The sequence below is a fragment of the Rhipicephalus microplus genome, chromosome 4, assembly GCF_043290135.1.
Source record: "Rhipicephalus microplus isolate Deutch F79 chromosome 4, USDA_Rmic, whole genome shotgun sequence".
Classification (NCBI taxonomy): Eukaryota; Metazoa; Arthropoda; class Arachnida; order Ixodida; family Ixodidae; genus Rhipicephalus; species Rhipicephalus microplus.
In genome coordinates this window covers 25258580-25546937 of record NC_134703.1, presented here as the reverse complement: position 1 = coordinate 25546937, position 288358 = coordinate 25258580, and the positions used below count along the sequence as shown (strand labels likewise).

The 288358-nt window shown below is 45.2% G+C and overlaps 8 protein-coding genes and 1 long non-coding RNA gene across 14 annotated transcripts in view; 6 read left to right on the top strand and 3 right to left on the bottom strand.

Moving 5' to 3' along the window:
* Positions 1-6469, top strand: part of LOC119171757 (uncharacterized) — a 196131-nt gene extending 189662 nt beyond the window's left edge. Inside the window, exons 4-5 of the long non-coding RNA XR_012894845.1 lie at positions 5518-5605; positions 6174-6469. This is a non-coding gene — a long non-coding RNA (uncharacterized LOC119171757). The remainder of the gene's footprint in view (positions 1-5517; positions 5606-6173) is intronic.
* Positions 6470-6667: 198 nt separating this feature from the next.
* Positions 6668-14691, top strand: LOC119171568 (antizyme inhibitor 2). Its single transcript, XM_075892372.1, has 6 exons — positions 6668-6957; positions 7379-7513; positions 9167-9332; positions 9979-10132; positions 10855-10958; positions 13758-14691. The coding sequence occupies exons 1-6, from the start codon at positions 6905-6907 to the stop codon at positions 14055-14057; spliced, it is 912 nt and encodes a 303-aa protein (XP_075748487.1). The 5' UTR covers positions 6668-6904; the 3' UTR covers positions 14058-14691.
* Positions 14692-15480: 789 nt separating this feature from the next.
* On the top strand, positions 15481-33736 carry LOC119171755 (venom allergen 5). Its single transcript, XM_037422584.2, has 9 exons — positions 15481-15620; positions 16109-16434; positions 17955-18042; positions 19498-19670; positions 20752-20855; positions 28536-28660; positions 30607-30750; positions 32317-32585; positions 33591-33736. The coding sequence occupies exons 2-9, from the start codon at positions 16117-16119 to the stop codon at positions 33681-33683; spliced, it is 1314 nt and encodes a 437-aa protein (XP_037278481.2). The 5' UTR covers positions 15481-15620; positions 16109-16116; the 3' UTR covers positions 33684-33736.
* A 7512-nt stretch (positions 33737-41248) lies between these two features.
* LOC119171754 (venom allergen 5) lies at positions 41249-61565 on the top strand. The gene is made up of 9 exons (XM_037422583.2): positions 41249-41405; positions 42190-42530; positions 43153-43240; positions 46742-46911; positions 48500-48606; positions 50104-50228; positions 53186-53329; positions 54722-54987; positions 61426-61565. Exons 2-9 carry the CDS (start codon positions 42198-42200, stop codon positions 61516-61518), a joined length of 1326 nt encoding a protein of 441 aa, XP_037278480.2. The 5' UTR covers positions 41249-41405; positions 42190-42197; the 3' UTR covers positions 61519-61565.
* Positions 61566-62988: 1423 nt separating this feature from the next.
* Positions 62989-65104, bottom strand: LOC119171567 (prostatic acid phosphatase). The gene is made up of 2 exons (XM_037422343.2): positions 64606-65104; positions 62989-64060 (listed from the first exon to the last, which is right to left on the bottom strand). The coding sequence occupies exons 1-2, from the start codon at positions 64924-64926 to the stop codon at positions 63131-63133; spliced, it is 1251 nt and encodes a 416-aa protein (XP_037278240.2). The 5' UTR covers positions 64927-65104; the 3' UTR covers positions 62989-63130.
* Positions 65105-69210: 4106 nt separating this feature from the next.
* Positions 69211-79650, top strand: LOC119171753 (cyclin-dependent kinases regulatory subunit). Of its 3 annotated transcripts, XM_075892366.1 has the most exons (5): positions 69225-69299; positions 69674-69743; positions 70392-70488; positions 72287-72414; positions 79532-79650. In XM_075892366.1, exons 2-5 carry the CDS (start codon positions 69734-69736, stop codon positions 79573-79575), a joined length of 279 nt encoding a protein of 92 aa, XP_075748481.1. In that variant the 5' UTR covers positions 69225-69299; positions 69674-69733; the 3' UTR covers positions 79576-79650. The 3 variants fall into 3 exon arrangements, with proteins under 3 accessions (XP_037278478.1, XP_075748481.1, XP_075748482.1); XM_037422581.2 differs by lacking the exon at positions 70392-70488 and having other exon boundaries at positions 69211-69299; XM_075892367.1 differs by lacking the exons at positions 69225-69299; positions 70392-70488 and adding an exon at positions 69371-69432.
* Positions 79651-86616: 6966 nt separating this feature from the next.
* Positions 86617-172645, top strand: cic (Putative transcription factor capicua). 3 transcript variants are annotated; one of them, XM_037422580.2, is made up of 21 exons: positions 86617-86716; positions 89962-92201; positions 105156-105305; positions 106493-106629; positions 107343-107528; positions 109679-109850; positions 111418-111467; positions 112566-112698; positions 116132-116439; positions 121139-121439; positions 125016-125106; positions 126896-127054; positions 135888-135952; positions 143883-144041; positions 144457-144612; positions 144952-145040; positions 153751-154334; positions 155201-155337; positions 156833-156994; positions 158308-158454; positions 160062-172645. In XM_037422580.2, exons 2-21 carry the CDS (start codon positions 90194-90196, stop codon positions 160289-160291), a joined length of 5424 nt encoding a protein of 1807 aa, XP_037278477.2. In that variant the 5' UTR covers positions 86617-86716; positions 89962-90193; the 3' UTR covers positions 160292-172645. The 3 variants fall into 3 exon arrangements, with proteins under 3 accessions (XP_037278477.2, XP_037278476.2, XP_075748479.1); XM_037422579.2 differs by lacking the exon at positions 86617-86716 and adding an exon at positions 86885-87109; XM_075892364.1 differs by lacking the exon at positions 86617-86716 and adding an exon at positions 87212-87230.
* A 3346-nt stretch (positions 172646-175991) lies between these two features.
* LOC119171751 (uncharacterized) lies at positions 175992-179385 on the bottom strand. Its single transcript, XM_075892365.1, has 3 exons — positions 178944-179385; positions 178458-178513; positions 175992-176409 (listed from the first exon to the last, which is right to left on the bottom strand). The coding sequence occupies exons 1-3, from the start codon at positions 179368-179370 to the stop codon at positions 176263-176265; spliced, it is 630 nt and encodes a 209-aa protein (XP_075748480.1). The 5' UTR covers positions 179371-179385; the 3' UTR covers positions 175992-176262.
* A 12855-nt stretch (positions 179386-192240) lies between these two features.
* On the bottom strand, positions 192241-267526 carry LOC119171749 (venom allergen 3). Of its 2 annotated transcripts, none has more exons than XM_075892362.1 (8): positions 267420-267526; positions 219941-220153; positions 213395-213516; positions 200322-200403; positions 199520-199704; positions 198664-198764; positions 194730-194827; positions 192241-192618 (listed from the first exon to the last, which is right to left on the bottom strand). In XM_075892362.1, the coding sequence occupies exons 1-8, from the start codon at positions 267421-267423 to the stop codon at positions 192371-192373; spliced, it is 1053 nt and encodes a 350-aa protein (XP_075748477.1). In that variant the 5' UTR covers positions 267424-267526; the 3' UTR covers positions 192241-192370. The 2 variants fall into 2 exon arrangements, with proteins under 2 accessions (XP_075748477.1, XP_037278475.2); XM_037422578.2 differs by lacking the exon at positions 267420-267526 and adding an exon at positions 232158-232296 and having other exon boundaries at positions 192242-192618.
* Between the last annotated feature and the right edge of the window lie 20832 nt (positions 267527-288358).

Here is a 288358-nt window from a genome sequence, read left to right as displayed (position 1 = left end):
CTGCTCTGAGTAAGCAGTTAGGGTTAATACTCCTGTCGTTCAGCTTCCGCTTTCCTATTTCCTTGCGTACTCCAAACGCTCATAAGGTACGATTTGAAGGAAATGTGGAGTTTTTCAATGCGGGGGACAGCTGAAGCCATTGTTTGTACAAGCGGACTTGTCTTCTTTATAGCTGCAACTGCCGTGCGTTTGCAGCACTTGCGAGTCTTAAAGAAGGCAAGTCCGCTGGCTCCCGTGATTCCCGTCTTCCAATGACTTTTCACCGATTCGAAAACTCGTGTATGTCACGAGTCTTTTTCTTCTACGTGACTTACTCGTACGTAGATTGCGGTCATCCAGCGTCGATAGCACGCCTCTCACGTTGATGCTCATCGTCTTGCTCTCTGGAGAACATCTCGAACGTCCTCGTGCCACGAGATGTTCAAGGTCGTTCCCTTCGGGGTGGCCCGGGCTGCGTATTTCGTTGGGGGTCCCCGAAAAGGGTCCCCCTATTTGCCGCTGGCGTGGTCAGCGGGGCTCTCGCTTCGAAGCCCCAAATTGGGCCACGCCTACTCGCTTGAGCAGGGGGCCCATCGCCCATGGAAAATCATGCACCTTCTATAGGCTCCACTGCTCACCGTCTCTCTCTCTATCACCTTCCTTTTTCGCTGGCGTGCTGGGCCGTATCGTCGTGATTTTGGCGAATCGACGTGAAAGCGCTCGCCATGCAGAGCTTTTTTGGCATCTTGGGGGCCTTCTTTGCCGGAACTATGTCTCCTGATCCCATGGGACGCGTGCTTCTTTGCCAGGCCCGTTTTGTTTTCAGCACAGCAACACGTGGAAAGTCAAGGAACGGACGCACGACTGCAGAAACGATCGGTCGTTTCCTGTTCACGCTTTTGTTTCGCTTTTTCTATAGCTTCTTCTTTCGCCTGCTCCTGCACGTCGTGCTTTGCACGGTGGTGGCCTCCCGAGGTATGCGCAATAATCGACAGACGTCACACACTCCCTTTCTCTCTCTCTGATGGCTCAATTTTAGAAATGCTTGGACACGAAACACTGGAACAATACACTGGCCTGGCCAGTCACGACAGTTCCAGTGCTTCGTCTGACTTGAACAATCATGTTTGCCGCACAGTCCTCGGGACCACTTTCTCAACTCTTTGTATACGTGCACGCGTGCGTGCGTGCGTGAGTGTGTGGGGGGAGGGGGGGTAGAGAGAACGGCGTGTTTTAGTTCATTGACTGCACTAAGTAAGAGATAAGTGCTGTAAACGATGCTCTTTCACTGCCTGGCAAGTGGCCAGTGACCATCTCCAGCATCCTTAGCTATTGCATGTGTTTTAGCGAACTAATGGCGCTGCCTCTCATGTTTTGGTGCTGGCTGACAAAGTACTTAGGCTAAGTCTTGTGCACGTGGGATATCACATGTATTTGATTTGTTAGACCTCGCTTCGCGAAAATTGGCGACGTCTGCGATCTCATGTGAGGTGCATTTGTGTTGAACGTTAGCGTATACGTGCACGCATACGACACCAATATGTATTATCTCAAGGCTATCGTTTTCACAATGTTGGTATTATATCGCCTGCTTGCCGCTGAGGTCATTTCTTCATTGTCGTGTCCGCATCATACTCTGTCCTCCACCGATCCTTGTTAACTTCATGCGCAAGTGTAATTTGTTTGTTTATGCGTGATGAACCTCTCGTGTTCTCATGTGCGTTTGTAATGCCAAATGGCAGTCTTTCGAATAAATAAATTTAAACTGACTATGACAGTGACGTAATGCCGTGCCAGGGGCATTTCGTTGTCGTCGCAGTCAAAGTCGTTCTTGTGCTTTAGTGACTGTTCCTGGGGGTATAGCCTGACGTATAGTATACGCGAATTGCATTCCTAATATTTCAAGCCTAATGCAAAAAAAAAAATTACGCGGACGCTTACGTTTATACGCATCACTCAAAATTGCATGGAATACTGTGAATTACATGGCATACTATCATCTCATTATTTTTCTAAACGTTTTGTGGATGACAGTATTAGTTTGTTTAATATTCAAAATATATTCAGTAATATTTATAATAGATTCATCTAGTGACTTCTGTAGTAGCAAGCGCAAATTTGTCAAATCACTTGGATTATCAGCAGATAAACCTTAATGTAGTTACTGAATTGAAAACTTTTCAACTTCATTTGTAATTCTTCAGACACATACGTGTTCTAACTGCGGAGTGCACGCCAAGCTGCAATAAAGTTACAACCATTAAAATGATTGTTTTAGCCCAAACTTCCTAGATTAAGTGGTGAAATAACGAGTGTCTTGCTATCCTGCCTCATCATATTCACAGGAAATCTTCCGTTCGGACGGGAGTTTGCCCACTATAGGCTATATCGTCGAAACTTTCTGCAGCTCACTTAACTTTCGCTCGTAGTAGAAACTTACACCCTGTACCTTGGTAGATTTGCAGCACAAGACTGAGTATTAATCACCACCGCATAGCGAAGGAGCGGGCACATGGCTGGCGCAGAAAGAGGCAATGTTCGGCCGCTGAGCAAGGGAGTGCTTGCCGTGACGTCACATCGCTAACATTGCGGCAACTGCCGAGCGGCCAGGATTTGTTCTCGGGACTAATAGGATATTTTTTGCGTGTGTGTTTTTTAATCAGTTTTATGCACCAGCATCGCTCTGTGGTAGAATACTCGAGCGCTATGCAGAATGCCCGGGATGGAATCCCGTTAAGTGCTGGGTATATCTTTTTGCAGATTTCTTTGAAGTTTTTTTGTATAACGGTTCATTTTTTTTTTCGTGCCTTTCGGTTATGCCACTGACGGCGATGGCAACGGGGACGGTGACGCTGCTAAACGCTACAATGAACGCCTAAAATTTTCACTAAACAAAAATAAAAAGAAGGGAGAGAAACTTATTGCAGTTTTTCAACGAACCACCTGCGTCATCGGGCGGCACATGACAGCAAAAAAGAAATAAACGAACGAAGCAAAAAAAGAAAAAAGAAGGCAGTAAAAAACGGCTGTTGTATTGAAACCGGAAGTAAATTGAGCACCCGCGATGTTTTTAATTACACACGGCCTCTACGGGAACACTCTTTATAAAAGGGCACTAACCTCTTGAGTGCCATACACCCCTTTCCACTTGCCACTGTAATATATTCCTACATCCATGTTGCTTAAAAACAGCAGAACTTATTCGCCTGTGGGAGCACATGCGATTGGCATGGTGCACTCAGCGCTAGTTTAAAAATTGTGTTCTCTGTATCAAAGCTCCGAGCTAGTAGTTGTGGCAAAACACAGAAAATATGGTTCGTGGGTGATGATTGTTTTCACGAATTTTCACCGACGTATGCACAGGTTACCTATACTGCTTGCATCATTGCTGACAAGCCTGCTGTAGAAGCGAAAAAGTTTCAAAGCTCGTAAACACACACACACACACACACACACACACACACACACACACACACACACACACACAGAGAGAGAGAGAGAGAGAGACGCGCGCGCGCGCGAACAATTACAAAAAGGATTGATCATCATAAGCCTGACTTCTCCCACTGCAGGGCAAAGGCCTCTCCCATAATCCGCCATTATACACACATTATTGTATTTGACAGGAAGTGAGAGTTTTCCGCAAGGCATCTTTACCATTTCTATTTGTTTAATGTATGTTTGTGACACGTGCATGACGCACTTAAATTTTGTAGCGACCCAAGTGCTCACTTTTACGATAATTTGACCTTTTCACTTCCTGCAGTGCTCCACTAGACGAGCGAAGTCAAATATCCGGCCATCACTTCTCGCATAGCAACTATGAGTACAACGAAGATATCACAAACATCGCTACAGACAGCCGTCACTCTTAAAGCAAATACGGAGTAAGAGTGAAAATTGTTTGTGTTTTACGGGTCAGAACCACAATACGATAATGGGGAACGCCGTAAAGTGGAAAGCTATGTAAATACTTTACCATTCACTGAAATCTCGGTACACTGGCTTCGAACGTCTCGCCTCCATCGAAATGAGGCCGCTGCGACTGAGATTCTATCCCACCACAACGAGCACCCCAACGACTGGACCACCGTGGCGGGTCGTGCGAGCTTTTGGTCTATACTCGTAGAAAAAAAAATGGCAGCATATCCACGGAGTGAATGATGGAGAGTGGGGTGATGCATTCGTCCATCCATTCTTTTTGCTTCCGTCCGTCCATGCGTCCATCTGTGTGACCGTCCATGCGTCCATTCGCCCGTCCGTGCATGCGTCAGTTCGTGCATCCGTTTCTGCGTTCGTCCCTGCGTTCGTCCATCCATTCGTTCATGCGTCCATCCATGGATCTGTCTGTGTGTCCGTTCGTCCATCTATTCAACACTCTAAGTACCACCATCTCGCATCTTTTCATCATATATTCCCCATATAGAAGTACCACCATCCAGCGGACATTCCAAGGACTAAACGAGAGGTGGCACATGCACACTTTCTTACGGCTTGCGCTTCGGGTCTACTTCCCACCGTTAACCAGCTCGCGTTCATGGTATATACTAGTTCACTGTATTCATGGCACTGCGGCCCAACGCTCGCTAAACCTTTCTAAAACCGAGGAGGTTACGCCCAGCGAGTATAACGTAGCAACCTTTTCCTGTCAGATAGTGCTCAATGTACATGCCAATGGCTGCTAATGGGAAATGAGAGACAGGAGAATTCGGCTTTTACTTTCTTACGGCTTGCGCTTCGTATCTACTTCTCACCTTTAACCACCTCGAGTTCATTCATGGTATATGCTAGTTCATTGTATTTATGGCACTGCGGCTCAACACTCGCTAAACCTTTCTAAAAATAAGGAGGTTACACCCAGCGAGTATAACGTAGCAACCCTTTCTTGTCAGATAGTGCTCAATGTACATGCCAATGGCTGCTAATGGGGATCGCAGCGTGCGCGTTAACTAAAAGCGGAATGCTCCTGTCTCTCATTCCCCATTAGCAGCCATTGGCATGTACATTGACCACTATCTTTTATTGTTCAACAACGCACAAAAGAAAGCTCTCACCGGCACCACCTTGGAGGTCAAAATGTTACACTTGTTACACACTACAACGGCTACGAGGGACGAACGGGTGCCGTTATAAAGAGTTTCGCCCCTAAAAAGGATCAGCCTTGCAGGTTTTCTTTGGGCATACAATCAGATAAGCGATGCCGTGCTACAAATTGGTAGGTGTATCATGACAGCAGGACGTGCTCCGAAGGAGGCTGGACCACTAGTCGAAACTGGTAGGATAAATTAAATATTTTTTTTGTTTCCTATGCTGCAATACTCTCGAATTTTATAAGTCTTAATACGCTAGCCATAAGAAGCCCTGTTCATATATATATATATATATATATATATATATATATATATATATATATATATATATATATATATATATATATATATATATATATATATATATATATATATATATATATATATATATATATATATATATATATGAACTATGCATGACATCGTATTTTACCACATTTATTTCTAGCCACCATATGACCGAAGAAAACTACGCACACTTTGTGCACCTAGGTGGAACCCCTCGTGAAGTTGCCATGAAGGTGGTGCAAACTCAGGTATGTCCCTGTACTTCTAGGCTCGGGCTTACGGCTTGCCTGAGTTTACTTCAGAGGAATTTCTCGCAGAACTAAGTATTTACGCCACACAGCTTCTGTCATGTTCTACGTATACATGTCCTATTGTGCTCACGCAACATTTATCTTACAACAGAACGAAAGAGGGGACGTTCTCTGACTTTGTCAGATATGTATCGACCCATATATAGTGTATATACGATAATATATATTTGCCAAGTTCATTTTATCATGATCAGCCCGACACTACAGTTAAAGCATATCTTAACGATGCCCGCTACCTTTTAGGGACATTCTGATATTTATAATAACGTATTTTTCACAGGTGGCTAGACTTACTCAGTATATTACTTAGCGTCGTGTGTACATACATGTATGTTGTGTGTGTGTGTGTGTGTGTGTGTGTGTGTGTGTGTGTGTGTGTGTGTGTGTGTGTGTGTGTGTGTGTGTGTGTGTGTGTGTGTGTGTCTGTGTGTTTGTGTGTGTGTAGAAATATTGTAAAAGTCCTGACCCGTGCACGTGAACATTATATGATTACCCCATCTCGCAGAGGGAAGACAACGCCTTCTATGTGTGTGACCTGCGTGAATTGAAAAACAGAGTGCGCCTTTGGCGGCAGCAACTGCCACGCGTGGTGCCTTTTTTCGGTGATGTATTATTTGACCAAAAGTTCAAGCTCTTTTTATGTGCACGAACGTCTTAGCATATTGATTGAAAGCTTGATTTTAATGCAGTAGCAATAGTGTGCTTTCAAGTGTAATTACACGAGCACATTTAAGGTTTAACTCCTTTGATCATTTCACCAATTACAGTTGTACTCAGAGAAATGACAGCATAACACTGAGTTGAAACAGGTGACACAAATTCTCAGTGACAGCTACGGCACTCATTGTTTCATAAATAATAATAATAATAATAATAATAATAATAATAATAATAATAATAATAATAATAATAATAATAATAATAATAATAATAATCATTTATATGCAGCCTCCGTGTCCGCGGATCGAACCCACGTTCTCGAGCTTAGGAGCACTACGCTGCTACAGCTGATCCCATGATACTGTTAAACACTATTTGCTATTATTATAATGTCACACTGTATTAGAGGGTCGCTTTATTTTTCGCAGCATCAGTTTTCCGTTTTTTTTTTCTCTTTGGCAGTAGGAAATCGAAGCGGTCGCCAACAGTGGTATTGACTCATCTCGTATCATTTATGCCAACCCAGCCAAGCAGTCATCGCATCTTGAGTTCGCCAAAGACATTGGGGTAACATTGATGACCTTCGACTGTGCCGAAGAATTGGAGAAGATTTCGGACAAAAATTGCAGGTCACTTATGATAGAGTGTTAACATCCACAGGTGGTTAGGGTTACAACAGAGACAGAAACTAACCAGATAGCACGTATAGCGCTCGAGCTGAAAATTGCTTTGATAAACTGGCATCAAGCACGCCGATTCGAAGCTCTGGCCTTTTCTGTTAGCATTCTAACGTTAAATGTACACATTCTCATTAGCATTGCTTTAAATCTTCTTAAAGCTTACTCTGATAAAAGCGTATTATGTATGCAATATATATTGCTTATTAAGTTGTGCAATAAACGCAACGTTATCGGTGCCACAATTATAAGTTGCTACATAATAACCTTTCGAAAGTATCGTCGACACGGAAGTTGACATCCTATGGCTTCCTTCCGTTATAAATACGCATTACCAAGGTACCACATCTTGGATCACTCTTTTTTTTTTCAGGCTAATATTAAGAGTCAGGGCTCAGGGAGCCGTAATCGAAGAAAAGATGGCGGCAAAGTATGGGTGTTCTTCGGAACAAGCGGAGCCTTTGCTTCTCGCCGCCAGCAATTTAGGCCATTCGGTTGTTGGCGTAGCGTGAGTCAATGTTCATTTCTCAAAACCCTAATTATTTGTTTTTTTCTTACAATTATACCTACCCTATTTTAGTGTCTGCACAAGAGTGCCAGCAGACGTATATTCATGGCATTTTAAAATATTTTAAAATATTTTTAACGTCCTTTATTGCGACGGCAACGAGATAGAAACTGAGGATGAATTTTTGCTGTCACCGTCTCTTGGGGTTCTCTACGAAGTCCACAGGCGATGACATCGCCACGTTCATCGCGTATTCTATGTGCGAGCGAAAGCATATGTTCTATGTGCCCGTGATTGGCAGTCGAAGATCACGGATCAAGCGCAGATGAAAGCAGCTGGCCGTATTCCGTTCCAGCCCGTCAGAGAGGGGAGTTGCGTGGCTCTTGCAAGAGTTACGCACACTGCTGGGCGGGGCTGTGCGTGCACTGCGTGCGGGGCAGATGAAAACATTGAGCTCCTGTTGTGTGTTTGCCCAGTGCTTCGCACACAACGCGGCGTCTTGCTCGCCGCACTTTGTCGCCACGGTCTGCCCGCGACTACACAGGGGGACCTTCTCTTTCTTGCACGGCACTACACCCAGGTCTTCAAGGCGGTTCTTCGCTTCCTTGAGGACGCTGGACTAGATAACCGGCTATAGAAGCCACCCGCTGCGTCCTTGGTCATGGACGCCATTTCTCTTCTTCTCCTCTCTTCACATCTTTGAAGCCCCCTTCCCCTTTCCCCCTACAGGCGCTGAGCCGTGCTCCCAATTAGGGTTGCAGAAGTTGCGTCTTTCCCTTTCCTGAACCTCTCTCTCTCTCTCTCTGGTTGGCGGGGCTCAGTCGGTGGGGTTCATATATGGTGATAGGGATAAGCAGATTGCTCATATCTTTGTAGTGCTGTGTTATCACCCCTGAGTTTGCCTTGAAGCGATAGACAGCGCAAAGGTCGTTGCGTTCACTCCAGCGGCCGCGTTTCTTGATACAAATGCGTTTTGTTAAGTTACGCCAGGACGGATGCTAAAGGAGTGGGCTGATATAGCCTTACTTAGTACAACATTTCAATTTGTTCTTATCAAATTCATTGCTTTGCCCAGGCGGCGGAACTGGGACATTTTGCAGTGAAGCGGGATATGGCTAAGCGCAAGTATGTGCGCGAAAACTCCTCGGGCGAATGTGTCACAGAAATTGGACAAGCCCCACTAATTCGCGCTGGTACACTAAAATGAAGAAGAGAACACACTGACAGCAAACACCAAACAACATTTCCGAATCGACGTAACCGACAATTTAGAAAGACTTCAAACCCAGCGACAAAGGCTTGACAGTGATAACGGGCTCAACGGTTTACCTTACAAAGCGACGCAGACAAGGCGCGAAATGAGACTATAGAGAATATATGAGTACGAATGAAACACTACTTTCGGAAAAGTTCTTGTAAACTTCTGTAAATTTAGTCTTGCAGAAAGGCCAGAAAAAAGAAACGAGTTACGGGGAAATAAATTGTCTACACACAATTCCTGCTTTTGCTAGCACCAATAGAAAAATCAATCCAAAAACTAGAGAGCCCTTGTCATGTTTTTTTTATGCTGATAATAGCATTCATTGCTTCATTTTGTACAGTGTAGTCGCTGACCTTCACTACAACGCAAATTTTCACCTTTTTTTTTTTTAGATTTCACGTGGGTGCTATTCATTACTGTCCAGAAAGTTTTACTCACGCAATCGCTCAAGCTCGAGCTATTTTCGACGTTGCTAAGCGACTGGGAATAGAGATGAGCGTTCTTGATATCGGTGGAGGATTTCCGGGTGGCATCCGCAAGTTGGAATCCTTCGAGGAGGTAAGCAACACTTGCGTTCATTCGTCGCATCTTTGTGGTCCAGTAGAGCAGCGATGAATTCAGCTGAATTCAGGCAGGATAACCTTATATTCTAACTATTTTGTTAGAGGAACCGCAATATACATTGTTTGACAAAAGTATATGGGACACTAAAATATAACCCGCATCCAATAATGGGAAGTTATATCGTGTGTGCGAGGTGTAAAGTATGGAGTACTTCTTGTTTTCCGCAATCAACGTGTGTGCGCGAGGGGATGGGGGTGGGTGCGTGCGTGTGTAACAGCTGTACTTTTTATAGACTTTCATCCAAAATATTTCAGTTTCTGTTGCGGCTATCCATACACGAATCTTCCAATCACCAAAACTGCCACGCCACTTAGCTTGACACGTGGAACGGCGATAGCGGTCTCCCACGCCATTTGATATGGCGGACCACAAATCGACTATTTTACTCAAACTATAACCGTTGCATACAGCCTTAGAGAAAACGAAAACGTTGTCCTGACTATATTTGACGCATCTAATGCTTGAAATCGCGCTAAAACTTACTGTACTTTACAAGTTCGTCAGAATCGCCCGCACAAACAAGTGCATCAAGAGAAAGTGGGCATGTGCCTCTTGAAGTACCGGCTACATCATTGCGCAGGTGTGCGAAGCGGTGAGATGTGCACTAGACTTGCACTTCCCCGAGTCAAGCGGCGTAACGATCATCGCTGAGCCAGGCCAGTACTTCGTGACGGCGCCCTACATTCTGGTGGCCAAAGTGGTCGCCAAACGGACTCGGCAAACTAGCATTCGTGGTACGTTCTTTGGTCGTTCTTTCCTCGCGATTCGGAGACGGGCATAGTCGTCGGCAGGAGAAGGTAAAAAAGGGGCAGTTGCCACCTGCACCCCCTTTTCTTCTCACATTCTTTGCGACTTCTCCTTGTGAACGCTCTTATTGAGGTTGATCTTTCCTTTGTGGCCGACACTATAGTTCGTTTGACAGTCGCCGAGATTCTATAGAAACTCTGCGTCGCCACCACAACTCGAAATTATTTTGCTTCCTTTAATTTTTTTTTCGAGATCTGTAACTCGCACTCGGGCATCACCACGCGAAAATTTATAGTGGTAACCATGCGTATTTTTCTCGTCGGCCCACAAGGCAGTCGAAGCACTTTTGTGGTTTCTTGAGGACTATACGGGCCTCTGTGAACGCCTTCGACTTTGGTGTATAGTGTCGCCGCCACATACACGTCAGCACATTTACTGACCATTTCCTTAAATCTTTCTTTTCACTCCCTCCTCTCTCTCTTCTTTACACTCCCCTTTCCCATTCCCCCAGCATATACGGTAGCCGACCGGGCGTGTGCCTGGTTTTCTCTCTTGTTTTTCTTCTTTCCTCCAACCGTTAGGACTAAAGTCTGTGCCTTCCGTATGTTCCTCCATAGTCTACCTACCATTTTTTCTTTTTAAAAATTTCTATTGTAATATTGCTAGCTGAGTTCTCACTGCATGTCTTGTCTATTTGTTTTCAATGTAGGAGCCCTTTGTTATCACCACGACGTCTATTTGAACGCAAGTAAAGAGAACTGCATTCCACGAGACATGTACTCCTTCCTGGACATCACTTTCCAGCCGCTCGGCGTAAGAGAAATATTGATTTTATTTTACAACGCATTTTTTGCCCGAGACGTCGCTGCAGGCGACAAAGGGTCAAATGATACTTTTTTTCATATTTTTTTATTTAATACATACTGCGGACCACACTTCGGTCCAAGCAGGACCGAAGTGTGGTCCTGCTTGGACCGAAGTGTGGTCCCAGCAGGACCACACGATATGGACCGACCACACGGTCCATATGAAAACACTATGGATGTTGGTGGAGGCATTGCACGTCAACTTGTGGAAGCGTCAGAGAGAATCATGCTAGGAGTAGCCCACTTTATTTACAAGAGACAAAGCAGTGGCGGCAGAAGGGAGTGCTTGCACACATCTTGTGTGCTACTGTGTACGACATTTCATGTGTCATTTTAGTTCTTTCTTTAATTTAAACTATAAAGCATATTTTGTTTGCAAAGTGGTTACTAGCCGCTGGCACTCATTGTAAAGGCATCAACCTCTCATATAAATGATTTCACTTAAAAAAAAAAGCCATTGCATTTTTCCACACGAGAACAGATGTTCAAAAGTCCTGCGGCATGTGGTTTCGCGTGATGTGATGAAGGTGTTTCTTGAATGCGTAAACGTAAGTATTTGCGTAGCTTTGTGAACCCGCAGATATTCTGAATTTCTGCATGGTTCACTAAAAGCGTCGCAAAAAGCGTGAAAGACCCTTAAACGCCGCCTTCGATCGAGAGTAGAATGCGACAGCGAAATCGGATCCAGTGCGCATCAGCTTCTCAATCGCTTGCCTCGCTTCCGTTCTCGAAAGACACCTGACCAGTGCAGAAACGTCTGTCGTAGTAGCACCGACCATTTCAAGCTATCGTAGAATATGCCGGTACAGTTGTGCTGGGCCCACTATGCCCTAATTCTTCATTTTGCAAATGAGCGGCCAAATACAAGGCAGCACGCGAAACTACTAAATTGCTATATTACATGCATAAAAAATTGCTATATTACATGCATTGAAGGTTGCGGATAACCACTTCAACATCGGATCGGACATAAGTCAACAGGACGCTGGCTCAAGGGAACTAGGCCGGTGCAGCGAGTGACGCAACTTTCGTGCTGTCTATCACTTCAGCGCGAACTACCTAGCACGTTTAAGGGTACAAGTCGTGTGCTGATCCCTTTCATAAGGTGCACGTGACCCCGCGAGGCCGATCTAATTTGCGGCTGGAGCGACATAGCCAATGCTCCCCTAAAACATTCCCCCCCCCCCCAACACACACACACAGACACATGTGCCTTTCGTATGATAGAAGACTTCCCGCGCGCGTCCGCTTTGTTTCAGCCACGATGATCGGCTTTCCTATCACGCTTTCGTTCGTTTCATTTGCACACAAAAACATACGCTGCGCTAAGCGATATTGGCATTTTTGTTTTGTACGAAACCTTATATGACAGCACAGATGGTAAAATTATGCAGGGAGTGTCGTAGCTAAACCTTTCGCAACAAAAAAGACGAACGAGAAGAGATAGACACGATGGACGCAACGGGCGGGTGAGCCCGTGGTGTCTGTCTCTTTTCGTTTGTTTGTTTTTTTGGTTGCGCACGTTTGAGCTATGAATCAATACCGACTCGCCCAACTTTCAGTACACTTGTCCGTACAAGTGTTACAACTACTACCACAATAGATAGAGTTCATTGAGATCTGTGCTGCAAAAGGGAGACCGAATACCATACACGAGCGGAGATGATGATGATGGCTCCCAAGAACATTTGCGGACAAGATGGATGATAACACGGCTCTTTCAAGAATTGAAAAAAAAAAAAAGAAAAACGTTGTCGCGCGACTTTCACTACGAAGAATCCTTTGCTATCAGAGGAAAGAAAGACGATACAAGTAGCAACACGGACGTCTCAAATTCACGGGCAAGTGCTCATCACCAGATTACTGCTTCCTCGCAAGGCGTTATCGCCAGGCAGATTACAGCACGGCGGGGCGTCGTTGGTTGACTCCTGATATATGAAGCCACCTATGTAGCGATCGACCCATCTGACCAAACTAACTCAGATCTACTCATATCAAAATTGAGTTCATCAGCAGTGCAACAATTACAAATTTAACAATAACAACAACCGCGGGGACACAGTGGTTAGGTTAAGATACTTGGCTGTTTGGTTAAAGCCATGTGTTCGATTCCAGCGGAGGTGGTCCCGTTTTTGATGGAGGCGAAAATGCTATATAGAGGCCCATGCTATTTCGACTTAGGCACACGTTATAGACATCAGGTGGCCGAAATGTCCGGATCATTTCACTACGGCGTGCCTATAGTAACCATACTTGTTTTTCAATCGTAAAACCCAGAAATTATTATCAAGGCGAAAGCCTTTGCTTGCCTCATGAAACACGGTGACTTCCCATCTGTGTCGACATTGGTCGCGTAACACGAGTCACCATAGCATGTGAACAGTCACCATAGCAGGAAAAACAGTCACCATGGCATGTGAAGACGTCATCATGTGACGCCATTTTAACTCCACAAGTAATTAAACTTTGTGACGTCATGATAGCGTCAGACGATGGTGTTATCTCATCCCGTCATCGCATGTTCAAATGTAGGCCTGATCGAGGAGGCACTAAAACCACGCGAGCTGCAGAAGGCTACCAATTCAATTGATTCCGAAAGCAGTGCGAATCCACGTTCGATGGCTTTCGAGTTCCCGTCGTCTTGGGCGATCGCAAAAGAGGTCGTGTAACATTTACAAACTAAGTAACAAGAGACGACAGACGTAACCGTACCTGTTAAATTTAATAAGTGCGTAAACTCACGCAGCCACCGCACGACCGTCCGCGCACGCACTTGACGACGCTGTGGGGCGCCACGTGCCACCCTTTGGACGTGATGGAGGAGAGTGTGCTTTTCTTCGAGGTTTCGGTCGACGAGTGGCTGGTCGCGGACAACGTGGGTGCCTACGGAATGGTCAAGGCGAGTGGCTTCAACGGTACCGGCTTCCCGCCGGTGCACTACGTAACCTCCGCGGAGGACGCGCCGCGCATTGCTGAGCTCCTCGAAGCCTCTCCGTTCACGCCCGGCTACAGCCAGCTCATGCAGGCTGCGAAAACCGTCGGTTAATCTGGAATAAACCAAGAAATAGAAGTTCGTTCGTCGTGAGAAAAGAAACGGTTTGCGTTTAATTGTCGTGTGAGACCTGATGTGGTGCTCTACTGCTGACTCGAAGGTCGCACGATCGAATCCCGGCGATGGCGGCCACATTTCGATGGAAACTAAATGCTAAGGGCCTGCGTACTTAGGCTTACGTAAAAGTTAAGGGGACCCAAATGGTAGAAATTTGTGCAGCCCTCCTCCACGGCGTTTCTCATCAACATATCGTGGTTTGTAGAAGTGAAACTTGGACCATTATTCGGTATTCCAAAATGCCCATAGCCAATGTCTTTATGAATTAAAGAAAGAAGCGAACAAATATACTTCATTTTTTCTCTTATAAACACCGCAAAGTTTAGAATTATTTTTTTGTCTCTTTCATCTACATTTATAACAGAAAATCCTACTTTTTTGTTGCTTACCTGTAGCCGTATCAACAGCTGTATTCAATCAGTTCACTTGTTTAAGAATTCCTTGCTTAATAAGTCTATCTCACTTCCTATACATATGCATATGCATATAGCCTATAGCTCGTTTATTTGTTTATGTCAAGTGTGTTGTCAGTCAGGAATATATAAAATAAAAGTGATGCAGTACAACTGCACTTCTGCCTTGTGCTTTAACCGTGCACGATGTTTGAGCACTGCTTCTGTCTTCACTTCGGCGATTTCATATGGGCACTCTGCGTGTGTATTTCCGGACAACCACATGTGTAAACAAAGGCGATGAAACTGAATCCCACAGCGTAGTAAGCATGGATTGTTAGCTTTAGTTACGCATTGCTTTGTATATGTTCTTTACGGAATGTTGAAACTACGTTGTTGGTGGTTTGTGTGCGTGCGTGCGTGTGTGCGTGCGCGCGCGCGCGCGCGCGCGCGTGTGTGTGTGTGTGTGTGTGTGTGTGTGTGTGTGTGTGTGTGTGTGTGTGTGTGTGTGTGTGTGTGTGTGTGTGTGTGTGTGTGAGTGAGTGAGTGAGTGAGTGAGTGAGTGAGTGAGTGAGTGAGTGAGTGAGTGAGTGAGCGAGAGAGTGAGTGAGTGAGTGAGTGAGGAAGGGAGGGATGGAGGGAGGGAGGGTTGGTGTTTTACCAACCACGTCGACACAGCTAGTAACAACAGCCAAGGTTACAATGGCGACATTTTCCGCTTAAAGCGGTCTGTTCATTTTCCATAGTTTCTTATCTGCTCGTACTCATGCTTAGTATAAAGTTTTATCGTTTCGAATAGTCGGCGATTTCCTCTCACTTTTATCAAATTCTCCGGCAGCTAGCGCGGCAAAGGGCTACGCAATCAGCGATGACCCCCCGCATGCGATGCCCCCCGCAGACTCAGCGATGACCACCAGCAGAATCTGTAATCAGCGATGACCCCCCGCATGCTCCCCTTACTGTGCGAGGTGATAGGTTCCTTCTTCGCCGTATCTCGCGCGGGAACGCTGCAACGAGAGAAACGCGACGCCGAGTCCACAAGTCAGCACAGAAGCGTGCTGTCGACGGACTTTCCGCACCACTGGGTCGTCGAGAACAGAATAATAAGGTAAGTGTAGCAAAAGCGAATTTTTGCACACTGTTAGAAGCAAGCTGCACTGCTAGGCAACGTGCTAGGTTATAGCCTCGAAGAAATGTGTACGAGAATATTGCACAGAGGCACTGAATGTTCTGTATGAACTGCGTGAATGCTATTGCACAATGAATAACTGCCCTATCATATCTTATATGCCACTCATAATACCGAACACAAAAAGAAAAGTGTTATTTTAACTGCTAAATATCCGTATAGATTCAAAAGTTTCTGACATGGTTGAAACAAGTCAACATTAAGTAAATTTCAGTGAGCGCTTGTTGGCGTTCTTCAGTCACCTTACACCCGATTAGAAATATGTGCACGTTAATAAAAAAAAGTACAGAAACACCAGTGTTCAAACTTAACCCGGCGCCCCATTGTGGTGTATCTCATAATTATTGTGACATCAGCCCTTCAAACTTCAGAATTTGACAAATTTATTTTTCTACCACGTGGTGCAGACACGACGATGAAACTCGACAGGGATAAGCCGGCGCATTTGCGAGTCACGGAAATGGCTCTAGCCGTGTTTTTCACACTGAGTGCGCCAGTGGCCGTGGCCCGCGTAGTGTACAACAGCGGACAAAGCGGCTGTGAGGACATCTACAGGCGCTACAACGAGAATCACATACTCTGTCGTCAGCCTGATAGCGTGTGCCAGCCTGTTGCCTCTGGAGTCGGGGACGTCGACAAGGACATCATCCTTGCCGCCCACAACCGCTACCGGAGTCAAATCGCAATCGGAAACAACTCAAAGTTTCCGCATGCTGCCAACATGCTGGAAATGGTGAGAGTTAACCGATATTTAGCTTCGCAGTTGTCTTGCGCGGATCATGCTACAGCGAAAATTTCACGCCATCATAATATCTTACCAGTTACAAACTCACCATTGCCATGGTGGTCGCCATCAGCCCATTATAGGATGATAGTGAGTCTCAAATGAAGATGAGGGTATAAAGATGAGGCCCGTAGCCAGGGGGGTGGTGGTTCTAGGGGCCAGGCTGTTCCCCTGAAATTTGGATGGAGGGATGTTTTTTTTTCAATGATTACAAATAATAAAATAATAAATATAGGCGCTCTTTAAGCCTTCAACAAATGCACCCTCCCCCCTCCCCGAAAACATTTCTGGCTACGGGCCTGCCTCTCCCACCGATCTACAGTCCAGCGTGCTGATTCCATTTTATGCCTGCAAACTCACAATTTCCACGCACCCCCTAACTGTCTACCACATCCATCACACTTCCTATTTTTTTCTGTATCTAATCTGTTGTTTTAACTGACCATTTGTTATGGTCCTCATTAAGTAAAGAGCCAGGTATATTTTCGAAGAGCGGCTAGCCCTCTTCGCAATCTGATCTGCTCTGTTTTATATGTGTCCCGAAGTCCCATTTTGTATTTTTTTGTTTCATCCCACGCTGTCCACGATCTTAACTTGTAAAATTCAGTAATTATTTTTAATCACCCCATTATGCATATTAAAATACTCGAATTGTAGCCATGAGTGGTAAAAGTGCGACTAGACACGAGCGTAAAAAGAAGTAGAGTTGTTGCTAGTGCTTTAGATGCCGTGTTTAAGCTCTCAACTTGTGCCTTCTGCATTCGCCTTTTGCATGAGCCGAACTCTCCGGGTGGCTTAGCACGTAAGGTATTGCACTGGTCACCAGAGTATCTACCAGTCAGTGCGTGAGGAAGGCTTTTGCGCATGGCTGCGCTGCCACCCAAGCAAATCTGCGGAACGTGAAGCTTACCCGAGAAACCACCTTACGGGGTCGACGCATCCCGCTCTGCATATCGGGAATGTCTGCATCTCTAAGCGCGCCTCAACAGGGCCATGTCCCGTCATGTCATGAAGTGACGTGAAATTAGTGGCCTCTGACACAGCCTCATGAGATAATTTATTACGAACATTTCGAATGAACATTGTGCTTATCCGTTTCTCAATCGACCTCTTAGATGCGAAGTGTCTTATGATCGAGCTCAATCTGGTGTGCGGCGTGACCACCTTTACAGCGCATGTGCGCTCCTCCCTCTCTCCTCTCCTACGCTTCACCTCTTGCCTCGTAACGCCGACACGGGCAGTGTAGTTTATCCTCGCTCCCCCTATCTTCTCCTCTGGGTATCCCTCCCAGTGCGTTTACACTCTCATTGCACTTGCGTCCCCTCCCCCTGGCCAGGAGATCATCGGGGATGGCCTTGGTCCTCCATTGGACATCAGGTAGATTGCAGACGATGATGATTCATTGTATCTGTCGCGTAATTAAATGCGTAATACATTAGAATCTACTCTAAGTCCGGTGTGTTTTGCAGGAATGGGACGACGATCTTGCAAGAGTGGCGCAAGCCCATGCTAATCTTTGCACAAGCCAGCCGCCTTGCTCGTCGTGCATGAGAATCGGTACGTTACACCAGTTAGAACTGCTCAGCCAGACCACGCGTTAATTACTTGTGCACCAATTTCTGATTAGCGCCGATATCGTCTCTAATCTTTAAGAAATGATATTTCCGGGGACCGTTTCACAGGCTTACTTGTCACAAAAGAGAGCGCACCTTGACCATTTCTTTCTCCGTCATTCCATAATCCCCTTTTCTGCTGTCCTATTCTTACACATTACGTGTGCGCAGTGTAGTGAATGCTTCACTGCAGAGACCTTGTAACTACCATTGAAGCTGCTACAGAATGACCACACTACTGCAATGTGTTGCCTCACGAATCTCCCGCAGGAAAAGTTGTCGCATCTATCGAGTATCAGCGGAGTTGTCGCACAATAAGCCTCACGCTTTCTTTCCCCGTCCTGTGAGAACGTGCTCGCGCTAATTTACATGGGAAAGATATAGAGGATATGGACAAAAAGGCGATGCGCTGCCCAAAGTTTACACCTCCACACGTCGTAGCCTTGACATCAGATATGCGCGCTGCGACGCCGGCACGTGGCGGCATCCCGTGGAGGCCGTTGCACCCACTCGACACCGAGCTTTGCCTCCGAGATAGCCCGATGGCGCGCTGTCTACGAAATAAGCCATTGCCTGTCAAACCGGCTGCGTAGTCGGGCCGGCTTCCGGCATAGCTGGTGACGATATTTCGAAGCAGAAAAAGCTGTATATTGCTCTTTTAGGCACAAGATTGTACATTCTTCTGACGCATCCAGCGCAATAATATCTGGCTCACAGACTCACGGCAATGTTTAGCCCTCTTTATCGGCCTTTTGTCACGTTGTAACGCCAACAGGCTTAAAAATAGTGTTCCACACTCGCTGTGAATGGCTATCTGGCAGTGCTGACAGGCACTGTCGCGTTCAAATGCACATGTACACACCATAAAATGGAAGGGGTGGCTGGGGGGTGGTTAACACTGCTGTAGCTCAGTTGTTAGGGCATCGGGCGCGTTATTTGAAAGTCACAGGTCCGGTTCCTGCCAGCGGCAAGTTAGCTTTTCATACACTTTACTTTCTGCAAATTTGGGTTACTATTACTATACTACTAACATCTCCTACAGTTTCCTCAGCATGATTGTCCGTTAATTCTCATTAATGTTCTGGCGAATATTTGCTGTAATTTGTACGAACCAAACTATAAACATTTTTTTAGCTGCAGTGGTTTACTAACGCTCTGTCAAATCTATCAATCTCTCGTATGATGGGCTTTCGTACGACGCCGTTATTCACCATTAGGTACTAGATTTGAACGAACAGTCACAGAAGGCGGTTACCGACACAGAAATTTGCATACCACGTCGAGCAGAGTCACACCATTTGAAACGAAACATCCATGTTTTTTTTTTTTTTTTTCATCACTGAAAGCTTAAATATGCACTCTAAACTTCTTACTCTGTTTCTCTTTCGCCCTGATGTAGAGAAATTCCCCCGCGTCGGCCGCGCTGGTTGCTTAATACGAACGGATTCTGAAAACAACACCGCCGATTGGGAAGGATGCATAGGATACATGTACAAGGAGTCGCTCAGGATCCCCGACACAAGTTCGAGTACGCCATTGAGGACGATGCCCGGCATTGAAAGTTTCACTCAGGTGAGAGCGCAGTCACAAGAAGTATTTGTTGAGCATTTAAAACCAAAGAGGTTGGTGATGAACTGATGAATAAAGAATTTTTTTTCAGTGGCCCTGGCTGGGTTTGAATTTACTCATTGGTTAAGAATAACGCATCCTAGTGATGAGAACGCATACAATTAAGTTGCACCCCACATTCACTTTTAGTTTATTAGCTGATTACTTGTTTCTTCTTACTACAACCACCTAAGTGTGCCATGAATAAACAACCACAAACGGTGACGCCTTTGCGTTATCAAAAAAAAAAAAAAAGCGCAAATAAGATGTACTTTATCAGCTCTAGTTAAACAACTACTTCGCAGTTAAGATAATAAAATGCACTCTGAGAACGCTAGTACCACATGTTTCGCTATCACAAGTTGATTATTAGAGGTGAAAATCAAGTTTGAAGTTTCCTTTTTTAAATTTCGAGCTGAAATCTCCACTCAGGATGCCTGAAATTTCTAAATGTATTTTATGTTTTTTTTTGCGAAATTGGGTCGATTGAATTTTCTTAAACTTCATACGCTATGTTTATGGCACCCACAGATGACAATGTGCTTCATTTCTATAGATGAGAAGCTACCTATAGGCCCAGTAAGAAGCCTTCAAAATGTCTGACGGCATGTTGTTTGATGCGAGAATCTCAAGTTGGTGTCTCCATTCGTATTTTCTTTTCAAGAGTTTTTTCGCTTACCAAGCATCAAGTAGCGGTAAGAATGGTTTTTTGAGATTGTGAAACTGTACTTTACGAACACGAGAAAAATAGTTTTGCTCTTTAGTGTTTTTTTAAGTGTTTGTTTTACCTTTGTTCAAAATTCAACTTGTTTAAGCAGTCAACTCAAGTGGCTAAATGCTAAACTCCATCAGGTAACCGAGCATTAACATGAAATCGAATGGCCACTTAAGCAGGCGACAGCGTGACTCATATATGTTGCAGGGACGCTGATGCCGTATGGCACACTTTGAAGCGATCAGAAGCGTTAATGATGAACTGGGTTTTCTGTGTGCTAATGCTACTCGGAGCTATATATGATGTTTGGTTTTTGTGGTATTTGCGCAGCTGGCTTGGGCGGCAACTTGGAAGGTTGGATGTGGCTACGCGAAATTCCCTTCGGGGTCGGCACTTCGCTTCGAGAAACTCTACACCTGTGCTTATGGCCCTGGGTGAGACACCTTGATGTAGGACACACACATATCCTATATATATTGTTACACGCAAGAAGTACACGAAAAGGTTGAAAAACAGGCGAGCCTGGATGGTTCGCGTTTACTTCCACAAGGGGTCTCGAGACAGCACACCCAACGTCGTCTTCCTTCTTCACCTTTTGTCTGAATGTTCATTCGCGCTGTATGCGCCGTGCATTGCAACCGCTCGTGACATTTCCCCGTTGGCAGACGAAGCCCGCCGGGCGAGTCACTCAGTGGTTCGTGCATTGCATAGCTTCATGCGAGCGACGTGCGCCACTTCTGTTTTAGCCGAGCGCCGTCCAGTGCTTGTGAGCCGTGCTATGCGGTAGTTGACCTCACTGAGGCGTTCGAGGATAACGTAGGGCCCGACATAGTGAGCGAGAAATTTGTGGTACAGGCCACGTTTCCGTAAAGGCGTCCAGAGCCACACCTGATCTCCAGGATTGAAGTGAACATGTCGGTGACGGTCGTCATAGCGGATCTTTGACCGGTCTTGCGAGGTGACGGTGCGTAGCCGAGCGAGGCGTCGCGCTTCTTCTGCTCTACAGAGAATCTCGTTGATCGGCTCACTGTGATGAGCAGAGTAGGGAAGCATAGTGTCAAGATTATAGCGTGGTGGACGAGCATAAAGGAGAAAGAAAGGTGAGTAACCAGTGGTCTCATGTCTTGCGGTGTTGAAAGCATAGGTGATGAAAGGCAAAATTGTGTCCCAGTTTTTGTGCGCGGAGTCGATGTACATGGACAGCATGTTGGCAAGCGTTCGGTTCGTGCGTTCCACTAGACCATTAGTCTGTGGATGGTATGGAGTGGAATGGCGGAAGCTTGATGAGCACAGACGAAGGGTCTCTTCGACAACATCCGCGGTAAATTGCCGCCCACGGTCGCTGATTACGATGCGAGGAGGTCCGTGTCTGAGGATAACTTGAAACAGCAAGAAGATGGAAACGTCTTTTGCTGTGGCCGACGGCAGTGCTGCCGTCTCACAATAACGGGTTAAGTGGTCTACGCAAACGATGACCCAACGATTGCCGTCTGTGGATCGCGGAAAAGGGCCCAGAAGATCTATACCAACTTGCTCAAAGGGGGTGCTAGGAGGCGAAACAGGCTGAAGGCGACCAGACGGCGCGTCAGTTGGTCGCTTGTAACGCTGACATTGGGTGCAGCTGGCGACGTACCGTTCGGTATCATTGCGCATCCGGGGCCAATAAAAGCGTTCCTGAGCACGGTAGAGTGTTCTTGTGCATCCAAGATGTCCGGAAGTTGGTTCGTCGTGCATGGCAGATAATACGTGACTGCGAAGGCTCTTGGGGACAACCAAAAGGTAGCGCGCACCGGTAGCCGAGAAGTTCGTCTTATATAGGGCGCCGTCACGTAAGCGAAAACGATTGTCTGCAGCGGACTCCCGCGCGGCCGCGAATAGCGGCTGTAAGCTGTCGTCTTTCCTCTGCTCTGATATGAAGGTATCCATATCCGGAAATCCCGTGGACACAAAAGCGATGTATTCATCAAAGTTGTCCGCGTCACATTCAGTCGTTGGGAGTGGCAGGCGAGAGAGACAATCAGCATCAGCGTGTCGCCGGCCGCTCTTGTAGGAAACAACGAAATCATACTCCTGCAGACGGAGCGCCCAGCGTGCTAGTCGACCAGAGGGATCCCGAAGATTCACAAGCCAGCATAGAGAGTGATGATCCGTGACGACAGTAAAGGGGCGCCCGTAGAGATACGATCGAAACCGTTGCACAGCGAAGACGACCGCCAGACACTCTTGTTCGGTGACAGTGTAGTTGCGCTCGGGGCGACTCAATGAGCGGCTAGCGTACGATATCACATGCTCGCTGTCGCCGACACGCTGAACTAGTACGGCGCCAATGCCAACACCACTAGCATCGGTATGAACTTCTGTCGGTGATGACGGATTGAAGTGGCGAAGAATAGGCTGGGACGTCAACAGTAGCTTTAGCTGCCGAAACGATGAGTCGCATTCCGAGCTCCACTCGAAAGGAACACCTTTTTGGAGAAGGCATGTGAGCGGATGAGCTATGTCAGCAAATTTGGGAATGAAACGGCGAAAGTAGGAGCATAACCCTAAAAAACTTCGTAGCTGCTTCACAGAGCGAGGTGCCTCGAATGCCTCCACAGCTGTTGTCTTCTGTGGATCTGGTCGTATACCTTCTTTGTCGATCAGGTGTCCCAGCACAAGTGTCTGTCGTTCACCAAAATGGCACTTTTTAGAATTAAGCACAAGGCCGGCCTTCCTCAAGCAGTTCAGTACCAAGTCCAGGCGCTCGTTATGCTCACGAAATGTTCGGCCGAAGATCACAACGTCGTCTAGGTAGCACATACAAACTTCCCACTTCAAACCGCGAAGTATAGTGTCCATGAACCTTTCAAACGTTGCGGGGGCGTTACAAAGCCCGAAAGGCATCACGTTGAATTCAAATAGTCCATCGGGCGTTACAAAAGCGGTCTTCTCTCTGTCATCCGGGTGCATAGGGATTTGCCAGTAACCTGATCGTAAATCCACAGAAGAGAAGTAAGAAGCCGCAAAGAGGCAATCGATGGCGTCGTCAATTCGTGGGAGTGGGTATACGTCTTTCCTAGTAACGGCATTTAGGCGACGGTAATCGACACAGAATCGCCACGTGCCGTCTTTCTTCTTCACCAGTATCACTGGAGCTGCCCAAGGGCTAGACGATTCCCGAATTACTCCTTTACCCATCATTTCTTCGACTTGAGCGCTGATGATCTTTCGCTCCGCAGAGGACACACGATATGGTTTTTGACGAATCGGTTCAGCGGATCCTGTGTTGATGCGATGGCGAGTACGGGATGCAGGAATCGATGTGGGGCCGTCGTGCTGTGCAAAGTCGAATATTGAAGAGTGTTTCGAGAGCAGGGCCATCAAAACACGACGTTCATGGTCACTGAGCGATGTAGCTACCATTCCGAGCATGTGTTCGTTTGCGGTGTGCGAGACACTGGTTTGTGCTGTATCCGGTAGTTCTGTAAGCACTGCCATAGGTATAAATGACTCTCCCTGAAACGTAGCAAGTTTTAGGCCTTGAGACAGCACTACGGCTTCAGTGGAGCAATTTAGCGTCCATAGCCCTGCGCATCCATCGGTAACTGAAACCATACAATACGGAACCAACACATTTTTCTTAAGACAGTTTCTATGGACCGGTTCCACCGCAACATCGAACGAAGTACTAACAGAAGACGAACAAACAACAGGAACGCGCATCGCGGATAAAGCGGGCACAACAGTGTCTTCAGAAACACAAAACACACTCTCTTGCTGGGATGATTCTTCTAAGAGCGCAGAGGACACACTTCCGCAAATACTGAGTTCTCCTGTTCGGCAGTCAACATTGGCGCCACACAATTTCAAAAAGTCAATGCCGAGAATTACATCGTGTGTGGAACGCGGAAGCACGGTAAACTCAGTGTTAAAGGTTTGACCACCCAAGGAGACATCCACGTTACACACACCAACCGGGTATAATGAGTCCCCACTCACTCCACGAAAGCTTGTGCTGTGGTCCCAATGAAACATAACCTTGCGTCCCAGCAGATTTTTGAACACCACACTCATGACAGAAACAGTTGCTCCCGTGTCGACTAAAGCCATGGTAGAAACGCCATCAATAAGTACATTAACCTTATTCTTCAGCATGAAGATAGGTGGAGGTATCCGAGTCGGCAGCAAAGATTTTCCAGCGACCTCACCTCCATCGGCCGCGCTGGCTAGTTTCCCGGCGGTGGTGACGCGAAGCGGCGTCGAGGAGATGATGACGTCACACGCCGTCTGGGAGATGGAGATCGAGACGCTCGGAAAGCTGGTGGTGGTGTCAGAGTACGTTCGGAGGCAGGAGAGCGGTAACGGTTTCGATACCTTTCTTGTTCTCCAGAATAGCTGTCCAGAGGGAAGTGACGGCTTCCTTCTTCTCGGAAGTAGCCTTCAAAAGTGGTGTTTCCTGGCCTATTAGTGTCCATTGCACGACCACCGTGTTGCATAAACGATCCCGACTGTCCATTGCTGAATGCCCGACGTCGGTTACAATACCTAGCTATGTGGCCAGGCGTGCCACAGTTGTAACACACGGGCAGAGGGCGAACTTCCGGACGCTGATTGAAATATTCCACAGCGGCCACAGGCTGAGAGTAACTCATCCCCTCCCCTTGGATGTCGTAGGCAGTGCTGGGTCTTCGTGGGCGAACGTCGCGTGGATGCTGATCAAAACGCCGATCAATCGAGTCGTAATGGCGTTGTTCGGTCTGGCCATAATGCGGGTCGTGTCGGTAGCTGTTACAATCCGCAGCATTCACCGAATGCTGCCAAGTAGCCGGAGGAGATGCGCAGACGGCGTCTCGGAAAGCGACAGAGGCGCAACGCGGCACCGCATAACGCGTTTGTTCTTCGTGCCGCAGGAGCTCCTCACGGACAATCTGCCGAATGGTAGCTGAGAGGTCTGTCTGCGGACTCGCGTCAACGCTGGCCACAGTCGTGACATTGGCTAGCCGTCCAAACTTCGGCGTGATTCGGCGAGTTTTCAGCGCCTCGAATGTGCGGCAGTGCCGAATCACGTCTGATACGGTGTTCAGGTTGTCTTTTCCAATGAGGAAGTTATAGACGTCTTCCGCAATACCTTTTAAAAGGTGTCCCACTTTATCTTCCTCGGGCATTCGAGAGTCGATGGTCTTACACATGCAGCTTGAGAACTTCTTCAATATATGTCGTGCAAGTCTCGCCGATCACCTGAGCTCTCTGAGCTAAAGCTGTTTCCGCTCGTTTCTTCTTAGTGTCCGAGTCGCTAAAGCACTTCTTCATTTCTTCAATAAGACTGCTCCATGTAGTAAGCGTGTCGGCGTGGTTTTCATACCAAACCAGGGCCGTGTCCGTCAAATAAAAAACGACATGCCTGAGCTGGCTGGCCGGGTTCCAGTTGTTGCATTGGCTTACCCTTTCGTAATGGGTCAGCCATTCATCGAAGTCTTCCCCTGGCTTTGCTGAGAACGGCCGTGGCTCTCGGTAATGCTGATACAGCGGTGGTCTTGCCGAGGCATTGCTGAGGGGGTCATTTTGCTCCAGAGACATGTCGGGGCGCGATGGCGAAAGTCCGGCAAGGCGACGGCTTCTACGAAGTTCTGGTGCTGACGGCTCCGTCGTAGGTCGTGGGAGGTACCCAGCACAGCTCCACCAAATGTTACACGCAAGAAGTACACGAAAAGGTTGAAAAACAGGCGAGCCTGGATGGTTCGCGTTTACTTCCACAAGGGGTCTCGAGACAGCACACCCAACGTCGTCTTCCTTCTTCACCTTTTGTCTGAATGTTCATTCGCGCTGTATGCGCCGTGCATTGCAACCGCTCGTGACAATATATATATATATATATATATATATATATATATATATATATATATATATATATATATATATATATATATATATATATATATATATATATATATATATATTCCGCGCGCGCCCCCAGGCACATCCCACTCAGCAGCCAATCGGAGAGTAGCGGTACAGCACCATTTAGAATATCACCACTCAACTGCAGTTTGTATGTACTTCTAGGAGACAGCGCCATCTATTATGCTGTTCGGAAGACACTGGCGGTTACGCCTGACGCGGGACAAGTGTAGACTAAGTGGAGCTTTGCTTTTAAAGGTACTCAAGGTCACAAGGCGTGCGTGACGTATTTTCCTTGACCGTGCCATCGCCCCCGCCCTGCTCAGCTTTAGCGCTTTCGTCGGGACAAGAGGTAATGCGATGGCAGCGAGCGACAAATCTTTGTACTGGACGGGGGTGAACAACTTTATTCACTTCCTGCAGGTTACCGGGCTGGGTTCCCACCTATAGAAGCTTGTCGAGAGACCATTTTTTTTTTTGTGGCGTTGAATTTGTGCGGCAATAAGCTCTAATATATTTCATGTTTACTTGAAAAAGTGTTTCAGGGCCCCCTTGAGGGAGACGGCAAGTGATGATGGCGAGAGTTTTACGCTATCAGCGGGTCACAGTTCAATGCAAATTGTCCACCTCGGTGGTACACTGGTTTACTGTGCTCGATTGCTGTACCAAAGATCGCAGTTTGGATCCCGGCCGCGAAAGTCGCATTTCAATAGCGGGGAAGTGCTGGAAGTCCGTCCTATAACACCATATAGTCTCCGGAACTCTCCAGTGCGGCGCACCTCATGATCATGTCATACTATTATTATTAGTGGTGTTGGTGGTGGTATAAAAGTAGTAGTAATAACTGTGGTAACACTAGTATAAAACTAATTGAATTTTGTCTTGTCATGCAAGTACTAAATTCACAAAAGGTTTTTTTTGGAGCTTTGCATGACAAAAGTGCGATAGCATTCTGAGGAACGCCGTCTGGTCAGATTCCACAAGAATTTTATCCCTCTCGGTTCTTTTAGCCCGCCCTTAAACGGAAGTACAAGGTGTTGTCTACATTCTGCTCACATCAAGGAGCCACCGACAACACGTTATTTGCTGACACATTATGGCCGTTGAGTGCAATGACAATAAAACAATGGCCGCAGTTATATTAGATAAATTTTCTCCAAGTTTGTCGTAATTGGCTAATGAAAAAGCTCGGCTAACGACTGTTTCAGGAAAACAGAAAGTAATTGAAAACGCTGGCAAAACTTGCCTATATCAAGCTGTTGATATACTGAAGAAGTTGTTCTGAATATACTTTTAGACAATTTAGCTTTGTTCAGATCTATTCAGCGGTTGGTGGAAGTCACTGCTGCTGTGGTCACCTTTGAATTCAAGTTGGATTTAAAAAAACAAAGGTTAAAGAGACTCTGCCACACTTTTTGAGCATGGTCAGAAAATGCTGCCGATTGGTAGTCGAGGCTCCTGACAACATGTGAGCCAAATAGTATATCGCAGCACGCGGCCACAATAAATGCTCAAAGCCAGCTGAAAATTGCTCTCTCTTTTCTCGACAAATCACGGAACATGCCCAAAATCACGCGTAGCGAGCCCATCTATCGGCCATTGGCTGATTTGATTATGGCGCGCTCGTTCGTCACAGAGATCTCCGTGGGAGGACGCCACTTGTCTACGCATGCGCGGGCGATCACACTGAAAAAAACCGCGAATTCGAGGGGGAAAAAAGAAAGTGAAGGTCACGAGGCACGCGTGACGTTTTTCTGAGGCCCTGCCGCCCCTCCCTGTTTAGCTTCCAGCGCTTTCGTCGGGACGAGAGAAGGGAGAATGCCTTTGCAGCTTGCGACAATTTGTAGTTCCACTCGCACTGGACGGATCATTAAAATATTTCCGGCGTTGCATTCGTGAAGTATAGCTCTTCCAGTGAAGTCATTCCATGGTTACTTGAAAAAGTGTTTCGGGGCCCCTTTAAGAAGAAAAGTTGAACTGGAATATAGAATGTGATCGGTGATCCGAAAAACACTTCGGCCATAAGCGGGAACATGCAGGAATCTCCTTCTGGGGGAGGGGCGGACGAAGATTCGTCGCTGCGCTCCTCCGCCTCCCTATCATGTCAATGTGTGGTGCTAAATTCGCACCCCGCCCCTCTTGCTACCGCCCCCCGTTCGCACACCTATGAGTCACTGCTAAGTTTTGCACTCGCGAATGTTGGTGGCTAAACATCTTTCTTGCTTTTCCCCGCATAGCGGAAACGTGCGTGGTGAGCAAGTTTACAAAGTCGGCCCAGCGTGCTCCGACTGTCCGGAAGGTACTTGCTGCGGGGGATCGTGCCGTAGATACGGTGTCACGCCTGCCCACAGTGGCTTGTGCAGTAAGTATGTCGAACCAAACAACAAAAAAAAAGATCGAAGATTATTACGATACTCGCTAATGTGAACTCAGTCGCACGCTTACTTTCGTTTGGCAACTACGGCTGACTGGGCGAGATGGTGCATGATAAAATTATATTGCTTTAGCGCAGCTCAGTTTGAGCGTGAAGAAAAGATGCTACACAGTTAAGAAAAGTAAAAAAAAAAACAGGCGACAGTGCAAGCGCTATTGGCAATTAATCGAGGCAATGGTTTTGAGAGAGGCACGCGTATATATACGCGTATGCTTGTTGTAGCCTGCTCTCTATTTGGGCTTCTAGTATTTTTTCAGATATTCATACTAACTTATGTTGTTTTTACTGCTTACTTCTTGTCATTTTAGTTATTCTTAATTTCTTCGTTTTCTTTTCATTTTCAGCTTCGGTTGCGCAAGCTTTATTATATAAATTTTATTTTTACCTAGTGATATTTTTATTATTCTTTCCTATTCCTATTTTTTTAAAGTTGTTTACTCTGTTCTCTGTTTTGGAGGGGAAGGCTTCGAAGCAATTCAGCCTTCTTCAGCAAAGGATGAGGACCCAGGTACCTATAGACTATTATCACGATTGGTTCCGGTACCGACATAATGGGTTCAAGCGTATAGCCGTTTTGTGGTATGAACAGTGCTATAATTGGCGTATACACATGGCTACGTCTGTGTTGTTGAATTTTACGTGTCATGATTTTATGAATTATGATCGGCATCTACAAAAGTAAAAAAAACAAACATTCAACAGCCCAAGGTGACGGCGCTCATGTCTGTGACGTAAAACCGTCTATTCCCTGTTTGTTAACAGTGGTAGGCGACGTCGAAATGTTGAGGCGCTCTTAGTAACGTAGCAACGAGTAGGCTACGCCCAGCCCAAAGCTTCCCAGCACCATTTGTTACCACGTTCGGGAGGCTCCCCGATGGTCTGTGCTCGAAGGCACCATTGGAGCCACTGTGCTGGCTGTCACGTGATATTGGTGGTGGCGAGCTTCAGGCTGTGCGGAGCCTAACCCCCGTATTCACAAACGCTCCTCGACTCGACTTCCACCCTTCACTTGACATAGTTGAGCACTGCGCCGCTGTTCGGCTGAAAAAGACGCTGCGCTACTCGAGAATAACAGCAAGTTATCAGTGATATGCGGTGACTTGCCCTGCCTAGAGATGGCGCTTCGATCGCCTTTCTCGTGTGACGGTGGAGCGTTGAGTGAAGGGGCGTTGTAGAATACGGGTGTAAGTGCTGCGACGTTGCTTCAAGCAACTCAGTATGTATATGGCACGCCTGCCTCTGTTTACAAACACAGAATAGCTCTATAGCCGGCAAAAGCTAACAAGAAACGACGCTCAACTCGGAAATGGGCGTCAGGGAGCTGCGCTCCAATAGGCCGATCTTGCCTAACCTAAATCATGAAAGCGTCGGGAGAGAACAAACTACAACTTCTTCCCACGCGCCTTCAAAAAACACGAACATAGAAAACTGGGCGAAAGAAATGCTGACTGGAAGTATAGAGGAATTAAATTTTTCTATTGATGGGCGCTGTCATCTTGGCCGTCTACAAAAATGATTTTCTTTTCGCTGTACCATATCGTGACATCATATAATAACAGTATCGTGAAATAATCGATGCACCTGTACAGCTGCTTTCATGGGTCGGTGGTAAAACTGTTGTGCCATTCATTTAGGTGCTGCATCCAGATTGTAACGTCCAGTTAATTTTAACAGGCCAACTTGGTTGCGCAGCACAGAAAATTATTGCAGGGATGACTTGATATCTTTTGAGTAAATTTTACTTGGCACATGATTTACACGCTTAAGTAAAGCAGTGCCGGTTGTTATGTCATTTTAGTGTGCGTGTTTGTTACGCAAAAAATGGCAAGGTGTCAATAAATTAAACCACTGCTTCGAATTTTTGTTTCTTTTAGCGGTGGTCGGCGATGGCCCGGGCGTTCTTTCGGATGATGAAGACAAGTTAGTGTTAAACTGCTTGTTCAACAAAGTCACTTCGCCTTGGTGCCAATACCGAAGTGATCCGAACGGTGCTTGGACGACGAAGACATTTTTCGCGAGTAAGTAACGTTTCCTTCCCATAAACGGTCGCATTCTAAAGTTTTGTAACATTTGATAAAACCACTCAGTACTTGACAATGAACACTGTGTGTGCGAGCAGTTAATAGATGAACGACAGCAGTCTTTATACCACCACTCGCGTCACCCATTCCTAACGAAACTTCTTTCTTCGGGCGTTGTTTGGATGGCACGATAGTGACGCGCCAAGGTAAGACAAACAAGAACAGGTATACGAGCAAACACATTTGAAGCGACAAGTGGAATGCCTCCCTCCATTCTGTTGCATTGCGTTCGGGTGTTCGCCAGCTGGAATAAAAAAAATGCAGTGGCTTAGCTCAGCTATGCCAGGATATACGTACCGTTAGTAAAGGTTCAGTTGATTATTCTTAGCTTTCCAGATATCATGCTTACAGCTGTTCCAATGACACACACACGGTATACGTATTATGTAGCACATGTATATTTATTTTGCCGGGCAACTACTTCGGAATCCGCAGAGTTACGCTTCTCCGCGCTACTGCACCGTTGAGCAGCATTTGCACTCTCCTTCTCTATGGCTATACCACAGTGGCAAACGCCAGTCAGAGGCGCTATCAAGCGGCTCCAGCGCAGTGTCAGATGGCGACTGCACAGGGAAGGCGCGCGCGTCGGCGTCCGTATGTCTACCAAGGCTATGACGGCACTCCTCTGGAAAGCGCACACCGGCGGCGGCGAGTCGCGCGCGGCCGCGGCCGAGTGCGAGGGAGGTGTCGGCTCCGGTGCGTGACACCACTGATCGTCTGCGCAGCGCATCGAATTGCTCGCACACCGGCGGCGAGCCGCGCGCGGCGGCGGCGGAGTATCATTGCGCATGCGCAGACCAGTGCCACGCGAAATTGGCTCAGCGAGGCCAGTGTAGCTAACGCTACAAAAACAAAACAAAAAACTGAAGAACTAGGCGTTCCTATACAGCGCCTCAGGATATATACTAAACATATCTGTTGTCTTCAGCGTTTGAGAAAGCGTGATAACATCAAGCATCACATCAGTGCTTGTTCAGCTCTCGTTCTTTTTAATAAAAAAGCCTTATTTGCAAAGGGCTACCGGACTACGGTCGTCAGCAAGCTTAGCACGAACGCTCGGACGCGTGACCATGATGCAGCCGCGAAGTGCTGGGCGCTGTGGCTGAGATAATAGCTCGGTATGTTTGTATAGCATGTCGGCATGCATCAGTAATATCTCGGACAATCAAACTATTTGAAGACATGCTGCGGAGCGTTCGTGTTAAGCTTGCTGACGACTGTACATAACGCAAGAAGCAAAACTGAAGTGGGCTCAACCAACGCTGCTTCTTTTCCGCCATCATGTATGTCTGCTGAAGAAGGTTTGCAACATAGTGATTTAGCCACTCCTTGTGCCACACCAGCACTTGCCCCTTGACGAAGCACAGCCCCACAGCTCCCAGAGCCGAGCATGCAACTTGCGTTTACAACCCTCAGGACTAGGTACTGCCAATGACCTACGCTTCCACGGGAAGTCATCGGCATATATAATTGTGGTATAATTTTTTTCGGAATCTGGCGCAGCGGGCTATGCTGAATCCGTGCTCGAGGCTGGCCAGAGTGCAGAGATGACCATCGAACGCACCATCCAGCCACCTAGCAATGGCCAAATATGCGTCGAGATCGAGTACAGTAAGGGTCCTAACGTTGCCGGAACGCCTGACCGTGGACTGTTCAACCTCATCGTGACACCTGTCGACCGGCCAGAGCGTCAGAGGACCATTAACCTGTCCGGAGGGGCTGCAAATATCGTGCGCATGCGCCTTACACTCCACTACAACGTTGGCGTGAAGGTGAGTCTTTCCGCTTGTGGGGTTAGCAAACCGGATGCTAATATCTGGTGAATTTCCCGCCCTTCCTCTTTATTGCTCTTTTACTGGGTCTGGGGCATGGCTGAACATGAGGAAGACGCGGCAGGTGTGCAATGAACGGGTGTCGTTAAAGCTTATTCTCAATTACAATTACTGTATGTAAAGCAAAAACTCAATTTAAAAAAAAAACAGTGTGAACTTTCTCTTGTCATTTTGTGTGAGCTAACTGTATACGTGCCAGTTGGTTTCAGCAACTTGAAGTTAAAACCAGTCGATATCAAGATCGTTATCAAATTTTCGGAGCACAAGTATGTGGACGAATATCGGCTTGTGTCCGTGGCGCGGAAAGAAACGGAAGCATTGCTGGGGCACTTCAATCTGTAGACTTCGCAAACACTTTCACATACGAGCGTCATTAGCATTTTCTCTATTACGCTCTCCCCTTTCCCTTCTCTATCCAGAGAAATATCTCAGAGAAATATCACCCATTACGGTGGTACAGCATGTAGTTGTGGTGCTGACACGCAGGTCACGGGATCGAATCCTTACCTCGGCGGTCGAATTTTCGATGCCGGCGCAAATGCTTCAAGCCTGTGTACTTAGATTTAGGTGCACGTTAAGAACCCCACGTGACCTAATTTCCGCGGTGTCCTCCACTTTCTCTTATAATTGTATCGTGGTATTGGGACCTTAGTATCCAACAATTATTATCTCATTAAAATCTTTCTAACGAAAACATTTTGGTTTAGACTGGTTAGCCTCAGGTGGGCTGATACGAAGGTATGAATGCTATGAGGCTGTATGCAGTTTAAAACTGCAGCTCGGCTCACATAAAGTTATTTACACTTAGACCAGTAGAATATATTATCTACTGACAGAAACCTGTACATGTTTATTCAAGTCCACTCTACAGTATATGCTTACAGAATCGTATTTATTCCTGGTTCATGATGTAAATATTTTTTCTTCGTGCATTTCCTTTCGTAGATCGGCTTCTTATTCGTCGTACCAGGAGGAAGCCCTGCACAGTACGTGAACATTCACAAGGTTGCGGTTTACGAGAAAGCTTGCTCCGAGTGATGTGGTTATGTGCAGCACTTTGAAATAAAAAGCTTTTTTATTTGTTATTCAAATACTTTGCTCAGTAATATTTACACAAAAGTGTCGTATGATTGATCTAGCGTATTCGTATAGTTTTTATTCAGCCTCAAGAGTGGTACACAGTTCCACGACTACTTCGATGACAACCACGAATATGGAAAGCCTGTACGAATGACAGTTGAGACGTTCTTACAGAGTAACGGACTGCAGATCTCGCGTTCAACTGTTGATGTCCGGTGCTCGTTCCTTCTATTTTATGTCGGTCTTGCTGAGCTAAACAATATATTGATGAGACCTGCTTGACAGTGATGCCCATAAAATGCAACAATGGCCTTGGCTTTTTTTAGCATGATTTTTCGTTCTCATTAAAATTGTGTCTAACAAAAAAACAAACCCTCAAATTTACAATTTTTCCCTGTTTCATGAGTGCCTTTCATAAATGCTGAACAGATTTTGGGACCAAACTTCCAATAGAATAATAGTTCGAAAAAAATGCCATTGTATTCCAGTGAGTCGTAATTGAGTGGCATACTTCAAGTACGTTTGTGCGTGCCTTGCTTGCATACACATGAATTATTGAAGGAAAAAGAAGAGGAAAAGAACGGCAGGGAGGTTAACCAGCCTATAGGCAGCCAGTTTCCTACCCTGCGCATGGGAGGGGGATGGGGGAGATTAAATATAGAGAGCAGAGAGGGAAAAGAGATGAACACAGCACATTCGGCAGCACACACGCGCACACTCAGTCATAGTCCAGTCTTGTCTTTCGTGGTGTGTGACATTGCAGTTACAGCCGCTTGTTCAACTTCATGTCGCGTAGGAATTTCAACCGGTCTTTTGTCGTTTTCTGTTGCAATGTCTTTTCTCGGGCACTTGACAGAATAGTGTCCACAGACAATTTGCTTTTGTCGATGCGCGCAAAAACGTACGTTAGTGACTGTCTCTGGATGTCATACAACGGACAGAGTCATACAATGGTCATACAACGGCATCACAGAGAGCGTTGTCGGCCATTCCTATGACAAAGGAATAAGATTTTGTAAATGCCACTCCTAGCTATAAGTGATCAACAAGGGTGGCTTCTCTTCGTTCGAGCCCAGTGGGCATGCGAAGAGCAATCAAAGAGGACAGGTGGTGTTGACGATTCGTCTCGCACCTTGGCGGGCACCATAGTGAAAACGTCATTTCACGCGCAAGTCGTAGAAGATTACTGGCAGCATTGGTCCGCGAAAGTGGTATGGCTTCTTCTCGTGTTCCTTCAAGAGCTTCCCGCGCAGCAGTATCGGCATGTTCGTTCTCTATGACGCCGCAGTGACTTGGCAGCCACTGAAACGTCACGTGATGCCCTTTCTCGTGTGAAGTGTGGAGAAGGCATCGAATTTCGAAAACAAGCTGTTCTTACGGCCAACGACGCAGTGCTGAGAGCACAGATTGTAGGGCAGCCCTTCAGTCGCTGAAAATCGACCATTGTTGCGGTAGTTCCCGATTGACCAGACAAAGTGCAGCACGCAAAGCAGCTAGTTCCGCTGCTGTAGATGCCGTGGAGTGGTCAGTCCTAAAGCTGATGGTAACACTTCTTGCTGGGACAACTACTGCACCTGACGAACACTGGCGGTTCGTGGAGCCATCGGTATATATATGTATACTGTCTGAATATTCCTCGTGCAAAAGAAGAAGAGACAGTTGTTTCAGCACGGGCGACGACAGCTCAGATTTCTTCGGATCCCTGGTATACTAAGATCCACTGTGGGTCAAATAAGACACCAAGGGGGTATCGATGGTTCAGATGCAGTAGTGAAGTCCGAGGGAAGTTGATCGTTGTATTTCACAATCATTTTGGCGAACGATGCTTGGCGCCTCTCTGAAGGCAACAGCGCAAGGTGATGACAGGGAGCACGTGCGAAGTCTCTGATGTGCGTTCTCAGGACTTCTACAACAACGTGAGTTTGTATCAGATAGTCACCAGCAATTGCAATTGTTGCCTCTGTTGACGTACATCTGGGCAGACCAAGGCACACTCTCAGTGGTTGGTCTTGTACTGCCTGTAGAACACGAACATTGGTCTTGCAGGTATTGCTAAGCACGGGCAAGCTATATCTCAGGAAACTGAGAAACAGGACTCTCTAGAGTTCCATCATTGCGTCTACTGACATCCCCCACGTCTTTCCTGCCAGGAACCTTAACAATTGGGAAATAGCGGTCAGGCGCTTCTTCATATAGGCAACATGCGGACCCCATTAGAGGTCCCTATCAATAATGATGCCCAGAAACCGGTGGGTTCTGGCGTAAAAAATGGGTCGTCCACAGATTGAGATGACATAAGGGGTCATTGCTTTGCGAGTGAAGGCCACCAGCACGCATTTTCTGGTGATATGCTGAGTCCTTGTTTTAACAAGTAGTTGGCAATCATAGTTGCTGCTTTTTGAAGCCGGTAACGTATCTGACTGAGGACGTGTGACTGCCGAAGTCCAGTGACAGATGTCTGCGTATATTGAGATTTTAATGGTACTTGGCAAGTATTCAGCAAGACCAATTAGTGCAAGATTGAATAGCGTTGGGCTAAAAACTCCCCCTAGAGGAACACCCCTTGAAGTATAGCGTCGCGTAGTTGGGCCATCTTCTGTTAACACAAAGAATGATCTTGCAGCCAGGTAACTCGAAATCCACTGAGAGACTCGACGACCAAGGCCAACCACCACAAGAGTACCCAAAATGGCTTCATGTAGTACATTATCATACGCGCCTTTCACATCTAGGAATAAAGCTGTAGATAGTCGCTTACGGGATCTTTCGTGCTGAACGTACGAAACTAGATCAACGACATTGTCAATGGAAGAGCGGTCGCATTGAAAACCAGCCATGGAATTCGGATAACTCTTGTAGTATTCAAGATACATCTCCAGGCGGCTTAGTATCATCCGTTCCATTATCTTCTCTACGCAGCTGGTCAGTGCTATTGGGCGGTATGAGGCGAGTTCGAGTGGGGATTTGCCCTGCTTCAAGATGGGCAACAAGCGGCTTAATTTCCAGTCGTCAGGAACATTGTCATCCTGCCACAAGATGTTGTAAAGGCTCAACAGTTCTCTCCTTGCACCTTCCCCAAGATTGCACAAGGCTCGGTACGGAATACCACCTGGGCCCGGAGAAGTTGAACGCCTGCAGAGAGCTAGTGCCGCCTCGAGCTCGTCCATTGTAAAAGGGAGGTTCATGTGGTAGTCACGGGAACGGGGGACGTCACCTCTCACTGGGGGATCTGGACTAGTGGCTTGCTTGGCGATCTGCGCACAGAAATATTCTGCGACATGGATGTCTTGCCTCCTTTGAAATAGCACTAGCGCTTTGAATGGAAAACGCTGTTCCGTAGGGTGACGCAGACTTTGCACCGTTTTCCAGATGGTGTGAGAGTGGCTTGCGAGGGTCCAGTGACTGGCAAAACGTTGTCCATCGTTCCGATGCTGTTCTATCCATGCGACGCCGAATCTTCTTTTGCATCCTCCTGGCTGCCCTAAGATCGTGAATTGATTTTGTACGCCGATACCAACGCTCTACCCGGCGTCGAAGTGCTCGGAGTGCTCCAACTCTATGTCAAAGTCGTTTCGTGTGGAAGATATCGTCACCGTGCGAGTGGCGTTTTGCATTGTGCTACTAATTGTTTGCTCTAACCCTGATCGTAGGCCATCGCTGCAAGCATCTTCCATGTCAGATTTGAAGTTGGTTCATTGGACCACTCGAATGGTCGTCCGTGGACCACAACTAGCCAAGCCTATGATGTTAAGGTAGATTTGAATGTGATCACTTCCTCGTGTCTCAACATCTGGAAACCACTTGACGTATCTCGCGAGGGAGTTGGAGACAAAAGCAAGGTCGGGACAGCTGCCGTACGTCACCCCTCGAAGAAAAGTGGAGCTACCGTCGTTCAGGAGAGTAAGGCCATAGTTGTAGGCGATGTTTGCTAACCTGCGTCCCTGGCAATTGTCCGCGTACTTCCCCATGCGTGATGGTGCGCATTGAAATCACCTATGATGATCCATGGTGCAGGACACACACTCAAAATATCCGCTAATCTCCTGGAATCGAGATTTTTCGACGGCGATATATAAACGCCTTTAAGAGTAAACATGAGTTTGTTCTTTCTTACAGTGATGCAGACATAGTGATTGTCATCGTGAGGCGCAATTGGTTGCACAACATACGTGAGTTCACGACGAACAAAGACGATGATTTCGCTGCACGCACCGTTTGTTGAAGACATGACAGCTTCGTACCCCGAAAGTCTTATTGGTTTCGACAAATTGGGTTCACAAATGACGACAAGTGGAAACACGTTGGTAAACAAAAACTGACGAAAATCTGAAAGGCGTGATTTTAGTCCTCTGGAGTTCTATTGAATGACGGATGCAGCCTTGACTTCCTTTCGAAATGATGAGGTGTGAGTAACCATCTTCCTAGTTGAGAGATTCAAGCACTGCGTTTAGGGCGTCCAATACTCCAAGTGCACCTCGAGCAGATGGTGTCTTCATGTCGACTAATATCGATCGGATGGCTTCTATGAGGGAACGCAGCAACGAGATCACTTGACGATCAGTTTTAGGCAAATCTTCTATGGCTGAAGCGGCTCTGGTGTGGCCACAACCTGCTGAGGTTCCTTGGCAGAAGAGCGTGTCGGGAGCGTGGGCCATTCCTCCAGAGAAGGAGGCTTCTCCGCTTCTTTCGTAGAAGTGGTGGGTCCTTTCGCGGCGCTACTGGGTGGAACCGCTGAAGAGTGGGAACTAGCATTTCGGAAATGTGCCTTCTTTGAAGACTTTCGATGATGTCGACGCCGACGCCGGACTACTTCGGCTGCCTCCCTGCGTGTCGAGTTGTCTCGGGCCATTCGTATGAGAACCGCGCGCTCCTTTTGGATTCGAGGACAGTCTTTCGACGAGGCAGCATGAGGACCGCTGCAGTTGGCGCACTTCAGAGTAGTCGCCCGACAGGCGTCTTCAGCATAAAATTCAGCGCAACGGGGACACAGTCCCCGTTGCGGACATGAGTTGGGGCATACGCCCTTGACGTGTCCTAGCCTGAAGCACTGATGACACTGAAGTGGCTTTCCGATGAATGGTTGAACCGGGTATCGGAAATGTCTAACTTTAACGTGGGACGGTATGAAATCTCCCTTGAAAAACACTTTTACGCAGCGCGTGTTTCCAAGTCGTCGCTCTTACGTAATGACAGTTCCCTCGTTTGCAGGCTTGATGAGGGTAGACAAGTAAACATTAGGAATGGCAATGACGATGTCATAAATTACACTGGCAATCGATTTATCATCTATCGGGATAAAGGGGCGCACTTTAATGCCGCCTACCTCAGTCATTTAAAATTGTTGATGGTTAAAGGTGGTCGACCTCTTGGTGCCTCACCAGTGTCAATATTGTGTCGTCACGTGTCACGTTCCTGCCAGCTGGTTTTTGCTGGCCTGAGTGAGATGTCCAACTTACTCGACACGCTGGGTACAATAGCGTCCATCTCTCATAAACTTTAATCATGAGGCAGCACAATCCTATCTTCTTGACAATGACGGAGCCGAAATAGCGTCTGCCTTGTTGGTTCCTAGCCTGCCGTATTACATGCGAACGTGACACAAAGTGATGTCTAGTGCGAATTGTGAATTGGTATACCCAGCGTAATTTGTTATCATATGTATTTAGAAGTCGTAGCTGGTCGTAATACCACAGTGGAGGCCGACTTGTAGTTGGAGACCACAGCGTTCCGACTGTAATAATCAGCATGTTCATGTTAGATCGTGTGCGTCTGCTTCCATCACTTGTACGGAGTCACAAGCGTGCGCGGGGTTCTCCGATAGAAAGAGGAGGGGGTAAAATTCCCCCATAACCCCCCGCCCGTCCTTGCATAAGTCCGAACAAATTATAAGCTGCGCAGTGAATGCAAGGAACGAATTGAAGTATTGGCGTGTTGATCACAGTTCTCTACCATTTGTTGCTTTCCCGGAGTACACCAGGCATGCTCCGCCGCCATTATCGTTTTAAGATCACCATCTAAGCAATCCGTAGAAGTGGTTAACCAGCGATTCTGAAACCGGCGGCTACGCGTAGTTGCAGACATCCCAGACAAAGTTCTGGTGCAGGAATTCCCGTCGAAAGCGGGCTTTGGCCCCGACTAAGTGGTTCCTGCCATTGCCACGTTGATTCTGCGCTGCCTGCAACGCCGCTTCCCCGGCTTGCCGTTGACGCTTGCATTTGGCTCGGAAGGCGCGGTTGCTACTTGCGCTCTGTCACCTGGGCCTATTCTTCTGCCTGGCCTGGTGCATTGGTCTGGCAAACATGATTTCTCTGATGCGTCGGTTGTCGGCGCTGTTCCTGGAAAGCTGTACTAAGAAGTCCGCACAAGAGATCTATCGAACTTTTAAGCAGGAAATCGCCAAGGAAAGGATCTATGATAATACTCGGGGTAGTTCTCTACTGTTTGAGGCCAGGACGGGAGTATTGCGAACCAAGACATATCGGGCCAAATACGAAGGGGTAGACACAGTATGCAGTGCGTGTGGAGAGGAAGAAGAAACTGCCGAACACTTGATAATGTTCTGTAAAGGGCTTCACCCTATAGTTCAGGATGATGGTGCAGAGTTTTTTCAAAGCACTGGGGTTTAGGAACAGGGAGGGCAAAATAGACTTTAAGCGGGTAGACTTAACTAGAAGGAGGTTATCTGATTGGTGGCTAAAGTCAAGGCACCAGTGAAAATTAAACCCTTCACTGCAAAGTACGAATCCTCAACCTCACTATTTAAAGAAAAAAAAAGATAAATTTAATGGTTAGTTCACTAAGTATTACGGCTAGGTGGCGTTAGCCGCCGCCCGATCTAAAGGGTAAAGCCACATCCATCCATCCATTCATCCATATCTGCTCTCCGGGCGTTCGTGGGATCTGTGCCCTCACCATGTGGAAGTTGTAAGTTGAACCTGCTGCGCGCGGGCTCGGTGGCATGATTAAGAAGGAATTAACGACGTCACCGAACGGCGCAGCCAATGGCACTCGTGCTTGGATACGACACGGAGAATTACGTCAATAACGGTTCTGCCAATGACGTGTGGGCTTGAGTGTGTCGTAGAGAATGAACTGATGGCGCGACTAACGGAGACCGTTATGGAAACTCAGGGCGAGCGCTTTTTCGTTTCCCCTAGCCATATAAAGCTATCGCTGTAAAATCTGCATGACCACCTCAACACACATTGAAAAACGTCGTGAGAGGCCGGACACAGTAAATATATGGGGAGTGCTAGGCGCACTCCTCAGGTTATATGTGGATGGGGACACTGCCCCCCCCCCCCCACTCTTTCCCATGCGCACCGCCACGCACCGCTAGTGTGGGCACGAGATACATAGCGGTACATACAACGAGTTATTTGTGCTAAATATGCATCTTTATACTTTCGAAACATCGGCTGTTTTCTCGCGTTCTTATCAATGGCTACAGCAGCTACCGTGGCCAAGGGCTGGCTAATCGCCGACGCTGATGTCGGCGTCTCTAATCAGCGCTGACGCCCAATTCTCCTTACTAGCAAAGTTTTCGTATACTTCCTGGTTGAGACCTGCGCGGAGATTGCTTCAAGGAGAAAAACACGGCATTCGATTCACAACTCACCGGAGCAAGGGGCTGTCGAGGCACTCGCTGCACAATTCAGGCACCCTGAACCGACTAATAAGGTAAGTGGGGCAAAATGCATTTTCGCGCATTGTACGATAAATAGCTTCGTTGCTATAGTCCAGGCAACTTGATGACCTTGAAGATTTGCCTGAATGAGCAGCCAATACAAGTGCTGAAATAGAGCGCAGAAAATCTTTGGAAGTGTGTTTGAGATAAATGTACTAGGGGTTTTCTCATAAACTAACTTGTTATTCTTTTAATGGATTGAAATGACCACATGGATACGTGACAATAAAATAAGTGCCACGTATACCCGCAGAGTACAAGAAGCATTTTAGATGACTAAAATGGACTCACGTTTAATAAACAACTTATTTAGCACGCGTTTGCGTCTCCAGTCACATTTCACCCCATTACGTCAGCAGCTGATTAGACGCTGTGTCATTGGTCGAGTGCTACAGCACCTTCTTTCTTGGCTTTTTTTGTTATTGTTGTTATGCGGAATAAGGAATCATCCTAATCATTTGCTTGTTCATTTCTATTTTATGGTATAGTGCAATGTGACAGCCGGCTACATAAAGCAGGCCAAAGTGTTTGCCAATGTCCTTGAAATAGACATGTATGTGCAAGCGCCCACAAAGTTTACATGATTGTTATGAGTGTACGCACAACCGGAGATTCATTTCTCTCTGCTCTATTTTTTTTACCATTTGGATTTCTTTACTCACTAAAACCAGATGTTCAATATTAAACTGAGTTTCGCCACTACGGTCTGTCTCACAATATTGTAGGAATATTGACAAGCGAAACACCAGAATTTATTATATTTTTTTCGTATTGCAGGTTGAACGATGAAGCTCAGCAGAGGTAAACTGGCGTATGTGCGAGTCGCACAAATATCGTTGGCCATTTTCGTTGCGCTCATTGCTCCAGTGGCTGAGGCCCGCGTGATTCCCGCGTACTGCGGGTATTACGAATTCGGCCGCGGCTGTAGGAATGTCAACAGGTGCCCCAATGTGGATCCCTTGCGGTGCCGCCAACCCGCTTCCACTTGCGAGCCTGTTCATTCTGGAATCGACGACGCTGACAAGGAGGTAATCCTCAGCGCCCACAACCGCTACAGGAGTCGAATAGCAACTGGAAACTACTCCAAGTTGCCACATGCTTCAAACATGTTGGAAATGGTGAGCGTTGACCTGTATATTTGCTTTACCTCGAGTGGGTCACACAGCTACACAGAATTTGTCCTATGATAATAACTACAAAGTTATTGACCCATCATCATTTTCTTCGTTGTCAGCCCATTTTATGTTCGTTGAAGCACGAATGCATCTCTCAATGCCCGCAACGCATTCTGCACTGCGTGGGCTGATTCTATTTTTTTAAGCTGCAAACTTCTTACCTCCGACATCCCGCGTAACACCTTGGCATACTTTTCAGTGTTATCCATTTCTTGACGTCACTCATTCAGCACGTCGAGGCCAGAATGAAAATATCGGCCAAGTAAAATGATTACTCGTTTATTTGCATGCGTATCAAAATGAGTCCGCAACCTTCCTATGCGGGAGCAATTAGGAATGAGTTCGATTTTGCACGCGCTTTCTTCACGGACTCCAAGCGCGTTTTGGTGGACCCGTGCACACCCTACTTGTTAAGCGCTTAATTACGCGTGTCATTAGACATTTTTTATGGCATAAGAGTATACAAGTTGTAAATACGTAGCGAAAACTCATCATGTCTAAAGTTTGTCTACTTTCTATAGGGAAATACATTTAGAAGCTGCTTTAAAACTGGTCTGTCTTGCAGGAATGGGACGACAACCTTGCGAGAATAGCGCAGGCCGATGCCGACCTTTGCGTTAGTCAGTCATCGAGCTCTTTTAGCACGAGGAACGGTAAGTCGCTCCCGTCATAACTGCGCAGCCACTCCGTTACATCCCACTTACAGGTTTAGTGTTGCCTCAGATTAGCATCAAGTTCTTTTCCAGAATTAAAAAATAGGAATACGTGTTTCAGTGGACTTTTTTTCTAGGACGGTTGCTTCCTGGGCTAGTTCGTTCATTTGGACGTATGCAACAGCATGTAAAACTAGAAAAGACGGCACAGACAGAGAGCAAAGGCACTTCTTCACTGTCTGTGCCGTCTTTACATATGTTTTACTAGAATACTTGCAACAGGAGAAATCTTACATTCATTATTTTTTCTCAATAATAAGCTTCCTTAGTCGTTTTCTTTTCACTAAGACTTGTATACAGTTTAAAATACCTCTGACACCAAATTTGGAAACTCGCTATGCTTGTGTTGTTTGAGAGTTCTGACCGATTAGTATAGTGACGACCAATGCCTATACGATATTTTTATTTTGTTGTAAAGCAAAGGCGAGTGTTAATCTCAGTTATCAGCACCAATCAGCATCTTTTCTGGTTTGACAGAGGCCCCCGCGTGATGTTCCACGAGTTAGTCGAGTGTTGTCAACATTTGCGCGGCGTGCAATACCTCCATTGTTTGTCGCCCCTCTCGCTGTGTTGTCGGGCAGCTCTCAGGGGGATTTTGGTTGCTTAAGCCATAAATGCATTTCTTTTTTTTTTCTGAAAGGGACGCGCTCAAAGCACCCATATTTTTTTTTTTATTCTGCAGTGCCCGCACGTCTCCCTTTTTTCAAAACGGTGCGTTCAGCATTACCGAAGCTTGAGCTCACGTATATAAGGTGACCTTCCGCTGTTGGGCGCTAGTTTTTTATGGTATTTGGGAGGGCGTTTTGTAATTGACGTGGAATTTTTCCGAATTAACCACACTAGCATTGTAGGATGCGTTAGAACATCTGAAATTCAATCAATTTCGGAATTACCAGACGCACAGCTATACAAATCACTGCTAGAAAGTGTGCTCGCAAGCGTGCTTGCAGTAGTTACCCGATGAGTGTTTTGAAAAGGCTCTGAAAGGCCGCTCTTCTAGCTTTCACTGTGACTGTGCTGCACTTTCAGCGCAGGCCTGGCGTTTTTTTTTTCTTCTCCATTTCTCTTTCTTGCTTTTTCTGTCTGTTTCTTGTATAATTTTATCTTTGTCTCTGTTTCTCAAAATTTCTTCTATTCTCCCTTTACTTATTTCTCTTCTTTCTACACTCTTCGTACCTTTCTCTCTGTTTCTTTCTCTATCCGTCTTTATTTGTTTCTTTCTTTTCTCTTCTATTATTTCTTGTGCTCTCTGTTTTTTTTCGGTATCTATATTGTGTCTTTATTTTTATGTTTTTTTCTCTCTTTCTGTTTCTTTCTACCTTTCTATCCATCCATTTCTCTCTTTCTCTCTTATGTGTCTATTTCTTTCCATCTCTATCACATTCTCTCCCACACTTTGTTCTCCTCTGTCTTTTCCTTTTTTATGACTTTGTTGCCTATATTTCTCCCTATTTTCGTTTTTTTTCTTTATCAATTTTTTTCTCTCTCTATTTTCATTTCTCTCCGTTTTTTTTCATGTTTTTATCTAGTTTTATGTGTTTATTCTTTTTGTTATGCCTGTTTTTTTTTGTTGTCCTTTCTTTTTATTCCTATCTTTACCTCTTTGTTCTTTCATGTGTTTTTTTTTAATTCACACTCACACATGTTGCACATGTCGCTGGGTCTTGCGCTATTCTTGTGGCTCATACTCACTTGATGTGTTTTCTGGAGACGCCGCACAAAGGCCTTTACTCTGGCCTTTTGTCTCCAACGATATACACCCGCTGTGGTTGGGATTCAATCCCGCGACCTTCAGGAGCTTTCGGGTCAGCATTCGAGTGCCATAACCTATAGACAAATAAAAGTGCTCTTTTCTCACTTTCGACGCGTAATACCAATTTTTTAGTGTATGCAGCACAATAATGACTTGACTTATTTTAATGATATATATATATATATATATATATATATATTGTAAGCACATTCCAAGCATTTGATCGTTCTCACTTGCACATACCCATCATCATCGTTCTCACTTGCACATACCCATCATCATCGTTCTCTCTCTTGGTGTGGTTCTGAGCCGAGCCAGACATCGCAGAATAAACGCTTCTGCTCGCCCTGCCTGCTCGCCGTACCTAGTCTGCCTGCGTCTTTCAGAGTAGTATATATATATATATATATATATATATATATATATATATATATATATATATATATATATATATATATATATATATATAATACTATTATTATAATATTATACATTAACAATATTTTGTTAATATTGTAATAGTAATAATAATATATTATGAATATATTATTGATGTTATTAAATTTTTGCAGATCGGAAACGCTTTATTTTTTAATTATTGTTACTATGTCCGGAAAGTGTTGCAAAGCCTTTTTAACAGAGATGTTGGTTGGTATATCAATAGCTCTTGTGCACCTCAATTAACGTAACGCGCGTCATATCCGTGAAGTAACGTACGCGGCAGTCCGATGAAGCTTGCACGCTTACGCTGCCAGAGCATCGTATGTCGCAGCGAACTATATAGACGATTTGACGTAACACATACGGCTGCCGCCATCTTGCGTTGTAAAACGAATACGTCCCTATTTCTGTCTCATCACGAGAACTGAGTATGGTCAGCGAATCGTCGAATGCAACAATCCAGCAGTTTTCATGAAGTTCTCATACCTCCATATGTAGTCCGTTTAGTTGTTCAATACAGAGCGGTGAAAGTAAACAGCCCGATATGGCGACATCGAAACCCCATTTGTGAAATACTCTACAGTGGGTGCAAAGAGGGAGATAAGTCAAGGTGATGGATGGATTCACGTGAACTTCCCTCGTTCGCGCCATCCTGTTAAAGTCGGGTAACCTCAAGTTTGAGAAATGGGTGGAAACGAAATATAGTATAGAGCATTGGATTATCTAGGTTCGTAAATTTCATCACGCAAGCTTTGTGACAGCGAGTGGCGGGGTTTGGACACTGAGGGAAGGGCCCTTTCATACTTGCGTGAGCGAGCAAAATGTCATGCTTGTTAAATAATTAGTCAGCGATTGCTTACTGTGATTTAAACGACGAATATAAACGTATGAACACAACTTCGCGCAGTTCTTTACTAACACTTTGCCACTCTCTCTAAGCTATACGATTTTTCCAAGACAGTGGCTCTTTAGTTTTTAGCTTACTGATAATAGGCTTCACTATACCGCCAGTCATGGTCCTGATACAGTAAATACACTTTATCGCCTGACATGGTTCCTTACAGGGTTAGTTATAGATGACGTTACTTATATACAAACTTGGTCACTAGCACAGAATGTCGCATCTCGCATGGTGCTAAATTAATGCATTTGATGCGACGCATTGAGCTCGCTTCAACGTCGGAAGTCTTCGAAATAGGTTCTGAACCTCGTAATTTGTTTTCGTTTCTTTGGTCGCGCTAATGTAGGCAGATTTCCTTGCATCGGCCGCAGCAGTTGCTTGATGCAAGCGGATTTCGAAGACTATCCTGAATGGGAAAGATGCATACGAAGCATGTTTGACGAGTATCGGAGGATTCCCAACTTGCGTTCAACTACGAAACTGACCACAATGCATGGAGTCGAAAGCTTCACCCAGGTGAGAGCCCAGCCTCGACTTGAATGGAAGTGCATTTGTGACGCAGTACATCATCATCATCATCATCATCATCATCATCATCATCATCATCATCATCATCATCATCATCATCATCATCATCATCATCCTGAGTGGGCCCATCACAGGGTAAAGGCCTACATGTTCCTTAATTTTGCCGCCAATCAACCTGGTGCTGTGCTAGCCGCGGCTATACGTTATATCCGCAATCCAGGTTTTACACCTCACCCTTTCATACTCTCCCACCCCTTCCATCGTGTAGGGTAGCATACCAGTTATCTTAAACTGGTTAACGTCCCTACCTTATGTCGCTCTCCTGCTTCCTTTCTTTGCAACCCACTCAAGATCTAACCTTGATGGTAATGAAGACACTCCTAGATATATTGATTGACGCCAGTTTTCTCGCGAAATTACTTGGAAGCGCATCCAAGTTAAAAAATCAACTTGTTTAGATTAATAAACTGTTCTCTGGGAAGTTTAATGTCGTTAGTCTTGCCATCATAAGTTCATTGTTTTGGGAGAAAATTAAGGCCAGAGTAACACTTTTAAATTGCGCGCCAAAATATGTGGCCGTGACATGACGTATTTCAAAGCGTATTTGTCGTAATGTGCCGACAGTGATTCCACCAAATTTCCCAGAACTTGATGTGTGAAGTATGTGGCTCCACTCAGCAGACATTGTGTTTTATTTCTACCTATTAACAGATACGTATGCTAAACATTCCGTAACTGGCGCAAAGCACGGAACATTAAAATGAGCGGCAGTAGGAGTGAAACGGCCGCGAAAGTACCAAATTGTTTGTTGCCGGTGCAGCCTGAGAACGGGGTAAACTTCCACTAACTCGCCCGAAAACAACTTATTCAAGGAGATACGAAGGTAAACACCGTCAAAATGTATGACGTCACGACCTAACGAGTCAGAAATTTGAGGTGTCGCCACCAGCCGCATTTTCTCTTTACGCATTTTTTCGATAATCAAGCATCTTCCCACGGTGAGCGCAAAGGTTTAAAATTGTGAAAGGGCAACTTACTAATTGCAGGAAAACCGTTTCCCTCTTTATTGTCCCTTTAATTGAGCGAGCAAAACGTCCCTGAGTGAGGTGAACATGCTTACAAGATTGTTACACCTTTATTATCATCTCGTTTATTGACTGACTCACTTATTCGCTTTGATTACAGGCATCTAACTGTGTTACAAAATTCCACCACAGAGGATTTTATGTTTGTGAAACTGAAAAAAAAAAAGAAATCGAGATGATGTCATCTGCACCAGTAAAACGAGGACACTGTTAACGCAGTTCTATTCAGTCATTATTGAATTCAGTCCAATAATTAGCCTAAGTGCCTAAATTCTAAACGCATCGCTTCCAGCTGACTGACCATTACTACAAACTTCTAGGTCACGTAAACCGTTAACAGTCCAGCAGCTGTCCTGCGCAGAAGGAGTGAGTCACCGTACAGCTGTCAATACATTTTTAGTAATCACAGAAACAGTAAAGATTAATGCTTATAGTACTAAGAAATAACTTGGTGTAACGTTTTGTTTTGTGATTTTTTTTCGCTCATGCAGCTGGCTTGGGCGACAACTTGGAAGGTTGGATGTGGCTACACAGTATACGCATCCCGATCGGCTTTCGACTCTTTTGACAAGCGCTACACCTGTGCCTATGGCCCAGGGTGAGAACATCTTTATACACGCACACAAACACACACACGCATGCACACACGCACACACACAAAAACACAAGTCGGGCGACCGTCCTCCTCATTTAACCACTACTGAAAACATGTACGACTATTGGCAGAATGCCTTAGCACAGTGGTTCTCAACAGCGGGACCGCGAAGCCATTTTCGGTGATCCTCGACACCCATTCCCTCAAAAAAAAAAAAAAGTCACAGTTTCTCCGTGAGGGAGAAGCAATGAATGCGATAGCAATAACTTGGAATGTGAAGCTGAGAACGGCTAGCAGATCGAAACGTGCACCGTGCTTCTCATACGCACAAATGACGCACGAAAACAACACACACAGGACGAGAGCTAGCTAACAACGTTTACAACTCGACGCTTAACGCGCTGTTTAAACAAAAACAACCCACGAAACGTAATCGCAGGTGCAGATATGAATGTGATTTAACGAGTATCCCAGTTGTTACTTCGCTGCGTTTGAAACGCTTACTCTTTTCGTGAACCGGGGCCTTCCCTGCGAGTGAAGTTGTCCTTTGTGGTCCAGGCAACTAACGCATCATTCCGGGGAAAGGCCAAAGTGCACAATTCTCTCCATCGAAGAATAAGCGCGATCGCACAAGCACCTAACCTTCCCCCCCTCTCTGCCCCTATGCGTGGGACAAAGTACGCGTGGAAGATAAGCGCGCGTTGGCGCTTCGTGACAAGCTGGGTGCCTAGCGTGGCGGCTTTTATTAAGTTTTTTATATATACATACGTATACATACACGGTGCATGATGGCAGCTTTGGCAACGGTAAAAAAAGCCGAGGCAGTACATAAATTGTTATCGCAAAAAAAAAAGCGTTTTTGGAGGCACATTATGCCCTGTGTCAACAATCCTTTATAAATTTTAGTACTCTTCACAGCATAACGAGTTTTCATTGCGGCGGAGCAACCGTGTTTTACAGGGTTGGTGTTTGTTGAGGTAAAAGCTACCATCACGATGAGCACAAGCATTTGTCAGCGGCTAAATATCCTTCTCCTGCGTTTGTTGCAGTTTTCTATGGCAAACAAAAGTGAGCATATTTTGTTAAGGTTTTCACATTTTAATAAGAGTAAGCATAGCTAAAAACGCGTTGGATCTGGCAACTACGTCGGTGGCTGCAGACCGCCCAGCGTATTGCAAACTGTTGAGATCGGATTGACGGGGCAGTTTGGATTGACCATTCTTTGCAATAAAGCAATAAAATGTACGTGTTTCACGTTTAAAATTGCACGTTTTGTTAAAATATCACCTTCACACTTCCATGGCTGAAAACCACTGAAATAATGACACGCAATACACTTATGTGGGATTTTAGCCCACACCTTGACTTTTATTAATCTCCCTCAGGTCACGCGAGTTGTTGTTTTTTTACCACAAGCCGGTTATCGATGAGGTAAAAACTACTGTCACGACGAGTACAAGCATTTGTCAGCGGCTAAATATCTTTCTTGGTTTGTTTCAGTGGAAATGTGCGAGGTGACGAAATGTACAAAGTTGGTACAGCTTGCGCCAACTGCCCGGAAGGTACTTGCTACGGAGAGTCGTGTGAGGAATACAACATCGCTCCCTCCTACAATGGATTGTGCAGTAAGTGTTGCAGAATAATAATAATGGTAAGCCAAGAGAGCATGCACAAAGACAATATGTCTGGTAGCTATAGCGCCATGCGCCATCATTGACGCTTGGTGGTAAATCTCGACCGGGACAACCCACGTCCATGATCAATGGTTAAGCAATGCCTTATGGTAGCTGTAGAAGTTACCGGTGATAGCGTAAGCAGAGAAAGTGGTATCTAGAAGAGCGTCGCTGATTGGACGCAGTGCTTCAGCTAAAGTCGCCAGCTGGTTAGATGTAAATGCAATGCGCATCGTGTTTTCCCAGCAGCACGGTCGCTATTTTTTCTCAGAGCCAGCGTAAGTGGAGAACGCGGTGAGTCGCAGAGATATTTACACATTTCAACATAAAAGTGACGTTTTATGTCGGGGTCCAACAATACTTCCGTGACGTATTTCCTTAATGAAAATGACGTCGAATAATCAATCAGTTTATTATCATAACATAAAAGGATGATACGGATGAAAGGATGAAAGAATAATACGCACAATCAGAAGACAAAGAAAACTTTCTGGCAATGGGATTCGAACCCATGAGTCCTCGATCCGCGAGATCAGATGGCGGGCACGCTACACACCGCGCCACTGTCACATGCTTTACACGCTATAAAAAATACGCCTTTATATTTATCACTGTCCTCTCGCAGCGTTCTTGGTAAAGTGCAGCAATTCATCATGACCATTGTACACGCTATTAGTTCCTTGAACGTGTCGTCTCAAGCGTCCGTTTTATAGGGCTCGTTTCGGATTGGATAAGTGAAATTTTGTGAGCGCCTCAACACACCCCCAGATGGCGACTTTACCCTAAGCGTCGTAAAGATATGCACAGAGCTTTCACGTGCGCGCCACCTAAGGAGGCTGAGCGCAGATGAAGGCTCCCTGAAGCATCGGTGTCATCCATACGTAAGAAAAAAATTACGCCATATCCACGGAATGAATGATGATAAGGGCGAAGCTCGAGAGGGAGAGATCCATCGGTAAACGGAAACTCTCCCGTGAAAAGTTAGCCCAATAAATCATTAGAAAGGCATAAAACTGTGCGTGTGTATCCTATAGATATATACAAATCAACTTTTATTTTTTTCTTTTCGTTTGTTGCTTTGTTTCTTCGCTTGTTTTTTCCCCTTGCCGTGGCAGTAAGATTGCGAGGTTCCTATGCATCTGAGGGCGTATTCGGAAAGCATGTGCTGCATGATGCAGTCATTAGCAATGAGGTCCATCCGTCCGTGCTGCCATCCATGCGTCCGTCCGTGCCTTCGTGAGTCTTTCCGTCCGTCTGTCTGTCCGTCAGTTTGTCCGACCATCCGTCCATCTGTCTGTCTGTCTGTCCTTCCGTTCGTCTGTCTGTCACTCACACTAGCGCCACCTGCTGAGTGAGTTGTACAACTAGGTAATTACGAAACGGTCACAAAGACAGACCCACGGAATTAGGAGCTTCGCCCCAGTAAACTTTATTCCCATAGTTAGGATATAAAGAAAAATATAAAAATAAAGACATGGGAAAACCTGTTCCTGCTGAAGCATACCAGGTCAAAAGCCAATTAAAAATATAATTAAAAAGGGTTTTATATTCAACCCAAAGCGCAAATTTATTGAAAAGCCAATTGAAAAATACAATTAGGGCACGATAACGCAATATTGTGTCCTAAGGTGTTGGCTCGATGAGCACAAAGGTCTTCAGAGCTCTTTTTTTTTTAATGAATTATGAGGCAGAGATGTTTGTGTCATTGACATGCCCGTTCAGTAAGAGGAAGGGGGGAAGAAAGAAAGAAATAGAGTAAAGAGGGAAATAAAGAAGAGAAGAGAAAGTGCAGAAAATTGTAGATGGTTGTCAAGTTCATGACACTGGCACTGGTACGGTAGTGTCGTCCGTGGGTTGGCGTCGGTGTGATGCGGGTTAGTTCGCTCCTAAAAAAAAAAAAAAAAAAAAACTTTGCACACCCCAGAGCAAGGCGTGTGGTTCGTCTAGAAGTACTACCTCCGCGTACGCCGTTTGCGCTCGCCCCGCGGACAATCGCAGCCGGCCAAAGGGAAGAAGCGACGTGCGTTGTGTTTCCCTCTTGTCGGGCTGTGGTGTTTAACTCCGACATGCCGTGAGTAGGTGACCTTAGCCCAAGTTTGGCGTCCAATCAGTCACGTTCTTCTGGCTGTCGCATCAATTTCTCTGTTTTCGCTGTCAACCCTTGACTTCTAGAACAACCACAAGCATCTATGACCACAAAGGTTTGCTTAGTCATTAACGATGGACGTTAGTCATTTGGATGGAGATATATGACAGGGCGGCAACGTAGATGCATTAATCAGTGACATAGCTGCCAAACACCAATGCATATTGCGCTAGCTTCTATATATCAATGTACAGTCAACATCAAACTACTTCGGTAAGGACACAGTTTACTTTCGTGTTTTACCGATCCCTATGACGGAGGGATCAACCATGTTTTTTTTGTTGGTACAGATGGATGCTATTAGCGACGCTCTCCCTCAATCGGGTATGGTGCTACCTTGAGTCGATGTCGCCACATTGAGGTGTCACCACATCAAAGCTTTAAATAAATTGGACTTCTCGTATTGAAAGCGCGTTGAATCTTATGGCCGCGTAGCAACGACAAATTGCAGGAGCTAATCGCGGAGGCCACAGTTATGATGCATCGTGAATAAATTCGCTTTACCGCTCCCGGAGGGTGACACCATCCCACCGCCCCAGAGCACAGTGAGAGGAAAGTTAGAGATAAATGGCACGTTTGGAAAGCCTTCAGAGTGTTTGACCGTGGTCACAGTATCGGGCCCGGCATCTGTTGTCACGGAGCGATTTTTTTTTCTTTATCTGATATAGTGTGCATTTTTTGACGACACTGCCGGGACGGAAATACGTACGTTACTGGAGCGCAGCATGAAACACATTTGTGTATGAAAAACGATATTTTTCAGAGGTGATCGACGATGGCCCGGCTTTTCCTTTGGACGACGAAGACAACCTGTTGTTGGGGTGCTTGTTCAACAAAGCCACTTCCCGTTCGTGCACCTTCCTAAGTGATCCGCGTGATGGTTGGAAGACGAAGACGTTTTTCGGAAGTAAGCCTGCATGCCTAATTCTATTCCGTTCACGCTGTACTGACAAGGCTTGTTGTTTCGCGAGATATTCAGATGATTAGCTGTTGTCCAATTACAAAAAAATATGAAGAATTCATGCAAGAACAAAATATGTTTAAGGTGATGAGTTGATGAATTCATACCTAAAAAAAAGGAAGTCAGAAGAAGGTCGCCATTAAGAAAAATAAGAAATGTGACAGTGGCGTGGCGCACAATAACAAATGGCAAAAAAGAAAAGCACCACAAGAGTGGCGTATACAAGATATCACTGACCAGTTTACAGCTATATATAAGACGCTTTCAAACTTATGAACGTTTTTTTTTTTTGCATTCTCCTGCTGACGCATCAATATACACGAATTGATACTAATTTACTAATAAATCTTAAATATATTGACATTATGTCAAGAGGAGCTAATGTTTCTTTCTTTAAAATGTGCTTAAAAAACACCTCGTGGTGCGGGCCTACACAGCTTATCGGGATGTGTATGCGAAGCATAGGGATTAGTACTATCATCTTGCATATCAGCTTCTGGAAATATTATCTTGGCAATGTAGCGAATAGCGATGACTTCTTGGTAAATATGGCTTTACACAATGCGCCGTTGCAGTGCGACATTACAGGATATATGAAGTATAATCACATGTATGTGGGCGAGTTGGTTTGGGTTTATATTGAAATATACAGGGGTGGTACGATCAGCACCTGCGACGTCCCCTGTTCTTCGAACAAGACGCCGAAGGGCTTCTGTTCTGCTACAAGTCGTTTCAAGCACGTGCAGTGCCCTCAAGAGCCTGGATGTGAGGCAGCATGCGGTTCGACTTTGCAACGTGCTTGACGAGACGACCTTCGCTGTTTTCGGTCGCCGCATATTCCTTGCAGAGACAGCGGCGTCAGCACGGACGACATACCGTCCCGCTGAAGTGTGTGTCCTGTGATTGGACAGCGCGATTTGGAGCCGTTCCCCCATCTACGGATCTAGCGAAAAGGGACTCCTTATAATCAGCCTCCGCGGGCTCCTTACGGACTAGATTGCCATGATGTAGCGAAAACGTTTAGGGTTACTGCAAGAAAGATTGGACTAGTTGGGACGTATGCATTTAGCACCTGCCCTCCCCCTAACCCCCTCTTTTTTGCTTTTGTTTCCCAAGAGGCGTGTACATTTATCCACCTACTAAATGAACGCTCATGTTGTTAACCAGCGCCAAGTCCTGTCAGTCTCTCTTGCCACGTGTGTCTGCACTGTTCCTTGTTAGGTAGCCAAGTTGACAAACTTGGGTAATTCATACCTTCTTAGAGTAAAGCTGAGCATAAGCATATAGAGCTGAGTAAGCATGAGGAAGTAAAGCACTTCCTAACGGAATCTCACGCAGTGGGCCATGCCGAATCCGTACTCGGGTCTGGCCAGGGCGCGGAGATGACCTTCGAGCAGCCCATCCAGTCCAGCAACGGCCGGCTGTGCGTCAAGGTCGAGTACAATAAGGGTCCCAACGTCACTGGAGCGACCGACCGCGGAGTGCTTGACCTTGTGGCGACACCTGTCGATCGGACTGACCGACAGACCATTGTCAATCTGTCCGGAGGAGCAATAAACCTGATGCGCTCGAGCATCACGCTCCGCTACAACGTTGGTGTAAAGGTGAGTTTTCCTACCAAGGAAACTATTTAACGGTAATCTCTGCGGTTTATATAGCGTCCCAAAACCACGATATGATTATGAGAGACGGCGTATAGTGGAGGGCTTCGAAAATTCCGACCACCTGTGGTTCTTTATCGTGCACCTAAATCTAGGCACACGGGCCTTAAGCATTTCCGCCTCCATCGAAAATGCGTCCGCCACGACCGGGATTCGATCACACGATCTTCGGTTTAGCAGTCGCGAGCCATAACCACTATACTGTGTGGGACGAAACTGTTTATTTGTTTATTTATTTGTTTATTTAGGAATACTCCACAGCCCCGAGATGATGCATTGTTAGAATGGGGGAGGGGGAAATTACGAACAGTTCAATACATAATATATTGGATGCGTGGAAAGATTCAAAAAGTGTCACAAAAAATTACAAATTACCGAATCACGCAGATGTTATAAAAGAAATGAAATAACCGTAAAAATGATTATTGATATGAAAAAAACAACAACTTTTGCCGTGTGTGTGGCCGAAAGCGTTATAGTGCGAGCTTTATTTAGAAGGGTCGTTATCGAATGAGAGGGGAGGCTAGACGTGCGCGGCGATGACCAGTGTTCGTTAAGGGTTGTATATTAATGCTGATTAGTTAATAGCAAAGATATGCTATTAGACGGGAAAAGTGGAGACGCCTGAGCTTCATCTTCAAGAGTAGATTGCGATAGTGCAATGGGGTCTCGTGCGCAGCGCCATCTTAACTCCTAGTCACGCTTCGGTGCGTGCCTCAACCATGCCGTATAACAAAACGATAGATAGATAGATAGATAGATAGATAGATAGATAGATAGATAGATAGATAGATAGATAGATAGATAGATAGATAGATAGATAGATAGATAGATAGATAGATAGATAGATAGATAGATAGATAGATAGATAGATAGATAGATAGATAGATAGATAGATAGATAGATAGATAGATAGATAGATAGATAGATAGATAGATAGATAGATAGATAGATAGATAGATAGATAGATAGATAGATAGATAGATAGATAGATAGATAGATAGATAGATAGATAGATAGATAGATAGATAGATAGATAGATAGATATGTGGGGTTTAACGTCCCAAAACCACTATTATGAGAGACACCGTAGTGGAGGACTCCGGAAATTTCGACCACCTGGGGTTCTTTAACATGCACCCAAATCTGAGCACACGGGCCTACAACATTTCCGCCTCCATCGGAAATGCAGCCGTCGCAGCCGGGATTCGAACCCGTCAACCGCGGGTCCGCAGCCGAGTGCTCGTAACACTGGCCGTGTCAAAGTATCACTAAACGCCTATTGCAAGCGCGGCTGTTAACTGTGCCATAATTGTTCATCTTGCGTATCGGCGACAAGCCCACTACACGTCCGCAGGACAACACGCGAACCTATACGCCGCTGCTCACTTTATTGAGCACTGAACAGGTGTGCTTGCAATGCAGTATAGGCATTCAATGATATACTTTGAAACGGTCAATGCTATACGCACACATTCTTTCGTTTCCTCGTGGCATGGTTGAGGCATGCTGATAATGATGCTAAAGTATGTCTGAGCACTTTGTAATGAATGGGCCTTTAAAACCACCCGCTCGTTGCCCAATTTACATCTTTTGACACCTGGCCCGATTCCACGCTTCTGCAGCCCGATATATGATGCCTTAAGGAGACTCCTTTATCTACATGACGCTCATAAAGGGTGTTAATTTCAAAATCAGTTTCTACAAATAGATTTTCTCAGTTGTAGAACACCTCCTTGCCACGCAGACGGCCTGGGTTCGATCTTTACTCAGACGTGGAAAAGAATATTTTATTCACATCTTTTTTTTTTAATTTTTCCGTCGCGGACAATATGATAATTTCTCACTCGTAATCAACGACGCCGACACCATTGCCAACGGGGAAATCCCTGCGAAACCAGCTCTCTAACTCTATCGCGTTAGAACGCGAGGCTTGGACGGAACGCGCAAAACAGTTGAGTATATCCTTCCATCTGCGGCAGATACCACGCTGGGGCATTGGCCAAGAACCGACTTCGCAGTGAAGGGTGGAAGTGCATCGTTTTCTTTTTTTCTTCGTTTAAATACGAGCAGCAGTTGCGACTTCTCAGCTGCGCAAGTGAGTCCTCCGGCTAAGGCATACCCTCGAACCTCATTTACAGCTTCTTGTAGTGCGTCTTGAATGGCACCGTCCGACCCTTCTTTTTAACCAGATCATGACGTCATCAGCACAAAGCACATGCTGCACGTCCGGAATTTGATCTATATGGGAATGGTGGTAGCTTTCCCACGACCTCGTTAAACAGGGTGTGTGAGAGGACTTAACCTTGACCTCTGTCGGAGGGCTTCGTAGTGCCTGGCCGAATTTCCTCAGTGCTTACGTTCGGTCAGATAAAAAGGCACGGACGCAATGCTGGGGGCGCTTGCCGCATCGTGATCTGTTATGCCCTACTATACACCGCCTCGACGATCAGGCCATCTATCGACTCATCGACTACTACAATGCACATTGGATAGAAGGAACACATCCTCAAGAATGGAGGCACGCCGATATCACATTTATTATCACACCTGTCGAATCCTTGTCACTTCAAAAATTTGAGGCCAATATCCCTGACTTCGTGAAAACTTACCGAACATGTTGTTTATATCTCACTACGAGATCACCTCGAGGCAAACAACAACTTTCCCATGAGTGGCTCACGTTTCCTAGGAGCGAAGCAGAAGATGAAGATGGCTAGATGAAAAAGAGGGCGAAACGAAAGCGTGCCGGTTCGCGTTTTCTGTTCGACCGCGGTGCTTGACGTCACACACCAGCTGCGCGCATGCGCACGTGGTCTGGGAGTGGCGTCACTCCTGTGCGAGGTTCTTCAGTCCGCATATTACGCATTGCGCCCGGTTTAAACAGCTCCACTTAGAAAGAAAAAAAAAATGTCGGTCCTCTTTAGTCATTTAATACGAGCTACCGCTACACGTGCTCGTTTATTTAAGGTGAACGCCTCATATGTGTCGTGCGAAGGGAGCCATGATGTAAATCACGGTGTGAGCATGAAATGGCCGACATGACCTGGTGGACCACCAGGGTTTTTCTTTTCCGCACCCCAGGTTGATTATTTAGACCGCAGGTCGTCTCGCCCAAATTCCTGCAAGCTAGAACATGCCCCAGTACCGTCATACTCAACGAGATTTACCCTGATGTCTATCTGACCTGCTAGCACGCAATGCTGCCAGAATGTCCAAGTAACTTTCTTAACGTTGTCGCGATGCTGTGTCAGCATTTAGTGCTACCAGGAAACCTTCGCGTGGCCTGGGGTTAAAACGCGACGCTAGCACATATGATCTGGTAAAGTCAGACGCGTATATACATAACTCGCTAAAAAACGGCAATCAGTTCGATATATCGAATTATTCGATGTAAATTGTTCAATATATTTACAGTTTTTTAATGCGAACTTTGGTGCGTGAGTTTGCCTCACGAAACTGCTTTACGATAATGCAAAAAAAAAGGCAACTTAAAGCAAACGCAAATTTTTTTTAGTTCTTATTTTTTGGTGTTTCTAGTAGGAGGCAGTAATTGTGTGCTGACTCGGGTTGTAGGTAACAAAATGCAGTACCGGTATTGCCCTCTCTATCACACCTCTCACTCTCCAAAATGCACGGGAAAAGTCTCCTTCCGTTAAAAAATCCCGCCACTTGCAAGGGAAAGCGAACTCTTGGGGGCGTTTTGCGCTGCTCGATATTCGATAAAACAGGTGTTCCGACCATTCGATGAAACCGTAAGTTTTCCTGTGCGCTGACGTTAAATATATTTTCATGCTCAAAAACAGTTTGATTTTTGAATAATTTGATTGAGCCGAGTTGGATGCAATCGGTTCGGCTAAATGCAATGAAACATTCCAAATGAGCAATTAAACAGTATACTTTCTACGAAGATTATAAGAACTGAATATTAGCGGTAGTATTATGCATTCGCGATCGGTTTATGTTTTTTTATATATTCTAAGCATTATTTATTAATTTGAATGTTAGCCTTTTAATTGAATATTTATTGCTCATTTTGTTATTCCTTTCCTCCTTCCATCAGACGTGTAGTTCCCTATTTGAATTCTTTTAGAGCGAAAGCTGTATATGGCTAGGAGAAACAAAAAAAAAAACCATCTGGCAGCGGCGCCATGAGCGGGCCCCATTGGCTGCGTTATCAGTTACGTCATTCGCAGCGTCGTACCCAAGCACGCGCGCCATTGGCTCCGTTGTGAGTCAGCTCGCGATGTCAAACGCTTGCAACAACGCGCGTTGTTGCGGCGTTGATGTGATGATTGCGGGAGCGCTTTCACCGGGGCAAACACCCGTTTTCGGCGGAAGTTTCCCCAGCGGCACTTTGGCTTCGGCTGCGACGTCTGTGGTTCGAGAACAACCACTTTGATTAACGCGTTTCGAAACGCAATGAACCATTCATTACGCTCTCCCACGACCACCAACATATTTTCACAGCGCAAGACTACAAGTAGTTACGACGCAACTACAAAAGAAGAGACAAGGACAGAAAGACCACTGACTTCAACTGAAAATTCATTTGCGAAAACGCTGGAAATATATACTCGTGACAGAATATCACCGTGCAATCTCGCAACATATTGCATCACAATAAGGCAATCATCATCTCATTATATGGATAGAACTCCGCACCTCAGCGCAAATTCATAATCTATTGTGTCACAGCCAGAAACTCGATTTCTTTTTTTGCCAGAGCAAGCGAAGGCATGCTGATACATCCATCACCCAGCATTTGCATTTGATTGGCCTCAATAATCTCTCGTGTTAGCTGCTGACGGTGTTTGGCTACAACAATGCACTACGTCGTAACTATAGTCTTGCGCTGTGTAAATATGTTGATTCCCAATGATCAACTAGCCCAAGCAACTGTCTTATCAACCCGCGACCATGATCATGCGAGGCACAATGTGCGGCATGTGAAACAAACACTTTAGCAAACCCAAACCATTCGTGTGTCTAACTTCACTGAGAAGCACGAATATGTAATCAGTCCTTGTTAAAGGCTTCAGTGCAGCGTCAGCTTCCGCTGATCAACAATTTGTACGGAGTTTTTGGGTGGCGATATTTGTTCACACTCCTGTAAGAAGCTGTTAAATGAACAACGAGGGTAAAAACAATTTTTCGCGCATTCCTAAAGTACAGTTTCACAATCCTGAAAACACCACTCATGCCACGGCACGACGCTTGGTAAGCGTGAAAAACCCGCGAGAAGAAAACGCGAGTGGAGACGCCACCTTGTGATTCCCGCGCCAAACACCATGACGTCATCAATACTGAAGGCGTCTGCTGGGTCCTATGTAGCTTCTAATTAATAAAATTGAAGTTGATTGTCACCTCTGGGTGCCATATATCTAGCACGAAAAATCGCAGAAAATGTGGTTGAACCAATGTCGCAAAAGTTCGAAAAATATATCTTAAAGTTTGTCGCGTCATGCGTGGACACTTCGGAGCAAAATTTAAGAATGAACTTCAACCTTGATTTTCTCCGCTAATAATGAACTTATGGCAGTCGAACATATGATTGAGTTCTTAGAGTGCATTTACTTATATAAACCAAAAGTCGTTGTTTCTCTTTGGTGTCCTCTTAAGGCATACAGTATTAATAAAATAAGACAAACCCATTTGAAGTTGTAGGCCATCTGAATTATTGTTGGAATCAAACATTTATCATCATCAGCAGCAGCAGCAGCAGCCTGACTACGTCCACTGCAGGACAAAGGCCTCTCCCATGTTCCGCCAGTTAACCCGGTCCTGTGCTTGCTGCTTTTTGACATTTATGTCGTGCTTAAATTTGTCTAATTTCTTTTCGCGAGAAAAGAAACGCTCGTGAATTGTGCCAAATATGAAGTGTACGCGCGCTCGCAAACAGCGCTTCCATGCGGAATTTCATGATTGCGCGACTGCACTCGTATACATCACCACACCGCACCACGATGATAAGCGAATGAAATACAGAGCTCTTGTGTCAGATCCTGCTTACCTCTTCTATGTTGCGTAGTATACGTATGTGTACGTAGTTCAGAATTGTCTTTAGTTATAATTGATAATGTAAATGTAAATGGCTGAATGATTGACCCTTTACTATATGGAGAATATCTTGGGAGCGTGACCTTCACTTACGTCAGCCCTGGAAGCCACACGAGCCCTTCTACAATTCTTGAGGGCAATGTCACTGTGTGACTGCCTGTGAAACCTGAACTGTGTGTGTGGTGTGTGTGCAGTGCGTATCTCCTCTCTCTATACCTCATTCCCCTCTCCCTCGTGTAGGGTATCGAACTGGACTTAGTCTAGTTAACCAATATACGCACCTTTCTCATATTTTTTTCTTCTCTCTCCGTTCTTTCACAGATCAGCTTCTCATTCATGGTGCCAAGAGGAAGCCCGGCCCAGTACGTCAACATTTACAAGGTTCTCATTTACGAGAAGGCTTGCTACGAGTGATATGATAAACGTGCCGCATGCCTCGAATAAACAGTTTTGCGTTGTTATTCCCGTTGAATGCCAATTTGATTTGTGAAGTTGGTGCAGAAATAACTCAGAGTACACCGTATTCGCATAGTTCATATACTCAGCCCTACGATTAGTCAGGCTGTTAGTTCGGAGATCACTTGTGACGGGGAGGGTTGTACGTATATAACGCAATTAAGTAGCTCTTTTGGGGAATACTGGACACCATACATGGCATTCAAACATTGATGTCCAGCGCTCGTTTCATCTGATAATGGTGATTGTGGCCTATATGTATGGCTTACACACTATCTGGGGGACTGGCCGTCTATTTGCTGTCTATTTCTTCTTTTTATACTACTGTAGACAACGTACATGAACGAAGATTGACGTATTCAGGAACCGAGTTTAGGAAGAGAAGATTTCATTAAAGTCTATCTATGGCTGCCGTCAAGTGGCGAACGATGCTAGCAATAGGCCGTCTACATTTCCCTTTTTAGTTCCGTGCCACGTGGGGCTTCGCAGCTGGAAACGTCAAATGGCATCAGTTACGTCATTTACGTAGGTTATAGCCAACCGATCCATCGTATCAGATAGGTATAATATCTGATGCATGACAATTACGCGCATGCCTTGTGTGACCACACAGTGGTTAAATACTATATAGGAGCACAAAAGCGGCAGGTCGTTCTTTTGCTCGGCAGCAGCCGTGCACGCACCCGCCACTCTGATTTGTCTTGTTTCTTTGCTTCTTGTAGAAGGCACAAGTTCGCCTCATTAATAATAAAGCTTGTCTGCTGCACCCGCGTGTATTGTGGATTCCGATGGCATCTGGTATGAGGAGCTGGGTATGCCCATGCAGTACACCCTCGTTCAGCCGTGACACCAGTTTCTCACCAAGCAAAGGAAGGCGACCAGAGAAGACGCCGATAGCTACAGGACTTCCCCCTGAACAGACTGTTTCAAGAAAAAAATCTTGCCATTTAATCGACTATCTCTGTCAAAATGGGCAAACACTGCAGCTGCCGACAGCCGTCGTACTGTGTTCATTACACGCACATGCAATTAGGCTTTTAACCATATCGACAGTCGGCAAAACGAAACTGTCATCCGTTCACTATGTAGTTGTTTCGTAGAACTGGAACGAAGATAGCTGCTGTAAATTCAATATAACCATAATTGTTGGGGTTAACTGTCCGTAAACCACCATACGATCATGAGAGACGCCGTAGCGGAGGGCTCCAGAAATTTTGACCTCCTGGGGTCCTTTAATGCGCACCTAAATCTGAGCACTTCTGGCCCTCGAGTATTATCGCCTCCATCGAAAATGTGGCCGCCGCAGCCGGGATTCGATCCCGCCACCTGTGGACCAGCAGTCAAGCACCACATTATACTATACCGCCATGACGATGAAACGAAGTAAACTAAGCTACTGAAGTAAGTTGCAGCAACCGAAACGGCACCTTTAGAAGCAGATGCGCATTTATCCAAAATTACACATAACATAACCTAATGGCAAAATCCATCTCGCATAATTTCGGAATTTCTAGATTCCTTCTCGTAAATGAACTCCGATATACAGAAGTCTTACTAGCACTTATAATGTTCACAAAAGAGGCTGGTGCTCGCTCCAACCGCACTCTGCCCTCGTCACCGGATTGAATCTGCGCTCCAGGATTTCGTCGAACTTCTGCAGCGGACACGGATCGGCGCAGCTCTTGACGGGAATGCTTGTTGCATGCTCGCCACTCCCCTTGTACAAAACTCTGACGAACTTTTCGGCGGCGGAAGCGCCACTGTGAGTGAACACTTCGATTATGACGGCGTCTCCGTAGAGCGGCCTATTGCTCAGCGTGCCATTCAAGCCCAGAATGACTCCGGCGACGTTCATGTCGTGGTACGAGTAGAGCGTCACCTTGGGTCCCCCGTGGGAGTCGTCCCGCCCCTGCGTCAGCATCACGCCACCGCCAGCACGTCCGCGTTTCATGCTTGCCACAAAGTCCTTGAGCAGAGCACCCGCCATGTTGTCCTTCTGGTACTTTCCTATCAATTCGACCAACTGATCGTTGAGCCAGGAGAGCTGGCGGATGTGCTTCACGCCCCATTCGGGCAGTGGGAGGCCGTTCTCTTGATTCACGAACAGGGCATCTACGATGCGGGCCGTGGCCGCGAATCGCGCCGCACCGGGCTCATCGGTGACGTTGGCCACAGTCTCAACGAATCCGAGTATGTTGCCCGCGGTGGCAAAGGTCTGCGGTGCCGCTGTCTCGCTAGTTGAAGGCTGTTGAAGTGACCGCTTGTCGACCAAGGAGCAAGGCACTTCGGTAGCGTACAGCGCTTTCAAGCTCTCTAGGAAACGCGGCAGACAGAGCGTCGCGTACTTGTCCGTACCATCTGGCGGGCTCATGATGGCCACCGGCTGCCAATCCTGGCCATGCTTCCACTGTCTCCCCTTTTCGACAGCTGGGTACAGGCCATACAGGAGGAGCGCAACGCTGTCGAAGCATCGGCGCACAGGACTGCTTCGGGCAGTCACCTGGGCAAATCGGAAAAGATTCACGATTGAAATTTAAAGTGCGAACTGGGACAATGATTAGTAAAAAAATGATATCAGCATCAGTCACAACTATATTTCCCGCACAGAAGTGTCTCTCCTCAAGAAAAGGGCTTAATGAAAATATACAGTGTGACTTTGGCCCTAAAAATGGTGCGCACCTGCGATGGTGTCACGTGCCTTGGCAGCATATACATGCTTGTTTTTTCTCAATAAAGCCTTCAGTGAAAAAAAAAACAAACAGTGACGGTATCATTATCCCTCACTTGTCCTTATACCAGTCTGCTCTTGAAATTTCAATTATGCTATATGTGGCAGCTATAGTACTCTTTCTTACTTCGGAGATGATTTCTTTTTTTCCTTAGCCAATGAATACTATTACGTGTTGTTGAAACATCTGTACAGTACAAATAAATGTTCTGCAAGAACGCTTGCTTTCCTCTAATACAACTTATTTAAACCAGCCGGTTCTCGAGCCAGGCCCTACTTAAAGAACATCAAGACACCGAAGTTGTCGATGCCCTCACCTCTCGCACGTCGTGGGTGAGAAAGCTCGCGTACCGCCCACGTAGCCATGTTCCGAGAGCGTACATCGTCTGGCGACCCCTGTTGGTGAGCTGCCCGCGTCCCATGGGCCACACGTAGTGTCGGTTGGGGTCTCCAGGGAACGTCGTAAGCGATGCGCGTTCCCCGTGACGGAACAGTGCAGCCACGTGCACCAGACGCAGCTGGTCGCCGCTCCCGCCGACGTCCGAGGCCGTGGCCAGGTCTGGCGACGTTTCAGCCAGCGCGATCGGCAAGACTCGAAGCGCCGACAGCAGCAGCAGAAGCGGTGTCCGAGCGTCCATGTTCCGGGCGCTGCCACAGAGTACCAACTGACCGATTTTCCTCGAGAAGACTCGGCGACGGTGGGCAGCTATTCTTGCAGTATCGCAACGCGCGACTTCCTTTGTGTGCTTGTCCGTTTAGAAATGCGCAGCGACGCGGGCTTGAGGAACGAACGCGACCGTATCGAATTTCGTCCGCTTCTTCCTTCTTTTTTTTTTTTAACCCGGCGGCCGCTTAAGATAGTATTCTATACATTTCTGCAGCTATAGCATTTCTTTGATAGGTTATCGAGAGTTGAAACCGTAACGCTACATTAGGGGCTTGTCGTTCCTCGGTGAACTGACGCAGCCCGGTATTTGCACATGTGTGTCAAACAATAATAGTAATATCATGTAAAATAAAGTGAAATAAAGTGATATGCTAATGCGCATGTTGGCTGATAGAGCTTAGAGGATTTAAAGAATCCCTTTATCGTGAGAACGAACCGATGCCTTTATAGGCTGTAATAAGGAGTGGGTATTTAGATACTGAGAACGTCGAAGCACAGCCGCGAAAGAAGAAGAAAAAAAAAACACACTTCGCTGTCAGAATTGTTAGGATCCCGAAACAAATGTTTTAGCAAAAGAAAGTTTTGCTTTGTCAAAGAGAATTCACAAGTTTCACAGAGCCGTTACCGCTCTTCGCTAATTAGTTGTGCAAAAAAAATGAATTTAAAGAGATCCTTTAAAAGAAGTATTACAGCTGTAAGTTTAAATTTTTTTCTTCGCATACTGCGTTTACAAATTTTATCTTGCAGTTTTGTTGTCCATATTATAAGAAAAAAATGGCGAATGCGGTGCATTGTAGAATTATGCTCTAATTTGAGATTTTATGGCAGCGGGTATATAATATTTAGAATTTCGAAAATTCCCCTGACTGTTGCCACTTATAAGGTTAACGATTGTGCAAAATCCGATAGCTGTGAATGTCAAACGCAAACCGAAAACGCATTAGTGAAGGCACGTCTCTAAAAATGCAATATTTTGGCATTCAATTCGAAAAAAAGATTTCCCCTGAGATTTTTTTAACTCCCCATAATTAAAGCCAAGCGCATGTTCTATAGCCTAATGTGTAAAAAAAAACACGTTGTTGCTGAATTGAGTATATTTGGTCCAGATAACAGGCGGGAGAGACCAAACGCCACCCGGCTAGTCCCACGTACACGGACCGCTGAGGCGAGCTGGGTGGCCCGATCCGGGCACGGAACATTTTTGTGATATCGGAGTTACAAAGTCACCAGAGTGAGCATGTAGCTGTATTTGCCCATGTCGTGATTTTTAATGCGATTGCGCAACAGCTTGTTTCAAAGAAAGGAGCCCTTCTTGTACGTATATACGTTCTCGGGGCCTTTGGCCCGTCACCATCGCTTCGTAACCATTTGTATGGGGGAATCTGTTGCCTTCTTCGTTTTTTAGTGGACCAGTGGTAAGTAGCGGGACTTACCCAATATTCGAGCTGGGGAAGACACCTTGCGGTGTGTGCAATATGTGGAGGGTTAAATGAAAACCGAATTTTCTAGACATTCTTCAAAGACATTCGACAGAACGAAAACCATGCGTAGGAACGCGCTTAGTGTGAACAGAAATGTTTGAGGTGCTCCGCTGGTATATAAAACACTCGCATGCCCCGCATTATAACGTGCCGTTCTTTAAAATCGACGTAGGAAAACTAGAAAGCTTACAACAACAACAAGCTGTCAGATTTGTTTACAATATCTGCACTTCAATCGCTAACCTCATATTTCAAACACGCTGTAGTGGAGGACTCCGAAAATTTCGGCCACCTGGGGTTCTTTAACGGGCACCAAAATCTGAGCACACTGGCCTACAGCATTTTCGCCTCCATCAGGAATGCAGTCGCCGCATTGATCCCGCGAACTGCGGGTCAGCAGCCGAGTACCTTATATAGCCACTAAACCACCGCAGCGGGGCTAGCTAGCATCGGCGTTTTGAAAAATAAGAAGTGCGCTGCCGCGCTGTATGGCCGTAGCTGTAATTATTTGCGCCTGCGGCCGTTAACATGAAGGAAGAGATGTGCATGCCACTGTACGTCTTACAGCAAAAAACAAAAAAGCAAAAACCCCAAACATGGATAAAAAAGGAATGGCACAGCCAAAGTTCTGAAGAAATGCACCGGTTTATAAACGAGACGTCAAAAACAAAGCAATAAAAAAAAGGGGAAGAGAATGTCTATGAATAAGAGAAAAAAATACTGTTAGCCTATTTGCATGTGGTACAAAAAATAAAGTTCTTTCATTTCAGTCAGTGCAACAGATGGCACCTACGGGCAGGCTAACTGTTACAGCAAAACTCAGTTCACTTAATTCGCAGGAAGACTGAGTACTCAACCTGCCGATCTCATGACGTTAGTCAGCAACCACTCCTAACCGATCCGCACTGGGCAAATAGAGGTTTGCGATCTGGAACGTGACACTTGCGAGTCGCGACAGTGCAAAAGAGTGAAGTGCCTGCTATTGATCTGGCAGCTATGTTCATGAATGATCATTTGCGATTTCGAGTATATTTACAGGATCGACAGGTGCACTTTTGTACGCGTGTTATATTCTGGTATATATTGTGTTGAAGCAATTTCATTGAGGTCGCGCATGCCGCATCGGGTGCCTTCCCTTACGCCAACGTTTTGTTGTGTCACGCCAGGTCGGTGACTAAAGAAGTGAGCTTTCCGTGTCGTTTGGTGCGCGAGTTGGGATCGTCCACCTTTCTTATCGCTTAGGTTTCACCAACGCCTCCTCTAAACAATGCCTGGGGAATGGCTCGCGCTCCCAGCGGAGTTGGCCTGCCTTCAGTTTTGAGCAAGCGCCGCGCGGTGGCGCTCGCGACCGCGCGGCGCTTAGGACAAAAATAAATATTGGAAAAATAAAATATGGACAGTGTGCCGTAAATGGCAGAGAACTTAAGCTGACAATTTACCTTTTTTCCATTAAGATAGAATTTATTGAAGTAGAGGCATTAGGCCAACATAAAAAAAAAGAAAAAAGGTTTTTTTTTTGTCGAACCTGGTGGCATACTTGTCACCACCCCGTTATAAAGGGGACGCTCATAGCATCCATCCATCCATAATCACGGCAGCGGGCGGTACCAGCTAAGCGTTCTTCATCTACGGCCCATAAGGGCGCGGCAGTCGAGAGTTATTCGAGACCTGCAACTGTGCACTACTGTTTCGAAGGCTATGCAAAGTGTTGCGTTGTTGCACCGTCCGCCACAAGTGACGCTAGTGACCGACAACATTCTAAAGTAAAGGAGGGAAAGGGTCTGGCAGCCGTTTTTCTTCTCATGCGGCAGGCATCTTCTAGAGGAAGCGTTGGTTTCACAAAGTGAGCGCGCAGAGCACGGAGGAAGGAAAAAGGTTTTTTTCCTTCCTCCGTGGCGCAGAGCAACAAAGCGTTACAGTAATACGCTTCCGCTAACTGCAGGAAGCGTGGTGTCAGTCGGCCACTAGATCGTGATAACACATAATAAGCGTGACATATATCCATCGGCGTGATGATGGGGAGAGATTAGGGGGTGTCAGGGGGGTCCTGACTATTTGGTCGAGCCGGGGGGGGGGGGGGGGGGACACCCTTTGAAAGTGTCCCTCCTCGAGATTTAGCTTTCGAGCACCACATTTGCATATATTGACTCTTAAATACTGCACAATTCACTACAACACTACGCTATTCCTAATAGCTATACACGAGACAATGTATGAAGCTCTAGTTAAACAAAAGCTGTAGTGGATGTGCTATAGCATTTGCACTTAATTGTTTAACCCGAACCCCATGGTGACACGATGGCGGTGTAGCTTTATTAAACCCGAATGACATACTTAGTAAAAATATGCCAGAGTTTCTTTACGAATTGAACTCGTGCAAAACTGTACTTCAACAACGTATATTGACTACTCATTGCAGTTAGGACCGGTGACGAGGCTTATGACCGATTCATTTTATATGGAGGCATTACTTTAATTTGTGCACTGTTAGAAATAGTAAATCCTATACTTATGCAAACAAAATGCCCGTCTTGACGCAATGTGTGTCTGTCCCCCATGGTGTCCCCAATTATGGATTTGCGGTAATCAGTTCAGGAATTCGAGTGATTACACTGAGTGAGAAGAAACTGTCACATTGTTTTTGTATGTCATTTGGTGAAAACTTATCGCCATCAAATGGACTGGAATGATGGAACACGACTGTTTTTGTTTTCCCGTGTTTTCATATGGTTTTTCCGCCATTTTATGTTGGCAACACTGCTATTTTTGCGTCAAAGCCAAGACGAGCCAAAGTTCAACCGAAGTCGCACGGGGCAATTCAAAATAGCCGCACTTATTTGAACGGTGCGTTTGATACGGAAAGGTACAGTAGTGTACTCTCTACTTAACATCCAATATTGTTATTTAGCGCTACGCGTCGCACTTTTACTGTTCAGGGAGCTCAAGGGAAAACTTAGACTATATCACTCGCTGAAGTTGCTGTTCAGGCACATCTGGTCAGTAAAAGGCGGTCTTGTGGTCCACGTCCGATGCCAGCGCATAACTCGCTACGGATATACACATTGCTTTGCCAATCTGTACTTTAACTCATGTTTTAATGTAGCATGCTATTGATGCAACTATTGTTTGCATTCCTGTACTTGTTCTGCATAGTGGAATCGTATGGGCTCCCGTAGGGGCGTTACGCCGGTGGTAGAAACCACCGAACCTGTAACGAGCGTTGATTTGTTCGTTTAGGTCGTTTTGGGATGCCGGAGACCGCCATCCAGTACTCCGACAAGTACTACGATAACAAGTATGAGTACAGGTGAGAAAGCTTGTTGGGTACATTAATTGCACGTGCCACGTCAACAGAGCGCATCAGGCTTAAGTACGATCATTGCCCTACAAGTGAAGTTGCTGAATGGCATCGATTTCGCGATTATCGCAAGTGCTCACGACATGAATTTATTGTGTGTAGCTTGTTGGCCAAACGAATGCGTACTCACGTTGCTCTTATTTAGATTGAGAATTAACGTCACCCCGTTTGCCCGCGAAAAATGTTGCGGCGTTGGTCGGGCCCGATTGGGATTGTCTCGTTCGAGCGAATTCACGAAAGGTATCGAATCGTGATTGGAAGAATAATAACAAGAAATGAAAAAAAAAAATGTATCGCAGGAGCACGAGCGAGCACTTAGCAGTAGAGAGAGCAGTGGCGTAACTAGATAGGACGGCGCCCAGGGCAAATATATTTCCGCGCCCCTCATTATGCCCGTGATAATTTCCGCGCCCCCCCCCCCCATTAAAAGCGCTAATGTAGGCTTCCGCGATTGCCTACTGGCGCGCGGCGGGCCATTTCGGAGGCCAAGGGCCACCAGTTCTGATTTCGATGAGCTACGCCCGCGTTTTTGTATAGTATTTTTCTTTTTTTATTCAAACTTCCGGAAGTCCCTTACCCGTCATTGTTCTCTTCCAGTCCACACTGCAAAAATCTTGACGGCACGGGCGCTTCCCAGGCCCAAGTTTCTCGTACCTAAGCTTTCGCGCTATTTGTGCATCCCAAGGAATGCAGGGTGAGTACAAAACAAAGCAACCAGCTAGACACCGCGCCCTCGGGTCTGGTATGGGGGTTAAACTGGTCGGAGTGTTCTGCCGTTTCGCTCCGTTCGCTGTTCCATTGATGGAGGTCATCCTTGTGCGGCCGCATTCTTTCAGGGAAGTTCTTGGTTTCTCCAACGTACGAAGCGGGGCAGTCGGCACATGCTGTCGGGTACACTACGCTCTGCGCTTTTTTCGCAGGTGCGTGTTCTTTGGGCCAAAGGATGAACCTGCCCATGGCGGTGGATGGCATGTGGGAAACGTTGACCCCCGCCCTTCTATTGCTTTGCTGGCGCCCGCGATGCAGGGAATCAACAAACGTCGCCGTCGTGTCACGCTTTCTCCGTCTTTCCTCCAGAGAACTCTGCGAATAAACGCCTTTGTTTAGCCTTTGGTGCCGAGGTCACGGATTATATTCGCCCTTCCTTCCGCCGCTGCGTGGACGATTAGTCGTTGGACGATCGGCTATTTCGTTGGAGTTTTCTGTTCTTACTCAAAAAAGGTGCATTCGAACTTTTTTATTTTATTTTGTTTACGTACGTGGTTGGTTTCAGGGAAGCTTTCAGTAAGTGGTTTGGGAGGCTGGTGGGGTTCGCTGAAACTCATCTAACCCAGTGCTGCGGAGCACAAAACAAAGCTTAGCCGAGGGTCATGGGAAGGCACGGAGGTAGCGCAGCAAAATGAAAATAGAGGATCCTTTTCCCGATGCAAAAGCCATTGCGGCAACCCTTTCCTTCACCACCATCCCCACTTCCAGTCGTACATTACAACCTCGCCCCTCCCCCCTTCCAGGCGGTTTTACGGAAAAAAACATTGACAACCTTTCCAGGGGGCGCCAACCCGAGGACTCGGCTTGGCGCCCCCTCCCTAGTGGCGCCCGGGGCACTTGTACCCCCTTGCCCCCCCCTAGTTACGCCACTGAGAGAGAGTCCACGTATGACGGACGTGTGGAAGTTGGAAATTTCAACGTTATATTTAGTCAGTCAGAAGCCGTAATGCCCGACAGAAAACGCGACACAAGCCATCGAAATCCAAACAATCATAAAGCATGGGGGGAATATGTGCCGAAAAGGATGCAAAGCGAATCTCCGATCATTACAAGAATCGGCGAGCACTTTGGTGGGTACGACAGTGCTCGGAGCTGCCATGATTGTTTGTCGCAATCGACGTGTTTGTTTCTTATTGTTCTACGCACTCGCCACAGTGTTCTAGTGGCTATGGTGTGTGTATGCTGTCCCGTTCAAAGGTCTTGGAATCGAATCCCGCTTGTGACACCCGCATTTTTTATGGAACCAAAAATGCTTGAGGGGCACGTTAAAAAAAAAGCTAGGTGGTCGAAATTTACAGAGCCCTTCTCTACGACGTCCTTCATAATAGCATGGTGGTTTTGGTATGTTAGCCCGAACACATATGCTAAAACGTCCATCACCAGGCCTAACATTGTGCCAATGCTATTCAAAACCAATGTCTTGTCCAATTGGTGCTCTACTAGGCATCTTTTGATCTAGTTATGAATTAAGTGCTGGACCATATGGTTGTGAATTTGCCAGCTTGTTTGTGAACATTTAAGGATTAACCAACACAACACAGATTATGAGCGAAATTGGGTGTCATAGCCCCTTTAAAGGACCATACATGGTCAAAATTTCTAAAGCCCTCCTATTAGGCGTCCCTCGTGATTATATCGAGTCATGGTTTTGGGATGTAAAGTCTCAATCAATTATGAATTCATCCCTGCGCATGACAATCCCCTTTTTTTTCAACAACCCATAGACATGTGATCCTGCCACCTGAGCTGGCCCAGTCTGTGCCCAAGACCCACCTAATGACCGAGACCGAGTGGCGCAACCTGGGGGTGCAGCAGTCTCTTGGCTGGGAGCACTACATGCTTCACTTACCCGGTGAGTGGTCCTTACTTGTTGGTCCACAATGAACATCCACTTAGAAGGACTGACAACAGATTTTTCATGAGTTTTTTTAAGGCCTAACGGTAAGTATTCCTTTGGTATTAGTTATACCTGCAGTGGTTTATTTGAAAAGCGTGTAGATTTTTTGTAAGGAAAATTTTCTGATATGCGAAGTCATTGATGAAGTGTGAATGCCTCGTCCAGCATAGGTGAAAAACGATGGAAATGCAGATAGCCCTGCTCGCAAACTGTTCATTACACTCAACGTTCTTCTTTCATAGGACTGAGTGCAACTGTGGTTAACGACCTTCATTTTGAGATTTTGAACCATTCCTCAATACAGTAGACTCGCAACAATTGAAACTCTGATAATTCAGACTTTTAGTTAATTCAAACAAAATTGAATTTTTTTGGTTGGCCCTCTATTTTTTTAACGTACTTAAAAGCCTCCTAATTCAAACTCCATCATTCGGTTAATTCATACTTTTTGCAGGTCCATACCAGATAATATCTGCTGCTTTCCACTACTATTTAAGAATTCGTGTGCTTATATAACCCTAACAGTGTAAATGTGAAAGTACCTGAGGCCTTTAAGAAAAAAGGCTTTGAAAGTAAACAAATGTTTGAAACGAAGCACAGGCATGACAAATCGTGATACTTCTCAACTGGTATAGAAAGCTTTGTGCTGAAAGCACATACGTATAGCAATGAAGCATTTGGCAATTCACGGTTTATCTATAAGGTATTATCAGCAGTAGATGGCCAATAGATTTGTGGACTTTACACCTCTGCTTTTTGTTCAGTGCTTGCAGTTAGCACTTAAAAACACTTAGAAAATTTTTAAATGTGATGAAATCAACGCCTCATTATAATGTGTCATGTCACCTCACCCAGAATCATCTATCTGAAAACTTCTGATATTTCCAACTTCTTAATAATTCGAACAAAATTCAGAGGTCCTTTTGAGTTTGAATTAATGAGAGTCGACTGCATAATGTAAAAAGCAGGTAGAATAAGTTTTCTGATCACTGGTTGTCACGTAGAGTCTGTTTACCGCCTCGCGAGCCAGGTGCTCCAGGTACTTCTCCAACTCTTTGGCAGGTGCCGCTAGGTGCTCAGCTAACAACTTTTTTCTGCCACTTCGGTGCTTCGTAACATACGTCGAGCAAAGGCGGCACCACTGTTCTGCTCAGTACAAATCAAGACCCATTTGCACAATATTAAGTTGGAAAAGATTATAGTGATAAATGTGTACTGCATTTCAGCTCCCGTAGAGATACAATTAACGGCATGCACCAGTAAAAGATCACGTGATGGCCATCATATGCATCTTTGCTTTCCGACTGTGTGGGGCGCCAAAAGTCATTTACCACGACTTCAGTGAAGAAATGAAATTCTAAGTCTTTGTTTAATAAGAAAGACAAAGTTCCTTCTATCCAATATAGCAGACAGTAATTACATTAGTGAGAAAATCTCAATTCGGTTCTCAGCCATTGCCTGTACTTTTAAAGGATACATATGCCAATTTTCGAAGCTGAATTTACTCCATTGTATAACTCTGCACACATGGACCAAGTTGATAAGATATATATATTTTTTTATAATTGTTACAAGCTGCCACTCAAGCGTCGCCAGCGCGAAGTCGGCGACGGGAATGACAGCAGGTTGGTTCGTTCCGCACGCAAGCAGAGACAGTGAAGAGATCAGAGACGTGAGAAAACAAAACAACTTTACTCTAGTGATATTGCAGCACACGGGATCTAATACAACACTTCAATACAACTAACAAAATACATCGACACTTGATACAACTAAAGAAATATACAACAGAAACAATAAATCAGCCTACGAGAGAGAACTATTACAAACTACACAACTAACACAACAGAACTACAGAGGAGAAAGTTCGAAGATATAAACAGGTGAAGGCATACGTGTGATGACCGGCAGCGTTGTGTCCCCGACGATCGGATGCGAGAAGTCGAAGAGAGTTCTGGCACGACTGCGATGTCGGCGGTGTTGCAACGCTGGTGGCTGCGGGAGGCTAGTGCTTGCAGGTGACTTCGAGCAGGTTGAGCTAACTCGAGGCGAAGTCCCGATGTCTACGTTGCAGACGTTAATATCGCGTCACAACTAGACGAACGGCTAAGTTTAGGTGGCCAGCCGATACAGAGCCACACTAAAAACTTCTAGAAGAGATGCTTGTTGATCTGTTTCTACACCATCTTGGTCAGCGACTAGTCTGCCTAGCAGGGCAAAATCCTGCGCTTAAATCGCCCTCGTGTCTCCTCGCTCTCTTCCTTGGGGACAAGAGACCTCTATATGGGTCCAATCATGCGCGTTTAATTGAGGGGAAACTCCGCCCCAAAAATATTTTGACCCCACCCCTTTTTTAATTGGGAGAGGGGCCTCAACTAGCGAGAGTGACAACCTGTCGGGTTGTTGTCATACGGCTTGGCCACCAGAGCGTTTCCCACGCTTTTCCTCGTGGGAACGGTCAAACGTTTGGCTCTCCGCTGGTGTGTCTCGTAGTCTAATCCTTTTTCGGGGTATACCGCGGCCTTCTACGACCTTGCAGACGCCGCCACAGTTACAAAAGGATTAACCGTCGGCGGCGACGTTCTAAGGAGAGCACCCCATTTTGCACTTCTCGGCACCCTTTCATGCGCCGCCGTTTCTCACCGTCAGTCGGGGAGTACGGCGCCCGTTAATTGCCGTGACGCGGTGTCGCCAAAAATAGCCGTCCGTGACAATAATTAAAGCCAATTTTTGCATCGTGCACTCTCTGACATCGACGCTAGTGTGACGTCAGGCTACCATGTCAATTTTAGTGTCTTTATGCATCATTAGGCTAGTTCTGGTGAAGTCAGGCACAAAAACATACAAAATTGCTACTTGTGCATTACCAACAGTGTTCACAATGATCGCTTGTACGTCAGCAGTGGAGCAACGCAGTACAATGGCTGTGGAAACATCACAATATCTTGCATGAGCGTATGATAAGAAGCCCAAACAGTGTTGAGTCATTGGAGTACAGGAGGAACTGAAACTAGCTTTCAGAAGCATGTTGCTGAAAATTTTTGTGTTGGTCGCCCTTTAACCGGAAGGTCTGATTAAAAACTGGGGTGATAGCTGGTGGGCCAAAAGGTAGGCATAACTTTTATTAAGGGTAGTACTTTTGGATGTAACAAACTGACTTCACCCCTGATGAGATGTGGAACCAACTTTTGAAGACATCTCATGGCCCGATTTTGCTTGAAACACTGATAGTCGGTGACTGGACGAAAAAAAAAAAAAAAGAGGGAGGGGGGGACATAAGTACGAAATGTACAAATTAGTAAATGGAATTCGGTAAATATGAACACTTCATTAGTTTTCCTTTCCAAAAAAGTTGCTTATTCTACGTCTTTACACTATACGTATAATGCTATTTGCAGTACTGCGACACAATCTTTGTGTAGCCTTTTAAAAACAGACGTCAGTTTCATGTAGTGAAGCATGTCCTCCAAAAATGCTAGTGCGACACATCATTTGTCCATTGCACTGCTGTGTCGATGGTGTATTACGTTTGCTTTCACTCTCAATTTGAGGGAGCATATCGTAGGAGAGGCATTGCATGTTATTGCAACGATGACACAAAGCTTGAGGTTAACGAGTGCTTGTAATGTTGCCAGCTGAAGTACTTGGTAGTGTTGAAGATCGTAACAGAACAGAAAGACCAGCTATGGCAAGCATGTTTTCAAGGGTTTGAAACTAAAAATTCTTGCAAACCTAATTTAAGTGCGCATGAAAGACCAGCTGTAATGGGCTGTGTTAAAAGCCTGCTTTCAGTTACTGTAGATGTAGCCTCCATGTAAAAGCTAAGTTTTAAATATGAGGTAGATGCATCAGATATGATGCATCAGAGCGGCAGATATTTCTTGGGACTGCAAAGCATTGCTTGGCTTGGAATTTGCAGCACCTTAGAAAGTCCTCCCGGATGAGTTGTTGCACCTTATTTTTCATTCTTGAGCGACTTACTCAGAGCGATGCTGGTCGATTACATGGCTTGCTCTTGGTGTTAGGACCATGCCGAAGTTGACTTCATTGCATGATTTTCCTATTGCCAATGGGATCTTGCTACAAAACTGAGACCAAACTTTTTGCGCACTTCTGCCATGGTCATAGTCATCATCAGCAAAGCAGAATAGACTTTTCTCAAGATGCAATACACGTGGAAAGCGGAATGTCATCCTGCTACATCCAAGCATATTGCATTAATGGCATGCTTGATCAAGAGCCAACTTTGAAGCCCATTTCAGTGTAAGCCACATGGAACTTGCCGGGAATATAGTATAAAGTGGAAGAAATAAGAAATATTTGGATGCTGGATTTTCATTGTGTGCACACAAACTAGCGAGGAAGTGGCTTGATTCGATCGATCCCTTGTTTTCACTGTATTTTTCAAGGGTGTGAAAAAGCATGTATTCAAGGGTGTGAAACTAAAAATTCTTGTAAACCTAATTTAGGTGCACATGAAAGACCAGCTGTAATGGGCTGTGTTAAAAAGCCTGTTTTCAGTTACTGTAGATGTAGCCTCCATGTAAAAGCTATGTTTCATATATGAGGTAGATGCATCACAAAAGGCTCGCAGCGGCAGATATTTCTTGGGACTGTAAAGCATAGTGTGCTGAAAAAAGTCAGTGGCGTGCTAGGTCTTGTGCCATAAGGCCCATAAATGTTAAACACCAGGGACACAATCTTGTGCGAGTTCTATAATAGACTATTCATGCTTACAGTAGTGATAAATTACAGCACTTAAAAATGCAGCAGTAATAAATTATCATTATCTGAAAATGTGATTGTTAACTTCAGGAATAGTGATGAGTTAATTATTAAAAGAAAAGATATTGTGCCATTGCACCAATGTCAATAGGTCGATGTGTTGTCAAGGAGTTCAAAGTAGTATTTCATATCCTGGCCTCATTAGGGCAACAAAAGTTTTTGAAATAAATCATGTTTAGCCTTCAAACATGAACTTTGCCTTATAGTAAAGATTAACGCCTTCTCAGTGAGCGTGTGTCTATACTCTGTTTCACCACTGTGGTTCAGCATTACCTAAGCGACGGGGTGTAAGAAAGTCGCACGCATGCGCAGCGAAACATACTCCCAGATATATTTAGTGCCTTAAAATTGACAGGGTGGACTGCAGTTGGCATTTGTTTGGTGCGTGTTATGCCACATTGATTCGTGATATGTTTATTTCTCGCATTTAATTAATGCAGATTAAGTTATTTGTGTTGGTTACCGCTGGTAACTGTGTTTACAAATCAACATGGCAGCACTCGTGCAGACACAACCGCCGGCTTCGATCCAAACTTGCACTTGCTACACCCCCTCTGTACTGACATCAACAAATAAATGGTGAAAACAGTCATCGATTAGTTTCATCTTACTCCGAGGATAAAGCATCAGGTACATTTTGTCATTATTACCGAGATACGCTGCTTGGTCAGCTGCACCTGCTAAGCCTGACACTCTGAGGCACTGCTTAGTCTGTGTCTTTAGACTAAGAACGCTGCATCTCCAATAGATCGCAACCTGGCACAGTGTTTCTTGAACATCGGATCCTCCGTCAGTGGAAACAAAAAAAGAGGAAAAAAAGTGTTGCACCGGGAGACACAAAGGAACGCATCGATGGAGAAGCAGTCATACAAAAGCCACGAACAGCATCGGAGAGAAGAGAAACAGCCACGCAAAGTGAAGGCATCCTCTGGCATAAGCGTCTACCGATCTTCGGCAGAGCAACAAATCCACGCTTCAAGTTCCTGGTGTAGTTGCTTGTTTCACAGTTTTATTGTATGTTTAAGTTCATAAGCCAGCCATTACATCTGCATCGAGCGTGTATGGACAGATCGGCAAGCAGACGCCGTGAAGGCTTTGAGCAGTCGACATGGCGCAGATGAATAAATGTGGAGGAGCGAATCGCCCTTCCTAATGGCTAAAAGGCCCTGTAGCTTCGACAGTGCTGAAGGGAACTTTTGAAACAGAGTACTATACACATTGGCACCAGTAGTTATTCCTTTTTGCGCCTCTTTTGTGTTATGAAATGCTGTCTCATGGTAAAAGGAGTGTTTCCAGAGTCTATTAATACAGATGAACTGTTTTTTTAATGGCCCTAAGGTGAACAATCTAGGTTTTTCTTTTTTATAGCATGGTGCCTACAGCAAAAGTTGGGCGCATAAGCTTCATCTTTAAGGTTTGAGCGGGGTATTGTTATAAACATGAGCCTTCTATTTTATGGCACAATCATGGGTGGGCAGCTTCATCTGGCCGTAACGCATGTACGAGCAGTTAAATACTGCCCAAGAAATTCGCCAGGAGCTGCGATGATGTCAGCGCAAGCCTTTAAGTTACGAAGCACTGGCACTTGCCGTCATTCGCCGAGTCGCCCTCCATTCAGCCTCAATTACTGAGCCATTGTAGCTGTTTGATAGCATGTTTCGTCTCACACCTGGGAAGTCAGAGTGAAATCCCTATCCCGACCCAAACTTTCTTTTCAGCTCAATTTACTTCGTTTGTAGAACCTCCCTCAAGAAACACGGCATATATACCAGCAAGTTTTGACCTGTTTTTAGTGTTTGCATCCAACAGGAATTTTCGCTCGTGCTAATGACACCGAATTTGATACCGGAAATCAGTAGCATATTGGCAGCACATGGAAGTGTTTCAGACAATACTACCCGTGGTTGTTATGTACATGTACATACTTGAAAAAATATAAGTGCACTATAGACGAGACACCAGAAATGAATTCCACTTCGTTTCTGGTGTCTTGTCTTTAGTGCAGTTATATTTTTTCAATTATGTCTTACCAACTATCCCCCCCAACATACGCTTCTGGATATACTTACACACGAAAATTAAATTCACTGGCTACAATTTACAATGTCTTGTATCAAGTTCGCTCGCTATAACTGGCTGATTTCAGTGTGCATCAACTCTGTATAGTTTATGCTATTGCTTGTTTCAGTGGATAAATTGTTGCTTCTTGTAGCTTTCCTATCTTTATAAGGGACAAGAGGGAGCATGTGAAAGGTACTGACTGGCGGACTTCTTTTATTTTTTTCAGAGCCCCATGTGCTTCTGTTTAGGAGGCCCACCAAAGAAATGTAGACCAAATCAACTGCATTGCTGGTGATACAAAGCAGCTGGGGACATTAGTGACATAAACATGCATTTGACCCACCAGCTTTTTTATTTCTTGCCCCGCCGCTGTGGTCTAGTGGCTAAGGTGCTGGGCTGCTGACCCGCAAGTTGCGGGATCGAATCCCGGCTGCACCACCTGCATTTCTAATAGAGGCGGAAATGCTGTAGGCCCGTGTGCTCAGATTTGGGTGCACGTTAAAGAACTTCAGGTGGTCGAAACTTCTGGAGCTCTCCACTACGACATCTCTCATTATCATGTGGTGGTTTTGGGACGTTAGACCCCACATATCAATCAATCATTTCTTATTTCTTGCACAGATGAAAAAAGAGAAATGCATGTTTTATTCTGTCACCTTAGTCTTGGCCACTTTCTTGTTTATGGTAGGTAGTTTTAGGAAACCTAAAACCTCTGCATGATACTCTGCAGTGCACAGCAACAGAGTTTTAGAAAGAAAGGTTATTATTTTTCGTTGCGATTACTTTGTATGGAATTCCAGAAGTTTTATTATTTTTTGTCTCTTGCATGGGGTGCCCGAGGAGGCACATGTTACCTATCAGATTTTGTGCCGAGACTGTTGTCTATAAAATTTTCTTTAGTTGTGGCAAGTCCTCCATTGGACCAGCTAAACGGTGCATTAACTGCCGAATGAGGTAGCATGCTAATAATACTGGTAAATGTAATGGTGTATTTCTTTTGACACTGGGTAAGTCTTGCAGATATGTGTCGTGCTTTGTGGAATTTAAAAATAATAGGAAAAAGCAGAGACCAAACAGTGTAAAAATCTCTAAAAGCATTTTATACGAAAAGGGGTATGGTCTGCTTGTGCAGTGACACATTGAATTTGTGTTATATAATCAGAATTTTGTATTTTTCACGGACAGTTTTTTTTTTTATACCCACAACTGGGGCCTACTGGTTGGTTATGATGCTTGACTTCTAATCCAGAGATCATGGGATTCAATCACGACTATGGAGACCACATTGCGATGCAAGCAAAAAGCTAGAAGCTCGTGTAATTAGATAAAGGTGCACATTAAAGAACCCCAGATGGTTAAAATTTCCGGAGATGTCCACTACAGCATCAATCATAATTACAATGGATGCTTGGTAAACTTAAATCTCCTAAATTAAACTGCTGCTTACGTGTAAGAAGTGCCCTAATATGATTTGTTTCGTACTTCAGTGCTGCATCTAAGTTCACCTTAGTAAACGGAACTTCTGTTAAGCGGAACATATTTTCTTGATCTCTTCAAGTTCAGGGACAAAAAGCCTTAACAACTAGTATTAGCTTTCGTGATGACATGGTTGGAATTACGCTTACGACTACTGCGCCTTCTTGGAAATTCACTTCGTTTTCTACCTTTCACCATTAATAAACAGTTTGTAGTTCGGGCTCGTCTGTTTCTTCTCTGCCCTTTTGTCTGAGAGTGTGCAAATATTCAAAGTTATGAATATTTGTAGACTAGCATTTACTATTCGATTCGATTTGATCAAGATTTTCGGTATTCAAGCTATTCAAACTTCCCAAAAACAAATACAGTCAACATCAAATTAACAGCGGCCCCCTTCAGATTTTTAATGTGCTTCGCCCCAACGCAAAGTCGTATTGCGGCAAAGCTTCCCTTCAAGCTCTGCTGCGAGAATGAGTGCTGTGGCTGTGAACTCGTGAAAATGCTGGTACCAACATGGAGATCATAGATGCAGCAGAGTTGAGAACTCAATTGATGCTGTTTTGCACCTGAAATTTGAGCAGGAAATTCTGATATTTTGGATACTAAAAGTTTTTATGAGCATTTAAAGTTTCTGACGTTCTTGCATGTCGACATCTCAGTTGAAAGATGAGGAGAGGCCGAGGAAACATCCTCTTTGCCTTTCACATGTTAAGTGACCTTGTTGGTAACGCTTTGGTAGCACCAAATCATGTACCTAAGTACAATGCAGCCTCTGCACTGCCTCATTCTTAATTAGACAACTAGGGAACACCACCCCTACTACGCTTGACTGAGCTAGCTTTCATGTTGCCATCTCAAAAGCTTGTTGGCTGCACGTAGCAAGGGGGCTCCAGCTAACTACTTGGACGAGGACGGAAAGACAGACGAGACACACTGCTGGATCTTCCGTCTTTCGGTCCTCGTCCATGTAGTTGGCTGGAATGTTCTCGCTTAAAGATCCTCAGCAACATTTTCCCCCCCGCAATTTCGCTTTGAAGTATTTGAAAATTATTCTAGAAATATTCAAGACAATTGTGAAATATTCAGTTCGATTTGCACTCACATTTTTAATATTCAAATTCATTTCGCACCTAAAATATTGCTATACGGACAGCTCTACTTTTTTGCCATTACAAAACCGCGAGTGATGACATGTTCAATAAATGTAAATGCCCAGCTGTCTAGCAATCCCACACGAGGCTATTAAGCTGTAGACTGCGAGGTACACTGTGTTTTCTAGTGTACATTTTACCCCAGCCGAGCAGTGACTATTGCTATATTGAAGTAAATTCGTGTTTTTCTCAAAACTGAATAAAGTTTACATGAACTGCAATAGCCGATTCATTTATACAGTGAACTCTCACTTGTATGAATGTCAGTTAAAGAAATATATCTGGATAGTAAACTTTTAAAAATCCTTGGCAGTTTTCTTATGCATTCTATCTTTCATCTAATCTAGCTAAAAATCTTTCAGCTAGATTACTTTTTGGAATAGTGAACATTTCAGGTGAACAAGCCAGGATCATTTTTTAGATCTACGAAGTTTTTCTCTCTGGAGCACCACTGTAGCCGGTGTGTGCCTACCACAAATCAACGATTTATCGGCAGCGGTGCATACAGCACGATCGAGACAAAGTGTCTGTACGGGAGACGAAAATGAGCCACCTTCACTTCAGTATTTGGGCAGAACTATCAGATGTGAAAATTTTTTCCATGTTGGTCTGGAACTAAAACGATGAAGGTGCAATGAAGTTGTAATAGCTGATGTACGTTCGAATCCGATATCTCTAGCTGAGGCTGTAGGATATATTAGAAAGTTGAGAGACTGTGTATTATAGCAGCAAGCTGTGTCAGAAGCAGCACACAGAAATTTAGACTCTCCATACAGGTTTGTCTCTTCCTGCACTTGATGGGCACCAGTCCAGATGAAAAGAATTACAATATTTTCTAAACAAATTGCACCTCACTCTTTTAATTTGATATCTGCTATGCCCAATGCTGTTCTGTATTCTAGGGAATATTTAGTTAAGTGATTGGGTCCCTTGAAGTTCACTCAAGTGAGAGCTCACTGTATTCAGGAAAGATTATCGAGATAACAGAGACAGCGTGCTTTGGCAGAAAATCTGAAGCAACATTGCAAAATATATGTGATAGGAATGTGTGCTTCCCAGCAAGCAAACATAAACGTGCTACAGATGCGCAAACCTCAACAGAAGTATATTCCAGCGTCTGTGGTCATGTGGGTAATGACCTGTACAAGACCTCCGTGTCAAAATCTTGTGATGTGCAGCTACGATGCGTTGAGACGTATTGAGAAGAGAGACTGTTTCTTGCTGTGTCTGTTGGAATGAATATCCAGAGGTGTCGGCAAGCAATTTCTTTTTTCAAAAGTAAAAGAAGCATTTCTCTTGTGCACTTGTTCCTGCAAGTTGCACCCCTCTTTGTTCACTACAAGGGGGAACACTCGTGTTTTATCCCTTCTTTTAACCTACTGCACCTCGCCGCCGACATGAGCAGAAACAACCCATTAGGTTCTTGGTGCTTGCACAATCAGCTTTTTTTCAAATTTATGTTGAGCAATTCATTAATAGGCTTCATGCTATGCCTGTATAAATCAAGCTGACAAAAGCGCCATCTAATAAGCATTGGTAGCAGATGAAACAGACATGCTCAATATTTTTTTATTGCAACGAAAGCACGAATGACAGCTAATTACACAGAAGAGCACTAATTAGCCAAGCATGACAGTCGTCAGCAAGATCGCCTCTCCTGTACCAGCATTATCAAGGGCCGTAGCATTAGCAGAGTGGCCAAGGTACATTTCAGGGTCCACCTGTTGATCATACATTTAGACTCTCGAACAGCAGTATGAATTTGTTTATTTCATTAGAATTTTTCTACAGTGCATTTCAGAACTCCTGTAACAGAAGATGGCGGGCATCTGTAATACCTGTAAAGTTGTACCTTAGCAGCTTCTGCTGTAAAACATCAAAAAATGTTTCAAGAAAAGTTTTTTGGATATTTTTGTATTGTTGATGGGGGTGAAAATGCTGTAGGACCATACGCTCTGATTTGGGTGCACCTTAAAGAACCCCAGGTGGTCGAAATTCTTGGAGCCCTCCACTGTGACGTCTCATAATCATATGGTGGTTTTTGGACGTTAAACCTTACATATGGATCGATAACTTTTGGATTCAAAGCTTACTCAGCTGAGTTCAGTTTCTGACATATAGTTGGACACTGCCAATCTTAGGTCTTAACATGTCATTACTCGCTGACCGATAATAGCCTTTTTTCTGGTTAACCTCTTTGCATTTTTCATCTTGCGTGTTCTTCTATGTCACTTGCACTGATAGCCACGACACATACACTATACTGTGAGTTGGCACAATTTGTGCTTCACTCATGCATCTCTGAACTAAGCAATGATTTTCGATAGATTACAAAACACAAGTACACTGGAGAAAGTGGGCAATGTTTTCGGGTGCCTGTTAAGGTTCCCTTTGGTACATTCAGCATTGAAAGTATCAATGTCTGACAAAACCAAAGAAGTTTTGGATTCTTTAAACAAGCCTCACTCCTAATAAAGACTATTTGCATAGCAGAGAGGAGTACTGCAGTTCAGTGAGTAAAAGAAAATAAGATTTTACGTTCATAGTTGTATATCTATAACAGTCTCCACAAAACAAAGAAGAAAGCTGTGGTGAATCGGAGGAACCAAAACAGCGGTAAATTCTGAAATTGATTTTGCTTAACCCAGTGTACAAAGTTGAATTCGTTGTCAGATGGTATTAGTGAGAAAAAGAAGGGAACAAAAATGGAATGTTGTTACGTTGTCATGGTGTCTACACACCTACGAAGCCTTGTATTAACGAATTTGGGGCCACAAAGAAGACAAAGGTGTTTTCCTACGGCTAGTTTGTCTCCGGCTTGCTAGTTTTTCAATTGACTTTTCTGGCACAATTTGCAGTCATCCTTCAAATAAGTTGCTTCGGTTTTCACGTTCCACTTATTTTGTTTCCATGGCTTTCGGTCTACAAGGGCAGACACTTTTCAGGTTGTCCTTAAAGGCACGTATAAATGAGTAAATGTAATCATGCTACAAGCATACTAATGATACTGCTGGTGTCGGTAATGCAGTACGTCTTGATAAACCACAAGTCGCACATGGAACACAGTTGCACGTGCACTCGGTGCTTATACACCATCTTGAATAGTACAAAGCGATTGCCATGTTAAAAACTTTTGCCATACAATGCACAAAGAGTGTGCTTCTCCAGTTTCCTGCAGAAATATTGTTTACACTTGACTGTCCTGCAGGTCAATATATTATTGCACACAAATGTCAATATGCTGCCACTGAAATGTTAGCATCAGGTCATTTGCTACTGGTATTTAGTTATGTTAAATCTTTTATGAAATTCACTTATGTTTGCTTTAGAGTGAACATGATTTGCAGCGATAAATAGTGCACAAGATAAAGATAAAAGGGCACAAGAGAGACATTTTTCAAAGTGCTACACAGGATTATTGAAATGCTACATTGCTATAGTAAGCGCTTTTTTTTTTGTTATTGTCGTGTGGCAGGTTGTGTTGCAGTAATCTTCAATTCCTCCTCGTTACTTGATCTTTGCAATAGGTGCAACACACATTGATGGGCCATGGCCAGCTTCTTTACTTTCTCATATACTGGGAGTGTGAATATTTCAATAACTGTTGTGTATTCTCATATTACTCCAGCACACATTCCTTTTTCATGATGTTCTCCTGTGTCACATACACACCAAGTGAAGTTTGTATTCCCCATCATGTTTGCTTATTTTTGACCAAATGGCAACAGCATACATTTAATATTGTGACATTATAATAATTGCAGAAGATGAATACTAGGGTCTTAGTTCGAAAAAATGCATCTCAAGTAGCAATGACTTCAAACAGTGTTAATAAATGTTTACTGAAGTTGTTACTCAGCCTGCAGAGTTATGCAATGTGCTCATATTGTGTAAAACTTAACGCAGTCATTTCCGAGAGGATCTTAAACGATTTTTAGCATGTAGCAAACAGTGACCGCAATGCTGAGCTGTCTGAAGGAGAGCACAGACGGTGCATAATTAATGGCGGTTTTGATAACTATCTTTCGCAAGGACAACGTTTAATGAAAACTTAGGTGTAAGCCACTCTTGTAGGGGTGTTTCAACGAGGTGACGAAATTCTCCGCAAGAAAACAATACTGGAAATTAGAAACTCGGTCCGTTTCACTGTTGGCACCTACTGTGTCGCAAGATCGCTTCATTGGCTCCAAAGTGCAGCTTACACAAGGGAAATCAAATGGCATAGTTTCGCGAACAAACATTGAACAATAGTCGTCTCGGTTACTTCAGCCGGTCTAAGCGCGCGCCGATTCTTCCGGCAAATACGTCCTCAAGTTTCCACCGCTTCTAAGGAAACAAGATTGGGGTGAAATGAAATCCCCTGCTCGGGTGAAACAATGCTGTTTTGCAGCGATCGTCTTCTGTCGGCTGGAGCTTTCAACTCAACAACACACGTCTACCAAGATTGTTGCTGTGCGGGCACCGAGGTTTAAATTTAGTCCTTACATATGGACGAGCGGGCACATCGCTGACTGTCGGCGTTTGCAACACGCGGATGCGAGCGTCGCCTACGTCACCACGGCCGTAGCGTCGTAGTAAACGAAGCACTAAAGAGAAAAGGGCAATTGCTTTTACCCTTGGAGGGAAGCTCATGATATCATCAACGCAGACCACTCTGCAGCCAAATATCGCCCATATGGCATTACCTCTCGCTCATTGGCCGTAGTAGATGACGTCAGTGTTTCCTGTGTGCACAAGCTGTAAACGCACAGGCCCTGGGCTAGACGGACCCACGAGCTGCCAAGGTGAGTCGAATACGTGCCTTTCGTTGCTTTCCTGGGAGTTCGATGCACTTGCAACGGAGTACGAGCAGCGGCTACAATTTGTTGCACTCGCTTTAACGTTCGTAGCATTCGCGAGCACTGCACCTATTAAGGTTATTTTTTGGCCACCGAGAATAAACAATGTGAAAGACCCGTGGGTGCACGGCTCGCCAATCGGATGACAGAAATTCTTTCTATGGGTGGCACGTGACCTGCGTGAACCAATGATGAGCCAGCACAGTACTAGGTAACCACTCATTCACCATTTTTACAGGGCTTGGTTATGCTGTGCACAATCGAAGTATTTTTTGTTTCGTCCCGTTTTACTAGCACAGTGACATGCTTGGATACTAGCCTTCATTACCATCCGCGAAGGTAAGCCTAGACAATTTTCGCCAGCTCAAACGAGTGTCATCCGGTAGTGGCCTGTGTGTCATTGTGCGTGGTTGCTACTTGTGATGACATTTGTGCTGTGTTTACGGTATTACATCTAATGGTAATTGCATTGGATTTGTGCTGTTCAGTGATCGCGTAACGCTTACTAGTTTATTGATCTTGAATGTGCACTAAAAGTATTTGCATCCGCAACGCGCAAGTGTGCAATTGAGACTTGTTCTAGCGTGCCCCCTCTGCGCTGGCGAGTGCACGCAGCTAGGGAGAAACCCATATCGTAACGCGACAACTTTCGTGCCGTTCTGGCTACTCTCTTTGATTGCATTTGCATGACACTACCTTAAGCTTCGTAAAGTGCGAATAAACAATGCTCTAATGTCGTAGTACAGCGTGCAAGGCTGTTTTGTCAGCTCAGCTGGCAGTTCCTATCGCTGCTCGAGCCCTTGTTTTATTTGTTTGTTGCCTGCGTGCGGATATGGGCCCGTTGTATAACACCTTGTAGCGTAGACACAATGCCGCTTCTGGGAATGTCGCATCTGCTGTTTTTTTTTTTTTTTCGCCGTGAATGTTCAATCGGTGGACTGTGCAGTGATTTTCGCGCCCTCGTGCACGGGGAAATTGGTGAACGGTGCAAATACGAGCGGACCAGTAGGCTTTTTTTTTTTCTTTCGAATAACTCGCTCACGCGCAACGATATCGTTAACCTGTGGAGCTGGTTTCCACTTTACACGAAGCTCTCTTGAACCTTTCGGGCGTCTGAATTTTTTTCCGTGTTAAAACAAGGACTTTAAGCATGCGCTGGATTTTAGGAGAGCCCACGAGCGTAATTATACGCCTGATAATGTGCTCGGAGTTGGTGGTGCGTCGGCGTGTTTGCGGTTGTAATCGTCGTATTCCTGTTGCGTGATGTGTGCGCTTTATGGATGGCAGCAGCCGCTGACGTTTTACAGAACAGCTCACATTGCGGCTTGCATTGCAGCCGCAATATGAGTTTACTGGTGGAGTTTCGCTTATTGAATTCGCGGCAGCAACTCTAGGCGGGCTTTTGTTGGTGCAGTAATATTGCACCTTGTGTTAAATAAAATACGTGGATTCCGGCGTATGATACGTCTTAGCACTTGTGGAAAGCCTCAGTAAGTTTGCCTTTGTAGCGTTAAAGGGCAGAGTAATGTAAATATAAATGTGGCGGTCTCCGGGCACTTGTGAATTTTAGCGAGCTCACTGCAAGTTACTTATAAAGCGCTAATGTGGGACTTTTCGGGCTGATGTGTAGTCGTAGCTGTTGCTGTGGTGTCGCGCAGTTGCACGTTATAGTGTGCACACTTTAGCTTGGGTTGGTTGAATGATAAGATAATCGCAGGAATGGCTGTTTTCATCTCTCCTGCAGCAGGTGCGAATTTTACTAGTGCCGAGTTTTCACTATTCCTGCGTGAAAGGCGTGTGTAGCATGTTACGTTCTAACGAGGGACGGGTGAGCACAATTTGCACATGTGCTTGGTATTTACAACTGTAAAATGTGCGCATACAAATTGGTTATTTATGATAGTGTTGGTGCGTGTGGGCGCTTCAAAAGTGTTCATTTTTTGTGTTTGTTCCACGTGTACTCTTTTGCATTGAAAATAGCCTTTGGCTGAAATAATCATAGTAAACAGTTTTGTCCTGTGTTGATAGAAATTTTCAATTCAAGATAATCATAAAATGTAAATATTTTCTGAATTAGGAAATTCTTGTGCCTTGCTTTGCTGCTTCTCACTCATGAAATACCAGCTTTTAATCGTAATGCTGACACGCACAAACAAGAAGACCATCATATATTCTGATAGTCAATTTTTTTGTGTGCCTCCTTACAAGACGAGATCTCACAGAAAGCTTGAACATTTAACGGGGTGCTGACACCATTTTTCAGAAGTGTGTCTACGCTGCCATACAGATCTCTTGTATGCAGAGGTGGCTCTGAGAAAGTGTAAGACTCGGGGAAATGCTGATGAGATATATTATCGTGATATTAAATTAATTTGCATGTGGTGCATCAACTGCCATGGACGCTAGCTTGACGTCGGGCTGCAGTACTGATTATAATGACTTCGGGCAGCAGTTTGGCTAGCGGTGACGATGTCAGGCACCGAAACTTCCTTAATGACCACTTATGCATCACATCAAAACATCAGGCCGCGAAAACATCACAATATTTTGCGTAAGCACTAAAAAGCTCATACCATGTTGTGACACCAGAATGCAGTTAGAACTTAGACTAGCTTTTAATAACACACTGTAATTACTCTTGCATGGTGCACGCATGCTTAGAAGTACATTTTCTAGGCTCATAAGATTTTGGCCTTTCATTTGACCCCCCCCCCCCCCTCCCAAAAAAAAAAACTATTTTTGTGTTGGTATCCCTTTAAGCCATGAACAGTGGTAGAGAGAGCATCATGATACGCTGCGGGAGCCAGTGTTCTGACTAGAGGACTTGTGTCTACCAGGAAAGCAACTGCTATGCTAGTGCTTGTGTAGAAATGATGCTAAGAAAGGCTATTGCTTTTCTGACAAAGAAAAACCCTCTGTTGAAATGACATTTTAGGGCCAACCACTGCTCATCAGGTAGGCCTTTAAGTACATCATAATTGGAAAATAAAGTTAATGTGGCTCCTTCTCCACCTTCTCTTTCATTATTGAACTTATTTTACATTGTGCCACATCATCTTCATTACTAGTAAATCAGTTTTCCCAATATAACGTGTTACCCATCTAAACTAATTTCCCAGTTTTCTCTCTCTGCTGTTGTTCAGGCTGAAAACTGTAGTTTTTTTCTTAGTACTTACCATATTTTCATGCAGGTGAAAGTGGTCATGCCTCAAGAACTTCATGGCATCATCAGGAACTAAGCAGCCACCATGAAAGACCATTGGCTGGAGTGCAAGGTTTGCAGCCCTGGATCCCTTAAGGCTACTCAACTGTGTTCCTTCAAGTCTTTCAGGAGAAAGGTTATACTCCATATGGGAAGGCTTCCAGAGATAAGCTCAAGTTGTGCAGGCCAATTGTAACAAAGTGTCTAAAACCCTCGCAACCATGGAAAGAGACCTGAGTACTTACCAGGGCTCGCTTGACTTAAAGCGAAAGGCCGAAGAGAAGCTGCTTTTGGAAGGTCCCACAGTAGTGCAAAATATTGACCCTTCATACTACCGCAAGAAGTCGGCAGAGTCTGGCTTTGATGAGGATGAATCGAGGTTGGATGAAGAGTTGAAGAAGGCAGCCAGCAAACTACCCAAGAAAAGGAAGTTTGACTTCGACTTTGGTGATGCAGATGCTGTGTTTGCTGGGAGAAACAGCAGCAGCACAGCAGAACCCGTGCCTGGTGTAGATCTCCGTGATTGGAAAGGTCACAGAGTTTTAGTGCGGCTCAATGACTTGTATGTGCCAGCTGTGATTAAGGATGTTGCCAGTGACCGTGATGTGGTGGTTCAGCTAGACAGCAACCAGCATCCGTTGTTTCGTGTTTGCGATGTGTTTGACACAGCCCGGCTTGATGTGATAGGTGACCACAGTCCCTCACCAGGCCAGGTGACTATTGGTATGCAGTTGTGTGTACGTGTGGAAGACAATGTGTACGCAGAAGGTGTTGTGGAAGAAATTCGGTCACGCCCCCCTGTTCAGTACTTTGTGCGCTTCATCAAGAGGCCCAGTGGTGGGCCGCATGACGGCGTGTGGGTGACACGTGCGGGCTTGCGACTCAGGCAACCTCCCTGGTGGGAGGACATGGAACTAGCCTCGTCTGTGTCATCATCTCCCATGTTTCAACGAGAGCCAGTGCCTCTTCTCACACCACATCTAGTTGAACCCAACATGTCATCTCTTCCACCACAGCAGCCCATAATTCAGCCACACGGCGTGTCAGTCATCACAGATGGCATCCACAGGACCATGCCAATCAATCTGGCAGGTAACCTCGAGATGGACAGAGCACTTGATTCGGTGGGTGCACCAAGAGCTCGTAAACTGACAGTGGGAAGCTCTCCTACCGCTGTTGGAGACGAGGACTCTTCGGATGACGACCTCAAGACGGGGCGCATTGAGTTCGACCCCAATCCCAGCCCGTCACGCCTTGGCTTTTGTCCAGACAACCTTACACCTCGTTCCCGACTGGCCACATCATCTTCGACAGAGATGCGTGTGTTAACTCCACGTTCCCCTGCTGCACAGCAGAAATACAAAAAAGGAGACATTGTGTCCACCCCCAATGGCATACGGAAGAAATTCAATGGCAAGCAGTGGAGACGTCTCTGCTCCAAGGAAGGATGCACCAAGGAGTCACAGCGACGTGGCTACTGCTCACGCCACCTCTCTCTCAAGGGCAAGTCCGGTACAGCCATGCGCAAAGGCAGTGCACCAGCAGCAACGTCATCGAGTCAGCAGCCCCCTTTCCCCGCTAATGCAATGCGTGCAGGCACTGGGAGGGAGTGGGAGGAGTCGTCACGTGAAAGCATCAGCGGCAGCCCTGGTGACAGGGCAAGCAGAGTGCAAGGCCGTTTTGATATAGACGAGACTGAGGCTGCAAACATGCTGGTTTCACTCGGAAACTCGCGGTCAGCCACGCCGTCATCCTCGGCAAGTCCACCAGGCAGACCCGAGCTCTTTGCGCCTATCCACCATGCCGCTTGGCCCCCCGATACCCATTCCCCAGAGAGTGTCTTCCGGCCAACCACAGTGGTTGTGCACAGGCCAAGGGTGGTGAAGACCTCGGAGCCCGTCTCGGTGATTCAGCACTCCCTGCCTCCTGAGAAGCTGATTGGCGAGCCTCAGACCACTGCAGCCCAGATGGTTTTGCTCCAGCAGGCACTACAGCAAGGCCGTAACTCCTTAAGTGAAGCGCTGCCTACATACAGTGCGATACAGGTGGCACCACCTAAGGACGTGCATTCTGGTGTGAACGGGCAGGTGGCAGTTGTCTTACAGACGCCACAACAGCAGCAGCAGCAGCAGCACCCAAGTCCAGCTCACCTCCTGCCTGTCATGCCTGTCATAACCTCCAATGGAGAAGCACAAAAGGATGAACGTGCCTTAGATTCATCTGGAAGTGGTGAGTTCCAAATATTCTAATTTGCATTTTGCGCCACTGTATGGTGTCAATAATAACCTTTACTGCATCCTCCTTTGCAAGTGTGAGAAGCAGCAGCCAAATTTTTTCATGTTCAAACATCTGGCTGCTGGCCTGAACTTGTAGGTAAAGTTGTTATGAGTAGTAGTAGGACCAAACTTGGCTGAGCCTGTTGTGACGTTGAACACTAAAGTTCACCATCTCCTCCTTTCAAGACTCGTTAAGGACAAGAGACAGACTAAATGTCCCCCGCTTACAGTAGAAATACCAAAATAGTAAAATGACTATCTATTCTAGGTGTTGCGGTTCTCATTGTAACATTTCAATTGAATGTGAAAAGCATGTCGTCGTAATGGTTGTTGCTATGAGCAGGTAATTTCAGGCACGGAAATGATAAATCCTGCCAATTAATTGTAGCCTGTCTGGAAAGATTTAGCCCTGCGTAAAAACCATTACGGTCACAGGAAAAAAATTGGAGTTATCTTTGCTGCTGACAAAATGTAAGTCTTGTACACACTATTCTAGTTTCTTAAAATGTGCAGCAATGAAAATAAGGTGGCGTATTCATACATTGCCATCATTCACACTCATCTTGCGGGTCTGTGAAATCTAGCCTAAAAGAGTGCCGACAAAAAATGTTTGCATGTCATGTGTTTCTCTGCAGTACTAAGGAACTTTGATAAGGCACTTATTGAAAGTGGAAACCATGCTTGCTTGAGCATATGACTTGATTCTTTGGTGATGTTTCTTTAGCCCCCAGTCGCAGCGTCTGTTTGAGGGGGTGCGGAGAGAGGCAGCACCAGGTTGGTTTCTGTAAACACAACTGGCCATACGACCAGACAAATAAATGCTAGAAGGGTTCACAAGGTTTATTTGTGGAAGGTTTACTTGTGAAATAGTGCACTAGATATTGTGTTAAGGTGTTACTGGATTTTTGAACGGTACATTTAAAGTGAGCACATGACTATTTTTTTCAGCCCTTATGTACTGTGCTCTTAACCGGGTTTCTTTGTGTCTTCAAGAGACACTAGGCGGATCACCGTCGAGAGCAGTCGCACCTCACTTCGGCTCCGCCAATTTTCGGCCCTCGCGTCGGTCCTTTCGACCCTATCCGGATAATTTCTTCACGGGTGGCTGGAGCACATTGTCTGGATTTCTTCGACACCCACTTTATTGCGAAACTCGCCCGGGGTGGCCCGGGAGAGCTTTCGAAAGCCTTCGACCACGCCGTGCACCGACCTAGGCCTCTTAGGCCTAGCTCGAGTGCGGCCGCCTGCACATCAGCTGACAGACGGAGCGACCGCCCGGCCGCCCGCCGCTGCCTCGTCGCCCATCTCCTAGCTGTCCACCGCTATGGAGTATATTGTCGAAGGACAGGACGTGTCCCCCGAGGAACTCTCGGACGAATCCTGGCAGTCGCCAGGCCTCCGCGCCCAAGAGCAACGCCGCGCAGCCTTGCGCCTTGCCACCGCCGCAACTAAGCCCACCACCACGCCGGCTTCTCTGCCCTCGTCGAAGCGGGTAAATACATCGCCTCCGCAGCACCGCCGCCGCGCTCCGCTCCCTCGTCTCCCGGCGGACACGATTCACATCGTCGGCCGCCCAAAAAGCCCCGTAGAACTCACCAAGCTACAACCTTGGCACTTGTACACCGCCTTGCTGCAAGCAGCGTTCCTGCAAGACCTCCCGCCCGCATCTCGCGACACGGTGCGGATCCACCCCGTCAACAACACTTTTACGCTCAGCGTCGCGGACTCGGCTCGTGCACAAGCATACCTCCGCATCACCTCCCTCACGGTTTCCGGCAACACTTTCACCGTCCACCTTTACGCCCCACCGCCAGACGATGCCCTCAGGGGCATACTGTACCACGCCTTCGACGACTTCACGGACCAAGCCATCCTTGAAGACCTTCAGGCAAGCAATCCTACCCTCTCTGTTGTGGGCGGCCGCCGCATGGGCAAGGCCCCTCACATCTTGGTCACCCTCATGGAGCCGAAACTACCGCGGTGGATCTTCTACCACGGTGTCCAGCTTCGCCTCCTTCCGTTCCGCAACAAGGTGGAAGCCTGCTACAATTGCCGCTCGACCGGCCACCGGACCGACGTGTGCCCCAAGCCGCGGCAGGAGCGGTGCCATCGGTGCGGCGCTGCTCACCCCACACCGCCCGAAGGATCGCCACCCACTTGCAACCCCCGCTGCATCGTCTGCAATGGGAATCACTCCACGTACAGTTCCAACTGTAAACACCGCTACGTGCAGCGCCCTCAACGCCAGAAGGCCCCGGCACCTGACACACACCCCCCGCCACAACAGCCTGTTCCGCCCGCAGCGGTAGTGCGCTCTTCCCAGCAAGCAGCAAGTGGTCCCTCACCAGCTCCACCGCCCAAGTCGGTTACTACCTCTCCGCCCCCCGTACCAGCGGTGCCTAAACCCACATCACAGCCCATGAATTCGACATGGCCCCGCGGCGCCCCCGGCTTGCCCTCGGAGCCGCAGGTTGTTGCACTGCAGCAAGAAAACGCCTCCCTCCGACAGCAGGTCACTGCACAAAGCGCTCAAATTGCAGCTCAGAAGACCCAAATTGATTCCCTCCAAGCGAAACTGCAAGCTCTTGAAGAGAAGCTGGAATCAGCCATCACAGTGAAATCCTCTCTGCCCTCTACCATTTGCTCCTCCTCCGACATGGACGTTCAGACTCCCGAAGGATGCACTGGCAAGCGCCGTCGACCCAACACTCCCCTTGAATCTCTTCACTTTTCTGAAGAGGTCCAGGTATCCATCAAGACGGCCTTGGTGGATCTTGAAGAGCGGTTGGATAGCCGCTTCAACTCCGTCCACCAGCTTCTCACTGCACAGCACGAAGCTCTAAATTCCCTGCGCACAGACTTCGCCGCCTACCCCCCCGCCACGTCCTTCCAATCTCTACAGTCAACAGTTGATAGCCTACAAACTGCCATGCTTGAAAGCATCCGAGCAAAGCTACCCCTCCATGCCCGCACCACCACCTCCTCCGGCGCCGCCCGAACCTCGCAAACACCGGTCGAGGCAACATCTTCCGCTGTTAAAAATGGCTGACCGATCCATCGTCACCATTTGGCAGTGGAACTGCCGTGGTTTTCGTCCCAAGCGTAACCACCTCCTTCTCCACCTACAACAACTAGACCCCTCGGACGCGCCTGATATCATCGTACTACAGGAAACTCACGCCGACGTCTCCCTCTCGGGTTACGTCGCCTACAACCAAGTAACTCGCCATCCTCTGCCCCATCCCGTGACGGCCGTCCTCACCCGGCGGACGCTCGCTGTCAATCGACACGATCTACCCTTCCCTGCAGTCCATCACGTCTTTCTCGAGACACTACCTCAGCAACGTGAACAGCCCTCTCTGTTTATTCTCAACGTGTACAACCCCCCTCGCTCCACTGAAGACGCGTCTCTCCTAGCCTTGCTCCGTGCCGCTGCAGCGAAAGCAGCCAAATCACCCCTTCTTATTCTCGGCGACTTCAACGTCAAGCATCCGGACTGGGGTTACTCGAAGGCAGATGGCCCCGGAAGGAGGCTGTGGCAGCTCGCTCACGATCTCAACCTCTCCCTGCTCACCGACCCCACGCAACCAACGCGCATCGGCAACAGTGTGTGCCGCGATACCACCCCGGACCTCAGCTTCTGCCGCAGCGTGCCCGACGCGCGCTGGTATAACACGCATCAGTCCCTCGGCAGTGACCACTATGTCCTCACCATTCAAGTTCTCACCTCCCCCAGCAAGCCGCGCCCACACACGGCCCGCTATACAGACTGGGACGCTTTCCGAGAACGCCGGTTGCACTCCGCCACTTCCAACATCGAGGACCTCTCGACGTGGACCGACCAGCTGCTAGAGGACCTCGACGCAGTCACCGCCTCGATCCCCACCACGAAGGACTATCCGGCAACTGACGCCCGTCTTGCCCACCTGTGGGCCGCCCGCACCGGCCTTTGCAACCGTTGGCAGAAGCAACGTCACAACCGTCGCTTACGCCGCCGCATTGCGCACCTCGATCGTACGATCGAGCAACACACCACCGCGCTCGCCCGCCAACAGTGGGAGCAGCTCTGCTCGGGTCTCTCTGGTCAGTTGGGCTGCAGACAGTCCTGGCATCTCCTCCGCCACCTCCTCGACCCTGCTTCTGCCAAGTTGGTCGCTCGGCAGCAGTTACAACGAGTGGTCCGGGCTTACCCCGGCGACACTCCGTCGCTGATGGCAGACCTGTCCGCCAAATACCTTCAGCTTCTGCCTCCTGGCACACCTCCTCCCCCTCTCGCGTCCTACTCTGGGGCCCCCAACCCAGTACTGGACGCCGATATCACGGAAGCGGAGGTCTACGCGGCATTACAGAAGCTCCGCACCACTTCCGCCCCCGGCCCAGATCGCATCCCCAACAAGCTCCTCCGAAACCTCGACGCCCCTTCGGCTGCTACCCTCACTTCGTTCCTCAACGAGTGCTGGCGCTCCGGCAACCTCCCCCAATCATGGAAACACGCTCGCGTGGCTTTCATCCCCAAGCCGGGCAAGAAACTCACAATCGAGAATCTCAGGCCCATTTCACTCACCTCGTGCGTCGGCAAGCTTCTAGAACATGTCGTTCTCGCTCGCTTGCAAACGTACACGGACGCACACCATCTCCTTCCCCACACCATGCTTGGTTTCCGCCCCCACCTATCCACGCAAGATGTCCTCTTACAACTCCACCATGACCTCCTCGACCCACCCACATTTTCAGACACAAAGGCTCTCCTTAGCCTGGACCTTCACAAGGCGTTCGACCACGTCTCCCATTCGGCTATCCTTGCCGAACTCGCAGCCCTCAATCCCGGCACCCGCACCTACAACTACATTCGCGCGTTCCTCACCGCCCGCACGGCCGAAATCATCATAGGGGACCTCCCGTCTCCCACGTACGAGCTTGGCCCTCGTGGCACCCCTCAGGGCGCCGTCTTGTCGCCTTTTCTATTTAATCTTGTCCTCTGCTCGCTTCCTGGCAAGCTGGACCGTATCCCCGGTCTTAAACACACCCTGTACGCGGACGATATTGCTCTCTGGGTCACGTCGGGCTCTGACGGCCATATCGAGCAGACGTTGCAACGCGCAACCGACGTCGTCACGTCCCACGTGCACGCGGCCGGTCTTACTTGCTCAGCGGCCAAATCGGCCCTTCTTCTCATGCGGCCTCCCGACCGGCGTCGCTACAAAACTCCCCACCCCACCATCACGGTTCATGCCAACTCTACTCCTGTCCCCGTCGTTTCGCATCTCCGCGTGCTCGGGCTGATCCTACAGTCCAACCGCCATAATACACACACCATAGACAAGCTCTCGCTCTCGGTGCAGCAGACCGCACGTATGCTCGCCCGTGTCCGTGCGCGGCGTGAAGGCATGCGAGAACACGATCTACTTCGCCTTGTCGACGCTTTCGTCGTTTCCCGCCTCACGTACGGCCTTCCTTATACACGTCTCCTAAAATCGGAACGCGATAAAATTGACGTCCTCATCCGCCGGGCATACAAGACTGCCCTCGGCCTTCCCCCCAACACGTCCACCGATCGTCTTCTCCGTTTGGGTGTACACAACACGCTCGACGAGTTGATTGAGGCTCACCGCTCCGCTCAAGTGCAACGCCTTTACCGTTCGCCGACCGGTCGCCACATCCTTTCCTCCATCGGCCACGACACCTCCTCCCACCCTCCGGATCTGGTCTCATTACCCCATGCTATTCGAGCGGCGTTCTACATCAAGCCGCTACCTAAGAATATGCTGGCGGGCCACCACGACGCTCGCCGCCAAGCCCGTGCCGCCATGCTTCACGCAAAGTACGCCGACCACCCGGCCGTCGCCTACGTAGATGCGGCCCGATACAATGCACGCAGGGACGCCTTCGTAGTCGTTTCCGTGTCGCCCTCCTCAGCTCCTTTGGGGCCGACCATCACGGCTGGCACCGTCAGAACGCCTTACGCCGTCGAGGCGGAGGAAGTGGCCATTGCTTTGGCCGCGACCTCGGCTGACGCAAGCGTCATAATCAGCGACTCGAAACAAGCCATCTCGAATTTCGCGCGAGGTCTCGTCTCGCCTACCACCTTACGGCTACTTCGGCCCCTACTGCAGCAAGATGAGCAGTGCCGCATAGAACTGATCTGGGTCCCCGCCCACTCGGGTCACCCCGGCAACGAGACAGCTCACCAACGCGCTCGAGGATTCGTCGACCGAGCGGTGGGCCACTCAGAGTCGGACGCCCTGGTGCCGGAGCCCCTGGTCACCTACCACGACATCACTCAGCACTATCGCCTCGAGCGATATTTCTATTCACATCCTCACAGCAGCCTTCCCAAGCGGTCCGAGATCGCCTGGCGTCGCCTACAGACCCGCACCTTCCCGTGCCCCCTCGTGTTTTCATACATGCACCCAGGTGCCATCGATCCACGCTGCTGCCTGTGCGGCAACGTTGCCTCGTTGAACCACATCCTCTGGGGCTGCCCGGAGGATCCCCCGCCCGCCGACCTCCTTTGCTCACCCCCCACCGAGGGACAATGGGAGGCCCTTCTCTCCAGCAACGACATAGACATCCAGACACGGGTCCTGAAACGAGCGGAAGAAGTCATCGAGAAGCACAGCCTGGCAGCCTTCGTGGCTTAGCCTCCCTTACCCCTCACCCCTTCGACTAATAAAGTTGTTACTCACTCACTTGTGTCTTCAAAAGTGTAAAATGATATTTATCAAGCTGATTAATTTCTGTACACTACTACCGTCAGCAGAGCATGCGGGGAAAAAGTTGCAAGGTTTCACTCGGGCATTCACATTTGTGCACTGTTCAGAAACAATATTCATTTAGAATATTGTTTATGTATGTATTCATTTGTTGTATTCATTTAGAATATGTTGTATACATTTATATGTTGTATATATATGTTGTATTCATTTAGAATATTGTATATACACTTTAGACACAATATTTTTACTGCAAACTATGCCCATTGCTTTTACAAGGCAATATTTTGAATCCTTAGTTCATGCTTATTCTGATAAAAACTCTACTTTTATGTAACCTACATGTTACAAGGACTGTTCCGCAACCTTTGTGAAAGCTTACACACATTGAAGAACTTTTTTGAGCTACATTATTATTAATTTTTTTCAATCATTGGAGCTGTGCTAAATTGCAAGAGCATTTGTATTTTATCATGGTCATTTTTTTGTCATCTACGCAGCCATAAATTTATTGCATTCTGCACCAGAGAATTAGTCTCAGGCATGTACATACATTGTTGCTACATTGTGCTTCTGCAAGGCCACTGCTAAGCTGGTACATATGATATTAAGAGTTTCCTGTGGTGCCTCAGCTTTTTCTGCACTATGATGCCTTTTTTTTTTTCCCTGCATCTTGTACAGCGTCTTGTAATTTTCGCTTGTGGAAAGGATTGTTTTGCACGTTGTTGCATACCAGGTGATGAATGTTGTGTATCACCAAGAACTTAGATTTCTACGAGGTTTTGTTAACTTGTTAGTTAGCAACAAGGGACGTGCTTTTCTGGCATGTAAATTTCGCTGCATTAACTGTGGTTGGCCAAAACCTCCCAGCACTGTCTGTAAATACTGTGTTTAGCTAGCTGTAGAACAACTACACTCGTAAAGTCCAGCTGGCTTCTCTGATGCTGACCAGATTGCACCAGCAGTAGTGTGTAAGGGCATCATCTTCAGGTTTATAGCAAGCACTTTCCGGCCCATGCCTTTAGCTCTGTCTTGAAAGCTCTGCATGACTATTTTTTATTTATGTTATTGTCTCAGGTTCTTTTCTGAACACACTACACGCATGAAGTGTTATGGCAGCAAAGTGAGCATTGGCTGTTTGATAATACACTGCCGGCTGGCACAACGCACAGTTTCTTTTTTTTCTTTCTTCCCCTTTTTTCTTCCCAAAAGGACTTGTGGCATGAAGTGACCATAAAAGCTAGCATGTCGTGAGACGTTCTCTCTTGCTCTTCAATGAGAAATGTCACGGGCTTCCAGAAAGCACTTTTGCGAACGTGGCAATTGATGCACACATTGGTATGCTGTGCTTCATCGCGAGAAGGTGCTACAATCAACGCTTCGCTTCTGTTCACTTCATCGCTCATTGCTGTCTTTTTTGTATGGTATGGAAGCAATGCATTTGCAATGTATCTAACATTTACCGTTTGCCCATGCTTGCTTGAGCTTGGAAGCACGTGTCCCATGCACTACGATAGTCGGCTTTGTCGCTTTTCTTTTTTATTGTCCAAAGCAGAAAACGCAAGCCGCTTTTGAGTTGTCACTGTTGCATGCACTGTTTCTTTCTGTGTTCAGCTCAAGAAAGCCCTTTTGTCATAGCCACCGTAAGCACTAGCAGTGACGCATGTTGGATTCTGCGTACTAGTTCCATTAATTTTATTTATTTGTCTAGTCTTTGAAAGCACGCCGCCGGGGCTATGACTGTCAAAGGGCAATCCGTTTTCCAGAACACAATGAAAAGTGTGCTTGCGTCGTAGTCTCCGTCGCACTTGGGTTTCAGATGCATCTTCTCTGCCTAGATTGCAGAAAAGGCGACTGCTTTCATAGAAGACATAAAAATGGTAACAGCGTAGAGAGCTGTATTCACTCTTTCTATGTGTGTTGCTTTAAGGATTTGCTGTGGTAGACTACATGGAGTGTGTAGAATTATTTTAATACAAATCTGCCAGCGTGGTTTTATTAAAACATTTCATTCTTCTTGTCCGTCTTTCTTCCTTTTTGTGTGTGTTGTCTGTTGGTAACGTGTTCAAGAAACAGTTGCAGTTGTAAGTGAAGTCTTAAAAAAGAAACGGGAAGTGGCTTCTTATATGTGCGTGTGTTTGCATTACACACGTCTTAGAAGGAAAGCATGACTAAAGCACACTTTGTGTTACAATAAACTGTGATCTGTTATTTTTTTTGAAGGCAGTGTTTGTACAACTGTGGTATGCTGAAAAGCTTTGTGTCTAGATTCAGGTCTGCTTAAGTTAGCTGCTTTGTCTGAGCTTGTTATGAAAGCTGCCATGTGTCCCTTCTCTTTAAGTTCGGGTTACATCAAAGCAGTGCACAGTTTGCATGTTTTGTAGCCATTGCAATTTAAGAAGAAGAAATGCAGCAATGAATAACCCATATTGTCTGTTCCAGCAATTTGAGCTAAGCATTTCCGGGAAAATCTTGGGTTGCTTGTTTCTTTTTGTCATTTGCAACGACCGGTAGCATGGTAGCTCAACTGTAAAGGTAAATCATGGGTGAACATTTTTGTTCAATATTGCACATCAAGGGAAAATTAGTGATTTAAGTTTAATGCATTGTGAGCTCTCATGATTCATTACTCCTTACAATTGTAGTTATCAAAGTTCTAACTTGCTTCCTCAAGCCAAAATGAATTGTAGCTGATATCGACAAGTCCATCTGCAAACTACGGATTAATAGCGCTTTTCTATGTTGTGTTAACTCATTGTCTACATATTGGGTATGCATAAACAATAGCAAATGCAGGAAAATCTTTGGTATATCAATTTGTCAGGTGGCATAGTTGAATTTGTAACCGAAGTGTCATGTTTGTTGTATTATGCAAGTAGTGCAGGTGAACAGAAGTGTAATAGGTGTCTGTAAATGCCTATTTTTCTCTTTGTGCCTGAAAATGGTTCCATATTTTTAATTGACCTTTGATAGCTCTTTTGTGGGCTCAGCAAACCTTGCAACTTGTACAAATGCAGCAGTAGCTTGTTGATTGCAGACAAGGCATGCGCAGGCAGCTGTTTTTACTGTAACAGGCTGCATGGCTACTTTACCCGAAATCTTGAGGAACTCTCTCAACAAGGCACAGTTTCTTGACTGAGCCATTCTCTCTTCATAATGTTTCCTTAGCATGCCTCCAAAGCTGTGCTAAGTTCTAAAGTAGTCTTAAACTACTTGTTGTAATTAACGTGAGGGCTCATATCTTTTAAAAAAAGGTCAGTTTGCCAAGTGATTGAAATTTTGGGAGCCTGATGTTGCCTGTGAATCATAAGTGCAGCACGGTAGACAATCTGTGTTCCTGGTGTATAGGTGAAAACTTTGTCTTTCTCAAGCAATCAGTCTGGCGAAGTAAGTGCATAAAGGCAGGCCTGTGGTAAAGCTGACAGATTATTTCAGACAACAGAACATTCTTCTAGTTACAAAAATACTAGTGACTCAGTAGTTGCAAAAGCAGTTCATGTCGAGTTGAAAGGTACCATCCATCCCAAACATGGTTCGGTGTTCTCTGTATTAGCGGTTGAGAGAACACTTAAATTAAAAGGCCAGAAGCATTTGTGAGAGTTTACAAACATCTGTATTCTTTAAAACATATTCATCAAAATAAATGCCACAATGTATTTGCCCAGTTCGAAAGTGTTTGATGTTAGCATGAGCAAAGTTCATTGTTATGAGTGTAGACAAATGAAATTATTTGCCAAAGCAATCTTCTGAGGATTGTAGACGTCTAAATGTTTTTCTTTACGTAGGAATAAGTGTATTTTGACGAGACATGGGGAACAATTATGGAGCCTTAGGAAATCTCTCTCAAGCTGTAAAAACATTGCATACTAATTGTGAATATCTGAAATATGCATGATGTCATCAGGGCACTGATAATTTATGTCAAAGTAACAATATCTGCTAGATTTTAAGTAGGCCACTTTGAGCCGCTGGAGCAGGGAAATGAAATCCAGTTGTAGTTTCCTTTAATTTTCGAAAAAAGCAGCATACAAAAGGACACAATCACACATACTCAAAATGATGCATACACAAAAGCTGTTTTTTTTTGTCATTTTATGTGTGTGTGATTATGTTCTTTTGTGCGTTGCTTCTTTGAAAATCATGGCTTAGCAAGGAGACCATCAGTACATATTAAGATAGTTTTGTTTATTGACTGCACTTATTTCGTGATATTAAGATTATATGGTGACTTAATTTCTAAGCTTTCCATGGGCATGTAATTTTCTGTATATATTAATTCACTGACTGCGTGTATAGACAAATAATATACGCCCTCTGCTATGTTTCCAGTTGGCTGTGGCAATATCTCGATAAATAATAAATAAATTAACAAATAAGTAAATATCAAAACATCAGGAGTGATTCATATTAATGTGAATATCACATCATAATGAATGAAATGCAACACTTTGTTTATTGTCCAATGAGTATGATGAATGAGATTATTCAAAGCACATATTATTGAGGAATCGGTTAAACAAACGGGGTGATAAAAGGTGGTGCCTATTGTTCAATGAGTATGATGAATGGGATAATTCTAAGCGCATATTATTGAGGAATTGGTTAAACAACGGGGCGATAAAAGGTGGTGCCTATAGTTTAATCACGTGTTGTTTTTTACCTCTGTATTTTTGTTTTTCAGTTGTTAGTTTTTATCTGTTTGTGTTCACATGTGGGTATACTGTGTTTACTCACGTAATAAGCGCAGTTTTTTTTTTTTCGAGAAATCTGGCGTCAAGTTCGGGGTGCACCTATTACGCTAGGTAAAATTTTTCAAAATATTACTTCTGACTATAGCAGAGACCGCTGATAACGTAAGTCGCCGAAGTCGCAAATATCCGCACCACAACCGAAACAACCTTCTTATGCTACACTAGCGCCAAACGTATTGAGCATGCAGTCTCGCGTTTGCGGGAATCGAGACATGTGATACGGTGTGCTTACACTTGTTCAAGTTTTAAAAAATTAACAGAGACTCGCTTTGCCAACAAAGTGAATGCAAAAAAAAAAATGAAAAGAAAGCATCATTGGTTATGTTTTAGGCCACTTAGATTATGCGTATTATCGTATAAAGGCATTGCCATTGAATCGCGAACCACCGTTCTAGTGTTACTAGCGCCACACATGCCCCCGTTCCTTCAAGTAGAGCCACCACGAAGAGTTACGTTGATTCCATACAAAAAAACGCAAATGCTTGCGACTGCCACTGAAAAAAAGCCAAGGCTGATTCGACCTAGCATATGGTTTGGCATGTTGTTGCAGAAAGTTGGTACTAGACAAGATGAAGAATGGGTATTGGAAAGATCACACTGAAGCACTGATACAAGAGCAGCGTGCGTGATACAATGTCTAGGTTTGCGGTTGGCAAATCAACGGGGGACATAAGTCTGCCGAGCTTGTGCAAGTCCGCGTAGTGGCATCAAAGACGAAAGGTGGCGGCGGAATGCCGTTTGACACAAACGCATTCCGCCGCAATAACGCAGACTCTTTTCGTATTGCGTCATTGCGCCGCAATGACGCAATAACGCAGACTCTTTTCTCGACAGTAAATTCTTAGTGCACTTGACGACAACGCGATCACACATTTCATGCGTTGCGTGCGTGGCCAGAGCCACGTTGGCGCCGTTGAGAGACGGAGGTTGAGGAAAGAAAAAGATGCAACTTCTGCTGCCCTAATTGGGAACACGGCTCAGCGCCTGTAGGGGTGGGGTGAGGGTATTAAAAATATGGAAAAGAGAGAACAAAAATGGCGTCCCTGACCGAGGACGTGGCAGGCGACTTCTGTAGGCGGTTGTCAACGCCGGTGCAAAGGTTACTCTGACGCCCAGTTGTTCCCTAGTAGTAGTAGTATGTAGCCACCTCTAGTTTGAGTTGCTCAATAGGTGGCGTTGTGTATATACGTCCTTGGGAATAATATAACCAGATGGCGTTACTTTCTTTTGCAGCATATCCACTGAGTGAACTAGTGATAGCTATCGGCATCACCAAATGAATGTAACTAGTGGGTTACATGATCAGGTGTGTGAAATTTTAATTGTGGTGTCTAGTGGTTGCAATTATGTGAGCGGGTTTCCAATTTCCTTCGGTGTCGACTATAGTTTTTGGCTCAGTGCACTACTTTTGTTCCATGGGTGCATGTGTAATTGCATCTGCAGGCTGGCCTGATGGCAAGCCCATTCCAGTCTTTCCATGGCACTCGCTGGTTCCATTTTTAAACACCACCCACCCGTCGCCACCCAGCAGTGCACCGCCCACGGTGACTACTGCTCCTGTGTTACCGGACGACGCTCAGCAATCTAGCATTGGTAGGTTTCCCTGATGTTCTCTTTATCCAGTTGGTCGGGAATATGCTGTTGCAGATTGATGAAGGATGTAGAACTTGTAGTCAATAATGACAGTAAAACGGCAATTACTGGATAAAGTCATTTTAGGCATAGTTTTATATCTGCATAACAATTTGCACTTTCTTCAATTTATCTAATTCTCAAATTCTGCTGCTGTAATATTGTTGTACAGAATTTTTTAGGGCACTCCATAAAGTCAGTAGTATTCTTCATGACATGCTGTAGACCCCTTTTATACCGACACACCATTCTTCTGGAGTTGTGGCTTGTATTTACAATAAGCTGAAACAAGAGGTTGATTACAATAGGCTAGGGCATAGATCTATGTTCCAGAGCTCCAGACAGCAAACATTGAAGGGGCCCTGAAACACTTTTTCAAGTAACCATTGAATGAATTCACTGGAACGGCTTATTGCCTCAGGAATTCAATGCCGCAAAAATATTAAGAATCCGTCCAGTGCGAGTGGAGTTACAAAGGTTTGTCTATTCACTGCAATTGCGTTCTCTCTTCTCTCATCTTGACGAAAGCGCTGGAAGCTAAGCAGGAAGGGATGGCAGGACCACAGAAAAATGTCACGCAAGCCTTGCGGCCTTGAGCACTTTTTTTTCTTTTTTCCTTTTTCATCCAATGCACCGATTCTTCAGTGTGATCGCACACGTGGACAAGTAGCGGCCTCCCGCGGCGATCTCTTTAATCAACGAGCGTGCCATGTTCAAATCAGCCGATGGCTGGTAGATGGGTCATTGACGTGTGATTTCTAGGCATATAACGTGATTTGTCGAGAGAAGAGAAAGGAATATTTAGCTGACTTTGATAATTTATTGTGAATTCCAGGCTGCGTGCTCAGCTATAATATTTGGCTCGCTTGTTGTCGGGAGCTTCTACTACCAATCGGCAGCGTTTTCTGACCATGCTCAAGAAGTGTTGCAGGGCCCCTTTAATATGTGTGTGTTAGAAGCAGATAAAGTTTTTGTATGTGATATTTCAAAATAGTACATTTTTTACTAATGTAGCCCCTGCTGCAGCATCAGTGATTTGGCTCAAGTGACGGTTAATAGAAATGTCTAGTACGAGATGTGGACGCTTGTCAGTAAAATCTCTTGTTTGCTCATAATTGTTATGCTGAAATGTACCATTCCTTCCACAGTAAACGACCAGGAGGAAGGCGACGACGATGTGTTCGACAGCACAGATTCACCCACAACGATTGTTGTGCCATCTGCTAAGCGGAGAACACAATCACTGGGTGCACTCCCGAAAGATGAGCCCAAAAGCCCACGCAAGGTATGGCTATGTAACCGTTTGGTGCAGTAAAAGTTTGCTTTCAATGTCGTACGTCAGTAACAGGTGCACAATGTAGCAAGGGCTGTTGAAAAGTCTGAAGTATTTGAAAAGCCGTTTACCAAACTTTAGTTAAGTGCATCCTTGTGGGGTTGTGTGATGAAACTTGGCAGGTGCGGACCTGAATACCCTGCATGTTGCGGTCAGGCATTTATCAATTCCCAACATTTTCTTCTTAACTCCAACCATCAGCAAGTATTTTTCACATTGTAATTACATTGTTGGCTATCAGTGGTGCCACGTTTTAATACTATGGTTTAGCAGTTTGCTGCAAAGTTTCTGTTCTCACAACCAGATGCCACGAACCCAGCTGTTTTGTGGAGTCTCCTGTTTGTAAGTGTGCACATATTAAAGTTTTCTACTTCAATATAACCAAGCAGTGGCCAATCATTTGCTCTAGTTTGTTGCTTTGTTTTTTTATGTCAGTGTCATATAAGTTGCAACTTTGCTTTGCACAACATTTGACTCATTTTTAGATGGCTCAAGCACCATTGTTCAAAGCAAAAATGTAGGACCTTTAGGAATTCAGGGTAACTTGACTCAGCTGTAACTTCTTTTTTTTTTTTTTTTTTTGCCTTGATGTGAGTTGCCTGAAATGAGTATCAGTGTAGATATTGGATGCGTTAATGTTTCTTGCCTAATTGCATTTAATGCAGGTCAAGGAGAAGGAACACATCAGACGGCCAATGAATGCATTCATGATCTTCAGCAAGCGGCATAGAGCACTGGTGCACAAGCGGCACCCTAACCAAGACAACCGCACTGTCAGCAAGATATTGGGCGAGTGGTGGTATGCACTGAACCCATCAGAGAAGCAGCAGTACCATGACCTTGCCTTCAAGGTGAGTGATGTGATCGTGTGGATGTAATGAGTCTGTGGAGGCATAGTGGCTAATTTCCACAAGCATAGAAACTGTTTATGCTAGGTGACATTGGGCTTGCAAAAGGGAAAGGCACAAGTTGACCCTCTCGCAGTTGTGCTAATCAAACATGCGTTGTACTGAATGAAACATTTGACCCCATTTATAAGAGACACTGATATGTAAGAGACAAATGGGTATAAGAGACACCGGTGTGTTGGTACGAGTTGATTAGAAAATGCATACAAGGTACTCTGCTTACTAGAGATATCTCATATACAAGACAAGCATTCCTGCCTGGAGCATGCTTCTTATAAAGGAGCTTAACTGTATACCATCATGGATGAAATGGCGGTTCTTGCATGATGCAGCCGGAGAATGATGCACGATATTGAAGAACAGCGCTTATGTTTACGTCTTTCATATGTGCGTGTTTTTGTATCCTTCTGCACACTGCTTCTTCAAAAATAATGGCTCACCCACAAGCCCATCAGGTCATAATAAATTAAGCAAGTGATGAATGATTTGATCACACCCACAAGCCAGTGGCCTATTGCAAGGGTAGATAGGTACAATCAAGCACAAGTGATTGAGTGATAGAATGATACCAGTCTGACAATACGAGTGCATATTGCACAGAAGTGGAAGCGTGACAACACTTAACAGCATATAGAAGCCAGCAAAGAGGAATAACACAAGGCACTACACGACGCATTAACGCAGTTGACATGGATGAGTTAGTTTATAAAGTTCACAAGCCCTGTGGTGTGGCTTTGCATTTTCTGTCTTTGTCTCATTCGTGTTGCACTTTTAGCCAAGCACTATTCGTGTTTTGTTTCTAGCACACTTATTTTCATAGAGCTGCTGGGAATGAAAGCTGTGATATTGGAGCAAAGGGGAGGGGGGGGGGGGGGGTCTTCTGTGTAGACACTATACCTTTATCTGTCAAGGCATGGAATTTCACTATAACTGCCCTTGGGTCACGGGACCGAATCCCGGTTGTGGCGGCTGCATTTTCGACGGAAGTGAAAATGCTGTAGGCCCGTGTGCTCAGATTTGGGTGCACATTAAAGAACCCCAGGGGGTCAAAATTTCCAGAGCCCTCCACTACGGCATCGCTCAAAATCATATGGTGGTTTTGGGACGTTAAACCCCACATATCAATCAAATCAATCAATCACGCTCAACTTGTTGAGAGTATTATGCCCGTGTGGTGAGTGTGCGGACCTGCAATTTGGTGACCCCACCGCTAGCGCTCCTCGCAAATGACGTCAACTACAAAGCACCTATATATTTATCTTTGTACAAGAGAAATAATATTACGCCAAATATTTTTAGTATGTTTGGTGAACATCACCAAACATATACTGGAATAATATAAATCACTTTTGTAAGTGTTCATAGTGTGTTGTGATCTTAAGAAGTTATCAAGACTGGATGTGGTTGTTATGGTTGCGATACTGTTATTTAATGCAAGTGTAACACAAATTAGTTGTTCTTGAAAATTTTAGAGTAAAAAAATTTCATATTTGCATGCCGGTTTGAGTCGTTGAAAAACCTGCGACAGGTCCTGGAAAGTCCTTAAGTATCATTGAATTTTTGCTTTCAGAAATCAGAAATGGTTTTATTTTGTCATCGAATCAATTACAAAAATTTGTGTATACAGAAGGAGGTCCCATAGTCAGTTTATGCGAACCCTGCTAGCAGACTGTCCCCTTTTATAGAACTTACTGAGCCTAGTGGTACATTGCTCATATGCTGCAATGAGGAAGGGCACATTCAGCATTGCATTACGTTGTCTTCCTCTTCTTGTGTAGGCTCTTATTTGCGCTAAAAACATGCAGCTGGTTTACACTTCCTTTCTTCACATTGACAGTGTATATTACAATTGTAGTAGTTAAAATTGTAGTAGTGTTACAATTGTAATAGAATTGTTCAATTTGCACGCTCATTGCTCAATTTGCTTACAAATTGTGCTTCAATGTCTGTATCAAGTTTCGCTGAGTTTAGCCTCTCTGGTGGCTCAGGAGCAGCGGGCATGCTCTTACCGAACTGCAAACACTGTCCCGCTACTGTTTGCAGTGTGTGGCTTGGCATCACCCTAATTCTGTGACATTTTTATATGTGCCCAGGTGAAAGAGGCACACTTCAAGGCGCACCCCGACTGGAAGTGGTGCAGCCGGGATCGCAAGAAGTCCAGCTCTGGATCACAGTGCAAGGATGCCACACGCAAGTGCCTCAGCACCTCGGATGACCTGGGTGCCCACTTGGCTTCTGGGGACAGCAATGACCGCCAAGATACTGGTAGGCAGGGGAAGGGAGGGCGCAATAGTCCCAGACAATGGGCATGTGATAGGCAATGCCTAGGGGGTAAGCAACTGTCTCACTTGCATTCATGTTGTTACATTCACCGTGCACCTCAGGCCACCTGCCATAGTAGCACACTGGCCATTACATTACACAGCTGAGCTCAAGGTTGTGCGTTTAGTCCCAAGTGCTGCTGCTACAGTTTTGGGGATGTGAAATTAGAGAATGCTTTTGCACTATAAAGTCTAACAGTGTCTACCATAAAAACCAGAATATAGGTCGGCTCCCAAACTTTGAATCTCCGAAAAAGAAATTTTAAAGAATTGCAAAGTATTGCTGTGTACCATTACCTTGGTAAATACGCGACACAACCAGCTGCACTGTGGTGACATTTCTTTTTATTTAGACACTAATCTTATGTAGTTGAACACCAGAGGGCCACAAAGGGCTGTCACTCGGACTCGTCCGAACTTGAGTCCGACGACGTCTGTTTTTCACTAGTGAACCTGCCAGAGTGCATCGTCCTCCGTTCCATCCAATGCGTTACTTACGCAGCATTTGCGAAAAGACAGAAGTATGCCGTTTCAACCCAAAAACCCTTCGGCTTCATAAATTGGCGCACCCACGATGGCGAGCCCTTGAATTGCACTCTCCTAAGCCCAAAGTCGCGCACGATCTCGATAGCATTCGTGCGGATGCACTCTGCTGTCACGGGGGGTACCGACGTTTCACGCAGCTCCCAGACGAGTTAGGCAAATAGCGTTTCCAGCGTTTCCACACTGCAGTCCATGAACGAAACAAAGTTTTTATTTTGGTTGCTGCAGGACATGATGCGCTGCTTTTGGCATCTCCAGTATTGGATGCTTTTCTCCGATGCACCGAATGCCCTTTGCGCCGCCAGGTTGCTGTGCGTTTCGACGTATTCGATAACTTTGTACTTGGAGCCTATCGTAAACTGCTGTCAACTACCACTCATTTCCGAAGAAAATAAGAAACAGCAGACAGACAGCAGATAATCAAGGCAAAATGGCGTTGCTAGAACTCTGTAGGCCTTGCCCAACAGCCCCGCTGCTGATATTCGCGATGGCAATAGAGGCTTTCGACTTCAGCTGCCTACTGTGCGAGACTTCCAAATTTTTCTCTGCTAATGACCGGTATGGAAGACGAGAGCCGACTTTTCATTGCGTTTTTTTTTTTATTCGACCTATAGTATTCTGGTTTTTATCGTACTCATTTGGTTCAAAATCGAATGCCAATGTGTTTTGGGAACTCATTCGATAGAAAATGTAATTATCATCAAATTGGGCATTAGTTTCTCTGTGTGACAAATGACATTACAATCATGACATTCGTTGTAAATGACATGACATTCGCTGTAAATGACATTAGATTTGCCGTGTGACAGGAATATAATCAGCCTTTGCTGGTCAGAATTACTTTTAGAAAAGACCTATATCAATATACTTACCTCTTGCCTAATTTAGTGTTCCTCTTTCGCCATCTTTTTGTTGTAAGTGTAGTTGTAGTTACTTCTTATTGATTAAAGCTGCATTTGCTTTTACAGATAATGTCAAGGACGAGAGCACTGGCTCTAAAAATGGAGAAAGTGGTGATGTAAGTTTTTTCATTTTTGTCATGCAGCTGTTAGGGGCGAATAACTTGAGGGACGAAGTGTGAATCACTGACGCATGTAGGACATACTAATTAAGTAGTTGTGAAATATTTATGACACCTGTTTGACATACCACAGCGTTGATATACAATTGAAGGGAGCATAGGCACAGAGGTATGCTACCTTGAATAGCACCAGTACAAGTCAACGGGAAGTGGGTGATTGCTAAATCATTATAGTTTCTTTGCAACAAACAGTGCCATAGTGAGGCACAATGTAGTGTATTGTGCTTGTCCTATTTCATTGCAGTAACAATACGGGCTTGTCGGGCTGGTATCTGATACCATAATAATACTTGTCAATTCTATGCAGGCAGGTAGGATAATGCTCAAATTTCTCTGCACAATAGGGCACTGACAATGCCACCAAAATTTTACATTATGTGTGCATACATACACACACACGTAAAAACAGATGCATGCACTTAAGGGGAGTTTCAGATTTATTCGATAATTGCACTTTCCTTAAAAAAAGAATGATGGAAATGTAAGGAATGGATAATTGCTAAGTAAAATCCCCCCCCCCCCCCCCAAAAAAAAGGAAATTGTCATGCGACTTTTACATGAATTGCATACGACCTGTTTCTATTGTTCTGTAACTGACCCCACACTTGTAGTATTTAGTCTCGGCTGTCACTGCCATTGCCACTAGATCTGTTGGTGGGGCTAGCTGTGTTATCGCGGTTAGCATTGTTGATGTCCTGCAGAAAGTTGAAAAAAAAAAAAAAAAGTGTTGAGCGTTGCCTGGTGCACCTTGGTCACGTCCGATCAGGGCAAAGCCATGTTTGAGCACTTTTGGTGCCATAACTTTAAATTAAGCAGCTCCATTGCAGCCATTGAGTATATTGGCTTCCACTCCTTTTGAGGTCTGCTCGTTATGGGGACAAAAATCTAATGTACCGTGCTTACTGGAATGTAACAAGCTTTTTCTCAGTTTGATACTGAAAGTTGCAAGCAAATACCGAAATTATGTTTTTCAAGAATTTTTTATTTATTTTGCATTTCAATAAAACTGCATTGCATCTTCTGAAATGTTTCCAGAGTCTTGCTGTTGCGCTTCCCTGGACTGAAAACACTTCCGAGTCTTCTATGGGCAATGTTGGCCCTGGAAACAATGACAAAGATGAGGACGCATCCAGTGATGATGAACGGATGATAATCTGTGAAGACGAGGGTAAGCAAAACTCTGCTTGTTGCAACTTGAGCTTGAAAAATATTGGCAAACGTCTGGGGAGATCTTGCGCGTGATTAGCAGATGATGGCTCTAGTGGAAACGGTCAGTGCACTTTCAGTAAGTATATCTGAAAGGGATTTTTAAGTTGTTTTAACATGGAGAAGGGGAGATGAGAATCACATTCAATTTTACATTTAAGGGGAGGCGTGGCAGTTCAAAAAATTTTTCTCGTTATTTCAATTTAAGTGAATAAAATTGAATACACTTATTCACTTTTTTTCTGCAGATTCTAAATCTTCAAGTACGTTTTCATTATTTTTTGTGGCGCATTTTGGCAACCTTGCTTTGTCAAACACAAGAAAACAAGGTATGTGGCACGACTGCCAGAGAGCTAGTGTAGTGGGTGATGCTAATTTGATTGTTTTCATCTAACTTCGATTCTAAAATAAACAGTATAAGTATGAGTAAAATATTTTTGCTTCATACTCTTCATGATTATTGAGAGTTATAATTCGGTACACAACATTATAAGAAAACAAATGCCATCATTGGCTAGACCAGCTTTCTGGAAACCTTGCTGCATGCTTCATTTTTGTGTAGAGAAGAGAACTTGCTAAGAAAATCCCCGTAAAAGTTACGCTTAAGATATTGTAAAGATAGCACATCTTTTGTTCTAATGCAGCTATTAAAAATCTTTTTAGAGATTTGGAATCCACAGAAAGAACTGAATAAGTGTACTAAAGTTTGTCTTGTTGACTCGGCTAATAAAAAAACACCTTTAAGACTTGTGTCTCCCATTACAGCTTAGTATTTTGTCGGACCTTTTGGCATGAGAAGAAATAGGCCACCTATTGTGCCACTGCGCAATACTGATGATGTTGAGACATGATGGTTGACGTCTTTTAGAACGAAACAATGGGGTCGGCCTGGCCTCGTAGCTCATCAGCTCAGATAGCCACAAGAGCCCTTCTGCAATACCTGAAGGCGACTGACTTCAGCGGTTGAGTGTAGATGTGCTACACCGTGCCTTTAAATCACAGAGACTCGTGCCTCCACTCTCTCTTTCTCCTCGTAGTACCCCCCTCCCCCTGTGTAGTGTATTAAATCGGGAGACGTCTAGTCAGTCTTCTGCTTGCATGCCTACTGATGTGCCATTGCCCGCTGTCGAACACCCACCGTTTCTCGCCTCTGCCCCGTCGGTCATTATCGCCGATGTGACGTCATTCTGTCACTTGGCCAGAGAAAAGGGGTGCACGTTAAAGAACCCCAGGTGGTCTAAATTTCCGGAGCCCTCCACTACGGCGTCTCTCATAATGATATAGTGGTTTTGGGACGTTAAACCCCGCATATCAATCAATGGCAAGAGAAAAGATAAAAGTCGTAGTCTAAGAGGCAATGGTTGCAATAGTATCGAAATCTACAACTCCTCCTCAAAGTCTGTTCAGTGTGATTGAAGTGTTCGTTGACGGTGTCTAGACTCTTGGGCACAGGAGTCGTTCTGTGTAAGATTTTTGCGCATACTTTAGAAAGTCGAGACACCTTTTTCGGGGCCTCCTGTCCACACAACCAGGGCTCAATATAGTCACGCCTCAGAGTCTTGTACTGCACGTGCTGATAATGAGGACGTTCTGTATTCAATTGAATTTGTAATCATTACTTTCTGTTCTTGTGATGTTATTTTTGGTTGGGACATTTTTTTGTACCACAATGTCCTGCACACGAACAGAAATTCCTTGATTTGAGCTGTTGCTTCAGCTACTGGTCGATCTTTACGCCAGCGGTCAATAAATGCCTTCACATTCCAAAGGAAACAGGGTAAAAGAAGTGTTAAGTACAAACGCCTTTACATTCCAAATGATACGAGGTCAAAGAAGTGTTTAGTATAACCGATGCAGTTGGCTGGAGGATATGTGACTATACATATACCGTATTTACTCGATTCTACTGTGCCCTCGATTGTAACGCGCACCCGGTTTCCACGACGAGAAAAAAAAAAAAAAAAAAGGTAAGACATCGATTGCAATTCGCACCCATTTTTCTCGTTGGCCCGCACGATCACGCCACTCGGGAAAACGACTCCTTTCGGGAGCATCTTCCGTTTAAATATGAGGTATGGGGCCTATCTGACGTGCAACGGAGCATTGCCGTCACTCTAGTTTTACCGTGGCCCGATGTCGGCACGCGAACTTGCTTCGCCCCCTTCTTCTCGACGGTTGTGGTGCCAGGCATGTCGAAGCAAAGAAACGTCTGATCGGCATTCCCGATTTGCCCAAGGAGGGAGTTTGTGCCGCAAGTTTAGGACGAACCTCTGAAAACTGTGCTTTTCTTCGTACTCCTCCGGCAACTTTTGGCATATGCCCGTTCACCTTCGGAGGGAAAAGCCTTTCCTCTTCATAAAGTTAGTTAGCCAGCATATGCTCGCTTTAAACTGGCTCCGCAATAGCCCTTTTTCTAAGGCTAACTGCATACATAGCCTGCACTTGGAGCAGTTCTGTCGTCACAGGTCGCTGTGCCGCTCACTGCTCAATCACATACTCGTCGAGCAGCTCTTCAATTTGCGGAAACCGACCCTGCTGTGGTCCACTGAAGCCTTTGCGCGAATCTTTCCTGTCGACAATGTTCTGCTTTTGTTCTGCTGTTTGTTTCTGCCAGTCCCGCACGCACGTTTCGGGAACTCCGAACGACCGCGATGCGGCCCGATTTTCGTCCGTTTCGGCACACGCAATAACTTTTCTTTTAAAAGCGTCATCGTGGTGCACTCGTCGAGTTTTTGGAGTCGGCCCTTTTATGCCGTCGATGCTAATGCACTACAAGAGGACGAACTCCTCGGTACACGTACGAAGTGCCGCACATGGGAAACACATAGGCAGAAATGGCCGACGCGCCATGCCAACGCACGTAGGGGGTGGCCATTTTGGAAATGCCGATGGCAATAGAATGACCGTATTCATTTTTTTTTCGTTCTGCATTCTAACGCGCATGCGATTTATGAACTCGCTTAACCGGAAAAAAGGTGCGCGTTAGATTCGAGTAATTACGGTATACAATTTTCTTCTCACCATTTCATCTTTTCCTACATACAGCCCTCCCTACTGTTCATCTACTGATTACGTGTTTGATGGCAAATCTTTCTTTTCCTGCGACCCCATTGTGTTCTTCAGTCATGTGAAGAAATTTGAATATGCATGAAGGAGCAGCTGAATAAATCGCCACTTTTCTAGTGTACTGTCAAGGAACATTAAGAAGCTGTGACCTTGCCCTTGGCCATAATTAGGCTCAAATTCAGCAGGAGCGACTGCATTTGAACGAGTGCATGAACTGTACTTTAAGGACGTGAAGACTGGTTTATACAGCTCGGCCGTCCTAAACGTGTTACTTGTGCTACTGGCATTGTTAAAAATCGGAATTTTTTCTTATCTGCTGTTCATTCTAGGTGACGGCGAGCCAGTTATCGACCTCCAGTGTAAAGAACGAGTGGTAGAGAGTGATTCAGAAGGTGGTGCCTCAGATGCTTCACCTCCACGGTCACCTGTTGGGGCTGGGCCACCATTGGCTGAGGGCACCCATAGGCCGACACCCATCATGAGGGAGCCTATGCCGTTGTTGGAGGCTGCGCCGCTGGGCGCACCACGGCCTCTTGGCGCTGCAGCCACAGCCTTTCACCCTACAGGCGCCGTCTTCAAGGGTGTGCAATCTCCAAGTAAACGCAACTCGGCCCCAGAAGAGAGGCAGCGTGAATCTGTAAGCACCTGTTGACTCGTTCACGCTCTGCTTATCGAGTGCTGGGAACAGGGAAACCAGAAGTTATTGTTCCCTCTAGAACGATCCCCAAATAGTATTACATTGAACCTATGCAACCTTTGTTAAATGTAGGTGGGACACTGTACTTGAGATGAAATGTCAGATATTTTCATGCGTTTATAAAGAAAATTCACAGTGTGAGTTTTTGATGCTTACTTCAAAAATCTAATTACTATTCCTTGAAACCAATTAGTTTTCGAGATATCCTAAAATTAAATACTTATTCTTTGCTGGTATAATGAGACAGGAAATTTGTATTGCAGAGCTACTTTTGGCACATGCCTGTATACTAATGAACATAAGCTACACAATGGTAGGAGTGCTTTTTTTTATTTGATAATTTTAGCAAGGTTTGTCGCACCTTGCACTTCAGTGTTGCAGACACGCCCACTTCATGCTCCAATTTCTGGCAAAAATTTAATTTTTTGAAGATCTCAATCGAAAATTCACACCTACCATCGTGTAAACTAAAGATACAGCTACATGTCACAACAAAAATGACAGTCCTAGCTGCTCTGAAGGCAGAGATATCTTTTAGACAGGTTTGCAACTGCAGCAATATTTGAATCCTAAGAAATCATGCAAAAACACAAGTCCATTTTGGGCAGAAAGTAGCATGGAAAAGCTGTTTATTTACAATGATTTGCAAATTCAGCTTTCTCAGTAGGCACCAGGCATGTGGTTCTTCTGTTTCGCGTCACCCAAATGGCGTTTTTTCAATGCCCACTGCATATTTTCCGCAGAGGCACACTTGCGAGCTCATGCGGTCACCTTGGGCTCGTCTGCCGACAAGGCCGCTTACCAGTTCGGTGACGCCTATGTGCGACAAATTTATGCGCGTAATTCGTGATCCGTCCTATAATAAAGTGGTTTTTCGGCTTGTCCAGATTGAGTTGTGATGCCGCAGACCAAACTCGTGCACACGCTCATCAATTTCAAGGCTCCTAGAGCAGCGAGGTGTTGGTTTCCTTTTCACGTAAGATTGCCACATTTTCGAGTGGAGGCCGCGGCGCAATATGTTCACCGTTACAGACGCGTCGTTACAAGCACTCTACCAGTTTCCTTTTCATGTAAGATTGCCACATTTTCGAGTGAAGGCCGCAACGCAATATGTTGATCGTTGCGGACGCGTTGTTACGAGCACTTTACCTATTGCCAGTAGCCTTCATTGCGCGGGCGGCGAGCACGTTCACAGTAAACTGATTGATTTTCTGCTGTTTGCCGATGCGCGGCGAACTCCACTCTGGCGACTCGTCACGCAGTTCACGTCAGACGGGCGGAACCCGCGGCATCGGCGCGTTTAGCGATAAGACTGCGCTTCCTTTCCATTGTTGCAAAGATTGCTATCTCCTTAGCTTCACTTCTGCTTTTTTACTTGCCGTCCTGTAACTGTTCAAGCTCCAAAACACTGCCGCTTTCAGCGACGTTGTCGACAACCAACGGGCTCGTACGTGAGTTAGGCCTACACCGGCGGTCGCGGAGCCACCGGTGTTCAACACCGGTGACTCCGCGACCGCCGTTGAACACCGCAAGTTTGCTATCCTCTCTGTCCTCAGTGATAGCGGGGCTCTTTCTGAAGTTCACAGCGAACGAACGATCACCACACCCGCTTCACAAATTAGTGCGGCGAGGAACTTCTTTACTTCTGCAGGCAGTCTACAGCACCATGACAGAATGGCACATGTCTGTGCGCGTCACGATGAAAAAGCAGACGTCAGAAACGCCTTTGGCCAATCGGATGCCTAGGTTTTGTCATGTGCCCCAAGCAGCCAACGGAATCGCGCGGTGGTACTTCTCGATGATGCGTTTTTGCTGAAGTACCAATGAGCAAGGTGAGCCACTGGTGGCGGTAAATTGAAGATGAAGAACGACCCTTCCAAACGAGACCAAGATGACCACGCTAGCTCAGTGTAACGGCAATGGTTCGGCGTGAAAAAGTGCGACTTTAGCGTCTATTTGTGCTCAGATTCATCTCACAGAGGTGTTATAAATTGATTTTGTGCCAGAAATGACGCGAGAAGCTTGAAACTTCTCAGATAAGTGCAAAAATAGTTGCAGATTTCGAAAATGTGAACTTCAAAAAGTCGATTTTTTTCGCGATTCTCAGCCTTTTTAAGACCTGTGTTCCCCCTTAAATGTATTAATAAATTCCTACCTTTCCTGATGAAACGGGCCCCGGGGCCCCGGCAACACTTCTTGGGCATAATCAGAAAACGCTGTCGATTAGTAGTAGAGACTCCCAAGAACACGCGAGTTAAAAACTATAGCGCAGCACACGGCCTGGAATCCATAATGAATTATCAAAGTTAGCTTAAAGTTGCTTTTTCTTCTCTCGACATATGACGGAAGGTGCTCAAAAATCACTCGTAGAAGGCCACCTATCGCCTATTGGCTAATTTGAACATGGAGCGCTCGGTCGTTACAGGGATTGCTGCAAAGGGCCGCTACTTGTCCGTGCGTGCGATCAACCCGAAAAAGCTGCGTATTCGAACAAAAAAATAGAAAAGAAAAAGTGCTCAAGGTCACTAGGCGCATGTGATCTTCGTTGCTCGTGCCATCCCCTTTGCTTAGCTTCCAAGTGCTTTTGTTGGTGGGGGGGGGGGGGGGGGGAGAAGAGAGAATGCAATTGCAGCGTGACAACGTGCAACAAATATTTGCAACTCCGATCGTACTGGACGGATTCTTAAAACTTTTGTGGCATTGAAATCGCAATGCAATAAGCTCTTTTAGTGAATCTGTTCAATAGTAACTTTAAAAAGTGTTTCTGGGCCCCTTTAAGAAACTGCCCTGAGACTTGCATACCTTTCAGGTAATCTTCGAGCAGCTATAATCATATGATCCTTATAGCGAAAATCAGACTAACGAGTTTTTCGGAGTTACAACTTTTCGAAAATTCCCCTTGAAATGTCTGTTGATTTAGTGTAGAGCTGTGCAAATTGCAAAATTTTGGGTGCAAAGTTAACTCATATATTTAAATGTTAGTGCAAATCGAATCGACCTCTTTTCTCATGTTTGTAGAATATTTCTAGAATGTTTTCATATACCTCCAAGGGAAATTGCAGAAAAATGTTGGAGAGGATTCCTAAGCATGTTCTTATGTAATAGCAACACGAAAGTGTTTCTTTTTTCTAGGTTGATGAAGGGCTGGTCGGGTGGTGTTTCTTAGTTGTCTTAACAAGGACGAGGCAATGTGGAGGCCGAATTGTGTTTATGTACATGACTTGGTGCAACCATAGTGTTGCTGACAACACTTCACACGTCGTAGGCAAACATGCTATTTCTTCAACCTCTGGTGCTGATGCTTCAAAATGTGTAAGGATAGTCCTACATCCTACAGCAGTTGAACTGCACCTATCAGGCCAAGATTGTGCTCTTCCTCAAATAAACGTGGACTCCTTCAGTAATATTTCGTGTTTGTTTTTTGGCGCTTATCAAAGCACAAGGCGATTCAAGCACAGGTAGGGGACCCATATGGTTGCATTGACAGTTTTTGTGGAAATTTTTAATATTTTCATTATGACTTTTCATAACGAATTATTTTTAGTCGTGCCTCGAGATTTGTTGACTGATGGTTTTATTGTATGTATATATATATATATTTTGTATTTCGATATCCCAGTGCCATATTTGCACAATTCTAGCATGCGCCTGATTGTAACACACTGGTAATTTTACATGTGGGAAGATTAAAAAAGAAGATACCAAAAAAAAAAAACTCTAAGCCTGTTTCACTTATGAGCCTGATTTAAAGGCACACACAAATTTGAGAGTTTTCATTCCGAGAACAAAAAGTGCGTATTAGAATGGCACGAATATGGTACTTGGTGATCATCGATCCGAATCTGCCAATGCATTTAGCAAAGGGTAAGGCACTAAATTGGATTTATTCTTCATTTGCTCCTTCTTGTGAAATAGCGCTCTGAAATGGACAGCCTTGTGTGTTCTAAAAACAGCACAAATGTCCATTATTTTACCAATAACACATGGCTGCAAGTAGGGTGCATCTGGGCACGACAATTAATTTTTACTTCTCTGGCTTGAATGATTATGGGGTGGTTTTGTTTTGTGTTGATGGCGTTAGTTTTTACCTGCCTTTGCTTAAATGACTCCATGAGGGGCTTTGTGGTGATGTTTTTTTATGATTGAATAGCTACATTCAAGTACTCTGATACCTCAACATAACGAACTTAAATATAATAAAATGTTGGTTATAACGAAGTAAATAAAAAATAGTCTTGCAATAGATGCAGGGTTAGAAATAAACCCTTATAACGAATTTTCAGATATAACAAACTTATTTTCTCTGATACCTCAACATAACGAACTTAAATATAATAAAATGTTGGTTATAACGAAGTAAATAAAAAATAGTCTTGCAATAGATGCAGGGTTAGAAATAAACCCTTATAACGAATTTTCAGATATAACAAACTTATTTTCTTGTAAGATGCAACTTTGTTATAATAAAGTTTGAGTGTATAAAGGAACAAAAAAAAAATAAAAGTGCCATATTACTCACAAGTGTCAAAGCTGCTTCGAAAGCTTCCTTTCATATTTCGCTTTCTATTCTGCAAGCCTTTCCCATTAATTTGTTGTAGCCAATTGTCTGAAACAACAAGCATCACTATTTTCAACCCAGGTTTCTCCACTGCGTCCAATTGCGTCCAAGCCTCCTGCAGGCATGGAAACCATGCGACATGCATTGCTGGTTCCACCCGCCTCCACAGCGCAGTACGCCATTCTAAGCCCACCATTGAGCCGGGCCGAGGGTGGCGCTGATCTGACGGGGCTTGTTCTGAGGGGCCCGTCCTTCAGCCCAAGCCCACCCAAAGGGCCCAGCAACGTTTTGAGGCCCGTGCAGTTGCCTACTGCTGCCGCCACACAAGTCCAATACCTGCTTCCTTCTTTTACCGTCCAGCCTGGATCCGTAGGGCTCAAAGGTCAGTGAAGGCATCCTGTTTTTTGTTGTAAGTAGTTTTTCTGATCTGCAGGGATCAAAATTTCAGTGAATGCTTCCTGTTTACTTATGTCAGCAGTAGTTCTTGGGTGCTTCCTTGGGATATATATATTTTTAATTAAGGTAAGACCTACTTGGTTCAAACTACGTTATTACAGCAGTGCTGTTCCTTGTGGGAAGTTATCACCAAGCTAGAAATAGCATAATCAGAATTAGCAAGGCGGAGAGGAAGAGTAGTGGCGTGGTGGTACAACATCAGCTTGACTAAAAGAGGCTTCACTGTTCCGCAGCAACGTTGTCACGCGGAGAGGGCCATAGCAAGTGGCTAGGAGGCTCGTATTTCGGGCGCACAGGGAACGTTTGTGCATAAACACCTGTGTGTGTGGTGACTGTGCAATGTTGTGTTGGGGTTCCGGCAGAGTCATTGCGTGGACATGTTAAAGGTACACTAAAGTCAAATGCTGCATCATCATTGACGGATGAAATCACCGTCTTGGTGGTCCGCACTGCGTTAGCGAAGTCACCCGCCTAAGAACAGGCCTCTCTGACGTAGCAGTTGCCTTGCTCAACGTTACCCTGAAGCAATGTAGTAAATTGGGCTAGTTGGAACATACTCATGGTGTCAGGGCTTGTGTCGTGTACTTCCTTGTTTTTCGTACCCCTTTTTTTTTGCACTTATCGTCATGAGCAACATTGCCTTCTCTTACTGAGTGGCGGCTGACATAAGCAAATGGTTGTAGAAACACAAAGTTACCGGACAGTGCTGTCGACATTTTGTGATGCTTTGTGCAACCACAGTCATAGACACGTTTGTATTAGCCTAGCGTTTTTGAGGGGGAAAAAAGTGATTAAAAAGGCAACTTTTTCGCGATTACATTGCTGCAACACATTCACGGCAGAAATAGAATGCACATTGTTTCAGCAAAAAAAAAAAAAAAGACTTGTTTGCCCGGTTGAAGTGGGTTCCACTAGATGGCACCACCTATCCAGCATAACCAGGTAAAAATGGGAACTTTTGAAATTATTGTGTCATTCTCCATCGTGACATCAAGCAGTTTTTTTTTCATCAATCAAACATAAATGGTGAAGCACTATTTGATCACGTGTTAAAATGCATGGAAGGTTCTTTTTTTATTGCAACTGGTTTGATTAGTAGTGGTTAATTGTAGTAGGACTCTTAGACGTCACTGGGACCATTTCAAGATGTCCCACTGGTGGTGCGTGGTCATACTTTCACCTTAATTTCCTGATAAGTGGAGCACTGCTGTTGACAATAAGAACATTTTTGGCATTCTCAAACAATAATCTTTCACTCTGACATAAATTCTTATTTGCTTGTACTGTCCCTTTAAAAAGTCTTTCTGGCCTTACGTTCTTCGATTGCTAGCTCGAGTACCGTATTTACTCGATTCTACCGTGCCCTCGACTGTAACGCGCACCCGGTTTCCATGACGAAAAAAAAAAAAAAGGTAAGACATAGATTGCAACGCGCACCCATTTTTCTCGTCTGCCTGCACGATCACACCACTCAAAAAAATGACTCCTTTCTGGAGCGTCTTCCGTTTAAATATGAGGTACGGGGGAAGCTTGTGCCTATCTGACGTGCAACGGAGCATTGCCGTCACTCTAGTTTTACCGTGGCCTGATGTCAGCACGCGAACTTGCTTTGCCCCCTTCTTCTCGACCGTTGTGGTGCCAGGCATGTCGATGTAAAGAGGCGTCTGATTGGCATTCCCGATTTGCCCAAGCAGGTAGCCGTTGTTGTGGCGCAAGTTTAGAACGAACCTCTGAAAACTGTGAAGCTTTTCTTCGTACTTCTTCGGCAACTTTTGGCATATGCCCGTTCGCTTTCAGAGGGAAAAGCCTTTCCTCTTCATAAAGTTAGTTAACCAGCTCCTGCTCGCTTTAAACTGGCTCCACAGTAGCCCGTTTTTCAAGGCTAACTGCGTAGCCTGCACTTGGAGCAGTTCTGTCGTCACGGGCCGCTCACTGCTCAATCACATACTCGCGGAGCAGCTCTTCAATTTGCGGAAACCGACCCTGCTGTGGTCCACTGAAGCCTTTGCGCGAATCTTTGCTGTCGACAATATTCTGTTTTTGTTTCCGCCAGTCCCGCACACACGTTTCGGGAACTCCGAACGCGATGCGACCCGATTTCCGTCCGTTTCGGCACACGCGATGACTTTTCTTTTAAAAGTGGCATCCTGGTGCACTCGTCGAGTTTTTGGACTCGGCCCTTCTATTCCGTCGATGCTAATGCGCTACAAGATGACGAACTCCTCAACACACGTACGAAGTGCCGCACAGGGGAAACACATACGCAGAAATGGCCGACGCGTCATGCCGACGCACGTAGGGGACGGCCATTTTGGAAATGCCGATGGCAATAGAATAACCGCATTTTTTTTTTTTCGTACTCGATTCTAACGTGCATGCAATTTATGAACTCACTTAACCGGAAAAAAGGTGCGCGTTAGATTAGAGTACTTACGGTAGTCCTCTTCTGTCGTAGTGGAATAGAAGAAGTGACATGGCATTTGTTTAGCAATTTCTCGCAGGGAATAAAGCATGGCTCTGCTATTGCAAATGCCGAAGACCAGTGGGGTTGGGGGAAGCCATACAAAAAGTTACATTATGTAAGAGTGGGTTCGGCCAGATCCACTGACCTTTAGCATTTGCAATACTAGTAAAGTCATGCTTGCTTTCTTTTTGTTTTCAACTTGCTTAATTCGAAAATTCCTGGTTATCTTGGAACAAAACATCTTGCACCACCTTTCTGAAGAAACTTTCATTATGTTGCTTTTGCATCAATGTGCCACGGACACGTTGAGGTAGTATGGCCACCCACACTAGGTGGGCTGGTAGGCAGCTCAAATGTAGCTGCCAGCCCTTCTGACTTCGCCAGCCTCTGTACTTTCAGCAGGTTCAGGTTGCCTGCAAGATGGGAACTGAGAGCCAGCTGTGCTCTTGGCGGCTTCGACTGTAACCGCCAGGCAAATGCGTACACGTGGTTTCTCGTGGGGGAATGGGGAGTCTGCAGCCCCCCTGTCATGCCTCTCGTGTCTTAAAGACAGCATGCCTCTGAATTCGTGAAAAAAATTAAAATGTATTGATGACAAGCTTATTGTAATGACCTGCTTTTGGTCCGGCTTTCCAAGACTGCAGATAGGAAGTTAACCATTCTTCGAACGCAAAATCAGGGCACTTATTTGCTGATAAACGATGAGAGAAGTTCAGCTGAGTAAAAGTATCCCATAGACTTAGCGCCTTCCCCCCCCCCCCCCCCTGACTGGGGAGTAGGGCGGGCACAGAAGTCACTGAGGGTGGGGCCCCTCTACTGTGCACGCTTATGTCTCCTGGTCTCCTGCAGCACATGTAAACAGCTAGGCTGCCCGATTTTCTCCTGCATATGTAGCTTGTAATGAAGCCGGTGAGGGGGCTCACAATGTTTTTGTTTCTACACGAATACATATATATTTTTCTCTTTGGTGACTTCATGGTGCTCTATCACTTGGAACATTGTTGCACAGTTGTTAACACCTAGTAACTTGTGTTGTAGGAGTGCTGCAAATGATACCATCTGGAAGTATCCAACTTGGCACACCCAACACAACAACTGTTGGCAAAGTCCTGGCATCGCCACCAGTAGTGTAAGTGGTTTGTCCGATACTGATACCGTGTCTCATGCCATGCCACGTTGTCATATTTATTCAGCACATACAGTTTGTGGATCACTCTAATTTGTTTTTTGTCAGAGTGTGCTATTACGATTGTCATGTGGGAAACTTGAACCCTGGATTGCTAAAATTTGTGGTCACAACTGTGTGAAGCTTCTTCCATAATGCCGCTTTTCTGAGTAGGGAAGGTCTTCGTGGTGCCGGTGGGAGATGTGCTGCAAAGCATACCAAAGAGAAAAAGGGGGAAGTCTTTGAACAGTCGAACAACATTAGGAAAGTATTTAGCTTTATGCAGTAGTACAGTTAAACCTCGATATAATGAACTTCATTAATATGACATTTTTGATAGAACAAAGCATTTTGCTTTTCACAACTTCATCTCCATAAAAAGCCATGTTATTTTGGACCTGATAAGAGGAAAAGCTCATTAATTTGTATTTAAGAGGGCCAAAGAAAATTGTCATAATCAAACAAATACCAAAATATTGAAAGTATCCTGTGAAAACTGGAATACAGGTCTTTTTTTTTTTTTAATAAAAAAACAGCTATAAATTGTCGACCCCTGTCTTCTATGTAGAAAAACTTTGGAAGTTTGGCCACCATAGGCCACTTATGTCAGCTTCCTCTATTATCGCAATCATCGGCGTCGCTTCGTTTACTTCCAGTCTTCTGCTATGGGCATTCTCATTTTACATTTTTGTTGTTTTCCTGTGAATCTGTTTGGGCTCGGAGGTGCTTTTCTTCTGATTCTCAACTGGTGGTCGAGGGCAGCTCACTGTAGCGTCCAAGAAAACAGAGATAGAGTTCGCGAAGGCACGAGGGAATCTGGTCTGAAGTGTGTTGAAAAGGTGTTGGTATGCTAGCGCATGTGAACGTGAGTGGGAGCCGTGAGTGTCAAACAATAACTTAAGGTTTATTTTTGCACGGCTGTTCTTGCTGCTCAAATCTTGCCAGGTACTCTTTGCTTGTTGCTTCCTGCGATGCCGGCAGCTCTGACTACAACGCATGTATGGCTAAGACCAGTGGGCAGATCGAGTGGTCAGTGGGCAGATCAGTAGGCAGATTGTGCAGGTTCTGACAAAAATGGCCATTTTCTTTATGATATGTGATACATATACTATTCGAATTTGATTCGAAATTATTCGACCAAAATCACTATACACTTCGCACCTAAAGTTTGCCATTCACACGAGCCTAGATAGAAAGCACGTGCAAGTAAATAACATTTTTCACTGCAAATTATTTGAAATCACATTTTTTCGTTCACTCTTTCTTTTTTTTTTTCGATTTTCAGTGAGCAGTCGAAGGGGTCGACCCATTTTCTGGTTTTTCATGGTATTACACCAAGTGAATTTTTGTTTTCTTGATTAATGCATAAATATAACATTAATTTTGCATAAGAGCAGTGCAAAAGCCACAATTTCTCTCATTCATTGGGTTATGCGCTTGCAGTTTTATGCAATGTCCATTCATTCTAGCGCCTACCTACTAATTTGAACTCCGCTTAATTCGTACAATTTTGTAGCCCCCTGTCGGTTCGAATTGGTAACCTTTTACTGTATATCAAAAGGTCAAATTTCATTCTAATGATATTTCAGTGTAATGAAGTAAATTGCCGATTTTTTTCAACTTCAATATATCGTGGTTTAGCTGTATTACAGAATTTTTATTACGCCCGCTATTGCATCCTTAGCCTTCTAATGCTTCTTGAATCATTTCATTGAAGCCCTTCGTTCTTCCTTTCTGTGCTAAACGCGTGCAGTGTGTCGTCACCACATAGTCCATCGCTGCAAAGTGTCATCGTGGATGCTGCTAGCACACTGCAGCCCCCACAGATACAGCTGACCCCTGCTGAGCCGTCATCCTCGCCACGTATGCTGGCCTCTCCGAGCTCGGCCCAGTGCCTCCTCCTGCCTGAAAGGTGGTCGCTTTGTTCAACTACTGCAGAATAGTGCCAACTTGGGCCAGCTTGTGCAGTTGCATTCAATATTACTTGAAAAATTATTACTTTTATTGCTCATGACTTCCATTGCTCACGATTTCTATTAGCCCTCATTTTCTGAGCAAAACGGCATTCTCTCACTTGTAGATGACACAAATAACATGTTTAGTTATGGAAATAAGGGCAAGTTGAAGTCATGCACAACCTTTGGGCTGGTGAGGAAATGCACTGTGTGTTGTGATATTGAGTGCAGCTTTACATCTAGCTCAACTTTGTGAACGTACAAGAAAGGGACGAGTGAAGGCAAAGATGGAACTCTGACTGTCTGCTTAGCTTCATAGCGCACAAGGCTAGCTGCCAGAATGGAGAAGTGAGGAATAGATAGCCAGGTGAAATGCTAAGTGGTGTTTGTTTTTGTACCTTCTTGGCCGTTTTTTTGCTCGCTATCCTTCTACCACTTTTTTATGTTGTCTTTAGCACAGTAAAGCTTGTTTGGCAGCTAGCGCATTGGGTAGGCCTTGTAATGTGGGGCTCAGATAACCCACTATCAGCTACAGAAATGGAAAATGTGTGGCAGTATAGGAAATGCAGCTCAGGATGGCAGGGGTATTGGTGGGTTCATGAAATTCAAATACAGTCGACTCTTCTTAAATGGAACTCGAAGGGGATCCATAAAACTGTTCCACTTATCAGAAGTTTCACTTAAGCAAAGTACACTTATTTCGTGAATTGAAACTTTTTATTCAAATTGCACAAACCTCACCGTAGTCATGAGGATGAGTATGAGAAAAAAAGGAGTAAAAGATGGCTTGTTTGGCAACGAAGTGAAAAAACAGCGCGTAACACAGGACACAGGACAGAGAAGAGACGGACGAGGCGCTGACTTACAACCAAAATTTATTTCGTACAGGGGTGTATATATAGCACACGAAACTTGAAAAAAGAGGGAGAGAAGTCGAGTGACATGAAAGAGTAATTTTCGTTATGATTGTATGCGTATAACAAATAAACTGTGATTGCGCAATCATTCGCTTGTCAAATACGCCAATTCCCTGGTGAGGAGCGTTATCGAAGGTGCACTGACACACATATCGCCTTTCTCGATTATGCAGAATGCCTCATAAATCTCACGTGTCCTTTTATCTCTGTAGCGTCGAAGTATCTTGCATTTGTCAAACAATGCACGGCATCCACAAATGGAGCTGTGCGCAGCTAAGTGGCTGCCAACAGAACCCCGCATTAGATTGCGGTGTTCCCTGAGGCGGTCATTTATACAGCGGCCAGAATGCCCGATGTAACAGCGGCCGCAAGAGAGGGGAATTTCATAAATGGCACAAAAACAACATTCAACAAACTTGATTGCGTGTTTTTTATCACACACGCGAGGCCCTCTGTCCTCTCTGTTCACCTGATGGCACATACTAGAGAACTTATTTCTGGCTGAAAAAACAACTCTGATTCCAGCTTTTTGTGCTACCTTTTTTAAACAATGTGACACCTTATGCAAGTAAGGAATGACTGCTGTTCTTGAAAAAGAACTTTTTTCTTGACCACTAGTCGGTTCGGTTAGCTGTTTGATGTCTTTTAAGATACTTTCAGCTATGGAACACAGTATGTTATCCGGGTACCCTGCCTTGCGCAATCTGCGCACCTGTGACTCAAAACTAGTACACAATGTGTGATGGCAAGACCGCATCAGGGCCGCCTTTAGACAGGATTTTGCAATCGCTCGCTTTACAAGTTTTGAATGCGCAGAACTGTAGGGTAGCAAACTTTTTTTGGAGCGGGGGGCATACTGCCAGCACACGTGGTCGGACAAAAAAACTTCAATGTCAAGGAACCGGAGTTTGTTAGCAATGGGGAATTCAGTGGTTAGTTGCAGTGAGCCCAAGCAAGTGCGAAACACATCAACAATTTGATCAGCACGTTGCTGAGCTTCAGAGTGGTTGGACCGGTACAAAATCAAGAAGTCATCAACAAATCTAAACACTTTCACGGCGCTCGTCAGTTGTAGGCAATTAATGAGAGATCTGTCATATTTGGCTAAAAGAATGTCACTTAGGATCGGGGCGAGACAGGAACCTATGCAAACACCTTCTTTTTGAATATAAAGTTTGTCATCATGCTTTATAAATGTAGAACGTAAATAAAAGGTCAACATTTCTAAAAAGTTTCTGACGCTAATTCCGCACGAGTCCTGAAATTTGACGTTCCCATAGCGGTCTATGCAGTCGCTCACCTCTGCGCACACCTGGTCCAACGGCAGGGAATAGTATAAGTCTTTTACGTCCACAGAAAAGAAGCTCACTTCTGAGAAGCCTACAACTGAAAAGAAGCCTACAACTGACGAGCGCCGTGAAAGTGTTTAGATTTGTTGATGACTTCTTGATTTTGTACCGGTCCAACCACTCTGAAGCTCAGCAACGTGCTGATCAAATTGTTGATGTGTTTCGCACTTGCTTGGGCTCACTGCAACTAACCACTGAATTCCCCATTGCTAACAAACTCCGGTTCCTTGACATTGAAGTTTTTTTGTCCGACCACGTGTGCTGGCAGTATGCCCCCCGCTCCAAAAAAAGTTTGCTACCCTACAGTTCTGCGCATTCAAAACTTGTAAAGCGAGCGATTGCAAAATCCTGTCTAAAGGCGGCCCTGATGCGGTCTTGCCATCACACATTGTGTACTAGTTTTGAGTCACAGGTGCGCAGATTGCGCAAGGCAGGGTACCCGGATAACATACTGTGTTCCATAGCTGAAAGTATCTTAAAAGACATCAAACAGCTAACCGAACCGACTAGTGGTCAAGAAAAAAGTTCTTTTTCAAGAACAGCAGTCATTCCTTACTTGCATAAGGTGTCACATTGTTTAAAAAAGGTAGCACAAAAAGCTGGAATCAGAGTTGTTTTTTCAGCCAGAAATAAGTTCTCTAGTATGTGCCATCAGGTGAACAGAGAGGACAGAGGGCCTCGCGTGTGTGATAAAAAACACGCAATCAAGTTTGTTGAATGTTGTTTTTGTGCCATTTATGAAATTCCCCTCTCTTGCGGCCGCTGTTACATCGGGCATTCTGGCCGCTGTATAAATGACCGCCTCAGGGAACACCGCAATCTAATGCGGGGTTCTGTTGGCAGCCACTTAGCTGCGCACAGCTCCATTTGTGGATGCCGTGCATTGTTTGACAAATGCAAGATACTTCGACGCTACAGAGATAAAAGGACACGTGAGATTTATGAGGCATTCTGCATAATCAAGAAAGGCGATATGTGTGTCAGTGCACCTTCGATAACGCTCCTCACCAGGGAATTGGCGTATTTGACAAGCGAATGATTGCGCAATCACAGTTTATTTGTTATACGCATACAATCATAACGAAAATTACTCTTTCATGTCACTCGACTTCTCTCCCTCTTTTTTCAAGTTTCGTGTGCTATATATACACCCCTGTACGAAATAAATTTTGGTTGTAAGTCAGCGCCTCGTCCGTCTCTTCTCTGTCCTGTGTCCTGTGTTACGCGCTGTTTTTTCACTTCGTTGACCATGTACCAACCGGCCCAAATAAGCACTTTAGTACAGTTGTTTGGCAAGCTTGAGTTGTTTTTTCACAAGCAAGATTGAGTTGTTTTTTCACAAGGTACGCACCCATGCCCGACAAACTAGCCAGAAATTCTGGACAAGCCTTATGCTCAAAATAGCGCTGCAAAAGTTCAATAGCCTCTTTAGCTGATCGGTGTGGTGGCACCACTACACTGGCAATATTGTCCCCAAATTCATCGCTGGAAGGTTAATCCTCATCTTGCGCTTCGGCAATAATTTCCTCAACAGTCTCCTGACGACAAGTACGAACATTTTCATCAATTGATTTGTAGTCCTGCAAAGTGAAAGGGGCAGAAGGCATGATCTTACTGAATACTGCCTCAATGTCGGCATCAGCAGGGCTTTCTTCTTCATCAGGTACTGCTCCTTACTCTTGAAAGCCAGCATGATGAAAGCATCTGTGTATTGTTGTTTTCCTTCACTTGCTCTCAGGCACGGGCCAAAATGCCAATAAATCTATGCTGTTGCATTTCCTGCTGTCTGCACAAAGCAGCAGTCGATGGAGCAATTGCCTGCGGTAATGAACTTTAATGTTCTGAATAACCCCTTGATCCATCGGCTGGATCACTGCCATTGCATTGGCGGACAAGAACTCCAGAGTGATGGCTTGGAGTCAACCTGACTGTGGGCTGGGCAATTATCCACGATGAAGACAACCTTCCTGCCTTGCCTCGTAAATCTTGCATCTTCCTCCCGTAGCCAGTTTTCGAAAATGGCCATGGTCATCCACGCTCTTCTGTTCGCATAGTACACAACCAGAAGGTGTCGAACGCGTTTGAAACAACGTGGGTGCCTTGATTTTTCTAATACCAGCAGCTTCAATTTCTCATCTCCTTCCTTGTTTGCACCCACCAGCACTGTGATGCGATCTTTACTGCATTTTCCTCCACTACAGGCCTCGCCTTTGAAGGTGAGAGTATTTGATGGAAGCACCTTATAAAAAAATACCCATCTCGTCGACGTTTAAGACTTCTCGTAGCTCAAAGCTCATCAAAATTTCCTTAAGTCGCCTCTTTTGCCAGTCGGTGCAAATGTCCTTGTTGACTGCAGCACTCTTATCTGAGATTGCTTTGAAGACTAGGCCATGGCGTGTTTTGAAGCGGCTGAGCCATCCGTCGCTTAGGACAAAGTTCTCAACACCCGTTTGCATGGCGATCTCTCGAGCTTTCTGCTTGAGAATTGGTCTGCTTATGGGCAAATTGGAACTTTGTGCACGCTTGAACCACAGAAAAAAAGAACCTTTTCTAGTTGTTCATAAAGCGTCATCCACATCCCTTTAGATGTAAAGGTCTCGTTCTTTACAGTGCCTTCAATCTTTTCTCTGCCTTTGAAGATCCGTGACAGCGTCGTTTTCGGGATGTTGTATTTTTTCGCCACTTCCATCTTGGGCAGGTCGCTTCGATCGAGCTTCTGAAGAATTTTCAGCTTATTTTCAAACGAGAGTGCATGGTGTAGCCACTTCCTTTCCGTCGGGCTGAAATACCGCCGTGATCCACCGCACTTAGCCGCACAAATAGGCCTAACACACAACTGACTCGCCGACTTGGCTCCTACATCCACCACAAGCAAGAATGGCTACTGGATTGGCTTGTCTCGAAGTGCTGTCATGGTTGTGAGACTACCTTTGGCCCGAGCGAGTCTATGCTGTGTTTTTAGAGTTTGTGCTGTTTAACCGTAGGTGACCAATAAACACTGTTTTGATTAACCGATGAATTTTACTGCACAACACATAGAAATCAAGCCATATGAGCCCGTTTAGTTTCGTTTATGAGGCATTCTCGATTAAGCGAGTTTCGTTTATTGGCAGTCCACTGTACTTGCTAGGGTACAATTGGACCAGCTCACGGATGAAAGGGGGAAGCTAATTTCCTCAAGCAAGGACTTTTCTTGTAGTCAAGATTAAAAAAAAAAAAGCAAAGAATGATGGAAAACATTGTTTCAGCCTTCCGTTTGATCTGCCCCTTTGCTTTTACTAGCTTTAGCTATCTATACTCCAGCTGATCGTAGTCACAGTTCAGTGGAGGTGGAACGCTAGAGGCTGATGTGCTTTACGATGTCAGTGCACGTTGAAGAACACCAGATGGTCAAAATTTCTGGAGCCCTCTACTACGGCATGCCTCATTATTATTTTATGGTTTTGGCTTCTAAAAATCCACATATTAATATTATCTATTTAGCTATACCGTATTTACTGGCGTAATGAACCCACCCTTTTTTCTTTTCAGAAAAGCTGATGCCAATTTGCAAGGAGGGTTCATTACGCGGGAGGAAAAGTCACGGGAGTTATAACAGTGAAAATTTTGTGTGACGGCTTCGCTTCTTTGGGTCCGTGAAATGCGCAACAAATTTTTTTGTAGCCAGAAACTTTTTTTGTTTCCTCCCGTAACGAACGTGCACGGATCGACGCTGAAGTGTCGTCCAGCCGCTCGGTTCCAATGCTCCCGTGCAAGCTGTTTATAACCAGCCATGTAGATAGCGTACCGGCCGAACGCACTCTGCGCAGCAGGTATCCCAACTAAGTTCACAACGACAAACCTGGCAACAAAAACACAGCGTTGGATGGCAACGCACAAACGTTGCAATAGACGTTACGAGTGCACAACGTGCCATCGGCGCGGTGGGTGGGGTTGCGCTTTGCATGACCTTCAAGACGGCGAGCGTGCGGCGCGTTTCCATGTCGTGTGCGCCATTTCCCAGGCCACGCGCTTTGTTTTTGTGCCCCTGTGCTTGCGTGGTGCGATCAGCAAAGAGTTTTCTCTTGCATTCGGCAGATGGTGTTTTGCCGTAAAAAGAGCGATTTTTCAAATTTTGATTAACATCGTCCGCGCTCGCGCTGCTCGCACCTGTTTAGCGGGGTTGCAAAACTATGTTCTGACTGTTATTGCATTGTTATTTTGTGATATAATGGCTTGATTCAACATTGTTTCGACTGTCAATGGCACTGACTATCATAACGAAATAAAATGAAGATACATTAAAAAATTTTATTTTATTTTTCAAGGACCAAGGTGGGTGGAGGGTTTATTCGCGAGTGGGTTCATTATGCGAGTAAGTAGGGTAACAGGTGCCAACCATTCCAAGTTAACTCTCTTATTGGCAATTCTATGCCCCCATTTCAATTTAATGAGGCTGTGAGATTCTGGTAGCAATACAGATTGGAGAATTTTTCACTTCTCAAGTGCTTGTACCTCTTTACGTGTGGAAGCTTTCAAACCAGTGTGTACTTCAACCCATAGCAGCTATCCATCTGGACATTCGACACGGTAACGGGAAGGCAGGAAGTGGGCTTCGCACTTATGGCGTATTCGGTTAGCCGCTCTGGTCCTCGGGCTCAAAGTCTCCAGATGCAGAGGCAGCTCGTAATCGGAGCGCGAGAAGCATCGTATCACCCGAATACATTGGCAATCTTGGAGCGCTTAGAGCAGCGTGCCTGTGACGCTACCACGCAGCCAGCGCGGGAAACTGCCCGGTAAACATTGCGGCATAACCTCCTTAGCCGCATCAACAAATGGTGCCGATTAGTTCAGTGGACATCTGTGACATGTCTGATCTTTTTTATGTTCTTGCTCTCTCTCTCTCAGACATGTCTAGATGTAGTGAAGGCCTTCTGAGCTCGGCACATAAATCTAAGTATAGTCCTCATCAGAGCTCTTATCTTCAAGGCAAATGACGAGGCTGTTTGCGAGCTGCTGCACCGACAGCGTTGACATTTTCTCCACCTTCGCTAGCCGCCTAGTTATTTACATTGTGCATTTATGGCTTTGTAGATGTGAATTCGTCCCACACACGTGCAAAAATGCCATTAGCAACGCATGTGCACCTTCTTCCAAAATGCATGCTAGCGCTCCTCATTTTGTTCACCTGCCGGCAGCCACGTGATTGGCTCGATTGTGTCACATGATTCATCCTCACGGTCAAATCGCGTTACGCTCTCACTTCGGAGTCGCAGTGGTCGGGAGCGCTCTGAAAAAACCAATCGAAGGTAGTCCGAGCGCTTGAATCCTACCAACCGAAGGCACAGCCCCTTTTCAGAGCACTCGAAAACGTCTAACCGAATACGCCATTAGAAAGAAGAAACTACAGTGTGGTCCATTCTTATCTGTGCTTGCCGAGTACAGTGAAGAGCAGAGGGACTAAGTAAAGTTTGATATGGCAGCACAACGCTTATCACGTGGGATGAAGGGATGACACCCACTCTGGGAAAGGTGTAGAGGGGGCAAGTGGTTTTTGAAAAGCGCTGCAAACTGTCTGATTTTGCATCCAATCCAACATGCGGTGTTGAATTATCCGGCATATGGTGTACGACGATTCAGCACACATGGGACAAGCGAGCAATCAGTGACAGGCTCCGCCCACATAAGACACCTTGGAATGCCCACTCGGAAAACTTATCATCATAATGAAGCTTAAAAGATTAAAAGAAACACTTTTCTAGAACCGTGCTTCATTGTATAAAAAAATAATCAATAAAACTGCACCTTTACAAGCGACAAGCACATCGCACCAGCTCGGCGTCAGTCATGATTTTGACAGGCAGACCTTAGCAAGGCAGATGACGGTTGTCGTTTACATTGTATTCAATAAAACACTAGCTTGTTTTGGTGTTACATCCCATGTTTATATCTGGGATTTATCTCTTCAATACCCTCAATGCGAAAAACAAAGGTGAAAAGGGACTGAGACAGCCGGTGTCACAGCGTTTACCTGTGAAATGGCCTTGCATCGCTGCTTGTGATGTTGCTAGTTGTTTAGAAGTGAATGCCGATTTGCAGAAATGGCACACTTCAAAAATCACTTTAGTCATTCAGGAATTATTTCTCGTCAAAGCAAATTGTACTTTGTGTGTCATGCCATCACGAGCGACGATGCCAGCAGTGGCTTCGAGGATCAACGTGCCTTGGCGACGGCGATCGAAGTGGCAACAGAGGCATTTCTAGCATCTTGGAAACGTGTGCCTCTTGTACTGTCATTAGCTGCGGCCCTCTGATGTGGAGACGCAGATATCTGCCCGGTTGAATGCACGCCGAACATGTGATGAGGCGGTCCAATACGACAAAACGTTGCCATTCTAACTGCCACATCGCCCTGTCAGGACGTTGGATCGGATGTAAAATCGCTTTGTCTCGTTCTTGATGAAGTTGCGACACTCATCATTGCAACTGTGCCATAAATTAACCCTCTACCATTGCTTTTTTTTTCTCCCATTCTTTCACACCAGGTGCAACAGTTCACCATCTGCTTCTCCTAATCCTCCAAAGATCCGCTGTCTCATTCCATCCAAAGGTATTTGCAAAAGCCGTTTTGTCTCTTTTGTGTGGTGTCTAGTAAGAGGATATTGCTTTGTCCCTGTGCCGTGTATAATACCCCAATGGTCTAGTTGCTTGTCACTGACCCCACTGACATCTTTTTCAAGTAGTCCCATTGTCTCATAGTACTTTTTACTTAGCACAGGAAACTGGAAGCATAAAAATCTTATTGTGGCTGTGCTATTAAGGGGGAACGCGGGGATCAAATCGCGAGAATAAGATGAAAAAATCAATTTTTTGAAAAATCTCATTTTCAGTTTTTGTAGCCCTTTTTCTGTCTACAGTAATACCATGTTATCTCGAACTCGCATATCTCGAAAAATCGGCTAAGTCGAAATTTTCTGTGGCACCGAACATTTCTCTATACGTCCCACGTGTATTTTTTCCTTTATCGAAGCATTTTTGGCTCGGATTGCGGATAACTCGAAATGCTGACTGGGAGCGGAATGAAAATTCCACCATTGGTCCATTTCACAAGATCTATGCAATGCTGTCACGCTTGAAGTCCACCTATTTTTTTTTCTTATTTAGCCGTGCCTGCCACTACGTCAATGCTTTACGCGAAGTGTGTGAAGTCTCAGCGCAGCGACATATCAACTTTGTCAAGCAAACCTGTGGCACGTCATGTGACACAATGGATGGATGGATGGATATGGCTGTACCCTTTAGATCGGGCAGTGGCTAGCGCCACCAAGCCGTAATACCTAATGAACCAAAAACTATATTTATTTTTTTTCCTTAAAAAGTGAGTTTGAGGATTCGTACTTTGCAGTGAAGAGTTTAATTTTCACTCGTGCCTTGACTTTAGCCACCAATCAGATAACCTCCTTCTATTTAAGTCTACCCGCTTAAAGTTTATTTTGCCCTCCTGGTCCCTAAACCCCAGTGCTTTGAAAAACTCTGTGCCATCATCCTGAACTATAGGGTGAAGCCCTTTACAGAACATTATCAAGTGTTCGGCAGTTTCTTCTTCTTCTCCACACGCACTGCATATTGTGTCTACCCCTTCGTATTTGGCCCGATATGTTTTGGTTCGCAGTACTCCCGTCCTGGCCTCAAACAGTAGAGAACTACCCCGAGTATTATCATAGATCCTTTCTTTGGCAATTTCCTGCTTAAAAGTTCGATAGATCTCTAGTGCGGACTTCTTAATCATGCCCATTTTCCACATGTCAGTCTCCGTTTCCTTCACTTTCTTCTTAACCGATAGTTCTTTTTGGTTTGGCCACCTGCTGTTTTCTAAGTATTTACCAGTCAACTTCCTGGTTCCCTTCCTCCATTTTGTATCGACATTCTTTATGTACAAGTAGCTGAAAACCTTCCTAGCCTAACGCTCTTCCCCCATTTCTCTCAATCGCTTCTCAAATCTTATCTTGCTGCTAGCTTCCCTGCCCTCAAATGATGTCCATCCCATATCACCTTGTACTCCCTGATTTGGTGTATTCCCGTGAGCTCCTAAAGCAAGCCTACCTATTCCACGTTGCTTAATTTCTAATCTTGCTAGAACTTCTGATCTCATGCACAAGACCGCATTGCCGAACGTCAGGCCAGGAACCATGACCCCTTTCCATATTCCTCTCTCAACATCATACCTATTGTAATTCCAATAGGTATGATGCGCTGAGCAGGGAGGCCCTCTGCCCATGCTTGGCGTAGTTTGTATTGTTTGCTTTGTGCAGTGCACATGATTCTTCCTGAGGTGTGATTTCTGTTCATCTGCGCAAATCACACGGTGTAGATTTTTCGCTGACTGTGCCTCATCGTTTTCCCTGAGGTGTGATTTCTGTTCATCTGCGCTAACCGAGCGGTACAGATTTTTCGCTGACTATGAGGAGCGGGAACTTAGTGTGAGTGCGGCAAGCATGGCATTTACCGGAAGAACCGAAAGAGTCTTCTACCAAAAGAGCCATCTCCACAGAATTTTGTTGTCTAATGAAAACAGCAAAGGCTATGAAATTGACCTGCTTGGAGCAGTACACCTTCTCAGCAGCGCTTGGAAGCAAGTTCGCACAGCCGCTATCACCAACTGCTTTGCGCACGCTGAGTTTTCACGTGCCAGCACTTTGCCAGAGTAAGAAACGGCAGAGACAGATGACTTCAGAGACCGTGAGGAACTTTGTCAAGAGGTCATCAAGCGTACAGGTAACAGTGCCAGCGAAAATGGCGTGACTTTTCTAGAGTGCGCGCTGTGTGAGCATGATATGGCTGGGACCAGAGGAATGATGGACGTCAAAATCATTCTAACGGCCACTAACATAGGGGACGGCGGAGACGACGGCGATGACGAACCACCTCGAGAGGTGCTGACAGTTTCCAAGACGAGAAATTTGCTGCGCTTGTTTCGAAATAAGGTTGAGCGCAGCTGCGGGGAAGATCGACTGATGCGATGCTTCAAGCACCTGGAGGACGCCTTCCTAGGTCAGAGTACAACTGCAAAGCAGACGAGCATTGGGCAGTTTTTCTCTGCCTAATGAAATGGCAGTGCAGCAAAACCCAGCCAGTTAAAGTCTCTTGTATGTTACTTCTTTCTCTTTTAAACCTGCACGAGGATAAAGAATAGAAACTGCCACTGGAGAGTGGGTAAGCTGACGATCACTACATTAATGAACTTTTCAGATTAACTAACGTCTAAAAAATCCCGCGCTGACTGCTGATAGTTTCAATGTAAAACTATTTTACTACTACATACCTCAGAATACCAAACTTTTCATAATATAGAGCGCTATATTTAATTTCACATTATATTAACGCCTCAGTACGTCGAACTCATATTCTGAAATCCGTCATGACCATACAAGCAGTAGGCAAGCAGACGATACAGCGAACGGACTCCCTGCTTCTCGGAAGACGTGCGACAGTGCGGAGGGGAAAAAAAAACGAAAATAAAAGGATGACGAAAGAAGGCAAAAAGCAGGCAGCCGTAGCCAAAGATCTTCGAGTCGCGTTCCATCATTGCCACGATCCTTACAGATTAAGTGTGCCTATTATGCGAGTAAGTACAATATTTATGGTTAATTTCTGGGTTTCGGCTGTAATGACCTTTCAAAATAACAAACTAATTGCCATGTTCCTTGACGTTCGTTATACTGAGATTTCACTGTAGTGATTTTTGTGAAAAGAGCACATTTTTGTCCAGCGATTTGTGCAACTTTGGTTATCTTGAAAATCCGTTTATCTTGAAATTTTTCTTGGTTTTATGGCTTCTAGTTAACGAGGTATTACTTTAATTCGAAAATTCAATATCTTACTGAAAACCACACAGAAGTGTTTTTAAAAATTGTTGCACCTGCAAAGGTAGCGAAAGTTATTGTGGAAATTCTCCGCGATAGCACAACTAGGCACGGCGATCTTGGGCTCGGCAGAAAGAGAATTTCTCTGTGTTCAAATTTCTCACCTCAGTTGGCTCCTTCCATTAAGAACAAGCGCACAAAAAGCAAATGTCTGAAGGTCGTTTCGAGGCCCCCCGTTTGGCCCACATGATGCTTCGGCACGCCACGCCATTGGTCCGATGGTCGCTCAGTGTGTGTCGTCTGCAGCTTCCGCGTTGCGAGAGTATAGCTGTTGAAAATGGGACTATTTAGTCACGTTTGGACTCGTTCTGTCTTCGCGTATCGATGATAATTGCTGTTTAGCAAATGCTCCAGGAAGCTCTGTCATCAGACTACAGTAGCGTGAACATCGCGAAGTGCACTTGGGACCTGTATTGAGTTCACTCGTCAAACTCACTGTTAGACGTTCTGCCCGCCGGCATCTCTAGGTTCGTTACGAAGATTGCAGTGGGCAATGGGACCAACCTTTGTACTAACGGTCTAACATAGTGTACCCTGAAAGAGACACCGCAATTGAGCTAACAGCTCGGAGTCGTGCTTAGGCCTAACTGGCCTAACTCCGCTGACGGTGTCATTGTTCAAATCGAATCCTAACTTTGCGGGCAATAGCATCGTGCTAAAACAAATCACACTGTACGACATACAATGGCGCCTTGGAATCGCAAATCTACATTTTACGTGTCGGCAGCGGACTTTACAGCTGTGAAACAAGTAACCACGGCCATGTTAATCACGCAGCGATAGCTTGAAGCAGTGTGGCAAGTTCATGCGTCGGCACTCTAAAATGCGTGATCTAGCACATAGCAGGCCGATGTTTTGTCGTCCGGGCTAGGCATACTGCACATAGCTGCCGAATGCCGCCACCCAGCATATTGGGTACTGATTTCCTGGACCCTGCGATCGAGCCCTTGGGAGGGAACATAAACACTCAGTGGTGATATAATTTAAGTGCATTTCAAGCCGAGTCTCTTATTCCAGCAAGTGTTTCTAAATGTATAGAAATAATGAAAGCTTCTTCGTCTACGTTTTCGCGGGCAGGTAAAGAATGAAGCATATCAGGGCGAGGGTAAGAAATGAACTTCTTTGGAAGAGGGGACGAATTTTCATCTGCCAAACTTGCGGCAAGTAAACTTCTCAGAAGTTCCTATGTTACCAAAGTATTGGCCATATTTGTCGCAGCACATCTCATCTTGCATGCTTACGGACTTGTACCGTATTTACTCGATTCTACCGCGCCCTCGATTGTAACGCGCACCCGATTTCCACCGCGAAAAAAAAAAAAACGTAAGACATCGATTGCAACGCGCACCCATTTTTTCTCGCTGGCCCGCATGATCACACCACTCGAAAAAACGACTCCTTTCGGGAGCGTCTTCCATTTAAATATGAGGTACGGGCGAAGCTTGTGCCCATCTGACATGTAACAGAGCATTGCCGTCACTGTAGTTTTACCATGGACCGATGTCAGCACGCGAACTTGCTTCGCCCCCTTCTTCTCGACGGTTGTGGTGCCAGGCATGTCGAAGTAAAAAGGCGTCTGATCGGCATTCCCGATTTGCCCAAGCAGGTAGTCGTTGTTGCGCCGCAAGTTTAGGACGAACCTCTGAAAACTGTGAAGCTTTTCATCGTACTCCTCCGCAAAACTTTTCGCATATGCATGTTCCCCTTCGGAGAGAAAAGCCTTTCCTCTTCATAAAGTTAGTTAGCCAGCACCTGCTCGCTTTAAACTGGCTCCGCATTAGACCTTTTTCTAAGACTAATTGCATAGCCCGCACTTGGAGCAGTTCTGCCGTTGACTCAAGTTTTTGGCGTTGACTCAAGTTTTTGGAGTCGGCCATTCCACGCCGTCGATGCTAATGCACTACTAGATGACGAACTCCTCAGCACACGTACGAAGTGCCGCACATGAGAAACACATAGGCAGAAATGGACGACGCGCCATGCCGACGCACGTAGGGGGCGGCCATTTTAGATTTGCCGATGGCAATAGATTGGCCGTAATTTTTTTGTTCGTGCTCGATTCTAACGCGCATGCAATTTATGAACTCGCTTAACCGTAAAAAAGGTGCGCGTTAGATTCGAGTAATTACGGTAATATGAAAGTGGTCATCAAACCTGATAGGCTCACCCTTCAAAAAGTTGACAAAGAAAAAAAAATACTCGCGGTGCAGAAAAAATTAGAGAGCAAGGGCACAAGAAGGTCTCTGAAAGCGAAGACACTGAATATTGCAGCCCCAAAGCATTTTTATGTACGTATTGTGGCTGTGCAACTTCAGAGCCAGTTTTCTTGAAAGTGTGTTTTGAGACGACAGAACGACTTGCCCAGAGCATAGCACTACTATGGCTTTATGAATTTGCATGAGGTTTGTTGCGTTGTATTCCCCAGTGAATACTCTATGCCGTCACATTATTTTTAAAGTTACTTATTCACTTTTTTTACTGTTTAAGTAATTTCACAGGACAATAACAAATGCATTATTTCAACGTCGATGTAATGTTCTGCGTAAAAATTTGTGTTGATAAAAATATTTAAGGATTGTTATGGCATGTACCATTTCTATGGCTAAAATCTAAGAGCAGCTGTAGGCTTTTACCATGCTTTTTTGTCACGCCAGGCTTTTGGAAAATTTGGTACAGCTATGATACAAGTAAACATTTATAACGTCAAATATACTGGAAGTATCCTAATGAAACTTTGCAAATAGTAGTCATTCTGTGGACTTCCAAACAAGTATGCCAAATTTCATTGCTCTACTACCAAGAATTAAAAAAAATGGCTCCGATCCCCACCACCTCCCTTAAGAAAAGTTTCATGCCCCTTTTCATGTGGCAAATGGGTGCATGTTGCAGAAATATTAAACATTGGTTTGAGCTGGTTAGTGATTGATGGCTGTCAGCTTTTTAACACTGATTTCAAACAGAGAGATGCTGAGGCAAAAAGCATTTATACTTTTCGTTTCTTTTTGACTTTATGTAAATTTTGTACTAAAGATATAATATAACTATAATTGGTAATGTAGTCCATGTCAAATATGATTTTCATGAATTCACTGTTCCCGAAACACTGCTAAAGCAGATTCTGTAACTGTGCGAGTTCACAAGTGGTGTTACCACTTAGGCCAGACATACGCATGCTCACCAACTGTGAGAGCTTGATATGATTGGAGAAGCCATTTCATGTGTCTAATCATCAACTGGGCCAAATTAACCAAAGTACTAAATATGGTAGGCAACAATAGCTTGTACTGTGGCATCAAATGAGGTTGACAAAGAGAAACATACTTTGTGAACAGGAGCTTAATTGAATTTTACTGTTACGAGAAGAATGCATTCAACATTCAGTGTAAAATGTTGGTGTAATTTGTCACTTTACTGTATTACATTTTGGAAAACGTGTAATTCAAGTTGGCAAGCTGCGTTGACTTAAAGAGTGAAGGAAGAATAGCAAAGCCAACATTTGCCTTATTTTGCTCTTGTGACTCCCTCCAATTTGGAAAAAAGTATTGCATACTAGGACGCTGCTAAGTTGTCTAGTTGCACTATCATGAATTAGTTTTCACTGTGTCCTCACTACTGCCTGTTACACCTCAATCCTTTTGGTGCCTGCTTTTTTTGCAATGTGTAACAAATGGGACAGAGAACCATTCAGAACAGGAATTGAGATAAATTTATTTAGAAAGATTGCCTGTTGTATTGGCTAAAACAAGCCTTGTTTTTTTCATTAAATGTAGATTGTTATTTTTGTTTCTTCACTAAAATTGAAAAAAAAAAAGACTTTTAGCAATGCGGTCGGGAAGGGAAAATGCATATGATTACTGTGATGACATTACATTTGAATTGCACAGTTAATGGTTTCTATATTAGTGCTGAATTGCAGCACGCTTTTGTTAGTATTATCTTTCCTAACCTAAAATGTGCAGATACGCCTTCGTTTGTACTTAGCAGAACAATGGCTCGCAGGAGTAGCACAGGAGTAGCAGCATAGAAGCTGTGGGCCTAATGGCATTTGCCAACGAGTTTAAGATGTGCCAGGGGTGCCTTGCTCGTGAGGTGGTAAGGAACCTCACATGACAGCGAGTGCTTTGAAAACTTATTCTACCTGCTTTCTATACAAAAGAAGCAGTTGAAGAAGTCAAAATGGAGGTGGTTAACTATAGTTTCACTTACTCCTTCAGAAGCAGAACGCTGAGCGTAATAAACAGCTTGGGAGGAAGGCTATTGGCATTGCTGTTGATTCTCAGTGTTTGCTGGAGGAGGGAGTTTTTTAGCGGCTTCTCAGACTAAAATATCCTGCTTGCACAGTATCCATCACCTCTACCAAGGAGCAGCTATTACTTGCTCTGTAGAAGACTGGGCCGAGAAAAGTTGGTTGTCATTGCCTTTAATTTTTGCCTACATGGCGCATTAGCTGTATTAAAATTTTTAGTGAGCACGGCCCCTAGTGGGTTAAGAGCTGTCAGCCGATAACTCTCTTCAGCACAGCATCACACATCATAGCAGTAGTTTCTCGTGATAGCAGCTATTACGTCTTTGGCAGCTATCTATTAAGCCTTGCCAATGGGTTCCTCCCGCTTGCAGATGGTCGGGGCTCCCCACTGGCCATGCTAACCCCTCCCTCTGCTGCAACCACGCCACTCGGCTTCAACAAAGCACTGGCTTCCTCGGGAGGCACTCCCCCAACCAGCTCACCGCTTGCTTCTTCGCCAGCGCGATCTCGCGTCTCACCATTTTTCACGGGTGAGCATCGCCTTTCAGCAGATTTTTTTTTTTAAGGACATAGCTATAGCCATCAAGGCTCATTAACACTCATTTGCCTGTGTCGTATCTAAATTGGCATCATACATTTTAGATTATATAAGTTACTTCACTTCGCAAAAGAAATGCATAATCTGCCTGTGAAAGACAGTAATGTTTGCAGCCAAGTTGTACAAAGATAAATTCTACCGGAATACTGGTTCATCTTTAAACAATAAAAAATAAGACTCATTCAGTTTGTGTTTGAATTCTGCCATAAACAGCAGATACATGTCACGTTACTCTGTCCTAAACAACTGTGTTTGGTATATTCACACCATGCATTTTGATGCCTTTTTGCTGCATGTAGTGTATGCAGTTATCCTAAACAGCTTCCCTACTTCAAACGATGCCGCAGGTGTTCTGTCCATGAAGTCTGGGAACTTGACGCCCACCGAGCCAAAACTAGACTCGAGTCCCCGATCTCATCGTGGTTCCAAAGCTCTGGTCGCATCACCAGCTACGCCCGGCGCAGAAGCTCGGATGCCCACAACTGAAAACCTGACAGACACAGGTAAAAGGACCCAGTTGCAGAGATGCACTAAGAGCCCCTAAATCACCCAGAGGTCGAAATGTAGTTGTGGTTGGGAAGTTGTGCATGAGTCTACAACGAACATGTAGCCATGAGAATTTTTTGAAACGGTGTCGTAATAGCAGAGTTAGATGCACAATTTTTTGTGTGTGTGTCACTGCCCTTGGTTAAGCCTATAGACCAGGCAATTAAGCATTAAAAAAACAGCCAGCGATTATAGTAGATAGGTATAGGCACCTCACATTTCTATTTTTGTTGCTCACTATGCATTTCATTTTTCTGATTTTTCCCTTTTTTTTCTTTCATACTTTTGTTGTGCAGATGCAAAGGCACTCAGTAGTGGGCTTTCATCAGACAAGTTGCTCAAGACAAGCAAGACCAAGAAGCTTTCGGAGACCAGTGATGGGATGGTGAGGATACTTACTTTCTCGGACTTGCTGCTGTCTTCACTGTGTTTACCAATTTTCCTTACTCTGCTTATTGTTTTGTTCATAGAGATAAAGTGTCAGAAACTCAACATAGGTGCTGTTACTGTGGATGCTAAGCTTTTTGGAGCATTAACATCAAATACTTGTGGCTTAAATGTCAAGTGCAAGAATAGAGGCACTATGTGATTCAACCTATTATTTATCTCACCACTGCCATTCGGCACTACCAAACAGTCTTGTGGGAATATTCAAATGAATATTGCTGTACTTGAAATTGCTTCAATTCAAATTTCAATTGTTGGAAATTTCAAAGTATCCAAAACAAATGAATAGATGTATATTATTATGCATGCAACTCTCTGTAAAGATGGTTTCACTGCAGTGAAGGGGTGCTAAGTTGTCATAAAATCTATTCAAGGAAAGGTCAGACGGCTGCACAAAATCTCACTTCAAGGTTAAATGAACGTTTTGTTGCCACATCAATTCTTTCTTTTTTAACTTCAGAATCATGGCTTATATTAAGTATAGCAAATTTTAGGATGTAAAATACCTCTCAGGTTATCATTTGCATTCTTGCAAAAGTCAAATTCTGCTACTATTTTTCCAGTTCCTTTAACCAAGAATAATCCCTTTTGCACAGGCCTTGTTTCAATTAAAAAAAAATATTATGCAGGTTGGTTGGATCGTGACAAATATTACAATATGTGGTATATTCTATTCAAATTTGATTTGAAATTATTCAACAAATAATGCTATTCCCTTTGAATTGACTTCAAACCTAAAATTCACTATTCTCACAAGCCTTCTCTAAGGCTTTGGGGTGTAAGCAAGCTATACACGTTCGTGCAGCAAAACATAGCTTCATATATAATCACTTTACAATTGGCAGGGTTGATACATTTGCATTTGTTTGGCAAGTGTTATGTCACATCCATGCATGAAATGTTTATTTGTCATACGTTCGAGTTCACCTATAACAATACTGTTAATAACGATGAACAACGATGGCACTATCCAGTTTTATATGCTTTCTATGGTAAAATAAATGCTTATTATGATGATCCAGTGTGTCAATGTTGGACATACAATCAAACCCAGCTACAACGAAAGTGATGGGCATGGGAAAAAATTTAGTTGTAGTGAAATCCAAAAACTACAGCTGACCTAAGCTAGCAAAACAAATTAACTTTATTTCCTAAATTCAAAAAGTGTCACCTGCTTCATTTTCCCAGCAGTGTCATGATGCGATTTTCACTCATGCATAGCGACACCGTGTTGAAAAGTACTCTGAAACAATGGCCACAACATCTTTCGTGAACAAACTTAACAGTTGCATCGATACACTAACACCAGCGGCTGTCCGCCGTCAAGGTATCCGACAACGTCGAGATGGAAGGGTGGTATCCTGGACTGGTGACTTATGCCTTATTCTATGCTATTCTTATCATCCACTCGCCACGGCTGGCTTATTTTTTTATTGTGGACAAACAGCCACTCTGACCGGTGACAACACTGGCCAAGCGCTAGAAGAAGCAAAAGGATTGGCATGGGAAAAGGCATTGTTCCATAATTGCAACCAGCCGGAGCGTGTGCAAAACTTTATGAACTGAGTGACTAAGCTTCAGTTTCGAATTGTCTGCGGCTCAAAAACAAGCCAGTGGCAAAAGCAGGGCTGTCTCATTGCCATCGCTATTGAGCAATGGCAGCCTCCATGTTTAGTAAACAGTGGCAGTTTTTGGTGATTTTAGACTTCGTAGACATATTTTTATGTTCTGAAGTCGCGTCAAAATGTTCAAGATTGCATTTACTGCATGGCCTTAAATATCTGAGCCTAAAATCTCATCGGTAATAGTAGTTGCTTACTTCAAGTTGGTAATAATTATATAAATGATGTCACCTTTTAAAGGAGATAATTGCACTCTTCACATGTTAAAGAATGTGTGGCAAAAGTTTCATCTTTGTGTGGCCATCAGAAGTACCAGAGAAACTATGTCCAAACTCAAGAGGTTGCCCGAAATTTCATCTCAATAAAAACTGACTTCAAACGTAGAAATAAAAGCTCATGTGTATTGCAATGATGGACCTTTTGTTTGAAATCATTTCTTCCATTATGAGAGGTTGGGAATCATGGTTATTTGAAGCTTGTGACTTTGGTGAACTCCTCATGCGAAATCCAGTGGCATCCAGCTATGGGACAGTTGCCAGGCGACTCTAGACAATGAGCTTTTCTTATTCAGTTTTCTATAGCCGCTTTTAAAGGCAGTGTTAGCCTACTTCAGCTTTAACTACAACCTTAATACTTTTTTGTCATTAAACTACGGAAACTACTGTATAAACCGGACTATAGGTCGAGTGGGAATATAGATCGACCCCCCATGTTCAGAGTTCCAAAAAAGAAAAAGAAGGAAAACAACCCAAAACTGCCGAACCACATTTATTTGCGAATTGGGCGCACCGTACCCCGATCGTCGGAGCTCCCCTCAACCACCATCGCAATTTGTCCGACCAAGCACCACTGTCTTCTGAAGACAAGAGTTTGTCGCTGGCCGCCTGCCACAGTGCGTCGTCTTCAGTGCCATCCAGCAAGTTGCTGGTGCAACATTTCTTGAAAAAATTTTCCACCATGGAATCCGGCAAGGAACGCCAGCGGGAAAAAGAACGGCTATTTGGGCTAGTTGGTTGGAATTCATGGTAATAAGGGCTGCAGCGCGAGCACGAAGGTGCTAGAAGAAACGTGAAACGAAAGGCGAGGCAAGGAAAGCAAAGAGGACAACACGAGCGCTGACTACCAACTGAATTTTATTTTTCGAAGCGCGCATGATAATATATACAACAGGATTCCTGTTGTATATATTATCATGTCCACTGCGAAAAATAAAATTCAGTTGGTAGTCAGCGCTCGTGTTGTCCTCTTTGCTTTCCTTGCCTCGCCTTTCGTTTCACGTTTCTTCTAGCACCTTTGTGCTCGCGCTGCAGCCCTTATTGCCAGGGGGAAAGCACCCAGCCACAAACAGTCGCAAGCAGAGGCCTCTGTAGGTGGCCCGTCGGTGCCTTGGGGTTGTCGCCGGACATCCACTCTTGGTATTCCAGCCGCACTCGGTCCTTGAACAGCTTGTTTAGCACAACGTCGGGTGGCTAGAGGGTAGACGTCGTACCACCTGGTATCACGGAGAGGTCCGTTTTCCCGTCGCCGAGTGCGCGTTTCACTGCGTCGGTTAACTCTTTCCTTACCACGCCACTAGGCATCGTTCACCGGTGAACGACGATTTCACGCCCCTATTTTTCAACAAACACCAAGCGTATGGACTTGCAGCGTCATCTAGGCAATTGTACACACACTAGAATTTCTGTTTCCGTACGGTTCGCATTTTTACCGCGTGGCGGTGATTTTTAAAGGGCGCGCCTATTCAAAGGTTGAAACGCACGTGATCCGCGTGATGGCGTCAACATCCAAAACCACGCGCGCTCGGAAAAAAGCGATTTCGCTCGATGCCGACGCCTCGACAAGCGATCTTTTGGATTTCTCGAGCAGTGAGGAATCGGACAACGATGTGGTGACATCGGATTTCAGCTCCAATGAAGAAATTTTATCAGATCAGCCGGGAACGTCAGCTGTTAGACGCGAGTAAGTTTGGTTTTCACCTTCTGTTTTGTTTATCGTGTTCTGGAGGTGGCTGACTTGCTCTGTATGTGTCCCACATATTATTATTATTTTTAGCGTGTCTACTTCATTTGGGCGCGATGTGCTGCCTCCAGCACAAAGACACGTGGACTTCCAACCCCAGAGGGATCCGGGCATCGACCTCGGCATGACGCTCCGCAGTAGTGCACAATTTATAGCTCGAGAAGTTCTTGAGCTATAACTTTCATTTTTTCAATCCTACTCCAATACGCTGTTTTAAATAATTTGCATCTCTCATAACTTTTCCATAATTTTTTACTCGGAAGATATAAGTATATCATTACGTTTGTTGTGAACAAACCTAATTATTCGTGTTTGTCAATTTTTGTTACCTATTTAGATCTGCCAGTTCTTTCGTCAAATGTACCTTTCAAACCCTACATTTAGTACTTGCATTTTGGTATGTAATATTTTGCTGAAAATTTTTTTTGAAAAAAAAAATCTCGCATAGGACCAACTCAGAACTTCACTATTCACTATTTCGCTATGCATCAGGCAATTTTTTTGTAACTCAAAAACAGCTTTGTCAATTTTAACAATTCTTCTAAATAATGTTGCCCTGTGATTACTAAACATTTTGTATATTTCAGAATTCCTCAGAAAAATTTTGTGTCGGAGATATCGCTTCGTTTTTTTTTTCTCAATTCTTGAAAATTTTTTTGTATACGAATTTTTTGTGCCAAATAAATTTCCTTTATTGTTTCAAAATAAAAAGCATTCAAAAGTATGTTCATTCGTCTTTATTTTGATGTATTGCATGGCACTGTAAACCTAGTAGCAATGGCACAGAAAATTCCTAGCTGCAACATACAAAAATAGGCCAATTTTCCCGTGGTAAGGAAAGAGTTAAGTGGCCACGAAACGCTCCCAACACCAGCACGCTGCAAAGACGCAGCATTGCACCTGGCTGACGGTTCCACACCACTCTTATCCATTCGAGCATCATGGCCTCGTCCATGTATCCCTTTTTGTTGACGCGACCGACAACACTGGGCGGGAACACTTCCTTCGGCATTGTCTTGCGTTTGAAAATGATGAAGGGTGGAAGGTTTCTACCATCTGCCGTGCATGCCAGCATGACGGTGAAGCATGAGTGCTCGCTGCCAGTGGACAACAGCTTCACATCCTTGGCGCCACGCTGCGTGATTGTAGTCGACGAAGGCATGTCAAACTACACACGGGTCTTATCGGCGTTGCCAATCTGCTCCATCATGTAGTCGTTCTGCTCCCGAAGCCGGTTCACGAAGCGCTGAAAGTATGAGTTTGTCCTCGACCACTCTGGCAACTTTTGACAGATAGATGTGCGTTGCCGAAGAGAAAATCTTTTGCGTCGGATAAATTGACGCACCCAAGAGTTTGGTGCACAAAACTCTTCTCTTGTGAGCGCAGCTTCTCAAGCGAGTTCCACGGCTTTCTTGTGAATGGTATCCATGGTCACTGGCAGCGAGCGCGCACATACTTCACGCACAAAGTCCGCTAGCTTATCCTCCAGCTGCGGATGAACGGCACTTCGTCCACGAAACGACATTTTTCGAGGATTGCACATCTGCAGTTTCCCTTTCTGCGCCCTCCAATAGCGCACGCTTTTTTCCGATACACCAAAGCGGCGCTGAGCAGCCATATTCTCCATTCGCTTCTGCGAACACAACAACATCTAGTTTAGACGCAGCTGAGTACTGCCTCCTCGCGGCGCTACTCATATTCAGCGAACGAAAAAAAAAAGACCACTAAAAATGCAGCGCAATGTCAAGCGGAGCGAAAACTCGGAACAGATTGGAAGCAAATCACGAACACAAAGAAAACAGACTGAGAAAAAAAAAAAACAGCCTAGCCTGCGAATGTATTTGGATGTGGATATGGCCGCGTCCGGCTTCTCAAGCACATGCAAGCCACATGTCGCCAGACAGCGGCGCACTTTCGGCCAGACACCGCTATAAAAGACGAGGGGTGACTTTAGCTTATTATTTTATTGGAAATATCTTGACTTATGTTCTAGTTTATACGGTAAACTTGTGAAGGCAATTTTGGAGGAAAAAAATGCGTTTTTCGATTCGCATTTTCTGATAAGTGCCAGCTGCAAAAGGGAGGAAACCGCGGCACAGTGTTCTTTCAGGCAGTTTTCTTCAAAGACAGTGAAGGCAGAAAAAAATAAAAGAACATCGTGGGCTGTTTCAGCAAGTATTGGGTGACCCCTATAAAGTTCTTGTTCATCTCCATGATTGGCTTTAATTTGTTTTGGTTCATACAAATTCGGAATGACAAGAGTTTTTTGCATGCTCTCAACGAATTCGTATCGTCAGTATTCTACCGTAGTAATTCCTCGTCTTATCGCTAATTAGACACAATTAGTTTTCACAAGTCCCTAAGACATGAAACACAACCAGAGCAACGTAGTTTATGAAATTTGGCGCCGCACGAAAACGGATGTAATCGCGCCCCGGGGAGTAATAAACGAGTGTCACAAGCGGTCACCCTTTGAGAGATTGGAAATTGGACAGCCATCAGCTTTGTGGGTGCAAGAGGCGATAACCACTCAAAAGACAAAACCGAAACCAGCCGCAGCGGGTGTGTGCGTTGGGATGTGCAAGCAAAGTCGCCATAGGCATGTAACAAAAATTCTGCATGCTCCCTAATCGTGACAGCACATGCCATTCGAGAGAAATGAGAAGAGAATAAAGACGTGTGTTTTAAACTAGTTGCTCCGCGAAGCAAATCAATTGTGCAAGCAATAGCCAGCGCGTGGGTTTGGGAAGCAGAAAAAAAGAAAACATTGTGGCATTGACAAAAATCCCGCGTATTACTATAGTGTGACAGCGCATGCCAAGCAAGAGGAATGATCGAAAAAGGTGCGCTTTTTTTTAAACATACAAGCAATACTGTACATATATGGTGAAAACTAGGCTTGTGCGAATATTCTAATGTTCGAGTGAACAGTATAATATTTGAATTCGCTTTGATTCAAATTTAAATTTTCGAATATTTCGAAGTATTCAACATGAACGAATGAGTGTATCCTAAACCGCACGTAATCGCCTGTAAAAGTGTTTTCACTGCAGTATTGTGGTGCTAAACAGTAAAAGCACCTATCCAAGGAAAATCTGCTTTGCAACGAAGCCCCACTGCAAATTTAAATGGGCCTGCAACACTTCTTCAGCATGGCCAGCGAACGCTGCCGATAGGTAGTCAAGGCTACCGAGAACACGCGAGCTAAATATTATAGCGCAGCACGCGACCTATATTTCACAACAAATTTTCAATGTAGGATAAAGAAATGGCAGTGGCTTAGCTCAGCTATGCCAGGATATACGTAGCGTTAGCAAAGGTTCAGCTGATTAGTCATAGCTTTCCAGATATCATGCTTACAGCTGTTCCAATGACACACACACGGTATACACATGTATATTTATTTTGCCGGGCAACTACTTTGGGATCCGATGAGTTTAGCTTCTCCACTCTTCTGCACCGTTGGGCAGCATTTGCACTCTCCTTCTCCATGGCTATACCACAGTGGCAAACGCCAGCGAGAGGCGCTATCAAGCGGCTCCAGCGCAGTGTCAGATGGCAACTGCACAGGGAAGGCGCGCGCGTCGGCGTCCATATGTCTACCACGGCTATGACGGCACTTCTCTGGAAAGCGCACACCGGCGGCGGCGAATCGCGCATGGCCGTGGCCGTGTGCGAGGGAGGTGCCGGCTCCGGTGCGTGACACCACTGATCGTCTGCGCAGCGCATCGAATTGCGCGCACACCAGCGGTGAGCCGCGCACGCGCGGCGGCGAAGTATCATTGCGCATGCGCAGACCAGTGCCACGCGAAATTGGCTCAGCGAGGCCAGTGTAGCTAACGCTACAAAATTGCACTTTTTTCTCTGCAAATAATGCCACAATGTCAAAAATCGCGCTAGTCAAGGTCATTGTACCAGCCAGTGACTGATTTGAGCATGGGACGCTCGGTCGTTACTGGGGCCACCGCGGGTGGCGGTGACATGTCCATGCGTACATACGCATGGACATGGCTTTGCTTCAAGTTCTTTTGTCAGGACTCGAAGAGAGAATGCAATTGCAGCATGTGGCAAATCTTTGCAACTTCACTCATACGGAACAGATTCTATATATTTTTGCGGCGGTTAATTCATAAGGCAATAAGCTTCTTTAGTGAATCCATTCCATGGCTACTTGAAAAACTGTGAACATATGAAGATATCATTCTCAAATGAATTTATCATTTTCTAAGAATAAAAGGTTGTTTTGCCGGCTTATACACTAACTGCAATGAATAATGTTGCGTATTTTACAGGTTATCACTTACATCCTACTGAAAGTCAAATTCTGCTACTTCTCAAAGTTGTTTTGACTTCCTTTGAATAGAAAAAAAATAAAGAAAGCTCGTGCATAGAGGCCATGTTTAAAAAAAAAATATTGTGCAGGTTGGTTAGGTCATGATAAATATGCCTGTTTTTTTATATGTGATATATTCTATTCGAATTCGATTCGAAATTATTCGACCAAAATCACCATTCGCTTCGACTTCGCTTCGAACCTAGAATTCACTATTCGCACAAGCATAGTGAAAACCCACAGAGGGTTAATGTTGGCACTCGTAATCTTGAAATGGTGAGCCCATGTTGAGAATTAGAAGGTGCCTTGCTGCTCTTTTTTGCTATGAAATGCGATTGTCTGTGAATTTATTGTATCTGCTTCATGATTCATAATTTCCCACAGCACTTCCTCTGTACCATCACATTGACCAAATTTCAGATGCCTCAGATGCAGAGTTCCACTGTATTGTGTGCAGTAGCTTTAATGAAAGGGGCCCCTGCTAGTTCACACTCTGGGTAATTCAGACAGATTTTCTATCCCCTTGGGGTTCAAATTAACAAGGTTTGTCTTTATTTCCTTTAAACTTGCTTTGTACTAAATTCTTTTGGTGATTAGATCGCCACCTCAGGGATAATTTTCAATTTAAACGTGGTTCAAGGAGGCCAAACTGCTACCCTGCGTTTCTCTCGCAGCATACAGCCAGCCCCCGTGAAGGTCCTCCCACTGGCTCCAGCTTGCTCCGACCCAGCTTGGAGGAGCAGCAGTGGCGGCTACCCAAGGTGCCGCTAGAGCCGATTTACTCTGCCCCCACTTCGTCCTTGGCGCTCGAAGCAGCAGCTGCGCAAGAAGGGAGTCCGAAGCAGCAGCCGTTCGTGCTCGCGCCAACACCCGCGCAGCTGGGACGTGCACCGGGTCAGCTGCACCAGCGGAAGAACAGCGGTGCCGCGTCATCCTCTCAGTCCTCCGAGCCGTCCGAGACGCTGCCCTGCCTTACAGATCTCAGTGACAACGCTAGTCAGCCGCCACCCCGCACCCCTCAGCCACCGCACCCACCAATGGTGAACACCGTGGCTGAAGAGTGCACTGTCGTCAACAGGGAAGAAAGTGTTGCACCCAGGGAAGACGGTGCCACAGCAGCAAAGGACAGTCAGTCGGAGCAGCAGCAACAGCCCGCAAAGGAACCTCTGCTACCACCTCCTGTGGCCAGTCCAGCTCCGCCTTCCAAGGAGACGAAGAAGTCTGTGCTCAAGCGAACTGTCAACGATGGAATGGACAAGTGCGTACAGCTTTCTTCTTCCTCTGGTGTTGGGTTATGTCCAGTCATTCCTTTCAATCACTTAAATGCAATGGAACTTGCTTGGGCTGATTTCACACAATGTTACTGCGAGGTTCTTGTGAGACTTCTTTGGTGTCAATATGAGTCTTGCAAGAACATACAAGTGTTTCATGGCTGCTGTGAAAAGGGCACCACCTAAGCTTGTAACATGGAACTTTTTTAGTTTTTTGAACGCTTGTCATGGAGTGGCTCTGACCTATATTTTGTTCTTTATGTACTTTTTTTTTTACAACTTCTTCAATGCTAACCCTTTCAGCCCTGGATTGTTTTATTTCGGTCGGACACATTTTTGTGCATGTTTTTCTTGTAGTTGAGACCTCAAAAGACCACAGACGAAAAGTTTAGCTAGTGGTGCAAGCATTCTTGGATTATTTAACGTGTCATCGAATTAGGCCATCAAGGCTCAGTGATTGGAAAATGAAAAACATGGCTTCTTTATTTCTGCTAACCATTAGTGTACACAAAATGGGAACCAACACCTTACTTGTCAGCCTAATATTCAATAAAACAGCATCGGGACGACGTTCCAAAAATCGCGCTTATCCGCCTCACCTTACGCGCCTCGGCTTCACTGAAGACTTCGCGCGTGCTTCATATTTTTTGGGCTACTACTTCCACAAACGTTCCGTAATATTGATCATGAAGAACTACTCCCCTAAAACTGAGCAGTATTGGTTACGTTTCCGAGATGCTAGAAGAAATGTTGTCCGGTGGTGTCAATTGACACCACCAGGGCCGGAAGGGCTAATGTTGCTTCACTAGCCTTTTAAGCACTTGTATCATCACCATATGTGTCGTGCCAACAGAGTGCTGGAAGAAGTGAACTTCAAGGCCCAATTCGCCAAGCTGCCAGAGTACAAGCCAGAGGAATCCCCCTCTGGAGCAGCGTCTCTGCCTTCATCGCCATTTGTGCAAACGTACAGGAAGCGCCCAAAACCTTCAGGTGAGGACTAACAGATGCGTGCATATTTCTTCCTCTACAGACTTAAATTCTGGATGGACGATCCCTGTGACTTGATTGCTAATGTAGTGGAAGTTTAAGTTGCACTGTTTTTTGACTGCTACACTGCAGCACCAATGCAGAAACATGCATATACATAGAAATGGGCCTTTTCCTTTGCAAATTTTATTGCTCTTTTCAGTTTTTTTGCCAGGTAATGTCAGGAATTGTATGTGCTATACATAATTGTTGTCATTTAAACCTGCTGCAAACCAAAACAAACCTTTTATTCAAAATAAACTGAAAGAGGTGTTGCATTATCTTCATAAACAAGGCACTGAAAAGTTTAAAGATCCCTAAATGGCTAACATTGATTTAAAGCTATTCGTTACAGAGACTGTCGTGAACGCTATACTGAATTTCGAAATTGTTCATGATTTCTTGAGTGGTTTGTTTGTTTGTGCACTTGCTGCTGTATATGCAGCAGCTCGTTACCAAACAATATTGCTCTTCTGAAGTTGATGCAAACAAAATACACTAGTTTTGCACAGGTAGAACTGCAGTTTTATTATTAAGGCACCTTCTTCATCTGTTGTTAGACTAAACATACTTGTACCTCAGCATCAAATAATTCTATTATTGTGACAAAATTGCTCTTCTGAAGTTGATGCAAACAAAATACACTAGTTTTGCACAGGTAGAACTGCAGTTTTATTATTAAGGCACCTTTTTCATCTGTTGTTAGACTAAACATACTTGTACCTCAACATCAAATAATTCTATTATTGTGACGAAATTGCTCTTCTGAAGTTGATGCAAACAAAATACACTAATTTTGCACAGGCAGAACAGCAGTTTTATTATTAAGGCACTTTTTTCTATCTGTTGTTATACTAAACATACTTGTACCTCAGCATCAAATAATTCTATTATTGTGACGAAGGCCACATTTTGTTGGGCTTTGTTTGCATACTTGCATCAGTAGACGATGTTGCTCCTTCATTCAATTTTAGTAGCTGAGAAGTATAGTGAACTGTTGTTAAACAGAACCTAAAGCTACCAAGAAAACGTGTTCCGTTTGACAGGAGTTCCATTTACTGAGAGAGTAACAAGGCCCCGCCGCGGTGGTCTAGTACCCGGCTGCTGACCCGCAGGTCGCGGGATCGAATCCCGGCTGCATTTCCGATGGAGGCAGAAATGTTGTAGGCCCGTGTGCTCAGATTTGGGTGCACGTTAAAGAACCCCAGGTGGTCGAAATTTCCGGACCCCTCCACTACGGTGTCTCTCATAATTATATGGTGGTTTTGGAACTCCTCAAATCAATCAATGAGAGAGTAACAGGGCTTCAATAATCGGGTATGAAAGCAATCATGGTAGAGGCAGTTGTTCTATTTAATTAAGCAACAATTTCGTTTTACTACTTCTATTTACTGCGAGTTTTCTGTATTTTCCAAGCCAGTCATGGTGCAGTGACTACACTACTGACCTCAATATGCAGATGCGGCTGAAGACAGCGGTGATCCAAATGCATCCAAGTGCACCAGCGGGTCATCTCCAGTGAGCACACCCCGCACACCCCAAACTGCTGGCCCAAAGCTGGAAGGCACAAAGTTCTTCGGACCCAGCTTCAACCTCGATGCTCTGGCCGACACTCGGAATGGTTAGTATAGAAAGCCGTTGTGTTGGATCCTGTGATTGCATTTGCATTTGTTAGCAACTGCAAGAAAGGAATAGGCGTTGGTCGATGCATTTGCCCATGCTTCAACCAAAGACTTGTATGTGATCTATGGGGATTGAATGTTAATCTTAATCAAAAGAAAACAAGTGTCAGTGAACTTGAACTTTTGCTGTAAGGTTGCAGGATTGAATCTCAGCTATGGTAGCCACATTTTGATGAAAAAGAAATGTAGGGTGCTTGTATGCTTACGTGCTTATTAAAGAACACCAGATATTTGAAGTTTTCAGAACCCTCTATTATCGCATATCTCAGTCATATTGTGGTATTGGAATGTGAAACCCCAACAGTTATCAACTGTTGACTATAAGATGGCCTTTATAATCAGACACATTAGAGTTTTAAATGAATGTAATACTGCTATACTTTTGATACTAGCCCTCCAAGTTATTGTTTTTGCAGTGGCAATGCTAGACCTCTCGTATGTTTATTATGCCATTTTGTGCAGCGATAAACGTGCTCTTCTCTTTTTATAGCTATAATGACACTTCATTTACATAATGGAGCAGTGTTTGATGTCATTAGTGTGAATTAATGTTCATGTTTTTTATTTTTTAAATGTTGCTAATTGTGGTGTGCAGCTACTTGAGTAATCTATTGTGCATTATACTGAAATGCAGAAAATAATCTTCTGTTTTCGTTCTTCAGTTGATTAATGATTTTCAATGTCTCTATTATCTCAACAGCTTAAAACGCAAGTATCCTTTTTTTAGCATGTGTTTTGAACTGCTCAACCTAAACTGCATATACCAATAAAGAATAACCTCCCCTAACAAGAGCTATTCAATATATGCCATGTGTAGCATTATATGACAGTTTGCATGGCATTTGTGTTGTGGTACGATTAAACGTGATGGCTACATGCATACATTTACACATATTGTCTTATTAACATTCCTTACAAGAATCCTTGTCTTCCTGTTCCTTCTTGCGCATATCTTGCGTGGCGTCTTCACTGCATCTTTTCCTTGTGGATGTCTGGTCTGAGTATGATTTAAAAAGATTTTCGGCTCGGCCCTTGCAAGGAAGTTTTCAACCGACTCGCCATGTGCTATAAAATAAGGCCTCTGTAAAGGTAACTACAATGGTGAAGCTTACTTGCGAGACGAACTAACTTAAGTAACTTTTCCAATCTTGTTCATTGTGCTTTGGTAATTGAACAGGGAATGCCAAGCTGATTGATATGCGACTTGAATGTTTTGGCAGCCACTCATTCACTCACAATGGCTTTCGTGCAGACGCATCGGATGGTGATGTAGGCTCTCCACGAACACCCAAGACTCCAGCAGAAGGTGAGAAGAGCCAGTCTTCATTACGGCGTACACTGGAGCAACGGCGACAACTCGTCATGCAACTTTTCACCGAGGAAGGCTGGTTCCCGTCGGGTAAATACAGCTGACAATGTTTTTCATATGCTAGTGATCTACCGTATTTACTCGAATCAACGCCGCCCTCCATTGCAGGCCGAATGAAAGAAACGCCGTATTTTTTTGGCAGAAGAACTCTGCATTAGTAATAATGCATAAGTGCACACTACGCAGGCACGTGGTGCGTTTATACGATATTGTCGTCGTCATCTACAGCATTGCTGTCCTCTTTGTTGCTTAGTTCATCCCAGAGGGTATCGTCCGCACTTTTGTCCATCACGTTTTAAATACAACACTTTTTGAAGGCTCTCATGATTGTGCAGTCTGTAATTTCTCATGCCAAACCGTGGGCATCCAATTCGCCAGTTGGCCAAGCGAAGCGTGCTTGATGCGCCCGATAAGGGTTGCCTGATGTTCCTTTGTCGTAAGCCAGTCGGTGTAGTGCTCACGAAACCTGTCCTTTAAGAGCTTATTAATGGAGACTTGTAGTAGTTGTGGTCGGCTGGTCATGCCACCGGGTATTACGGTGATGTCAGACCCAGCGCAAGAAAGCGCGGTTTTCAAGCCATCAGTCAAATGGCCGCAGTACGAGTCGACTAGCAGCGAGTGCTTGCGTAACGTGGCCCCTGGACAGCGTTCCTAGACTGCTTTTACCCAGTCCTCCATCAAGCCGCTGGACTTCCAACCTTTTTTGTGAACGTGTTTGACATCATATTGGGGTGAGTTTTCACCTGCTCGTGCAGTCTTGTGCTTAAATATAATGTACAAAGGAAGTTTTCATCCATCGGCGGTGCTGCACAACATTACTGTTGTTCGCTGCTTTTCATAACCCGTCATTTTAAGTTTCACTTCCTTCGCACCCTTTGACAGGGTCTGGTCGACATTTGCAATTCGCCCAAGCTGGTAACTCTTTTCCCGCCGTTTGTCCATCACGTATCGCTGAAAAGTCAGCGGGCAGCTTCTGAAACATGGAGGGCCGTCGTCTCAGGCTAAACCCAAACCATTTCATAAGGCGTGTTGCCCAGCTGCAGCTTGCCTTGAAATGCATGAACTTTTCTTTTTCTTGGACAGCATCTCTGTCCTTAGAAATTGAATAAAACTGGATGTTGACTGTATGTTTACCTTCCAGAAGTTCCTAGTCTTACAAGCAGTAAAATTTCGGCACAAATCCAATCAAAGTAACAAACATGATTTGAAAAATGTTCTAAAGTTCAAATATTTGCACACCCCTAGAGATGGCGTGCTAAAGGAGAATGCTGGTGGCGACGCCGCCTTGAAATTTTTGCTCCAGATATCGAAGACATTTATGGCATATACTAGGTTTTATGTAGTGCCTAATCAATAAAGATGAAACACATTGCCCTCTGATGGCACCAGAGGGACCATAGTAAGCGTAAGGAAATTCTGTGGAGCCAATTGACCAAAATTCAAAAGCTTAGCATGTTACATTATGCTTGGAGATTATGGCATGAACTTGAAAAACGAATTCTTGTCCTTGATTTTTTAATTTAATTATAGGAGTTCTCAGAGTATTAATTAGATTTCCCAAGGCACAATTTATCAATCTAAATCAATTCATTTGCTTAATTTTCGTGTTCTTTGATGCCATTTTGTTGTCATTGCAGCGCAAGCTACAGCTGCCTTTCAGCAACGGCATCGGGACGTGTTCAGCAACAAAAACACACTTCAGCTCAAGATACGTGAGGTACGTCAGAAGCTCATGGCTCAGAACAACCAGGCCAACATTGCCACCACACCGAGTGCTCACGACACTACCACCATTGCTGAGGCAGCTCTGGCCAAGTCGGAAACGCCAAATGCCCCAGAACCCCAGACACCGCGGACGGGGACGTGAAGGACGCACACAAACCGAAGGCTGTCGAGCGACGGTGTGGGGCTGGGGATGTTGTTGGTCAAATTGTGTGGGATGTCTGGTTCCTTGGGGCTCAATTTTATTTTGTTTTTATTGACCAAGCAGCATGGGCTCTGAAACCGGAAGCAGCCTTGGGTCATGTGTTCATGGAGCAAGGTTTTTATTTTTGCTGGTTTTTAAAAGTTCCAAGAAGCATTGTCTCCCCGAGGGAATTGTGTGGACGGCCCCAGCGCCACTTCTATTACGGTGTCTGATGTTTAAAGGCCTGTTTTGCATACTATTGTCAGATACGCAGCGAACTGGTACCTAGATTGTCATGCACTTTGTGCAGGCCGTTACTGTGGTCTCCGTGTTGTGGAAGGAGCTTGCGGACTTGGGATATCGACGCTCTCTGCTTGTGGACATTGTTGACCAACAGCATACACAAAATCATTGTAGGGTATCGACCTTCCATGGATGCCCGTTTCAACACTTGTCTTGTGTTCGGCTGCGCACATACAGTTGTGTTGCACCTGTGATGTGTACGAGACTGTGTTCTTCGATGGTTCTCGAGGTCTGTGTCACACAAATCTAAGGATCTGAAAGGCCCTGTAGCATGGTTTGTTTGGATTGTTGAAAGCATAGGCAGGTAGGACTGCTCTGTGTCCATGTAATATGCGCACATGGTGTCTTTCGTAGTTTTTTTCTTTCTCCATTTGCTTTGTTTCATCACAACGTTACTGGTGTTGTTGATGGAAACAAGTGGTGTGACTTGTTGACTTGCACCATGTGTTGTTGCTAGTATTTGGACAATGCAGGGCAGTACAGTTTAATGCTGTTGACCTTCTGAACTTTTAAGCAGCGCTGTTTTTTATCATTTTCTTTTAGCAGACGAGCCAGGCGATTGGATGCCGTTGTAAACTATGTTCCCAGAGCTGCTATGAAGTTTGCATTATTGGCCAGGCTTTGTGCCTCCTGTACATATGAGGACTAGATACAGATATGTGGGCTTAATATAAATTTTTAATATGTGGTGATTTCAACTAGAAGTATGAAAATAATACAAACTTGCAGTCAGTCCAGTGAAGCCGCATTCCACATAGGGCATCTTTGTTTTAAAGAACAGAGGACACCAACCATACTTAGTGAAAAGCAACAAAGGGGCATTTATGTGCACCTTTCATTGCGATTGCAATTATATGGACAGTCTCGGGGCTGGGTTTTGACGTCGCGGCCGCCACCATTCACGTATATATATATATATATATATATATATATATATATATATATATATATATATATATATATATATATATATATATATATATATATATATATATATATATATATATATATCATCATCATCATCAGCCTGACTACGTCCATTGCAGGACAAAGGCCTCTCCCATGTTCCGCCAGTTAACCCGGTCCTGTGCCTGCTGCTGCCAATTTATACCCGCAAACTTCTTAATCTCGTCTGCCCACCTAACCTTCTGTCTCCCCCTAACCCGCTTCCCTTCTCTGGGAATCCAGTTAGTTACCCTTAATGACCAGCGGTTATCCTGTCTACACGCTACATGCCCGGCCCATGTCCATTCCCTCTTCTTTATTTCAACTATGATATCCTTAACCCCCGTTTGTCCCCTAATCCACTCTGCTCTCTTCTTGTCTCTTAAGGTTACACCTACCATTTTTCTTTCCATTGCTCGCTGCTTCGTCCTCAATTTAAGCTTAACCCTCTTTGTAAGTCTCCAGGTTGCTGCTCCGTAGCTAAGTACCGGCAAGATACAGCTGTTATATACCTTCCTCTTGAGGGATAGTGGCAATCTACCTGTCATAATTTGAGAGTGCTTGCCGAATATGCTCCACCCCATTCTTATTCTTCTAGTTACTTCAATCTCGTGGTTAGGCTCTGCGGTTATTACCTGCCCTAAGTAGACATAGTCTTTTACAACTTCAAGTGCACTATTACCTATCTCGAAGCGCTGCTCCTTTCCGAGGTTGTTGTACATTACTTTCGTTTTCTGCAGAATAATTTTAAGACCCACCTTTCTGCTCTCATTGTCTAACTCCGTAATCATGAGTTGCAATTCGTCCCCTGAGTTACTCAGCAATGCAATGTCATCGGCGAAGCGCAGGTTACTAAGGTATTCTCCATTAACTCTTATCCCTAACTGTTCCCATTCTAGGCTTCTGAAAACCTCCTGTAAGCACGCGGTAAATAGCATTGGGGAGATTGTGTCCCCCTGCCTTACACCCTTCTTGATTGGTATTCTGTTGCTTTCTTTATGAAGCACTATGGTAGCAGTTGATCCCCTAAAGATTTCTTCCAGAAAGTTTATATATACTTCATCTACGCCCTGATTCCGCAGTGTCTGCATGACGGCTGATATTTCTACTGAATCAAACGCCTTCTCGTAGTCTATGAAGGCTATGTATAGTGGTTGGTTATACTCTGAGCATTTCTCTATTACCTGATTGATAGTATGAATGTGGTCAATTGTTGAGTAGCCTGTTCGAAATCCTGCTTGTTCCTTTGGTTGATTGAATTCTAATGTTTTCTTTACTCTGTTAGCAATTACCTTTGTAAATAGCTTGTATACTACAGAGAGCAAGCTGATCGGCCTGTAATTCTTCAAGTTCTTGTCATCTCCTTTCTTATGTATTAAGATGATCTTAGCGTTCTTCCAAGACTCTGGTACCCTTCCCGTCAGGAGACACCTCGTAAACAGAATGGCTAGTTTTTACAACACAATCTGTCCTCCATATTTCAGCAGATCTGATGTTACCTGATCCTCACCAGCAGCTTTGCCTCTTTGCATGCTCTCCAAAGCTTTTCTGACTTCTTCTATAATTACTGGTGGGGTGTCATCTGGGTTACTGCTAGTTCTTATAGTATTAAGGTCGTGGTTGTCTCGGCTACTGTACAGATCTCTGTAAAACTCCTCCGCTATTTTAACTATCCTATCCATATTGGTAGTTATTTTGCCTTCTTTGTCCCTTAGTGCATACATCCGACTTATGCCTATCCCAAGTTTCCTCTTCACTGCTTTGACGCTTCCTCCGTTTTTCAGAGCGTGTTCAATTCTCTCCATGTTATACCTTCTTACATTGCATACTTTACGTCTATTAATCAACTTCGAAAGCTCTGCCAGTTCTATTTTGTCTGTTTTACTTGACACTTTCATGCTTTGACGCTTCTTAATTAGGTTCTTCGTTTCCTGGGAAAGCTTGCCAGTGTCCTGTCTAACTACCCTGCCTCCAACTTCCACTGCACACTCCGTAATGATACTCGTCAGATTATTATTCATTGTATCTACGCTAAGGTTGGTTTCCTCACTAAGAGCCGAGTACCTGTTCTGCAGCGACACTCTGAATTCCTGTACTTTCCCTCTCAGTTCTAGCTCATTGATTGGCTTTTTGCCTATCAGTTTCTGTCGTTCCTTCTTCAAGTCTAGGCGAATTCGAGACCGTACCATTCTATGGTCACTGCATCGTACCTTGCCAACCACTTCCACATCCTGCACGATTCCTGGGTGTGCAGTCATTATAAAGTCTATTTCGTTCTTATTTTCGCCATTAGGGCTCCTCCATGTCCACTTGCGGTTTTCTCGTTTTCGGTAGAAAGTATTCAAAATCCGCAAATTATTGCGTTCTGCGAATTCTACTAGTAGCTCTTCTCTGGCGTTTCTAGTGCCGATGTCATAATCTCCTACTGCCTGGTCTCCAGCCTGCTTCTTCCCTACCTTTGCATTAAAGTCGCCCATCACTATAGTATACTGTGTTTTTACCTTACTCATTGTCGATTCCACGTCTTCATAGAAGCTTTCAACTGAAGCGTCATCATGGCGGGATGTAGGCGCGTAAGCCTGTACTACCTTCATCTTGTATTTTTTTATTCAGTTTAATTACAATACCTACCACCCTTTCATTAATGCTATAGTATTCCTCTATGTTGCCAGCTATGTTTCTGTGAATTAGGAACCCCACTCCCAGTTCTCTTCTGTCTGCCAAGCCCCGATAGCAAAGGACATGCCCATTCTGTAGCACAGTATAGGCCTCATCTGTCCTCCTAACCTCACTGAGCCCTATTATATCCCATTTAACACCCTCTAGCTCCTCAAATAGTACAGCTAGACTTCCCTCACTAGATAAGGTTCTAGCGTTAAACGTTGCCAAGTTTAGGTTCCAATGGCGGCCTGTAGTCCAGAGATTCTTAGCACCCTCTGCTGCGTTGCAGATCTGACCGCCGCCATGGTCAGTTGCTTCGCAGCTGCTGGGGACTGAGGACCGTGAGTTATTTGACGTAATATATATATATATATATATATATATATATATATATATATATATATATATACATATATATATATATAGCCTTTCTGCAGCTACGGGGGGTGGGGGCTTATGGTTGCCGCAGTATCGTGGCAGTGATCAGCGTGCACCTTGTGCCCCCACAGCAGGTGGGAGCTTCTACAGGCTGCTCAACGCGAAAAAACGGTGCCAAAAGTCTACCTGGACCGGCCGTGTTCTCTTGCACCAGGGTTTTGTAGAGTTGCAGTAGGGTTGACAGGCGGGCTAGTTGGTACAAATTCATAATGGAATAATTGGAAGCGCAAACCAACGAGACTCAAGAGAAGAGACAAAGAAGCACAGTTTGTCTGTTCTCTTGTGTCCCGTTGGTTTGCGCTTCCAATTATTCCATTATGAATTTTGTAGAGTTACGTGAGATTGGATCTAAATGAGTTGGCTTCCAGCCTCACTTCGTATATCAACGCCGTCACTACACATGAGCCTTGTTGTAGTCACCTGTAGCCGCGCCGCAGGAAACTTGGTTACTTAGCAAGCACATGTTAATTACAATTGATATTGCTCCTAAAAATGCGAGCCTTGCTTCGTAAAACATACGAACATGTTGCTATCGCATTCATTGTTTCTCCCTTTTTGGCGAAACTGGGACTTTTTTACTACACCTTCCAGTCAAATTATACAATGGAATTGCATGCCAATGCTGGGGAATCGACAATGTTCAACTAGCCACACTAGGATACCGATTTAGTAAAGTTTGTTCCCTGTCAGAACCACAGCCTGCGCCATTCACAGGTCGCATTGCTTGAATGGGGGCGTATTCCGGGGAGCGGGAGGGAGTCCACAGGGTAGTCCCGGTGAAGCTCCCAACAAGGTGTCACTGAATCAGCCGCGTGCAACTTCTTTTAAAGTCTGAGAGCAAAAGGCCTACTCTTCATGAGCATGTGTGTCCTCACCATCAAATAGCACCTGTGGGAACACTAGCACTGTTTCTCTTCTTACGATGAAACTACGCCAAGCTTGGCTCAGGTCTGTGACCCATCAGAAAACCCTGCTATTGCCCATGGAAGGGCTATGCGATGAAAACAACTTCTCAGGTGGTGTGAGCATCCTCTCAAGCATAAGCCTGCCGATAGTTCCGTTTTGTTTGCCGCTTCATGAAAATTATACTTAAGGTGACAGCATTTGGTGCAAGCACTAAGCATAGTTGGCAAAAGCACGATACAGTACTGCCTTGACAAAATTGGCCCTTCCTGAAGAGCTGAACTTGCATCAAAACCGTTGTAGGTTGTGTGTTCGGCCGTGTGTGCTTCGAGATGGTATGTGAGAGAATTGGCTCGGTTATGCTAAGCTAGAAATTTACGTCTTGGTTAAAGCAGGACGATTGCTGCTTGATGAACCACTTTAAAGTGAGTGTGGCATGTTGTGGGAGGTCTATTGTGTTCACATTATTTGACTGTGTGTTTTGAGTGCTCCGAATTTCGAGCCTTGTATAAAAGCTGCCTTTTGTGGGGATTTGTTGTGAAACCAAGATGTCCCTATGTAATGGTTTGTGCCCCCACCCTCTTTTTCTCTCCCCTTTATTGATAAACGATATGTGAAGCTGTCATTGTATGTTCAGTGTGCCTTCTCATAAGGACATCTATGCGGGAAGTCCGTTCTTTGGACGACGATACATGAATGTAGCACATATTTGTTGTGTTCACTACGTAACGGCACATGCATGTCTTGTTTTTGTGTGCTGTATTACCATTGCTTGTTTTAATCGTTTTGTTATACTTTTGTGCATAGCACCGTCATTATGTTTTAAATTTGAAATATGTACTTCACAGCTCCTGTTGCAGGTGTATCGTGCATTGTTCCCACCTTCTTTTTCTAGCTCCATTCTAGCAGCTATCTCACACATTTTCCTCTGTTATTGCGCTTGTTTTTGTTGCTTTGCATGATTGTTTACTCTCTGTCTCAGATTTTTTGCTCAAAACAGACATGTTATAACCCATATTTAAATGTTTTTCTTTACTTTATCTTCAGCTGTTTGAACTGTCACTAAGTACTGGTTTAGGACAGTAGGAAGGCAGCAACAGTAATGTTCTGCTAACTTCAAATAGTTTACCCAGTGCATCGGCTATGTTGGAAAGTTCTGGTGCCGAGTTGTCACTCATAGATGCCATATATTTTTTCCCTCCTTTATTTTGAGAAGTTATTCTATGCGGATTCTCAAAAGGTGCACCCGGTGACTTGCAAAAATGGCCATCACAAGGGTGGTTTATTATATTGAGCTAACTTAAACGCTTAGTCTTTTACTGTGTGGCAAACACACACAAATCGCTACAGTAGCAGCGGTTGAGAAAATATATAATGTTTGTTTTCTTTGATTTGATTGTGCAACTGTCATAAACATGGCAAGAAAAGAAAGAAAAACTAGTGAAAGTTCACCTTTAAAAGTATTCCTCTCACCTGGTGAAATACGATGCCAACTTTTTGGTCCCTCTTGACAGGTTGTTTAGTGAAGTATTTAGTCTATATTCACCACAAAGTAAAAGTCGGTATTTATGTGGCAGGGGATTATTATTCTATTAGGGGTGAACCATACTCCTGCATACCATAAGCATATAAAACAGGGTACTTGACAGATGCAGCCAGTGTTACTGCCATAGGAGCTTTGTGCAGTGTTAGGCTAATGCACAAGGGTGATTAAATCAAATATGCATGCCATGTGGCATGATGTCGCATGCCGGTAACTGGAATCTGTAGCTACATTACGACTAAAGCTTGCGATTTGCACTCCGTGTCTAATGCATAGAAATTTTCCTGAAAGCATCTCTGAATTTTTTTTTCTTTTTTGTATAAGTGGTTAGGCTACAAATATAGTTGATAGTTGTTAAAATAGCATGAATGAAGTGCATGAAAGTGATAAGCCATGCGGCACGCTACCATCTTGATGAAGAAAACCAGCAAATGCTTCTGTTCTCTTTTTTTAACCTGTCTTTTAAACTCTTGAATTTGTTCCAACGTAGTAAATGTATAAATGATTTTACAAGTTAATGATTTGCCACGCAAGTGCAGTGTGTTGCACCTGTGCATATGATTTCTCTTGCAGTGTTGCTTGCAGCAGTGATTCATTAGTAGCGCTGGCATCTTGCTGCCCAGCTTAACATTGCAGGTTCCATTTTCGGCCCTGTAAGCATGTTCTAAAGGAAACTCATCCACTTTTAATATTATGACGAATACTTCATGTCTGGTGTTACTGCAGTGTTCACTGTGGCATTACTCATATCCCAGTGTTGAGAAAACTGACTTTTAGGTGGAGTGGGGAAAAAATTTACTTGTTGGATGCTATAGCATTGAAATTTGTATTGCTTTTTAAAATAATGGTCATTTAAAATGATACATGCATTATAAGCCCTTATAAATATTTTATCAAGTTGCTTGTTTTAGCTCGTTCATTGTTTTATTTTAAAGAAAGTGCATGAGTTATCGTTTCTACTTAGCTATATCAATTTAGGCTACTTCTTTAATGCTAGTTCGTTTAAATAATACTTTTTAACCCTTGTGGGTGCCAACAAGTTTTATCCGGATATGGCAAAATTGTTTCACATTGTTTCACAGTGATGAACTTAACTGCTTTGAAAAGGTGTAGATTGCATTGTGAAGCCTGCCAGGTTTTGGCCAATATTGTATTTTGTTTTCTATAAAATGATGCAATGATGCTTATAAAAACAAAAAGGGTGGCGTTTTCCTGCAGCATGGCTTCTGTTGATTTTGCATGGCTTAAAGACCTTCGCAAGCCTGAGAATATTTCGCATGAACAGTCTACTGGCACGGTTTCCTCCAAAAACACTTGTTACGCTTAGCCTCGAGCTAGCACGAAAATGACACATGGCTGGTTTAAAAAAGCATTGTGCAATATCTGTGTTACCTTAAATGAACACAAAACTTGCTTGCTCGCACTTGAAAATTGCCCCAGCCTTGTACCTGAGCCATGTGGGAAGCGTAGCTCCGAAACCCCCTCATTCTTATTTGCCATCTTGCTATGCGAACCAGTACTCCATGACATCTGTTCTGTTACAGATTGTCATCACAAGAGTTTTCTAAGGAATGGGGTGAGCATGTTTATGCGCTACTGGCCTTTTGTAGTGTGCAGTAGTCGAGGATATGGAGAAAAAAATCATTTGACCTGTCACATTGACGAGAAGGATTCTTCCACACGCACTTAGGTAGATGTGACCGACCGTGATGACCACAAAAGCTGAGCACATTTACTATGCCTGCTCATATTGTTGCACATATTTTCCATCGTTTGCCAGTATCATATTGTTGGTATAAATGAACACCTTTCGCTTAGGAATTACCATACCGTTGATAAGAGAAATGAGGCTAAACCCCATTTTATACCATTCCCCATGCATATTCTGCAGCATTTGCTATTGTGTGTGGGTCAGCCCTGCGTGATAGCCCCATCCTAGTAGTGCAGAAACTGCATCGAAATTAACGAAGCATTTCATTGTAAGGACTTTGTAAAAGCCACTCCATTTGCCTTTCTCGTGTCTTGATTGTAATTGGTTGGACCTCTGTACCGTAAACTTTTTCCTGCTTGCCCAATGTGTGAATGCAGGCCCTGATGATTTTTTTCTGTGTGCTGCCTCGAGTACAGCTGCAACAAAAAAAAAAATGCATTTGTGTGCCATACATAGTGTCAATTCTGGCTGTGGCAGTGATTTTGTATTTTTTTTTTTCAATGCACCTTTCATGCACACAGCTGCTGCTATGGTTGTAAAGTGTAGTCCAAGCTTTGTAGTAGCGCGCCAGCTAGACTAATTTTCTATTGAAAGAAAAAACTAGGTGTGGTCAGCTAGAGAGAAAATTTTGAAATGTTGCTTATAGGAACGATGCTAGTAGGACATGCTGTGTGCCAGGTTAGTTGGTTCATACTCACAGTATAGAAGCACACAAGAAAATTAAAGAGCGTTGGAGAACGTGCAGCGCTTGATTCACATTTCTTTTGTTGTCTTGTTCTAAGCTGCGTGCTTCTATACTCTGCATAAGTTAGACACTGGAAACTTTGAAACTTTCTGATTGTTTGCCTGAACTGACTATTTTAGGTACAGTGTGTGTCGCAGTTAAAGGGAAGTCTGTATTTGGTCTGGTGGTAGTTACATTTTTTATGTGAAAAACCACCATAAATAATGGCTGTCTGCTTGATGTGTTGGATTGCTCTACCAAAATTATTGTGCATACAGCCCACTGCATCCCATGGTTTTGATGAGATTTGTGTAGGAGTGGTGCATGAATAGTGCAGAACTAGTGGAAAGGGTGCAGAACGTTTTTGTAGAGCAGCGAATTGTGTGCAGAAAAACCTGGTATGCAGGAAATTATGGGTACTCTATTGAACTTGACATTCAATGCTCCGCTTGGCTTTCAATGATGTGGTCATGCAGGACTGTTGTGTTAGGCTTAAAGATCCAGAGTTCTAAAGCCTTTAATCTTATTGCACGTTCAGGTGTGACATACGCAACTTTTAAAGAAGCCCTGCAGCACTTTTTGAATGAATTCAATATAGGAGTTTATTGCTATAAGAGCATATATTGCTATATAGGAGCTTATTACTAATCGACATCGCAAGAATTTTTACCATCCATCAAGTACAAGCAAAGTTAAAAGATTTGTTGTACGATACAATTCCTCATTCTCTCGTCCCAATGAAAGTGCTGGAAGCTAAGCAGGGAGGGCTGGCATGAAGGAAAGAAGTTGCTTCACATGCACATCATAACCTTAAGCAGTTTCTCTCTTCTTTTTTTTTTTTTCAAATGCGCTGCTTACTTTCAATGTGATTGCAGGCATATGGCGGCACCCTGCGACGGTCACACTATGTAGGTCCGTTGTTCAATTCAGCTAACGTGAGATCACTTGGGTATATCGCATCATTTGCAGAAAGAAGAGGGAATGAGCCGACATTTAAAATTAATTTCAGGCCACGTTCTGCACTATATAATGTTTGGATCGTGTGTTCTCAAAAGTGTCGACTACCAATGGCCAGCACTTTTCCGATTATCTGAAAAAGTGTTTCAGGGCTCTTTTAAGTGCAGAAGCCTCTACCTGTATTTCTCCTAGCTTTTTTATTGCTGTTATCTTTACGTCTTTCGTCATCTACAGCGTTCTGCTACATGCCACAGTCTGAGCTTGAAAGCCGAGAGTTGTGTGTGTGTGTTCGTGTGTATCATGCTGTTGTACCCATCACTGAGGCACTTGTGCACACTATTACACATTTACCTGTAGCTACCCACCATGGAGAGATGCACCAACTCATATTTTTCAGACAAGGTGGTGTTTTTAAGACATTTTAAACATTTTGCCATGTATATAGTGACAGTGCATAATTTTTTTTTTCCGTGTGGTGGTTGCTAGGGGCTGCTAGGATTATTCGTGAGAAGCGGTCGATAGCAAGAAGGAAATAAAATGGTTTTTTTTTCTTACCATGGTAGTTTGAATTGTGGAATTTATAGATTTGAGAGTTGCATTAAGGGGAAGTGTCATAGCATGAGGCCAGCATAGACAAAATCGTGCGGTTGGTGTGGCCCACTGTGCATGTGGTGATGTCGCGAATTGTGCAGCGCTTGCAAGTCTTCTCTTGCTCCTTGTGGTTTCATAATGAAGCCAGGCTGTTCGTGGAAACTTGAGCCTGCTTGCAAGAAAAGTTATCCATTAATGCTCATTAACTTATGCAGAGCTTGTTGCACGAAAACTTCGGGCAAGTGCTTTACAAGTCCGCAAAAGATGGCTAGAATCGCTATTTGTGAATATTTTAATTCAGCACTAGGTGTGAACATCTGTCGCAATTAAAAAGTAGTTGTGGTTAACGTGAAAGCTAATCTATAAAAAGCAAGTGGGCCATTCAACAAGTCAATTCTTGGCATCTCGGTTGTGTTATTCTGCTTTGCACGAGGTCGTGGGTTCGATTCCTAGCTGCATTTTAGTGAGGGCCGAATGCAAAAACGCATTCACTGAGATGTTGGAGATCATTAGAAAAGCCCACAGATACAAAATTAATCTGAAGCCGTCCACTGAGGTGTTCTAGAGTGTTTGCTGTGACCCAAATCGGTTGATAACAAGTGACTCGGTATCAACTGTGCTGTACTGGTCCTCAGGTGCAAGTCGAACTTCACACATGCATACACTGACATAACCTTTTATCTGGACAACAGTGTGGTTTTACGTGTCGAGAATTTGAGCTAAGTAGAAGTTAGATTAAAATTGTATGCATAATGAGGCACGTTTATGTAGGCAGGAGTCCTGTGGCGAAAATCTTTGTCATTTCCTGTCACGAGAAACTTTGGAGTTGATAACAGGAAAGAAATCTTGCAAGCAGGCTTTGGTATTTTTGGTAAAGTGAAAAAATTGATCAGTAGGTTCAGGTGTGCACAATCGAAATCGGCAATTTAAAAAAAGACAAAGCACAGGTCGAGTCTTGCAAGTGCCAATTCTGTTTAATACGTGTTATGTTTTCCCATGGCATCAAACTTGAAGTAACAATCAAGTCTGGAGATGTAAATAGATATAAGATAGTGGTTAAATGTATGTTAAAAGCACCTCTCCATCTGAAGGGGCCAATAAGAAAATTGTTTTACTGTCTCATACAAAGAGTCTTTTTTGGAAATGGCATTGTTCGTGTGCTTTTTTGACTTGTCATATTTTCTTCTTGTTGCTTTTCGTTGTTTAAGTTGTGTTTAGTGGTGGAAAAAAAAATGTGTTGATATGGCAGATCTGTTTTATTCATCTTTTCTGTTCAAGCCCTCACAAAATAAGCATTTTTGAACTGTTTACTGCTCTCTCTTTCTCTCTTTTTTTTCTGTGATACTTTTTTTCAATACAGATCTTAAGTGTAAAGAAAGGGTATTGCATGTGTGAATGATGTTGCCTTTCCATTTATTTTGCTACTAGTGTTATCATGTTTTAATGCTTAATTCATTCAGCTTAAGAAAAAAAACTCATGACAATTGATATGTACAGTGCATGTAAGTATGAATAAATTACCCTTCAGTGCATTGTTAATCCTTTGAATATTTTATTTATGCTCCCAAAAAAGAGAGCTATGAGCTGTTGAAGCTGTCTTGGCATGTTGCTAATTGTACCCATAAGGAGTGCATTTGCTGCATTTTAATTACCTGATGACACCGAGCATTGCCTTTTTTTTTACTTTACGCAAGTACACAACTGAAATGCGTCAAAAGAACTTTCTATCTGTTGATGACTGTCACTCGTTCTGACGCAACCATCATATTTGTGCCATCAGAATCGCATCACGGAACCCATTATCACATTCATCATTTTGGGCATTGCAGTCGTTTGCATTCCACAATGAGTACATGTCGGACAGCAATGTGACAGTCTATGGTGCTGTAGCAACAGAGGCCAGAAATCCAAATTCGGCAAAGTTGGTAGTGGTAGGTTGTGAATGCCCTTCCATTGGATGTTGAAGCTTTGCTCAGACTTAATGCCAGACGAACTTGCATGCTGGGCTCTGTGGGAAACACCCCGAGGATATTATTACATGGCACTGCATTAGACTGCAGGTGTACTATCTATCGTGAGCAATATGAACTGGAACACCAAATTAAAAATTAAAAGTTTTTTGAAGATCTCTTTTAATGCACTGATTTAAATGTGATGTATTTAATTGTCAGAGACACCTTAATGCATGAGCATCTATAATGTCATGAACACTTTTGAACTTGCCAACTGCATGTTGATATGACCTTTATAGGGGTACTAAAACAAAAATTTAGGCCTTGCGTTTTTTTCCCCTCTAATGTGCTGCTGGGGGCCTGTCAGTCATAGCACGGCACATCATTTTCTGCAGCGCTCGCAGATAATTCATTACAGACTCCTCATTACCAAGCAGGCACAGTTTCGATTTGAGAGAGCTGTAAATTCGACATGCTGCCGGTCGCAGCTACCACCATCTGGTGTGTGTAATGCTCGACTATGTCAGCACATAGAACTTGGCGCACTTCCGCAAGGTCCACATCAAGAAATCCTTTCGAACAGGGAACAGAAAAGCAGTGTCGCCAAACATAACGCAAACATTGCGGGCACAGGCTCACGAGCATCCGCCGGGTAGTAGTCTGCTGGGGCAAATGCAGCAAAAAGAGTAATCGTGACTATGACGTCATCATAACCTGTGTTGGCTGCAGCCTGGTGACATGAGGGAAGTAGGGGGGCAGGGGGGGGGGGTCACCATCTAGTCACTTTGGAGGGTGTCTATGCCGCAAGGTGCGTATAGTACTCAATCATGCGTGACAACTTCAAAATTAATATTGAAAACCTTTCAAGCCCTACTCGTTATTTTGCAGCCGATATAGGTACACATGTTCATGGCAGTCGATCCTGCTGGTTACATTGCCCGCAACATTTGGTGTTGTAACCATTTAAAAGGTAATGCTCGTGTACCAGCTGCTATTTCAGTCATCGCCAATAACTGTACATGCTGGAATAGCAGCCAGGTGAACACTATGTTAATGTATATTTAGGGTGGCATCCTCGATAATCACTATTGCAAATGCCATCACATTCGCAGGGTTTTGCAGAAGTGATCTCATTTCTAGAAGTTTGGGATTGAGTGCTCCACCTCTAATACAAAAACAAGGATGCTGCTATAAAGGTGGCATCAAAAACATGAAAAGGGGCCCTACAAAGCCTTTGGTCTACCAGCTGTTAAAATATTACATGTAATTTCCTAGTTTTACAGGTTGATTGTCATCATAATATTAGACACTTTGCGACATTCCACCATCCACTCAAGGTCAAATCTTATTTTAGAAGAAGAGTATTTGAGGGGCCGAAATTTCCATACCTGCTTTCGTAGTTTGGGCTTGCCCAATTAATCGCTCCCACTTCGTAGAACCAATGTGTATGAAAGCTTCTGAAGTTTTAGCTGTCATTCCATGTATATTTTATCACAAATATCTTGCTTTTTCTGCCATGCAGATCGTTATATAGTGGTGTGTCCGAAGCACAATGCATGTTCATTATGTTTCTTGAACAGACGATCTAATATTTTACTAAAAACAAATGGTAACATCTTAATCTTTAAAGTAACATTTAAAAAAGCTTTACTGTTTTGGAACAATTAACCATAGCATCTCTAGAAATTTAAGGTTGGTAGGTCTGTTTTTAAGATAATTGTATTATGCATGTCTAACCAAGTCACCAGTCCCTGAAGATTTGCCAAATGAAACTATTCATCTGGATGCATGTAACGTTTACAACACTAAAAGTAAAACACTGCCTTGCTGTACGTGCACGGCTGTCCCTTCATTTTATTGTTGTTGTAATTGTATTTGCATGCACACACGGTGATATAGTACTGCTTGGCCCATTGCGGTGATGTTTCAACATCACGGCTACAGAACACCTAACAACCATCTAGCATAGTATCCAAGGCAAAGCCATTGTTTTACCCAAGCCTAAATGCCAAAAATTACTGGTATTAAGACATATTTGGATCACCTGTGACATAACAGTCCCTCTCCTAATCTATTGTACCAACCATAAAGCGATTCTCAGTACTGTGGAGCATTGCTGATAGCAATTGGGGCCAATCAGGACTGGTTTTCTCAACAGCGATGGGCTCCCTTCTGCAGCTAATGTAAAGGCACCAATCATTATTGTAAAATTTGATCCGGATCATTGCAGTAAATTATATGAAACCTGACAGGTAAAAAAAGCAGTGCTTTAGTCATTGTGCATGTTATTGTAAATAAATTTGAAGTTATGAAGTTCAGTACGTCCAACATCATGACTCTTGCTGCATTCAAGGGCGCAAAAGACAACTTTCTCGCAACCAAGCATGTTTCCTTAACAGCTTGTATTGCATGGCTAAAGACATTTATCTTGAAAAATTTTTTTCGGCATTCTTTTATGCCTTTCATTAACTTGTGCTCACAACGGAGCCCATAGACAAGCCATTTGGCTGTATCGTTTGTTCACAGCAAACCGATAAGACTATGACCTTGCTGATTATGACCTTTAAAATAAAAGCATCTAAAGAGCAGTTTGAATGTTTGAGAGAAGACTCGAGTAACGAATCAAATACTTCAGTATTTTCTCATATTTGCTAAACAAAGAGGTTGTGTGAAGCCACTCTTGTCATGAAAAGGCATATTTACATTTTGCAGATGTAGTGCACTCCAACACTGGACATAACTCAATCGAGGAAATCATAATCACTTAAAAGGCGACATATACCGCACCATCGTAATGGCATTAATAAAGCATAGAATGGCATGGAACCTCATTGCCTTGAGTGCAAGTATTCTATGAACATCAGTATTCAGCCTCTTAATAGCAGCCCGACAGTGGTTTGTACTGTCGCAACATTCAGTCATGGAGCACAGAGTTAACTTGAGAGACGAGGGTTTATTTGACATAAATCTAACATTACTCATTGTAACGTTTGAACAGATCATTCCAGTCAACAATACAGCACATTGGAAACTTTGATGCAATAGATGCTACAACAGCGAGCACAAGAAGTCCTTGACAGTCAATGAGATGATGGCGTAATAATTCATGCTTAGCTCCACTGTTGAAGCAACGTGCAGGGGAAGGGCTGCATCGCCTAAGAGTGGGGAGGGAAAATTGTTTAGACTAGAGTCATGTCAGTGTCGTCAGCCGCGCTCGATCCATTTCTGGTTGTGACCCATCTGTCGAAGGCCGAAGGCAGACAGCAGAATGCCCACAGTCGACAGTGCAAATGCCGACGATGACACGACACGGTCCTTTCCCGTTTTTAGCTGGTTGTCAAAGTAGACATTCTGAAATGAAATGGCAACATTCAGATCAACAACCATGTGGGGATACACTAGAAAAGCTCAATAACATGCCACTTTACTATTCATCCTCAAAGTCAAACTTCTTTGTCATCCATAAACATGTTTCAGAAATGAATGACTGAAAATTGTGCAAGCTGGTTCAGATTCATAAATATAACAAGGCAGCCCAACAAAAGATGCGCTGCTCAGCGGCTACAGCCATATTGAAAAGTCTAAAAAGATGTGCAGACATACTTTGGTAATTATTCACATTAAATGACTGTTCAGGGCCTCTGTGCTCCAAAAGAAGTATGCGTGCAAGCCTCAAAGCAATGCCAATGATCACTTTTATAGCCAGACTCTGGTAAACTTTTATTGTTTCCTAGGAGGTGCTGGTCATATGGGTAAGTTTGCTTCATATTGATCAATCACCTGTTTCGCTACGTTGACCCTAGTGAGTAGTAGTAGCAAAAAAGGAGACCATAAGCCACGATAGGTGTAAAAACTTTCCCAAGCATCTTTTGCACTGCAGTGCAACACCTTAAGACATTGAAGAGGAACAATGACTTGGTTTAGATTGACAAACTCAAATCTGAGGACTCTTATATTCCATATGTTTCACTATCATAACTTTATTATTAGGCGAGAAAATCAAGGTTGAAGTTTCACTTTTAAATTTCATGCCAAAATCTCCATGCATGATGTAAGAAATTACAAAAATGTATTTTCGTGGCTTTGGCTCAATAAAATTTTCTGAGACATTGTATGCTAAGTGAATGACATTCACAGATTACAATGTACTTGAGTTTAATTGATTGAAAGCTATGTAGAATTTCTCACCTTACGTTTTTTTAGTGCGGAAATCTGAAGGAGGCATCACCACCCGCATTTTCTTTTTGCGCTTTTTCTCGCATACTAAGCGTGCATGTTCTCAGGATTGTGAAATTGCACTATACTAATACACGAAAAATCATTTTGCTCTTCAGTGTCCCTTTAATGTCCTGTGAAACATAAACCAATGTGGCAGAGTAAAAGCCATTATGTGAAATTGTTTAGAATGCACAAAGGCTTAGCATTATTTTCAAGTATTGCAAGGTCCAGGACCATCATTTACGGCAAGAACAAAGGAGACGTTAGCTTTGTGCCCAGCACAGGGAATTTGCATCCTGTTTAGATGTCAGGGAAAATGCAACTAGATAAATCCGAAGCAAGGATTCCCACATTTTTCCTTCTCAGCATGCCACTCTAGTTATGGAGGACAGTTCTGCACCGTCACTATCACGCATTTCAAGTTTTTTTTCTTTTTGTATCATTTCATTTGATCTACTTTTTACCACTTAAAGGAAATGTAATAGTAAAACAAAATGGTTGAAAAAGGCTTCACATATAGTTAGCTGACAGCTTGCAAGACAGCTTTTTCGACACCACACATTTGGTGCATTGGATGGCAGGTTATATTATTTCAAGCACCCTCTGGACAATACGAAAGAGTATGCAGCGCGATCGACGCCGATCCAGATCGAATTTGAGGACCGCGATAGCCTTCTATCCTCAGCTTGAGCAAGTGGGCCAATCGCGCGGGAAATTCTAAGCACAATCGAGCCCATGACAATCTAGCTGCTTCTTGGGATGTTCATGTGGTTCCAACTTCTTTTACCGCCGAGGTTACGCGACGAGGTATCTGCGTGCGTTCCCAATACAAGATTCATTACCCCCCCCCCCCCTCCAGGCTAAGTACTTCGGACACTTTCGCGAGCTTTTGACGTAAACAGCTTACATGATGTCGTATAACGATGTCGCAACTGGTCGCAACGAACACTTACAGACACTTCAGAAGGTGCGATAGATTGCGCTGACAAGAAAAACCATGCTGGCGTCATCGACCACTGGCTAATTTTGCGAGCCACTGGGGAACACAGCGAAGTATTGTATGGGAAACAACTACAGCGACTTCAGCACGTGATCTTGAATAGCAACACGTGCTACCCCTCATGTAAAATCAGACCTTACACTATGGCGTACATAGCCTCTAGTCTATGACGCACACTTACGTGGGAAATCCTGAAGGCGTAGCGGCTGGCTTTCGATAGAAACATTCTCCGGTGACCTGAAATAAAAACAGCGGTGTCAGAAACGGTTCCCAGCATGAATGAGACTCGCATGGTATGTTCCCAAAGCCAACGACCAACTGAACATCGCGGACTGCACAAACGAGAGTACGCGTGACAATAGACCGTGCAGAACACAGAGATCAACCAGGTAATATTCACCATACGCCTATAGCGGAGCCTAATCCATCACGAAACACTTTCACCCAAAATGAATTTAGGCTGCTAGTCACCGGGGATGAATGAAAGGTCACCAGGGCGAGCGCCCAGTAACGGCTTACTGCACGTTTCTGCGCTACGCGGAGGATATACCGAGCCTTAGAAGGATGCGCTAGAGCATCTTATGTCGCCTCGATAAAGTTGAAACAGTGACGAAATGATAAAACACAAATAAACCTTTGTTAACCGGGACACCGGTCAAGAACTCACCAGCTACGTTGGAGAACACCCTCGCAAAGAGAAAGCCGCGAGCGATGTTGCCAGATTCCAGAAACTTCCGGATTCCCCGCTTGTGAGCGCTACGATCGGCCCGCGCGCTACCGCCACCGAACGCCGCCACTACCGCGTTGGCGTCTGTCTCTGACTGGATGTTTATTTTGTGGTTTGGTTTGGTTTGGAAAAACTTTATTGACAAGTCCGAAGGCGTGCGCCCTAGCACACGGCGGGCCGCTCCCACGATGGGACAGTAAGGCCGAGCCCTAGCGCCGCATCGTGGGCCCTCTGGACAGCCCAAAGTTGCGATGTTATGTCTGGGCTCCGGAGAGCGGAGTCCCACTTTCTGGACGATGCTGTATCGGTGCCACGTACCGAAGGGCACTCCCAGAGCATGTGGTGTAAGGTGGCTAAACCGCCACATTTTGTACACGAGTTGGTTAAATAAACATCAGGATAAAGCTTGTGAAGAAAGGCAGGGTTAGGGTACGTTTCTGTTTGAAGTAATCGCAATGTAAGCGCCTGCGCTCTATTTAGCTTCGCATGTGGAGGTGGAAAGATTCTCCTATCCATAGCGAAATGTTGGGTTATTTCATTATATGTAGTTGGCGGATCCCTGTTTACGAAATCTCCAGTTCGACCCAAAGGTCCTCCATGGCCGCGGACAGCTAACCCTCGCGCCCTGGAGTGGGCCAACTCATTGAGATTTATGATCCCTCCGTCCATGTTTCCCATATGAGCTGGGAACCATGTAATGGTATGGGTTGTAAGCAACTTATCACCGAGTATATTTTTGGCCTCTTTGCACACAGCTCCAACACTGAAGGCACGAATGGCAGCTCTAGAATCGCTAAATATGTGTTCATTACGCTGATCTAAAAGAGCCAAGGCGATGGCAACCTGCTCAGCTGCATTGGCAGTTCTGGCGCATACCGACGCCGCATTAATTGTAATGCCTTTGTGGTTGATTGCCACTACCGTGAATCGGTCTCTCTGGCCATCATATTGCGCCGCGTCCACGAAACAGGCCCCCCCGTCAAGATCCGCAACTTGGCGAAGAAGGGCCCGAGCGCGCGCTCTCCTCCTTCCAACATTACGTTGGGGATGCATGTTCCGCGGGGCAGGCGAGACAATGATGTTTTCCTTCTGATCCCTCGTCAACCCTTGGTACAGAGCCTCAATCTGAGCTGGTGGAATACCCATTTCTGCGAGAATCATCCTCCCCGCTTTTGAGCCAGACAGCCTAATTACCTGTGTTCTTTCTTGTGCTTCCGCAATTTCCTCCAATGTATTATGAATTCCCAACTGCAGGAGACGATTGGTGTGGGTGTAGTTGGGGAGCCCAAGGGCATTCTTTACAGCTCTCCTGATCATTGCATTAAGCTTGTCCCTTTCCATTCTCTGCGTCGTAAAAATCAGAGCAGCGCGAGCGGTCATGGGAGCATAGACGGGAGCATGTGAGCGTGGTCCCCGGGCGTGTCTTGACAGGCCCTGCTCGTGACGCGAGCAGAGAGGATTTTTCTTCCTTGCTCCATGGCACAGGGTTGTTTGTGTATCATCTCAACGCTCGGATAGGGTGCATCCATTGTTTGTTCAATATGTTGCACGTGTTTTCAGAGGCTGCGAGTAACGTGGGCGTCAAAACTAGTTTTAACGTTTTAACCGCATTGCTCCACTTTAATTCCATTAACCTTTATTGGGATGCGAGGAGGATTAATGGAATGTTGTTGTTGTTGTTGTTAGTGGTTCATAAGGAAAAGGAAGAAGGCACCTAATTTCTGTCTGCCTACAGGCGACACGGTGCAGTGCTTGACTTCACGGAAGGTGCGTGAGGGTGGATTATTCCCTCCCCCGTCCCCTTGAGCTCCCGAGAAGCATATAAGTGCGCAGCTTGCGCAAGACTGCAACCATCAGCGGAGCTAGTGTTTGACCCAACGTTACTTAGAACTAGTGACGTTGGTTTGATCTAGCTAAGTTTTGCTGGCTATGTCAAGCTTTTGACAGATGCTAGTATGACTAAGTATGGCTAGACTTGGCTAGACACGTCACGTGACTAACCGCTCCACGCTGTTGTGATTTCAGTGGCTTGACTAGCTGTTACGTCTTTTTGGCGGGAACACGTCGCATCGACCTTTTCACTGAAAGCTCCCTGCAGCGCGGCCTTAGTCTTCTCTGGGCTGTAGTTAACACGCGTGAACCCCGAAAAATGCTCTGCCGAGGCTGTGACGTCAGCTTCCGTGCAACAGCCCAGAAAAGACGAAATCCTCCTATCTGTAGAAAAGGTGTTGATATATGATGTTGCGTGATTTCAGCGACGTCACTAAATGTTGAGCGACCTTTAGTCATGCAAGGTGTTGTATGATTCTAGTTGCGTGATGTTTCGTGAATATTAGTTACGCAACGTACTCACCCGCCATCATAGTTTTTGTACTCCATGAAGGACAAATCGGCACACGCGGAATCCGGCATGGAAGAGGCCAACGGAGGAAGAGGACGAAGCGAATGTGCATCGTTTCATAATGATGATATTTACTATTCTCACTACCCGGTGCAACTTTCACAACACAGTGATTGCAGGGCTTTAAATACGCATGATTATTATTATTATTATTATTATTAAAACTAGAAAATAATGAAATCGCGTTCTCTGTGCGCATCACAGATACCGTAGCGAATTGGTGTCAGATGTTTAACCAATATATATGTGCTTTCATTGTGAAATAATACTTGTTAAATGTGAGCGCTCGTGTTGTGTTCCTCCCGTGTACTTGCTTCAAAGACTTCACTGACAAGCGCATTAATTTTATACCCACGTCCCTTCCCCCTAAAAAAAAAAAAAAAACACTTGTCGAGAGTGCCCCCTTCCGCTTCCCAATAACGAAAATCTGATGCCGCCGTGATATCAGACGAGTTGCACCGAAACGCAATACGTGTGTGTGTGTGTGTGTGTGTGTGTGTGTGTGTGTGTGTGTGTGTGTGTGTGTGTGTGTGTGTGTGTGTGTGTGTGTGTGTGTGTGTGTGTGTCCGTCCGTCCGCCGCGATGGAGCAGTAGTGTTGTGGTTTGTGGTGCTCGTTTGCCGACCCGAAAAACGTTTGTTCGATATCGGTCGCATTTCGATAGAGGCGATCGATATGCTATAGAAGCCCGTGTACTGTGCAATGTCAGTGCACCTCAAAAAAAAAAAAAAAAAAAAACTCCGGATGATCGAGCTTTCCGGAGCTCATCACTACTATGCCTCTCGTAATATTATATTATCGTTGTTTTGGAAAGTAAAGCTTAACAGCACGAAGTTTCCCAAACCACGATGGTGATCTGGGGTGTCATTGCAAGATTGGCATCCAGTAAAAACCCCGGTAAAGGGGAAGGTTCATGTGAGAACTAGATCGAATGAATAATGTGAGATATAATATACCTGACGCGTTTTGTTTTTGTTTTCTCTTTCTTTTCCTCCCGTGTTGTACGTTACCCATCGTCACAAACCGAAAAGGTACACGGAAGAGAGCGACGTAAAATCATTTCGGCGTCGTTAGATCTAAATCGCGACAGAGAAGTAATAAATCTGTTTGTTGCTTTGTCCTTTCCAACGAACGAGTCATGTATATCACGTGCCAGACCCGTGAATGAAATCACAAACCTGATCGTAGGTTGCTTTTGTGGGACTGTAATATTGCTTCATGCTTTCTCAAACAATTTCTCTTTCCGAGCACAGTGTAGTCAACCACATGTTTTCTATGGTTAACCTTGGCCAACCTTCTCGTCTCTCCGTCACCCTTCTGTCTCTCTCTGGGCACAGCTAGAGGGGCCTAGCCGCCCGGACGAAGTACGAGAAGGGAGACGACACAGGCTGCTGTTTGTTCGAAAGAAGAAAAAAAAAAAAGGGCAGGTCCCACGCGCTGTGGGAGCTGCCTTTTTTCTTTTTTATGGAGGCGAAAATGCTGTAGGCTGGTGTGCTCAGATTTCGGCGCGCGTTAGAGAACCCCAGGTGGTCGAAATTTTCGGAGTCCTCCACTACGGCGTCTCTCATAATCATATGATGATTTTGGGATGTTAAACCCCACATATCATCATATAGTTAGAGCGCAGACGTCAGTAAATGAAGGGCACTTTACGGTGCGATGATGTTAATTTCATGAAGAACTTTCATTAGCGTATTCATCCAAGGCCGGGCCATGCTTGAATATGTCTCGCCATATCCTACTAGTAAGAACAAAATTATTATTAGCCTATTAGATTGCTGTAAAGGGGACCCAGCACCAGAACCACGAATGATAATAAATCAACATGGCGCCTGTATCAGATATAGGAGTACATAATTAATGTTTCTTGCTTTGCTGTAAGATTAGATAACCAGCCCAGGTATTGTGATTGACATTGCACCGAAATGACACCTACGAAGGTTTTATTAATTTATTTGCGTACTGCAGGGACCTTGATCGTCTATATGTCTATCTACCTATCTAGCCGCCTAGATTTCGGGGTAAACTACAACTCGGGGTAAACTAAAATTAGTATTGGAGGGTAAGGTGGTTTGTCGAATATGACTCGCTAGTGATCACATGAATAACGTCGCGTACTTCGTCAAACACTTTCCGCCAGACATTGGCACATGCCCGCGGGCGGGTATGTGCCATTGTTATGCGGGTATCTGCCACAGGTGATTGACAATTCATATCTACCTAGGAAGAGCGAGAACACGCATGAGTAATGTCAACACGTGAGCGTTAAGAAAAAGCTGACATCAGCAGCGTTGACCGAACAAATGTAAAGAATAAATGTCAGGGTCCCAGCCGGAATCAAACCCTGGCATTCTGCGTGGCAATCAAATATTCTACCACAGAGCCACGTCAGGTCTCAGAACTAGGGCTCTTCTACGCTTTTTGCGGACAACTGGCCTCAGAGACAGACTTTAGTGTCTTATACTCTTCGATGTTGCCTTTCCTCTGTCGCTATTTGTTATGTAATTTCTCTCTCTCTCTCTCTCTCTCTCTTTGCAACATTTATTTTTATCATCTTTTATTCCCCTCACCCCTTTTCCCAGCACAGGGTAGCCAGCCGGTCTAAGAACTGGCTAACCTCCCTGTCATTCCGCTTAAACTTTCCTCCTCCTATTTTTCTAATATGCCCAAATGATTCGTGAAACGTCAATTGTGATTGCAGTACCGGCTATCCAATTTTATAGATTTCATACGGACTCCTATGATACGGTCATCACGCCAGGTTAACGTCAATTGCAGATAAGCAGCATCCACTGAAGAGTATTTCTATAGCAGTGTCCAGGCTACAGCCATCCTCGCGAGCACCAGCTCTTCAAATCAGGTTACCGCTTCTGGTGTTGCTAATGCCTATGATGCTGTCGGCATCGTCACGCAACTGTAAACAACTGTTTATATAAAACATATGTGGCTGGTAAACGTGCATGTGTCTGCGCGGGCATTTGCACCTATATATAGTGCCATCAAAACGTATCGCTGAATAAAAAAAAAATACAACCAGTCACTTTCCATCAGCATGCTTCGCACCCAATGTACGTGGGAGGATCTGTCGAAAGTTGATATATATATATATATATATCACGCGAGCACGTGGCAAGTATAGCATCAGAACCAAGATGACGTGATACGTGGATGGCGCGGCCGAAACCGTACGTCAAAAAAGGGGTGCTCTTTCGCCGTCTGTTTGCACTATCGCTTTGTAGACGGCAGATGATTGCGTGCTATATGCCGCTAGCGACGATACACGAAGAAAAGTGCACGAAAAACGAAGTAAGTGAAAGACGTGCACCAAAATGCGCATTCTATGATTGATATGTGTGGTTTAACGTCCCAGAACCACCATATGATTATGAGAGACGCCGTAGTGGATGCCTCCGGAAATTTCGACCTCCTGGGGTTCTTGAACGTGCAGCACCCAAATCTGAGCACAAAATGCGGATCCAACACCACCTACATATAGTAGAGGCATCACATCATGGCTGCTACGTCACAGCCGATATCTCAGCAGCTACATGGGTGATTCGGTGTGACTGCACGTTATGCAAGTTCATATCACCGCTGGTAGCCGCCGTATTGCAGCAACGATGCTACAGGCGGAACTGTCAACAGATACCAGAAGCGCGCCGCCTTTTCCGCTTTGTTTCCGGCAACGGCCGCAGCGGATCAGCCGATGTATGGTTCGAGGCAATTCGCCATGCGCTTGCGTGCTCGAAATCATATTGCTCACGATAGTGCACTGCATTGTGGCGTGTTACGATTAAGCTCAATTACATTAGCTATGGATTGGCTTCAGCGCAATTTAGATGAAGGCCATAGGAGACGCACAGAACACAGACGAGCGCTGTGCGTCTCCCGTGGTCTTCGTCTAAATTGCACTGAAGCCTATCCAATCGTGTACCAACTCGCCCAAGTCAAAGTGCATTAGCTTTACCTGTGTCAAAAAAAAAAAAAAAAAACTTCATCCTGGTGGGAGTGACTGCTATTGTATCGCGTTGTACCTGTGGGCGTAATACGAATCGTTTACTTTGTTTCCTGAACACTGCATGTTCCTGGAGGACACGACCCATGTTAGCACGACCGCAGATATCGGAGGTAAGTTCCACCAGAATAAGTCGCGCTCTGTAGGGACGTCCACGGGACTTGTTCGGAATATTCCTGCAATATTTTATAGGTCCTGGCTTTGGATGACCAGGAGGTAACCCATGGACATCGTTGCAGTGTAGGTAGACATACACCTTTTAAACGCTGTTGAATAATTCACGGCACTGTCCCCTTGTGACGATAAAGATGCAATGATGCCGAAGCTTCTCATACAGTTTGAATCTGAATAAATAAAGGTAAATGCCCCTCTGAGGTGGTATAGTATATAGCTACAGGGCACTCGTCTGTTGACACGCAAGTCGCGGGATCGAATCCAAGCTGCGGTGGCTGCATTTTCGATAGAGGCGAAAATGCTTGTGGCCCGTAATTAAATTTAGGCGCGCGTTAAAGAACGCCAGGTAGTCGAAATTTCCAGAGCCTTCACTACGGCGTCTCTCATAATCATATGGTGGTTTTGGGACGTTAAACCCCACATATCAATAAACTAAAGCTAGATGACGCACTGGCCACGTTATCAGCCCCAATAGCAGTGGTCTGGCTCACCTAATATTACTCATGATTTCTATCTTTAGTATACACTGATATGAACAGATGGAGGCGGAAATGTTGTAGGCCCGTGGGCTCAGATTTGGGTGCACGTTAAGGAATACCAGGTGGTCGAAATTTCCGTAGCCCTCCACTACCGCGTCTCTCATAATCATATGGTGGTTTTAAGACAGATGGCCGCAGTTACAAATCGTTTGGACGGAACGCACAGTTTGGGTGCCGCTGATAGCACTCAGGCGTGTTCTGTGAACAGGCGCAGCTGATTTGGATGCCCGTGCTTATCGACATGTGCGGCTTACGTCGACGGGAGGCGGAAGGGAAGGCAGCCGATTACGTACTATTTCCTCCCACCGAAATATGTAGCCTCAGTCATTTTAGTGATATATAATGCGCCTGTTTACGTTAAAGCCCAGCTTAGGTCACCTGAGTATTTATTGATATGTGGGGTTTAACGTCCCAAAACCACCATACGATTATGAGAGATGCCGTAGCGGAGGGCTACGGAAATTTAGACCACCTGGGGTTCTTTAACGTGCACGCAAATTTGAGCACACGGGCCTACAACATTTCCGCCTCCATCGGAAATTCAGCCGCCGCAGCCTGCAACCAAATCTGAGCACACGAGCCTACAGAATTTTCGCCTTCATCGAAAAATGCAGCCGCCGCAGCCGGGATTCGATCCCGCGACATGCGGGTCAGCAGCCGAGTACCTTAGCCACTAGACCACCGCGGCGGGGCAAGTCGCCTGAGGCATTTAATGTAAATTTCCTTTGTATATATATGTATATATCCAGAAGCGTTTCCAACCCGTATAGAGAAGCTGAAATTCAAATGCAGCCACCTGGGCGTAAGGTAGCCAGACGTGGAAGTACACGTGAAGGCAAGGAGGGTGGCAGGTCACTTAGGAAGGGGGCTCATAGTCTGCGCCATCATTTATTTAGTAAGGAGGAGGGCGCTGCAACGACCATTCGCCCACACACCCCTCCCCGCCTGAGGAGGACCCTGCGCATGCTTATGGTAACCAGACCTGCAATCATGATAGGCGTCAGCATATAAAGTATGTTTTTACTGAGCAATCAAACCAAGAAAGCAAACTCAAGCACCAGGTTCGATGCCATCAAGAAGTCATTACCGCAAGTCACTAATTAACCACCTCGATGTACTTTAGCTTTGCGGCTGTGGTTTAGCTGCAGCTTGACAACGTTGGTTGGATTCCCCATCATGGAGGCCACAGTTCAATAGGTCGCGAAATGGAAAAAAAAAAACGCCCCGTTTGATTAAATCATAGCCGATGCAGGACGAAGGGACCCAGGTGATTAAATTGTAGCTATGGTGTGTCATGCAGATGTGATCTACGTTTATGTATGACGACCTGTGTATACAAACAACTAGCGATGCGTTCCATTCATTCAGTGATTTCGTCCAAGTGTATGACAATGCTTTGCTTATTGTGATGATCGGTCAAAGTGTACGGCAATATAAACAAACTACTTGTGCGTTGCTTTCGTATTTTCCGATGCTGAAATGAAGGACTCGCTCAAGCCATTTTTAAATAGATTTTTTTGTTTACATATCCCACAACGTGCGTTGCGGCAAATAAATTAAATCAATATATTCCAGGCTCCCCCACGTCATTGCAAGTAACGGATTGCAAGGAACAGAGGCGCGCAAGTGCTTGTAGATGGCAGCGTCCCTGGCAAGCTGGAAGCGTTTTTTTTTTGCTTTTTTTTCTGTCAAGCGCGCACGCGAGACCTGCACGCTGGCGCCTTTGGCTTGGCAGCGCGCCCTGAACCCCGGCGAAGGTTGACAACATCTTCATTCGGAACCGCTGCGCAAACAAGTGCGTTGGCGATCTTCCGTTCGGAACGTTGATCCTGTCAGCGTGGCTAAAGCGCAGCGCAGCGGTGCTCTTCGCATAGCGAGGAACCTAAGAACAGCTGAGTGATCGAGCAAAAATAACAACAATTGTTGCCGTTTTACGTCCCAAAACCACGACTGGTCACGAAAGACGCCGTAGCGGAGGGCTAACGTGCGCATGAATCTCAGCCAACGCCTCCTAGAAAAGCTATGCCTGGAACGTAGCGCTCTTTTCAATCGGGAGCCTTCTGCCAGCACGCAATCTCGGAGGCCATGCCTCCTGCCTTGTGTTGCGACCGGCCGCCGCGTGAGCCCGCTCGCCTCCGTACCACTCAGTCACGTGACATAACCGTACCTTCATGCGTACCGCTTTGTTACGGCTGCTCGGAGGCGTAGAGTTTCCCAATATACACTAGAGCGAACTCTGGCGCTAGTGTCTATGGGAGCTGCAATGCACAGCGCTTCAGCGAGCATGGGAATGATGGGTAGTACACACATTTGTCTAAACTTCGTACTTCTGGCCTTCTCTTGGCTCCGTGTGTGTTCGTGTGGCTTGAAGCTGTTTTCTCAAGAAACAAAAATCAGCAAATGTTCAGCGATTGCGCTTCACCACCCTATTTTTTTCGAATTTCCTTTCCAAATTGGGTCACGACATTCAAAAGGGTTGAATTTTTCTTTCAAAACAAAATCGAAACACATAAATAAATGAATCCGCAAGTACGATTCGCCACCCGCAAGTACGAAGACTAGGCAAATGTGGGTACTACCCATCATTCCCATGGTCGCTGAACGATCGCAGCGCCAGAGTGCCCTCTAGTTAATTTTGAGAAACTCTATGCTCGGAGGCAACTGTGAGAGCACTGCTGTGTTCGCAGGGGGCGGCCGTCGGAGACGGTCGCCTTTGTACTGAAGGAGGGTAAAATCAGAGGGTAGGGCAGCGCGTTCGCGGCTCACGTTCCAGGCATAATTTCTTTAGGGGGCGTTGTCTCAGCACACACCGAAATATGGTCGCCGAGGCCGGGATTCAATCCCGCCACCTTCAGGTCAGCTGTCAAGCGCCATTAACAGCTATAGGCCAGCGCGGAGGGTCTTGATGATATATCTCCCATAGATTGAAAGAAAATTGAATGTATGGGAGATATATCACGCATTGTTATTGAAGAAATAACAATGCTGATTGATGGTTTGTGGCTAAATAAATTTAGCGTATACTTGCACAGCATGAAGGCGCAATGATTAAAAGAAAGCGGAGCTGGGGGTGGCTCTGGCTGTGGTTGTTACGGCAAATTTAGCAAACATTTTTCGTTCTCTCTTCCTCAGGCTATTTTTTTCCCCTATCATTTCGCCTTTTTTATTATATCTATTTCTCTTTCGCTTTTTTCTCTATTTTCTTCTCTTTCTCAATATTTTTTATATATATTTTTCTTTTCCTCCTTTCTTTCTCTAACTATATGCAGTTCTCGCCTCCTCTTTCGTTCTATATATTTCTCCCACTTTCTGTTTACACATCCCCTTGCTATTATATTGCATTTTTTTCATCTTTCCCTCTCTTTTCTTTTTATTTATACAACCTTTTTCCATTCTGTCTCACTGTTTCGTTTATCCCCATCCCCTGCTAGCTTTCGGTTAAAGTGACCTCACTGAGACAGTTATCGTGCACTCTTCTACCATTTTCCTACCTTTTCCTTCCGACATTCTTATTTTTTCTCTTTCCTTTTCTAATTAATAAAGAACTATGCTACGCTCTGCTGACTGTGAATACGCGTGGGTTCGAATCTTACCTCGTGCAGAATCCTTTTTCCCCTCTAGCAAATATCTTTTTCTCCATCTATCTCTCGCTCTCTTTCTCTCCGTCTCTCTCTCTCTCTCTCTGCACGTTCTGTCGCCCCTCACAGTTTATTTATTTATTTATTTATTTATTTATTTATTTATTTATTTATTTATTACAAATACCTACATCGCCCATTGGGCATTGTTGTAGGGGGGTTACAGTAGAAAATAGAATACAAAACAGCAAAATTAAAAGCAAATAAATCGTGCATTACACTATACAGGAGAAATCAACACTTGTAGTACAGCATTAGGACAAAAGTACAAAACACAGGATTATACAATAAAAGCAGTAATTATACATTACTGCATCAATCCCGTGTCGAAGAAATCGTCGCACGTCTTGTGAGAGTGAAGCATAAGACGAGGACGCGTCACGTCACGTGACGGTGACGTGACGCGCCACGTCACGCCAGCTGCGCGCGTTCGCACGTGTTCAGGGAGTGACCTGATCACTCGACGAGGGTTTACGGCTCCGTTGTGAAGGTTAGTAGGCAGCTTTAGAATACCGTTTGCAAGCGTTGCGGGCGCCATGTGAGTTTTAGAATAGCGTTTGCCCTGCTGCGAACCGCAACACACGGTCGCAGTGACACCGTAGCCCCGAAACTAGCGCTTGCGGGCCACATGCGGGCCGCGACCGCCGCCCGCAATTTCGGATTTTCTGCGTGCGGTCCGCGAACGCTGACTCGCGTTACGACGCATGCGCAGTGGCAGCGAACGCACCGCAAGGGCTCGCGGTGCGCCATTCTAAAACTCCCTAATATCTTTTAGGAAAAGAATCGTTGCGGTGTTATAAGTGTTGCGTATGGTAAGGGAGGCGTGAGTAGCACTGAAATGTGATCGAACTTTGTGTAGCATGACATGAGCTACACTTTTGGTGCGACTCTGCAGCTTTTCCGTATACGGAGGACGTCTCCTTCTTTTCCTGAAATTTCGCATGGTTTAAGAATGAAACCTGTGGGAAATACCAGCGTTCGTGGCTGCTTTTTTTTTCTTTGGTATAGTACAAAGAGAACAACGAACGCTTACGGAACGTACAAAAAAAAACTTTATTGAGAAATTATATCACACACGAGCAGCGCGTACACGGAATTACGCGTGCTTATCACACACAGAACAGAAAATGTGGGGAAGCATGTATTTACACAACATGAGAATGCGATCGTCACATGACTTGTTTTTTTTTTTTTCGGCGATCATTGCACGCCATCCTCTAAAGTATCATTATAGAAAAAAAAATGTGAGAAAGAATAAAGACGTGAGAAATATTCTGTGGAGCTCATGATCCTCGTATTGGCAGCTGAACCACGTACACGAGAATTTTTGAAAATTAGGATCAACATTAATTTCAGTATAGTGTCTACGCTGAATGTTTAAATTTCCCAAGACGGACTATCAACTTCTATATGAGAGCATAGCATTTCGTTTACCCTGCAAACACCGAGGAAATCACATATATCGTTGTTTTATGCTCTATGCTCTATGAGTGCCTTGTTTAGTTTTGTTGGGCCGCTCACTTATTTTAAAGGTATCACAGACAAGCGGTAGTGCAGAAGGGTATGTGACCTTTGGCGGGCATGATGCTTCTTGGAGTGGACAACAAATATCGTCAGTACTTAGCAGAGCCTTGACTTACGTAGCTCTCCGCAAATGCCTTAACTTGGTAATTCTTCCCCCCCCCCCCCCCGCCTCTTTTTTTTTTTTTTGTGGAGCTTAGAGCTGTGACTGCACAGTAGTCACACAAACACTTGTAATCATAAACTTGCGTGCGTCGAAACAAAGGGCCGGCTGCGCCTGCGCTGCAGTCGCCGTGACCGAAGTTGGCAACCTTAATTATGGGAGACGCGATGTTCCTAGTCTTTGACATCGGCAGTAGTGATCGCATCGTTGGAAACTTTAATTACGGGAAACGCGATGTTCGTGGTCACTGACATCGGCAATAGTGAACGTTTCGGATGCCGTGATGTTCTGACTGGACTGGAAATAAATAATAAATTTACACCCGTCACTGCCTTGTCGTTATCTTGCCAATGCTGTGGTCCTGCCTTCAGATGAGGCAGCGTAGACTTACAATAATTTTGGTGGTTTTACGGGCCGAAACGACAATGTGATTATGAGAGACGAGTGTTTTATGGGTATGCTGGCATTTTGTGCACCTTTGCATACTAATTCGCGCATTTAAAACTCTTGTTGTCCTTCCCTTGAACAGAGAAATTATCTCATAAATTAAAGTCAATACTGAAACTATATGCGCCGCGAGTTTCTTATCAATGCGCGCTCGAAAGTCGTGATCCCACTTGCAACGCCCCATTCGATGCGTCACGGATCTTATAGATTGTGCGAAGAAGTCGGGTTCGCGTTTCGAGTAGCAGCCATTTTTCGTTTTTCAACTATTCAACTACACTTCCGCTGTAGGTAATGTAATGACGTATCTTTTGGGGCGTGATAATTCGACAACCTCACATATTTCCTAGGGACTGATTCTTTTGCTGCCTAGTGGATGACTCGCCTGCGACGATAGACTACAGCGCATGCGCAGCTTGGTTGATACGTGCCCCCCCCCCATCGTGGATTGCGATTACAAGTTTCGACGATGCTCAGGCGGCAGTTCTGGTGGCGTTCCGTTCCTGCTTTTTGGGCGAAGTCCTGCGGATGCGGCCCAGCAAGAAATAGTTGGTCGACGACGGCAGGGGGCTCGAGATGGCGTGCACGGCGGGGTTGTTCAGCAGCAACGTGTGGTACGACGTCTGGTAGGGATTGTGAGCCAGGACGTGGGTAGCGGTGCTGCCAAACGTGTCCTCGAGGTCCTCGTTCTCGTCGTCGCCCACGTAGTACGGGTCCTTGTCTGCAAGGAGCATGCAAACGATGCGCTAGTTCAAACGACTTTCTCTGCGAGTGCAGGTATGCGTTACAATGTTATCAATACTTCCAAGTTAACATAATCGGAACGTGTGATAAAAAGGAGAAATTAGAATATACTATATATAGCTTCAGCTATACGCAAAGGTTAAGAGAAGCTGTGGTGGAATCACACTCCAGTTATCTTCACCCAGGAAATCAGGAAACACCCCTGTAAGATGGCTAGTTGGGCAAATTGTACTTAAAAAAAAAAAGAGCAGTGATGACGACAATGGGTAGTGGAAAAGGGACATTACGGACGCTTTCTTTGTTTCTTTCTCTATCGCTGGCCCTTGTCGTTCGGGCTGTTTCCTTCTATCAAGAATCTCACTTTGGTCGCAATCAGGGCACTGCACAAGTGTCCAACTGGAGTCTCGTCCGGCACTACATTATCATATCACAAGTGGAACAAAAAAGAAAGAATACAAAATGGGGTGCTAGGTGGTTGGCGTAAGCATAAGATAGCAAGCATATATGACTAGAAGGTTGATTGATTGATTGATGGATTTGTGGGGTTTAACGTCCCAAAACCACCATATGATTATGAGAGACGCCGTAGTGGAGGGCTCCGGAAATTTTGACCACCTGGGGTTCTTTAACGTGTACCCAAATCTGAGCACACGGGCCTACAACATTTCCGCCTCCATCGGAAATGCAGCCGCCGCAGCCGGGATTTGATTTCGCGACCTGCGGGTCAGCAGCGGAGTACCTTAACCACTAGACCATCGTGGCGGGGACTAAAAAAAAAAAAAAGCTGGACACCTAGGAAAGTGTATATTAAAGGGCTCGTTTTTTTTGAAAGATACAATAATAATGACAACTAACAGACAATAATGTCGGAGAAAGTATAGAGGATGCTATTACAAGTAATTGTAATGCAATTGTGAAGAAAGAAGAGTGGACGAAAACATGACTTGCCATCGACAAAATCTGAACCTGCGACTTTGGAATAACGCGTCTGATGCTTTACCACTGAGCTGTCGTGGCAATCATCCCTCCGTCTAGTTTATAAAGTGTAGGGGGAAGACTGCCACCGTAGCTCATGGGTTCATTCGTGTACATGGTTAGAAGCTCAAGTCGATTACACATGCGGGACGCAGTTTTATACCCCTGTCACACGGCCACTACCAAACTCCGTTGAACACCGTCAACGTAAATCTCCCCTAGGGGGTTCAACGGAGAAGGAGTTGTGGCAGTGTCACACGGCAATGATGAGGTTGTAACAGTTGCCGCGATGGGGCTCAGCTAGCGCTGTTTGATTTTCGTAAAAGTTTTCTAATTTCATTTCTATTGATTTTTTTTAGAATCCTCGTTATGCGGTTTTTACAAAAAGCACTATTAAGTAGGTATGCGACTAACAAACCATTAAAAATAATTTTAAGTAAAAACGCATTTGCTAAATGCAGCGATGCTGCTAGTGACGCTGACCACATTGTGCTTTTAGTTGTTTTGTTGCCTGTGTACATGCCCGGTACGAAAGTTCTTATGCTTCCTTGCCTCGTGAGCGCACATTTTGTGTTCTTCAGCCATGAGTGACACAGCGGACGACGTGAGGAAGTGGTGCGATATTGCGCTGGTAATGACGTTGATCGGCTGTCACCGGCCGGCCCGACTCGCGAGGCACGGTGTGTAGGGTATCAGTGTTGAGAGTGAGTTAACTCTGGCGGGCGTAAATATATGTAAACAAACACCCGTTGTGAATGAGTACTACAACGAAAGAACGTTTTATATTGCCAAAATGTATTATTCTTTCACTGCGGCCACTTAGTGCTCGAAATTGTTCTCTGACCTCTAGACTGCTGGGGACGAGAGTAGCTCGTTTCGCTGCGAAGGGAGATCATTGAACGGCCTTTGCGAAATGTTCCATTTACCTTCGTTTGCGTAAGGGTGGCCGTGTGACACGGACCGCATCTTCGTTGTCGTAAGGACGAGGTAGTTAAACGGTCTTCGCGGGTGCCCGTGTGACAGGGGTATTAGTTTGTCTGCGTTCTATTATTTTACCTGAGGTATTTTCGCCGAACATGCGATTTCGTTAAGATTGAAGGGCATCGCACTTACCGCAGAGCCCGCTGTAGGTACCGGCGGCTGGCACAAGGCCTGGCCTGCACGTGGGGACCGGCGACTGTTCGTACATGGCGCCTCCGATGATGTTTCCTCTGCAACAGTAGCAAAAGAAGTACCGTCAAATCAGCTGTCTCCGGTGCAGCTTGCTCGCGCTATGTCAAAAAAAAAAAAAGTAAGAGCGCTGGCACATCGTGTCATAAAACATAAAAAAGAGAAGCTATAGCTCACTCTCAAGAGTGGCAAAATCGGTTTCAATTCTAAATCTAACATTAAAATTCGTAAAACACACATAGTTGTGGAAAGAACACGCACAAACTATGGAATGCAAGCAATAGACTTCCAAAGTATGAAGTTATGTAATGAGCATCCTGCAATAATTGAACTAGCACGATCGTGCACCAACTCAAAAAAAATTCAAAATGAAAATTCGGTCCCTCTTTAACACTTAGGATGAATGCACTCTCAGCACGGTAGGGTAAGCTACAGTCTCTCATACTATTTGTATATATATATATATATATATATATATATATATATATATATATATATATATATATATATATATATATATATATATATATATATATATATATATGTTTATGTGTGCTCAGCAATGATTTCTATTGTTACAATAGTGATTTCTTTTGTTCCTTTTTTTTATTTGTATGTGCATATTTTATGTGTGTATATATGTTTATGTGTGCGCTTTGCAATAATTTATATTGTTTCTATTGCTACTGTTACGCCCAGCGCGAGCAGGACCATGCCAGGGGGCTAACCACCTCCTTTTGTCCTGACCGCGGGCAATGCTTTTTGTACTGTCCGAAAAATGAATAAATGAATGAATGAAAAATTTCTCATTACCTATATATCTACAGTTGAAATTTGGCCATGCTCTCTCCCTAAGCAAGCAAACTTCAGGGGCAAACACAAGCTTTGAGATTATTATTTTTGCGAGTAATTGCTGCAGCTGTTTTCTCATTTGGCGCTGCATTGCACACTGTACACGTGCGAGTTTCTCTCAACGATTATATGCGTCCTAAGATTAGTGTAATACAGTGTCTCTTAATAAACTGGGTATTTATTCGCTCAATAAATCGAAAACAAAAGCTATTTTCGGCTATCTGGCTGATTCGGTGGGGGAGGGGAGAAGCGAGATCTATGTACGAACATTTTGAGGAGGACTTTCAGCCCAACAAACCAACGAGGAAACAGGCAGTTGGCCTAGTCGGTACTGGCCGTCTTGATACTTAAAGAAATAGCGCACATAAAGACAATGGTCAAGGCTTAAAAACAAATGGAAGAGCGCGAAACTTCCAACTAATAAAAAAAACCCTGTGAAAACAGGGTGTTGCTACATGGAGTCAGTCTGGACATGCGGACTTGCCTTTTTCAAGGCTGCAACAGCCGCACCGATTATGACATGTTCGCTTGTCGAAACATTGATTCCATGAAGCGACATTCCGTGTTGCAAAAAAAAAAAAATTCATCGCTTCATAATGACCAAGTGATGCGCAAAACACATTTCGAAGGGAGAAACGTACTTTCTGCACCCTTCCTTACATGTTATCAGCGCTGTAACTAAACCGATCGATGAGTAAAAAAAAAAAAGTAACTATATATGTTGAAGGGAATCTACTTATTTTTCTATTTAGCTATACAGATTCGCTGACGACACGAGAGAGAAAGAGAGAGAGAGAGATAAAGATGCAAGGAAAGGCAGGGAGGTTAACCAGACGCACATCCGGTTTGCTACCCTGCACTGGGGAAGGGATAAAGGGGAGAAAAGAGGTTGCAGAAAGATGAGAAGGTACACACAATCACGAGCACACTCGGGGAGCACACACAGTCTACAGGCGGTCGCTCAGGTTTGTGGACTTAAGGTAAAGTAGCAGTGCTTTAGTTGCTTTCTGTGCAACTGAGGCAGATGCCCAAGGTCCTAGTATCTTCTGCACACAAAATGGTCCGGGGTCAAGTCAATTCCAAACCATCCGGAGCTGGCATCGCTGTGTGTCGTAGCAAGCGCAGCTGCACAGGACGTGTTCGATGGTCTCTTCAGCTCCGCAGTAGTCGCATGTAGGAGTGTCTGCCATACCAATGCGAAAGGAGTACACCTTTGTCAATGCAACACCCAACCAAAGGCGGCATAACAGTGTCGCATCGGAGCGGGAAAGTTGTGATGGTAGCTTTAGCTTGAGCGACACGAAAGAAAGCATAAAAGCAGTGCTCTGTTTCGTTGGAGGGTGTTCTGCGCATCACGTGGTCAGACCGTTTCATTCTAAATGTGGTATCTGTTGAAGTTCGGTGCTCGTCCTGTGTGTTCTTTCGCCGGGTTCGTCATGGTCTTGTGCGTGTCTAAGAACAGGAAGGAATACGACGCGACGCCGATCTACCTGTGTCCTCGTCCGTGCGCTTGGCTGGAAACTATCCTCACGACGGGCAGTCAACTGACTGAGGCAAGCGTTGTTTTGAAACATTTACCCCCGTATTCACGAACGCTCCTCGACTCGACTTTCTTCCTTCTCTTGACAGAGCTGAGCACTGCGCCACCACTCAGCTGAAAATGATGCTGCGCTACTCAAGAATCACAGCAGATTATTGTTGATATATAGTAACTTGCCGTGCCTAGAGACGGCGCTCCAATCTGCTCTCTCAAGTGAAGGTTAAGCGTTTAGTGAAGGGACGTTCTAGAATACGGAGGTTAGTAGGACAGTCCAGCGGCGTGACTTGCAGCTTGCGGAGACATCACTGCACGTGGGGACAATCACAGCTGATAGCATTAGGTGTTTGCTTTCAAATATTTCACGAACTAGAGCATGAACGCTCGTTTTCACAACTTCCTCGAGCACCGCTGACGTCTCTGCTCTAACGCAAGGGCCAAAGTTCCATCGCACAGTGAGCTACCCTTCACAAACCAGTGTAGTCGATGGGCCAAAGTTCCGTCGCACAGTGAGCTACCCTTCACAAACCAGTGTAGTCGATGGGCCAAAGTTCCGTCGCACAGTGAGCTACCCTTCACAAACCATTGTAGTCGATGGGCCAAAGTTCCATCGCACAGTGAGCTACCCTTCACAAACCATTGTAGTCGATGGGCCAAAGTTTCATCGCACAGTGAGCTACCCTTCACAAACCAGTGTAGTCGATGTGTCATGGGTAAGCCCACGATACGTGCACAAATACTCAATTTACAAAAGAACGTCAATGTGCCTAGGAACGCGTGGTTTAAAGAAAAAAAATTATGGCAAACAATGCGACTCATTGACTGCTTCGCATGAAAGCGATTCCTAAAGTGCGTATAGGATCTGACATTTTTTTTTTCATTTTGACATATTTTAATACGTGCATACGCCTCGGTAACTTCCCTGCACTCGTCTCTGCGGTGAGAAATGTCCGTGTTATTATACCTTATGGTAGTTTAACACGGTGCACTTTCGATCACGATTAAGCCCATTCAGCGTCACAATTATCGGTCGTAATTAGAATTATTAGCGCAGACAGGAGCCAGCCAGTTGCGGTCGAAAAATTCGATCCGCTTTGTGCTCGATAGCGATCGAAAGTGACCGTGTGACGCAGGCGTTAAACAAACAACGAAAAGATCAGTCTCTTGCTTGTTGCAAAGGCGTATAGTCATCGTTTCGTGGCTACTGTTGAACTACCTGTCAGCCATCCGTCAATACCACTCCCGATAAGCACGTGCTGTAAGCATCGTGCACTCTTCTAGAGTTGCGGATGTATCCCTCTGCACAGTTCGTGTACACACACTTCACTCCGAGTCATTTGGACACAATTATCAGGGTAACAAACAGTGATAGTGCCACTTGACACTCCGTTGTTTCCACTTGAGCGTGCCTCGTTACGGTGTAGAACGAGCCTCGATATCGGCCATGACCCGCAGTGAAGGCAAAACCGAGATAATGCGGCCACTCACCCGGGTCCGTAGTTGCAAACGTAGATCTTTGTCAGGCCCCGCACAGCCTGGCGATAGTAGGCATAGCCGCAGCCAATCTTGTAGGTGTCGGCCCAGACAAGCTGCGGACAGGAGCAAGAGAAAGCGAATATTGAAGATCGCCAGTGGTGCACTCTTCTATACACTCTAAAAAAATCGACTATTTTGGAAGCTCTTCTGCCACACCACAACTACAGGTGTCATATAGCTCTCGCGCGCTTTCCTTGCGTTATCAACGTTATCCCGACACTTCCTGGCCATGGACGGCGTGCACGCTATCATCGTGACACCGCATTCTTGATAGGAAAGTCGCCAGCGCCGCGTTTTTAATGCGCCCAACAGGAGCAAGCCATAAAGAGAGAGAGAGATGAAAATAATTGTTCAGCAAAAATACGCCCCTTTTTTGCTCAATTTTTTTAATGCATAGCTCATTTTCGCTCCGGTGGTGCCTGTGCGTATGCTAAAAACCTACAACTCTGGGCAAGTGAAGGAATATAAATCTATTTCATAGGGCGCTTTTTTTTTTGTAGCTGTGGAAAGGTATATACTTACAGGGTATATACTTACAGGTGAAGGTAAGAGAAAAATAAACGAATTTGTCATCAAATTTATTTTGGAGGCTTTACCACTGGGGCTTGCTAGCATTACTCAAGTGTTTCGAACATCTTCGCAACAAATACAAACGAGCCTGTTTCCTTCTTTGTCTCCAGAGTTCATTTTTATAGCTTTGTCTGTAGCAAGTTATTTACAGCGCAACACCAGAAAAACACAGGACAAGGAAGGAGCAAAAGAGAAAGAAAAGACGGCGCTGACTCACAACAATTGAGTGTAGCAGTACCTGAGTAAAGTGTCCTAGCTTCTTGCTGAAACTGAAGGGGCTGATGGAGGCTGACTTGAAGTGGAACTCTGTGGCTTCGTTGTACCAGGCGTAGACTTGGGAGTCCCAGTCAGGCTCGTCGTGCAGGTCATCCTCGAAGTCGTACGTCCAAACTAGCGCCACGTTCTGGCCCACGTGGAAACGGCCTGCGATGTGGTTCCGTTGCAAGTGAATCTTGTCAGCAATGAGTCCTTACGGAGCGCACGCCAGAATTTTATCTTGCATTGGCATATGGGGGGGATTAGAATAAAGGGGTAACAATTTAGAGTACAGGGTACTCTGCTATGGGAGAGCTTAAAGCCATCCCGCCCTGAAACGCTGACGTATGGCGACTATTATCATTACCAATACCTTGCGATGGCTGCTTCCAGCGAGCAAGTCTTTCATTTGGGCCAGTTGGTACATGCTTGCTTCGCTGGGGAAGCGCAACGAAGGGAATAAAAAAAAACGAAAGAAAAAATATGGTGCAGTGAACGAGCGCTGTTTCTTTTGTGATATCTAGTTTTTAAACGTCTTTCTATTCTCAAATACTTCTTAATTTTATCACTTCAATTACAGCGCATGTATTTCGACTTCAATTTTATTTAGCGGTGCTTATGATCTACTGACCACAGTGTCTGCTCGATTTTTATACGAATTGACTGTGAGGTCCATCGAGGAATGTGCCTTCCGGCGAAATGTCATAAAATGATGTGCCTAATTTAGCGTTTGTCTAAGAGTACCTCGTAGTCTTAACCGGTTTCAAGAAGGGCTGTGTACTCACTGACACTCCTCTCCTTGTCGTGGCCGTCTGTGCACTGGTCGGCCCACCGCTGAGCAACAGTCGCCAGTTCATCGTCCCAAGTCTGAAAAGGTTACGCGTTGCAACATATACATGGGCTCACGGTTTATGTACTTCTAAACTTGCCAAAAGTTTGTTGACACGAAGTAAAGGGTAACACAAGCGGCAGTCACTAAATTTATTAAGCGATTGTGCAGTCTCACTATCAGAAAGTGAACATGCAATGAGTGACAGGCATAGGTGGGTGCAAGATGGGGGGGGGGGGGGGGTTAGCTGGAGCCTTTTTCCTCTTGATCATCTAAGCGGGACGCCAAGTGAACCGTTTATTCAGTCGGACCTATCTCGTCGTAGCCTAAAGTGCAGAGTTGTGGCCACGTAATTTTTTTTTTACCACAATATAAGCTGAACGCGCACAATGTTACATTCCAAGAACAGTTTACATTCCCTTTTCAATAATAGTTGAGGTTTAACGTCTTAAAACGACCATATTATTATGAGAGACATCGTAGTGGAGGGCTCCAAAAATTTCGACCACCTGGGGTTCTTTAACGTGCACTAACATAGCACACTCTACACGGGACTCTACCATTCCACCTCCATTGAAATGCGATCGCCGCGGTCGAGATTCGATCCCGCGACCAGCGGGCCAGCAACCGAGTGTCTTAGCCAATATACCTGCATGGCAGGCACATCCCACTTTAATCCTGGAAAGCCGGAGACTAAAAGCATGCTGTTGAGAGGAGTATGTAACTGCTCCATCGTCATACTTGCGTCCATTGAAAAGCTTGCTTTGTTTCGGACTCCTGCAATGGGATGAGGTTAAACCAAACCCTTGTTCCCCCCCGCCCTCGCTTCCCTAACGGGAGAACCTTACTTGGTAACAGTCTTAAATAAAACAAGCTTCCCAATGGGTGCAAAAATGAAAACGAAGAAAGGAAACGCAGAATGCTCCTGTCTACGTGCGGGATAACCCTGTTCGGATACAAGAATGGTGTTGATGAGGCAGGATAAATGTTGAAATGGTCGAAAAGTATGAGTCGCTCAAGAAGCTTTGCGGACTTTGACGGGTTGGTTTGAGGCCTCAACCGCTAACCAGTATGCGTGCATGTATAACGGAATGTGTACGTGACACATTCCGCAGGACGTCAGCAGAGCTAGGGACCCCACGAGAAAGCGTTGTTGTTAATATTTAGCGTTTGAGTACAGCCGTGGTCACCACGACGATTTACGTCGTTGCGTATGTCCGAGTATACATGAAACCTGGAAGGTGTAATCGGTAAATGCGCTAAAGTTACGTAGCATATGTCGCGCGCGCACCGCCTCCGACTCCAATCGCTCGTTTGATTGATTGATTGATATGTGGGGTTTAACGTCCCAAAACCACTATATGATTATGAGAGACGCCGTAGTGGAGGGCTCCGGAAATTTCGACCACCTGGGGTTCTTTAACGTGCACCCAAATCTGAGCACACGGGCCTACAACATTTCCGCCTCCATCGCTCGTTTGGCTTAGCGCCCACGTGTGAAGAGCTTGAATGTTTGTTTTCTATAAAATTGTTTTTTTTAATCCGAAAAACCGCCCTTGCATGATGACTTGCAGTGCCGTTGTCTTTTTTGTTTTGAATAACTTACTGCGTGTCCTGTCACTTTTTTCGCTGACAGATGCGAAACGTCACGAGTCATAAGCGACACGCATTTCATTAAAAAAAAAAAATTGCCGTAGGGTCGATGCCGTCTGGCTATCTCGTGTTCACCTGTTGTAAGTCTCAGGCTACACCTTGTTTGGACAACTGCCTCCTTTGGCGGCATCAGCGCACCAAGGACGATTTACTGACGAGCTTGCTGGAATTAATCTACGATCCTGTTTAACCAACCTGTTTTCCGCCAATGTCCGACGGAATCGGTAAAATGAAAACATTTTTTTACTCTTCGGGAAACTAGCCGTCCGTTTACGCTGTGCCGAACAGCTCAGCTGCCGTCGAAAAGAAGAACGCCCCGGCCGATAAACGGGCCCGAGCAGCCGCAGACGTTGCCGACACCAGACTGAGGCAGCAGATTTGGGTTACCGATTACGAGGGTGAAAGTACACAAGCGAAACCGGTTCTTTTCCAAGACACTGGGCGCCACCCCCGAAGCTACCCCCACGGCACCAGCCCATACAGCACTTTCGGTGCACCTTAAATATCTATGGAAAGGGAAATATGTGGCTCGCCGGACGTCTGATTGTTTTCGCTCTGCTATAGGCCGCAGAAAGCCCCTCGAACACGAGCTGGCCTCGACAGGTGGTTTCGTGTTCCTATTGCTGCTCGCTTGGCGGTTGATTTGATTGATATGTGGAGTTTAACGTCCCAAAACCACCATATGATTATGAGAGACGCCGTAGTGGAGGACTCCGGAAATTTTGACCACCTGGGGTTCTTTAACGTGCACCCAAATCTGAGCACACTCACTTGGCGGTGTTTAGTATATTAGTACAGTTGCGTAACACAGTTAACGCTGCTACGTCTCTCTCTTCACGGCGGCAAGTTGCATTTGAGTCCTTGGCAGTGTTACGTCTATAAAGACCACTCAACTGACGAAGCCAGGGTCGCGGTAGCCGTTTCGACCCCCCCCCCCCTCTTTCCGGGCCCTCCCGAAATTATTCGATTTTGCACGTGCATAAATTCACTGCCACACTGCCTCGCCATTTGAATTGAAAGATGGTGGGTATGTTATACCTAAAAAGCTTGCAACCTTTTATATGCGACATCTCGCAACATTACTTGACTGTTGAAAGAATTCTAGCCGTTGCTATAATCTTATTAAAGGAAGACATTAATGAAATCAGGAATTAATAAGGCCCGTTAATAAAAGATAAGGCCTATTTGTTTGCTTCTGATGTTACATGATCGCAAAACAATTTACTATGGAATAATCCACTTTTACTTTAACCGAGTGATACAATATACACTGATTTCAGAAAGGTAATTCCAAAATGGACTATGTACATGTCATCCGTCAAACAGGTGACTGATAGGTGGGCAACGTGCAGCAAACTTCTTTGTATGAATTTCGTGGGTTACGGAAAGGTTCTTGATTCCCTAGTTATACCGTCACTGATGGAGGTATTGCGTTATAAAGGAGTACAGAAAACATTTATGTAAATACATTAGACAATACCTATATCTATAACGCATTGATGCTTAACTTTTACATGAGAAAATCTGAGAAGTATCGGTCGAAATGGTTAAGTTTATGAGACACATTCTCACGTATGCTATTAACTACATACTTGGAAAAGGTGCTAGTGGAGCGGGCCTATACATTGTATAAACCTACGACCACATATCCCAAGAACCAACACTTTGCATATATAGCATTCTACCGTTTAGCAACGCTGGAAACCATTTAAGCCTACTTATAAATGAGTATATGAATCTGGACCTCAGTAAAGAAAACATAAAAGGTATAGCTTCGCAAGAGGAATGATTGGCAGGCCAGCCTGTGACGTCTGCCTAAGAATGCATTTATCTAGGGTCAGTTACTCACGGGGAACCTTGAGCAGGACCCACCGTGGTGGTCTAGTGGCTAAAGTACTCGGCAGCTGACCCGCAGGTCGCGGGATTGAATCCCGGCTGCGGCGGCCGCATTTCCGATGGAGGTGGAAATGTTGCAGGCCCGTGTGCTCAGATATGGGTGCACGTTAAAGAACCCCAGGTGGTCGAAATTTCCGGAGCCCTCCACTACGGCGTCTCTCACAATCATATGGTGGTTTTGGGACGTTAAACTCCACATATCATCAACCTTGAGCAGGAGAAGTAGCATGCCAGTGCTTTTGAGGCAGTTGCAGACTGCTGTCTATAGTTATAGCAGTCATATTTTCTCTCGTTCTTTTTTTTTTCAATTATTGTGCGTAATGTGATTCAAGCCCTTCCGTAATGCCTTTGGGCCTTGAAGGTACTGAAATAAATAAATAAATAAATAAATAAATAAATAAATAAATAAATAAATAAATAAATAAGAATGAAAGTACACTGTCGAGGTCAAATGAAACCCGAGAAGGCTCAAGAATTACCAATGGTGACAGGCGCGCACCTCCGCTTTGGCAGTACCGGACATACGCACGTCTGTCCACATCAAGGAGGAAGGAAATTGTTTCCTCTGTGGTCCACAGAGATAACAGGGTGGCGCGCACTACACCGTTACGAATGTACTGTACACAACTGTAGCGTATTTCTTAACGTTTCGCTAATTACAAGTCACCTTCCCTCTGCATGCATCGCGTAACGCCTATTCCCAAGGTACGTGGGAATCTGCCGAATTTTTGTATTACTATATTTAAGCGCTCTCTTTTAGCGGCGGTGAACACCTAGCTCAGTTTACTGCACGCAAGTTGTTGCAGAATGACTGTGGGGAATGAAACATTAAAGAAGAGGGGAAAAAAAACACTGAGATGACCGCAAGAAGTAAACGTGCCATGCACTGCGTCACTCCATCCCTGAAGCTAAGTTTGCATCGGATGAGAGCCTTCGGTGACCTTCAGATTTTCAGTGTCATGGTTAATCGGTCTAAAGCGGCTGACAAAAAGACCCGGCACTGGGACCCGAGGTGCTCCCTGACGAATCTCTGCTTCCAACTTTTGACAGCGGTCCAAGAAAACAAGGCCTCTACAAAACAACTGCGTGGAAAAGGTTGGGAAAGGGAGAAGGGGGGAGCGAGAGAATTGCGGACCTGGCAGAGCATGCCGAAAGCGGGACTGCTCAAGGGAGCACAGACTCTTTTATCGTCTATTAGCGTATATTTAGCAGCGTCGGGCGTCAGAGAGCGCCCTTTATGTAGTACATTCCGCGCGTCCCGGTGCGTATACGTCCGTGGCTATGGCGTACGGGAAAAAAGAATCCGCCTTTGCGTCGCTTCGGCTTAAGCGTGTCCCTCTTGACTGAATCTGAAGTTTAGTCATTAATTTTTGTCTCCATTGGCACAAGAGATGATTTAATCAAATACCTGAAACCTAACATAACGTTTGCCTTCCGCGTATATATGTTTTATAACTATAATAAAATGATTTTATTTCTTTTTCTTTTTGATGGCCTCATTTCTTTGTTAGACGCAACCCAATGAATACAACAAAGAATTACGTCAAGAAAACAGTAATTTTCTGTCGGATTTTTTTGGCTTAATCATCAGTCCAGTTAATTTGGTTGTCTATACTAGTTCTTTCGTGGCTGAAAGCCTTAATCTGTTGTCATAGTTCACGCGCAACGGAGTTGAACAGCTCGATGCCATCTGTGCTGAGGTAGTTGTGGTTAATTGATTCTTCTGTACAGAGTAGAGAAAAACTGCTGTGTTTACACATTTGTACGTCTGAGAACGATGATTACAAGTGTATACTATAAAAAGAAAATGACAGAAAAGGTTGGCAAATATGACGCACTTGAGGTTAAGCCTTAACTTCGTTAATAAATGAGTGTTCATACATTAAGAAAATCAGAAAACCGATTCACAAGCGCGCGAATTCATTTGGGATGTTTGTGAATCGGCCGAACCTTTGGAGACCTTTTGATGATAAAAGAAAGGGGCAATCCGACATTGAGTCAGATTTGTTCCAAAAATCGACGTGCCGTAGTGCGTTGGGCCATCTCACTTTTCAGCCGTCAAGGTACACATGTCTGTGTGAACTGTGGCCGCTTGCGCTTCTCGAATACCTCTGCGCCCGTAACATAAATTGCGTTACACCTACACTCAAGCACTTAGATTAAGGAGCCAAATTTTTGTCCAGGTCAAAACAAATAGTTCGCTGGAAATAGCGTTTTACGCGGTTTCTTTTGCGGGCCTCTTGGTTACGTGCATTGCAACGCCTACACGACACAACGCACGGGAACCGATTGACTTGTTTATTATTATCTTTTGTTGTATACTGCGTTATGTTTACAGCATAGAGGACGTGTAATATGAATACATCTTGTATACAGCACGCTCGCTCTTGTCTGCAAGATTAAATGCTGTTTTTAACGGCATGAAGCCACATGTGTGTGTGACCCACCATGATAGTTTAGCGGCTATGGCGGCAGGTTTCCAAGCAATACGTCGCGGGTTGTATCCCATGCCACAGCGGCCGCGTTTTTGACGGGACCGAATGAAGATGTACACAAGTAAAGATGCATTTGGAGGTACGTTATTCCGAAGTGATAAAAAACATCATCTGCTGTGGTCGGTGCCTCGCATCAATTATGGTGTAGGTGCCTCATGATCAAGTACATGTGCTCTCGGCCATTAAGTGAAAGCCACATATTGTCAGCAATGAACGACCAAACAGTGTCAAAAACTGCTACAAAGGCTGTTTTAGACTTTATAAGAAGCACTGGACTAGATACTAGACTGTAGGGTACTACGCTAAGTGGCTATACTGTACATACGCACCACCTCTTCTTGTCCCCATCATCAGCCTTCATTCCTCTTTCCTTTCCCCTTCCCTTTCCCTTTCCCTTATCCCCTGTGTAGAGTACTCATAAATAAATAAATAAATAAATAAATAAATAAATAAATAAATAAATAAATAAATAAATAAATAAATATTTGCATTTACAGAATACACCAAGGGAAAAAAACAGCTGAAGTTGGCAAAACAGTGACAACGCAAGCGATATTGTAAAAAGATATCTTTATCGCATTGCTTGAATATTCTTTCTTGATTGTGATAGCCTGAGCATATACCCCGCCGCGTGGGAAGGCGAACGTGACGATTGCGATGGTATTAGAAGTTTCTAAAAAGACTGCTCCCGCCGTTTTCAACGAAACGCGAGACCGCATGAATCAGAATGAAGTAAACACATTTCGCGAGAGCCAGAAAATGTCCAACTGGGTAGGGGATTGTTATCTGCCCGAAAGCCCTTTCCCATTCCGCCACAACTACGTGGTTAAAAAGTATCCAAACAACCGACAAATCCCGGAAGCTCGGATCGCGAGTCAATGTACGACGCAGAATCTGGGCGACCTTGTAACTTGGCAACATCCTCACTCCAAGCCCTCGAAGCTGGGGAAGCCGAAGGGGCAGCTGGCGCCACCCCATCGAGACTGGCGGAAGCTGTATCCAGTCGTTGTGGCCTCTGATATTTGTGCTTAAGGGTGCGCGTCGTTTCAGAGGCTGCGCAAGGAGCGCCAGCTTTTCTGACATCATCAGTGCTCAGCAGGAGCGGAGGCAGAATTTTTTTCTGGGGTTGGCACCCTCTTCGAATGACAATTTTTTTCGGTCTCTGTGCCATGGCGAAAAAAATTCGGGGAGGGGGGGGGGGCTTGGTGTGCCAACCCCAGGCTACGCCACTGGCGCTCGGCACTATAGCGGAGTAAGATTGGTGGGAGGGTAGTAAGCAACGTTACTATATGGTAGTAGGGGCGTTATATATATACATATATATGATATAACCCTGAATAAAAAATTTGTCAGAACGCCCGCCTTCCTCTAGCTCATTGACAAGAGTCAATTTTTTGATAATGCTCCTGGCGCTCGACGTCAACTGTTCCCTCAGCAAATTTACTCCGGGAGTTCACTGAATTATTAATGAAGTAACGTTACAACAGTTATATGTATTTTAGCGTTTTTAATGAAATAATATTTGAAGGAGAAATGCTGACGTATAAGTGGTGCAAATCGGCTTAATTCGAATACACCAGAAAGCACTGCTATTGTAAATTATGGATGCACGGTCCGCGGTATCGCCCTAAGTGGTAGCACTTCTCTGGATCATTTAATAAAGTTCTTCATAGCGTACCGTACCCTAATAATTTTTCCTCGCCTTCCTATAAAGAAATGGCCTGATGCTACACAGCTAGAAAGCTGGCCTGAAAAAAAAAATGGAGGTTTAAGGTGCACTAACTAAATGCATTTGAACAACAAATTATATCAATACTGTCATGGATCTTAGTACTATACATTGATATATTATACAGTCTTACTATGAAAGATACCGCTGTGTCACGGTATATTTTCTGGATGCACCTACGAACACGAACAACGATAAGTGAATGAATGAGCACTTGTCACGGTAGTGTACAAGGTTTGTGTCTGTTTCGTGTTTAGGTGTCAACGCACCTGCCTATGCCACTTGAGCAGTAAAGGTAGACTGCATTCCCTCACTTTAAAAATAATGTAATGTAAGAAACGAAGGCAAAAACAAAGCCTAAAGTTAATTTATTGTAACATGACACTAAGATTCGTCGAAATTTATTTAAAATGGCGCTAAATATGTATTTAGCAGGTATCTCCGAGTTATGTAGGAGTCAATACGGCAGTATAATGTTTGTGCAGCGCATATTCTTTGCTCATAAAATTCACACCTGAAATCAGTTTGTGAAACAGAACACTTACGCAGAACAATCAAGATAGATCTTATTTGTAACGATAGTTATAGCGCGAGAACAGAACGATGACAAAGAGACACTGAGAAGGACACGAAGGACACTTCGTCTCTTTGTTGTCGTTCTGTTCTCGCGCTATAACTATAGTCATGTCATATTAACTAGCCCAAGCTGCCAAACTTCTTATTTGTAAGTGTCAAGCATCTGCTGTCTGAACATGACGGCTTTATGTTGCGTGAATTTTCCTGTTGGGCAATCGTTTGTGTTGTAGCATGCTCGGACACTTTACATGGAAGTGCCCGTCCGGCAATAGCATTGCCAGAAATTTGTTTCGGGGAGGGGTGTCAATTATGCTTTATGTATGTTCATGGAAGCAAAATTGAAAATTTTCGGCTATACGCCTTTGGTTACGCTCATGCCGTCCATGTTTATTCCATGTTTATTTATTTATTGGTTGCTGTAATGACAAATTTATGGAAAGGCTTTTACTCAACAAGATAAAAATATCTGTTGCCACATACGCGCATCCCTTACCAACATGTCTTAACGAGGTGTGCAATATTGTATCGTTTTTAACCATGCCCGCCTGATCGCTGCTATACTTTCTCTGAATTTAGCCAACCTTCTTAGGCTACAAGCGCACTTCTTTTCGCTCCCAAAGCGTGCCAAACCATGCGGCTGGTGTGCGACACTGATTCAGGTGGACCTTGGCAGTTCTTTCCTGATCGTAAGTCTTTCCTCCTCTCAACCTTGACACGCGTCATTTAACGGTGGAACGGTCTTCGTCAAAATGCTGTCAGCATCCGCGTCCCATGCCGATTGAAGGAAATTATAAACTGCAATTAATTTAATGAATTTTAGTTTCTTTACTTTGTACCTGCGTTCGATTTCAGCAACTGTCAACGTTTTATCATCTGCAGATAATTTACTTCTGAATTATCCCGTACTTATTGTGCTTTTTTTTTCTTTTCTAATTTCTTTAGTAGAACGACGTGATTCAACTACGTGATATCTGCTCACTTCATATATAACGAAGCTTTTTGTGAGTTTCTTTTCTATAGTTTTTTTCTGGTTTCTTTTTCAGAACGACGTGATTACTGTGGCACCTTGTACCTACACCTTGTTCACCAGCTTTCTCACGTAACAATCTAACTTTTTATGTCCGGCTTCTGAGGACGAACATAAATTGAGAATGTGAGCCGTCTGCTAAGAGAGCGTGTGCGTAGGAAATATAAATTGGGAAAAAAAAAAGAGAGATAAAGGCCGTTCCTGTACGTATAGACGCTACTTGCAACCTTGAAAAGAAAGCCATTCACCCGGGCCCGCGCTCTTCGGCAATCTATGCTTCGCGCGTAACATTCAGACCGCGTCAACCCTTCTTCGTCAGCGTCACACCTGCACGTGGAGTGTCGCCGACCTTTCCGCCGTATAGCCGTCAACTACGTAGACGTGAAACTCGCTAACGCTTCTTCGTGTCTGTCGCTATTTCCTCGTATGTCGTGCAGAATATAGAGAAATACTTTCACCGGTAAAATCGAGCTAGTTTCACCGACATCGGTCACGTGTGTGCTTGGTGTTGGAGATGTTTGGAGGTATGGTTCGCAACCTATTGACCCAGAAACGCGGTTCCATTGATATTCACAAAACGATCGGCACCGCCTTGGAGCATGTCGGTAGTGCGAAATAGAAACGTGCGTATAGCCTTGGTTTCCCTGCTGAGATGATCCATCTTTTCTTAATTTACTGGCGCCATTCCCCCGGCAAGTTGGGTGTACTCGGTGCATCTCTTTTGGCGATTTGCGAATTGCTGTGGGCATACTTGTGCGCACGAGGGGTAAGAGAGAGCAGGGGTGGCTGCCGCCACCCCTAATCGACTAAACAGGGGGGAAGAGGCGAATTGTGCCCATAAATTTGCTCTGTGGGAGAGTTGCTGCAATGAACCTTCCCCCCTCCCTCCCCTCCCTGCTGGCAGTGCTCGCCTATGGTATGAGGCGTTTGATTGATTGATTGATTGATATGTGGGGTTTAACGTCCCAAAACCACCATATGATTATGAGAGACGCCGTAGTGGAGGGCTCCGAAAATTTCGACCACCTGGGGTTCTTTAACGTGCACCCAAATCTGAGCACACGGGCCTACAACATTTCCGCCTCCATCGGAAATGCAGCCGCCGCAGCCGGGATTCGAACCCGCGCCCTGCGGGTCAGCAGCCGAGTACCTTAGCCACTAGACCACCGCGGCGGGGCATGAGGCGTTTGAGCTGTAACGCGCACAGCAGGATAAATGATTCTCGCCGGCCTCTTTGCTAAGGCCTTTCTGCTTTGCAATTTGTCCTGCTATGCTTGTGTGCGCAAACTGATTCCATTTTATGCTTACAAACCTCCCGGCTTGATCACCACACACAGCTTTATGACATCTTCCGATGAGCTTTTCGTCCCTCAAAAATTAAGTTCGGGATCGACATGCTGAAAAGCACTGAAGTGCGCTTATTGGTTGTAAGTGCCAGGACTATTCCCGTATGCATTGATGCATGAATGCATCAGCTAATGAGATTCTCCGCGAAGCCCTCATTTAAAAAAAAAGTGAACTGGTGAAAAACAAAACAAAAAAAGTTGCTTCAGTGTGACCAGATTTTAATAATGCACAGCGGTGTGTGTCCTCAGGTGTTCTTTCGTTGTCTGTCCTTGTCTCATGTCACGCAACAGCAAAGTAAGACTTTTAAGGAGCGTGCGCTGTTTTTGAAACGGATCCAAATTCAGGCCTCATCGATTACACTGTTCGCTGTAGTCGATCGACTTTTTTTTCCCCCTTTTTTATCCGGATCTTTTCCTCGTTGCCTGTCCGGTTCACTTACTGAAGACGTTTAATTTTCTAAGAAAAGCGTGGCAGGCGATTTCGGGCTGCGTTGCCGCTGACAGTGAAGTATCGCAATCCGATGGTCTTGTCGTGGTAGGTATCTGATCAATAGACTCGTAGTCTGCTTACAAATCGGCACCGGAATGCGTGCCAGGAATGAAATATGCAAAGCACTAGATACCTGTGAGAACTCAACGCCGTGGAAATTCTAGGTTTCCTTACTTGTGAGCACTGAAAAGTTAGCTGCCTTCGGTGCAGCTATATATAGGTTATAGGTTTATCGGTGCAGCTATAGGTTTACTCAAGGCAAATAACGTATCTTAAAGTGAGAAAAAAAACTTTTTGGTGAGTACTGGCTTGCCACATACAAAACAGTTTTTAAACATTCACGTTAACTCCAACTTGGAGATAATTGTTCTGTCTTGAAATAGTTGTGGGAGGCGCGACTCTCCGGAAGAGTCAAAGTATATATTAAGAGATATGTCTGAGGGAATTCTGTACTCGCCAAGTAGAGTAACTGGTGATATTTCATTCTTTGTTTAGATGGGAAGCAGCTCTTTGACTAGCCTGTGTAACACTGTCCGTACGCAGTGCCAACGCGCCGCACCGCGCTCTCATCACCGCAGGTGTTGGGGTGGTGCCAAGTAGGTCACGTACGCTTTCCCTCGCAGTGCGCAGTGACGTCACTCTCTCCCCCCACCTGCCGCGCGCTCGCCGCGTGTCACCTCACTCTCGCTTCACCCTCTCCACGGGTGACAACGTTTGAGTGCAGATCGAATGAACACTCTTTCGGCTGTTGATCTGCAATGCAGGAGACGACGGAGAGCTCCTTCACCCGCCGAAACATGCGCTGAAGTGATTTAGTCTAACCCGGTCATCGCCGGTGTTGCGAGGGTTAGCAGAGGCGATCGCGTTCGCGAATGGTGACATCGCGCCTGCAACACCGGCGAGGTGCGAGCTACCGAAGCCGAACGCTAGCGTCGGCAGTGGAAGACCAACGACGTCGACGAGGTGCGAGCCAAGGAAGCCGAGTGGACCCGCCTACAGCGGAATACCAACGTCGTCGTCGGCAACGTCTCGAAAGCTCCGCGCGCCCTTCACCGAATCGCCCGCCGAATCGCCATGCACAACGCTGCTGCTTCGCATCTCATCAGGGTTTCCTTTGGGAAGATGTCGTCAATTTTTTTTAGTGTGAGCAACAGTAACAGAAAACAAACACACGACCAGACATAAAACTGTACCACAAAAAATGCAGCAATGTCGCTTTTTCAACGTTGAAACAACGACGGCCGCATTTTCGATAGAGGTGGAAATGCTCGCGGCCCATGTGCTTATAATCAGGTGGTCGAAATTTCCGGACTCCTACGCTACGGTCTCTTTCATAATCATATGATGGTTTCGGGACACTGAACCCCAACATTTTAAACTAAGCACACGTGGGCGAGAAAAGAAAGGACAACTGTAGTAATACTGTATCAAAAAAAGAAGAAAAAAAAAGAGCACCCCTCTCCCCATACTACCACACTTCCATAACTTCTCTTTAGCCAACTGGTGCCTATTACGGCAAGAGTAAACATTTTATGTCGAAGGTCCTGATCTCATTCCTCATAGTGCCTCAGCCAAATCCGAGGAATTGCATACATGCATGAACGCCATAAATACTCCCAGTTAATATTTCGGAGTGCGGTAGCAAATTCTTCCCGAGCCTGACGCCTTGATTCTTCTCGAACAGTATTAGTACGTTCGCATGTATTGTTTTCCAAGCGTAGGTGCAGTATCCGTGATGGAAGTGTGGTAGTGGCCGGCGTGTTTGAGGTGGTCGCTGCTCTTGAACACGCTCCAGAGTTTTACACACTTTCACTCACCAGCGCCCTCATGTTGGCAGCAGCTGGAAGGCCACTCTGGAATCCGCCCGCAACCCATGCCCTGAGCTGGTTGTGCAGGTCCACGATGTGAACCTGCTGTGCTTTGGTCACTCCTCCCGAACCTGTAGGGAGAAGGGGCCTTTCATAAGGGCGCTCTTTATCTCACAGTGATACACACGGTTAAGCAAGAGGAACGAGACACTAGTGCATTGTCGACGGGAAATGGGTTCAACGTAGCACATTCGAATGTTGGAGAAGCGGATAACATAATTCTTTGTTTCTTTTGACAAGCGCTCGAATAGAGGCGCACCTAACCTATTGGGCAAGTGAGACTGCGGCGTGGTGACAGATGGTTGACAACAGTACCGTATGTGATGTATACTAACACTCCCCTGTGCTAAACATGCGTAACTAATAAAAATGGCAAAAATACGTAAAGTAAAGATGTCTTTCCTTTATTTTTGTAGCACGCATGCTGTGTGGCCACATGCACTAACACGAAGCGAAATATTATCCCAATTGAGGGCTCCTTCATATTATCATTTTGAGGGAGATATATATCCTCTTATCTTCATTCTGCTCAAGGTGAACAGATAAGTATCACAGATTTGTTCTGCCTTTACTGTTCGTTAGGAATTGGGTATTTATTTTGTCTCCTCTTATGGTTTTGTGGGTAACGCCAAATCAATTTAGGAATAAATAAGAAAATAAAATGCTGAAAAGTGGGCTTCTTTCACTCTAGTGCATTTTTTTTCTAAATTGATCGTCACATACAAACTAGTCGCGCGTGGTACAACCAACGCACCCAGGCTTCCACGCTTGCACTCTTCTTGGTGCTATATCACCTGCATCCTAGTTATGGCGATTAAATTTGCGTATTAAGATATAAGAAGTCATTCCCAGGGGCTTTCCTTGTTGGTGACGACGCCCGCATTCATTGGAAAAGTGCGATCCATCATGGACCCGGCGAGAGTGCGTGACCACGTGCGTCTGCAGCATTGCTCTTTCTCGCTGTTTATGAAGAATGAGGGCGCGCATATTTTCCCTTCGCGCTGACTGTGATAAGGTCGTGGCCCTTTGCTGGCTGTCGGCCCAATTGATGAATTGATGCGCCAACAAACTCACGACAATGTTGTGGAAACTACACATCAACTGCACCGACCGCTCTACCTTGCTTAATCTATGCTACATCCTGCATGTCCCTCGTCAAATTTAAACACCCCTAGAAGTAATAAGGCCCGCTGCGGTGGTCTAGTGGCTAAGGTACTCGGCTGCTGACCAACAGGTCGCGGGCTTGAATCCCGGCTATGGCGGCTGCGTTTCCGATGGAGGCAGAAATGTTGTAGGCCCGTGTGCTCAGATTTGGGTGCACGTTAAAGAACCCCAGGTGGTCGAAATTTCCGGAGCCCTCCGCTACGGCGTCTCTCATAATCATATGGTGGTTTTGGGACGTTAAACCCCAGATATTGATCAAAAAGTAATAAGCACTCTTTTCTGTCTGATCCTACTGTGGGGCTTCTCAAGCGCAGTCTAAGTTTACATAATAAGCGCACCTTTCAGTTTACTGTTATCAGAAGCAGGCCTCTATGATCAGTACTGATTGATTTGTTCTTTTCATGAAAAGGACTTAGCAACTAACAGACGGGGTACCACTCGCACGGCAGCGTTTAAGCACTATAGGAATATATATATATATATATATATATATATATATATATATATATATATATATATATATATATATATATATATATATATATATATATATATATATATATATATATATATATATATATATTGTAACGACGAGAGAAATAAGACACAACGCCTTTGCTGCAGGCCGGCTGTTCTTATTCTGCTTCGTCTTCCTCCTCTTCCTCCTAGCATGCGAGTCTGTGCCAGAGAGAGTTCCAGTTTCGGTTTTCGTCATTACACTCGGCCATGACTGCTAGCGCGCAAAGGGCAATTTTCTCTGGAGGGCGGCACTGGGAGTGCCGTGGTAGTCTGTCATGTGCACGCCTCGAGCTGTCCTGTGGAACTGTCCTGTACTCTGGTGGACGACCCTGGCTGTGTCGAGGTGGTCGTTGCAGGTCGCGTCCGCGCGGCAAGTTAATGTAGTCACCTGGAGAATGTAAACCCAGCAGGTGATACTGGCTGGTGCGGAGTGATCGCATTGGTGGCGGACCATCGCGATGACTACCCCTTCGCTGCTTGGATGACATTGCAGGGACACCAGTATGCAGTACTGCGGCCCACACTGAGCGGGGACGCCTGCGTTGTTCAGAGCGAGGGAAGGTACGATGGGCTATATCGATAGATATCAGCGACATCGCTGTGTAGACTTTGCGCGTAGACTTGCGACGCAAGTCGTGCTCTAGCGTCTTCGCTGATGCACTGCTGGTCGAAGTGGAGGTTTTTGCCAATCCGTCACGTGCGTTCATGTCGACATGGCCAGTTGCCTCGCCATCCGGAGCAACCGTGAACTGCACCGGAATGACTTCGATGGCATCCTCCTCAGGTGGAGTAGGCACTTGTGGCTCGTTAGGGGAGACGGCATTTGGCAAGTTACGAGCGTCCACGCACTCGGCCAATGACGGCAAAGGTGGCAGGGGATGGTGCGGCTCCTTACTATGGGTCAAACTGGCCGTTGTGACGTGTGCTTGGTCTCCGGCTGGTTGTGAAAGAGCCGCCGTCGTCACGCAGCAGGTCAATGGATCCAGGCCATTTGGGGCTGACCAGCTTGGAGGCTGGCTCACTGGCTTCTGTGCTTTATAGGCGGTCCTAAGTTGGGTCAAGGGTAATTGTGTGTCAGGTGTCGACGCGGAGTCAGAGATCTGCCCGGAGGAGTACACCGTCCAGCTTGTCTCGATGATTGCCGCAGGGTACTCTGGGAAGCTGTCCGGGGAGGGGGCACGCGGCACAGCTGTAGGGGGGCGCGGCGCCTCGTGAGGTTGATCTCCGAGGTAGGGCAGGTTGGCAGAGGGTGCAGCTGCCTCGTCGTTGTGCTTCTCAATAGCCCCTTGCTCGGTAGTGGCGAGGGTAGAATGAGAGGTAGCAGTGAGGTCAGACTCAATTCTTCCAAACGCAGCAATGAGCTTGGCGCTCCAGTCCGCCCAGGACTGCTGCCGCACGCCTTCGTACCTGTGCCACGCAGCAGCAGGATTTTGAAGGCGGTCTAAGGCCACGCACCACTTCTGATTGTCGCTCCATCCCTTGCGAGCTCCGAGAGCATTGATGGTAGCCACCCAATCGACGGCATCGTCCTGGAAGCCGCGAAACTCGGGTAGCTCGGAGGCAGCCGGTGGTGGTGTCATGGGAGGCGAAGCTCCAGAAAATAGCGACGCCACACAGCCAAGTTGGTGTGAAAGAGCCGCGAGAGTATACTGGAGCTTGCTGCGGCTCTCGGGGGAAGTTGTTGAATGGTCTTGCGAGGCGGCCGCGGCCAACGCCTCATCGATAATGTGAAGTCCCGGCAAGGCAGCAGGGAATATCGCAGAACTCGACGCTGTCAGGGCGCCGACCTCGAGGCGGAGTCGCGCAATGGTGCGCGAAAGCTCGGTGGCACTCTCGGGCGGCCCACATGCGGAGCCAGTGGGGACGTGTTCCCCGATCAGCGTACTCACTGCTGTGGTACCCTCGGCCGAGGGAGCTTGAACAGCACCCCTGAGCGGCTGAGGTGCCGATGAAGCACTGAGCAGGACGTTGTCGCAGTGGGAAGCGTGAACGGCATTCCCGGTCAACGACAGGCCATGTACTGTCGTGGTGGGGCCGGGGCAAGCCTGCCCAGGAGCCATCGAGAAGGCCTGGACGCCGTCCCCGAATGGCGGCACAGGTGCTCCCGGCTGCAGGAGGGCTGTCGGCTCCATGATCGAGGAAGCGTGAACAGCGTTTTTACGATGAGAGAACCACGCTGCCGATGATCCACGAGGGTACGGACAGGTGGCTTGTGCCGCAGGGTTCACTTGTCGACCTGTGCTCACGGCACAATCCGTGGCGAAGGACGCGTAGACAGTGTCCCTTTTCATGAAGAAATACCGGTGATGGGTATACTAGAGCCGCCGAGGAGGCCTTGGCGCCATCCCCGAACGGTGGTGGCAGTGGCGGCAGGTGAACAGCTGCTGAGGAGGCCTTGACGCCGTCCCCAAGCGACGCTTACCGCATCTGCACGTCGGCGGGCGTCCTGGATGACGAAGCCGGGACGTATGACGTCTTCTTCATCGACTGCGCCATTGTAACGACGAGAGAAATAAGACACAACGCCTTTGCTGCAGGCCGGCTGTTCTTATTCTGCTTCGTCTTCCTCCTCTTCCTCCTAGCATGCGAGTCTGTGCCAGAGAGAGTTCCAGTTTCGGTTTTCGTCATTACAATATATATATATATATACCTTTTTGCCCTTCTTTTCTCCATCTTTGTATCGAATAGTGAACGGGACGATTATTCGGTCAAATTTTCTACTTCCCTTTTTTAAAATTATCACGCAAACTCGCCTTCGAGGTATACGTTCGTAAATCTCTGCTATGACGTACGTGTAGAGCCTGCTGTTAGTGAGCTCACTTGAGCTAAAAATGTATACTGCCCCAATCAATTATATAGTTAAATTCATTTGAAGTTTCCTTTCATAGCATTCACTTTTGCTAAGCAACGAGACTCAGCTGGTGCCGCGAAAAGGTGCCAAATTCTGCTACTTCATCATTTCAATTAAAGTAAAAAAAAAGAACGATGCCGATATATGGCAGGTGCAGTCGATCGTTAAGGTCACAACATCTCATATACATATTCTATTACATTCACGTAAACGCGTAAGCAGACACTCCGGCACCTCTCAGCGCCAATAACACCACATCATCAGCGGGTGCGAGGAGTCGTATGACCAATGGCTTTCTTGTCGACACGCGAATGCTGATGCACAGCTCTCCGCTCAGCGTCCAATATCTTCTGGCAGCATTCTGTATGTACATAACATGACTACGCGAATGGGCGGACTTGGTTGTGGAGCCCTCTTGACCCTTCGTGATTGGCTCCATGGTGTTACGACCGAACAAAGGCCTCGAACGGGCTCGCTGTTCAGAATACAGTGGCTAGAGAATAATATTTATTGGAACGACGGCAGCTGAACGACCTTCGTTCAAGTCTCGACGTTACGTAATCACCCCGAGGGGACGATGTCTTCGTGCTTGTCCATGTGGTTGCCCTGTGGGCCTCTTTATGAATGGGACGGGGCTGCGTCGCGCGGCTTTGACCGCTCTGCCTGCCAGCGGCGCTGGCAAGACCCGACGTACGCTGTACACATGCACATCGGAGGCAATGAGGACAGGTATGACGGTGTCAAAAGTTGTGCGTGCGACATCGGCGACGGCTCTGTATTGCATTTGAGAGTTGAAGGTCGTTCAGGCGGTACGTCGTGTCAATTCTGACGGAACCACCAGTTATTCTCGAATTGCTTTGTGTATTTACATTCGCACGGAAACGATCAACGTATGTTTTATGAAGTACTGGTTATTTAATAACGTGCTGTTAGCGCAACATTGCGTTGAGCAATGGGAAAGGGATACCTAGAAGAATTGTAAACAAAGCTTTGGCACGAAAATTCTTTGCTGTGGTGCATGAACAAATGATGGCTAGCTCAGACTAATTTGTCTCCTAGGGCTGTGTTTATGGACATTTATGAAACAGCCGGCTTCTTGCCTTGTCAGTACCGAAGCATTCAACACGCAAATATTTGCCCAGCACTTTCAAAATGGCTGAAACTGTGGAATGAAGACCATATTTTCGTGAGAAAACTTCCGTTTAAGGAACAGCCTTTATGGCCTTGAGAACGGCAGCGCAAAAATAATTAGGAAACCCCCAAAACATGACACACAGGCGCTGGCTGAGGAGAGGCACTTCACATACTTCTTGACAATTTCAATTTTGGGCCTCGGAGACTGAAGCTAGGTCTTAGGGCACAAATTACTACATTTAACATTACGAAAAACGTCAGCTGGAGCATACTGGCAGAAAAATCCCTTGATGTTTTAATCACGTGTCTACACCTTCTCGGTGCATGGTGCTAAATTTGTATAACTAAAGCATTGTCCATGGGTCAGCATAACTTCAAAAGGGCATCATACCGACACTACTCTTATTCGTACCCGCTGTGGTGGACCAGTGGTGATGATGATCGACTGCCCTCGCGAACGTCACGCTAATACCAGCCAAGGCGGCCAAATTTCAATGAAATCCGAGGTAGTCAAAAGTTGCGGCGCCCTTTACTTTGTCGTCCCCCGTAACCATCGTTGGTTTCGGACGTAAACTCCCAACGGTTTTGTAAACTTCAATTCGAACTTTTCTTTTTAGTTTGATCTGCATTTGTAAGAGCTCCTCAATTAAATTTTCAAACTGTTCAAATTTAATTACCTCATAGGTAGAACCGATCCACTGGGAGATTACATGCCACACCTTTATGTATAATTACGCGTGACAGGCGTTTGTTACTGTTCCCGTTTCAATTTTTCCGAGCTGTACACCCCTGAAGGAACAATCAAAGATAACACGCGGTGTACTCACGTAGCAACTGCTTGCCAGGGCAGGCTAGAGCTCGGTAGCGGCATATGCTGTGGCGGGGGTCGTTGTAAGGACACGCCTGAAGCGGGAACAACTGCGGCAGTACTCCGTTCACCATCAGGGAGAGCACCAGCAGCCAGCTGGGCACGTGACGTAGTCGGCACAGTTCCATGGAGTCGCTCGACGCCGGTGTACGGCTCCTGTAGTTCCGGTGCGCTGCGAAGGAAACGATAACCGACGTCTTTCTCCTGAAGAATCGACACGGATCGAGTGACACGCCTGTGGGAGCTTTGCGAGTTGCGTGTTTCTCGTGTTCCGGTTGTTACGTAGCCTTTTGAACGCTTGAAGGTTGCGCCAGGATGTCTCCTCTTATGTTCCGAAAACTTGAAGGTCACACGCGGTCGTTTCAAGTGCGATCGAAAAGCCGTGGAAATCATTGCCGGTTGAGCGAGATGCATATGACAGAAAGCGAAACGAGGAAAAGCGTAGATCTTCATCATTTAGCTGCTGAGGGTAGAGAGGGGTAGGTATGCGTATTTATATGAGAATAGAGATACCCAAATAGAGGCGTTGTGGTTCGGAACCCCCAATCCTCCTGAATAAAGTGGTTAAGAAAAAAAAAAAACAAGCCACTTTGATTTAGGGCCACTTCACAATGTGTATAGGAACATTTGCGAGAGAAAAGCTCTCATCTACTTAAAGGTGATAACCGAATTTACCACGGAGACTTGCTGTGGTACGCCAGGAAGAACACTTCGAATGTTAAGAGCATGGCTTTCTCAGAAAGACCGAGATTATATTTTGATGACTGTTGTACACAACAAGAAATCGAGAACTTATATGGAAGTCTGCAGATGAAATTGAAAGAGGGACATGATTCGAAAAGCGTTGCTGATTTTTCTCCTCTGATTCTATAGCGAGGATTTTTTATCGCTTACCATAACTCCTAATTAAGCAAAGCTGCGCCAGTTTCTGCTGCAATGAACGAAGTAGTATTATAGCAAAACGCTTTCCATGCAAAAACACGGATGCACCTTATACACGATTTGCCTTAGCCTCATACAACCATTGTGCACTCCGGTAATTACAAAAATAACAATCTTTGTTCCGTATAGCTTCTGCTTTTATTTTTGGGCACTGATGAAGTCAATGTTACGTAGGTTGTTTTCTCTTATCGAGTCTTCGCGTTATGCCTATGAACAATGTGATGTAAGTGTACAAAAAAGGCCAACTGTTGGTGGTGGCCAGGTTTAGAATATCATGAAAGAGAAAATAACTTGACTGGCGGTGGTTGAACATTACTGTTAAGCTCATTCATAAAAGTCACGAGAATGCTCATAGGTGTGCGCATAGAGAGAGGGGGGGGGGGTAGAAGACGCTATCTTCTGGCTAGTCATTTAAGAGAAAAAGGTGGCAAAGTCTGCCCCATACATTCATTTAATTGGAGGTGGGGGGTGCACTACGATGAACCTTCGCCGCCCTACAAGACGAACTTTGTGCATGCTTATGAGAGTGCCTTCACTTACTTCTGATGACTGGTCGGGACCACTGTGATATTTAGTACTTATAAAGCGCTTTCAACATACTATACGTCTGTAGAACATGAGAACAAAATTGTATTCTGTTACACTGTATAATATTCTATCGTATCTCTAATGGCAATGGACGATAGCGTATATAGTGTACGCAATAGTACGAGGTCGTTTTATGGCTGAGCTGTTTTTATGTTCATCTAAGCATGCATGTGTGTAAATAATGCGCAACCACTTCTTTATTTTACTGTACTGCTTTCACTGCTCACCAACCGTAATTATGGAGGATAGGAGAGTGGCTCCCGCGAATGCAGGTCGCCCAAGTAGGGAAGTACAGCTGCTTAAAATTCGTAAAATACGCACACTTGCGTAATAGTTCACGCGAGTCCTTGACAGCTGCTTTATTCACTATACAACACTGTTCGCACGTACTTGTGCGTCTGTAAAACCAGAATCGATAGCCAGATTAAACGAGAGTCGTCCCCGAACGTTTATCATCAGCTTGCAGCGGTGGCTCGACCACGCAGAGCAGTAACTTGCCAACCACTAATTGGTGTTGTAGGAATTAACATGTTCCTGTTTTCAAGGCTCACGAAGGCGTAACACACAGCCATCTGGCTCACGTCTCTGTAAAACTCGCTCGAGATGGCAGCGACTTCGCTTTCATGACTCCCATGAATGAGGGCAATATAAATTGCATTTCGTGCGTATTTGTTTGGGAAAGTGAGTACAACCGGTAGGCCTCGTCTTGGCTACATTATGGTGCCTCCACTGTTTGGCGTATAGGCACTAAATTTTTTCTTCTTTTTTCTTTTGCAATCGATTAAGACTTATGGATAGAACAAGCTGCAAACGCATGGAAGCGCATGTATTAAAAGAAGACGGAGTAGTATTACAACATATATGGCCGTGAATATTTGGCGTCCTTTTTTCTCGTTTATTTTTTTCTTTAAAGAAACACATGGGTCATCGCTCACTGTCGCAGAGTGCGTATCAGCTTATTCGCGATCCACCTATGGTTGCTGAAAGTCAAGAACTTCTAAAACAAGCTTATTTGACTCGGAAAAAGCAAATAAATAATAAAACGAGAGCACACTGAGTCTACGTTACGACTGGGTGGAGTACGCTCGCGTAAACTAAACGTACGAACACCATCAGGTGTCTTAGGTGGTTTGGTGCCGAATGCTCCCCTACGTGGAAATATCGACTTCCGCGTGTGAAAATTCCGTGCCGACCGGTTGTGCCCTCGCGATCTCCGACGAAAGCGTAGCTCTTGGGGACTGGGTTGGTCCTACGCCACCTCCTGCCGCCGACAAGAGCTCTCGCCAGTGGTGCCCCGTCCTCGGACTCCTGTGACCGTGTTTTATCTTTCCTATCTCTCTTATGTCATCGCTCGCTGTCCCTGCGCATCTCTCTCTCTCTCTCTCTACCTTTAATCCTATCCGTTGACTCACTCCTTACCCCCATTTCATGTGAGCTACTGTTGAGGTGCCGCACCAGATGTAGACAGTTACGGGGCTCACTTTTCTCTTTTTCCTTTTATAACCACAATCTCTCTCTCTCTATCTCTCTCACCATCGTCAGCCACGGCATGGACAATTGGCACAAAATTCTTCGCGAATGTTCAGCGGATACCACGCTTCTCAGAGGAATGACGAAAAATAGCATAGCAAAGCCGGTCTGCGACCCAAAAGTTTATTATTAATGCCCTAGTGGGTACCAAGCAGGTGTGCTTGCAGTAGTTACCCAATGAGTGTTTTGAAAAGGCTCTGAAACGCCGCAGTTCTATAGCTTTCGCTGTGACTGTGCGGCACCTTCCGCGCAGACCTGGTGTTTTTTTTTTATATGACAAATTACGGTTCATGGCTTTTTAACGGATGTGTTTTTTGCCGTATGTAAACACTTTTTATTCTTCACTTGTGAAATCTTGATTTCGCTATAGCAATCTTTTACATCCAGTGCCAACAGTGATTACTTAACTGCTAAGCTGACAGCTTGACAACAAGCGAGGCCTCGAAGCCAGTTCAATTTGGGCGCACTTTCATAACTATTTCCATCGTTATTCTCTCTCTCTCTCTCTATCTTGTTTGAGCTTATGCATGCCGAAATCATTTCCTGCCGAAGGACATATCCCGAAGCAAATGCGTGTATTTACTGCTACCTCCCCCCTCTTAATTTTTCTTCTTGCACGTGCCAATGGCGTCAATGTAAAATTAAAATGCGCTAATCTTTTGGACTCGTACCAGCCTGCTCCCCGAGGCCAAGGATTTTACGATGAGTCTTATGAAAGCGCCCCACTATCAAACAAGAGCGGCTATGTCAATGTAAATGACTTGTTAATACGTGAGAAGCGATTTCAGCCTTTCGCTGGGGCGGCTATATCAAGGCAGTGGGGGGTCCGACATCTGGTAATGAATCGCTGTTTGCTGGTTGGTGCAAAGGTTGATCGATTTCATCGAGAGATGGAAACCGATGCGGAAGATGTGAAAGGGCGATTAGATAAACAGAAAACGGCTCCAGTATCTCCAACGTGGTACGTGATAAATTGGAGGAGCACGACGTAGGATTTGGCAGCAACGACCAAAACAATTAAAGCAGAATAAGCAATGAGGTACTGAGAGCCTGCTATAACGCATGAGGCACTCGAAAGTACCCCTTATGGTACGACAGGCTTCCTTTAGTACAAGCATACGCAAACCTGCCTCCATTGCGGCGCATTCACCATGATCGTTAGATGCATGCCAACAGATATTGCAAAACGCTGCTTGAACTCGTACACAACGCGGGTCTTTAAGCACAGATGTGATATACACATGCACACCAAAAATTATTCTTAAAAGGGTTAGTATGTATAGCAATAGAAAACGTATGCTCTGACGTTTAATAGAAGCTTGACATCATTGATCCAGAATCGATGTAACAATGTTAGTATTCTTAGATGTATACGCTAAAGGTAAGCAACAAGTTGATCTAAATACGCAAGGTATTCATGCTTCATGCTTATAATAGGCTTCAATGTAAGACACGGACTAGAAAAAAAAACGAGAAACAGCAAAGGGGGATGCAAGCTATGTTCCCACACACACATTATACCCTATACGCTATACATACACGAGACGCGCACATTGCGGTCAGAGCGATCTCACAATCTAGCTTTGCCATTCCACACTTTGAGACAGCTAAATCGAGCATATTCCATTATCTTCTAACTTGCGGCAGTATATACAGCGCACCGCGACATCCACTTCTGGGCACTGCCTCCCGGCCTCTGATTAGCATATTTACATAACGCGGCTCTTGCCTGAGGGCTGTACGGCACGACAGCACCTCTGGAACATGAATAACCATGGAGACGGCAGACGTGCTGTACCGAGCAGCTTCCTAAATAGGCTGCACCTCTTTTTTCGTATTCAGTATTCCAGCAAGAATAAGTGGCCGTCGGCAACAGGCTCTCCATCTATCTGCCCAATGTACGCACGTGCGTGCGCGTCTTTAAACGTCGGTCAGTATTCCGATCGTGCTACGCCTTCTTTTTTTTTCTCATGCTCGCCAAGCAGTACTCGTCGTCTAACAGTCGGTATGCACTGGTCGTGTGCCTGTATGTATGCGCCGTTTGAGACTTTGGGACACCTCAGGATGGCGGCATGCGATAAGGAGCACGCGGGGAAAAACTCGTAACCCCCTTTTCTTGTGCACAGCTAATCCTACACCTGCGGCGACTACGACATCACCGTGTCCAGGCGCGGTCGCCTCTCATCTAATCAAGATTCTATTGCTGCAGCGTGGAACAAGCAGTTTCTGCTGCTTCTGCTGCTGCGGCTGCTGCTGCTTATTCTGCCCGTTTTATACATGTGTCTTTGTCTAAGCGTAGATCAGAGCGGTCCCGGCACGTGTTCTTACGCAGAAAGAAAAACAAATGATTTTTTTTCAACATTTTCGCTTGCCATATTCCCTTAAGGAACAGTATAGATGTGATGCTGCGCGTTCATGTTTTTTTATGATATGGACAAAGACGTCAGCATTGAATTATATGTCAACGTGTACAAAAATGCTCTCTATTCTCATCACAACCTGAAAGGTATAGAAAAGGGCATTTGCTGGAAGGAAAGTGTGCAGTTTGCGTATATGTGCTTCAATTCTATGGCGTGCAGGAGAAGGATCGGAAGGAACAATAAACTACAGAATGTGGCACACCGCAGTATGAATGTGGGCGTATCAAACAAATAAAAAATATGAACCATCTCCCAAAGGGAACCATAACGGGATGCGAAGCAGCAGCGGTGCGAATGCCGTTGACCCGGCTGAAATGGGCGTTGACGCGGGTGCTGGAAGAACGGTTCGAAGTGGAACTCGGTGTAGCGTTTACTCGAGTAAACGTTTCTTGGAAACGCAAAGACACGCACGGGAGCCGGGTTGGGTTTCGTGCAAGTTTCATCGCAGATAAACGAACTGAAAGAGTGCTTCCACTCGACGTGCGGTCGAGCGTTGCGGGCTGTGGAGAGGGTGAAGCGAGAGAGAAGTGTGTTGAAGGTGGGCTAGGGTTCCTCGAGAGCGCGCATCGAGGTACCCTAGAGCAGGCGGAGGAGCAACACCACCTAGACGTGTTGGGAGCAACAGGCAGCTTCTGTGGGTGAGGGAGAGAGTGACGTCAACGCTCAGCTGCGAGTTGACCTACTTGGCAGCGTTCCAACAACTTCGGTGAGGGGAACGCCGCGCGTCACCTTGGCGCAGAGACACGAATGGACTGCGTTACACAGGCTAGTCGAAGAGCAGCCTCGCATCTGATAAATAAATAAATGCGAGTGTGCATTTCTGACCCTGAATCAAACGACGTAAAATTTTCACCTGTCTGCCCCCTCGCTCTTGTGTTTGAATAGGCTATATGAGAAAAACTAAACGCTTGCCTTATCATGATAAGACGCGCAACTTCACGCAAAAGCCAGTGCAGTCGCAACCAGAGTGATACATTACTGGTATAAAAAGAAGGGCGAGCCATAGTTCCGTGAGCAAGCAACTGAAATCAAGGCATAAAAACAAGCAGTTCAGTGTCCTCGCACTGTTTTGACGGGGCACTGCACTATAACATCCGTTACCACGTCAGGGTCGATTGTGTAAGCTATGCATTAATGCGAGGTGTGTCAAGATGTACTCGAGTGACTCCACAACGTCGGAGGTGATGAAATGAGAACTCGTAGTTTTGTCATTCGTATAGTTTTGTTACAGAAGACGCTTTGAAGACCTTTTGCGACGCCTTGCCGATGCCTGTGATAATAGTGCCTCTAAGTGCCTTTATATATGCAACTGGAAGCCTTAGTTAAACCTCTGGATAAGTTCTGAATAATATATTATTCGATTACCTAAGGGTAACTAGTCTGTTTTTTTTTTTGGCCAAAATGCAGTTGCTCAAAGAAAGCTTCAGGTGCTTCGAATCCAGTGACCTTGTTGCGGAAAAACAGTGGCATCGAATTTACAAAAGCGTGGTACGCTAAAATTTTCCGTAAGAATATTTCAGCGAATCACGGAGCGTGACACGTAATTAGCTAAGCCAGCTGACAAATGCAAAAACGAACTTATGAAACAGAACTTTAATCGATTTGGTCCCTGATTTTTATTGAGGAACTCGTCAAAATTAAACTGTAGTTAGTGTTCGCATCCATTGTGTAATTGGTTTTCATCCCTCTTTCCAAAAATAAAATTTAACGGTAAAAAAAAGTGGTACCTAACTTTAGGCTGACGTCGATAGAATGTCTTGGTCTCCCTTCCCTTAGTGCAGGGTAGCAAACTGGATGCTTCAATTTCTGGTTAGCCTCACTGCATTCCCCCCATTTTATTCTCTCTGTCTAGGTCTGGCATATATGGGCGGGACCTTGTTTTTTTTTCCCTTTTTTTTACACCCGTACATGACCCGAACACGGAGCGATACTACACGCCAGCTTCAATCCAAACACAGCGAAGCGTCCCTCGGCAATTTACAAGTCGATGAAGCATGGCCTCGAGCCTTATTACGTAAAACGAGAGCGGGGTCTTACGTGTACCCACCACTACCGTGAGTCCTGGCTGACGTGAGTGGGCGCGCTCTTCGAATTCGAATAGGGTGCCTTAGGAAACGTGGCTTTCTGATTGGCTGGACAAGATGAATTGTGTTTTATGGCTAGACCAAGCAATTTATTTTTTCCGTTCTACCTATAGCATGTTGAAAAGAAGGTCTGGGGACACACAGGAATAAATCTGCCCTCCTTGTGGACTGCGCCAGAGACGGCGCGTCGATATTGCAAAGTCCCTGTAAACGCAACTTGTCGATGACAATCTTCGGTGGGGTCTCTTCAGTTGCTTCAGTTCAGCTTGGATTCTGCCTGCCCAATAAAATTGGCCCATTGACGTATGTACTGCGACACGTGCCACGGCTGGCGACGTTACAGCTGCTTGTTCAGGCTTATGAAATGTAGAAATCACACCGACTGTAACGTTATCAGCTCAGCTGTTTAGTGAATCTCGTCACTTTTTGTAGGAGATAGATAGATAGATAGATAGATAGATAGATAGATAGATAGATAGATAGATAGATAGATAGATAGATAGATAGATAGATAGATAGATAGAGTTAACGTCCCAAAAGCACCATAAGATTATGAGAGACGCCGTAGTGGAGGGCTCCGGAAATTTGGACCACCTGGGGTTCTTTAACGTGCACACAAATCTGAGCACGCGGGCCTACAACATTTCCGCCTCCATCGGAAATGCAGCCGCTGCAGCCGAGATTCGATCCCGTGACCTGTGGGTCAGCAGCCGAGTACCTTAGCCACTAGATCACCGCGGCGGGGAAAGGTAGATAGACAGATAGAAGAAAATTAATTATTTTCTGAAGGCTATAACCACTGAGATGCCCGAATTTATGCTTCGTGAGAAGTAGGCGGGAGAGAAAAAGGTAATAAAGGCAGATTATGGTAGACACGTACACAAGAAGTGCAAGAAAAAAAAAACACGATGACATGAAGTAAAATACTTAAGAGAAATGATGAAATGAGACATCATTGCACTGTCTCGTAAATTGCAAATGTCGCCAAAAACGAAAAAATGATAATACAGTCAAGATAATAACAATGCTTAGTTAGAAATCTGTGACCAGAAACATCGCAGCTTCTCTATCTCAAATTGCGCACATAAAAAAATGAGACCGAAAAGTCGCTTGCGGTCGCGTATGCGTCCTTCACGACTGAGATGGTCTAGAAATGTTGCTGGTAAAATGTTAACTTGGCATTGATTGGCGACAGCTAAGCATAACGTGACAACGTAACTCAGTTCAGTTGTCGAGGTCAAATGACTGTTTGACCTTGACCTTTAGCGACAGGCGTTTAAATGTATTAACGATCAAGAAAATCAAGGCAACACTGTACTAAGTCCATGTTCTGAACGTTGACGCATGACTTTTGTCCCATGTATTTGAACCTTGGGCCCGGATAATGATGATAAAAGTGTTTATCTCTTCTGCATCATTTGCACTGTTGCACAACGTTGCGTCACGTACGGCTGCTTCGTAACCCTGCGAAGACACCAATTTTTTTCAGCGGCTTATTCGTGTTGCGGATTGCTGATGAATGAGGTGTTCGCAGAGACGAATTTGTAGCCAAGCCAAAGTATGTGGTCAACCACGTACATATTCATTTTTTCATTTGGCTTAGAGCGTATAGCTGTGGTCAAGATCGATCCCCCATTTGTCTACACGTTCCTTCCAAACAAACCAACGCACGGATCGATAAATTATCGAGTGTCCGCCCAGGCGATTTTTGTATTGTGTGAATCACGTGTAAACGCGCGTTTCAAGTGACGGCGGCCAAGTTGCGCGAAACGAATCGCTGCTGTGCTTGTGCTCACCTTTATGGAAGGCTCATTTCACGGGGCGCGCAGGACAGCGCAGATTCAAGCGGCATTATTTCGCTTTCTGGTCGCGCACCGTCCGTCTCGTGGAGCGAGAGAGGAGGAAACGGTGTCATCCGTTGGAAGGGGTTGCCCCTGAGCGAGGGTCAAGTTCGCTTTCTGGTTTACCGAGAGCGAGTGCCCAGCGCCAAGGTTTTCCCGTTCACACGCCGTTCATTAACGAGTGGCGCGGTCGAGACACACTGGCCACCGAATGGTACGACCTCATTTGATTTCGCTCTCGCTTTGCCTTTCGCTCGCCACCTTTTCTTTTTTGTCCTTCTTTTTATCTTTCCGTTTGCCTCTATCTATACACACCTACCAACTGTCTTTTCCCGTTAATCTTGGAATCGAAAAGCAGTATTCGTAGCTGGTTACCCTCGGTGCTTAGTCTTTCCACTCAATAAATCGCAATGACCAGATACTTGAGCTTTACTTATCGCGTGATGTGGCCTGATGCATCTTTACATGGTACAATCAGCTGTCTTTCTGTGCGCTTGTTGCCCGGGTGTAATATTTGACTCGCAACGACAACTCATGCTCTCTGACGGACCTCAGACCATTCAGAACCGTCTAAGAACTCAAAGACTGACATAGTTCTGACAGTGAGATATGCGACCTCAAAGACTGAGTGCTGCTAGCTTAAGCACTTATTTGCGCTTAGTGCCTCAAACAGTAGAGATTGTATATGACGAGTTTCAAACGTCAAAAAAAAAAAAACGATACCTGCAATTGACGGCTGAACGCAAGGATTGTGTGTGAAGTAGTTCATGAACATTGTTCCATATTTATAGACCACCCGACTGCATGAGTTTAGGGGCTCTCATGAACCGTTGATGGTGACACGCTCCGCGCCGCTTCTGTGCTCTGGTAAAGGTAAAACGTTCAGTGGTTAACGCCTAGTTTTATATATATGCCATCGAAGACTCGCACGGCCCCGAAATGATCTGGCGTTGAAAATGAAAATTGCTTTAACTATTAGCAGCTACATCGTAAATGTTTATCGCCCAAGATTGCATCCGCTCGCTGCAAAGAAAGGCGGCCGCCTGCACAACGGGCAAACGTTTTGTCGCTGATGTGAGTACACTTCAGTTGCGCGCGCATGCGTACAGGCGCGCGGGAACGCGGATGATGGCGAAATAGAACACGCTCAGCCAAATGACGTTGAAGGAAATATTTGCAGTGCGATGACTTGTTTTGCAGAGGCCTAGCGTCTGACGGGTTCTTTTCTTATTCTAACGCATCCGTCTACGTTTTCGCAGCCTACTCTGAAAAACAATTTCGCATACTTTTTTTTTTTTCATTCGAGGTATGCATCCTATGATGTATGCTTTATATCATCGACACTGCGCAAGGGGAGGGATCTCGACGGCTGGTAATGTATAAAAACTGAATATTTCCTACTGGTTGATTGACTGATCGATTTCGCGGTGTCCGAACGCAGTAATAAATTGGTTAGAGGCACCCTGTAAAAAGAAACAGGGGTAAGGGGGGGGGGGGTCGGAATGGTTTCTATCTTTTCGGATCCTTTACGAGGCTTTTTTCCACTTCAGAATACAGTGGCTTCTGTTGGCCATCGAAATGTCAACCTCGGGCGCCGCATTCGAACGCCATGTTCACTGCGTTGGGGCTTGGAGCAAAATATCTGCGTGCGTGCATCTTAAAAACACGAAAAAAAAAGAGAAAACAAGGTTTCTTCTTTAGGAGCTGGCAAGAAATACATGAACTTGAGCAAGTTTTCTTCTTTCTCCTCTAAAAATTATTGTGGATTGCCCTGGGGGGGGGGGGGGCAGAACTTCAGATTGCTTTAAAAATTTGTTATGCAGCAAGAATTAGATTCATTTAACTTCTCTTTTCTGCACAGTAGAGAGGAGTGAATATGAGCTATGCTTTATTCTACGAAACATTGTACAATTAGAATGACTGAGTGCTGCGATATCGTTTATCAATATAAATGTGCAGTCTAAATAATAGAATGCAGAACTTATGCTTTCCATCTCTAATTCTGCTACAGCATTTATGTATATAAGCAACCAAAGCAAGCGAAGGCGTCGAATGGCTCTCGTGGCAGCATTTCATGCTGAATTGGATGGTGCAAAAAGGAAAAATAAACGAAGGCCTTTAGAGTGCCCAAACATAAACCAGTGATGAGACGCACGTGCACTGCTTGAGCTTATTAATACTCCGGGTGTTGGAGAAGTTATCTAGAAATAAGAAAACAATGTAAGGGCTTTTGCTAACCGGCGTAAGTAACGTATCCACATCGGCATCTGTTGCCGACGTCGATCACTATATTAACAAATCTGGAGTTTCATTCAAGTGGTTAAAGAACTGCAATGCTTGTGAGCTACAGTCTCATTTTTTTTTCTTAGTTGAAAATTTCTGATTCTGTTGCAAATATTTGCACATAATTCTGTACAGGCACGACAAGTTAGATATGACCTTAAAGTACGCTTGCTTTAAGATTCATATTTTTTTCATAATTGCAGTTAAAAGGGTGTGACAAGAACTTCACAATGTCCTACTGACAATGGTCACTTATGATGCATCAGCGACAGGGTCTAGCCTTCAATTAACCTCCCTCAGACGTGTGCGAGTGCCAAGTTGTAGTCAAAAATACAAATATCTACGCTATACAAACACTTTTACCCGGGCGATGGATAACACCATTTTTCAAAGGCCCAGAACTCATGCATCGTGGTGTTCGAGAAGTGAGAAAAAAAGTAAACAAGGAGCAGGTACGGAGAAAAAAAAAGTTATCCATGTCACCGTACCTTAAACGAGGTTCACGAAGGTCCAGGAGTATGGTGTCCCCTGTGTAGTTTATACGGTCGACCGTGCGGCGAACGGCGGTGAATGGGCGACCGAATGGTAACGACGGCCGTTCTGGCTAACACTTATATAGGCGTCGGCGGTGGTGATGCTGTGTCGGCTCGACGTTGTTGTTTTCTCAGAGCACGGTGCTCGGATGAGGATGGCTACCGGTGCAGCGGCCTCTTTATGCCGTGCGTCTGAGGTGAACACCGCGCGCGTTCTTCTCCACCACCCTTGCCCCGCACACACTGACAAAGAGTGGGTGCCCAATACGGAAATATCGTAAGAGAGAACCAGAAAATTACAAAAAAAAACACCTCACTCCTCCTCGAGTGGTGCGCACAGTGGGCCGCTGTGTGAAGTTGAGGTGAGGAGGGCTTACCTGCCGTGTGATGCCGCGCGGCATATCAAACAAGGACGGAGACGCCTCATGGTCTCCGAGCGCCGCTGATTCTGGAAGAGCGTCTTCGCCCTCGCTCTCTTTCTATCCTCCTTTCCTCAATGTATAATGCTACTCGGAATGGAAGCATTGTGAAAGTTGGCTTCACTGTCCCGGCGCAATCGCCCTCTTTTTTATTCTCTCTCTTTTCACTTTAGGTGTATTTTTCGGCGTTGCGACAAAACGTTCGGAGATGATAGACTGTTTTGCACCGGGAAGATTGAGAGTGATCTGATTGGAGAATGGGGTGGTAACTTCCCCCGCCTTCGTTGTTTCGTTATGCGGTGTCGACAGTGGTTTTGGCACAGGTGACGACTTCGTGGGTGGCTTCGAATGTAGCCAATCGAGGGCGTACTTTTCGGAGATAAGATGACTTGGCAAAAAATAATAATAAGATGATGACTATATACTCCTTGAGGCTTCATGGTACGATAACCTAGCTAATACGGGAACGCTTTTAGAGAGCTTGCGTACGCGGTACGGAAATACAACTTGAAAATAGGCATCATGAGAAAAAAAAAAGTCAAATACCAATAGGTTCCAGACAATTAAAACTGTGTTAGGAAAAAAAACAGAAACACACACACACACACACACACACACGCACATACACGCACGCGCACACACACGCACACAAACACACACACACACACACATACACACACACTGTAGTGTAGTGTACTTTACTTTACTTTACTTTAACCACTATTTCACAAGAATAATTTCATACTTCCAAGAAAAAAAAACAGCGCTGCGGAAAATTTTACAACACATAATCACTTTTCTAACATCTTTTCTATGCGTAAATTATCAAAAGTGGATTATATGACTTTAGAGGGCTGCTCCTATATTGGGGGGGAGGGGTAGCAGAAAAACATACATGTTGAGTTTTCAAATGACATAGAGAACGTTAAAGAACGTCACATTCTTTAACGTTCTTCGTGCCATAGAGAACGTTACGTTAAAGGACCTCAGGTGGCCGAAATTTTCGAAGCGCTCCACTACGACGTCTCTCATAATTACATCGTGGTTTTGGAACAGTAAAGTCCAGAAAATGTTATTACGCTGCGCTTATGGACGTTCATGCGTCGAAATCCTTAGTGAAAAAAAAAAAAAGCGTGGCCGATCCTTTCGTCAAAGGAGCCTATATGTTAGGCCTGGGAGGCTTCAAACTGCAGTGCGCTTAACATCGAGTGATTGACGTGCATTTCAGGATGAAATGCTGTAATAAAACTGAGAAAAAAAAAAGGGGGGGGGTGAGCTCACGTGGCCACTAGAGCACGCGTCAGCTCTCGAGATGCATCATTATAATGATAATGTTGGGTATTATGCCGTGAGGATTGATGGAAAAGATGTCACAACACAATATAACGCGAAAGTGAAACGTGTGCTCCCCGAAAAGATATTTTATTGTGCACCGATGTATAAGACTTTGTACAAAATCTACCCGTTGGTGTTTGACAGCTATAGGACCGCTTTACGTGGACGCAGCCATGTTGACGTCGACGAATTATACACACGGTCATTAGGGAGATTTAGAATAGTGCACCGCAAGTTCTTGCGGTGCGGTCACTGCCACTGCGCATGAGTCGTAACGCGAGCCGCTGCTCGCGTCCGCGGCCCACCCGCAGCAAATCCGAAATAGCGTGCGGCGATCGCAACCCGCGACGCCCACGAATGCTGTGTGCAGCTTCCGTGCATTTGGGTTTGCGGTCGGGGTGAAAGTCTTTAGACTTTTCCCTAGGGGGAGCAAACGCTATATATATTCTAAAGCTCATATGGTACCCGCAACTAAATCAACGCCCGCAACTTTTGCAAACGTTATTCTAAAGCTCCCTATACTGAACCCTTCTGGTAGCCGAATACGTTTACGTATAGCTGGACAGACACAGCATATATAAATTTTGCGCAAAGATGGCATCAACAAGCTCATACCAAACATTGCTACAGACGGAATTACACTGAATCAGTGGCGGACGGCTGCTGCTGAAAAACATTTATTTACTGATGTTTTACAGGGAAGGTGGGAACGGTCCCTAAGGGGCCGCCCCGTACAAACACTAGGTGGGCTCCCTCTTTCGGGAGCCCATTGGCGTTGGCCGCGGCCCGGGCATGCTCGACCAAGACCCGTTGGGCCGTCAGGTCAGAGCAGCCGAGCAGGGCTGCCTCCCAGTCGTCCCGCGAAGGGTTGGGTAGTGGGGTAAAAGTTTGGGGTTTTTTGGCATGCCCACACCATGTGGAAAATGTCAGAGGAATTTCCCTCACAATGCGGGCACTTCCCCGTGCAAGCGGGGTCGAAGTGTTTTATGATTGCCGGGCACAATAGAGTTTTGGTATAAAGGCGAAGGAGGATTCGCTCCTCCGCCTTCGTGAGGCCCTTACAGGGTTTCGGATAGACGTTATGGCCGGATTTATAAAATTGTATGACCTCCTTAAAGGTGTAGGCGGGATAAGGTTCGAGTTTCAGATTGGTAGGGGACGAGAATGGTGCCCGGAGAGTGTGCCCGCGGGCGGCGGCATCGGCCGTCTCATTACCATCGAGGCCCGTGTGGGCCGGAGCCCATATGATCGTTCGGTGCGCGGGGTCACCTAGGTAGCTGCTGTTCTGCAAAATTTTATAAGCACGGTACGGAATGTATCCCTGTTCAATATTGCGACAGGCACCCCTTGAGTCGGTGATGATGACCCTCGAGTTCTGATCTGCGGCGGCTAGTGCGATGGCGATCTCCTCCGCGTGCGTAATGTTATGTGCATGGAATGTGAGTCCGTTTACAACGGTGTTTTGGTGGACGACCGCAGCCGTGTACCAACCACCGTGGTGCGGGCCGGAGGCGTCCGCGTAGAATACTCCGAATTTGTGGCCGTAGTGTCCAGCCAAGGCTTCCGCCCACGCGAGGCGTCGGCCACTGTAGTCGTCTCGGGTCATGTTAGCCGGAAGAGGGCGCACGTGCAAGGAGTATCGCCAAACTTCTGGAATGCGTACGCGCTCTTCCGTGTGTATTGAATGATGTGTAGCCGGGCAAGGAGGCGGTGACCCGACGGTGTTTTAGAGAGTCTAGTATATTGGTTTGTCAAGTGCGCCTCTCTCAGCTCCTTGAAGGTGTTCACCATTCCCAAGCCCAAAAGGCGCTGGTTAGAGGTGCTGACAGGAAGGTCGAGGGCGCGCTTGTAGATTTTGTGGAGAATGACTTCGAGAGCATTCTCGTCGGATTTGCGTAGGTGGAGGTATGGAGCCGAGTACAGGACTCGGCTGGTTACGAATGCGTGCGCCAGCCGCAAGGCATCTTTGCATCGTAACCCCCCGCGCTTGTTGGAAACCCGGCGGACCGTGCGGCCCACCTGGTCCTCACCTTACGCAATTTGGCCAATGTTGTGTCTGCTCTGCGATTTTTGTGTATAAAAAGCCCTAGTACTCTCATCTCATCGCGTTCGGGTATGGGTCCGCTGTGAAGGGAGAGGTCGATTTTTGTGGTGCACTTTGGTGATGGGCGTATGTGCACGAATTCCGATTTGGACGGGGAGCACTGAAGGCCGCAGCGACGGGCATAGTCATCCACGATGTCCGCCGCTTGCTGCAGGCTTGCCTCCTTGTCTCCTGCCGAGCCGTGTGACGCCCATATGGTGATGTCGTCGGCGTACAGCGCATGCTGTATGCCTTCGACTTTCGCCAGCTGAGCGGGGAGTCTCATCATTGCCACATTGAATAGGAGGGGCGAAAGGACCGCTCCTTGCGGAGTCCCTCTCGTGCCTAATCGGTAAGGGCCGTGTTCAATGTCCTTAAACCGAATGTATGATTGTCGGTCAGTGAGGAATTGTTTAATATAGTTGAAGATGTTTTGGCCGCAATCCACCCGTGAGAGATGTGTTAGAATAATTTCGTGGGTCACGTTATCAAAGGCCCCTTTCAGATCCAAAGCGAGCACAACTTTGTCATTTAAGGGATAGTCGACTGGATCGAGGATCTCATGGTCGAACTGAAGCAAGACATCCTGCGCGGACCGGTGTGGGCGGGACCCGAACATTGTGTCTGCAAATGCATTTTTGGTCTCCAGGAACGCGGACAACCTGTCGCGCACCATCGTCTCCATTAATTTTCCCACACAAGAAGTAAGGGAGATGGGGCAGAGGTTGTCCGTGTTAATGGCTTTGCCCGCTTTGGGTATGAAGGTGACCAGGGTGGTCTTCCACTCAATTGATAGGCTTGTTTTCCCGATCCAAATGTAACTGATGTAGGCAAGGAGCATGGTGTAGGCCAAGTCAGGAAGATTTGCAAGTAATTTCACGGTAATTTTATCCCTTCCCGGTGCCGTTCCTCGCCTCATTTTTGCTAGGGCTGCCTTCAGGTCGTGCAACTGGAACAGTTGATCCAGCTCCGCGTTCTCGGTACCTGCGTACGAGTACGCCGGCCCTCCTGAGTCCTGCTGTGTGCATAGATATTGGTCTCGGAGTTTACATGCCAATTTGGCTGTGTCTCCGTCAAAGCTATGAAATGCTCGTTGCAGATGCTTTTGTGTCTCTGTTGAAGTTTGGGTCGAATCCATCAAGGCGCGGAAGAGGTGTCAGGTACTCCGGCTCATAGCCTCCTTTATTTTTAATCACCACCAGGCGGCGCTGCCTTCCCAGAACAGGTAGGGTGCCTTGATGCCCGCGCGCTCCGCTGAGGGTGAGGACAGCCGCGTCGTCTGCTACGACGGCCGCCATTACGGCTCCTGCCGTAGTGGGGCAGCATGCGAAGCGCATTACCGCTTGCGGTGCTCGCGTATTGTAGGAAAGAAGTACTCGTTGGCGAGCTTTTTTTTTGGTGCAACTTGGACACCTCTTAGTGCTGTTGTTGCCTAATTGTTAAATGGAACAACGCACGTCATACAAACTGGTGGCCTGTGCTTGTACAATGCGCCAGGGGCTGACATAGACTGAATGAAATGAGCCACGAACTCCCACACCAGAAAGATTCGCGTTAAACCGTTGTCGTCGTTAAGACGGAGGGGCGCATGAACTTTTATTACTACGCTTGCTGAAAGGAATGCAATATTTGGGTCTTTGTGAATCAGCCGAATAGCAAAGGCAGGAATCGCTGTACTTTATATACTTGCGTGTGTGTATATATAACACACACACACACACACGCACACACACATTATCTGACATTCGGTACCACCTTCCCCTGCCTCACCATTTCATGCACTGTGCAGGCAGCATACCCGAGAGTAACATGCTTTACCAGTGTACCTTTATGAAACGACACCCACGATTTCAGTGAACAGGCCATTTATTTGTGCGCCTTAATGCTGCGTTGTCCCACTAGTGAAAATCAAAGTCAGATACAAGACAAACCAAATGCAGTACGAAATGAAATGTTTAAAAATAAAAAATGCAAGAGTCAAAAGCGTGCCCACGTGAGCCGAAACCTTTTAAGCATACAGCTTATCTTGGCGTGTCCATTTCTCATGAGAGGTTGACGCCGGCACATGTTTTGCTTGCATGTCCATTGCAACTCCCGACTGGAACCTGCCGAAGGTGAATGCGCAGCCTTATTTTTGCGTACCTCTCTGTGAGCAGTCGGTATATACTGTCCTCGTGCTCCGCGCATACACACAAGCTGCGGCGGTGCACTTTGTTTAGGTATGCGGTGAGTGAACGAAGCGGCGACTTCATCGTGACTACTTTGTCTGTGCACCAAGAGTTTATGGCAGCAAAATGCTCCTCATAGTCTATCAAGGCTTTCATAACTCCCTTGCTGGGGTAGATGAGGTTGCCTCCATCTGAAACGTACTCTTTCAGTGCTGTCAGCGAAGCATGCTCGTCGTTGGCAGTTCCAAGGAGAGCATCTTTGCATTTTGCGCACTTCACAGATGTCAAAATTCCCTTCAAAATAAATCCTCCTAGGTAAAAGAGAATACTGCATTCTGTGGACGACAATCCTTCGATGAACAAAATCTCTGAATCATCGATTTCTTGAGCTTCCTTCTCGACGCAGGCTTCCTTCCCCTGGGATAGCAGGTCCACCAGGTACTCCCTGTCATCAAGCTCGTAGCTGGTCGTCCTCGGTGTATGCAAAAATTGGCTTACGCTCACCAGTCTCAGAGCGCACTTGAGATCGTAGGCATTGGGAACCGGCTTCATAAGCCGCACCACAGAAAAGAGGTTCTCTAAGCAGTCCTGCAGGAGCCTGCTCGTAAGAAAAAACTCATAGCCTTCGTCTCCTAAAAGAACGTCTTGGAGGCGAAGTACAACTGTAGTTGATATGAGTACACCTGCTTGCGACGGTTTCCAATGGGATGTGGCACCCATTTTCATAGTTCTGATGGTTTCTATTGCTGTGTGTAATGTATCTAGGGCTTCGGAGTACTTAGCCCTACTTCTCAGACTCAGGGCCAGTGTTGGATGCCGCGAAGACATCAGTGCATACCATTTTGAAATCAGCTCCATGAACCAAGCTGTTGTTTCTGCTTCCTGTTTAAGAACTCCTTCCTTTATAAGGAATCTGATAGCTGGGGGAGCTTCCCGAAAAAGTTGTACAGCGACACCAACCTTCATTTTGGTGAAGTGGCCTGCGCTGGTGTGCATTTCGGATAAGTTTGGGGCTACCTTCAGTTCTCTTTTAGAATCTTCTTCGAGCACAGCCTGAACATATTCCAAGTTGACTTGTGAAGAAGGCAGGCCATGTTTGGCAACTGTGGCCTCACTCAACGTGAAAACTTCTGAGCTCAAGAGCTGGCCTCTGAGGTTCTTCAAGACGTGAGCCGGATCAGCAATGAAAAAAAGTTCCTTCCCGTCCATGCACGGATGAGGTATGGAGCACACCGTGGAAGAATCTCTGTGACTGGAAAAGGCGAATTCCCTCCACATTGCGCGGTTTGCCGAGCCCATGTCACATGTGATTGCGTGAACTCTCAGATATATTTGACTGCACAGCTGTACTAGTTCCAACACATAGTTTTTCAGCAAGCCGCCATCGATGTTTCTTCCGGTAAATTCATATGCAATCACCTGCTTCCATCGCTGGTTAAGTCCGCCCAACATAAATACCAGAGCATGAACCGCAGGCTCTTCAGGCTTCGGAGGAAGAGTTATTCCTCCGAGAAGTGCGTCTTCAGCCCGATCTAGCTCAAACCCCGGCACTATCTCCATTTCATCCAAAAAAAAGGACGCAGTCCTTTTCTACATCCTCCATGGTCTCGGCTTCGCATTTCATAACGTCTATCACTTCGTGAAGAACGCCTGGGAGAAACTTCAAATTTTGAATCCTCCGTGCGAGCGTTCTTTTGGATGGGAGAGGATATCCCATTTTTCTCAAAGTTTCATATCCGGTTGTTCCACAAGCAAACTTAATTTGAAGGCCTTGCTTGACAGTGTGCGGAGACCAAGAGTTCCCCAAGCTGCTGCTCCTTGAGAGAGCGCGTACTTGATCGTCGTTGAGAAATTTCATATTTTGCGAAATATTTGTTGCCTCAGTCTCGAGTTTTTGCACTTTTTTCTTGAGACCACTAATGGTGTTCTTGGCTGTGTCATGATGTTGCTGAAGTTCAGAGTACTTTCTTGTAAGGTCAGCAAGCTTCTTCTTCAGTTCTGCTGATTCTGCAGTAGAATTTGATGTCTCACCAGCCGCTGCATTAACTTCTCTTGAATCTGCATCACTAGTGTTCGCTGACAGTTCAACAACGGCGTCGTCAACTTCCATGGTGTCGTGCCCATAACACGATGTTCCTTGCCGTGTAGATTCAGGAACGGCGTGGTTTTGTGGGGTCTCTAGGGTAGTTTTAACTGCAGCTGGATATTGACGCAGACCAGGAGGAGATTTGTTGGTCTCGTTGCTGGAGGGTGCAGGCACAGTTCTTTCTTTTGGTGGCTTTCGTTCCTTAGGCAGTGCTGCAAGCAGAAATGTATGTATTCATGAACATATTCAAGCAATGCCAGTTCATGTCTAGCTTGTTAATTTTACAAATGTAACACATGCAGCAGATACCGGCTTAGTTATTGACGTGAGGAAGACACTTGTCCTTCCCCCGCCCTTTCCACAAGGGATAGGGGAAGGTCTTAAAATACCATAATTAAATTGTGCTCAAAATTTCTCCCCACAATAAATGGCTCTAATTCAAATTGGAGCTTCATATGCCAGAGCTACACGTGTGCGCCGTTGTGGAGGGCTCAACTGACATTCGCTCCCTATGCAGTTTATTGATTATTTGATTGTAGGGCTTAACACGCCAACGCAACGCAGGTAATGAGGCGCACTGTAGTGGGGGCTCGTGCATCGTGGATCTCGTATACATAATGGTTTCCGTTTTCCCCCTTTGTAAATAACATAGCCACTGCACCTGACATCCTAGCAGTACACGACCGTGTGCTAAGTAGCGGAAAACTGTTGTGCAGTGGGTCATGCCTGTAAACACTGAAATCCAGACGTATATACAGTCATGACCAAAAAATGCAAACAAGAAATATAAACCACAACACTCAAGTATCGCAATTTTTTTTACATGCAAGTCAAAGTGATGCAACGTAATCACAAAAACAAAGTTGGGAAATGTAGCTTTCCAAACGCACTAATAGCGTGCCATTATTTGACCGTCTAATATTAGCAGTATTTTTTGATTTTGCGTGGTCTGGTTCACATTTTTGTGTTCGCATTTCCTAGCTTTGTCCGTGACTGCATTTCCAGAATTTATGCACTAATGTGGACGCAGCATATGAGGACCTATTTGGTGTTAGCTTCGTAGAAATCCCAGGTACATAGAGTACTTGCAACTGGTGCTGCTTTATGTAATGCAAGAAAAAAGTTCAATCTTACGTTTGAATGTGAACAAAGTTGGGACGGCATTTGGTTTCAACTTCTTCCAGCCATCCGCACGATGTTGCTCATAGTTGTTCTCTTCAAAGTGAGCCTGCAAATAAAACCAGAATTGGAAATTAACACACTGGCAGAAGAAAAACGAATGTCTGTCACTGTCAATAAACAAGATTTCATGTATGCATTCAGTATGATTCGCAGCAGGAACTAGCAGCAACTTTGAAGCACAAAAAGAAGGAAACTAATTGAGCTCACGCGCGCTTTCACGTAAGCCACTTCAGTGAGCGCGATCATAGACCCAGCCTGCTGTTATAATAACCCTTTCAATTTTTGCACTGAAAATCTGTAAGGATTCCTGAATTCATGTGAATAAAATATTAGTCTATTGTGCCGACAAAGGACCAGGTCTGATTTTATAGCGAGCGTTACAGATTTCGTTCTATCGAAAGCTTTGTACCCAAGCCTCCAAGTTCCCAATGCAATCGAATTTATTTGTCAGGTAAAAATGACAACACTCCGTAACAGCGCTTGTTTTGTTCGTCACTGAAGTGTTCCTGATTCCCAAGTATACATACGACGATACACACAAGACGGACAGAAGTCCGGCCTCGTAATATTACGAGTTTTTCGCAGGAACAGCATGTTTATGTTCAAACGGCTTGATTTCACAAGAGGCGTTCAAATTTCGACCGATCAGTGCCAACGCGTGCACGAATAAACATGGGCAGGCCTCGTAAGCGTTGTGAAATCCCCCTACCACGCACCCGAGCCTATGTTAATTCCCTGCGAGGCCATATGCGCGCATTTCACGTCCAATTTCCTCTTATGTGAATTACGTGAACTCTACGTGCCGTACTCTTGAAGTTCGGCAGCAGTCAGGCGCCGTCAGATTTCCGTACTCGCTTGCCGGCACGCAACCTGAACTCACTCCCCGTTTTCTGCCCTTGCATATAATTTTCTCCCTCCTCCACTTTCTAAATTCTCATCTGTTTAACTACACCTCCTGCGTCCCCATCTCTTGCCTACTTTTCGTTCAGCTCAACTCCGCCAGCACCCGGTCGACGCGTACGCTGTCGGGGCGAGTTGGCGAGCGAGTACGGCAATTTCACGAAGTCTGTCTTCGGGCTGCGAGGCGGACGGTCACGATAGCGGCAGCCGGTCTCGCGAGCAAAATAGCTGCGAAGCGCAGTGCACGAAATTAACAGCCTCGGGTAGGGGGTGGGAAGGATTTCACAACGCTGCTGCCAAGGCAACACTTTCCCGTGCAAGGGCACTGAAACTAGTCGCAATTCCTATGAATGTAGTAGCACACTCGAGGCCCTTGAACCAGCATGAAATGTTATCGACACGGGGGCTTCCGAAGCCCCCGTACTTGACGCATTTTCTTAAAGCGTGATCTTTTAACACGAGCACGCCGCACAGTACCCTGCACGACGTTTGGCTGTCCTGCGTTTACATTGCGCACCTAAATAAAAAACAACGGCGCCCTAAATAATGCTGACCAGTCAGAATACGACGCACTAAAAAAAAATGTTTACTTACGCTGCATACGTGCGACGTATTAGTCGGTTGCCACTTGTCTCGTTTGATTTTAACGGTCCAAAGAAGCCTTCTTTTTGGGTCTCTTGGAAACCGGTACAACTTCCATCCGTTTCTCGAGTGATTCGAGCACTGCGGCACGCAGCAGCCGGGCATGGTGATGCGGAGATGGGTGCATAAAACTGTAAGGGAATGAACACTGCCCAACAACACCTCACACGCCAAGCACGAACTACCGGCCGGAGGCGCCAAAATGGCGGTCGCGCTGGCGCCGAAGCCGAGGCGGCGGCATCTGCCCTTGCAAAAGCTGACACCACTCTAAGCGGGGGCGCGCGCATCGAGGCACTCTAAGAACAGGCTCTGCCGTTCTGGGAAGGCAGCGCCGCCTGGTGGTGATTGCGGGAACTCAGCCTGATGGTCGGCTCCCTTTGATCCCGGCGGCAAAGCGCAGGCACAGAAAATAAAGGAGGCTATGTCCGGCTGGACATTTGTTGAGCGGACGCTGTTGCTGCCCCCAGCTGCTACCTCACGTTAGCTACAAGCTTCCGTTCATGCTTGGATCATAGCACAAGGGCCATAGCATGCAGTGCGACTATGTCACGTGTCATTATAAGGCGTCTGCCTGCACAATTGCGTTGAAAATGGCAGCTAAATAAGCCGACCGGGTGCTCAAGTGCCATTTTGTGTGCACTCGATATGCAATTTTTCGAAACGTCCTCCATTTCCAGAAATTAGCGGCAAGGTGTGCACTCCTGTGACAAAGGCTAACCTACAATTGTGCTCATGCATATATTACCACACTGCGCTTCAGGAACGTGGGAGGCAGAGGCTCGAAGCCTGAGTCGTGAACGCGCGCAGAGGTTCTGTCACGTGATTCTTAATGAAAAGGAGAGAAAACACCTCAACAGTAGCTCACGAAAGATGGGGGTAAGGAGGGATTAAAAGAATAGGATTAAAGGTATAGAGATAAAGAGGGTTGGGGGAAGGAGAGAGCGTGGCGCAGGGACAGCGACACCCAGAACCAAGGAGAAGATAGGAAAGGTGGACACGGTTGCTCGAGTCAAAGGACGGGGCACCACTCAGCGAGAGCTCTTGTCGGCGTCGGGAGTTGGCGTAGGGCGAGTCCAGTCGGCCAGAGCTGCGCTGTCCTCGGAGATCACGGGGGCACAAACGGTTGGCGCGAAATCCTGAGAGCGAGTCCGTAGACGTTCTGCTCCCCAAAGACGAATGCCATGCCTTGGTGGCGAATGTAGCGCTGGCGTTCGTCTTGCTCCACCAAGATGCGACATGTGCTCTTCGATGTGTTCCCCTTCTACGGAGAGTATTGCAGCACTTCTATGAGTCGGTCAGATTGCACTAGAAGCAGCAAGTGAGAGAGAAATACCCTTAGTGCATGTGGAAATGGCACTTCTCTTCTGACAATGAGCTGTCCCGCGATAACACAATGCGAAAGACTAAGCACATAATAACGTACTCGACGCCAGCGTGGCCAGCGGTGCGGTAAACGTTCTTTTGCTGCCATCGAGACACACTAAATGTGCATAAACACCCTGAATGAAATATTCCGTTCAGGGTCTTCAACTACGTCGTCATTGAATCGCGCTGTCTTAGTACCCGTCGTTAGTGTCATGACGCAGTGCTTCACTTCACCGCTCCCAGAGGGCCAACCAAGAGCGCCGCGTGCATGTGTGAGATAAATAAGACGCATTCGTGTAGCCTCACAAATATGTGTCGGCAGCGCTGTATGTATAACACCCGTGAGCTTTCATCGCAGTCCGCGAGGTTGTCGGTTCAATTCTTAGAGAATTCACTTTAATAAATTTTTCTTTCAACTTTACCTTGTCAACTGTTGGTGTGCATTTTATTGAGGTTACTTCTGTGACGGAAAGACATGAATGAAGTCCCCGTTGAAGTTTGCCTGAACCAATTCCGCGTTAAGATAATGTTTGAAAACATAAGAGGCAGAGAAAATGGCGAGGGAGGATTCCAACATTGAGTGCATTCAAGTAATGCTAAGTCACGAAAGCATCGACAACGAACTGGCAGGCAAACGTATTGTTTACGATGAGTGCGCGACAGTGAATGAACAAACTCGTTAACATTGTGACGTACTCCTCAGAGTCCCGGACACTCAGAGCGCAGAGTTAGCTGTTACGCGCGCTTACGGAACATTCGGATCGTCGTTTTAGACCACTTTGCCCGTGCTTGAAAGTGCTGAATTCAGCAGCTTTAGGGCTCTACAACTACAACAAACAGGTATCATGCAAGTCATATTCCCCCTTCTTGATCACCTATTAGCCCGGTTATTTTAGGGATAGTGCTTAGCTGCTATTTTACGCAAATACATCCTTGGGAGCTTTCAGAGCCATTTACTGTGTCGCATGAGGTTGGGCGTGGCATTTACGAATTCGTACTCTCGTCTCCTTGGAATGGCGAGCACTTCGGCATGCAACATCTGCGCCTGCAAGGAAACGCTTGAGCACATTCTATGTCATTGCCCAGCATACCAGACCGAACGACGTATTATAGTAGCCAAGCTCTGTCAGCTGGATTCACGGCCGCTTACAGAAGAGAAGATCCTGGGACCTTGACCGACGGCTTCCCATACGCGCAAAGCCACGAAAGCCCTCTTGTACTTTTTAAGGACCACCAGACTCCACGACCGCTTGTGAAAGAACTGTGCGAGACCGTGCTGTGTAGTCTCGAGCTGACTATTCATGCTTCTCTTTCCTACTCCTCTTCTGTTCTATCTCTTTCCATTCTATTATTCTCCTTTTCCCCCACCCCAAGTGTAAGGAGCCAACCGAGCCAAGCTTGGTTAACCTCCCTGCCTTTCCTCTATATTTATCTCTCTCTCTCTTCAGAGCCATTCAACAAAACCCATGAAAGAAAAAAAAAAATCAACTGAATCATTAGAATAGCGATTTTTATGTGGTGAGCATCTCATTTCCACGATTTAGATATATGTTGCTTAAAACTGCGGAACTAAGAGTGTGGAACCGAGCACAAACTGTAGTCGTAACAAAATACTTTGCGAAACAGATGCTTTACAAAAGTTGTCTGTTGGGCGAATTGGTGTTTTAACTTAGAAATTATCGTGAGTAGTGCAACGGGACAGGGCATCAGGAAGGAACAGACGAGCACAGGCACATACTAATTACTGATTTTATTGAAGGCAGATCCACAAGCTTATATATCAACAAGTTGCACAGGCGCACCATAGAAACGTCACAACGACAAAAAGAATCTAAACAAAAAGGAAGCGAGGCGCGAAAGAAATTGAATTACTGCTTTGTACAGCGCAATGGAAGTGTCACAACTCACCTGCTTTTCTCATAAAGAACGCTCCTGGCGCTTCACGAGGTGTTTTTTTTATTGCCTATTTGTGCTATAGGATTTTCGCGCATCGAAAATGTGGTTCACATTTCGAGCACGCCATGCAGTGGTTGACAAGATCACTTCTCTCCTCATTAGTCAGATTTCTTTCGCGTTCAAGCGATGAAAGTTTTGGGGTCGCCGTTATCGTATTCTCATTAATTACGCAAGTAACTTTTCCGGCATTTTGCGTAACAGGTGTCTAACATAGAACGCTGTTTAAAGCTTCGTGCGAATTTTCTGATGAGATAGTTCTTATGATCACTTTAACGCTAAGGGGCCTTTTTATTTTTTTCGCAGAAATCCCGGTGCCTGTGTATGTGTGGTCGGTATGAGTGAAAAATCGGCGTTGTCCGTTTTTGAAAAATTGAGAAAGGTTCCAATACAGTAAATATTGAACATCTTCGGTTCGAGTGAATATGAAATCGATACCGTCTGCATGGCAAGCAGATGTTCTACCGCAGAACCACGCCGTTCACTGAGAGTGCCCCGAAAATAAAAAAATAAATAAAAACACGCTACATGAATTTCATGTAGTGGGAGTGCTATCCTTAGTGCATGTAACGGGTGTTGCGGACCTCGGCGGCCGCCGACTGGGTGCGCAACACCTGAGGCGCTGCCGGTGAGAGCAAGTGCTACCCGACAGAAACCAAGGGTGCCCGTCCGTCACGTGAGCCTGGTCAACCAAGCCATGACCTGCTGCTACCTGAGCAGCCTGTTACAGACCCTTTCGGCAGAAGCGTAGAATCTCGACGGGCGTCATCTCACATCATGTGAATCGCGCAGTGAATGCGTGTTTAAAACGTTCACCCATTGGAAAGTGCACAGAAGTATTTATTAATAATAATAATAATAATAATAATAATAATAATAATAATAATAATAATAATAATAATAATAATAATAATAATAATAATAATAATAATAATAATAATAATAATAATAATAATAATAATAATAATAATAATAATAATAATAATAATAATTATAATAATAATAATAATAATTATAATTATAATTATAATTATAATTATAATAATAATAATAATAATAATAACCAAAAGCATCGACAAAATGAGCAGCTGCGTATAAGTTCGCGTGTTGCCTTTCGGACATGTACTAGGCCCTTCGCTAATTACCTAAAATAATTATGAAATAATGTAGTGGGCCCTTCGCAACTGTAATTGAGTAGGCATTCTAAGATAGTTTGAAATGACCGGTGTTAACGCAGAGACGTCCGTATCTTTGCGGTACGGTTGAAGCGTCCACCGAGCACCGATGCTCGAGTGTCCTCCAAGTTTTCATTATCATTAATAATATTATCACTGTTTATTCTTAGTTTCATTCTAGTCAGACTTAATAAATTACGGGTTAATGAAGAAAGTAATTACAATAACTGACTAACTTGGGATCGCTCAGGAGCATTAGTAATGATTTGTAACAGAGGTCCTGTTAGATTGACGCATTGAAATCAAAGACCGTATTGATCCCATCTCTTTACATTGAGGCCTCTCGGTTATGTCATGCGTCAGGAAAAATCGACAGTAGATGGGACGCATTTGCGCCTAATGCCAATGTTGGCACAAGTAGGTTGTGCAAGGCATTTCATCGTTGCCACAGAAGGATCTGTATAGGTGAAACGTCTGTGACACCATGTTGACTTAGACATCGGTGTTTACTTTTCTGTGTTCCTTCGGTGTTGTAAGTCAGCGCTTGCTCCCCAGTTTCGTGTTTCTGCACTTCGCGCATCTGAAAACGTTAACGTGGCTTCTTTGCCATGAAATAATCCCCGTAGAACATCAGCATGACTCCGTATTTATTCAGAGGGGAACATTCACCTTTAGCCTTCCTTTCAATATTTCGCATCAGCGTTTGCTTTAGAGTTTCATGCTTAATACAAACCTTAATACAAACACTTTATTACAAACACAAAAGTTCATGTTGAGAAATACCGACAATGTTCCGAGTCCAAAATGCAAGTACGTACAAAAAGATCATTCATGAGGCCAAAGTAAACAAGAAAGCTGAACAGGTAATTTTAGGTGCAAAAGTTACGAATTGATACGCCATACTTCGAAAAATTGAAGCTCTGAGGTAGCGAAGTTCCTCTGATATATCTGCGTTACTTCAGAAGAATAACATCACTCGCTAACTAGAAAACTACAGCGAGTCCTTTTCAGGCCAGCAGACGCTTACATAATAATTCATTATATTTACTATAAGCGCGAAGAAGCAAATTTGGGCACCGCCATGGTGGTCCAGTGGCTAAGGTACTCGGCTGCTGACCCGCACGTCGCGGGATCGAATCCTGGCTTCGGCGGCTGCATTTCCGATGGAGGCGCAAATGTTGTAGGCCCATGTGTTCTGATTTGGGTGCACGTTAAAGACCCCCAGGTGGTCAAAATTTCCAGAGCCCTCCACTACGGCGTCTCTCATATTCATATGGTGGTTTCGGGACGTGAAACCCCACATATCAATCAAGAAAACTTTTTCTGGCTTTTTTTTTAGCTGCAGGTAGGTTCTCAGCAAAAAAAATTCTGCAATCACTGAGGTTACCCCAAACCGTGAGCTTGTGAAGTGCCATTGCTAATTACAAACATAATATTTAGCTAAAAGCTTCACTGGTAAACACTACACAACAGCTCTAGTGGCAGTTTAACGTACAAATAAGAAAGGGCTTCATGGTCCGCACGTAGAGTCCTGTGTATAATAGTGCTATTTTTTTCAGCCACGTACAGGTTTTGAAGTAAAAGCAGCAAACATTAGTAACACTACACCTCTATATCAAGATCAATAATTCCAAGTAGTCGCGTAGGTGATTTATTTTTTTATATGGCACTTGTTGGGAGAAAGCCATATCTAAGTGCGGCCATCGTAATGTAAATCCGTGAACGCAATGTTTCACACGCGTGCCTGCTTCTCCCAGCGAACCTTACGCAGTTTGTTAAGTCAGAGCTGATATTTCATGTGAAATACACAAAAATGACAACCAGTTAGTTTTCCCGCGTTATTACTACAGTGCGATGTGGCTTATCGATTCCACAGACTATATCACGATGGAGTGATATAGTCTCTGTCAAGTCTGTGTCGGCAACACAGAGTGGAATATTTGCAAAATGAACGCAGAAAGTATATAGCTGGCAAATATTGTTGCGGGTTGTTGGAGCCAGCTGGATTAAGGCGCGTAATTGCTATACGATCGTAATAATATATAGTAATATATCGCGCCTTAGCTGAACTAAGGCGCGATATATTACTAATGAAATTAAAACACTACGGTTTACGTGGCAAAATTTTTGACTTATTTTCTAGTTACATGAGCGAACGTCAACAAATGGTGATTATGCATAATCTCACTTCCTCCCTGTTAAATATACACACAGGGGTACCACAAGGCTCCGTTCTTGGACCCTTACTGTTTTCACTGTATGTAAACGACCTACCAAACATATTGACATCGGCGGAGATGCTAATGTACGCTGATGATACAGCCGTTATTGTTACTGCAGACAATATAAGGGATTTCGAGCATAAATGTAATGCAGAACTAAAAAAATGTTTGTCAGTGGTTTATAGCGAACAAACTAACACTGAATGCAAAGAAAACTAAATACACTATTTTCCACTCCCGTTATCGAGATATAAGTAATGAGTCCATTTGCATTACAATAAATAACTGCGTGCTTGAGAAGACGAAAGAATTCAAATGTTTGGGTGTAATTCTCGATAGCCAGCTAAACTGGCAAAGCCACATTAACTCTGTATGCGCTAAACTGGGATCTGGATGCAGTACATTATTAACCGCTAGAAATTATTTTAAAAGTAGTATTCTCCGAATTCTCTATTTCACATTTTTTCATTGTCGCCTAACATATTGCATAGATTCATGGGGATGGACTTTTAAAACATATCTAGAACCCTTACGTATACTACAAAAGCGAGCACTTCGAATAATAAGCAATGCTAGATATGATCAACACAGCGCGCCATTGTTTCGTAATATGGAAATCATACCATTCGATAATTTACGACAGCAAAAAATTGCACTTACCGTCCATAATGTCATTTCTTATAACCTGCCCTTTCATATATCACTATTTTCATCCTCTTGCCGCCTTACCAGACGTGTCACATTACATAATTTCAATCTTCTGCCTACTAACAATGTTTATGGCAAACGATTGCTACAATTTGCTGGAGTAAAGGTCTGGAATGATATACCATGCCAAATAAAAGAAAGCAAAAGTTTTGCCTGTGCTCTTAAAAAATACTTTCTGCAGAAAAATGAACAGGTACACTAACACACACTTCGTTGTAATCTCCACTTCGTTATATATAGATTATTTGTATAACAAAATCATACTTGACATGGTATACGTACTTTTATGTATTTGATGTATTGTATACATACAATCCGTTGTTTGCATGGAACAATGCTGCGAGATACTGCAAATGACTTATCACAAATATGTTTCCTTCTTATATTTTGTTTCGATTTTTTTCTTTTTTTCTTGTATGATTGAAGTGTACTTATAAAATATCTGCTTTGTTAACACAATCTGTTCCTTTAAATGCATATTTATTTAGGCCCCCTACTAGCCAGTGGCTATGGGTCTAACCAGTGTTGTGTATTTTCATGTAATAAAAGAACTTGAAATAAAATAAAATAAAAAAATGAAAAGAATGATACAATAATTGCCTGTGCACACCATCGCAAAACTACGATGTGATTATGAGGGATGTCGAAGTGTAGGGCATCGGAAATTTCGACTACCTAGTGTTCTTGCACCTATAGATACGAGTGCACGGGCCTCAGGAATTTTCCCCTTCATCGAAAAGGCGGCCGCCTCGGCTGGGATTCAAGCCCGTGACCTGGATGTCAACACTCGAGCACTAAAACCACCGTAGCAGCGAAGAAAACAACATAGTACAGTTGGGCGAAATGTAGGAAAGAGAGGAGGAAGATGCGCAACAGGAGCTAGGCCATGATATTGTCACAGGCAATGGTTATGAGCCATCAACTGTAGGTGGAATCCTTGGGAAGTGAAGAAAGAAGAGGGCTTTTGCGTCCTGGTCTGAGGGCAAGCAAGACGTCGTTTCGTCGCTGTCTGTAATTACGTTCGTGGCACTGGTGGAGGTGCTGGGTAAATGCGCCTCGGCTGCAGATTTTCAGCTGACACACCGAGCTACTTGGAGACAGCTACAGCTCCCACGGCAAGAAGCAGTCGCCGCCTGCGAGGACTATCTCCCGAGTACGGTCCCCTCTCTCAAGGCGAGATGGCAACTTCAACTAACAACCAGGCGAGTCAAACCAACGATGCCTATTCTTTTCTCCCGCATGTTTTTCATGCGCCGCAAACACAACGCTCACTTCACGGAGACATTTATGAAGATGTTGACGACTGGCTTGACCACTTCAATCGAGTTGCCAACATCAACGAATGGGATGAAGCTCGCAAGCTGCGGAGAGTTTACTTTGCGTTAGAAGACTCTGCCAAAACGTGGTACGAGAATCACGAGGGTTCCTTTGCGACGTGGCATGAGTTCAGCCGACAGTTTCGTGATGCGTACCGCAGCACTGAAAGGAAAGAGAGAGCGGAGCAGGCAATCTCGTCTCGGAACCAACGACCCAACGAGAAAGTTTCGATGTTTGTCGAGGACATGCTTCGACTCTTCAAGCGTGCTGACCCTGCAATGTCCGAGGAAAAGAAGGTGCGGCATTTAATGCGTGGGCTAAAAGAGCAGCTCTTCGCCGGACTCGTGCGCAATCCACCGACGACTGTGGCAGAGCTCATAAATGAGGCAACCACAATAGAGCGTACTCTCCAGTATAGGTCGTCACAGTATGAACGCCACGACGTGACTCCTGCTACATGCTTTATCGGGGCTCACAGCGAGAGGCATGCCCTCGCTGAGTTCATAAGAAGCGTCGTGCGGGACAAGCTGCGCCAACTCCAAGCAGCGGGACCCCAACCACCCGTAAGCGATCTCACAGACTTAATCCGAAATGAGATCCGACAGGTGGTCACCCCACTCGCGCCAACAAGGCCTGAGGCCCCTGTACTGACTTATGCGGCGGCTCTGCGATCTCCTGCACCACATGGCCCTGATCCCACCATGGGGAGAATGGATCAGGCTAGCCATCGATTCCAGGGCACCTCTCCGACTCCGCCACCCGCCTCAAGGTTTCCGAGTGCACCAACTTATCGTCCGTCTGGATCGCGGCAGAACGCCACAAAGGCCAGCGTGTGGCGTACGTCCGATAACCGTTCACTCTGCTACCACTGTGGCGAAGCAGGTCACGTCTACCGTAACTGCCAGTACCGCCAACTTGATCTCCGTGGCTTTCACCCTGATGCTCGGTGCCCGCGTTACGTTGCGCGTCCTCACGACATCGAAGCGTACCTTACGGGCCAGCAAGCTCCTCGCCTTGGTCAACGCCCCCAATCACGATCACCATCACCTCGCCGCCCCACGTCACCTAGCATTCCCTCGTCATCTTATGCTCCTTTCAGAGGCTGGTCACCGAGTCCCCACAGGGGAAACTAGAAACCGCGGCTCCTGGGGTGAAGCCGCGTCCCAACGAACTGTCAAAGAGCCTCCTTCGACGCAAAGACCCGACGAAGACCGTTCTGACTTTCCAGTCGTTTCCGAAAGTCATAAGACTGTTTCCGCCGACATCACCGTACACGTCGATAATCACGTCGTCACTGCCCTCGTCGACACCGGCGCCGATTATTCGGTTATGAGCAGCGCCCTAGCATCCCAACTGAGGAAGGTAACTACCCCTTGGCAAGGACCGCCGTTGCGCACGGCAGGGGGCCACCTCGTCACGCCGACTGGAATGTGCACAGCCCGTGTTCGAGTCCGTGCTTCGACGTTCATAGGGTCTTTCCTCGTATTACCTGTGTGCTCCCGTCCACTCATTCTGGGGCTGGACTTTCTTCGCGAACACGGCGCAATTATTGACCTACGAGACTAGCAGGTGTCGTTCGAGGACCCGTTTCATCCTGAACCGGACAACGCCCACTCATCGAATGCTGTCCTACGTGTATCCTCCGAATCTGTTACTCTGCCTCCTCGCAGCAGCCTTTTTATCAACGTTGAATGTGACCAAGACGTCCCCGATGCTGTAATTGCAGAAGGAAATTTGTCCCTACTTTTTGCTCAACAAATTTGCGTTGCCCGGGGTATTGTTCAGCCCAGTAGAAAGCAGGCTTGCCTATTAGTCACGAATTTCAGCGAGGAGTATCGCCATCTTACCAAACACACTGCGATCGCATACCTTGAGGATATTGCCGACGTCCCTGGTCCCTCAACATTATCTGCTCTTTCGTCGTGCGACGATTCCACCATGACATTTACAAGCAATCTCGACGTAAACCAGGGTCTACCGTCTGCACAACGGGAACGTCTTTTGAAGCTACTCGGCTCATTTCGGGACTGCTTCGCTACGACTTCGACAGTTAACCAAACACCGCTTGCCAAGCATCGTATCATCACCGAGCTTACCGAGAGACCCATTCGACAGCATGCCTACAGAGTCTCGCAAAAAGAACAAGACGTTATACGCCAACAGGTCCAGCAGATGCTCAAGGACGATGTCATCCAGCCATCGACCAGTCCCTGGGCGTCCCCTGTTGTGTTAGTAAAGAAAAAAGATGGTACTCTGCGATTTTGCGTCGACTACCGAAAGTTGAATAAGATCACGAAGAAAGACGTATATCCTTTACCACGAATTGACGACTCGCTGGACCGCATTCGCAATGCTCGCTACTTTTCTTCCATGGATCTACGCAGCGGCTATTGGCAAATATCTGTTGATGAGCACGACCGCGAAAAGACCGCCTTGATTACTCCTGACGGACTCTACGAGTTCAAGGTCCTTCCCTTCGGCCTATGCTCGGCAACAGCTACTTTTCAAAGAATGATGGACACGCTTATTTCTGGGCTAAAATGGCAATCGTGTCTTGTCTACCTTGACGATGTGGTCGTCTTCTTGAACACGTTTGAGCAGCACGTCTAGCGCTTACAGGCAGTTCTTCAGGCGATTTGAACAGCTGGACTTTCTCTCAAACCTGAGAAATGCCACTTTGCATTCGAGGAACTGAAATTTCTTGGTCACGTCGTCAGCCACGCCGGTATACATCCAGACCCTGAAAAAACGAAAGCTGTTGCCGCATTTCCTGTCCCAACAAACAAGCGCGACCTCCGCCGATTTCTGGGACTCTGCGCATATTACAGACGCTTCGTCGAAGGCTTTTCTAAAATCGCTGAACCGCTAAATGAACTTACGAAAGACGGCGTACCGTTTGTTTGGGGCCATGATCAGCATCACGCCTTTGATACGCTACGAAACCATCTCCAAGCCCCACCTGTACTCGGTCACTTTGACGATAACGCTGCCACAGAGCTACACACGGATGCCAGCAACGTCGGACTTGGAGCTGTACTGGTTCAATGGCAAAATGGCGTAGAACGCGTAATTGCCTATGCAAGTCGAACACTATCGTCTGCAGAGAAAAACTACTCTGCAACAGAAAAGGAATGCTTAGCCGTTGTTTGGGCTATAACAAAGTTTCGCCCTTATTGATACTGTCGACCATTCAGGGTAGTTAGCGGCCACCATTCTTTATGCTGGCTCGCCAACCTCAAAGACCCTTCCGGTCGTCTAGCACGCTGGAGCCTTCGGCTGCAAGAATTTGACGTTACAGTCATTCACAAGTCAGGACGCAAACACACTGATGCTGACTGTCTCTCACGTGCACCAATTGGCAGTACGAACGCGGACGTTGAAGAGGACGATACAATCCTTTCCTCTGTGTCAGCAACCGACTTGGCTCAACAACAACGCGACGACATGGAGCTAAGCCCGCTGATTGACTACCTCGAAGGCCGAAAACGCAGCCTTCCTCGAAACTTCGCACGTTCGCTGGCCTCGTTCTGCATCAGGGACGGAGTCCTCTATAAGAAAAATTTCGACCATACCCAGGCTACTTACCTACTGGTTGCACCGACCTCGCTTCGGGACGATATTTTAGATGCTTGTCACGACGAACCATCATCCGGACACTTTGGCTACACGCGCACATTGGAAAGAATTCGCCGCTCATACTACTGGCCCTGCCTCGCGAAGACAATCAAGCAGTACGTCCGCACATGCCGCGACTGTCAACGCCGTAAGACTCCACCTGTCCGACCAACAGGACTACTACAGCCTATCACCACGCCGAAGACACCATTCCATCAAATTGGCATTGACTTGCTCGGCTCATTTCCCACCTCTTCGTCTGGAAACCGGTGGATTGTGGTTGCCACCGATTATTTAACGCGTTACAGTGAAACAAAGGCCCTGCCCAAAGCTACCGCAGCCGAAATCGCACAGTTTTTTGTCACCAGCATCGTACTTCGTCACGGAGCGCCAACTGTAATAATTACTGATCGTGGTACAGCTTTCACCGCAGAGATGCTTCGAGAAGTGCTGAGACTAAGTGGTACAGAACATCGGAAAACCACGGGTTATCACCCCCAAACAAATGGACTCACTGAACGGTTGAACAAGACCATTGCAGATAGGCTGTCAATGTATGTGGCTGTTGATCACAAGAACTGGGATGATATACTCCCTTACGTAACTTTTGCTTACAATTCAGCAGTCCAAGAGAGTACAGGTTTCACCCCGTTTCGCTTAGTTCATGGTCGAGAAGTCACTACAATGCTCGACGCAATGCTCCTTCCCAACAACTTGAGCATGTTCAACACGGACGCTGCATTGTTCGCTCAACGCGCCGAGGAGGCCCGTCAACTCGCCCGATGCCGTATTCAGGCTCGCCAAACTGCCGACGCACACCACTACAACCTTACACACCGAGAGGTTACCTTCAAACCAGGCGATGAAGTTTGGGTGTGGACTCCCATCCGACGGCGTGGTCACTCTGAGAAGTTGCTTCGGCGCTACTTCGGCCCTTACAAAGTTCTGCGCCGACTCAGTGACGTTATACGTATGAAGTTCTCCCTGAGGGCGCCTCAAGACGTTCCCGTCGGTTTCCACAAAGTGATGTGGTGCACGTGTCAAGACTCAAGCCATATTTCTCGCGTCATACATCGAACGTGGACTAACTTACCATGCAATGACTATTTTTTGTCACTTTGGTTTTTTTTATTGTCTTGTGTACTTACCCCTTTCTTTATTGAGTACTTCTATGACGCCAGCCCATTTTTCCCCCTTACGACGGAGTTGTTGGGTTCCATGGTAGCATATTTTCTTTCTAATTTTTTTTTCTCAACGCTCATTACCAGCATCGAGCCGATGCTTTTCGAGGAGAGGGAGTAATGTCACAGGTAATGGGTATGAGCCATCAAGTTTAGGTGGAATCCTTGGGAAGTGAAAAAAGAAGAAGGCTTTTGCGTGCTGGTCTGAGGGCAAGCAAGACGTCGTTTCGTCGCTGTCTGTAATTACGTTCGTGGCAATATATTGGGTTTGATGGTTTTTATTGGCCTAGATTTCACACGCATCAAGTAATGTTTGTACAATCTCTACGTTATCCACTGAAAGTTCAAACATATACTGTAGTTATTCTAATGTCGGCCATGATAAAGTTCTCTACAGACATACAGTAAAGACAGTTTCCCTAATGAAGCAAAGCACCTAACTAGTAGAATGTCAGGAGCTATATATTATACCCTAGTGGATTATCTGAAGAATACAAGCGAATGTCGTTTGGAGCGACGAACGCTGCGCAGAATGAAGAAAAAAGTGTCAGCGGGTATATAGTATACGCTATATCTTCTTCTCTACGCATTCCAAATTTTACACCAAACTTTATTGCAGAATTTTCGGAGGCAGTACTGACTCCTCGTAAGCGAACTACATCAATAAATTCCGCCGTAAAAATAATGAACGTTTTATCCTTGTGCGGTGTGCTCACAGCATCCGGTAATTTGAATCTACTGAAAGAACCTGATCACTTATCGTATGTTTGCTTAGTATCTGGGCATAGCGGCTTATATCTAAATGAAATGGCTCATACATTAGTGAAAGCGTCGTTAGACATACTAACCTATAAAATTAGCCCTGCATTTGCTTTTATTGCAAGGTCTATAGGTTGCGCAGGGATAGCACGATGCGAGAATTCCATGCACCTTCTCTAAGATATTCCCCAGAGTTTAATTACCTATCAAAGCCTTGGAAACGTATATTATGCCTTAATGAAGGTCTTACGTTACGTTTGCTGGGTTGTGCTGTCGTATATCATCATTAAACTTTAGTATGACACCCTTCCCGTTTTTACTATAGGAAAGATGAAACAACACAACACTTCCTCATGTTATGTCCAAAGTTCTCAAAATTAAGCAAGCTATCTATAAAGACACATTTACGCATTATTTGTCTTAGATTTATTACGTTCAAATTTACGTTCCCCAGTTCCACTTACTCTTGGGCACAGCAAACGGAAGGAAATGCAAGGGCACAGTTTCAAAGGAGAAACAGGAGGGAAAGGAAAGGCAGGGATGTTAACCAGTCTGGAGCGACTGGTATGCTCCTACACTGGGGATAGGGATGAGGGAGCTTGAAAGATGGGAAAAAATGAGAGAAAGGAGAGCTCGCACACGCGTTGGGTTCACAAATGCTGATGACTTGGAACATAATGAAGCACTATAATTGGCGAAAGTCCGAAAAGACGCAGTTTTAGTCTACTGGAGTTGCACTGAATGATGGATGCTTTCTTGACCTCGTATGATCAATATGGCTCAAATATAGTCGTATGGCTCAAATATGGCTAGCGATCACCATTAAATGGTGATCGCTAGCCATATTTCTACTCGTGCGATTCGAGTACTGGGCTTGAGGCGTCCAGTACTTCAAGAGCGCTTCGAGCAGACGTTGTCCTCATGTCCAACAAGATCTCCCGGATGGCATCCATGAGAGAACGAAGCACAGTTATGACTTTGCCATCTTTCTTAGGTGTGTCATCGGCGGTTGGTGAAGACCCCTGAGTGGGCCTGGTCTGCTGACGTTCTATGGTTAGCCGATGATTTGGAAGAATAGGCCATTGGAAGAATAGGTCCTGTTGCGGCTTGACTCAATGGTGCAGCAGTAGAGGTGGCACTGTCGTTTCGAGCTTGCGCAGTCTTTGAGGTCGAACGATGGCACCGACGCTGCTGCCGACGCCGGAATATTTCGTCAGCACCCCTGTGGGTCATATTGTCTGTGACCATTTGCTTAAGCACGGCACGCTACTTCTCAATTCGAGGGCAGTCTTTCGATTGGGCAGTGTATGAGCCATTACAATTGCCACATTTAAGAAATGGGGACTGACACGCATCTTCCGAATGGGGCACAGTTTCAAAGCTTTACGTTTGACCAAGTAAGCTTTATCGAATTTGCTTGTGTATTATGAACTCTTTACGTACTGCAAGCACTTTTGGCGTTTATCTGCATGCCAACATATCTGGCCGCCAGGTGTGTAGCCAGAAAATTTTTTTCGTGGGTGGGGGGGCACCACCTTCATTTCGGGAGGGGCGCCCCATTAAAATGTCATTTTTTCGCTCTCTATGCCATGGCGAAAAGAAATTCGGGGGGGGGGGGGGGGGGGAGGCACGTGCCTGGTGTGCCACCCACGACTGGGTGCTCTCGTGGTCACCCTCTTATCTTGACGTGAACCAAAACTAGTATGGGAGGGTAAGATGGTTTGGCGAATATGACGCGTTGTTCAAGACACGAATAATGTCACAATCCTATCACGTACGTCGTCAAACACTTCTCACAGGACAGTGGCACATAACCGCGGGTGGCTATGCTCCCCTGACATGCGGGTATGGGTCACAAATGAGTATCTACGCCGAAACGACGATAACACAAATGGGTGATTTTAATGCGTGAGCGTTAAGCGAAACCTGACAGCGGCAGCGTTGTCGCGACGTATGCACAGAATAAAAGCCAGTGTCCCAGCAGGAATCGAACCTTAAAATTCTGCGTGACAATCAAACATTCTACCACAGAGCTAGGCCAGGTCTCGGAAAGAACACTTTTCAAATAGACGCTGATAATCGTGAAACGTGAATTGTGCTTGAAGTGGTCACTGTTCAACTTTATGATGATGTTATGTGTAATTTAACGTCCCAAAACCACCGTATGATTATGATAGGCGCCGTAGTGGAGAGCTCCGAAAATTTCGACCACCTGGGGTTCTTTAACGTCCACCCAAATCTGAGCACACGGGCCTACAACATTTCCGCCTCCATCGAAAATGTAGCCGTCACAGCCGGGATTCGATCCCGCGAACTGTGGGTCTGCAGCCGAGTACCTTAGCCACTAGACCACCGCGGCGGGGCACTATTCAGCTTTATAAACATTACATATGTACTCCTATGGTATACAGCAGTCACGTCGGGTTAACGTCAATTGTGGTTAGTTGCCATGCGCTGAAGTTGACTTATGTAGCAGCATCAAGGACTAACATTCTGGCGAGCACCGGTGCTTCATATCAGCTTATGACTTGTCGGGTTTCTATTACTCGCGTTCTTGCTGGCATTGTTGCGCAAGTTCAAAAAACCAATTATATAAATATCTGCCACTCTTCAACATATGTCTGCGCATGCAGCGTTTCTACATTTATTTACCGTAAGTTCATGACCTGTCACTCAATAAAAAATTACAACAGGGTCACCATCCCTTCGCATGCTTCGCATAACTTTGATTCCCAAGGTACGCGGGATTAGCTGAATTTTCGTTTTAATATTGAATAAAATAATTTTAAACGCTTTTTTGTTTCAGTGTTTTATTGTCGAACAAAATCAAACAATTTTGTTTGACAAGAGACTGTGGTGTGACAAAATAATTGTGGTGGAACAAAATTGTTGAATTTTGTTCCGCCATGAAACAACAGCAAAATTAATCTCTGTCCTATATTTTAAACATTGTTTTCAGCTGCTCAATTTTTCAAACGATCCCCCATGTATAGGTACGTGAGATAGATAGATATGTGGGGTTTAACATCCCCAAAACCAGCATATGATTATGAGAGACGCCGTAGTAGAGGGCTCCGGAAATATCGACCACCTAAGGTTCTTTAACGTGTACCCAAATCTGAGCACACGGGTCTACAGCATTCTCGCCTTCATCGAAAATGAAGCCACCGCAGCCGGGATTCGATCCCGTGACCTGCGGGTCAGCATCCGAGAACCTTAGCCACTAGACAACCGCTGCGGGAAGGTGGAGTGGGTACGTGTGAGACAAAATTTCAGGTTCTACATATTGTGTTTATTTCTGGTCTGTTGATGCCACGTGATTTTCAAGTAACAGTGTGTGTTGTGTTGGTAACATTTCGGGGTGCACTCAGTGGACGGGAGTACGGAAGGCTAGGAGACGAACAAGCGCGAACTCACAGCTCAGTTTATTGAAAGAAACACACGAAATATATATTCCAGGGTAGCTCAAGAGTGCATGTGTGAGTGAAAAGCAAGATAAAGAACGATAACACACTGTGACACTAATTTTTTTTTTACAAAAGTGGTATCTGCAGCGTTCAGCAGAACGTAGAAGTCAAGTATGCCTGAAAAAGGCGAATTACTTGTCAGTTGGTGCAATGAATGGGCTGCTTACGCATTTATATGCACACCTTCTGATATGAAACGCTTCTACGAATTCCCGAGTTAGCTTGTCTTTGTGATTAAATAAAATGATCGTGTCGCACCAAACAGGATAACATTGGCAGCCGCTGCAATGCGCTGCTAGGTGGGAGTGAATGCTTTTTCTTGAAGATTTCAAATGTTCATCAAGGCGAGTGTTAATGCACCGGCCAGTCTGGCCTATACATACACGACCGCAATTTAGGGGCAATAAATAAACTACCCCTATCCTGCACTTCACATCACAAATTTCCCAGGTTATTTTGCAAGGCAAACACATTTTTCCTTAACTTTGTCAAACTTTTTGTTCACTTCACGACAAATTTGTTGAACCTTATTAGGTGCACTAAAAACAACGTCTACACCGAAACGATTTGCTATATGCTTGAGCCCATGTGAAAACCGATGAACGTAAGGTAAAACAGCACAGTGTCTTTGTTGTGTGTCTTATTTTGTAGACTTGTGTTGTGGTACACTCTTTAAAATCTTAAGAATCTTTTCGACGGCTCTGCTCACATTTTCTGGGTATGCAGCCATTTTTAGACGGATGATTTGACATGAAATTGCCAAATTCATGGTGGGAATGCAAGACTTCCACAAGGAACTTCTTAAACTTCGTATTCGTGTATTTCGAACATATGGGGCAGAAGATGTCGTTTCGGTCTAACATGCCGGTGAAAAAGACTGATGCGAATGGAGGTTCACCGAAGTCAGCAGTCTCAACGCGCCTCGGCTAGGAGGCCGCAGTCACGAAATTTAGCAAGTCTGGGGCAGGGATAAGGTTGGAGCGTCAGATGATTTCTGCTTATGGAACTTTCGATAATTTTAGCTGACGCTGCCGTTTGAAAAACTGTTTCTTTTCTATATCTCACTTATAGGTAATTTCTGAAGGAAATTCGGTATCAGTATTTGGGAAACATATAGGTAGCGATTTTAGCAGAAACTAATACTTAGACGCCGATACAGAAATGTAGCATTTTGCTTCCGCGGTTACGTTTCAACGCAGCGTGACTGCGTGATCAACCTCACGAAAAAAAAAAAAAACGCTACGCGTTTAGAAAATAACAAACTATGAGAATAGCACAACCACGTTCGGTTTGGGTCACGTGTTTGAGATTTATTGCCTAAGTAATTCTGGGTTAAGTGAACCGCTGTGGCGGCGCTGAGTTTGCTCCCATCCACGCTTTACTTTTACGAAGAAAATACATTTCCTTCGTCAGTATACTGTCAGCTGCGGTGGCCGTAAAAAGGCTAGTATCGTACAAATTGATTTAATAATTAGTCCTTACTGAGTTTGCTGTACGTGTGACTGTTAAAACATTAAGTTCGTCACAGTGCTCAGGTGTTGAACCGAAGATCGCGATCTCAATTCCGGTGGTGGCATTTCGATGCAGGTGGATGCTGGAGGTCAGTGTACTTTGCAATGTCTATAAAAGTTAAAAAACGCCTAATGGTCGAAATTTCTGGAGCCTCTCACTAGAGCGTTTGTCTATACGATATCGTGGATTTGAGACGTAAAACCCTAGATGTCATACTTTATTATTAAAAACTTGACTATAGAAGCTCAGTTAGAAGTATCATAATAATATCGTAGTGTTAAGTCGTTAAACCCCAGATATCGCGAGAACTTTAGAGCGGATTAGTTGTCGTACATCTCTAATGTTCTGTGTAACTGCTGTAAGTATGTCTTTTCAACGTTCTAGGAGGAACGAATGGGACACTGTTTTTATTAGCTGAAAGCTCGCTCCTTGCTATACAAGTAATCGAAAGGGTTTAGAAGTATAGGATGTAGTTGAAAATGCTGGCAACTATTATGTTGCCCGACTTTCAACCTGAACTACAAATTGCTCAGAGATGAAGAGTATAGGTGACGTAACGTGATATAAAGTATTGCGGCACAACACTTGCAAACTGCAATCACGGCCGCCCCGCCACGGTGGTCTAGTGGCTAAGGTACTCGGCTGCTGACCCGCAGGTCGCGGGATCGAATCCCGGCAGCGGCGGCTGCATTTCCGATGGATGCGGAAATGTTGTAGGCCCGTGTGCTCAGAATTGTGTGCACGTTAATGAACCCCAGGTCGTCGAAATTTCCGGAGTTCTCCCCTACGGCGTCTCTCATAATCATATCGTGGCTTTGGGACGTTAAACCCCACATATCAATCAATCAAGCAGTCACGGCTTGCAAGTGGACATGTCACGTGAATTTTTTTTTGTATTTCGGAGACATAAAACACTAGTACTAAATGGTTGAAAACTTGAAAACTTCCTAATCTGATGTTTTACAATCAGTTTCTAACTTTTATTTTCTGCTCAACATTGATGCACCAGAATTTAGTTAATTAATATTTCATATTTATGTCTGAGTTGAACACAAAAAAAACATGATGACGTACTTCTTGCAGTAGTCAGCAGCATGAATTCGGTAGCATCGGCATATTTTTAAACAGCGGCTAAAGTTAGTAGGGGAACCTTGTAAGTTCGTAAATTCGATACTTTAAACAAGTGAGTTGAAAAATTATCTGCACAGAAAAACGTATCTGCTATAATTGCCTACACAACGTCCTTTTAAGCGAATGTTTCTTTAAGGCTATCCTACAAATTTTCGTGCAGAATTTTAGGTGTCAACTGGGAAGTCGGACACCACCTGCTATAAACGAGAAATCGGTGAAGTGAGGATGAAATTTGGTCTTAAGGCGAAAACTTAGATGCCTCATCAACCGTGACAATTGACCGTCAGCGTCGCGCAACGTCGTCGACATAAACACGAGAAATTAAAAAAAATAATTGCTTTCAATTGACAGTCGCACAAGTATGAACGCTGAATCTTGAGCAACATTGGTGGGCGCTGTTGATGGGGTCGGCCATTTGGGGTATCGGCTGGTGCTGTTTAGAGTACCCGGCTCGCGTTAAGGGTGGGCTAACAGACAAATGTACAGACAGTAAGACCAAAATTTTTGCGTCGCAAGTCTCCAAGAAAGGCTATCGTCGATAAAAAAAAAAAAAAAAACACTTCACCCGGTGATGACACCACATGCTGTCATAATGACGTCACTGATTTTCAACGTTTGTAACGTGGCCATGACTTCCCGTGAAATTATCGCTTGGGCGAAGGTGGACCGATCAGGGAGGCCGCACAAAACCAGGTCAGGTGTAGAAAGATTTTAGAGGGCGGTAGGGTGGGGCGGAAGGAACAAATACATTGAAGGAGAGAAACAATATGACGGATTTCGCCTTCGAATCATCTAAGGTGCACTTCTCAGGAACCCTGTGTGTGTGTTTTTTCTGTTACTTTCATAAGATGTGGTTTTAAGGTGAAAAAATATACAAGGTGACAAAACAAAAATATTGGAAGATTGATGTTAAAAATTAATACCAAACTATACAGCACCTATAGTCGTGGCGGCAAAGTAGTTAAAGTACGACGGCAGTTGTCACTGTATTAAACTGCTCTCAAATGAGATAACACTGATGATCATCGATTCTATAGCATTATCTTTGTCGCCAATCACTGAATAGCCATCAAAGTTATTTTATTATGCTTAAGAAATGTTATATGCCGGCTAAGCCTGTAAGCACTGGGGATAACATGACTGCCTAGACACACTTGAGCACAACAAAACAAAACAAAAACAAATAAAAGCTGATTAGTGTGAGCTACGCTTGTCCTGTGTTAGCCATCAGGACACTACTTGGAAGCGCGCAATGTTTGTACCTAAATCTAAAAAAAAACTAACTAAAACTAAATAACTAAAATAACTAAAAAAAGCTAAAGACAGAAACTACCTGTACGCCAAAGAAAATAATGCTGAAGTCTGGCGGGAATTTCTTGAAACAACAGTCGAACTGTAAATTATCACTCCGTGACAGCGTAAGTATGTCTGTCATGGCACCGAGAAAGAGCAAGTAAAACTGCTGCGAGGCACGGGATAAATGAACAGCAAAAGAAAAACAGAGTTATGACTAAATAATGCATTAGGCGCGCCGAATTTCGGACTATTGAAAAAAAAAAAAAGGCTGTTGGGCTTCATTGGTAGAAATTCGCAAGCGACCAGAGTGGGTACATTATGTACCACACGGGAAGTACACTACAGTCTGTCTCTGTTATTTTGGGAATAAAGCTAAAACAGCAGTTGCCTGCTGACTTTCGCAATATTGCTGAAAATATATGCAGCGTATAGCGCTTTCATTGGCTTTCACGTCCTATTTCTGATAAACAGGTTCACAGGCGTGAACACGGCGGTTCACCGTTACAGTAACGCCATTAGAGTAACTGGGGACGGGGGGAGGGGGTTGTAAATAATTATTTCGTAATGCCCCTCCCCTCATGCGTTGGTGGAGTCCTAAAGATATGATTCTTAATCGATTAAAAATATGAATACGAAGCGATGGCGTGTTCTCACGATGGCCCGTCTTAGGTCCTTGTCTTTTTGGAAAGTGCAGATGGGAAGCAAATATTTCTCGGAATGTAACATCACTCGGTCTGTGTGAATATGTGAAAATTTTGAATAACGCACCGAAATGTTTTTTTATTCGGTACTTGTGCGTAGCAGACAGTGCACATTAGAAATACAAAATATTTAACGAAGCACTAAAGAGTAAACCAAAAAGAAATAATAGCTTGGAACCAAGGGGAATATTTTTTTTATTTACGCATAAATATCGAATAACAAAGATGCATGGAGCCCAAGTTTATATAAAATTATCAATTATATATTCATTTCAAGATGAACGTGTTTTTCTTTATTATCTCGAGTGTCGCCGAAGGAAGGATAGAACAGTCTGCCATATTCACCATTGCATTTACGATTATTTTGACTCATGAATGTTGTCTAACATTTAAATGTGTTTCAGTTTTACATTTGAAGGCTGTTGACAAAGTGCCACATTAAATACTATGAAACGCCCCGCCGTGGTGGTTTAGTGGCTAAGGTACTCGGCTGCTGACCCGCAGGTCGCGGGATCGAATCCCGGCTGCGGCGGTTGCATTTTTGATGGAGGTGAAAATGCTGTAGGCCCGTGTGCTCAGATTTGGGTGCGCGTTAAAGAACCCCAGGTGGTCGAAATTTCCGGAGCCCTTCACTACGGCGTCTCTCATAATCATATGGTGGTTTTGGGACGTTAAACCCCACATACCAGTCAAATACTATGAAACGACCGGAAGGGTAGAATGGAAGCTTACGATGAAAAAAAATCCGTGAACCTTGCCTGTGGGCTCGAGCCTTTTAGACATGGCTTGTGCACTCGAGCACAGAACCCCTGTTATTTGAATGCTATAGTCACTCCCGTATTTTACCCACAATTACAACATATTTCTGAGGCTGTAGTTTTTGCTTTATGCAAGTTTACCTCCTTTCACGAAATCGTGTCTTTTTTGTCAGTTAAAATCAATCGTGATGTTCTTTTGTTAAAGCTAGTCAATATGTCTTTCAAAGGGAATGAATAGTTTTTGGGTTGTTTCGAAAATAGTTACATTGCCTTATCTAGTGCTGCTTTGAAAACAATTGCCACATTATTCGAAAACTATTCGACTAGCACTCAATTCATATTTTATTGATTCATTGATTGATTGGTTGGTTGATTGATTGATATATGGGGTTTACCGTCCTGAAACTACCGCATGATTATGAGAGGCGCCGTAGTGGAAGACTCCGGAAATTTAGACCACCTGAGGTTCTTCAACGTGCACCCAAATCTGAGTACACGGGCCTACAGCGTTTTCACTTGATTAATATTCGACTCCACGCTGCAATTCACTATTTCCACAACCCTAAACATCACTCTTTGCCCGTGATTATGATAAAGAGCCTGCTTGGGCATGCCCCTTCTCCAATAGTGGGGCAGATGAGCCTCAGTGGTGATACAGGGCAGACTTTTCATCGCCCCTTCCTAGGTGATCAAAGGGGGGAGCCGCTTAATCGCCGCCCTGCCCAGCCACTCGCGCGCAAGCCTATGAACAGGTTGTGGGTTGGACATCAGCCTGCTGCTCGCCCGCTTGAGAAGGGAGGCTTTCGTTATGTAATTGCCCTTGACCGAGATGGTTCCGCGCACCTCCATATATGATTCGACAGAGAACATGTATAAAGAAAAAAATTACTTGACGGGCACGGAATTGCTAAGTCACTCATTACGAGGCCACAGCCAGTCCCAGCAGTATATCACCGTGTCGGCGGCGATCGCGCCTACTCTTCGAATATCAGTTTGGACATTTTCTTTTCTCCCTCGTGCTTTCATCGCGCTTTGGGTAACCGCTTGAAATTTCCATTTATCATCTATTATCATCTATTGCGCTCGTACAATTCGGCGAAAGGCACTCACGATGGCTTCGATATAGGCATACGACAGTCGACTAAGGCGGTCGCTGTTTTTCACATCACAGTGAAGCAACGGAGACTAGGAAGCAGAGGGGGCGAGGAGTCAATTAAAAAGATATGAAGTAAAGAAGCGTACGCATCCATTGTGTCCAACGACGGCAGCTCCACTGAAGGTACCACTACGTGCCTTGGTTCCAGACTCACGTTCGGGAAGCGTTCGTCGCCAATGATAAACTGGCGGGAAAAGTGTAACATCTAACAAAAGAGAGACAGTAATGCCCCGCGTAGTAACCGTACTAGGCTAACGGGTCGTACGGGGTCTTAGTGGCACCTCGCACGATTCGGCTGAAGGAAATTGCCCCTTTTTGCGAATTCAAACGACGTCACCGTCGGTAGAGAGAAAGGAAGTACAGAAAACAAGAGTGGACGAAGCCGAAGGAATACGCGAGATACGGTGGCCGACCCTTTCCGCATTAGGCGACAGATCGCGTGCGCAGATTGCACCGTGACCGGCATGTCCGGACATGCCCGTTTAATGCCTCGGGGTTGGTACAGTCGCGAGTGGGATAGCACGGCTTGGTTCGGGGCCACTGGTACCATGATGATCAACTGCAATTGGTTTGAATTGCATTTATTTTCAATTAGTCTGTCTGAACGATGAATTACAGTACGGAGATCAGTGTTTGACCCTGAAAAAAAATACGTGTTTGAATTTCCAAGGCTTGAGGACCACTGATGTAAGCAGTGGGGGGAGACGGGGTGGAGGATGTTAGGGGTTCAAGCGTCCGCCTTCCCCACCACCTAAATTTCTTATATTTGTATCTGTATACACATAATCTATCTATCTATCTATCTATCTATCTATCTATCTATCTATCTATCTATCTATCTATCTATCTATCTATCTATCTATCTATCTATCTATCTATCTATCTATCTATCTATCTATCTATCTATCTATCTATCTATCTATCTATCTATCTATCTATCTATCTATCTATCTATCTATCTATCTATCTATCTATCTATCTATCTATCTATCTATCTATCTATCTATCTATCTATCTATCTATCTATCTATCTATCTATCTATCTATCTATCTATCTATCTATCTATTTATCTATTTATCTATCTATTTATTTATCTATTTATCTATTTATCTATTTATCTATTTATCTATTTATCTATCCGCTTACGTTTGGGTGCTCTCGTGGTCACCCTCTTAACTTGGCGTGAACAAAAATTTGCATGGAAGGGTAAAATAGTTTGGCAAATAGGACGCGCTGGTCAAGACATGAATAATCTCACAATCCAGTCGCGTACGTCGTCAAACACTTCCCGTTACACTGCAGCGGCACATAACCACGGGTGGGTATGTGCCGCTGGTATGCGGGTTGTGCCACAGGTGATTGACACTTAGTATCTACCTTGAAACGACGAGAACACACATAGACAATTTTAACGCGTAAGCGTTAAGAAATACCCGACATCGGTAGTGTCGACCCAACGATGGCATAGAATAAATGTCGGTGTTAAGAAAAACCTGACATAGGCAGCGTTGACCTCCCGATGAATGCAAATAATGAATTTCAGGGTCCCAGCAGGAATGGAACCCAACATTTTGCGTGGCAGTCAAGCATTCAACCGCAAAGCTGTGCCAGGTCTAGAAACTACTTTTCAAATAGACGCTAATCTTCGTGAAACGTCAATAGTGGTTGCAGTCCTGCCTACCTAATTTTATAAACATTACATATGCACTCCTTTGATACAGCCGTCACGTCGGGTTAACGTCAACTGTGGTTAGGCGCTACGCGCTGAAGCTGATTTCGGTGGCAGTGTCCAGGACCAGCATCTTCGCGAGCATCAGCGCTTCATATCAGCTTCTGGTGTTTCTAATACGCATGTTCAAGTTGACATTGTTGCGCAAGTGCAAGCAGCTGGTTATATAAACATCTGAAACTCTTCAAGATATGTCTGTGCGTGCAGTAGTTGCATATATACTTAGCGTCATTTCATGACGTGTCACTCAATAAAAAAACTGCAACTAGGTCACATTCCCTCCGCATGCTTCGCATAACGTCGATTCCTACGTACGTGAGTTCTGCCAAATTTTTTTTCGAAACCTCCCCCCCCCCCCCCTTCTCCTCGTTTCTGGCTACGACCCCGTTGAAGATGCATTTCGTTTATAGCAAACAAAGAGATTGGAAAGCAGCTTTAAAATGTGCTCAATATTACTTCCGTAAATGTTTAACCAAAAGGAACTTATGCAGTAGCACTATACAAACATTGGTTTTTCTCAATTACACCAGTCTTTTCTATAGGGCTACTCTACCAGTGAAAACTATCGACTTGGGAAGTTTATGCATCGATGTACGAACAGGCAAAAATTTATTTTGTATCCGGCGGGTTAGTACGCTGAGATCCCGCCTAGGTGTCGGCTAGATGGTCTTGCCTCCTTGCGGCTTCGTCGACCCGCTGGATTGCATCTTGTACTTGTAAATTTTGAAAAAAAAAATATTGTAGAAGACTTATTATGAGGTAAACAAAAAATGACATCAGTACTGATGCAGCGAAGTGGTGCGACTTTCCACGTTGTTGCAGCTATGCTGTAATCCTGCGGGATCTTTTATTAACTAAAAATTATGATTCCGATTGGGACAGTACTGATAGTTGGGCTAGTTGGTGATACATTATGGGCAGTAACAGCGCACAACATCACGGGACGAAGAGATTGGGACGAAGGTTATCTCGTCGTTAGTAGGTGGAGAAGCCAAAGTTAAGCGGTTGCGTGATCGGTTGCAATATCTGAAGTCGGAGTCTTTGAACTGACGCTGTTACGAGACGTATATAGAAAACACACAATAGAGTTCCATTGAATGCTACACAGGCTGCTTGTGCTCGGCTGCATTGCCCTTTTTAGCGCGAGCCCCTTTGGCAAAGGCGGTCGCTCGAGTTTTATTTATTTATTTATTTATTTTCAGATTTACTGCCAGCCTTTGAAAAAGGCCTTTGGCAGGAGCGGGCAGAACAAATAAAAAAAAAATGCGAGAACATACGCAAATACGTCCACAAAGCAACCGCAACAATGAGCGGGAACAAAATAAAAATAAAAATATACAATTACGCAATCAATAAAGTGACAGCAGGTACTATTAACAACTTGTTTGGTACCAAGCCAGACATACACTGATAGAAACAATTAATAATATACAAGACATGACTGGAAAGAGCAGGAGAAATCTGGATTGAGTTAGAAGAAAAAGAGACCTCCTTGCTTTTTTTCTAGTTCAGTGCGTTCGCTTCAGTCCGGCCGATCCTTGGGCACGCGGGAAACGCCGAAGGATGTCTACCTTACAGGTCGCGCGTTGCATGCGATATCGGTTTCTAGGCGGGCCTTTCCGTTTCTTTGCAGTTTTTTTTTAGCTTGTTCAATTGTGAAAGCCTTGATTAATGGCCACCCCTTTATTGCGAAGCGCGCGTGCCGTGTTCCTAAGAAGGGGACTCCCGAACGTCTCTCTAGCTTCTCTCCAGTTTACACCGCGTGCAGCACGTGCACTCCCGTCGCTGCTAGACTCGCTCCTTCGCGATGTACTACAAAGTTCGCGAAGCTACCAGTGACGCACATCCTTCGCGCTTGCGCCGCACCTGAAGCGCATTGACACATACGCCTCTGTTCACCGCCGGACACCGCTCGCTCGTTGTTTTCGGTCAGAGCATGCGTCAGCGGCGTCACGTAACGTGCAATTGTGTAATGAGCGGTGTGGCAGGTGCGGCGCACGTATACCATTCAGGTTAACCGGGTATGCTGACACTGCGTGGCTGTATAGCGGTGCTGACTACACAAGTGCCGGCTACATACTTGATCAGCGCGCGTAGTGTTGTAAGGCAGGACTCGGAATTGGTTCTGGTTATGTGTGAGAGCGAGCGATCAATTGCTGTGATTGCTAAACGACTGCTGGTTACGCAAAAAAAGCAAAATCGAACGATGAGATCGTTCTTAGTTTGACCTTCTTAGGGCGCTTCTTCGCCGTGTTTTAAATGCGAAGGATTTCTTAGCGAACTTTGCCGACTTTGAGAGTACCCATCTATCTACACAACATTGGTAGCGTCAACCCGACAAATGCAAAGAATAAATGTCATTGTCCCAGCTGGAATTGAACCCAAGCATTCTGCGTGGCAATAAAGCATTTTACCACAGAGCTACGCCAGGTCTCGCAACTATTTTTCAAAGAGACGCTAATCTTCATGAAACGTCAATTGTGCTTGAAGTGCTGTCTATCCGATTTTACAAACATTACGTATGCACTCCTTCGATACAGCCGTCACGTCGGGTTAACGTCAATTCTGGTTAGTTGCCATGCGGTCAAATTGGCATATGTAGCAGTGTCCAGGGCCAGCATCCTCGCAAGCATCAGCACTTCATAGCAGCTTCTGGTGTTGCTAATACGCATGTTGCAGTTGGCATCGTTGCGCAAGTGCAAACAACCGGTTATATAAAAATCTGCAACTCTTCAACATGTGTCTGTATGTGCAACACTTGTTATTTATTTATTTATTTATTTATTTATTTCAATATACTGCCAATCCCAATTAGGGATTATTGCAGGAAGGGCACATACATTGTGAAAGGGCAAGATTTATACAGAGGGTACTCACTGAATTATTATAAAACGAGTGAGACAAAGCCGACAGAAATACATTTGATGACTACATAAGTACCACTAAAATACATTCAGTAGCATAGGACATCAATTCCAACTAGTACTGAAAAAAAGAATAGTGAGCACTTCAAACAGTGGACAAGAAAAAAAAAACAGAGTTCGTCAGTTCTGAAGACAATAAATAACATTCGAGCAGGGATGAAAAAGTTTCCAATGATTGACTGTTTGTTATACTGATTGGCAAGTTATTGCACTCGCGAATTGCTGGTGGAAAAAAAGAATATTTCAGACAGTCCGTCCGGCACTGATATTCATTCAGTGTCGGAGAATGTTTTTGTAGTGTTGGCCTTGTTTCTTTAAATGACATGTACTTTGAACTGTCTATGTTTAGCTGTTGGTGAACTGATATAGGAATTTCTGACGTGCCAGTTTAGCGCGGTTTTTTATTATTAAGAGACCTGCTTTTTTTAAAGTTCTGTGGGTGAGTCTGTTATTCTGTACTTGTTATAGACAAATCTTATCGCTTTTTGTTGTATTCTACCACATGATGATGAGAAGCGCCGTAGTGTAAGACTCCAGAAATTTAGACCACCTGAGGTTCTTCAACGTTCTCAACGTTGTTTATATATTTAGCGTCATTTCATGACGTGTCGTTCAATAAAAAATTGCAACGCGGTATTTTTTCTTCACATGCCTCGCATAATGTCGTTTCCCAGGTACGTGGGATCTGCCGAATTTTCGGTGTTGTGTTTGAGGGCTGCTTGTCAGTACGCAAGTTACTGAAGGCGTTGTTAACTTGAGATGGCCTATGAGGAATTGTTATCGGTCGGGAACGAACGTGAGCCCGGCATTGTCGTTAAATTTTTATATTTACATAATCAAGATGTAACTGTATCGAATTACCAGAGCACGCACGTGTCTTGGGGAACCGTAATAGGTCATTATGTCACTCGGTTCAGGTGGTCAATAGCTCGCTTCAGCTGGCTGTTCAGAGCAAACACAATCTATAAGTAAGCGCCTATAGGCTGGAAGTGTCGGGAGTACCCGCACCGCTGTATCTATTAAGACAATTTTGGCCGCTATTCTTAAAAGGGGCTGCAGAAACCGCCTCATGGCTGTGTAAAGGAAGATTTGAAAAGTGAAACAAGCCCCGCCGCAGTGGCCTAGTGGCTAAGGTGCTCGGCTACTGCATCCGCAGGTCGCGGGATCGAATCTCGGTGGCGGCGGCTGCACTTCCGATGGAGGCGGAAATGTTGTAGGCACGTGTGCTCAGATTTGGGTGCACGGTAAAGAACCCCAGGTGGTCGAAATTGCCGGAGCCCTCCACTACAACGTCTCTCATAATCACATGGTAGTTTTGGGACGTTAAACCTCATATATCAATCAATCAAAGGTGAAACGAGCGATGCTCGGCGCTATTTGGTCCGCATATTTTGTGAGCAATCACTAGAAGGTGTACTGAGTACTGCTGGAGGGCGTTCACTGCGTAAAAGGCATTGAAAAAAAAATTTCCATTGAAGCGAAAACCGGTGGTACAGTTCCACGAGAGTTCAAGTCGCTTTTTGTTGGTGCCTTGTTCCTCAGCTCAAGGTAGCTTGCGAACGATGACCTTTGCGCATGGCAGCCTTCTTGTCTGCTTTAAGGTAAAGACGCGGTAACGAATGAGCAGTCGCGGGGACGTAACCATTGAGTTTCTTAAAATTAACTACAAATAACTCTGCCCCTCCGATCGTTAATTCACCATGGAAACGATGGGTAGTACACGAATTTGTCTTTATAGTTTTCGTGCTTGCGGGTTTCCAACAAACTTTTGGCTTTGTTCATTGTTATGTTTTGGTTTTGTTTTGAATAAAAGAATGGACCATTGTGAGCTTAGGAAGTTGAATTGGTGAGCCTAAAAAGGTCAAGGCGGTGAAAGAAACGTAACGGCGAAACCTTTGTTGAACTTCATCTGGCAGCAAAGTGAATTAAAACCCGCGGAGTCAAACGGAGCCTAAAGAAAAAAAGATCAGACAAATCCGTGTACTACCCACCACTCCCATGCTGAGGAAATGCCGTAGTTTTAAGATAGTATAATAAAACGCCAGATTTATTACTCTTGTACAATTAGAAATGGTATGGTGGTAACGATATATCTGAGGTAACGAACCACCTAACCATCATGCGACAGCTACCCGAAACGGGGGCTGATGAAATTCATTCAGAATACGCTATGGGCTTTTTTTGTTATAAGGCTCTTCCGTGTTACCATATCATGTGGGAGAATATGTTTTTAATTGTCATTTTATTGCGCAGCCATGCTCGTCAATTCAAGTATGTCATCTTCATGTTGTGATGTTACAGCACCGTATATTAACAGAATAGCGCTTAGAATGTCGCAAGCGAGACGAACGGCATAAAAATCAGATTCCACATTACAATGCAACATGCTGGATATACGTACGAAAAGGCTTCAATTTGGACATAGTAAGCTGCATAGCGCGCGCGTTGCTTGAGTCGAGTGGTCCTCACGCGGAGCCGATTTCCCAACACGACACTTTCGTTTTTGTACTGCAGGGCTGAGTCAATTCTCACCCGTGTCATCGCGCTTTCGCCACACTGCAGCTTTCTAGACCAAGAAACGCGAAGATATAATGCATGCATATAGCGAGGCATATAGTTCTGCCTTCGGGGTGCTGTTTGCTTTGGTATCCTGGTTTGGCTGGGGTGATTAGACTTGCAAAGTGCGATGCTAAACAAGGATTATATAACGTGAATGTATGTTGCGCGGAACGCTGCCAAGTTATGCAGCTTTTTGCGAGTGGCCACCACCTCTGTCTGTCAGCGTTTGGTTTCGTAGCTGCGCAGCATGCTACCGTCAATACGATGACTCCTTCTTCCTGCTCAAGTGTCGCGTGCGCGCTTATTACACTCTTTTAGTTGGTTGTACGTCAGAAACCTATATACGCGCAGCATGGCTACGGCAGAGAAGTGCACATGCTCAATACGTAACGTATCTATTGCGTGGATGCATGCGTACGCCCGAAAAGAAAAAAGGAAAACCCCTGCCAGCGCAAACGTAACGATACGCGGTGCTAGCTACGTGGTACTCCTGAGAGATCTTGAATGAAAAAAAAAACAGCAAAATTTCAAGATGACACAGAACGTAAAACCGTGGATCCAATGAATCGGTTTGACTTGGATGCCAATGGCCGTTATCGCAGCCGCTACCACACGATGTCACTGAGTACTCAAACGTTGTTTCATTTTTCATGTGATAGGCCTTGTTGAACGAAACGCATCCTGGTACGGGCGATACGGTAAAATAAAAAAAAAGTACAGTGCCTCGCTCGCAGCGTACGCAACGTATCGTGCTCCGTGCGTATGATTGTTGCGTATGCCCAACTAAAAGTGCCTATTCATTCTGGCATCCGTACGTTTCAATACCGCCACACCGGTCGCACTCTTATACTTTGTGCATAATGCGCTTCGAAACATTTCTGTTTGATCACGTCCCGCAACATGCTCGATGGGTAGAACAGCGAGTCGAGCCTTGTAGTCTGTCTTTCAATTGAAAATATAGGAGAGTGCTTTCATAACGAGTTGTTGTGACGTTGGACAGTATGTAGGTATAGCTGTCCTTCTGTCGAGTACTTGAGTCTCTTACTTTGAACCATTGCCCGGAAAAATTGTGTAAAACACAGAGAAGGGGAGTATTATCAGAGCTCGGACGTTCACCTGCACTTCAAACGTATTTCGAGAAGCTTGCGAATACGAATGACTTGAATATCGGAGAATTCGACTATGGCACTACCACTACACTTTCTGTGCAAGGCTTATGCATATTATTCTCAACACTATGTGCACATCTTTGAATTCGGTAAATCTTCTTGGCAACTGCGATTCACGGCATCTGCTTTTTCTGAGTTAACTTCGCGTGTTCGACAAACAGCTTTGGGATGGCACACCTCTTACTTCACTGACTGCTGGTGTAGATAAGGTCACTCACTCACTCACTCACTCACTCACTCACTCACTCACTCACTCACTCACTAACTAACTAACTAACTAACTAACTAACTAACTAACTAACTAACTAACTAACTAACTAACTAACTAACTAACTAACTAACTAACTAACTAACTAACTAACTAACTAACTAACTAACTAACTAACTAACTAACTAACTAACTAACTAACTAACTAACTAACTAACTAACCGACCGACCACTCACTCACTCACTCACTCACTCACTCACTCACTCTAACAAATGAATGCAATCGCGAGGTGCCTTCTTAATCACCTGCTTGACCTCATGTTCGTATGCTGTGCTCTGTCCCTTTATTTTACGTCTTATACTTCTGTGAGATGCATGGTGAACTTGTAAATAAAACGCACCGAATGTTTATTCATTTTTCGTGCGTATCGATGTACATGTACACGCAATTCCATGCCACACACAATCGTAGACCATCATGAGAGAGAGAGAGATAAGTTGACGAGTACACCGAAATACAGGCACATGAGAATATTCTCCCCGTCTTATTCTCAGCTGGGCTTTTTCGCAGCGACGGTTATGATGCTAACGCCGCACCACCCAGACTGCAGCACTCGAAGGTAGAACAGAGTTGATGGCGACGAGGTCTGCATCTTTGACCTCTTATCTCGATCCAGTGTACTAACCATCCTGCTATAGCGAACCACGGCACGCACTGCTCCAATGACCTTGAAAGCGAGAAGTGCGCGGTTCTTTTTGCCCGAGTCGTCCGCTCCGTACGGTTTAAAAGAAGTCTCTTGCAAGAAGCCAACGAGTTAATCGTTCTGGCGTGCTACGTGTGACATTGGATATTTATGGTCTGACTCCGAAGAGTTCTTTGGCAATACGAATGACTCAGTGCGAAGCCACCATGCCACAGAAAGGCTTTGTTACTGACTTATCTGGATGTTACATCTCCATTTCCTTAATTTTCGCAAAAAGTCCAGACGTGTATAGGTATATATGCCTTGCTTGTGTCTTTAAATAAATAAGAATTAAACTAAAATAAAACTACACGCCACCGTTTCTTTTCTTTCTTTCAGTAAGACGTGTTTTGTCTGATTAGTTTAACAGAGAAGCCTTTAGAAATTTCTCCGTTATGTTTTAAAATACTGCAGGCAGTGTCAGGCTACTGAAAGTATATGACGTGTCAAGTGTGTCGTCACAAGAACGTCAAGAAATGATTGCGCTTGTTTGCGTGATCACGGACATCTTTTATTGATCTCTGAAAATCTAGTCATTGTGCGTATGAAGCGTGATACACACGCATAAAAGTGTTCGCCACAATAAAATGCAGAAAGGCAAAATAGCCCCTGTATATTAGACATGCATTTGTTGCAATACTATTTTTGCAATTCGTTTTTTTTTACGATGTCATGGTGCATGCACCCTTACCCTACAGCGGAAAAGTCGCGACACGTGTCTCCATCTCTTATGCTTTCATTCTATGAGCACTGGTTGTCCCAGCCCCCTAACGAAGCCCTATTACAACGAGAGGGGGCAGAAATGGAAATTAAAAAAAAATACTGGATTGTACGAGACATAAAGACAAGAAATTGCAAACACCAGCAGCAACGCCAAGCGTTAAAGAGTCCCTGAAGAGTTTTTTTTTTTTTCACATTCCGTTTTTGATTAGACCCCTACTGGAGCAAATCATTGGCACCAGAGTTCAATCGAAACACCCATTATTAACAAAGCTACGAGTACTGAAAAGTACCCTCCTCCTGCGCTCCACCTTTCACCCTCAACTGCCCTCAACTCTTCCTTCGAGCGCTCGGGCTAATGCTCCGCCTTCACGGCGCCTACGTCACGATGTGGCATGAGACCGCATACGCGTAAATCTCGCCGCCGATCCAATACCGGCAGTCTGTGCTGCGCGTTCCACAACCAATCAGATCAAATGGAAACGATGACGTCAGTGGGGCAGCGCGTGTCGCTTGGTGTATGGGTGGTTGAAAACGCGTTTGGCCGCGTCGCAGTGATCTGGAGCGGTTCGCAGCTTTAAAGTTTTGTAAATAATTACAAGGTTTACGCAGAAAGCTCAAATCGTTCTCTAAATTATCGTAGGAACGTAGTCTACCAGCCCAATGTGTTTGTAAAAATTGTCAAAACCGTTTCAGGCTGCCTTTAAATACGTGTAGGGAGAAGCCTAAAAAACTCGCAGGTTCCCCTTCGCACTCAATTAAAACGACACGAAGGCGAAAACCGTCTCATTTCATGCCTCAGTCGATTAACAACCCCTGTAGATCCTCACATGCTCTCTTCCTAGAGCTTTCGGCTCCTATTGTAGTTTAGCATTGTCTGCAAGATCGAAGGTGTTGCAGGCTTTGCGCTCCTCAGCCAATTTTGCACTGCCTCCGTGATCAGCCCACTTTATGGCCAAGCAACGTCATGCGATGACGTCATCCTGTGACGTCACGATGACTTCCTATGGTAGCGTCGTCACGTGATATATATTTTTGTTGCATCACTCGTCGAAAAGCCACCAACGCAGGACGCTGGTCAATTTTGGCGTTTGATAAGGCTTCTAAGCTCGTCGTTTTTATAATAACACCGACAACTCGGAATGCTAGAACAAACTCAAGTTTATTTCCTATGTACCAATTACTCATCCGCCGCTGTTTCTGCACTCATATTATTCACGTGACGTCACCACCGCCGTATCTCAGTACTATCGGCAGCTTCCGCATCATTCCAGAGCACGCAGTGTGGCTGTGTTGTACTGAAGGCTCTATATTTGGACGGCTGCATTAAGATGAGCGCATAGTGTGGTGTGTGCAAAGGCGAACAGCAGGTGTGTGGTAGATAGAGACAGAAAGAAAGAGAGGTGTCCGTGCGCTATCTTTTTTGAGCATACTAAATCAGCGTACTTAGTTTAAAAAAAAAAAAGAATCCCACTTTCCTAATGCCGATCGAGTCCTAGATCAAGCGGATACCTTTTGAGCTGTAAAACCCCGCTATTTCCACTTATTATTCACTTGCGATGAAAGAAGAAGTATTCGCAGTAGTTTGTAGGTTGAACCTTCACACGAGGGTCAAAGTTGTGAAACTAGCGCAATGCAAAGCGACAACTCGAATCGTTTTTGTCCTCCTCACCTTGGAAACACAAATGCTGGACATTGTTCCCCCGCCGCGAGAAACGGGAAACCCGATAACCTTGATTGAGCCATGCGACGGGACGTCCAGTCGCCGTTTCCACACTAATGCATATGTCGTACGTGGGTTATCTTGCCGTAATTTAACTTTTTTTTTTACTTCACTCTTCTTCGACCACGTCAGTTACGGAGATCGGCCAGGCGTTGGGCCTGATTCCTGCACGGCCCGATTCCTTCGCCCGATCACGGCGCACGCACTGGCATTAACATGTTCGAGGCACCGCCACGAGAGAGACTCGCTATGCATAATGTGTAGCTCTTAAACCGTACGCTCGCCATCTTCTACGCTGTACGTTCCTGCTATTCTGTCTCGTATGCTATGATGGTCGCTAATTGAGGGCGTCCACGCGCCAACCGAACGGCGAAATCAATTAAGTTATCACCAAATGAATTCTTATACAAGCGACGTGAGTCTGCCTTCACGCAGTCTCTAATGCTAGCCAGTGTTGTGACGATCTCGCAGTTCAGCAGCCACGCAAATGTGCTTTTTTTTTTTTTCGCCAGTACGTTCATTTAAGTTGTGTTGGGAGGTTCCGCTAGGGCATTCAACTAGTTGTGTTAAGAAAGCTTGTAATAAACAAGGAATGAGTTGAAAAGTGTGATAACGAGTTGAATTATTTGACTGACAGCTCCAGACTCTGTTACGCAAGATAGCTTGTGTGCAAGAAGAAAGATCACATAACAAAATACATGTGACAGCAAACATGCTTCGCCACATAGCATAGCGTCCACGAGAAGATGCCTCCTTGCACGCCACTCTACTTATAGATGAGGCATCATTTTGCGTTCACTGTTATTAGACATGTGCTGTATATATATATATATATATATATATATATATATATATATATATATATATATGTGTGTGTGTGTGTGTGTGTGTGTGTGTGTGTGTGTGTGTGTGTGTGTATTGTGCATTTAGCCTCCGAACCGTCTTAGGCAAATGCACGAGGGACACCACCCTGTAGGTTTCTCTAATAAGTTATGTTGTCTATTGTTCTTTTAACAGCCTATTTAACAGACAAAAATTTAAGACCATCTCCCCGAAGGAAACCCTTATGAAATGCGAAGTACCTGCGTCGACGCGCGTTTCAACCAAGTCAACGCCGTGCACACCGCTGCTGCTTCACATCGCATCAGGGTTCCCTTCGAGAAGCTGGTCTTTAATTTTGCGTGCGAACAAAGCGCCGGGGGTGCAGCGAACGGTGGTCGTGGTAGCGGAGCGAGCAGCGGTAGCGGCAGGTGTTACGAGCGGGCGGAGGAGCCGGCAGGAGCGGTCGCTGCGGCGAGCGTGCTGCGACTGAGAGAGTGACGTCCGCACGCACCTGCGTGGTAAGCGTGCGAGGGGAGCGTGACGTCAACGCGCAGCTCTGTCGTGACCTACTTGGCACCACTCCAACAACTGCAGCGAGGGGAACGCGTTGCGGCGCGTTCCTATGGACGCACGTACGTACGGCGTTACAAAAGTGAGTCACATCACATCTAAAAAACGATAGTGCAAAGGACGCACGTGCCTCGTGGAGGTGTTGACCAACATCGTATAATTAGCAGTTCTGACAAAAAATTATTTACGTACTCCCCCCCCCCCCCTTTAAAACGAGGTACATGCAAATGGTGCACGTGGATGACGAAGTCTGAATAGTCCGGAGTTGCTATAGTGCCCCTAATAATAAGCGTACTTGGGCTTCTTTTGTCGCCGAGTCGCTCGTAGAATTTTCTAGTCGTCTGTCGCGTCTTTGTTCTTTTTTTTGGGGGGGGAGGAGGCTTATTAGCATTTTACCAACAAATATAGTTATTTTAGAGATCATCACACTCAGAAACATAAGTTTGTCGTTCACTAATAGCGTACTTGTCGATAACTGAGTAGTTGAGGGCATAGACGTGCGGAGGGTCCCCCATTTAGGGGAGCGAAGGTCCATCGCATGGCCCCTCCCCGTTCTAATGAGTCAATGTATGGGGCAGATTTCGCGTCCCATCTTTAGGTGACGGGGGTGAGGGAGGCTACTGACCCACCCTCTGTACATGCCTATGTTTGAGTGTTGAAGTGAAGTACACACTGGATGAGTCAACAAATGAAGTTAATCATGCGCTGGCACACGCGCCTTCAACAGAATGGAGGCTACCTTGGAGACAATGTTAGCAGGTAGCTGTGTGCTTTCGTTCATGTAGCACATAATTTTTTTGTATAAAAACAAAACAAGACAAACAAATAATTAGGTAATTTTTTGGACTCCCTTTCGGATTAGTCACATTTTTAATTATAACTAAAATATTTCCGCTTCTTTTTGTCTTCTCTTACGGTGAGTACTCACTTGTTTGCGCGGTAGCATTTGGCAACCCTGCTGAATAAGCAACGTTTAAACTTTTTACATTTTATATTTCTGGTGAACTTTCACGTCCTATCTTTTCGCGAATTGAACAGGTTGCTTTAACAAATAAACACCTTCCTGCTCTGGCTACACTGCGTGGTCGCGCTCTCATTAAACATTTAATACGACCAAGCAGAAAACCTTCGAAGACTCGAAAGTTCGGGTACGCTCGGTATGAATCAAGTCCCTACTATCTTGTTCTTTGCCAACTTGTTTCGTTCCCACGTGGAAGCAGATGCGTGCTGAAATAATGACTTAAATTATTATACGGACAAACGCGCGAAAGAAAGATTTTTTTTATGATCCTTTCATTTTTTGCGTGTTTATTTTGCCACTTTTTGCCGGGCCACTCTTTCTCCAGCCTGCATGATTGCGTGACCTGTTTCGTCAACGCGACCTTTTCCAAATCTAAAACTAATTTTCGGTCGTTTAGAGATTGAACGAAAAGCATGTCGTTTGCGTTAGAACATAAATCAGGTGAGAATTTTCGCGTTCGAGCAACGAGGTACGACGTATTCGCGTTGAGAACAAGCGAGAAATCATGTCATTGAGGGCTTCTTTTTCTATTCACGTGTTTCCTTTTTTTTTTTTGCTTGATCTGTATACTTTTTTAGGCTTGTGCGCTCGTCTCTCTCTGCAATACGCCGCTGCTCCGCAGGGGGCCTCTTGATGCGTCGGCTGAGGAACGTGTCGTCCATATATTGGTGACCACACGGGAGTGACTGTGACAACGCCATTAATTTCAGCGCACCCTGTGCAACATAGGAGGGCAAGGAGCGAAAAGCCCCAATGACAATAATCACAGACTCGAAGGCTGCATGTAGAAATTACGAAAAAGGTAGAATATGTATGAAGGCCTTCCAAATTCTAACCAAAGCTCACAAGGACTTCCCAATTGAATACACCCAAACCATTATTTGGGCGCCAGGGCACGAGGGCGTCACCGGGAACCAGTTTGCGGATGAGGCGGCTAGAGGCTTCACAAATTACCGAGCTTCCTTGCACACTGCAATAAAGGACCCAACGCCCCTAGACCCCAACTTTGGTGCATTTCTTCAGTATTACAGGGACAATAAAAAAGTTCATCCAGCACCGCATAAGAAACTCACAGCAATGGAATCGGTGGCATTACGCAGAATCCGAACAAACACATACACAAACTTACAGAGGCTGCATGTATTCTACCCCACAGCATACAAAGATATATGTCCGTGGTGTGGGGCCACACCAACTCTGTTTCACATCACGTGGGAGTGTACGCATCACAATGAAGAACACCACAACATGAACAACACAGAGGAACAATAGGAGGCGCTGCTGTCCAGCTCTGCCATTGTTGATCAGCGCTGGCTGGTCCAACGGGTAGAGATGATGGCTAGGGCCAGCGGAGCCCTGGAATAGGGGCCCGACCATTTGGAATGCTCCGCGTTATGCGCAAATAAAGTTTTCTCTCTCTCTCTGTGCAACCTGCTCAGCTCGGTTCTCCAGGTTTTCAGCGTCTCTGCGACCGTCGTTCATACGAGCACGCGTGTACGCGTCATCGACGCGTGAGCGTGTACACGGAACGCTCGCGTACGCATGCAAGCGTCATAGTGCGGTGCGTAGGTTTCGTTAGCGTTTTCTGCAAAAAATGAGTGACGACATTCAAATATCCGACACTGACCTCTATATGATGAAGAAACAGGGGTGTAAAATTTCACTTTTATTATAGTTATGTCAACAGCATGGAAGAAATACAAAGACAAAAGAAAGACGAATAATTTTCGATGGGGTTTGAGGTTCTAAAACCATGACGTGACTATGAGAGACGCCAAAAAAGAAAAGACGAGAACTGGCGAGAACTGTGTTTGTACCTCTTTCGCGCTGTTTGCGCGCTATGTATCAACCCTATGACACATCGTGCTTCAGTTTTTTGAAGGGTGACAAATTTAACTGTGTCGTGTGTTGAAGCTCAAGTTAATCTCGATCGTAGCCTACAGAGACTTAGGTCTAATGTAACAGTAGGAAATATTGGCGCTAGTAAACGAACAGGTGTGCGATTCCTGCGTCAAAGAATACGGCCAACAACCTGGCAGGAAGAGCGTATGTTTTATTGTTCATTTTTTTTTTGCCACTTGAAGGCGTCGTGGTCTTGAGCATTTCTAAACCATCGATGTGTCAGTGGCCGCGACACTTCCCACGAGGTCTCGAAAGTGTGTGCATGTGTAATATCCCGTCTGGCCGCGAATGATTTCGTCCCAAAACGTTTGTGACAAACACACGTTCTAGGAAACAGCGTTGCAGTGAGGCCTCCCTCGTGAAACGCCTTTCTCAACAAAAGTACATTTCGTAACAAAAGCAGTGTGGACTCGTTGTGAGGTGACCTTTTCCTTACTGCAGACATATTTCTGCTTAACGTAGCGCTGTTTTGTCCAGAGATCGGGTTCTAAGCGAAGTATACATATCGGCTCAGAGCTTATCGGCTTTGCTTATCTCAGTGCTCCTCCGCGCTCGAAGACTCTTGCGCAGCTCTCTCTCTCTTGTACTTGCGCAAGCGAGCCTTTGAGGGCGGCCATAAACTTCTAATACGAGCTCGTATGCTGGGCTTTCGGATACCTACGTTTATTCAAGCACTTTTTCTTTGTTGGTCTTATTCTTTTCAGTGAACGGACGTCCTTAATCTGGTATGTCACGCCTATTGGCGCGTATGCCAAGTCTGTTTCACAACGAAATTGAAAGAGCGAAGCAGAGATAGAAGGTCAAACTAATATAGAACCTTTATGAACTGGGTGGTTGATTTAAAGTAATGGTAAATTATGGTACCTCGCATTACCGATGGGGAGCTCCTCTTTTCTGGACTGTTGCACGGTAGTACGAAGGCCCACGTCACTGCCTTGACCGTGCATGTTTGGGTGGTCCGGAGGGATTACGATGACACTCGAGAAAACCTCATTGGAAATATGCATAAGTGCTGTCAAGGAGAATATATTTAATGAGGAAACAGTATACACAACTCGTGTATATGCAGAGCATCGAGGGAGCGTTTTTTTTAGTACTTTGGGCAATTCGCTCAAATTACGTACTTGTCGACTAATCGTAGGTTTGTAGAGAAGTGAAGACAGAAAAAGAAAAAGGAAGAGGCTGCCACGTTTCAATTATTGACGTGTGCTTATGCCCTTTTGCGGCTGCCCTGCGTCGGCGAGAACAAGACAATAGTTGCTATTGCATGTGCAACTTTCTGCCTGTCGATATATTATTTAACCTAGAATTTTGCATCGTGGCGTCTATGTCTTGGCTCTGCATCTTCAATCCGATTATTCCAAGAAGCCATTTAGGCTCATGTAATTTTTCTTTCAGAGCGCGTTTCTAGGAACCTTAATAAAGCCTTTACATACATGGATACATCTATTCGAAATTATGTTTTCCAACAGTACACATTTTCTCTGTGAATTCCCCAGGCCACAAGGCCACTGTTAGAATCGGGGAAGGTTATATGAATCAACCACGCACTGTCTGTAACAAAGCGCTTCTATTGCATCATCGCTTTCACTGCACAAAGAGGAAGAGCAGGAAAGTTTAGGCAGAAGGACAGGGAGGTTAGCCAGTTCTTAGACCAGCTGGCTACTTTGTGCTGGGGAAAGAGGTGAGGGGAATAAAAGATGATAATGTTGCAAAGTAAGAAAGAGAGAGAAGAAATACAACAAAAATAGCGACAGATGAAAGGCAACATCAAAGATTATAAGACTCAAAAGTCTATCTCTCAGGCCAGTTGTACGCAAAAAGCGCAGCAAAGCTTTCAAAGCCTTCTGGGCTGAGGATGGGCTCGGCCAATGACCCAGAATTCTTTGTTCGGCACACAAGCTCCTAAAGGGACACTAAAGAAAAAGAGTGACCTGGTTTACATCGACAAGCTGCACTCTCGGAACTTTAATGCTATGTTTCGCCATCATAAGCTCTATTAGAGGAGAAAATCAAGGCTGAAGTTTAATTTTTAAATTTCGCACTGATATCTCTTCAAGTAACGTCAAAAGTTTAGAAATGTATTTTTTATATTTTTGCTACATTGGCTCGATGAAATTTTCCGAAACTTCGTATGCTAAGTCTATGGCAGCCAGAGATCCCAATGTACTTCATTTTTATCGTTTGGAAGCTACGTAGGGCCCAGAGACGCCTTCAAAGGCTATGACGTCATGGTTTTTGAAGCGGGAGTCTGAAGATGGCGTCTCCACTCTCATTTTCTTTTCACGCTTTTTATCGCTTACCAAGCGTGGTGTTTTCCGGATTGATAAATCGCACTTTACTTATACGCGACAAATCGTATGGCTATTTAGTGTCCCTTTACTGTGACGTTTTGTAGGTATAGTATTAAACGATAGGATGAAGTGTGCTGTAGTTTTCTGCTATTAATGCTACACCGCTGGTATGTGTGATATTTATTTCACGGTGAGCTTGTCGAATAAGCACTTGACAATAAGGCTTGTCTCGTGCGTAATCGGCTAATGCGAGTGCATTTTTTTTTTACGTTAGGAAACTTTGCCAAACTCGCTTTCGTTGCCTTCACTTTTCGAAGGATAAACAGTGTTGCTTAGCGCAGGCTAGCTTCCCACCTGTATTTTACTTTTGTTTAATTTTCATTTTTTCGTCATTCTATGCACTTTTTAAATACATCACGCGCACTACACAGCAAGGGCACATTGGCTCAAATGCTAATTACTAAAGAAAAGAAAGGAATTCAAGCGCATCATGACAAGACCAGCAGCTGTATATACATATGCATACATATTTTAGTTATTTTTTGGCAAAGAAAGTAGGCTTGTCTCACTTCACTGTTTGCAACTAAACTAGAGAAGAGATCGATCAACGAATTCTTTCTTCCTTTGTCGAGGGCACAGTGTACCGGTAGTCAGGAGTGATGCTCTTCTATAGAAAAATAATTCTACGGAAGATATAGTATTGTCTCAGTTTTTTTTCCCGCCGCCTTTCTAGGAAAACGAAGTACTACGACTTCGTCCTTTGGCCCGTAGCCCGGTGATAAAAACATTCCGCCGTCAAAACAGCGCTCTCGTGTAACACTCGGCTCGTATGCAAGGTGCACGCAGCGATCTCCTCGATCTGCGTTCTCAGTCATTGTGCTCGTAATGGATGACCAGGTAGCAGCCGTGACCGGCCCTGTGTATAGTTGTCGGGCGTGTTTGAAGACTCCTGCGTACGGTGTATTGCAAACCTTGCACGGGGATATCTACCTGCACGATGTCGGGGAAGCGTTGCCGAAGTGCATGGCTGCGCACGTATTGCGTTGCTGCAGGTTATTGCACGTCGTGGTGCGATCCCTACAGTGAAAACAACTCCGAAAAGGGCCTGCATCTCGAGAAAGTGGCAGCGGTGGCATACGCCACAGTCTATGCATCCCTAACACGATCGCGTTGCAGTAACATAGAGAAACGGGGTGGATGCGATGGCGGCTGAGTTTAGTTGTGCTGAGTTAACTGTGCGTTCTTCAAATAGAGACGTGCATTTATATTTGAATTTGGGTAATGCTGAGGCTCCTGAAGGAAATTAATCCTCGCAGCATTCTTTTACGCTCAACGAAAGAAAAACCATTGAATGTGGCGAAGCGCTTTCTCCGTAGTGTTGCAGAGGGTGACGCTTTCGAAAGCGACACAAGCGACGTCGTGCATTGCTGGCACAACCAACCTATGGTTGTGTAATAAGGTGCAGACGGTCGCAGTATATAAATATATCTATATAACGTAGAACGTTCCCGTCAAAGAGAAACATGCCACACAATATACGGTTCTGTAGAGAAAAGTCGTTCTTCCGAGCCACTGTAAATGTAAATTTTGGTTATAATCTCCGCATCTATAAAGTCTGTTCTGGTTCGTGCAGCGCACGTAAATAACATAGTGCTAATAAGCTAGCGCTGGTATTTTATGCGCACAATAATACAACGCCGCTGAATTGCCGATGGAAGTGCTACAAATACTATACTGTTACCTTAAAGGAATCATGCTGCGCAAAGAATCCATCATACTCAGTGAGTTTGTAAGTGAGTGAGATGCGAGTTGAGCTGACGCTTCGCGCTTGGGAAATATACTTCAGGTACAAGAGAAACAAAGTCGTTTCGTGAACGGTATTGCCACAATAAATTTGTTGTCTGGAAATTTATTTTCTATGTGCAATGGTACTTACCGGTATACACCAATAAATATGTATGCACATGCGTATTCATTAGTTTGTAATAAGGGCAAACGTACTCTGAAATTATATGTGTCCACCATTATGAAAAATCAGCGATCCCAGCGTTGAAAGACAAGTGCAAAAGAAGAGAAAACAGACGATCGCACACGCTGAGAGGCCAGCTTGTGTGGTCATCCGTCTTCCCTTCTTGCGGTTTCGCTGGTTTCACTGATTTTCCAAGCTATGTACCAAAAGGCCCAATACCAGACTCTTCACCGTTAAAGAAGATAATGTTTTATGTCTATATTATTGTAGATCGATGTCTACTTGTGCATTAGACGTGTGTTTAGAAAGAGCGGGTAACAATTTAGAGTACATTTCCGATGGAGGCGGAAATGTTGTAGGCCCGTGTGCTCAGATTTGGGTGCACGTTAAAGAACCCCAGGTGGTCGAAATTTCCGGAGCCCTCCACTACGGCGTCTCTCATAATCATATAGTGGTTTTGGGACGTTAAACCCCACATATCAATCAATCAAAAACAATTTAGAGTACTAGGTACTCTACTATGGGAGGGTTTAAAGGTCAACATTATTTGAGAACATCGTCTTAATGGTTGAATGAATGAATGAAATGATTGATATGCGAGTTTACCGTCACAAAACCACCACATAAGTATGAAAGACGCCAAGGAATTAATTGTTTGTTTATTAATAAAT

Excerpts from the sequence above, each read along its gene's own strand:
- LOC119171568 (XM_075892372.1), top strand. The coding sequence starts at position 6,905 with ATGACCTTCGACTGTGCCGAAGAATTGGAGAAGATTTCGGACAAAAAT. Across the intron at positions 10,133-10,854 it reads TCGGCAAACTAGCATTCGTG|GAGCCCTTTGTTATCACCAC; the intron begins GTACGTTCTTTG and ends TTTTCAATGTAG. Across the intron at positions 10,959-13,757 it reads TCACTTTCCAGCCGCTCGGC|CCACCGCACGACCGTCCGCG; the intron begins GTAAGAGAAATA and ends AAACTCACGCAG.
- LOC119171755 (XM_037422584.2), top strand. The coding sequence starts at position 16,117 with ATGAAACTCGACAGGGATAAGCCGGCGCATTTGCGAGTCACGGAAATG. Across the intron at positions 20,856-28,535 it reads ACCTGTGCTTATGGCCCTGG|CGGAAACGTGCGTGGTGAGC; the intron begins GTGAGACACCTT and ends TTCCCCGCATAG. Across the intron at positions 32,586-33,590 it reads ACTACAACGTTGGCGTGAAG|ATCGGCTTCTTATTCGTCGT; the intron begins GTGAGTCTTTCC and ends TTCCTTTCGTAG.
- LOC119171754 (XM_037422583.2), top strand. The coding sequence starts at position 42,198 with ATGAAGCTCAGCAGAGGTAAACTGGCGTATGTGCGAGTCGCACAAATA. Across the intron at positions 43,241-46,741 it reads CTCTTTTAGCACGAGGAACG|GCAGATTTCCTTGCATCGGC; the intron begins GTAAGTCGCTCC and ends GCGCTAATGTAG. Across the intron at positions 48,607-50,103 it reads ACCTGTGCCTATGGCCCAGG|TGGAAATGTGCGAGGTGACG; the intron begins GTGAGAACATCT and ends GGTTTGTTTCAG.
- LOC119171567 (XM_037422343.2), bottom strand. The coding sequence starts at position 64,926 with ATGGACGCTCGGACACCGCTTCTGCTGCTGCTGTCGGCGCTTCGAGTC. Across the intron at positions 64,061-64,605 it reads TCACCCACGACGTGCGAGAG|GTGACTGCCCGAAGCAGTCC; the intron begins GTGAGGGCATCG and ends CGATTTGCCCAG.
- LOC119171753 (XM_075892366.1), top strand. Across the intron at positions 70,489-72,286 it reads TGCATCCCAAGGAATGCAGG|ACATGTGATCCTGCCACCTG; the intron begins GTGAGTACAAAA and ends AACAACCCATAG. Across the intron at positions 72,415-79,531 it reads CTACATGCTTCACTTACCCG|AGCCCCATGTGCTTCTGTTT; the intron begins GTGAGTGGTCCT and ends TATTTTTTTCAG.
- cic (XM_037422580.2), top strand. The coding sequence starts at position 90,194 with ATGGAAAGAGACCTGAGTACTTACCAGGGCTCGCTTGACTTAAAGCGA. Across the intron at positions 125,107-126,895 it reads CTGGCATCGCCACCAGTAGT|TGTGTCGTCACCACATAGTC; the intron begins GTAAGTGGTTTG and ends AAACGCGTGCAG. Across the intron at positions 154,335-155,200 it reads GTCAACGATGGAATGGACAA|AGTGCTGGAAGAAGTGAACT; the intron begins GTGCGTACAGCT and ends TCGTGCCAACAG.
- LOC119171751 (XM_075892365.1), bottom strand. The coding sequence starts at position 179,370 with ATGTGGCGGTTTAGCCACCTTACACCACATGCTCTGGGAGTGCCCTTC. Across the intron at positions 178,514-178,943 it reads GGTGTTCTCCAACGTAGCTG|GTCACCGGAGAATGTTTCTA; the intron begins GTGAGTTCTTGA and ends TTTTTATTTCAG. Across the intron at positions 176,410-178,457 it reads ACGCCTTCAGGATTTCCCAC|AATGTCTACTTTGACAACCA; the intron begins GTAAGTGTGCGT and ends ATTTCATTTCAG.
- LOC119171749 (XM_075892362.1), bottom strand. Across the intron at positions 198,765-199,519 it reads AGCTAGGACACTTTACTCAG|CTTGTCTGGGCCGACACCTA; the intron begins GTACTGCTACAC and ends TCCTGTCCGCAG. Across the intron at positions 194,828-198,663 it reads GTTTGCAACTACGGACCCGG|AGGAAACATCATCGGAGGCG; the intron begins GTGAGTGGCCGC and ends CTACTGTTGCAG.